Source organism: Grampus griseus (genome assembly GCF_964374135.1).
Source record: "Grampus griseus genome assembly, chromosome: 2".
NCBI lineage: Eukaryota > Metazoa > Chordata > Mammalia > Artiodactyla > Delphinidae > Grampus > Grampus griseus.
Genome location: NC_139018.1, coordinates 111,332,870 through 111,554,786, shown reverse-complemented (window position 1 = coordinate 111,554,786; position 221,917 = coordinate 111,332,870). Strand labels below are relative to the sequence as shown.

Below are 221,917 nucleotides of genomic sequence, written 5' to 3'. Positions count from 1 at the left end.
ACTGTGAGACAATACTTAACTAAAGTTACAAAAGGTCTCAAAAACAAATACAGATCACTTAAAGGCAAAAAACTCATACTATCTGTTATTAAAAGCAGCATTTCAAGAAAACTTTGGAGGGGGAAACCAAATCCAGTCTTGTCCCAGCCCACTCCCCACAAAATCCATTTACCCAACTAAATTTAATCCAATCTTAGAAAATCCTGATCATGTATAACTCTTTTCAGTAGTTTTCATTCTTCACACCTTCTTTTACTAAAAATACATATCTTACTCTTCTTAGAAGTTGTTTTCGGGCTTCCCTGGTGGCTCAGCGTTTGAGAATCCGCCTGCCAACGCAGGGGAAACGGGTTCGAGCCGCGGAGCAGCTCCCACAGGCCGCGGAGCAGCTAAGCCCGTGCGCCACAACTACTGAGCCTGTGCACTAGAGCCCGTGCGCCACAACTACTGAAGCCCACACACCTAGAGCCTGTGCTCGGCAACAAGAGAAGCCACCGTAATGAGAAGCCCGTGCACCGCAATGAAGAGTAGCCTCCGCTCACCGCAACTAGAGAGAGCCCGCGCAGCAACGAAGACCCAACGCAGCCCAAAATAAATAAATAAATTTTTAAAAAACTTTTTTTCACATTGAGTTACCTTTCTTGTTGACAAATTTGTAACATAGAATAAGGTCTTATTTGACCTCTAATAAACTTAGATTTATTAGAAGTATTACGCTTAACATCGATGACTCTTACATGTCTATGTTAATAAAAGCAACAAGCTTAAGCCACCTTCAATACCAGACAGCAGTTTAGTACTGAATATTTTCCAGAGGACATGAACCTGAAATTCATTCTGGCCAGATTATTTTCTATTTCTGAGTATTTATATAAGCACTTAATTTTTTATATAAGCACTTAATTTTTTTCTGAGTATTTATATAGCACTTAATTTTTAATTTATATAAGCACTTAATTTTTTTATATAAGCACTTAATTTTTTTTAATTTTTTTTTATATAAGCACTTATTTTCTATTTCTGAGTATTTATATAAGCACTTAATTTATATAAGCACTTAATTTTTTTTTATACTATTAAGTAGAGTTCTTTTACGAATCCATTTTTGGCAATATCATTCACCTACAACACACGTATAGATACATATGAACACACAAACACAGAGGCCTCACAGTTCCCATTTCAAAATTTCAGCCCTGAGTCAGGTACAATATAAAAGCCATCAGTTACAAGGGGTTGGATTCAAATTGGGCTTCTAGCAGATGAAACAAATCAAGGTCACCTACCTAGATGGCTAAACCCTTTTTACTAGCGTTTACAGAAAAGACACTTAAGATTTCTATTTATCCTTGACAAGTAAAGTTCTAAATTACTTTTTCTTTTTCTTTTTTTTTTTTGCGGTACGCGGGCCTCTCACTGTTGCGGCCTCTCCCGTTGCGGAGCACAGGCTCCGGACGCGCAGGCTCAGCGGCCATGGCTCACGGGCCCAGCCGCTCCGCGGCATGTGGGATCTTCCCGGACCGGGGCACGAACCCGTGTCCCCTACATCGGCAGGCGGACTCTCAACCACTGCGCCACCAGGGAAGCCCTCTAAATTACTTTTTAAACATTCGTTTATTTTAAAAGATAGCAGAGATAAGGGTTCCTGAGAAGACCAGATAGGACATTTGTATCTCACAGGTACAGGCAAGTTCCTCCTAGGATGACTTTGTTTTCCTTACTAGCCTCTTAAGATAAATAGGGAAGGTTTGGGGAGTGGTAAAAGGATTGGTGGGCTTTGTATTAGTTTTGGAGCCACACCTCTGATCCCCTAAAGACAACATTTGTGAAACAAAGACAGTTTTGTTTTCTTTTTCAAACAATTGGGCGGTTACCTCAATGATATCGAAGGACTGACAGACCCATTCACCTATGTTGGAAAGTTTTACTTTTCCTCATTTAGCTTAGGGGAGAAGGCCTCTTCCAAAATTCCTATCGGGCTCTGAATATCAGCTATGGTCAGTTTAGGCAGACCGGCGGCCTGCTGTTTTGGTAATCTACTTACAAACATTTCTGAGGATCTTCCCTAGGTTTAAAAAATTTGTACCTTATATTTAGGTACAATAAACGCTTTTTACTTAATAATCACTGGCTGGATATAGTTGGCCAAGCCCGGAACCTCGATATTCCACATTCCAGGGTTTACTAAGGCTTTTATTCTAGCTTCAGATTTTATCTGTTCCGTGTTGCTTTTTGTTAGAACCATTTGGTGATGAGGGTGGTTCCCTTGCCCCTCGAGAAACAGAGTGACCCCTCATTCAGTTAATAAATCTCTTCCCATTAAAGGGATGGGACAGTCAGGCACAAACAGGAAGGAATGTAAAAACAGCTGGCCGTCGATCTCGCACAAAAGGAGTTCCAGGAAAGTGTGCCCCTGTCTCTTCCCTGACGACCCCATTACGTATTCCTTATGGCTGCTAAGGTTTCCAGTCCTTTGGGTTAAGACCGAGAAGGTTGCACCAGTGTCTATAAGAAATCCTATGCAATGGCCCGCGACATCAATGACCACCCAAGAATTAGTTATGCAGATGTATCTCTAGGCAGAGCCACTATCGGCCTTGGGTTCCTTTAGTTTTCTGATTTCAAAACCATCAAGGGCTGAGGGGTCCCTGTCGCTCTCTGGCATCTGGGGCATTCCCTCTTCCAATGCCCTGGCTGTTTGTAAAGGGCACATCAATCATCATCTTCCCTCCAGTGCCCCTTTTGTCCACACGGCACACACTGGCCTTGTATGGGTACCCGTGGGCCTTGTGGTCTGCCAGGGCCAGATTGGCTCAGAAAAGCCAGCTTCCCCTTTAGTGGTCTCTGAGTGGACAAAGCCACTGCAATCATTTGGGCCTTTTGCATATTTCTCTTGGGTGCATTCAGCCTTTTGGGCCATATCTCTATTACTGAAAACCAGATAAGCCAATTGGAACAAGTCATTCATTGGAGTCTGAGGACCAGCAATTGCTTTCTGAATTTTGTGCCTGATGTCTGGGGCAGACTAGGCTATGAAATGCACAGGCAAAAGGGTCTGTACCTCGGGGGAGAAGGGATCCATGTTCGTTCGGGATCCATGGACCTGTAGGGTGAGTCAGTTAAAATGTCCTCTGTGTCCTTCCTAGCGTTATCCCTCCCGAGCTACATACACCTTAAATTCCTTTTGGGTTTCATTGCCTAGATACAAGGCCATGAAAATTTGAACATAAGGTACTTCACTCCATTTTAAATGTCCTAACTCATATTGTGGCCAAACCTGATTACCTAACCTACTAAGTTTTTTCCTTTTAATTCCTGTTGTCCGTATCTTTCCTAATCCTGGAGTATATGGCCCAGAGGGGTGTTGGTTGGGATTGTTGCAGCCTGACCCATTTCAGACAAGCCTGAGGTGATGTCTTTAACTCCTGAGCTATCCAAAACTCCACTCTTAAGTCAAAATCCACAGTGCAATTTAGTCAAGATTTGTACTTACAATTTTAGATGATATCCCTTCCAAGGTAGTCTCCCAACCAGGTGTTAGTGTCCAAAAAGTCGCAAAGAAATGGCACAGAAGACGTCCCCAATTGTGTTGACGATGAGTGGGAGTTGTTCTACCTATAAGTTGGGAATAAAGGGTCAGCACTTGTAAGGGTCAGAGGGAGGGGAGTGAAAGCAATAAAAAGTACACCTTGGTGGTCACACAGGTCTTCTGGGTTTAACAGAAGAAAGAAAGAAATAGAGCAGGAATGAACAAGAATACAAGAATATAGAAGAAAAACCTCAGAGTCAAGGAGAAGAGTATAGAGATGCACAATTCTGTCTTGGACCTGCTGTTGGATGTGCATAAGTATACGGGGTTGACCCACTGGTCAAAAATGAGCAGACGTCGGCAGAACATCTTCCCCCGTATGCCTGGCTCGTGGCATCCTACTGGCCTCTTTAGGACCAAGACCTAACTCTCAACATTTTCTTACCTTACCACTGTCCCTTTGTGGTCACCAGCTGAAACCGTGCACCTCAGTTTGGGACTTGAACCCACGCCACACGGCCGGGACTCAAACCCAGCCAAAACCCTGATTGGGACTCAAACCCATGCAGCTGGGACTTGAAACCGGCCAAAACCCACAGTCTTCCAACTGAGATCACACACCTGGTTTCAGGACTTAATGAAGGTCAGGTTCTTGACGTCTCATCGCAGAAAGAATTCAGTGAGAGACAAAGTGGTAGGTAAGAAGTGGATTTATTTAGAGAGAAACACACTCCACAGACAGAGTGTGGGCCATCTCAGAGGGTGAGAAAGGCACCAGGGTATGGGGTTGTCAGTTTTTATAGGCGTGGGTAATTTCATAGGCTAATGAGTGGGAGGAGTATTCCAGTTATTTCAGGAAGGGGTGGGGATTTCCAGGAATTGGGCCACCGCCCACTTTTTTTTTTTTTTTTTTTTTTCTTTTTTGCGTACGCGCGCCTCTCACTGTTGTGGCCTCTCCCATTGTGGAGCACAGGCTCCGGACGCGCAGGCTCAGCGGCCATGGCTCACGGGCCCAGCCTCTCCACGGCATGTGGGATCCTCCCGGACTGGGGCACGAACCCGTGTCCCCTGCATCGGCAGGCGGACTCTCAACCACTGCACCACCAGGGAAGCCCCACCGCCCACTTTTTGATCCTTATGGTCAGTCTTGGAACTGTCATGGCGCCTGTGGATGTGTCATTTAGCTTGCTGCTGTGAGCATATACTGAGGCTCAAGGTCTAGTGGAAAAAGTTGACTTGTCCGCCATCTTGGATCCATTTGTTTCTAATCAGTTTATGTCATGTCCTTGGGCTGTGGCATTCTTTCAAAGGTTGTGCCCTGCCCCCTTGCCTCTTGTTTCATTTACTACACTGAACTGTAATTACTCATTCACATATCTACATCTCTCAATAAACCCAAGGCCAGCAATTTGTGTATCTCCATGGGTTTTATATCACTGGCACCTAATGTAATGTCATCGTCCAGCAAATGTTAACTGAAAATTAGCAAAAAAACTATGTTCTCCAGTTCCATGTCATTAATTAATTTTCTCCAGTTCTATATTATCTTAATCTCTGGCCATTTTAATGATCCAGGTGTGCGTGCGTGTGTGTGTGTGTGTGTGTGTGTGTGTGTGCGCATGCACGCATACATGCATGTTGGTGGGGTGGGAGGTGGGTGAACGGATGGATTTGGTAAACAACAGTTGTTGATCTTGTAGTGCCTGACATACCTTCTCCCCATCCCAGCCAGAGATATTCACTGCCCGAGGGAAAACTAGGATTCTGATAGCAGGAATATATAAAATACAATCAATACTCAGCTTCTGAGTTTCCAAACATATTTTCAAAAATTCATGGCTGAGACAATAAAGAGTTTTGACAGCCTAGGGTTTTGATTTGAAGAGGAGAAAGGGCTCAATGCCAGAGGAAGCAGGTCACGGATTTTATGCCACAAACAGTAGATTGGGAAGAGGATGGGTGAAGACCCAGTGCGCCCTGCTCCTCCTTAGGCAAGATTAGGGACTGGGGACACCTGGGGTAGGGTAGGAGGAGGTCAGTGGGTGGCACCAGACCTAGAGGGATCAGGGAAGGCCAAGTCACCATCAAGAGGATCCAGGGAAGGCTAAACCAAAGCCCAGTGAAAATCTGTCGTCACCTTTGCTTGTGCAGAAATCCATGTGAGCCGTGGTGGCGGGGAGCTGGGGGTGGGGTGGGGGTGGGGAGGCTCCCTCCCGTCAAGTGTCCAACAGAAGTGACACGTGGCCATACGTGAGTTGCTCACCCCATCCAACTACCCACGTGGGCAATCTTTTCTGGTCCAGAGGGGCCATGGAGACATGGGAGGAAAAGTCCCAGTTCCCATTCCTGGTGAACTGAGCAGAATAAGCTTGAGGTTTCATCCCAAGGGAAACAGTTAGTAGCCAATCCTATGCTATTACATGTGTTTAAAATCTTAAAAAAAAAAAAAACCCAAACCTTCCTCTCTTATTGAAAAAATTTGTTTATTGTAGAAAAATGCAGATATTCAAAAGGGATACAGTTAACCTGTTATCCCATCACCCTGAGAAAATCACTTGTCAGCCCTCTAGGTCCTCCCAGACATTCCTCTCTGCATTGCATGTGAATTTTAATTATAAATTAGAGTGGAATCTCTTTGAGAACAAGAGCTATATCTTGTTCATCTCTTTTGTCCCAGCACCTAGGATAATACTTGATGTATAAAAGGCGCTTGATAAATATTTCATAAAATAGTTTTTTGAATGAAAACTGTCTATTTGCCTCCCAGTAGGCAAAGAGAGACAAATAAGCTACTTTCATTATCATTACAAATGACTTCACCAAAGGATGGACAAATGTGTGAATGTCAGGCATCCTGAGGCAGGTGGGGGACAGGTTAGGGTGGGAGACCCTAGGGTGGGTGGGGGACTTTCACAGGACAGTGCCAAGCAGCCCCAAGAGGTGAACAGTTCTTTTAGTGACAAAAAGAACCCAACGGAGTTAAGAACGGCCATTCCTCTGTGAGCTAGTCTGAAGGTCACTTGTTAAGCAGGGTGCAGCCAGCTCTGTCCTAGGTCCCCCGCTGGGGATGGTGCCGGTTTAAGAGAGGTATAAAGCAAGGTGCCTAGGTCTGTTGGCAGGGGGTGACTCATCTCCCATCCCAGCTCTGGATCCGTTCCTGGGAGGTCTCCTCGCACGACCCCTTTCCTCTCCCTCTTCTCCCCATCCCCCTCCTCCCCTCCCCCTCCCCCCTCCCCTAAGATGAACATCCTGAAGCCCCAGGCACCCCTTCCCCATCCCCTCCCCCCACCCACCACTAAACCACCACCCTCGCCTGGCTCCCTGTTTCACAGCCTCCCCTGATCCCTTCCCTTTGCATCAGCCAGCGGGAGGGGTTCATTCCTGCTTCAGCTGAGTGGCGTCCAGCCTCCCGGGGCAAGGATTCAGGGCTTCCATGGTCTAGCCGAGACCTTCTTCCTCTGCCCCGGGCTGTATCCCTGCCTGGGACGCAGCTCCGATTTCTCTCATCGGCGACTTCCTGGAGACTGCGAGGGTCTAGAGCTGGTGAGCACCAGGCCCGGGCTAGGCTGTGACCACCGGGCTGCAGAGGTCTGGCTCAGACCCCTTCTCCTCCTTCCGTGCCTTTTCTTCCCTCCCTTCATGTTCCCCGGCTCTTCCTTCTGCCACCTCCTCAGCTCCCAGCCTCTTCGAATTGCAGACTCACCAGGCCCCTCCCCGCCATTGTCCCTTGGGCAGGGCAGGGAGGGGGGAGCCGCTCAAGGTCACAGAGCAGGTCAGGGGCTGGGCTGGGACAGGAACCCCGATCCAGCCTCTTTCCAGCTATTCAGAACAGGTAGCCTCAGAGGAAGGTGAGGTGAGCGCCCTCCTCTGGCCGTTCCTTGGAGAGAGCTGACCTGGGGCAGCGAGGGTCCTGCTGCCCCCTTCTGAGCCTCCCTTCTTTTGGTACTTGGGGCGTTTCAGATGCTGGCTCTTCCGTGTGCCCGCTCTGCCACGAGGCCCTCGTGCCTATGGTTGGGTTATTCATTCTGGGGTGAAGTGGGAGGTGACAGAAGGGGACCCAGCTCCAAAAAAATGGGCTTGATAAGAAGGCCATAACCTGCCACCTGCTGGCTGGATTCAAGCTCCAAGCAAACTTCCTGGTCTTTGAATCTTGCCTTAATCACTGTGACCTTGAAATCCAAGACCTTTGTCTTCAGTGTCGCCATCTCCCTCCTCCCACCTGAGCCCACCCTTTTTCATTGCCCCCTTGTTTCCTTTCCTCGGTCCTTCAACCCCGTTCACGTCGGCATCCCAATCCCAGGGGGATATGTATAGGTAGGGCTCTGGCAATAAGGGCAATGCTTAACCCAAAAGGACGGTGCTCATGGGGGGATTCCAGGCAATGGGACAGCCAGCTATAAGGGAGGGGCTCTGGGACAGGAGCTTCATAGAACTCTGCAGACCCGACCCTGTAGATGCTCACCTTCTCTCTCACAGTAAGGCTGATCCACTCGTGTCTGTTACTGAATTAAAATTCTAAGGGAAGGTAGTGCGCAGGTTGTTCCCAAATAGAAACACACACGCACAGAGAATGAGGGGCTTCTGTCAACATCGCCCTCTTCCCCTCCCTGCTCCAAGGGCCTGCATCCCCCCTCCCTGGGCTGGTGGACTGGAGGGGCAGGGGTGGAGGACAGGGATCTGGTAACACTTCCTGTGGTGAAGGTGAGTGTCTGCTTCTGCCCCAGACAGCCCTGTCACCGCAGCCCTTCCAAGCAGGAAGGCTAAGGGACAGGGCCCTTGTGGTGGAGGTGTCCGCAATATGAAGGCATTTTCCACAGTGAAGAAGCAACCACGTTCTGCACGGTCCACTGGCAGTCTGGGATGTCTGCCCAGTGCCAGGAGAGGGTTTAAAAATGCCCAAGCCCATCTTGGGCTCCTGGGAGGCTGGCTGAAGGGAATCTGGGAGTCAGCAAATCCCTAACAGCTGCCTGTTCCACACGGAACCTGGCAGAGGGTGGAACTCACCCCAGCCTCCAGGGGCTCCGCGTCCTGCTGGGTGACACGATATCCATAGATGGACCACTGGTTGGAGCCCCTCAAGGGCAGGCCTGGTTCTTTTTTTTTTTTTTTTTTTTTTGCAGTACGCGGGCCTCTCACTGTTGTGGCCTCTCCCGTTGTGGAGCACAGGCTCCGGACGCGCAGGCTCAGCGGCCATGGCTCACGGGCCCAGCCGCTCTGCGGCATGTGGGATCTTCCCGGACCGGGGCACTAACCCGTGTCCCCTGCATCGGCAGGCGGACTCTCAACCACTGCGCCACCAGGGAAGCCCCAGGCGTGGTTCTTTCCCATCTCTGGGTTTCCAGCGCCCAGTACTGAGTAGATCCAGCCACTCAGGGTGTGTTAGGCTGAGTTGAAAACCCAGGTAGGTGTTGGTATGTGGAGGGCTGTGAGACAAGAATTCTAGGCATGCCCCAGAGGAACCTCTCCATACAAGAGAAGGGTCTGGAGTTTAGCCTAAGATGTTCTCACTTGGAGAAAAGAAGGGAGCAAGCACCTGGTGGGGAACATGGCAGTGGGAAGGGGTACAAAGAGCTAGAGGGTCTTGTTCTCCTATATGGTTATAATCATCAAAGCAACATGGTGGGCAAGGCCGTAACTGTCAGCAGGATCAGTGTAACAGACGAGGCATGGAGTACATCCTGGTATGTGAGGAACTAAAGGACACGTGGACAACCAACAAGCAATTGATGGGTTCATCAACAAATGCAGCTGGGAAGTGGGCTGCCTGGAGAGAAACCACGTTCGACTCTGACCTTGGACAATCTGCCGTAGTAAGTGATGAGTAAAGAGTTGCCCAGTTGGGCTCAGAACTGGGGGTCCCGTGGGACAGAGGCACACATGAGACAGGTCACCTTGTGCGTTCACCTGCTCCCCTGGGCCCAGGTGGGAGGAAGCCTCAGTCAAAGACCCAGCTCCACCCACCTTCCTTGGCATCCCCGGAGAAGGAGCTCACGAAGGCTAAACTCTCAATGACCTTAGCATTTCTTTCAAGCCCAGGACTGTGAATTGATCTACAGCAGAAACTCCAGGAGTGTCTTTTTCAAATTCATGTTTAGCAAAAGTACTTTTCTGCACCCAAGCCCTGTAGGAAGCCACCCTGCTGCTTCGCTTCGCCTGATATACTTCTTGTTTGTATCACTCGTGCTAGACAATGGGTGGTCTTGGGGATCTGTCCCACTCTTCCAAATGCTGGTGTAGTGGAAACTCAAGTGTTAGACCAGGAATGGACCCTCCAATTTTCCTATCCCCCCCCTTTTTTTTTGGCTGCATTGCGTGGCACGTGGGATCTTAGTTCCCCGACCAGGGATCGAACCCGTGCCCTCTGCGTTGGAAGCATGGAGTCTTAACCATTGGACTGCCAGGGTAGTCCCTATAGCCTCATTTTATAGATGGAGAAAGTGAAGCCCAGAGAGGAGAAGTGAACTTCTTCCCGTCACACAGCCCGTCAGAGGCAGAGCTGGGCCTGGACCACGCCCTCCCTGTCCCGGTGTCCTGTCCACTGCTCTTCCACTGCCTTTTATCATTTCCTCTCCTGCCCTTTTTTCTAAGGCTTTCATTGCTTTCCTGTGGCTCTTCTGAGTTTCCTGTGCTGTCCACACTGCCACATCCGTGTCCACTTTGCAGCCTGACGACTCTGCTCCATGACAAGTCTGGCTGGGTCAGAGGGCGAGGGTGTCCCAGCAGCCTGGCAGCCCCTGGTCTCACGATGGGCCCCAGCCCTCCGCCCAGAAGACACCCTGCCCAGCGCTGAGCCTGGCTGAGGACCGGGAACACATGCCTCCTCTGGCTCTGGGCTCAGAAGATCCTCGTCCCTGTGTGTCTTCTCCGTTACACCCGCTAAATGACCTTCAGCATGTCACACTCTGGACCTGATGGCTCTTCTGGAAAACGGGAACAGTTAGAACATAGCACCTAGAGCTGTGAAGATCAAAGGAGTCAAATACGTGGAAGAGTGCTTCGTAAACTGCGAAGCACCATTCCAATGTGAAACACTGGTGTCCTTCAGACCCCAGCACAGGGCTGGACCTACAGCAGATGCCTACTGAATAACTGTGGAACAGTGGTTCTCAACTGGGGGCGATTCTGACACCCCAGGGGCCACTGGGTGATACCTGGAGACATTTTTGTTTATCACAACTGGGTTCGGGGCGCTGTGGCATCTGACTGGTGGAGGCCAGGGATGCTGCCGAACGGCTTACAGGGCGCAGGACAGCCCTCACAGCAAAGAATCACCTGGCGCCGTACGTCCACGGGGCTGACGTTCAGAAGCCTTGCTGTAGATGGATGAAAGTGTGAAATGGCATCTGTAGACACGGATGTGATTTGTTGTTTCCACTAAAGCAGAGGAGCTGTGGCCGGGGAGCTGACCGTCAAGATACCATGGTGACCAAGAGCAGGAACCTCCCAGGTTAAATGAGCTGGCCGTGCCCGGGTCCGATAAGTTGAAAACATTTTATTTCAATTCTATCCTCAGGAGGCAGCATAAATAATCACAGAAGACCACAGAGGTCAGGGGGGAAGAAAAAAAAGCTTCAGAAGTGTGAGGAAGAGGAGATGTAAGCTTACACCGTCTAGCTGCGGGGTCTGGGGGGTGAGGAGACCCTGCTTTAGCTGGCCGAAAGGGTGGAAGGCTCTTGGGGGAAAAGCCCGAGGGGTCAGGGGGGCTTTCCCTGCCCAGGTCACTGGGGGGGCTTAGGGAGCCCCGCCTGTGTGGATGGATGCTCTGCAGGGCGGCCGTGGGACAAGCAGTGTGGGGCACAATGCATCTCGTAGGTCCTAGCTAATGAGAGAGAAGAGTGGACACCCACTTCTTGGTGCCCAGGCCAGACCTCACCCCTAAACCGTGACTTTTCTAAGAACAGTGTTCATGGACTCCATAGGTAGTGACAAATGAAGGGAGAAAAAGAGGAAAAAAAGAAAATTGGAGAAGACCAAGTGAAATGTGGCATCTCCCAGGGTCCTGTGACCCTGGGCGGCTTTTCAGTTTATCTGCAAAATGGGGAGGATGCTCCCTTCCTCTGGGAGCTGAGATGAGGCTCAAATGGGATCCTAAGTGTCGAAGGGCTGTGTAAACTTTAAAGTGCTACACCCACGTGAGGGGCTGTGGTCATCCTACAACTGTTAAGGCTGACCGTGACTGAGAGAGCAGGGCCGAGACATGCACACAGAGCGGCCGCCGGAGCCATCCGGCCCCTGCTCGGCCTCCCCAGGGCCAGCTCCACCCTTCTCAGCCTCAGCCTCCAGGAGGAAGAGGCCTCATCTCAGAGGGAGTCCCCTGGGGGGTGGGAGCAGAAGGTGGGGGCCGGGAGGACGTAGGGACACTGAGTGTGAGGGGCCTCGACTGGGCAGTGAGACACATTGGCACTACTGGTGTTGGGAGGCTCCCAGTCTTCTCCTCCACGGAGACTTGGGCCCTGGTGATGCCCCCGTGGGATTGGCATCTTGATGCAGTGGGAAGGGTCCGGGCCTGAGGTCTGCACACCACTGGTCCTGGTCCTGGGTCCACTGTTCATCTGCTGGGTGACTTAGTGAAGCCACTACCCCATTGCAACCCTCAGTTCTGTCACTTGTAAAATGGAGACACGATTCTCTACCCTGCCTGCTTCACAAAGTCAATGGGAGAAGGGTGTTGCCAGAGCTTTGAAGAGCCTCAGGGGAAAGCAAGGGGGCATTATGGCCTTGGCGAGCGATCCTCTTAATTCCCTGAAGATAAGAGAGAGGGGGCAAGAGACAGGAAGGAGTTGGGCTGTTCGCAACCCTTGTCAGGTGAGTGGGCTTCCAGGGCTGCGGGGGGGGGGGGGGGGGAGGGGCGGGGGCGGGGAGAGAGGTGGGGGATGGGAGGGAGAACAGCTGATGCCGGCAATCGGCAATCCAGCCCTTACTGTGCGTCCATCAGGGCCACTGTGAGCCCCAGCAGGGAGCACGGAGATGTCCTGGCAGCCCCCTTTGCAGGGGAAAAGTTCAACCTCTAAGTCTCCTGGGGTCCTGGCTTCCCCCTCCGCTCCCTGGTCCATTGAGGGCACCCCTCGGGGAGTCCGAGGTCTTTGCCAGCCAAGGGGAAGCCGGGGCTCCTGGGGTGGCAGGGGAAGGGGCTGCCGGCCTGGGTCTCCGGGAGAGGCTGGGGGCTTTTGTTAGCGTGAGGTCGACAGGTCAAAGGTCAGCTTCCAGTTCTTGAGGTGGCAGGTGGGGTCCTCAGGCACTCCCCCAGCTCCAGTCCTGGTTCTGTCTCTGGGGTCACCGGAGAATGGGAAGTGAAGGGACGAGTAGAAACAACGGAGAGATCGGCTTAGAAAGCAGCCCAGCCGGGGAGCTAACAGTTCTTGGGGCTGTTGCGCAAGTTTTTCAGCTCCAGCTGTAGCTGCCGAATGCGGATGTCCTTCTGGGCCAGCTCCTCCTTCAACCTCCGAATCTCATCCTGCTGCCGGAAGAACATCCGGAGGAGCTGGGGTGGGCGAGAGAGGGGGCCGGTGAGCCGAAGAGAGCAGGGGAGAAGGTGACATTTCCAGGGGGCACCCAGACCCCCAGCTCCACCCCCACGCCCCTTGCAGCCGCTGTCCTCCTGGCCCAGGCCTCCCACCCCTCCCCCGTGCCGGTGTCCCAGGTGACTCAGGTCACTGCCGCTCTCCCTTCTCCAGATTCAGCGCATGGCTCCCACCCACGTCCACCCCCAGCCCGCACCGTGAGGCAGAGAAGAAAAGCTCTGGCATATGCAGACCCGCCTCGGGCACTGATCCAGGGTCACTGAAGAAGGGATGAGTCCACACAGGCCAGTTTTCCAATATCCCAAGCTCACCCTTCTAGGGCTTCAAACCGAATACTTCATTTACCTCCCACTCGGAATAGAAAGCTTTCTAAAATGTTCTGCATCCTTCTCTTCTTAACGAAGCTCAGGATACAGAATGGAATCCAGCTTTTTTTCCTGCTGACAGGGGACTAGCACGGCGCACCAAAGTCTGCACCAGCCATCGCTGGAGTGGCCACAAGCAAAGCATGGGAATCTGACAGACCCTCGCTTAGATGGCTCCCTGGATTAACCAGCCTCTCCATTTCTTCCATAAAACAGACTGACTGACGCCTGCAAAACGCAGCCTCCACAGGCTCCTGGGGGACCCCACACACTTGAGCTGAAAGTTACCAATAAGCAGTCGCGTTGGTCCTCAAACTGCCTACTGTGAGTTGCATCTGTTTTTGTATAATGATTGCACAGTTTAATTAAATATGACATAAACTGATGAAATAGGAATACAAAAAGAGAGTTGCTGTTTCCGTAAAAACTAAGTTGAATGCATTTGAGAATCTTGAAGAAGGGTGTGCTAAGAAAGTTGTTACTGAATTAGGTGTGGATGACATACACATAAAAGATGGGGAATATTCTATATCTTGATTGTATGGTAGTGGTCACCCAGCTGTAGGCATATGTCAAAACTCATGGAACTGTACACTACAAAGGATGAATTTTACCGTAGGTCAATTACACCTCAATAAACCTGTCTTAAAAAAAAACCCGGGGGACTTCCCTGGTGGTCCAGTGGCTAAGACTCCACGCTCCCAATGCAGGGGGCATGGGTTCAATCCCTGGTCAGGGAACTAGATCCCACACACCACAACTAAGAGTTCGCATGCTGCAACGAAGATCCCACATGCCATAACTAAGACCCAGAGCAGCCAAATAAATAAATAAATATTAAAAAAAAAAAAAAAACTGGGGAAAACTTTGAAAAAACAAGGGCTTTGTTTTCAGATTGATTTTAAGCTCCCCTTAAAAGAAACTGAAACTGGAAACTGGAGTTAAAGTGTGATTTATTTGACAAAGACATAGCAGATCCCAACTGGGACGTCCTCAAAGAAGAGGTCTTGGTCCTACATCAAAACGTGTGGAATGAATGTATATGTTTTACATTTAAATGAAAATAAATTGTTTAAAGAATATATATATGTCATTTTTGTGATTCTTTCCTTTAACTGACTTTTTTTTTTCATTAACCAACAAACCAGTCCTGGTTACATCTGTTCACAGGGATGCTGTGGTGTTTGCCCTGCACTAAGTGATTCTATGCACTCCTGTGCCTTCCAAGTTCTCAAAGTTTCTTTGTATAATTTTTTGGATCTACTTTTGTTTAAAAAACAGATTTACTGAAGTGTAATTCATGTACCGTAAATTTCACTCATTTTAAGTCAATTCGGTGAGTTTTAGTAAAATTACAGAGCTGTACAATGATGTCTTCTCCCCTGTGTCAAGCTACCTGTTGTCTCTTCACACTTAGACCCATGTGTCTACTGTTCACAGCCCCATTATCTTATTGGTTGCTTCCAGTCTTCTGTGATGATTAAAACTGTGGGTAAAACCAGAGTAACAGACTCTGAGCAATTTTTTTTTCCCCAAGAAGCAAAGTATCCAGGCTGTAGTGTAGAGAGATTGTGGCATCTGTGCTGTCTGCTCAGAGACCCTTTAAAATATTTCTCCAGGTCCTCCATTCTGATACAGACAAGTCCATAGCTAAAGGTTACTCATTGTAACTGCTATTCACCCTGCCTTCTCCACACCCAGTACTAGAACCAACTTCAGGTTCTTGTTATGGCCCTGGGCTATCGCAGCAATTCAACTACGTCTACCTTCTCAAGGTACTTAAAAGAAAAAAAAAATTTTTTTTAATGGAAAACAAGAACAAGTACCCATCATCCATTTTCAGGAAATAACATGCAAGCACTCTTCTTCTTCTTCTTTTTTTTTTTTTTAACTTTTTGGCCGTTCCACGTCGCATGCGGGATCTTAGTTCCCTGACCAGGGATCGAACCTGCACCCCCTGCACTGGAAGCACGGAGTCTTAACCGCTGGACCACCAGGGAAGTCCCCATGTGACCACTCTTGCTTCGGCTTTACTCTTACCTACTTCCCCTGTACCACCCTCCTCGCGATTATTTTGAAGCAAATCCCATTGATCACACGGTCTCATCCAGCCTTAGAAATCTGAACATCCCTCTATAATGGCACATAAACATATTTTATAGCAATTATCAATTTACCTGCCAGTTTCACCTTTAAGACTGTGAGGTCCCAGAGGTTAGGAATGGTCTTACTTTTATGAATAACAGCGATAATTATAAGTTGGTGTGACAAGAAATCCTGTAAGATGGCCCCACGTTATCCTCTCCTTTCATGGGTAGACGGGGCCTAGTAACTTGCTTCAAATGAATAGAATATAGAGGACATGACAGTATGTCATTTGCAAGGGGAGTTGACAAAAAGACTGTGGCTTCCATCCTGGACACCCTCTCTTCCTCACTGCCATGCTGTGAGCAGCCCTGTGGAGAGGTCCATATCGCAAGGACCTGAGGGAGGTAGCCGGCCGACAACCCTTGAGGGACTGAGACCCTTAGTCCAATGACCTGTGAGGAAGTAAGTCTTGCCGGCAACCAAGTGAGTGAACCTGGAAGCAGATCCTTCCACAGGTGAGTCTTCAGATGCGACTGCAGCCCTGTCTGATGGTTCACACCCTCATGAGAGACCTCGAGCTGCGCGCACCCACAGATACTATGAGATAATAAATGTTTGGGGTTTAAGTCCCTAAGTCTTGGGGTAATTTGCTACATGGTAATCAAGAGCTAATACAGTTAGCCTCGTTATGCATTTAACGTGAGCAGGAAGAGTGCTAGATACTTAGCAATGGTCTCTTTAATGCTCACAGCATCTCATAGCCCCGTTTTACCATGAGGAAATGGACTTAGGGAAGTCAGGAAACATGTTCAGGCACAGCCAGGAATTGAGAGGGCCAGGATCCAAATGCAGGTGGGTCCCTGCCGCCATCTCCACCGCAGCTGCATCAAGCCCAGGGCCTGGCACACGGTGGGCATTCCATGAATCCTGGCTGAGCTGAACTACGCTGGTGCCAGGGACCGAGGGTGTGGCTGGAAGGAGAGGCCTCTGGGGGGCGTGGACAAGGCCCAGCTCCGGTTACCCCTGATGAGCTGCTCCCTTTCCAAATGGTACAAAGAGTACTTTCATCAACACGCAGCCTCTTCCACAAAAACAGGAAATCATCAGACCCTGCTGCTGCTGCCATGCCAGGGAGGAAAGCAGTGCTGTAATGCATGAGGCTGGCTTTCCCCATGAGTGAGGAATTTATAACTCCAGATGACAGCCACATTCTGAAATGGATTCACGAGGGGACACGTAACTCTGGGTTCGCGGGTTTGAGGGGCATCAGTATCCCTACCGTAGCCCAGCCTCTAGTTATTGGGGTCAGAGGCAACGGAAGCCAACAGCAGGCTACTTATGGTATTTGTCAGAGAAAGAAAAATGCCCCAGAACAGAGCTAGCTTAAAGGCCTGAAGCCCATAATTGAAATGCAGAGGTCTCGCTCTGCCAGGATGTGTGGCAGCAATAACTTATATTCCTTACCTCATTCTCTGTCCTGGGTGGGACATTTTCTAATAAATCTATTCCGTTGACCACAACGCTCTTCTTTTCTTTGATGGGAGCCTTGAATACCATTTTGGGGGACTTCTTATAGCCTTCTTTCAAAGACATCAGCACAGGATCTAAGAAAGGCAAGGGATGTGTTCTCACCGACAGTTCCATTGACTGTCAAGTGATGGTGGCTCTCACTGAACACCACGCCCGACAGTCGGCTGAGTGTGAGGGCAAGTTCAATTAGGAGGATATGCAAGGGGAAGGGGGTGGGCTAGACCGAATGCCAAGGTTGCAGTCTCCTAGCCTCTTCTGGGAAGCCCACCCCTTGCGGTACCTCGGTTGATGCCTCCCAGCCACTCATCGGGGGTCAGGGCTGGCTCTGTGCCCGGCGTCATGGGGTAAATGTCTTCCTGGTAGGAATCCGACTGCAGCGGGGGAAGCAGAAGAGTGGACAGATGGGGGGCTGCTGAGAAAGCCCGTGCTCTCCAGTCAGATTCTCCTCTTTGCTGACGTCCAACCGCATACCTGCTGCCCTGTCTCCGGCCTTTGTACTCACAGTGTCTCCCATTTGGAATTCCCACCTTAGCCAGCCAAACTGTCCTCACCTTAGAACGGCCTCCATCCCCCACCCCAATCCACAGGAAAAGGGCTCCTTCTTCCGGGCTCCGCCAGGCTTACAGTCAGTGGCGAGAAAGCTAGGCTTCAATGCCGGGGCCCTTTGGAACCAGCCCAGCCCCACTCACCCTCCGGGGCACGATCATGGAGATAGGCTCAATCAGGCCCTTGAGAGTCACCAGCTTGTAGAATCGGAACACCTCGCAGGCAGACACATCCAGCCCGTGCTTGGGCATAACCCCTGTGGACAGGCATACATACGGCTACATGGGGTCCCGGGAATCCCCCCTCATCGCCCCTCCTTCCTGATGACCTTGGCCAGGGGAAAGGCACGGGTGGAGGGCACTAGGTTTGGAGGCAATGACCCATACAGTAGACAGGAGGGGGCTGGGGGCTTCCTGAGTCAGGCTCTGTCTCTGGGTGGTAACTTCTCAAATAAGCCCCGTGGGCCGGACCTGCCTCACCAAGGGGCACGCTATAGATTTGGGGCCTTTGAGAACTGGAAGGGGCTGCAGAACTATTTGAATCTAATCCATTCTTTTTACAGATGAGACTGTATAAGCCACAGAGACCATCACCTTCTGAAATGAACTGGTTTCCCGAAGCCTCTGTGCCCCCAGTCTTCAGAGAGAAAGAAGGAGGGAGAAAGCTTTCCCCGTGCACCCCAGAGGTTTACATGCAGCCCAAGACTGCCGTTCCGTCATGTGTCTTATAGGATCGACAGGGGTGTGTGTGTGCATGTATGTCTGTGTGGGCACCAGATACAACATCCCTAACAGCTGTATCATCTGGACACCGGCTGGGGCAGCAGTGCAGTGTGGGGTTAGGAACACAAGCTTTGGGGTGGGAGAGAATCCTGGGTCTGAATCCCGACTCTCCCCTCTTTCTGGCCGGGAGTCCTTGGGCAAATCACTGCTCTCTGAGCTCCAGCTTCCCTGGTGGCCTAGAGGAGTCCAGTAGTGGCCCCTCACGAGATGGTCGGGGGACTGAGTGCGAAGATGCTTGTTAACTGCCCGGCAGTGATGAGCACAGATAACATTAGTTTCTTTCTCCCTGATCTGAATATGAGTTAAGGTTCTACCTCTCCTCGGCTGGAGCAGAAGGCTGCTCTTCCAGAGAAGGGAATTCCAGGAGCTGGAGGGAAGTGGCATCATGGTACCAAGTGAAGCCAGCAGACTTGGGTTTGAATCCTGGCTCTGCCACTTAGGAGCTACGTGACCTGCCTGGGGTGAGTGACAAAGCCACTTGGAACCTACGAAAGGTGCCTGGCTCGTGGCAAATGCTCAACAGTGGCCACAGGTGAGGAGGACAAGGAGAAATAGCTATCCTCAGTTGCCCCTCCCTCCTCCCCACGTCCTGCTGACCCAACTTTCTTTTTTTTTTGTGGTACGCGGGCCTCTCACTGTTGTGGCCTCTCCCGTCGTGGAGTGCAGGCTCAGCGGCCATGGCTCACGGGCCCAGCCGCTCCGCGGCATGTGGGATCTTCCCGGACCAGGGCACGAGCCCGTGTCCCCTGCATCGGCAGGCGGACTCTCAACCACTGCGCCACCAGGGAAGCCCTGACCCAACTTTCTAAACATCTCCTGGATCCATCCTCATCTCCTCATCCCCATGCCATCCCCCTAGTTACCATTCTCTCTTGCCTAGAAGTCCACAGGGGCCTCCTAACTGGTCTCTCTGCCTCCCTCCTGCCCTTTCAAGATCCAGTCTCCCTACAGAAGCCAGAGCAATCTTAAACCAACCTTTCAGATCACATCACACGGTCCCACTCCCACCTACCCATCCACCCAAGAAAAAGAAAATTCTACGAGTTCCCGGTGAAACCCCAACTCCTTCCCCTGGGTGATGGTTAATGTCGGTGGGCCCAGTAAAGTAGATGGCCCTCCCCAGTGTGGGTGGGCATCTTCCAACCCATCGCAGGACTGAACAGAACAAAGGCCAGAGGAAGGAGGAATTTGCCCTTTTTTCCCTGCCTCGCTGCTTGAGCTGGGACATCTCATCTCATCCCCTGCTATTGGACTGGGATTCACACCATCGGCTCCCTGGGGTCTCAGGCCTTCAGACTTGAGCTGGATTATACCACTGGCTTTCCTGGGCCTCCAACTTGCAGAGGGAAGATTGTGAGACTTCTCAGCCTCCATAATCACGTGAACCAAATCCTTGCAATTCCCCTTTTATAAATATACTTGGTCGTTTCTCTGGAGAACTCTAATATACCCTGTCTAATGCATCCCACGGGAGCTGGCCCCTGCACATCTCTCCAGCTTAATCCCCTAACACTTACCCATCTTCCGCATGTTTATGCTTAGCCACACTCACCTCCCTTCTGCTCCTAGAACATGCCAGGCTCTTTCTGGCCTCAGGGCCTTTGCACTAACTGTTCTTTCTGCTGGCACTACTCTTCCCCTTTCCTGCCTTTCGGATCTCAGTTTAAAATGTCACCTCCACAGCAAGGCTTCCCCCGACCACCTGGTCTAAAACAGCCCCCGTCACTCTCTGTTCTATTACCCCATCTGATTCTCTTCTTAGAACTTACTACCATCCAATATTTTCCTTACTTATTTGTTTACTGTCTGTCTGTCCCTCAGTGGGATGTGAGTGAGGCTGTGTTCTGTTTTATTTATCACTTTACCCCTGGACTAGTCCAGGGTCTGGCACACAGCTGGTACCCAGTACATGTTTGTTGAATGACTACAGGAAGGAACAGGAGACAAATACTCTGCCAGGTGTTTTGTATACATGATCTCTAAGCTTTACAACAGCCCTTCAAGGTAGGTTTAATTATCCCCATTTTACAGATGAGGAAACTGGGACACAGAGGGGTTAGGGACACAGTCCCTAACCAGAATATAAACCTAGCTTGGACTCCAAAGTCCAGGCTGCATTTTATACTATTTGATGATGGGGTGACAGCGAGGGAGGTGGGGATGACAGAGCCCTGGGGAAGGGTGAAGTCAGTGGAATGGTCATTTGGACCTCAGGCATATCTCTGGGCCTCCATTTTGCTGCTGGTCCCTGAGAGGGGTCCTTGGGCCCCTCCAGCCCTGATGTCTCTGAAGCTGGCCCTCAGGCCGTGTCCATAATCCCAGATCCTCAGAGGGACAAAACCAGACCCAAATTCTAAGGAGAGGAGGGAACAGATCCCTGAAGAGATTCCTTCCTCTGGGTGATTTGGACCCCAAATGGGGGACTGCTGAATCGGATGCACTGCCAGTGTGAGTCACTGGGCATGAAGATTTCATTGTAAGGCTTTAGCGGTGGGAGAGTGTAGGGCGTGAAGGACGGACTCACTACACTCGTCAATCCTGGAGCCCTCTATGGGATTTGCCTGAGAACCTGGGGATGCAGTGAGGGGGACACCCTGGAATTCCTCCTGTCTTCTCAGGCAAGGACAGAGCTGCTTTGGGGGACTGAGGGTCCTGACTTCCCAGAGGCTTCAGGAAGGGACATGCTCCTGGACCCCGTTCTGACCTTTAGTTACTGAACCTCCTCCCACCATGTCAGAACAACAATGGGCTTTGGCCTCCGCATCTGCAAACGGGAATGAAGGTACCGCGACACTCCTGCAGGCTGCTGATGGCCAGAGATGACGGAGCACACCAAGCCCCATGGGGTGACGGAGCAGGTCTTCAGGCTGCCTGAAGGAGGGCGGGCTGACCCTCACAGGGCAGCACCCAGAGGTTCCATTCTGACCTGCCCATGAGCCGTGGCCTTCTGAGTCTGACTTTTCATTTTGGGGGCAGGGTGGCCCGAAAGCCAAATTCCAGTGTCTCCTTCTACAGCCTAACAACTGCAAGAGCCCCCGGACCCCCTTACCGAGGCCTTTCTGCGGGGCCGGGGAGCGGAACTCCATGAGGTAACTCAGGTAGGGCTTCTCGGTGCTGATTTCGTAGTATCTGATGTTTCCATCTCCCTAGGAGCCGGGTGTGGGGAGGGAGGTGAGGAAGGAAGAGAGGAAGGGGTGGGCTCAGCAGGTCCTGGTCCAGCGGGCTGCTGAAAAGAGCCTCTGCCATGCCTCCGAGGTGGTCAAAAGACCCAGGAGGCCTAGCCTCTAGGCCCCCAGTAAGGGACTTGCTGGGGGCGGTGGGGGGGAGGTCGGGTACTGTGCGCGTGCGTGCACGGTCACGGGTCTACAGACAGACTTTCTAACAAGATCTCCTGGCAGGTGCCTCCAATCCCATCATTAGGGATGATTCACGTCAGGCTCTGATCCTTATTCCCAAGTCAAACCCCACTCCAATCCACCCCTGAAGGAATTCTCAGTCACTGACACCTCAACAGAATGAGTGTCCGACTTGACGGTAGGTTTTGACCCATGTTGGGTCAGGGGAAGGGCAGGGAGGCTAGGCTCTTCTTGGGAGGTAGGGCAGGAGCGGGGGCCCAATGGGGGCAGGGGTCTCCCACAGCCTGTCCCTGTCCCTCCCCCATCTTCTCCTACCTTTCCAGCCAGGTAGAGCATGTGTGTGTCAGCGTCGTAGAAGGGGAACAGGAGGCCGGAGAGCCCATCGATTTCCTCCTCGATCAGGGGCATGGACAGGTCCTCCTGCGGGCCGGGGGCCAGGATCAGCCCGTATCCAGGCAGGATGGTACCTCACCTTCCCCAATCCCAGCAAAGCCCCCGGAGTAACAACGCTTTGACGTTGCCCCATCCGCTCCGGCCTCCCTGCGGCTGACCTGGTCCCAGAGGGCGATCTGTCTCGTGTTCCACCTGGAGACCCCCGTCGTGAGAAGCCGCTTCATGTTTCCCAGGAAGACCACCCGGTTCACTCTGTGGTTTTTGCAGTTCGCCTCCTGGCAGGGACAGAGAGCTGGTGAGCCAGGCCCCAGACAATAGGGTGCTGGACTGGGCTGCCTGGTGGCCCCCAAACATACGTCCATGTCTTAATCCCCGGAACCTCTGGGTCATCCACGGGGGCCCTAAATGCCATCACAAGTGTCCTTATTTAGAAGAGAGAGGTAAAGGGAGATTCCACAGACGCAGAAAGGAGAAGGCAGTGTGACCACGGAGGCAGAGATTGCAGAGGTGAGGCCACAAGCCAAGGAAGCCACCAGAAGCCGGAAGAGACCACGAAGGCTTCTCCCCTAGAGCCGCCGGAGGGAGCCAGACTTCCGGCCTCCAGAACTGTGAGAGGATCAGTTTCTGTTGTTGTAAGGCACATCGCTTGTGGTAGCTTGTCACAGCAGCCACAGGAAATGACTACAGGTGCTGTGGGACAATGGAGGCCGGGGACCAAGAAACCAGGCCTCGCTGCCAGGTCCCAGAGCGGATGGGGGATAGGGAAGGAGGGAACTAACTGGACCAAGTCCCAGGCAGGGCCTGAGCTGGGCTGGGTGCCAGGTGCTCTCACCGAGGCATCTCTGAACTGTCACAACAATCCCTACTGCAAGGACTCTCTGAGGATGGAGAGCTTGAGGCTCAGGGGGCCGGAGACTCATGCTGGTTCACTGCGGGGCGACTCACTTCACCGGGGGCTCCTTCTAACTGGGCCATCCCCTGCCTTCTCTCCTGCCTCTGGACTCATGACACCTCCTTTCCCTCCTAACACACGGTGGCCCCTTGCCAGGATGAGTCAGCGTGAGGCAGGACCCAGAGGCTGGTGGAGCAGTGCAGAGACCCAGGCTGGCGTCACTCGCTCTGGATTTTAGTTCCAAGTTCTGCCGAAAAAGTGTAACCCTGGAGGAGTCCCTCACCCTCTCCGGGCATGTGTCCACATCTGTGAGAAGGAGGTTGGGGTCTCTGCTCTCTTACATCTTTTCTGCTTGGCATGGGCTCTGGGGTCCAACTGTCCGGGTTTGAATTCTAGCTCCTCCTGTAACTGTGAGAATCAGGTCAGCCCCTCTCCAAGGGGCAGCGTTGCCATGTGGGAAATGGGAAGAGTAACAGTACCCACCTCAGAGGATTAAATGAAGGGACGGTGGGGAGCCCCTGGCACAGTGCCTGCCACACAATGAGCTCTGAGTAAATGGTGGCTAATACTAACGACACTAATAACTACGGTGATTATTGTTTGTAGTAGTAGATGACATTCTGGTCCTGCAATATTGGCTTTTTCCAAGATAAACACAATCAGGTCACGCACCAATCTTTCTTGTGTTAGGAGGTAAACCTCAGATTTCATTCAAATTTTCCATCCCATCTAGCTCCATGACTGGCACACAGTAGGTGCTCAAGAAATGTAAATTTCTTACTCCCAAATGACATCTAATCCCTTCCTCAGAGTTAAGACTCAGAGTCAAAGACCAACACTGGAGCTAAGTTCACCATCCACCTCCCCTCTTGGAGCTGTCCCTGGGACTGACACCCCGAGCCGCTTTCTCCAGGCTCGTCCCATGCAGGTGGCTGGGCAGTGAGTCCAAAGTCCCCTCCTCCTGTGCCTACGATGGTCAACACCCAGGGATTCATGCGCTGAAGGGGGTTACCAGTTTGGCCCCCAGAACAGGCAGAAGAATCCCATCTGGGGAGAGGGGTGGAGTCTGTGGGAAGGCTACTGAGGTCCCTCCGCTTCCAGAACAAGGCAGGGCTCCTATGAGCAGAGAAGAGCCCAGAACAGATGGGGTGGTCCCCAGAGGTGCAGGCCAGGTGCTCGGGAGAGGGGAGCTGGCACAGCCCAGGGCCGGCTGAAAGCAGAGCCCTGGGTCCCAATACCTTTCCTTCCCCTCGAGAAAGATGCGGGGCTTCACCTGCAGAACGCGGCCGGAGCGGGGCTCGATCACACGCAGTTTCTTGTCCTTGCACGTGGTGGTAAGCAGGCTGCCGTCAGTGTTGAAGGACATGCAGAGGATCACGTCCGAGTGGCAGTCTATCATCTTCACCGGTTCGCCCACGTCCAGGTTCCAGATGAGGACCTGGGAGGGCGGATACACAGGAGGCGGGCTCAGCCCTGCTGCCGCTGGCACGGGGTGGCTGTCCCCAGCCTGCACCCGATGGCCCTGGGAGAGACGCCCCATGCGGGGTTGGATGTGCTGGGATGAGGGATGGTGTCGGTGGGTTCTATATCAAAGGCTGATGTGTCCCTGTCACACAAATCCACAACTATCCTTGGGCAGATCCCAGCCCCAGCCTGGGCTCGGTTTCTGCTTCTAGCAAGAAGCGTGAGTGTTCCTGGCCAGGTTCCACTGGCCGGCACACCTCTTTTGAGGGCATGCCTGGGGGTAGGGGCTGGGGCTCCATTCTCCCCACCAGCAGCTTTGGATGCTTCTTTCTTCTACTAGGAGGGCAGCAGCTACTTCTTGGTTAAGAAGTGACCAGGCAGAGAGTGTGGGCACGGAGTGGGCATTCTTCTCCAATGTACCAGTGCCTCCAGCCTCTGTGAACCCCAGGAATGACGGGCGCACAGAAGATGCTCAGCTGTGTTGTTGAACGAGCGAATGAATGGATGTGACAATACTGGTTAACAGGCTCGGGAAAGTAACAGTGCTCCCTACAGGCCCCCCAAAGTGCCTCTCTCTCTCCCTCCACTTCCCCGCCGAGTCGGCTCTGGCCACAGTGCCCACCAGCTGCCCACCTTGTAGTCGTAGCCAGCACTGAACAGGATGTTGTTGGTGGTAGGGTGCCACTCGACCAGCCCCACGCGCCGGCTGTGCCCATGCAGCTCCAGAAGAGCCTCCGTCATGTTCCGCTTCAGCCCGCCCTCGGGGATCTCCCAGATCCGCACCTGCAGAGGGGAAGGAGGGCCTGGGCTGGCTGGGCAGGGCCAGGAGAAGCCCCTGCTGCCCTCTTCCTCAGACACCAGGCTTTCGGAGATCTGCCTAGTAAGGTATCTCCTGGCCAGGGTGGTGGGCAGAGCCCGACAGGCCTGAGGGGGAGGTTGCAGGGTGTGGCTAGAGAGAAAAGAGACCATCTCCTCTGTGCCTTTGGGAGGGTTTCCTCCAAGAAGCCTCTGCAGACCTTGGCGACTGTTCTTACTGGATATCGTGATTCTTATTGTCTAGCCAGGCCCAGAGGATCACACAGGGAGCAGCTTTTAGCAAGTGCTGTATTCAAAGCCTATCTCTGCTTCCCTTCCACACCCTTGTAATAGTGCCTTCAGCCCCAGCGCCTCTGTTTGTACCACATGGCCTGTCCCTCACTCTGTTCCCCACCCGGGATGGACACCTGAGCAGAGGGAAACCCATCTGGGAGACTGGGAGGCCCGGAGTCTCTCCTGAGAGATGATGAACCGAGGGGCAGAGACCGATGAGATGCTGGAGCCTGAGCCGAAAGGATGCAGAGCCTGGATGCAGCTATCATCAGGCTTATGGATGCTGATAAAGAAGCAAAGAAGAGAGAGGAGGGTGCAACTCATGGAGAGAAGCAATCACGCGGCCCTGGAGAGAGAGAAACTGAGCAATTTCTCTGCGATCTTTGAATAACCCCCTGATTATTTACATCAATGCTGGTAGGCTTCTGTTTCTCAAGCCAAGCATACCCTGCAAGTTTCAACTGTTTCATCTATAAATGGAGCGGGGTGGGGGGAGTCTTTGCCTTGCCTGGCCTACTGGCAGAATAAAATAAGATAGTGGTTGTAAGAGTTTGTAAACTATAAAGTGCTCTAAAGACCTATGGAATTATAGTTCTTGTTATAATTGTTATCATCATCATTAATGCTGTTTATTACGATCTAACTGGGTGGAGAAGAAAAAGCACACGTGACTATAGCTTAGGACACCTTTAACACAAACATTTAGAAAATCTGAACTCCACCCTTGCCAGTAAGGAGAAAAACAGGGAAGACAGCTTTGAGATACCATTTATAATCTTCTAAAATAGCCAACTGAAAGAAAAAAAAAACAAAACAGTATGGACAAGATTATACGGGAACTTATAGATTCAGTTGGTGTTGGTGGTATTACAAAACAGAGTAACTCTGTTTTGGAAGCAATTCGGCAATCTTTAATAGGAACCATAGAGACATTTGTATTATATTCCTTGATCTAGTAATTTCACTCTTAACATTCAATATAAGCCCAAATCTCCACGCACGAAGATATTCATTGCAATACAGAAAATTCAGAAATACTCCAAGTGACCAACATTAGGGCAACAATTTACTATGTTACAGCAATATGGACTATTAGCCATTTGATAATTCTGAAGGCTATGAATAAAGAGGAAAAACATGTTAAAGAAAGCCAAAGGCAGTCCCGAAGACAGGGCAGCAAGGCTGGGAACCGGGGGTACCTCTAAGGGAATTCCCTTGTGGGTTTCCCTTCTTGGTGCTTTACCCTGAGACTGTAGAAATGAGTATTTCCCACATGTTGTGTTCCCCTGAAGACCCAGCTTGGCACATGTAGACCATGGGAGCCTCCAGGTCCAGTCAGGGATTAGGGGTCACCCTTAGGAGTACCATTCTCAGTTTCAAAAACATACTTGAGAAGAAGTTTATAATTAGGGGACAGTTTGAGGTTTTCCTGTCGTCATTGAATCATCTCCTGTGGTTGCTCCAGCTCTCCGGGAAAGCCCAACACTCACATAAGCCTGCATGGTGGCAGGAGCCTGGGGGAGGGAGGTGATGGAAAGGGGGCCCAGCATGCCCTACGGTCTTTCCCCGACAGCCCTGTGCAAGCGCCTTCTGAGATGAGGTCTCGTCTGGAAATGGCAGGGAGGGTGGAGTGGGGACCAGGGTAGATGACTCAGTAGTCACCAATAAGACACTCATTCTTCTTGTCCCCAAATGTTCCAGAGGAAGGTGACCCTTGAAGAGCGGAGACTAATGCTTGTGTTACACACACACACACACACACACACACACACTTCATACATACAATACCTCCCCCATCCTCCGCATTTCTTTCTTTTTTACCCAAAGGTATGCTATGACACATGTACTTCTGCAACTTGTTTTTCTCATGTAACAAGTGCTAGTGGGCATTTTTCCACACCACTACACATGGCTCTACCTTATCTTTTTAAGTGGCCAGAGGGACAGCTGTTATGTGGCCATGCCGTGATGGATTTAATCAACTTCTGTTAATGGACACCTGGGCTCTGCCCAGTTTTTTCATTGTTACAATTCATTCTATGATGATCAGGCCTGTCATACAGGTTTGTGCATGGCTGTGAGTACTCCTGTAGGACACATGCCCAGAAGTGTTTCACTTTTTTAGTTACTGTAAAATTGTCCTCAAAAGCTGTCCCAGGGACTTCTCTGGTGGTGCAGTGGTTAAGAATCCCCTTGCCAATGCAGGGGACACGGGTTCGAGCCCTGGTCCGGGAAGATCCCACATGCCACGGAGCAACTAAGCCCATGCACACAACTACTGAGCCCATGCAGCTAGAGCGCCTAGAGCCTGTGCTCTGCAACAGGAGAAGCCACCGTGCAATGAGAAGCCTGCTCACTGCAACTAGAGAAAGCCTGCACGCAGCAACGAAGACCCAACGCAGCCAAAAATAAAAAAAATAATTTAATTAAAAAAAAAAGCTGTCCCAGTTTTTACCAGCAGAGTCTGAGAGTGTTTCTTTACCCATGTCTCTAAAACTATACCTTCGAAAACAGGTTTCTGCCCATCAGATCAAAAATGCCATCTCCCTGTTGTTTGGATTTGCATGTCTTTGATTCTTAGAAATACCAGGCATCTTTTTCCGTGTTGATAGGCTACCCTTGTTTACACTTGAGCAGGAAGCTTGAGATGCTTTCAGGGTCAAGGGGACGAAACTTGAAGGAGCAGAAAGGCAGGCCAGCGTGGAGGCATTTGGGGGCAAAGGATCTTGTCTATGGCCAGACAAGTACATACACACGCGAACCCATGTCATTCAGTGTATAAGTGTTGATTAGGAAGGGGAGAAAATCTGGCCTTTGAGAAAATCTTTGAAACTGAAAGTTGAGTCTCATTCATTCCACTCACACCTCTTATGAGCCAGGCCGTGGGATAATGAGGCAATGGGAGGGGCGCTGAGCTTGCCCCATAGCCTGCTCCTGAGCGCACATGGCAGAGAACCTACAGGAGCACAGAGCTGGGGGCCCTGAATCCAGTCTTGGGGGTGACGGGGTGGGAGGGTCAGGAGGCACAGTGTTATTAGAAGAGGGGATGTGACCCACGTTTGAAAAGACAGGCTGGGAATGTGGGGAAGGATGAGGGAGAAAAATGACCCCGTGTGTGGGTTCAGGCACAGTGGGCAGAGAAGCCGCAGGAGGGTCAGCCCGGCTGGTGTGGGGCAGGCTGGTGGGTGGCAGAGGAGGCCAGAGGCCATGTGTGTCATCCCTGGTTATCGACGTCCCAAGGAATCCTGCTCGGGCTGAGGCTCAGAAGGAAGCCTTTTTCCAGAACAGCCTAATTCCCGAGAAGCCAGCTAACGGAGGCATCCCTGGATGGCATCACGTGCAGGGTAAGGTAGAGAGACACGGGGGAAGCTGTGAAGGGCGGGTCCACTCAGGCTCTAAGCCCACTGACCAGCTGGATGACCTTGGACAAGCCAGTTAAGCTCTCTGAGGTTCAGGATCCTCACCCGGATGATGAATTGAGAGGTACGTACCTTTTAGAGGTGTGTGGGTTGAGCTAAGCTGAGCTTCAGGGTCCCTGTGAGTCTGAGGCTTTCTAGCCATAGGAGCTGATTCGTTGGCGTGACAGCTCTGCCTAGGAACCGAGGGGTAAGCCAAGCGGATGGAGAGGGCAGGCACTGTCTGTGACCAGACTCAGCCCCCGGACTGGCGCCAAGTCCAGAGGAATGAAGGGCTGCAGGGGGGAAGCCTAGAGCTGTTTTCACCAATAACTGCTAGAGTTGGGTCTCAAATGGAAAATGTCCCACAGAGAAGGAGAGAGGCGTCTTGCCTCATAACTCCATTTGATTCCAGCCACTTCTCTCCCTGGGCCCCAAGTTTTCTCTTCTGCACACTGAGACGGTATTAATCTTCCAAACTTCTCTGCTTTTGACATCATTGAATGTTATCACCGGGGGGGAAGAGACTAGCTCCGTTTGATCCACCACTACAGCTAACGGTCGGCAGCACGCACGACAGGAGCTCAGAGGAGGAGCTGCAGTTCACAGTGGGCCTAAGTAGCTGGAAAAGGAATTCCAGTCCCTAAATATTCAAGGGATTTGCCGGGAACAAAGAGTGGATGGGTGTGGGAGGAGCGCTATAGATCTGTTCAGAGGTTGCTCTCAGAGAGGTTACTTCAATTCAACAGGAAACCAAACAGAGTCTGCCAAACGGGATTTCTGGAAGGAAGGGGAGGGGAGAAGTGGCAAAAGCGCTTTCTCCAGCAAGCCAGCTGTGCCTGGGACTGTCCCTTTCATAGGTCCCTGGGTCAGAGCCCTGTTTAGTTACATTCAGTTCCAATCAATCCAACGAAATATGCCTACCCCCCTCCCCCGCCCCGGTCACAGTGTTGGCCGCCGGGGGCCAGTCCTTGGTCTCTAGTAGCTCACAGCCTTGTGGGGTTGACAGCAGACGCGTGCAGACAAGGCTAAGCCACGGCGGCTGAAAGGGACAGTTTATAAAGCTGCAAAACCAAGTGTCCCTGTGCATGCGTGAGGGAGCAGCTGGGCCAAGAGAGTGAGAGCTTTGTGGCCTTACAAGCTCCGTTCGAATCCAGGCTCTGACCTTATCGGCTGTGAGACTTCAGCCAACTTATTAGCCTCCCTGAACGTCAGTCTTCCCAACTGTAAGAATAATTACACCTACGTTATAGCTGTTATGAAGACTAAATATATACCCTACGAAGCAGATTACTAAGCACTCTTAGTAATACTTAACAATGCTTGCTTAATATGACATTAAGGATTCTATACGAGTCTTAGATAGGTCAGATTCTAGATGTGATTTCTATTTTTCATCTGTGCTTTGTGGCCCCCTGTGTAGTCAATGAATGTGGTATGAAGTCTGTCTCCATTTTATGGAATGCAAATACATTTCCTCTTTAAAATTATGATGTGATTAGGAAGGTGTCTGGCTGGGTCTCTCTGCTTTCTGATACATTGAGGATTGTGGCTGCTAGTGACTTAGGGTCAGGGCCTAGTGAGGGCCTACTCAGCCCCTCTGACAACACTGTTCTAAGGGAAAGAATGCTATGGTTCGGGGAATTGCTTGTTACACAGCTACAGCAAACGAACTACTTATTGTCTGTATCTGATGTACAGGAGCTAAGAGAAGGAGCTGGAGTTCACAGTGGTCCTAAGTAGCTGGGTGAAGCTATGGATTCCAACTCCTTAGTATTTACTTCAAAAAACAACCCCGTTTGGAGTAGTGCGGGGAGGAACAGGCAAGTATAAGATATGGTTACTGCCCTCTGATGGCATCCAATTTAGCTGTACTACATTACACAGCCATTGGCCCTAGGATTTCCATCCAACAAATCCACAGAAACACCGCCTGGGGCTGAGATCAGAGCAACTCTCATGTCTCTTCTGCAGCGAGAAGAAAGAAACCGTGAGGGTCTCGCCCAGAAGGTCTTGGAACTCCCACCTCCTCATTTCTTGCCAACTATTCTGTTTACTACTAGAAACTGAGTTTACCGTCACTTACCTAAACAAGAGGTAGAACCTCAAAGTCTACCTTAATGTTATCTTCTGACCACTTAACTGTTTCCCAACATGGGCAACAAATCACTCCTAAGAGAGGGAGGTGAGAGAGGCCACCTGACGGCCCAGAAGGAAGCACGACTGAGCATCTACTGCTGAGAGTCTTGTGAGGTAGCTGCCAGCAGATTAAATGAAATGGTAAATGTGAGGCTGGACACATGAAAGGATATGTGCTACCTATGATTATTACTATTATCATTAATGACTATTCTTACACAGGTAAGGAAATGAGGCACAGAGAGGTTAGGAAACTTGCCCAGGTTGCACAGCCAGGAAGTGGGGAGCTGGGATTCAAACTCAGGATTTGAATCAGGCAAACTGCCCTGTTTCTCTCTTCTGAACCCCTGCCCCTGCCCAATCCCTTCCTTCTTCCCTGGATGGACTCTGACAACCTGGAGAGGGCACGGTCTGTCTTTCTGCTCATCTGTTCCAAAAGGGAGGTGCCACTCCCTGCCCTCAAGAATCTAAAACTTACCCCATTTGGGTCACAGACAACCTTCAAGGCCTCTCACTGATGGTCAACTCCTCCATACACGGGTGGGGTCTTTAAATTCACTGCCCTATCTCTAGGGTGAGGAACAGTGCCTGGAATATAAGAGGCACCTAAGACATACTTGTTCAATGAACAAACCAACGGAAGAAGCTGAGAAGCCCAGAAACTTTCCGACCATTAGCAGATTCAGCAGTGAGTCACGTGTAAGGAAGCAGGCTAGCCCTTGCTCTGGCTGGTGGCGAGCTAGATAGACGGCAAATCACCCCTTTAGTTCTGAATGGGAAGGCAGACCTGGTGGGGATTTCTTTCCTACATTTTGAGGCTTAGCATTCAGCTTAGTCTTTTTTGGAAACCAGTGATGGAAGGCCTATTTGGGGCCTCAAGAAGCAAAGAGTGAGATACAGTGGAAAGAGCACTGTGTCTCTCTCTTCCAACCCTCTGGCCAGCCCTCACCGGGGCAGGTTATCTAAACTCTTTGGTCCCCACATTAATGGTTATGGAGTTCTTAGTAGCCAAGAAACACTATATTCATTTTGTTCTCATGATAAGCCCAATATGGTCCCCATTTTATAGCAGGACTGTTTCAAGATCACAGACACGGGAAGTGGCAGGGCCAGGATTTGAACCTAGGCCTATGGCCGCCTCTCGGGGCTGCTGTCCTTCCATCTCTAAAAGGAGTGTGTTGCTCCCTTTCACCTCAGAGAGGTATTGGTTCTCAAACTCGTGTGTGTGTGTGTGTGTGTGTGTGTGTGTGTGTGTGTGTGTGTGTGTGTAGGAGCAGGGTGGTGGGTGGCTTCCGGCTGCTTCCAGCAGGGTTCTCATCCTGCCCCAGCCCACCCCCAGGTTCTTCGGGGAGGAGCATCACCTGGGGGGTGAGGGCAGCTGCTGGATGGAGAAGCAGAGGAATAGAAGGGAAAGGAAAGATGCTGAGCCTGGGAGAGGGACCTGCCTCCCTCCTCCTCCTCCCTCTGGGATCACTCTCTCCTCTCCTTGAGATGTCAGAAACCTCTCTCTGTGGCTGCTGGAGAAGGGCTGGGAGCACGAGGCTTGGAAACCTATAGCGCCCTTCCCTACCGCCTGCCAGCCGCCCTCCCTAGCTGCGGCAGAAGCTATAAAAAGCACAGCCCTTCAACAATAGGTGACATCACCCAGCAGCGGAAAGAACTGGATTCTGCCAGATGCCAGGGAGAGTTACAGCCCCCATCTCTCCCTCAGGATGGAAGCCCATTGGGAAAGGGCCTGGGTATGTTCCGTTGGCTCCCTGGAAGGATGGGCTTAGACTCCTGAGGACCTCCTCATGCTGTCGGGGAGGGGAGGCTGGGGGGAGGGGAGGGTGATCCTGAGGGACATGGGGGATGGACATCACTGGACATTTTTCAAGGGATGGGGATATGGAAAAGGAGCTGGGAGGGGGTGGGGGCTGGCTAGATCCCTTCAGTATCCTCTGAATGTTGTGAGACAAGTAGAGGGCAGGGGAAGGGTGGCAGTGGGTGTGCAGGGCCTGCCGGGATACGTGGGCCTGGCGTGCTGCGAACGGCATCTCTCTGGGCCCCTTCAGTCTGATTCCCTCCCTAGCCCTGGTGTGTATCACAGCGCCTGGCGCATAGTAGGTGTGCTGACTGACCTCTTAACCGTGGTTCTGGGTGTCATGTCTGATGCGCAGTAAGTTGACCGTGTGGTCTGCAGAAGCTCGAGGGAGGCCTGCCCGTGGAGGGGGCTTTGGCAGAGGCGGGAAGGTCAGTCCGAGTGGTCCTGGCAGCGCTGACTGGCCTCCTCCCCCCACCTTGGGGGCCGCTGGTCCTCTGCCTTTACAGCCCCCCTCCCAGGACCTGGGTGAGGAGGCCCGGCTCCACGTGCTCTCGATGCTCCACAAGGGCTTTGCACAGAGAGCACGCTGAGATCGAAACACTGAGTGTTGGATGGATCTGAACTGTCAGCCCTTCCAGACTCTGAGCCTCAGTTTCCTCACTTAAAACTAGGGCTGTGAGTAGGTGCTCAGGGTGCTGGCTGGGAGTCAGGAGACCTGGGTTCCAGCCCTGTCTGGGACGTGACTCCCTGTGTGACCTTGGGCAGGGGCTTCCCCTAGGCCCTCAGTGTGCCCTTCTCCAGGAGGGGCATGGTTCCAGCCTCGGGGTGTCAGGGGGTGCTGACTCCAATGCCAAGATCCTTGGCCCTGAGGCTGGCAAGGGCTGGAGACCTGAGGGGCAAAGCGAGGGTTTGTGAGCAGCTGCTTCTGGGCAGCTGGACTGGCACCCAGAGCAAGAGCTTAGATCCTCGCTGATCTGTGACGTCATCCCCTTCTCTCTGGACCAGTGGCTCCGGGCCATCCTCTCTCTCCCTGTGCCCCTAAGCCCGGTGTCCTTTCTCTTTACACTCTGACATGTACCCAAGCCATACCCTTCTCTTGGGTGCTCCCCTTCTCTCTGCTGAGCCATATTCCAGCATTTGCCCAGCGTGCCTGGGCTCCACTTCCTCCACAAAGTCCCTGTGACCAACCCCCAGCCCCTTCCCTGACCCCCAGAGCGTGCAGTGTCTCCACACTGCATACGTGGTGTCCTGGCTCATGTTCAGATGGCTTGAGAAGCACAAGTCTCACTTCAAAGTTCAGCTGCTCACCCTGGTGTCCCAAACCTTCTCTCTCTGCTCCCAACCACCCTTTGCAGCCGCCCCTCCTGCCCACTCCCCTCCCTGGTCACCACCCCAGGACCCCAGTCACACCAGATGACCCCGTCTCCCAAGCACACCATACGAACTCTGCTATGGTCAGAATGTTTGTCTTGCCCCCAAATTCATATGTTGAAATCCTAACCCCCAAAGCTGATGGTATTAGGAGGTGGGGCCTTTGGGGGTGGGCAATAGGTCATGAGGGTGGGGCCCTCATGAATGGGATTAGTGACCTTATAAAAGACACCCCCACAGAGCTCCACCCCTTCCACTGTATGAGGACACAATGAGAAGAGAGCCCTTACCTGACCATGGTGTACACTGATCTCAGACTTCCAGCCTCCAGAACCACGAGCAATACATTTCTGTTGTTTAAAAGCCACTCAGTCTGTGGTACTTTGTTATAGCAGCCCAAGCAGACTAAGACATACTCCCTCCAGGCCTTTGCCTATGTCCTTTTCCTGGGCCTCCTAGAACATTTTCTCTGCTGTCAAAGTCCTGCTTCTCCAGGGTCTATTCAGCCCTCTAACCCCCTCTACCCTGCCTGTACCTCGGCCAAAAGTAATTCCTCTCTCCTCCCTGTGCACATAGTGCTCTGTTTGACCTTCTGTGGATGCAACGACTTCACTCTGCATCCTGAGACCAGCAGGCATAGTGCTAGGCACAGACCTCGCATCCTCACAGCAACTGCCTCAGGGACGTACCAGTATTATTGCTATAAAAAGAGGAGCAACACTGAGGCTCAGAGAGGGTACATAACATGCCCTTGGTCACCCAGCTAGTAAATGGTGAAGCTGAGATTCAATTCCAGGTCCAGCAGAGTCCACAGTCAAGCTGTCACTGAAGCCAGCATCCTAGGCAGGCACACTGTGGTCCAATGCGTGTGCAGCTGAAGAGAGCCGCTTGGCTCGTGCGGTCAGGGCCAGGCCCTATGCTTTTCTTGAGCACACAGCATGGGTGTCTGGTTTATTAGCTTGGGTCCTGGAGGACGTGGCGCCTGACTCAGGTGAAATAAGGTGCTGAGCTAGAACCCGGCAGGGCCATCAGGGCGAGAGACCCCTCCCACCCTCGCCCCGATTCAGGAAGTTCAGACCTGAGGTGGAGCCAGGACAGCCAGCAACTCTGAGAGCCCAGCCTAACCTGTCCCCCGACACCCAGATGGACACTGCCCTTCTCCTTCCCAGCTGGCTCCCCGGTGAAATACGAGACACCGGGAGGGGCCTGAGGCTTCCAACACGGACTCTGTGGATTCGTGTCTTCACAAGACTTCATAGATCAGGAAGAGCATGGGCTCTGGGGCCAGCAGTCCTCCTCTCCTCTCGAGTTCTGTGACCTGACCGCAGCCCTCAGCTTGGGGTGGCAATGTCTGTCGCACAGGGTGGCAATGAGGGCTAATGGCGTATAGAGTGTCCAGCCCAGAGTGGCTGGAAAAGTCAGTGTAAGGCAGCCCTGAGTTTCAGGGGTGTTTGCTCTTCAGTGACTAGTGACAGTGGCTCAACACTTCAGCACAGGCAGGGACGGAGCGGGCTGTGGTCGCTGACACTCCTTGGACTCCCTGCACCCAGGAGAGAACAATGGACAGCACCTCCAAGTGCCCTCTCCCACTGAGCCCAGTCCTAACCTATACTGACCACTGAGCTCTCCAGCCCCCACCAACTCCAGCTGCCTCCTTCTCAGCCCAGGAAGCGACCAGTGTCCTCGTTGCCCTCTGGGTTTCCTCACTTGTCCTGGGCTCCATCACCTGTGCTCATCCTCTGGCCTGTCGGTTCTCTGACCCCTGGTCACTGTCTCCGTCTTGTTGAAGAAAGCAGCCAAACCTGATCGGGCGTGCCCATCACAAGTTATTGCCCTCCCTGCTCACATGGGCCCTGCCCTTGATGCTGCTGCTCTCAGGAACCCTCTTGGGTTGACTCAGGGCTTTGACCTTCAGGAGTGGGTCAAGCCCATTCCCTTAGCCCCTCCCCACCACTCCCTTTTATTAGGTACTGTGCCAGCTGACCTCCTCCACACCCCCTAATTTATTAACCAATGGAGACTATTTACTGTGAATCTCATTCATTAGTTGGGCTATATTCATTCTCTCATGCATTCATTTATCTTTCCATTCTATCCATCTACCCATTCACCTTCATCCAGTCATCTATTCATCCAATCATCCTTCCTCCTTCCATTCAACTATCTATCCATTAACCATCCATTCAGTCTTCTATCCATCAATGTGGTCATCCATCCAAAAATCCATTCATCTAGTCACTCATCTAGCCATCTCTCCATCCGTCCATCCGTCCATCCATCCATCCATCCATCCAGCCATCCATCCAGGTATCCATTCCACTGAATACCTACTATGTATTTACCATGTACTAGGCTCTGTGCTGGATGCCTGGGATTCAGAACCAAAAAGGCCATGGCCTCTACTCTCAGGAGCTCTCAGGCTGGTCTGGAAAGACAGGAGACATGAGCTCCAAAGTTCCTTCGAGTTCCAATATCCTGGGAGTCTACGACCTGCACCTGGGCTATGCCAGTGGGCACTGGAGAGATGCTTGTGGCCTGATCTTCCTTCACCCGGGAACGCCAGGGGCTGGAGCAGCACCCCCTCACCAGCTCAGCTGAGGCTCTTGCTTCCATGCTGGGGTGTTGACATTGCTTAAGGGCAATTGAGGAGAGGCATGGGGCCCCTCTCCAGAAACACGGAGCCTGCTGCCAACGCCTGACTCTACCTCCACGTATGAAAGTCAGCAGAGCCTGGGGAAAGGGTGGCCAGACAGCGGCTTCACGTTTTACTCTCCCTGGATTCTTTAACTCCCCTCTCCAAACTCTCTGCCGCCTTTCTTCCCTGTATCTCATCCTTCCCACCTGTTCCCTCTTCCCTTTCCCTCCATCTCCTCTCTGTTCCCTCCTCTTCATTTCCCTTCTCCTATTTCTTCTCTCTCCCCACTAAGTGGTGGAACACATGGTGTTCAAATCCTGGGCCGCCGTTTTGGGTCCTTGGATAAGTCATGACAATTCTCAGCCCAGTGTCCTCCCCTAAAACCGTGGCTCACAGAGGACAAAACTAGATGGTACACTTGTCCAGCCTGCAAGAACAGGGCCTCTTTTCCTCATGGCTCATCCACTTCTTCCCTCTTCCCCCTTCCCCCTTGTCCATATTCTTCTTCCTATCCTTCTCCTTTTGAGACTACAGATGAGTGCCAAATCACACACTTAATCTTTTTTTTCTGATTCTCACCTACAAAGTCAACACCTCCAAATGAAAACATGCTAAAGGTACAAATAGTCCATGGATTCACTCCCTCTGTCCCCTTCCTAACTCCCCATCCTGGGGCTAGCTGGAGGGATGACCAAGGGAACAGAGGAAGGGCAAAGAAGGGAGAAGGAGGGCATTTAGGGAGGAAGACCTCCAAGAAGAAGCAGGGAGGTGCTCCCATGCACCCACCCTCCCCAGGGAGCACCCCTCCTGCTCACCGACGTGTCCTCCGAGCACGAGGCAATGATGTTGTCGATGAAGGGGTTCCACTTGATGTCCAGCACGTTGCCCTGGTGACCACAGACCTTGGGGTAGTTGGGTTCAATCCTGCCCGTCTGCAGAGGAGAGAGAGAGAGAGAGAGAGAGAAAAGGGAATTAGTTTGATGACCCTGGGGTGACTTGAAAGAAGAGGCTTTATCCTGGGCTGCTGTACTGGACCAGAAGGTCCTTGAGGGCCCACTAATGTCTTTGGGTCCCTGCATCCAGCTGAGCCATATTGCTCTGTGGCTGCAATCTCCCAACATCGAATGGTCGTGGGGAGGGTCCCACAGCAGGGTGGTGGGTGGAGCCGTGCGTGTCCACACGACACCTGTGTGCAACTTAGAGAAAGGTGCCCCTTCCTCAAGTAAAAATGTTTAAAGTTAAGGTGTAACTATCCACCTGAATGACCAAAGCCTGGTGGGCAGCAGCCCTGGCAGTTACTGGGCCATGCGCCTGTACTCCCCGCTGCCTCTCAGGGCGGGGGACACAGCCAGGTTTGGATCAAGAGGAGGCTCTTTCCTGCTGCTCCGGGAATGAGTGGAGAGGCCTGAATCTCGGGGTCCACCCATACACTCTCATATGTTATCCTGCCTGGGATGTGAGCAGTGCCATTCCCAGATGCGGCATGCTTGTTCAGTGTGCATCTTAAAACACCTGTACCCAGTGCCCTGTGGCTGAAAGCACAGTCTTTGGAGCCACACAGACCTGTGTTTGAATCACAGCTCTGCCACTTTTTAGCCCGGTGGCCTTTGGAAAGTCAATGAGCCTCAGTTTCCTCATTTCTTTTTCTTTCTTTCTTTCTTTTTTTTTTTTTAAGGCTTCAGCAACTTTATTTTCAGACACATGGATACAAAATCAGCTGGAAAGCTTGAGAGCGCAGCTGTCATGAGAGAGGTTCCTCATTAGTAGTGTGAAGATTAAATGAGCTAATGTGCTTAGCAAAGTACTTAGTGTGGACGTTGTCATCATAGTGAATGCTCAATATACGATACTAGTTATTATCATACAGGTTAGACGGCACTTCCTCCAGGAAGTCTCCCCTGATCCCTCAATGGATTAAGAACTCCTCTGTGAGCTCAGGGTATTCTGTGCTTCCCTCTATTATAGGCACCATCACGCAACATTGCAGTCTGTTTCTATCTGTCTACGAGCAACTGAGGATAGGCTTCCTTGTCTCTGAATCTCCAGCTCCTTACAAGCCTGGCACACAGTAGGTGCTCAGTATATGACTTGAAAGACATCCTGCAGGGGGGATGAAGTCCACAAAAGATGGAACAAAGGGTGTGGGGGTGAGGGGTAGTTCCATGCTTAGTTGTCTATAAAGGCGGCAGGGAAGGGAGGGGAAATTGCAGGCAGAGGCTGTGTCTCCATTCCCAGGTCTTTTTAATATTAGCTTTTTGGGGTGTGGAGGAAATAGAGAGGGTTTTTCTAGTCACTGCTCATCTGCTAACAGTGGTTAGGTGGTCAGAGGCACCTGAGGCCGGTCAAACCTCACCGTCCTTTAGGTTCCTCAACTGAATAAGGAGGAAGACAACCAGCTTTTGCCAAGCCCCTGCTACACGTGCCTTATATCACTACTTCACCAGTGTGATGGGCAAGAGTTCTTTCAGAGTGTGCAATCTGCCATAACCTCTTCCCCAGCCACTTCTTGCCTGTATATCTATCAGCTCATCTCCGTATCATTTGATTTTTTGTGACACCGCAGTGGCAAGGTGCATAGAGGAAAAAAAAAAAAAAACCTAGAGAAAATGGCAGTGGTATGGAGGGGGAGGAATGAGGTAGAGAGAGAGAGAGGCCAAAGGCCTTGGAGGTTGTACTTAGAAGAACTTCACTGACACTGTACACTGGGGGAAATCAGAGAATGGAGGAAAAGGATTGGGGGTGTATTGCTCTCAGTTAAGAATGGGATCCCCTTTGACATTCCATGAGGGATGCAATTCGAATCGGAATATCTTTTCCAATGACTCTTAGGCCGTTGGACTATGCTTCTTTAGTTGAGACTCTGAGCAGAGACCGAGCCACATGTGGCCCTGGGATTTATTAGGGTTAAAGTAGCTTCTTTAACTCTCACAAAACCCTGGGAATTAGGCACGAGGAAATTAAGGCCCAGAAAGGTTAAGCCACTTGCCCAAGGTTACCCAGCTGAAAGCAAAGCTAGGATTCCCACACAGGTATAACCCTCAAAGCTGAGCTGAATCCTACTGGTTATTGCTAGCCAGCTCCCCTCTCTCCAGCTCTGACGTCCACAGGCAGACAGGCCCTGCAATGTCTGCTTCCACAGCTCACTTGCTCTCTGACAGAGCCTCCTCTCCTTATATCTGGTCCCAAAGGCTGCCCTGAGTAAAGCTGTCTGCATTAAGCTTTCGGCAACCAGGCAGATCTGCATCTGTCAATAGGTGGCCATCAGCTAGCAGCAGCTTCTGGCCAGCAGCCTGCAGGTGATGTCCTGGAGGGACAGGTGAAGCCACATCACTGGAATGTATTCAGAATGGCGAGAGGTCAGGGCCCTGCATCAGGAAGGGAATTAGTAGCGGATGATCCCGACGTAATGTATCCTTCCAGGTGGACCTCTGTGAATGCCTTCCTCAAAGGGGTGTGTAATGATGATTTTCATGACTGAATCATACTGTTTGCAGCCATGGGAAATGGCTCAAGGGGAGGGACCTCCTTTCAACCTGGCAGCTTTGATTTTCCCATTTTATAGAGCAGAGTTCATATAAAAAATTTTTTTTCTTTGCAGCTTTGTGGGATCTTAGTTTCCTGACCAGGGATTGAACCTGGGCCCATGGCAGTGAAAGTGCTGAGTCCTAACAACTAGACTGCCAAGAAATTCCCAAAATTTTGTTTGAAAGACAAGTTTCATTGCTAAGAAGAAAAGTATGAAAGCCACAGTTTTATAGAGAAATCATGCAACTTTTAAAGTGCAATTATTAACTCCAGGAAAAGAGCTGTATAAGAAAGCTAATACAATCACAGTGATAATGACTTGTGTACAATGTTTACATCATGGTAATAACGTAAATCCTGAATATTTATTTAAACACGAGGTGTGCTATAATATACTGGGAAGGCAGAGGTTGGAAAATTGTGTGTGTGTACAGTTAAGAGGGGAGACAGAGCTGGTAGAGAGCCAGATCCCCATCTTCCATAACAGGAAGTCAATAGACAATGTCTAAGATTTAAAAAACCAGACATAGCCGTGAAAGTATGTAACTAAGAAATACGAGGAGAAGTACAAAAAGACACAGCTCCAAACATTGGAAGCAGCTACCTTTGGGGAGTGGGAAACGAGAGGTATAGCAAAGTAGGATAGGGATCGAGGGTACAGGCCCTGGTGTGCTGGTAAATGTTTAACAACCGGTTTTCCAGGAAAAAAAAGGCCATGGTTTGGAACATATGCCAATTTCAGTGGCAAATGCCCACTACGCCTAACTTCAAGCTACCAAGGTGATATCACCAAAAGTAGAGTTAAAAGAGACTCACAGTAGCACACCAGATAGTAGTAAAATAGTAAGGAATAAGTTTTTAACATTAGTACCTCTGTTTTTAACATCATTCATTTAATTGAAAGTTGCGTAATTTAATTTTTAATAATGGTCGTGTTTAAAAACTGGCTTGCCAAACTCCTAAAAATTTAACAGTAAGCTCTCATGAGCTGGTATAAGCCAACGCCAGCACCTCCCTTGTAGTGCTATAGGCCTTGCAGTACTGTTAGACTTCATGACCTCTGCACAATTATTACTCTGATAGACATAAAAATTAAAGAACAAACCAATAAAGTGCATGTATAGGTGTTCTAAAGGAAGCTTGTTCTGAAATTTTTTTTTCTGAATTTAAATAAACGTGAACAATCCTCTCCCCAGACCCTCCAAATGCCTCTGTTTTCTGTTCTACTTTCTGGATAGGGGTGTGACTACAGACCAAATCCGAATCTGGTTCTTAACTGCTACCCAATACTGCCTTCTCATACTTGGGCTCAAGCCAACACTAATAGCTATTATTAATATATTAATACAATCAAATTTATATTGATTTACAGATATCATCAAATATGTAAAGAGCTTCTCAGGAGCGGAGTCAAGGTTTTGCACTGTTTTATAACTTTAGAATCACTGTTGAGATGGTCAGCTCACAGAATTGTCCCAGTGGGAGGCTTCTCAGGGGTCCTGGGGTCTAACCTGCCATCTGGTGTTTGAACCTCAAAGAGAGCTTGAGTCTCAACAGAGCTGGGGCAGAGACCTTGCTGCATGGGGTGGGGTCGGGATGCCTGTTACACAGCATCTATAATCATTAAGGAGATCTTCATGCTGTTAGGATGGGCCTTATCCTGGAGGCTTCACAGGACAAATGCAATCCCCCTTCGCTGGGACAGACTTTCAATGTCAAATGTTGGGTGGCAGCTGTTATGTACCCCAAGTCTTCTCAAGGAGGAGCCCAGTGCTGGGGATCAGGCTGCATGTCAAACACAGCTGAGCTGCCAAAGACAGAGTTGGGGGGTGCTGGGACATGGCCTCTCAACAGGGTGCAGGGGAGTGAGAAGCATGGCAACTTTCCCACAGATCCATTTGACAGGGTCTCAAAGACTTTTAAAAGGTTCATAGCCTTTGACCAATAACCCCACTTTGGGACTTTATCCCAGTCAACAGGAAAGCATACTAAGACACTCAGTGCCATGTTATTTATAATAGGGAACAATAATAAATGCTCAACAATGGGGCATTGCCAAAACGAATTATAGGACACCAATATAATGGAATATTATGAGGTAATTTAAATCATATTTTCAAAAAATATTTAATGGCATGGGAATTACTCAAGCTCTAATGGTAAGTGAAATAGTCAGACTCAAGTTATATATGCAAAATGATCCTTAGCTGTTAAAAGAAAAATACATCAAAAGTTAATAGTGGCAGGACTTCCCTGGTGGCGCAGTGGTTGAGACTCCGTGCTCCCAATGCAGGGGGCCCAGATTTGATTCCTGGTGGGGGAACTGTGTCCCGCTTGCATGCTGCAACTGGGAGTTCGCATGCCACAACTGGGTAGCCTGCCTGCCACAACTAAGACCTGGTGCAACCAAATAAAAAAATAATAATAATTAAAAAAAAATTAAGAGTGGCAATCTCTGGCTAGTTGGATATAAGTGGTTTCTAATTCTTCCCCAATGAACATTTACAATTTCTATTAAAGATATAGATGTTATTTAAAACACACACATACACACTCACCATAGTTTTTTATTTAGTTTTTGGTACCCCAGGTGGGAGGTGATCACCACAGTTTTGATTGAAAACTATTCCTCTCCGGTTTTGGTCAAACAGGTCTTAAAGAAATGAGATGCAGACTGGGGTCGACCAGATTTATGTTCCAGAAGCTTCTGTGGAACACAGATGTATCTGCTTATATAGGCTTCTTTACTCCCTTATTACGATGCAGATACTTTAGTAAGATCCTTGAAACTGAATAAAATTATATAACTAATTGAAAATAGGTTTTAGAGTGCGTGTGTGTGGCGTGCGTGTGGGCAGGGCAGGCCAGGCCCTGCCTTGGCGGGTTGGTAGGTGTGGCTCACCCAGCAGGCTGCCAGGGGAACGGCGCGTGCCCTGGGCCTCAGTCCAGGCTTTATCTGAACCCATTGAACTGACTGAGGACGAGATATTTTCAAAACAACCTGCACGACAGCTTCAGCTTCCTAGAATTTCCCATGGCTGCAAAGCTGAATTCTGTGCACAGAAGCAAAATGTTTTCTTACCTGGGGTATCAGCGTAGTGAGGCAGAAAGAACAGACTTAGCAAGAGGTAGGGTTTCTAGGCCCAGTCCCCATTCACCTCACCAGCTGAATTACCTTGAACATGGCCCTTGGCCTCTCTGGGCTTCCCAGATTCCTAGACCCTGGGCTAATGCCCTCTCTGCTTCTTCGTGGCTGCCCTTTTTACTGTATGAAGCCAGGCACACCTGCAACTGGAGGGCCTTGCTTCTGGCATACCAGGACAGAAGTTAGGGATGCACACCAGGTCACGGGAGGGAAATACTAATGATAACAAAAAAGACGAGGGTGATAAAGGACCATTTGACAAGTGCTTCAAAAGTGCCTTGCGGGGCTTCCCTGGTGGCGCAGTGGTTGAGAGTCCGGCTGCCGATGCAGGGGACACGGGTTCATGCCCCCATCTGGGAAGATCCCCCATGCCGCGGAGCGGCTGGGCCCGTGAACCATGGCCGCTGAGCCTGCGTGTCCGGAGCCTGTGCTCCACAACGGAAGAGGCCACAACAGTGAGAGGCCCGAATACTGCCAAAAAAAAAAAAAAAAGTGCCTTGTGCTCAGCAATTTGTATACATCATTGTATTTAAGTCTGAAACAAAGTTTTATTAAATCCAGCAAGGACCTACTGGATAGCACAGGGAACTCTGCCCAATATTCTGTAATAACCTAAATGGGAAAAGAATTTGAAAAAGAATAGATACGTGTATATGTATAACTGAATCACTTTGCTGTCACCTGAAACTAACACAACAGTGTTAATCAACTATGCTCCAATATAAAATAAAATTTTTAAAAAAGTTTTAGTAAATCCTTACAACCCTCCTGTAACAATCCATTTTCTGGATGAGAAAACCAAGCTCTGGGCCATGATTTGCCAAAGGTGATGCAGCTGGGCCAGGAGGAGTTGCAGTTTGCACTGGCTGTTGTCTGGCTATGCTGCCCTCCTATTTCAGAATGTAGAGACTTGATAAATTAGGGGGAAAAGTCATACATCAGAAGTAGGGCCTCAGAATTTCTCATAAGGTTCTCAGAAGGGGCTGGCAGGCAACTCAGTTGTGAAGACCCTTATACTTGCTCCTGAAGACCCGCACTTCCCCCACTCTGTCTCCCCCGTCCCCCTAGTGATTCTCAAACTTTGCTTTTTTTTTTTTTTTTTTGGTGGTACGCGGGCCTCTCACTGTTGTGGCCTCTCCCGTTGCGGAGCACAGGCTCCGGATGCGCAGGCTCAATGGCCATGGCTCACGGGCCCAGCCGCTCCGCGGCATGTGGGATCTTCCCAGACCAGGGCACGAACTGGTGTCCCCTGCATCGGCAGGCGGACTCTCAACCAGTGTGCCACCAGGGAAGCCCTCAAACTTTGCTTTTGTTTTAGAATCACCTGGGAAGTTTTAAAAACCCCAGGGGCCCGATGGGTACCCCATATCAATTTAATCACAGTGTCTGGGAGTGGGCAGCCACGCTTCAGTATTTTTTTTTGAAAGATTTCCAAGTGATTCCATTGGGCAGTGAAGTTTGGGAACCACTACCCTAGAGGCTCCATATTCTGCTGGGGCCTCAGGGAAGCACCTGCGCTCATTCATTCTAGGACAGGGGCGGAGACCGTCAGTGTTACTCGATGTAGGTGCAGGGGGTGGGGTGAGAAATCAAAAAACAGTATTGCGTGTTTCATGCACGCCCAGATAAAGCGAGTAGGAAGATAAACGGTCACGTCAGGTGCTGTACAATTTAAAGGAAGCCCCAGGGCAATGGATAACCCTGACACAGGAGATGGGTGAGCTAATGGTGGCACCCCAAGCTTCCGCGTGACAGATGTTTGGGGATCCCCACCCCTCTGCCTCCGTCATCACACTCCCTCTTCCACGTGCTGCCCCACGCATCCCAGACCATCCAGGTAGGCTGCCTGCCGTCTTCTCTCCTCTGGATGGAAGGTGACATTAAATGAGAGAGTTATTATACAATGGGCACTGGAGTCCTTCTCTCCAAAACTCTGGGCAAAGTCAGGCCCCCTGTGTCCAAGCTTCCAGGGTGTGAAGGAGGCCTCACCCTCCAGCTCACAGTCCTTGACACTTCACAAAGCACTTACACACGCATTATCTAATTATTACTGCCCAGGTAAGGGGTGACTCGAGGAAACTTGAGTTTCCGGTCACCCCACGTCGCAGTGACACTAGGACGAGTTTGTGCAGCTTCAGAACTCTGAGTACCACTGTGGCCTTCTCAGCAGGGGTGAGAGGGGTGTTTCATGTTCCTAAACGCTGGGTGCCCTTCGTCCAAGGTGTGGGTTGCTGTCACCCCGGGGTGTGCCCAATCTGCCAGCGACGGTCCCCCACACAGCTGCACGCACAGTCACGCACGCTCACACATTCATACACCGCCCCCCTCCATACAAGCTTCTCTCCACGCCACTTCTGCCCAGGCCTCCGCACTCCTTCCCTCCCTCCATCCCAATCAGAACTTACTGGGCTCATGTCCCACACTTTAGCGGCCTGCTGTCTTCAGCCCGTTAATCTGAAATAATGTATCTAATAAACGGGAGCCTCCTAAAGGAGGACACTGGGGGTGTAATGGGTCAGTCCATTTCTCCTTGTGGGTCATCTATGTGCATGTTCACAGGAGCCTTTAGAGAAAGCCATTTGGCCCAGAAGTGGACTCTCCTGGGTTTTCAGACTCCTGGGCAGTCCTCTAGGAGATCTATTTTGGGTAGAGGGCTTTATTCCTGCTTGAGCTCCCAGGACTGTCTTGCAGGATTTCTGAAGTGGGTCCACTGATTTGTCCCCTTGCCTCTAGCGTCTGCCCTCTGCAATTCTCTCCAATCCATCTTACGTAATGTCACCTAATTCTTCTAGAGTACAGCTCTGCTGCGATAACTACTCCACTCTGAACTTTTCAATGGCTCCCTACTATCTTGACTTTAAAAGCCAAACTCCTTATGGGACATCAGAGCTACTGTGGTCCCAGCCTGACCCCGCTTTGACATAACAGCCCACCCCACTGCACGACACACACATGACTATACACGCACCCCTAGCCTCCAATGCTCCCGCCGCCTAGATGACCTTTGGTTCCTGGTTCATCCTTGCCACCAGGCTGTGAGCACCTCGAAGACAGTGACCTTGGCCCAGGCATCTTCAGAGCATCCTTCAATGCCAGCTCATAGCAAGAACTCAAGCTGGGTGAATGACTGTCACCCTGTTTCCTACCTCTGGGTCTCTACTCATGCTGTTCCCTGAGACCAGACTCCCTTCCCTTCTTGTGCATGTCCATTTTCGTCACCCAGAAAATATCACCCAGGGAACAGACACATCCCTGTACCTTCGTCATGCCAGGAGATAATTCTGGATCCTGCTCTTCTGACCTTGAGAAATTCTAGATCTGGGGCTGAGCTTCGGGGTAGGTTCACAGTCAAACGGCAGCATGTGCAGCAAAGGCTGTGATGCTGTAAAGTCAGTCACCCAGTCAGACAGAAGTTCACAGCGAGACCTCAGGAAGCCTCCCAACTTCATGACTTCCTGTTTTGATTCTCCCCTCCAGTCTTTTTATCTTTGTGTTTTTCAAGCTGGAAAGGGTTTGCTGGTTTTTCCAGTCGAAATCCCTACTGTGTATGTGCGTGTGTGCGTGCGTGTGTGCGTGCGTATGTACTGGGGGAGAGTGTGGGAGTAGGTCCCCAGGGGCGGGGGAGTTTGCGGAAGAGATGTAAGGAATTCTGTTTCTCCTGGCATCTGAGCACTTGGAGATGAACTCGGTTTTCCCAGGCTCCAGGAAGAAGAGTGATGGGGCCACCTTTGTCCTTGGTCCTGGGCAGTGTCCTGTTGCAGAGCCCAGCAGAAGAGATAACAGACTCCTTGAGGCTGGGATAGGAAGAAGTAGAGGAACAGTGGATGCATGAGTGAGAGAGAGAGAGAGAGAGGGGGAGAGAGAGAGAGAGAGAGAGAGAGAGGGCGGGAGGGAGGGGGAGAGAGAGAGAGAGAGTGAGAGAGAGAGAGAGTGTGTGTGTGTGTGTGTGTGTGTGTGTGTGTGTGTGTGTGTGTGTGTGTGTGTGTGTGTGTGTGTGTGTGTGTTGGGGAGAGGCCTGCCTGGGACCTCAGAGCTCATGCTGGCCCCTGTGGTTTCCTGATTACTGGCCCCTTCTTATAAACCTCTGTGCTAACACACATGAAGAAAATAAGAAAATTCCAAACTCAGTGTGCCTGATGAAGTTGCATGGGGGGTGGTTTTTGATGGGGTGTCCTGGAGGTGTGGATTTCTAGCCCTGGCTGCTCACAGGGGAGACAGACAAAGAGCTGGACAAAGTGTAGGGTGGGCTGTGCTTTGGTGGGGGAAATGCCAGAGCACAGGAGAGGGGCAAGTACTTGAGGCTCTGAAATCCAGAAGGCCTTCCCAGAGGAGGTGTGGAAGGCCCGAAGGATTGATAGCACACAGCCATGGACGGCGTGGGGAATGCTTAGGACCCAGAAGGACCAGCCCCTGCAAAGGCTGAGGAATATTTGGGAAAGCCAAATAAGTAGAGAGAAAGGCCACAGAGAAAGGCCCAGATCAGAGGGTTCAGGAACTTGCTGGTCTCATGAAGGAGTCTGGACTCTACCCCATGGGCCTAAGTATAATGGGGCTGGGGACCACAGAGAGAAGGAGAGTCCCTCACACCCAAGTCACCCCATCATGTCCCAGTGTCCCACAGTGGGGAAGGAGGGGAGCGAGCCAAAATCCACAGCTGTTGGAAATGCGAAAGAATTGGCAAAAAATACATAGCAGCATCTATGAAAACTGTGGGGGAAGCCATAGTGCTTCTTTTACAATGGGTAGAAAAGCAGATTTCTGGCTGTGGCAGAGAAGCAAAAGCGAAGAGGGCTCGCACCATCTCCAGGCTGTCAACACCAGCCCTGCCCTTCTCCCCTGCCACAGAGTCAAGAGGATAAAAATCCCTATTTCCATTTGCCCATCTGGCCCAGGGAAAAGGAGAGAAAGGTGGACTCTCCCGCCTGAAGCCCCTCCTGCAACCTCCTCACATACTTACTTCCCCTGCAGAATGAAAGGAAACTCATTTGGGGCCATTATTTTCGGCCAGCCCACCCGGGATTCGGGGAGCATCACTAAACCTCTGTTCCCAGTGGACAGGTCAGCAGCCCGGGAGTCAGGGGACCGGGGCTCATCTCAGCTCTGCCGCTCCCTGGCTGGGTGGCCTGGGACAAGTCTCTGTGTCTCAGTTTCTCCCTCTGAAAAGTGGAGACATTCTGGAGGGCTAACGAGAACAAACACAGGGTACACTTGCCACCCCTCAGGCTTCAGGCTCTACAGCAGGCATTGCTAATAGCTCACTGCCACCGCATCCCTCCTGAGCCCCGCCATCCCTGGTGATCGGAGTGGGAAATGAGATAAAGTCTGAATGTCTGCCTAGGGCCACGTGACCCCCTAGAGCTCTGACAGCTGTTTGCTAAGCCTCTGAGATCGCGGTACCTCTCTGCATTCAGAGTTGATTCCCAGAGGTCTCTGATAAATTAACCCTCAGAAATGCCTACACATTTGCCCCTTCTTCTCCAGGCCCACCATGCTCACGCCCCGCGGAGGCACGTCAGCACTCTCCCAACTGCTCTCCTTCACGCTTGCCTCTTCCCAAACCCCAGTGTGACTTTGGCGCTCTATAATGATCACTTGCATTACGCAACTCCTCCAGAACCTTCCACGGTTGGAACCATTTGTAGGAATTTGGGCAGTTGGGTATCCAAGCCCCCTTCCTGATTTGGGGGAACTCTCCCACTGTGTGCTGTACTGATGGGATGCAGTGCCTTACCTCCCATCGTGAGAGCTGAAATGGGGCTCCTCCTACCCGGGGTCCTCTGCTGGCCAAGGAGGGACACGTAGCCTGGCTTGGCCAATCAGATCTTCCACCCGGGATGGCCAAGGACTCATTTAACTTCCTCTGGGCCCCCAGGAGCTGCCTTGGTGCTCACCTGTGTTCCAAGTCCAATTCTCCACTGCCCCCAGCTCCTTGAATCTGTGAAGGCCCCAAATCCCCTTCTGCTCGGAAAGGCCAGGGGTGACTTCTGTGGCTAGTCAGGGATCTTGACTCGGTCAGCGCCCTTATCCCTACCTCGTCAGATCCAGCTCGTCTGCTTGGCCTTTGAGGGACCCACACACCCTGTTCCCCACCCTCTCTCAACCCTAGCAGCCAGTTTGCTCAACTCTATTGGGGTCCTACTTCTCAATTTTAAATGCTGTGTCTCAGGTCCTTATAAAATACTGAAATCTCCCTAAATCCCAATATTTTGATGACCACATTTTTTTTCTCAGACTGCTTCTCACATATAGAAGAAACACAGAACTTCTTTGCCAGATCATGTGTGTCCTAACTCTTGGATTGGGAAAACATGGTCCCCAAACTGTCGAACGAGAGCCTCACCACTTTCCTCACGGCACCCATCCTTGGAAGGACCTGGGCCTCTGGGCCTCTGCAAACCTTAATCATCTTCCCAGAGGCACCCTGACTCCTGCTCCTGCTAAAATGTCTCATCTGACTTCTCCACATCTTGTGATTTCCCTTTTCCTTTGCTTTCACAAGGCTTTCTTCCCATAACCCACCATTTATGATAATGGCAATCATTCACTGAGGGTCTTCTACACGTCAGGCCTGAAACCAAGTGTTACTTCAATTATTTACCATGATAACTGTATGAAGTACATATCATTGTGTCCATTTTACAGATGAAGAAACTGAAGCTCGGTGAAATTAATTAACACAGTGCAAGGCTAGGATTCAAGCTTCAGTCTGTGTGACTTTTGAATTAGAATGTAAGCTACATGAGGTGTGATGCTTGGTCTAGTTCTCTGCTGTAACCCCAGCATCTGGAATCATGCCTGACTGATGGCAGGCTCTCAGTAAATTTTTCTTGAATGAATTAATGATGCCATAAACTGTGGACCTAATCAGGTCCCCTGTACAGTTGCATGGGTTGTACACTGCACAATTCAAGGGGGTCCCATTCACACAGTGTGCAGCCTTCTGTGGTGCTCTGGGCTTAGCCATGATGCTGCCCTGCTTCTTCATTTAGCACCGCCTTGTGTTGTTTGCTTTGTTTCATGGTTGTTGTTTGTCTTTCCCAAGAGGTTATCAGTACCTTCATCTTAAATGAGATAATCACGGAGGGTTCTCAGCAGAGTGTGGGATACAAGTGAAACCTAAGAAGTATAAGACATGCTTCTTATGCCCTCTGGCCACAAATACAATGTCAAGTTTATATTCAAGATCAAATGATTCCTCAATCACATGCTGCCAGTTACACAGATGCTACTTTTGTCAGCAGTGGGAGTGGTCACAGGGTATCATCCACATTCTCCCGAGCTGGGCCACTCCTCTGCCTTACCTCTTTGGGATTATCGACTGAGCGAACCCACCATCCATCAAGAGGCCCAACACCCATCGTCTTCCTTGCTTAGACACCACGAAGACTCAGCCCTGGGCTGCCACTGCCCCATGGAAGCTGTGAAATGCATGGGCAGAGCAGGGGCCCTCTGGCTCAGACCCTCAGCCTTGCTCCATCAGGGACATCTAAGAGGCCAAAGAAAGAGCTGTACCACCTCCAAGGCAATGGCCCTGGAACCTCAATGGCCTTGAAAATGCCCTTTAAAGAGCAAGTGAGCAGCCCAGTCCTTAGAGGCCCCTTCCTCTCCCAAGCCCACTCCCTGCTGAATCTGCAGAGGCTGGTGATCCTCAGGGGCTGGGGCTGGTGGGAGAAGGAACCTATTGCAGCACTTTAGGCTCTGAAGCTCCAGGGTCCAGTTTCAGCTCTGCTCTCACTGATGAGTGACTGAGCAAGTTCCTTCCTCCTGGGCTTCAGTTTCCTCATGACACAATAAACATAAGCTCACTGGGTACAGCGCCTGGCACCAAATAAGCATTCAATCAATATTAGCTATTGTTATCATCTGCAAAATGAGGGTTTGAGTGCCCCCTCCACCCCTGTGTTCTGCACAGCAACTGCCCCCAGGACCACACCCTCCCCTGCCCTGTGCTCAGTGTCTCACGGCTCTGTCCCCCGACCCGACGGTGAGCTCTCCAAGGGTGGGCGTGTGTGTAACCCATCTTCACACCCCAGACCTAGCACAGCCCCTACACATATGCCCAGAAGTGGCTGGTGAACAGAACTGAAATATCAGGGTCCTTCCAGCTCTGATGGTCTATGGTTATAAGTTGAACCTCCACCCATATGCTCATCAAACACAGACAAGGACCCTTCCTGGGTTTGGCACTGGCCACCTAGAGAAGAAATCCCTCCTCCGAATGCCAGCTCCTTGACAATATGTGATTTTCTTAACTGCTGTATCCCCAACACCTAGCACAGTGCCAGGCACATAGGAGACTCTACTGATAAACATTTATTGAATGAATGCATGAGTGGGAAGCAGGTGACATTTCCAGGAAGGCCCACACCCTTCCTCACTCACCTGGAGGGCCAGGGCAGGGATTAGCTCCTACTGTCAAGCCGAGATGGGCTGTCGGGGGGGCAGGGAGGGGAACACATCCCCTGGTACGCCTGCCACCTGGCCTCTAGCCAGACCCTTTATGTTTCCAGTGACCTGGGGCTACTCTAATTCTCAAAACATAAATGGGACATGAGGCTTGGCCTGCATTGGACACTAGGGGACACAGCCATGAAGGCCGGGGGTGGGGTGCATAGTGCCTGTGTGTCTGGAGGCTCTCCACGGGAGACGGTGTGGGCCGCTCCTCTGAGCCTGGCCCTGGCTGCCCCACCTGCCAATCCCTGGCACACTCAGGTTGCCCGGTGGCCCCATGGCCACCTCCTGGGGGGAGGTGTGGGGAAGGGGCAGAGAGGGCTCCCATCGGCGTAGAAATTGGGGCTCCCTGGTCCTCCAGAGCCCACACTCTGTCCTGTGGAGCGCTAGGCCATGCCTGGCTTGATGGTCTCCCCAGATTGGGTGGCGAGGGGCTAACCCACCCGTGTTGCAGAACGGGTGCTGAGCGACTCTCCTGGGGATGTTGAGTGCATGTTAAGCCTTAGTCAGGAAGGGACAGTGGCACTTGGGGTGCAAAGGGGGGCTCTCGTCCCTTACAGAAGGCCACGATCAGTCTCCTTGGCCAAGGCTCTGGGCCTCGCTGGGCCCCAGGAGGCAAGGGCTTTTCATGGAGCCTGAACTCTGCTTGGGAAGGGGAGGAAGCCCTGGTGCCACCCAGCCTCACGTCTTTTTCTTTTTTTTTTTTTAAATTTATTTATCTACAGCTGCATTGAGTCTTTGTTGTGGTGCGCGGGCGTCTCATTGCAGTGGGTTCTCTTGTTGCAGAGCATGGGCTCTAGGCACACGAGCTTCAGTAGGGCTTAGTTGCTCCGCGGCATGTGGGATCTTCCTGGACCAGGGCTCGAACCCCTGTCCCCTACATTGGCAGGCAGATTCTTAACCACTGCACTACCAGGGAAGTCCCAGCCTCACGTCTTTGTACAGTTGCAGAGACCCTGTGGCCAGCTGAGCCAGATGATCAGGATGTGTTCTTGACATGACAGTAGAGGAGACCTAGCCACCCAGCCATGGAAGCAGGAGGAAGGCTCAGGAGGAGGAGACGGGACAGGTGGTCACCCTCTGTCACCTCAGTCCTGACAACTGAAGACAATGATCTTCAACCAGCTGAAGGCCAAGGCGGGCCAGGAGGAGGAAGAAGAGGTTCCACTTGAATTCAGCGTCCTCCCTCGAGTATCTACACAGCTCATAACAACTCCCTCACTACGGCCTTCATAGATGCTGAGGCTCGAAGTCGTGTTAACCATCCCCAACACACACACACACACACACACACACACACACACAGCACACACACACACACACACACACACACAGCTGACTGGATCAGAATGAACGTCTAATTCAAGCTGAGCCAATCAGATTCCCTGATCTGCCCGCCGCCCCCACCTTCCCAATACACACATACATTCAGCTGATTGGACCAGGATGAACATCTAATTTGAGTGTCGAGCCAATCAAATTCTCTGACCACCCTATTTAAAGTTGTAACTACCCTCCATCCTCCCATACCTCTGTCAGCTTCCCTAATTTATCTTTCTCCCTAGCATTAGTTACCTTCTATTACACTCTATGATGTACTTAATTGTCTGTCTCCTCCACTACAGTGTAGGTTCCACAAAGATCAGAATTTTGTCTGTTTTGTTCTCTGCTGGATCCCCACTGCTTCCAACAGTGCCTGGCACACAGTAGGGGCTCAGTAAAAATTGGATGAGTGAGTGAATTCTTTCCAGGTGATGTAATAATGGCTAACATTTACTGAACACCTGCTGTGTATTCATGTTTTCTAAGCACTTTAAATATATACTAACTTGTTATAACCTTCATTTTACAGATGACATTTTACAGATGACAACAGGTGCTGGGTATATGTGTGTGTGTATTATTCTATCGATGACCTTGGTTTTATGGTTTACAAACATGTTTATTAACATCTTACTTGAGTCTCACCACTCCCCTAATTTTCGAGATGAGAGAACTGGGGCTCAGAAAGGTTAACTGACTTGCTCAAGGTGAGTCAGCAAAAAAGTGTCAGAGCTGAAACTACAACCTAGGATTACACACCCTTCCCCCAAGTCCCCAGCTCTTTCCAGACACCAGGGCACCCCTGCCTGTGTCTAGAAGATGCTGTTCCGGCCCTCAGAAGCTTATGTTTTCCCTGGGAAGATAAGCTAGAGGAAGGGACAGATCTGCAGGCCCAAGCAGAGGTTGAATTCACTGAGGAAGGGGAATTAGCACAAGCTTGTTTCCCTTCAGTTACTGTGAAATCCTCACAAAGGACTGACAGCAAAGCAAAAAAGCAGACGCTGGAAAGGGAACTCCAGAGCAGACTGAAGGGGGATACAAACACTCCAATTCATGCTGGATCAGAAGTATTTTCGCCATCATGGCTGCCTTCTTCAGATTACCTTCTGCTCTATTTCCCAATTAAAGTACGGCTCATGGAGCTGAGAACAATACTGTTCTTCCAGCTTGTGGTCTGACCAGCACAAAAGGGAGGGGGAAAGATTTCCTTCTTCTTTCTTGACTGTAAGATCTTGCTGCCTTATAAAAAGAACTCTGATTCCCCAGTTGACTCAGACCTGAACTTCCACCATTAGGGATTCATTCCTTTGGGTCTACACCTTGCTGCTGTTAACATATAGACACAACTGAGCAGGGCACAGTGGTGGGAGATGTTGTTGGTCATTGCCAACACATTCTGAATAAGCTTTGGGAACTTTCCTAGAGGCAGAACTCAGGGGAAAGAGCATGAGGGCACTAGTGGAAAGGGTGGAGAGGGGGAGAAAAAGAGAAAGAATAAGGTGGCTGGGTCAATTATCATATTATTACTATTATGAACTCTTAACCTCAGACCTTGCCTGATGAGGTCATTGGGCACCACTGAGTTTGGTGTTGTTCATGCTGTGTCTCACAGAGGCGCCCCTATCCATGAGCTTCTCTCTGGCAGTCAGAGCCTCTGCCTCTCCACCCACCATCAGTGTGAGGCCCAGAGAGGCAAGGCCACTTACTCAAGGTCACCCAGGGAACAGTAGGTGATGTTATGCCCAGGGCCACACCCAGGTTTCCATATACCCAGGTCAGTCCCCAGTCCCGGCCCTGTCAATTTTGGAGGCCCTGTTCCAGAAGGGGGCAGTAAGGTCACCCCGAGAAGGCACAGGGCACGCATCAGTTACTTGAGCGCGGTTTACTGGCTTCCCTCCACGTCACAGAGACTGGTGGGGCATTCTGCTGACCTTGCCCGCCTTTCTGGTACATATGTGCAGGGGTTATACCTCTACTGTCTTCTTGAAGTCCCCTCAGCAGAGAGCTCTCAGACCCCAAATGGCTGCTTCCTATCTGGAAAGCCTCCCTGCACCAGAGGAATGGCAGAGGGGACAATAAGGGGAAGCTGTGCTACTGCCATTCCACCAGCAGAGGGCGGTGGCTGCGCTGCTCTCAGCTGCATCCTGAATTCTAGACTGTGAGAGGAAATGTAGCACGCCAGCTCTCTCTTCCTAAGGCTCTGGTTCCTGAGACACACTCCTGCCTTGGCTTGAACGCTTCCAGGCAACTGTAGCTTACTACTGTGATATACTCACTAGAACATTCTTCTTTATATTGAGATGAAAATCTGCTTTCTTGTAACTCTCACTATGAGCACCTAGCCTTGCTTCCGGGCCACACAGAAAAAGTCAAGCACTTTTTTAATCTGCCAGTTCTTGGGAGTTGGAGTTCTGTTCCTAGTTGGCCACCTGCAGTGCTGTGTGATTTTTGGCAAGACACTTTCCTTCTCTGGGTTTTTACTTCTTACCTATGAGACAATGGGGCAGATTCTGGTTTTTTTTTTAACTTTTTTTTTTTTTTTTTTTTTGCGGTACGCAAGCCTCTCACTGTTGTGGTCTCTCCCGTTGCGGAGCACAGGCTCCGGATGCGCAGGCTCCGCGGCCATGGCTCACGGGCCCAGCCGCTCTGCAGCATGTGGGATCTTCCCGGACCGGGGCACGAACCCGTGTCCCCTGCATCGGCAGGCGGACTCTCAACCACTGTGCCACCAGAGATGCCCTTAACATCTTTATTGGAGTATAATTGCTTTATAATGGTGTTAGTTTCTGCCTTATAACAAAGTGAATCAGCTCTACATATACATATATCCCCATATCTCCTCCCTCTTGCGTCTCCCTCCCACCCTCCCTATCCCACCCCTCTAGGTGGTCACAAAGCACGGAGCTGGTCTCCCTGTGCTATGCGGCTGCTTCCCACTAGCTATTGATTTTACATTTGGTGGTATATATAAGTCCATGCCACTCTCTCACTTCGTCCCAGCTTACCCTTCCCTCTCCCCGTGTCCTCAAGTCCATTCTCTACGTCTGCGTCTTTATTCCTGTCCTGCCCCTAGGTTCTTCAGAACCTTTTTTTCCCTTAGATTCCATATATATGTGTTAGTATACGGTATTTGTTTTTCTCTTTCTGACTTCCTTCACTCTGTAGGACAGACTCTAGGTCCATCCACCTCACTACAAAGAACTCAGTTTCGTTTCTTTTTATGGCTGAGTCATATTCCATTGTAGATATGTGCCACCTCTTCTTTATCCATTCATCTGTCGATGGACACTTAGGTTGCTTAATGGGGTGGATTCTGATCAATCTAAGACTCCTTCCGATTCTGACCTTCCAAACGACATCCCTTTCACAGTGACCGCTGAAGGGCAGAAGTGCGCACCCCACTCTTGGGGGGTTTCCAGTACTCACGGCACTGCTTTACCACCCTCCAAGCTACAACCTATTCTTAGATCTTTCCCTTAGGATTTGGGTTGTCCTGGCTGCTGCACACTCACCCGCTTCCACCTGAGCTCATCTACAGCCCCGGCCACACCTGACACCTTCCACTAAGTGCACTGACCCAACTGCCATGCAGGGCTGCTGCTTGTGAGTCACTGAGCTCATACCCCTGGCTCTCACCATTCCACCTATAACGCCTGGACATTTGGTGGGGAGGGGAGAGGACAGGTTCAAGGGTGGCAGGTCCCCACCTCATCATCTGGAAGTGCCTCGATTTTTCTCGTTCCCTTTCCACCTCTCCCCAGGCCTCCCATCCTGGACCAGGATTCTTCCTGGTTCTCATGCTGCCTTTTCTTCTCATTTCCAAAGCTGAGCCACTGCGTGATTTGTGGTTTCTTTTGAGAGTCAGACGGACTCACTGTCGTTAAGACGTTTTTGTTTTAATTTCAAAAGTTATCCATACTCAAAGAAGACAACTTGAAAACACCCCCAAAGCATACACATATACACGCATACCCCAACTCCAAATCACCCAGTTATTCTACTATCCTCAGGGATAATCACTATTATTTTTGGTGTGAGTCTTCCCCAAGCTGCACTCAGTGAACAAGTGGAATCGGGGCCTTTCGTTCCTGTTCACTATCCCTGTGGGCGCCCCCTCAGGCTCTCCAGGGCTCCCCCAAAAGTCGGGCATAATCAGAATTTTGTGAGTTGATGCACAGCCCCCCACAGCCTTGGAACACTACGTCTTCCTGTGAAGCACTTTAACCCCGGGATGTGGTGAGAGGCAGCCTCCAGGATGGCCCCCTGCAATCTCCACCTCCTGGTGTACACACTGTACCCTCCCACGTTGCACCAGCGTCATTGTGTGTGATGCTAAAGAATGCAGTGAGAGCTGCAAAAGCTTGTGGTTTCTGCCTTGGGCTCGCTTCCTCTCTTGGATCACCAGTCAGAGGAGGCCAGCTGCCATGAGTGAGGACACTTAGCCTGTGGAGAGGCCTGGGTGGTGAGGCAGTAAGGCCTCCTACCATCAGCCACATGAGTGAGCTTGGAAACAAGTTCCCCCAACTGAGCCTTCAGATGATTGTGGCCCCAGCCGACAGCTTAACTGCATACCTCACGAGAGATCCTGAGCCAGAACTTCCCAGCCAAGTTTGGGGGTAATTTGCTATGCACTAGTAGAAACTAATACAGACATAGTTTCCATTTGTCATGAGACAGGCAGAACAGGCATTATCATCTCAGATTTTGACATGAGAAACCAAGGCACAGAAGAGCTAAGCCATGTGGGTGAGACGTTCACCTACATGTGGGTCCACAGCCAATGAGGAGTGAACCTGATGTGTGAACTTTCTTGGGTACCCGGTATGAACTCCAATCCCTGACTTTTCAGAGGCCCTCTCTTCACTTAAAAAAAAAAAAGTCGTTAAAAAAAAAAAAAAGAAAAAGGAAAGTTGGGGAATACAGATGAGGGCTAACTACTATTATGACCTGGTGAATATCAGCTCCATTTTATACCCAGCTGGAGAGTTTTGTTTTTTCCTGTGCTATTAAATAGTCTTTGACATCACCATTTTTATTGGCTGTATTTTATTTCATAGTATGGCTATACCACAGTACATAAAGCAATCCCCTATTTCTGGATCAACAAGAGGTTCATAATTTCCAACACTTTAAAAAGGTTATGGTCAACACAGTGGAATCTTTGCACACATTTGTAATATTTTTATAAGGATAAATTCCTGTATGTGAAAATGCTGGGTTAACGAGACTACGCTAAAAAAAAATTGCTTTTCTTATGCATTTTTAAATGCCCCTGAAAAAAGCTGTACTAATTTATATTCCCATCAACAACTCAAGACCATTCCTCGAAACTCTGATAGCACAGGATGTTGTGATATCTTTAATTTGCTTATTTTTAGATGAAGAAAATAAGATCTCATTGTTTTTATTTGCAAACCTTTGATGTCTAGTAGGGTTGATCATGTCTCCCTTTGCTCACTGGACATCTGCATTTCTTTGCTTGTGAATTACCTCATTATATGAGGTATGCAAATGTTTTCTCATGGGACGTTTATCTTTTTCTTAATAAGAGCTGCTTGTATTAATCCTTCTTTACATTTAGTGTTCCTTTTCACTGTTGATCCATCTACAAAAATGAATGATTCTAAATATTCTTACTTTGTCTCTTGGTCCCTATCCAGTTCCATATCTAGTTGGTTATCTATAAATAATCTTTTTATTAGCAGGAAACTGTTAGGGATTTCTTTGTTGAACCCAAAGAACCACGCTTGGGATGATCTTTCCAGTAAGTTCGGATTTATTCCTGGCCCAGGGGCACAGAATCATAGTTAGCTCAGAGATAGCTTTGCTCATAGCTCTCCAAGTGGGGCCACCCAGTGATACACCAGAAGTCAGGGGCAGTCATGGGAATCGGTTCCTCTTGTTAGCTCTCCTGGCCTGGGCCCGCTCCTGTGTTTATGCAAAGCACTGCAATTGCTTTCAGAGAATATGTTCCACCCACTAGGCCAGAATAATCTACCACACTCCTCACACCTATACCCACTTTGCCCTGGCCAGAGAGAGGCCCTGTCAAGATTCCCATTAGGGAGTCCACCCATCTGTAGGTTGGCAAAGGTACCTGTATAGATTTCAAACACTCAGACGCAAATAAGCTATTGTCCAAGTGTAAACAAGGTGTCTCGCTTCTCAAAGTCAGAGTCCTGTCTCAGGCTTCCCAAGGGATCTATTATTATGTGCATTTCTTTGCCAGCTCAAGTAAGAGGCAACCTTGAGCTTGAAATCCTCCAAAGGCTTCCCTCCGCACTTAGGTGAAAATCCTAACTCCTTCATAAGATCTCTAGAGTTCTGGGTAATCTAGCCCTGCCTGTCTCTCCAGCTGCATCTCCCACTGCTCTCCTGCTCATGCAGGATGCTCCCCCTACATCAGCCTTCTTTTCTATCTTGGGCCTTAGCACATGCTGTTCCCTCTGGCTAAGACACCTTTCCCTGTGGTCTTTTTTTTTTTTGCGGTACGTGGGCCTCTCACTGTTGTGGCCTCTCCCGTTGCAGGTCCAGCCGCTCCGTGGCATGTGGGATCTTCCCGGACCGGGGCACGAACCCGTGTCCCCTGCATCGGCAGGCGGACTCTCAACCACTGCGCCACCAGGGAAGCCCTCCCTGTGGTCTTTACATGACTGGATCCTTCCCATCCAAGTTTTCAGAGAGATCTTTCTTAACCATCTTATCTTATATATTCCTCCTAAGTCTCTACTGCATTACTGAGTTGTTGTTTTCACAGCACTTATCCCTATCTGAAATAATCTTACAGACTGGAATGTTTTCTTGTTTATAGTGTCCTTGTATTGCCTGTGACTGGCCCCCACAGCTCCTGAGAACAGGGACCTTGTCTGTGCACCCTGTCTGCACTGTCTGCATGATCCAGAAGGTTCTCTCATCTCCTATGGCTCCCCTTGTTGCTCTCTCCTCCCACCCTCAGCCGTGCCTGCAGATTGCCAAGTCTGGGCATTCGGGGGTTGGGGGGGCAGACGACCCAGGCCATCTCGCTGACTGAGGCTTCCTGTGTGTCAGGTACTGCTAACCTGCTAACCTCTTGGTCTACATCATCTTGTCTTCTTCTGGTTCTATCATTTTGCAGCTGAGTGACTTTAGATACGTTACGTCACCTTCCTGTGCCTCAGTTTCCTCATCTGTAAAATGGGGCAGCCCTTGTTTCACAGGATTGCTGTGAGCATTCAGTAAGACAAGGAACAGTCCCTGGCCCACTGCACGCGCTCAACAGGTGTGAGTGATTATTGTTCTCATAACAACCCTGCCAGGTAGGATTTATCTATTTATTTTAACATCCTTATTGGAGTATAATTGCTTTACATAGTTGTGTTAGTTTCTGCTGTATAACAAAGTGAATCAGCTATACATATACGTACATCCCCATATCCCCTCCCTCTTGTGTCTCCCTCCCACCCTCCCTCAGGTAGGATTTATTACTTCCAGTTTATAAATAAGAAGACCAAGGTTTTAGGGTCTATAGCTCAGCTGGGAAGTAGCTGAGTCAGGATTCTAGCCCCAAAGCCTATGACTTCATGGCCACATATTCTAATTCTTTTTATAGAGACAGACCTAACCGATCTGAAGTCTCTCTCTTCTTAGCAACTGCCTCCCCACAAATATAGAACTAGCTCTTTCTGCATTCTTGTAGCGTGAGTCAATGCCACATTACCCCAGGCTTCAGTGTACTCTCCCGTCTCACAGATGAGGCAAACTGAGGCTGAGAAGGAGTACATGGGTGAGCAGAGAAGCCCAGTGCAAAGCTGGTTCACCGGATACTGCTTCCAGACACCCAGCCTGGCTAATTCTCCACGTAGGGGTATGGCTGTGGGCAGCTGGGCTGGGATCTGCCGGAAGCCTCTGTCTTGTCCACAGAGCCTGACCCATCACATCCCTTGTCCACGGGTTTAATTTCAAAGATCTGTAGTCAGGCAGACTTGGGGCTTTGGCTAAGACTTGTCATCACTCTGAGCCTCAAGAGGTTTCCTCGTCCAAAAAGATCTCGGTCTAGTATCCTGGTGGAACCCTGGCTGTTGGGAATAGAAGGTTGAGTGGGAATTGTCCCCGGCCTCAAGGAGCCCAGCAGGTAGTAGCAGGAACAGGTGTGAAAACAGAGGGAGACCCTCCGAGTGGCAGGGACGGGTGCGAGCAGAACCAGCTGGTAGATCAGAGGGAGAAGCAAGGCAGCTCTGAGAGCCTTCCCCAAGGCGGTGCCCCGGAGCTGTGCCGAAAGGATAGGCAGGGTTCCTCCACGTGAAGGGGAGGGGGAAGGGCAAGGAGGTGGGGAAGACCGGGAAGCCGCAGGGCTGGTATGGAGGATGGGGTGAATCCCGAAGGAGGGGTGGGACGTTTGGTGGAGCCAGGTAGGTGTGAACTTAATCCGGAAAGGGAGAGGAAGGCTTGGGAACTTTCAGAGTCAGGGTGGCCCCGAGAGAGTGAAGGGAGATCCAGGAGGGGCGAGGCTGGAGAGAGGGACCGCAGTGCCTGCTCGCCGTGCAGACGGGCACTTCACTGTGACTGTGGGGCCTCTCATGACCCTGAGGAGAAGCCGAGAGTTGTAACTCGCCCAAGGTCACGCAGCTAGTTTCTGGCAGTGCCAAGATCTGGAGCCGAGTCTTCTGACCATAAAGCTGTGTACTCCTATAATATATATATTTATGTGTATTTATGTGTACTACTGTAATATATATATTTATGTGTATTTATGTGTACTACTGTAATATATATATTTATCTCAAGGAGGTGACTGCAATAGTATACATTAAAAATGACAATGCAGAGGCCTCCTGTCCACCATGGAGCTAAGAGAGACACAAAGCTCCTTTGGCCCCTTCCTTACCCATCCCCCAATACTCAGCTTCCCTCCCCCCCCCGCCAGCCCCCGCCTTACTGACCACTCCAGCTGTCCAGGAAGAGCTCACTCAGGGAGAAGGGAGGCACCTTCTCAGGCCATTTCCCTTTCTTTGTCTGCGGCTCAGACAGGAGGGGTTAGCTGGGCAGGAGCAGGGGTTGGAGAAAGAAAGGAAGAAAGGAAATTCCCACCAGCTGTCAGGAAAGAGACTGTCCCTTGGAAATGCTATCACCCTCTCCCTGGGTCCTGTAAGTTCGAACACTGGGGGACAGGGGAGGCTGTCATCCTTTGCCTTTGACATGAGCATCACCCCACCCAGCTCACGTCCTAAAATCTCAGCTCCCTCCTACTTCACTTTCAGTACGTCTGAGCATCATCTGATGACTTGGCATATGCCAGGTCTTGTGCCAGTGGGACAGAATATCCCCAAGGAATTCTCTGTCTGAAGCCCCTTCCCTACCTCAAACCAATGGGGCACCCAGTTTTGGCAAGTAGAGTAAGCTGTTAATGGTAGAATCTAGGTGGTGTTCACTGCAGAACTATTTAAACTTTGATGTATGTTTGAAAAGTTGCCTAATAAAATGTTGGCAGAAAAAAGCTATCTTTCCCAACCCAAAGTATCTAATGGATAAACATGTGACATTTTGCCATCAAAGTTAGGAATAAGACACCACTATTATTTAACACTTTCCTGGAGGTACTAGCCAAAGTAATTAGAAAAGAAAAAGATACTAGAGGTATAAAGATAATAAATAAATAGGTAAAATTATCACTACTCACAAGTGATAAGATAGCACCCCTAGACAACCCAAGAGAACCACTGAAAAACTACTGTAAACTATCAGCAAATTTAGGAACATGGTGGGATAAAAAATTTACTATAGCGAGGAGAAAAGCTAAATATGTATAACAAGAAATATATAAGATCTATGTATAAGACCTTATGTATAAGATCTAGGAAAAATTTTAACACACTACAAAAGGCCACAAGAGACTAGAACAAGTAAACTATGTTCATAGATGAACTCAACATTAGAAGGCTGTCCACTCTCTTTAATTTATTCTATGAATTGAACATAGTCCTGGTAAGAACAAGAGGGTTTTTTGTATCTATATAAGCAGATTCTAAAATTAAATACTAAAATAAACAGGCAACAAGGGTCAGCTAACATTTGAGAAAAGATCATGATGAATGATGACTAGCCTTAATGATATTAAAACACTTTTTATATTTAATTATTTAATTTATATTTTTATATTTAATTATTTAATTTATGATTTAATTATAAAGCCTTAGTAACACAGCACTGTGGTACTGGTACATGAATAGAGAGACAGATCCGTAGAAAAGAATGGACAGTCCATAAATAAACCCAAATACATGCAGAAACGTAGAGTGTAGTAAAAACTGCATTTCAAATCAGCAGGGGAAAGATGGATTTTTCATTAAGCGGTATTAAGACAACTGGATAACCACCTGGAAAAAAATTAAGTTGAATCTATACCTCATACTTTACACCAAGATAAACTTCAAATGAAGCAAAGATTTAAATAGAAAAATGAAATTATCAAAGTATCGGAAGGCCTGGTAGGAAGACTACTTTATAACCTCAGAGAAGGAAAGGACTTTCTAACCATGGTCCAAGATCCAGAAAAGACAAAAGACTGGTAAATTAGACTTCTTGAAATTTCAAAGAGGAAATCTCCAGTGCAAAAAGCGCCATTTGAAAGGTATATTTGCAACTCATATCCTAAAAAAGGGGCTAATTTCCCTAATATATAAAGAACTTTTAAAATCAATAAGAAAGGAATCAGTCATCCTACAGAAAAAATGGGTAAAGGATATGGATAGACAATTCACACAAAGAGGAAATGCAAATAGATTTTAAACGTATAAAGATATATCAACCCCGTTTTTGATAAGATATTCACTGAAGCTACTCTGAGAAAGTTTCCCACTCACCATCTTGGCAAAAAATTTTAAAGTATGGTAATATTCCATTTTCAAGGGGGTAGGGAAATGTATACTTTGCTGGTGAGAATATAAATTGTTACAACCTCAGTGAAAGACAATTTTGTCAAATGTCTATCAAAATTTCAAAAGCACATACCTTTTCCCCCCAACTTGAAAATTTGAACTATGGTATATTTATATCCAATAAAATACTGAGATCTCAGCTATATAACTTCTTAAATTTGTACATAAGTACATACTCACGTAAGTACTACTGCAATCAAGATTTCTATCACCCTAAACGTGTCCTCATGCCAACTCAAAATGCAACCACTATTCTGACTCCAACATCACAGATCAATTTTGCCTATTTCTGAACTTTGCATAAATGAAATCATACAGTGTGTATTGTTTTGTGTCTGGCTTCTTCTGCTCAACATGTTTTAAAGATCCGTCATTGCTGCTGTGGGTATTAGGAGTTATTCTTTTTTACTGCTGTGTACTGTTCTATTTTATAAATCTTTCACAATTTGTTTATCCGGCTGAGGGAGGCTTGGGTTGTTTCTAGTTTAGGGCTATTATGAAAAAAGCTGCTACGGACATCCTTCTACAAGTCTTTTTTTTTTCTGTGGATATATGTACTCATTTTTCTTGGGTGTAAGCCTATGAATGGGACTGCTTGGTCATAGGATGGACATTTGCTTAACTTTTTTAGACACTGCGGAACAGTTTTCCAAAGTGGCTGTAACATTTTACCCTCCCACCAGCAAAGTACGAGAGTTCCAGTTGCTCCTCATCAACACTTAACATTGTCAGTCTTCCAAATTTTGGCCATTCTGGTGTGTGTATAGTAATATAACTCATGGTTTTGATTTGCATTTTCCTAGTGAGCAACAATGGGCACTGCATGGAGATAAACAATTTATACAAAAATGAAGAGCAAATAGGTGTTAAACAAATAAAGAGAGTTTCAGCCTCAGTCTTGATAAAAGTACGCTAATTAAAACTACTCTGAGAAAGTAGCAGCTTTTCATAGGCTTATTGGCCATTTGGAGGTCCACTTTCATGCAATGCCCATTTAAGTCTTGCGCCCACCCCTTTTTTTGTAACATTTTTAAATTCCTCATGTATATGCATTGCAAACGTTGCCCCTATGTCTGTGGTTTGCCTTTTCACTTTCTTCATGGTATCTTTTGATAAGCAAACGTTTTTTAATTTTGATACGGTCCAATTTATCAGTTGTTTTTATAATTATTGTTTTTTGTGTCCTATTGAACAATCTTTGCCTACTACAATGTCAGGAAGAAATTCTCCTGTGTGTGTGTGTGTGTGTGTGTGTGTGTGTGTGTGTTTCCTGGGAGAAAGTACATACCTCTAGAACCATCAGTTCAATTTCTAGAAATTTATTCTACAGTTATATGAAACAAGGCATGTCCACAATTCTTCTCTGCAGCACTGTTTGTGATAGTGAAGTTTGGAAACAATCTAGATAGTCATTAGCGGGCAATACGTGGCTCAACAAATGATGGTGCGTCCAAACAAGGGAACACTGTGTAGCTGTAAAAATGGATGAGGAAACTTTCTGTATTTGATGTGGAAAGCTCTCCAATATATATAATTCCACACAAAAAAGCAAGATACGTAGAGAACAACATAAGTACCGTGCTGTCATTGTGTGAAAAGGAATATGTGTGTATGAATATATATACATATTTCAGGAAAGACATTTGAGAAACTGAGCACTGGTTGCCTCCTGGTAGACGAACTGAGTAAGTGGAAGCTGAGTATGAGAGGCACACTTTTCACTGTATGTCCTTTGCTTTTGAAGTTTAAACTATATGAAGATTTTTACCTATCTGAAAAGAAATACTTGTAAATAGATGTTATTCTAAGTAGGTAAGATTTTCTGTATGTGGATATTGGTGAGAAAGGGCCGCCCAGAGTGGGGAAGAGCTAGAGCAAAGGTGTGGAGGAGAGAAAGTCAAGTCCCCCATGCCTGGGGAGGTGACAGCACTTATAGACCTTTATGTCCAGCCTCACCACAGCCTCAGTGTTGCATTCCAATCAGCAGGGGCTTTCACTGTCTCAGGTGCAAGCCCTCTGGGATGGCTGGTAGCACTGAGCCCACAGGGAAGTGCCTACCACTGTCAGGACTGTGTTGGGGTACTTGATCTACCTTGTGTTATTTAAACCTTGTTCCCATCCCAATGAGGAGTCTTAGGAATTATGTCTATTGGGCAGAGGAGGAAAGTAAAGCTCAGAAAGGTTAAGTAACTTGTCCAAGGTCACACAGCCATGAAGTAGCCTAACTGGGACCACGGCTGTGTATCTTCCCCTCTCCAGAACTCTGGAAGAGACGGTGGGAAAAGGGAGGATGGAAAGAGTTAAGCACCCCAGAGCAAGCAACCGGGCTCTTCCCTGGCTCTTTCTCAGGCAGCCCCTCCCCCTCCCACCCAGGTTGCTATTTGGCCTGGGGCCCCATCCACAATTCCCAACTGCCGCCCCCCATCCCCCCCCACCCCTCCCACCCCCACCCCTCCACCGACTGCAGGAAGGAGGCACAGATGGCAGGCGAGGATGAAGCCCCCAGCCAGGCTCACCCAGCTGTCACTTTGGAGAGAACCATGCATATCCTCCTCCTCCTCTCTTGAACAATTGGGAGCTGGCCAGCCTGGCCCCAGCTGTTCCCTCTCCCTGGTCCAGGGCTCCTGCAGACACATGCTTCTGAGGCCTTTGTCTCCAGGGGAGGAGAAACACAGACCACCAGAACACGAGAGCTGGACAAGAAAGACCTCAAACGACAATGGGTTCGACATCTCATTTCACAGATGGGGAAACTGAGGCCCAGAAAGGCAATGGGACTTGCCCAAGGTTACAAAGAACCAGGCAGAGAAGTCAGGCTTCCCCACTGCCAGCAAAGTGTAGGATGTGGGGTACCTCACAGGGGTGCTCAGGCAGGTTGCATTGCCCCCTCCCCACCAAGCTTCCACCAGAGCACTTCTGCTTGCCTTGATTTCAGACAATTATAACCTGCCTGCACTTTTATTTCAGCGGTCTTCAACCTGGGTCCATAGACCCTTTAAGAGGTCTATGAGCTTGGCTAGGAGGAAAATCACATCTATATTTTCACTAGCTTCTAAATGAAATTTAGTATGTCCTTTGTTTATAAATGAGGTAACAGACCACAGAAGCATTAGCTGAACCTGTAACTTTTTCATCAATAGACGTCATAGATATTTTCGGATCCCCTTACCCTGTTACTGCTATCTCAAATATTGTTTATACTCATCACTGCTTTGAAATTACAGTACTGATTATGCTGTCTGCTTGATCATGCTATTTAATGCATTAATATAAAAGCACACTGACTACTATATCACAATTCTGGTATATATTTTGATAACTAAATTTCAATGTAATTGGTTTCCTTTGTAATCCTGTATATTTTATTTTATGTACTTAAAAACTTTGTTATGTGAATGGGTCCATAGGCTTTTCTAAACTACGCCTACTGCCCTCAGAAGTTGAGATAAAGGAGTAAGCCTGGGGATGGGGGCAGGGCTGGCTGGTGTCCCAATGTGAGTCTCTATGTGTGAGGAAGCCCACACATAGAGAGAGGCTTGCTCTGTGCCAGGCATCCTCTCAGGCTTTATGTAACGCCTCACTGAATCCTCAGAACGCCCTTGGGGAGGAGGGTTAAAAGAGACTAGTATTTCTCCCATTTTGCAGATGACAAAACAGAGGCACAGAAGAGTTAGGTCACTTGCCCAAAGTACATGGCTAGTAAATGGTAGAGCTGGGACTTGAATCCAGATAGACCAAGGCCAGAGCCTTTGTGCCTCCTCACTGGGCATATGGCTTCCCTGTCTGGGTAGATGGGAGCCTCTCACAAAAAGTTCCTGAGGTGTTGCTGCTGCTGCCTGGGTGCTTCTCTTGGTGGCGGTGGTGGTGGAGGAATGGGATCCTGAGGGTCTGCTGCCCGAACTGATCATCTGACACATGGGGCTGTAACTAGCTACGCGACCTTGACCAAGTCCATTGACCTCTTTCGGCCTCAGTGTCTCCATCTATAAAATGCAGAGTTCCAAGCACTGCCACCCATACCTTCCCCCTCTGGTGTTCACTTGAGGGATGACCCACTTGGAAACTCAGGCATAGGTTGCTTAGTAACTAAAATCAAGGTCTTGGTTGAATAGAATGGAAAGTGGGGAGGACAGGCTAGCATCATGCTAGCTGATGCCACACAGCAGTCTCTTGTCTTAAGAGGCTGAGTCCTGTGACCTATCTCACCCCATCCTACCTCCCAATCAAGGTGGCCTGGCCCTTTAAGAGCCTTGGGATGGGGATGGAGGTTGGGGAGGGACTTGAGGAAGGCCATCCTGAAAAGGAACTGCCTAAGGCCTAAATCAGAACTGGAGTTTCTGAAGCGAACACACACTCATCGTTCTGGAAGCTGCCAAAAGATGACCAAATAGTAGGGGTCTTGGCCAAGGCCTCAGGGCCCCACTGGCCCCCAGGGAGATGCTCTGCTTCAAGCTAGTCCACCTTAGTTCCACTTCCTGTGCCCCTCCTGAGCCCTATAACACTTCTGCTCCCTGAAGTGTGGGAGTCCATGGACCAAGGAGGAGGGAGCTTCTGAAACTACAGCCTCAGGCCTGACAGGACAGGGCACGGGGATGGCTGCCCTGTGTGGACAGCTCCCCCTGCTGTCGGTGAAATTCCACTGTTAGCAACACATTCCTTTGGGTCTCAAGCGTTTGGTCTCCTTAAAACTCGTCTAACCTTAACCAAGTGAAAAATCCCCTGGTAAAGGAAGCCACTGTCATCACCAACACTTCAGTAGGTCTGATTCTGTACTCAGGAGCAGCTGAGTGCAAGGATTCCTGGGTAAGGGCACTGAGGGCGTTCACGCATGCTAGAGAGAGTTGGATAAGACCCTTCTCCTTGGGGCCAGGATTTCTCCTGGGTACAACAAGGTGCTTGGAATAGTGACCATGTAAGACTGGAATTGGAGCACTGGAGAGGTGGGCGTGGGCTGTGAGGATCGTGTGGCCTCAGGCTCAGGGCACAGAATCTCACACCCATGCCCACCTAACAGGCCTGTGCCTCGCATCCGAGCCAGCTGGATTCCAGAGAGCCCCTGTTCCCAGTTCCCTTCCCCACCACCAACCTGGAGCTTATTATAGTAGTTGTAATAATAGAAGCAGTACAGCGCAGGTTTATTGAGTACTGGCTGTATACCAGACACGATATGCATCCCTTATCTCTTTTAACCCTGGCGGAGACGAGGACTCCCGACAAGCAGGCAGGCTGACTTAGAGGTACATGATTGGGCCCCAAAGCAGGCGAGTCCCCTCCCCTAATTCCCTTCCTCTGGGCACTCAGCCTGGTACATTCCATCCGTGTGCCCCTCTGGAGGGCTCTAGGCACCTTCCTAGAGCAGGGTGGCGGTTCACTGCTAGGAATGCTCAGGGGGTTGTCTGGTAGGAAGGCCAAAGACAAGCCTCCCCGCTTGCTGACTGTGGGCGCAGGTGCCCAAGGGCTATTTCTGGGCCTGAGTGGACTGAGGAAGGGGAGGGGATGGGCGAAGCCCTCGGCATCACGATAGTCTCTAGTTACCGAGCACACACTCCACGCCAGGGTATGTGCTAAGTGCTTGATACCGCACCTTATTTAATCATCGCAGCTACCTGGGAAACAAGTACCATTATTATGTCACAAACAGAGGAAGTGAGGCACAGAGAGGTTACATGCCCAGGGGTTTCCAGCTAAGGGATGGAGCTTTGATTTCTAAAGGTACCGGGGTCTCCGTTAGAGGGAAAACGGGGAGCAGAGCAAGCTAACTGTCAAGCGGGTTTGGAATCCAGGATGGTACCTGTGGTCAGAGTGAGGGCACGTGGCCGGAGTTCATGGTCCTAGGGGACCAGGCCTTATTACTTCCAGCTTCACTGGCTCTGCTAGGAAAGAGAAGAATGAAGCTAGCAGAGGCCCAGGCCCTGAGGCAGAGGGATGGACTCTTTGACTCCCCAGGATATCCACCAGCCAGGCTGTATCCCTGGCCCATGTACCTCCAATCCAGAGACAGCACCTCATCCCACAACCGAGGAATAAAACCAGGGAGCGACACTTCCCCTTCTGCGGAAACGCTTGCCTTCATTTTCTCAAAAATAAGAAATTGTTCTTCCAAAAAAGGGAAGAACATCAAGCCAGGGTGTCAATCTCACGCCTCAGCCGAACGCAATGCAGTTGAGACTTCTCTCTCTTTCCAGTGCCTTCTCCCCCTTTCCCAAAGTCACTTACTGTATATATATACACGCACGCTGTCACAGGCTTTGAGATGCAAATTGCACCAAGCAGAAGGCAGCTTGAAGAACAAAGAACGATTGAGGGAAGATCTGAAAGATGGAATTGGAAAAGGCTCTCTGAATTCTTCGGGAGAGGGGGGACCTCTCTGCAGAGGGGAGCAGGGATGACGGTCTGGGACTTTTTTACGGGAGAGAGGATCGAGAGGCCCAGTGCTGACTGTGAGGAGTGATGGGGAGGGAGTGTTACAGAAATCTGGAGTGGAAGCCAAGGTTCTGGGTGAGCAAAGAAGTCTGGTTTGATTACAGCCTTCAGCACTGAGCTGGGCACTTTTCCCCTCCTCCTTTTAATATTAGGCCTCCAACGTACTGTGAGTCATGGAGCGAACAGGCTTGACAACATCCGGGTTCGTTCCAGAGCAGCTAGGTAGGGCAATACTGTTCTAAGGGCTTTAAGGGGAGGATGCAGCCCCTCTTCAGTCCGGGAAGCCCCTGTAGGACACCACATTGTCCCTGGAGCCTGGAGGGGAGGGGCTCCCAGGACCAGCAAAGAGAAAACTCCGGCTGGGTAGATGTGGCACAGTGCCTCTGGGACCTGGCCTCACGTCAGCCCAGTGCCCAGTTGCTGAGCACCTACTGTGTGCAGGCCCTGTACAAATCAGACATGTCCCCACTCTCGGGGGCTCTCAGTCTAATCAAGGCAGCTAACTGGACTGGTCTTATTTACTGTGGCATCCCCAATTCTAGAACTGCGATTGAAAGAGCAGGTACTCAATAAACATTTGTAAGATGGATGGGTGAGCGAGTGGGTCGGTGGATGGATGGATGGGTGGGTGGGTGGGTAGATGGATGGATAGGTGAGTGGATGGATGGATAGGTGAGTGGATGGATGGATAGGTGAGTGGATGGATAGCTGGATTGATGAGTGGGTGGGTAGATGGACAGATAGATGGAATAACCATCTAGGAAAGAAGTAAGCATGTAGACATCACTCTAAGCGATAGACACAAAATGCCTCCGATGGGTACTGGGATGGGGAAAGCTTCATGGAGCTGGCCTCATCTGAGCTGGGCCTTGTGGGATGAGATGGAGCCATTCTTACACTCTTCACAGTGCCCACCAGCACACGAATGAGGACCTATTTGCATAAGATGATGTCAGAAGGGAACAGAATTGTGAGAGCTAAATTGAACTCTAGAGATCATGTGGTCCAACCCCATCATTTTGCACATAGGAAAACTAGGGCACGTGAAGGTTAAGTGACTCACCTAAGGTCACACAGTAACTAAGTGGCAAGACAGAGATTCCAGCAAGGTCTGTTTGCTTTTAGAGCCTGATCTCTTAGCACCGTCCTGTGCTGCTCTCCTGCTCCAGGGCTCTGCTCTCCTCACTGAGATGCCTTGTGGAATTTTGCTACCATTTCTGCTGCGGCCCAGCTCCACCACCCACCCCTGCAGGGCTGGGGAGACCAGGAGCAACTGCTCAGCCCTGGTTAGGCCTCTACCCTTGAATACCACAGACAGGGGAAGAAGCAAGAGGAGGCCACATTGATTCGGTTGGGAGAGGACAATACAGCATCCCATCCCCAAGACCCAGGGGTAAATGTTCCACCACCAGGTTGTTGAGACTAAGCAGACATGAAGGGGGAAAGTGGAAGCCATAAGGCTTACACAGGGAGTAGGAGTGACCCCTCTCTGGAGACCAAGTCCAGCATCCCAATCCCAGAATTGGGTTATTTGCATTATATGAAGTTAAATCTGAACGTAAGTTAACCAGGGACTCTAGTTTCTGGAGAATGCAATAACGCCCATCATTTTGAACGGCTGGCAGGAAGCAGTTAAGATGGACCTGTTCCATAGCTCCCTCCACGCACCATGGAGTTGGTTCCTTGAACAAGACATGGGCAGGACCCTATAGGGAAGTCCCAGCTGCCTGGCCCACCAATGGGATGCCCCCTACACATTTCAGAGGCAAGGTCTGATGCTACTTGGGTCCCCAGTGCCTGGCACGGGACTGGGTGCCCAGTGCACGCCCCATGACTGAAGGAGTAATGCTCTCTTGTATGGTCCCCTGTTCCAGGACGCCTTCCCTCACCTCTCCTTGCTGACTAAAATTGTTGCTTCCGTCCTTCAGAGAGGAAGCTTCCCCACCGTCTAGGAAATATCTGCTCTCATGGCTTCCAGAAAAGATGGACACGTGAGGCATCAGCACATCACAGGAGCTCATAAAGTACTGGCTGAATTAATGTTCAAGGAAATCCTTGGACACGTGGAGACATTCAAATGACAGTAATAATAATACAAGGCACATCTGGAGACACGCCTCTCCCTAACCCTCTGTAAAGTGGGCTGGCATGTGGCTGGGGGAGCCCTGGCCTTAAATTCTGCCACTTGTGTGCTGTACAGTCCCCAAGGAGTCACCTGACTTCTCCAAGGCTCAATTTTTTCATCTATAAAATGGGAAAAATAACTGTACTTTCATCATGGGACTTGAGGTAAGATTCAAAAAGAGCTGGTATGTTAGACCCTCAAAAGCTCCCAAGGTGATTCTAGTGGACAACCAGGGCTGAGGACTGCTGGGTTACAGGGAAAACCCAGATCCCTGATGTCCACGCCAGGTTTCTTTCCTTTCTCCTAGGTGCCAGGGAGGTAGTAGGTAGCTGGCTAAAGCTTAGGCACGCCAAGCTCGCCTTCCAGCTTCGGCCTTCTTGTGGTCTAGATGTAGACGCGGCAGGCAGGCGGCCCTGACGGAGTGCAGCAGGAAAGGGGCCGTGTACCTGGGGAGGCCCAAGTCATTAATCAGGCCTCTGGGCACCGCGCCTGGTCTCTGGAATATTCATAAGGCCCCTCCAGCTGTGCCAGGCAATCAGGGTGCTGATTGCTCCCCCATCTGCAGCTTAACATTCCACTCCAGAGAGGAGAGAGCTGGCGGCTGAATGTTAACCAGGGAAAAAACCGGCCTGAACAAGAGCCCCAGGAAAGACAAATCCACTCCTTCGAGATCTGCCGGCCCGGCCAGAACTTATCCATCCCCCAGCGTCACAGGCAGTGGAAAGAGTCGCGGGTTCAGAAATAAGTGAACTGGTTTCTGGCAGCTCTGCAGCCTGTTTCCCCAGCTGTAAAATGGCTCTACCAAACGCCCCAAGAGGATTGATGAAGACGGAGTTTCTTGGACTGGAGTGCTGTACAAAGGCAAGGCATCATCATTGCTTGTAGTTGTTGTGGGCATGCTTCCTACCCTTTGAAGTCTCAGGCAAGCTGGCTTTAAGGGAAACTGAACAAAGGAAGAAAAGTTCTTGGAAAAGTCAGCCTCGGGCTCGGCCTCGGGCAGGGATTTGGGGGTGCCGGGCTTGCTATTCTCATCTGCCCCAAACCTCTCAGAGAAGCAAGAAAGGAATGGGAAGGACATTTGACAGCAGACGGCCAAAAATTCAGAAAAGAACTACAAAAGCAGACAGTGCTCTGTGGCCTTCTGGTTGCCCAGGAAAAGAGTCTGGATCCAAGCAGTGCAGGGACAAAAGCGTGCCACTACGAGTTCACAGCTCATGAGTGACGCTCTAAGCAATGATTAGGACTCACCAAGATATGGCCAAAATCTTTCCTGTGTTTGTGTTGAATAATACAGGAAACTGTTTCTAGAGAGATTTCTATCTAAACGGAGGGAAAAAAAAAACTGGAGCTAAAATAATATAACCTTCTTCCTAGAAAACCGACCAATGTGGAACAGCTCATCTCTCCTGCTGACAGACAATGAGGGTCCTGAACTTGGCATTATTGTTATTGCTGTTTGTTGCTGCCCCCGCTCTATCCCCAAGACCAGCCAGCCCACGACCGTGTGCTCAGCCCTGACCACAGAGGGCAGGACACTGGCAGCCCTGGCCAAGGCAGCAGGGGAAGGTAAAAGTCGGCCTGATTCCTAAGCAGCCCCTCTCTGGGGGCAGGGCCCTGTTCTGCAGAGTCTCAGACATCAGGGTCCTGCCTCAGACTAAAGGAACTGTTCAGATCCAGGAGCTGCCTTGCGCCTACCCTCCAGCCCTTCACCCTCACTCTGGGTACTTGTATCTTGCTAGCATTTTCTCCAGCCAGCTCAGAAGCACGTGTTCCTCTGGAAGAAAACATTTGTCATATACATCAAATGAGTGCTGAACTGAGCCCCTACTCTGGGTTATTTGTTCTCTGAAACCTCACAGGTTCCCTCTTCATGTCAACAAATTGCTTTTATTTCTTTTTTTTTTTCTAAAGTATAAAACATTAAGTGTTCATCTAAAAAAAATTTAGATAATATGGTTAAGGAAAAAGAAGAAAATGAAAGAGCGCTCATGATCCCAATACTCAGAGATAACCCCTTTTAACATTAAATGTGGGACTTCCCTGGTGGCGCAGTGGTTAAGAATCCGCCTGCCTGGGCTTACCTGGTGGCACAGTGGTTGAGAGTCCACCTGCCGATGCAGGGGACACGGGTTCGTGTCCCGGTCCGGGAAGATCCCACATGCCGTGGAGCGGCTGGGCCCGTGAGCCATGGCCACTAAGCCTGCGTGTCTGGAACCTGTGCTCCGCAACGGGAGAGGCCACAGCAGTGAGAGGCCCGCGTATCGCCAAAAAAAAAAAAAAAATCCTCCTGCCGAATTCTATCAAACATTTAGAGAAAAGCTAACACCTATCCTTCTCAAACTCTTCCAAAATATAGCAGAGGGAGGAACACTGCCAAACTCATTCTACGAGGCCACTATCACCCTGATACCAAAACTAGACAAAGATGTCACTAAGAAAGAAAACTACAGGCCAATATCACTGATGAACATAGATGCAAAAATCCTCAACAAAATACTAGCAAACAGAATCCGGCAGCACATTAAAAGGATCGTACACCATGATCAAGTGGGGTTTATCCCAGGAATGCAATTTTGGATTCTTCAATATACGCAAATCAATCAATGTGACACATTATATTAACAAATTGAGGATAAAAACCATATGATCATCTCAATAGATGCAGAGAAAGCTTTCGACAAAATTCAACACCCATTTATGATAAAAACCCTGCAGAAAGTAGGCATAGAGGGAACTTTCCTCAACATAAGAAAGGCCATATATGACAAACCCACAGCCAACATCGTCCTCAATGGTGAAAAACTGAAAGCATTTCCACTAAGATCAGGAACAAGACAAGGTTGCCCACTCTCACCACTCTTATTCAACATAGTTTTGGAAGTTTTAGCCACAGCAATTAGAGAAGAAAAAGAAATAAAAGGAATCCAAATCGGAAAAGAAGAAGTAAAGCTGTCACTGTTTGCAGATGACATGATACTATACATAGAGAATCCTAAAGATGCTACCAGAAAACTACTAGAGCTTAATCAATGAATTTGGTAAAGTAGCAGGATACAAAATTAATGCACAGAAACCTCTTGCATTCCTATACAATAATGATGAAAAATCTGAAAGTGAAATCAAGAAAACACTCCCATTTACCATTGCCACAAAAAGAATAAAATATCTAGGAGTAAACCTACCTAAGGAGACAAAAGACCTGTATGCAGAAAATTATACGACACTGATGAAAGAAATTAAAGATGACACAAATAGATGGAGAGATATACCATGTTCTTGGATTGGAAGAATCAACATTGTGAAAATGACTATACTACCCAAAGCAATCTACAGATTCAATGCAATCCCTATGAAACTACCACTGGCATTTTTCACAGAACTAGAACAAAAAATTTCACAATTTGTATGGAAACACAAAAGACCCCGAATAGCCAAAGCAATCTTGAGAAAGAAAAATAGAGCTGGAGGAATCAGGTTCCCTGACTTCAGACTATACTACAAAGCTACAGTAATCAAGACAGTATGGTACTGGCACAAAAACAGAAATATAGATCAATGGAACGGGATAGAAAGCCCAGAGGTAAAACCACACACATATGGTCACCTTATCTTTGATAAATGAGGTAAGAATATACAGTGGAGAAAAGACAGCCTCTTCAATAAGTGGTGTTAGGGAAACTGGACAGCTACATGTAAAAGAATGAAATTAGAACACTTCCTAACACCATACACAAAAATAAACTCAAAACGGATTAAACGGATCTAAATGTAAGGCCAGACACTATCAAACTGTTAGAGGAAAACATAGGCAGAACACTCTATGACATAAATCACAGCAAGATCCTTTTTGACCCACCTCCTAGGGAAATGGAAATAAAAACAAAAATAAACAAATGGGACCTAATGAAACTTAAAAGCTTTTGCACAGCAAGGGAAACCATAAACAAGACGAAAAGACAACCCTCAGAATGGGAGAAAATATTTGCAAATGAAGCAACTGACAAAGGATTAATCTCCAAAATTTACAAGCAGCTCATGCAGCTCAATATCAAAAAAACAAACAACCCAATCCAAAAATGGGCAGAAGACCTAAACAGACATTTCTCCAAAGAAGATATACAGATTGCCAACAAACACATGAAAGAATGCTCAACATCATTAATCATTAAAGAAATGCAAATCAAAACTACAATGAGCTATCATCTCACACCAGTCAGAATGGCCATCATCAAGAAATCTAGAAACAATAAATGCTGGAGAGGGTGTGGAGAAAAGGCAACCTTCCTGCACTGTTGGTGGGAAAGTAAACTGATACAGCCACTATGGAGAACAGTATGGAGGTTCCTTAAAAAACTACAAATAGAACTACCATATGACCCAGCAATCCCACTACTGGGCATATACCCTGAGAAAAACATAATTCAAAGAGAGTCATGTACCAAAATGTTCATTGCAGCTCTATATACAATAGCCAGGACATGGAAGCAATCTGAGTGTTCATCGACAGATGAATGGATAAAGAAGATGTGGCACATATATACAATGGAATGTTACTCAGTCATAAAAGGAAACGAAATTGAGTTATTTGTAGTGAGGTGGATGGATCTAGAGTCTGTCCTACAGAGTGAAGTAAGTCAGAAAGAAAAAAACAAATACTGTATGCTAACACATATATATGGAATCTAAAAAAAAAAAAAAGGTCATGAAGAACCTAGGGGCAAGACGAGAATAAAGACACAGACCTACTAGAGAATGGAGTTAAGGATACGGGGAGGGGGAAAGGTAAGCTGGGACAAAGTGAGAGAGTGGCATGGACATATATACACTATCAAACGTAAAATAGATAGCTAGTGGGAAGCAGCCGCATAGCACAGGGAGATCAGCTCTGTGTTTTGTGACCACCTAGAGCGGTGGGATAGGAAGGGAGATGCAAGAGGGAAGAGATATGCGGACATATGTATATGTATAACTGATTCACTTTTTTATAAAGCAGAAATTAACACACCATTGTAAAGCAATTATACTCCAATAAGGATGTTTTTTTAAATAAATAAGTAAATAAAATAAGCATTAAAAAAAAAAAAAGAATCCGCCTGCCAATGCAGGGGTCACAGGTTCGATACCTGGTCTGGAAAGATCCCATATGGTGCGGAGTAACTGGTCCCGTGTGCCACAACTACTGAGCCCGTGTGCTGCAACTACTGAAGCCCACGCACCTAGAGCCCATGCTCTGCAGCAAGCAACTGCAATGAGAAGCTCGCACACCGCAACAAAGAGTAGCCCCCGCTCGCCACAACTAGAGAAAGACTGCGCACAGCAACCAAGACCCAAGGCAGCCAAAAAAAAAAAAAAAAAAAACCCAACATTAGGTGTCTTTTCCAAATAGGTGGATGGCTAGATAGATATTTTTCAACGGGATTAATCGGATTTTACCTTTTTTTTCCCTCAGTTAACAGTGGGTGATAAATTTTTCTCTCATTCAATATTCCCCTGCATCAGTGGTCCTAAAAGTATTGTCTGGGAACCCTTGGAGATCCCCAAGGCTTTTTCAGGGAGTCCGTCGGGTTAAAACTATTTTCATAATAATACAAGACATTATTTGCCTTTTCACTCATTCTCTCAGGACTGTAGAGTGGAGTTTTCCAGAGGCTGTATGATGTGTGATATTGCAACAGGCTGAATGTAGAAGCAGATATGCAAATCCAGCCATCTTTTATTAAGCCAGACTAATTTAAAGAGATTTGCAAATGTCATTCTTCTCATTAATTTTTTTTGGAAAATATAATTATTTTTCATAAAAATATGTTTTTTGGGAGTACGTAAAATGGGTTTATTATTAGGTGAATTAACAAATGCATATTTTTGAAATTCCTTTTTTTTTTTTTTTTTGCGGCTTGTGGGATCTTATTTCCCCAACAAGGGATTGAATACGGGCCCTCTGAAGTGAAAGTGCAGAATCCTAACCACTGGACTGCCAGGGAATTCCCTGAAATTCCTTCATTTTTATTTTGAATATGCTAAATATTAATAGATATAGCCATATAAGCAAAAGCTCTTTGGGGTTCTCAAAAATGTTTAAGAGCGTAAAGTGATTCTGAGGCTGAACACTTGAGAACAACTACTCTACACCATCACCTTTGCTGACTGAATAGCATCCCTTTCTGTGGATGGCCCCTAATTTGTTCACCCATTTCCTTATTGAAATGGGTTGCTTCCAATTTTCACTACTATAAAAGCACCGCACAAATCATCGAGTACCTACGTAAAGTGAAAACTTCCTGGAATGAGAGAAAACAACAGAAACCACTGGAAGGGTGAGCCAGCACTATTAGTCCATTATTAATCAAATTAAACAAAATGTATCACAGGATGTGAACAAATAAAGTTGAAAGGCTATGTGCACGTTGAATATATATATATGTGTACAGATACACATGTTTGCATAGAGAGCAAGACTTACGCTCTGTAAAGAGTCCTTTTTTTTCTGCTGTCTATGAAGTGGTTACAAAAGCTGATCAGGGCTTCCCTGGTGGCGCAGTGGTCGAGAGTCCGATGCAGGGGACACAGGTTCGTGCCCCAGTCCGGGAAGATCCCACATGCCGCAGAGCGGCTGGGCCCGTGAGCCATGGCCGCTGGGCCTGCGCGTCCGGAGCCTGTGCTCCGCAACAGGAGAGGCCACAACAGTGAGAGGCCCGCGTACCGCAGGAAAAAAAAAAAAAAAAGCTGATCATATTCTAGAGCAGTGCTATGGATGGTATGAAACTCTTTGGTACCATTACAGAAACTGAGAGGAATGTAGAAACTTTAAGCAATTTGACAGAGAAATTTTATTTCTGTAGGTAGGAAACAATAAAAAATGATGTTTGTAAAAAAGTTGAGTACAAAAATGCTGCAGACTTTCAAAAATATATACTTGAGAGTACTTCTGTAGAACAGATTCCTAGAAGTGGAATTGCTGGGTCAATGGACACGCATCTTTAAACGTTAATAGATATTGACAAGTTACCTTCATTTACACCTCACCAAGAGTAAGATGTAAATATACCAAACGTCCTGAGAGTGTACGTGAGTGCCTGCCCTCTGACATCTTTGGCAAAACCAAAGATTATGATTCTTTTAAATCTTTTTCTACTTCGTAGGCTAAAAGTTACATTTTATCTTCTATGAATTGCTTATTCATATCCCTTGCCCATTTTCTATTGGGTCCTTCTTCTTATTGATTTTTCTTAACTCTTTATATATTCTGGACAAGCATCTTTTGTCTGTCATATATTGCAAATATTGGCTTGCCTCAATTACGTGGCTTGCCTTTCAATTTTGCTTACATGTCTCACTAGAGTAAAAAAACTGACTTTAAAACTTTTATTCTAAATTTATTCTAATCTATTAATCATTTCCTTTATGGTTTTATGGATTCTCATCTGGCTTAGGAAGCCTTTTCTTGTTGCATGATTTTAAAAATACTCTCCATTTCCCTCTAATACACTTGCAGCTTTTCTTTTTATTTCTTAATATTTAGATCTTCAACCCATCTGGAATTAATTTTTGTTATGGTATGAGGCATTGACTGTTGACCTTTGTAATCCATGTAGTGGAGTATGGCAGGGTGCCGGCAATGGGCTTGAGCCCCAGTAAGAACCAGCCCATGCATTGCTGGGGACCTGTAGGCCTGCCTGCTGCAGCTGGAGCTAAGCTGGTTCCCACGTGGACAGATATCTGAGCCCACCTGGTTCAGGAGGGGAGGCAAGCTACATTTCAGAATTCTTCCCAATGAGATAGAGCTGTTGTGGGCATCTGCAAAGTTGACAAGCAGAGCTGATGACACTCCAAGAAAGCACCAAAACATCTTTACCATGTAGTTTGGTTCTCGGAGAGCTTTCTGTCCATTACCCTCCTTGATGCCAACATCGCTATGTAGGTGGAAGGGGATTTAAGATGCCCACTTTACCATTACAGAAAATAAGGTGCAGAGGGGTTAAGTGACACGCCCAAGGTCACGCTCCCGGTGAGTGGCAGAGCCCAAATAGAACCCAGACTTCCTGCTCCCAAGTCCACAGCTCCTCCGACCTCTCTATGTATCAGGCTCTGAGTCCCTGTCACCGCAGCTGCCCCCTTTAGTGGAAGGGAGGGTCTGGCCTAAGGCTTTCCCAAAACTGTGCTCCCCCACTGTGGGCAGGTGAGACTGGAAAAATCCATCCTCCACCACCAGCTGACGGAGGGTTTCGAGGCTTCCTTGGGCATGTACCTCCTCCTCTCCCCGAGTTTGGTGGAGGGTGGGAGTGATGAGTCAGGCCGGGGAGGGAGAGCTCAGCCATAAACAAGCGGGACTGACAGCGAGCACTTTCCTGGAGGCACGTGACCTCCCACGGGCCTCCGGGGACTCTGCCTGAATGGCAAAGCTTCAAAATTTCATGATCTAGGCTCCGCACATTTAATTTGCTATATTCTCGAAGGCAGCCACAGAAGGGAAGAAGCTTTTAGAGAGGAGGTGGGGGATGAGGGAGAAAGTAAATTATTTCTAGTCCCTCAATGAAGAGTTTGAAATGTTATTTTTAATGACTGTGTCATTTTTGCAGACACCCAATGTGACTATGCTGGGTCTTTATCCCCTCCAGCTCCAAACCAAAGGACACCCAGGACGCAGAATTGTAGAGCTGGGTCTGGCCTTGGAGATCAGGTGATCCAATCCCTTGGGGTTAATGGGAACCCCATGTACCCCAAAGCAAGTGACTTGTCCAAGTTGGGGAAGTTCTGGGAACAGATCTCAGGTCTCCTGGATGTACTTGTTCTCTCCTTGGATATTCCTCAGGTCCCCCACCTACACTTGCTCTGGTGACCCTTGGGGAAAGCCTTGGGGAAGGCACAGCCACTGGACACACGATGAGAAAGTAAAAGATGAGGGTCAGAGAGAAACAGGGGCAACAGGCCCAACAGTGACCAAGCAGGGCTTCTCTCCACCCTGGGGCTGCAATCAGGCCTACGGAGGTACGGGTGCCTACCTGTTCCAGGGGGATGACGAGGAAGGAGCCGCCTCCCGCGCTCTCAGTGACAATGGCCAGGAAGCGGGCGTTGACGGCGCAAAAATGGTTATCATGCACATTCTTGGTGATGGGGATCCCGTCGAAGCAGTGCTCCCGGTTGGCCACCTTCCCGTAGACGTTCCGGAACTTGGAGCTGCGGTATTGCGGACGCCAGGACATCTGTGAGGGGCCAGAAGAGACAAGGGTCAGGCCGGGGACTGCATCCCGAAGGGCTGAGCTGGGCACATGCGGGAGGTCTCAGGGATGCAGGAGGTGAGGAAGGCCCAGTACCTGCCCTCAGGATGCGGGGAGAGGGGAAGGAACCTCCAAGAATCGGGTGCCTGGCCCTGTGCTGGAGGACTTACTCTTTCAATAAAGTCCCACAAGAGCAAAGACTGGCATGAGGGCATCCACACACTTCCTGCTTTCCGTATACACGTCCACACCACCTTCCAGAAAGGATGGAGGATCCTTTCACTCTCAAGGGACGTGCCACGTGATAGAGCAGACCATCCATCCAATAACATGTCTGGGCTGCCTCTTGCGTGTCAGAAACTGTGCTTAATTTAGTATGGGACGTGCAGACAGAGGAGGCTGGGTGTTCACAAAGAGAGAGAACAATTCTAATGATGAGGGGCGGGGGAGGAAGACGGCCCCTTCACGTGCAGCAAGGCAAATGACCACCCATTATCATACGCTCCTCTGATTCTCTCTAGGGCTTCTAACCCACAAGTGCACCCTCAGAAATCTCTTGGTCCTATACATCATCACCATCATCATTATAAGCATCATCATCATCACCACCAGGCCCAGAGAGGTAAAGTAATTTGTCCAAGGCCACACAGCTAATGAGAAGGGTCATGAACACAGGTCTCCTGATAGGAAATCTGAGACTCTTTCTTATGCCACATTACCCTTTGGAGCAAGGTTTCTCAGTGTGTGGCCCACAGATCACCTGTATCAAAATCATCCGGGATGGGGGAGGTTTCTCAACCTCCTACATCATTTGTTAGAAATGTTGATTCCTGGGTCCCAATCCAGACCTACTAAATCCAATATTTTGGGAATGGGGCCCAGAAAGAGGCATTTTAATCCAGCTTCCCTGCCCCAGAGTGAGACAGAAATACGCCGAGGTTTGAGAGCCCCTGTTCTAGAGGATGGAATGGTACCCCTCTCTACCCTTCACCACCCACCAACCATGACACAGGGTCCAACCTACTGCATGAGTGTCCCATGCTGTGCACAGTGGAGAACACAGATACACAGATGTGCATGTGGGGGTGTGTGGAGGACAGAATGGGCAGCCCACCGTGGAGTTCAGCTTTGTGGTAGGATGGCGCCTCCTATGGGGAAGCCCTACGAATGGGCGTCACGGCAGAGGGAGCTCAAGTCGGTGCTCTCCTGGCAGACACGCATCCAAGCTCAATGAGCCATGGCAAGTTCCCAGCCGGGGCCTGGCATTCAGTAGGCGCTCAATAAGCGCTTTATTAAATGAACATCCTTCTGGCCCGACTTCGCCATTATCCATCCTCTCCCCTTCCTGCCAAATCTCCTGATATGCCTTGAGTCTCCCACCCCATCTCAGGACAGAAATTTCTTCAGATGAAATTTCCAAGGGGCGGAAGACAAAAGGAAATACCACCACAGAATCAGGAAACCAACCCTGGGAATTTGACTGAAAACAAAACTTTGCATCTGATTTAAATAAAGCCAGGAGCTCAGCCACAAAGGCCTCTGTATTGAAGGAAGAAGTTCAGATCCAATGAGGAGAATCCCAGGGATTCTTCAGGCAAGCCCTCTTCCGGCCAGCTCTCTGGGCCTCCACCCACCTTCTCCAATCCCCCAGGCCACTCTCCACACCGCAGGGCCAGCCGCCCTACTCTCCACTCCTCCCCACCTCCCAGCCTCTGCCCACTCTGTACCCCTTTTCCTCCTGCCTTCTCCCCTCTCTGCCGAGTTCTGCCCAAGACTGTTCAGAACAAAGTCCCACTGGAGAGGCAAGTGCACTGGATGGGAGCCTGGTTGGTCATTTCTGGCTGTGTGACCTGAGACTATCCTCTTCTCACAGATTCCTCATCAGGATTATATCAGTGATGCCCCGAGTGTGGTCCCAGGCGGTCACCCATGGTTCCTTTACATGGTACAGAGATGAAGTTTTAAATTTTAGTAGTTACATTTTTAATTTGCATTAGAAAAAATATAACTTACATGCCAAGTCCATGATTTCACAGGTATTAGTGCTAAGAAAGCTAAGTTTAAAAATAATGAATTAATTCAAAGAAAAATACAGTATGAAAAATATAGTCTCGGTGGTACATGGTCCCGGCAGAAGTTCTGTCTGATATGGGAGTATTGGAGATCACTCTGTCTCTTTCAGGTAGAACATTCTAGATTCCACAGTTCCCTCTGAAGACAAAGGAGGTGGTGAGCCTGCTCATTCCAACCTCTTTTTCCTTGTTGGTGCAGTTCTGGCCTGGAATGCCTTCGCTCTCTTCTCTGTCCAGCCCAACCTTAGCCTTCAGGGCCTGACTTGAATCTGACTGCCCTCTCAAAGGTCCAGCAGAGAGAACTCTGTGGGGATCAGCCCCAGCCTGCATCCTAGGAAAAACAGAGAGCGTCTCTCAGCAAGCCCGGCGCTGGCCTCTCCCCATTGGCTGGTAGGCTGAGGCTGACCTCTCCGCTGGACCTTTGGAAGGGCTGGGGGAAGGAGGCCAGGGGGCCCTTATCACTGGGCCTGCACCTTCACCCCTCTTGAAGCCACAGTGAGCATGCCTGGCAGAGCGCTGGACCGGGAGTCTGCAGTCCTGGGTTTTCACTCCCCATTCTAACTCCTACTAGCCTTGGGAAGACACTTTGCCTCCCTGAGATATTCTAAAATGAGACCCATAATTCCTGACTTTATCTGGTTACTTTAAGAGTCAAAATGAGATATGTAGGTACAAGGTCTCATTCAAGATAAGATATCACTGCTGGGCTTCCCTGGTGGCGCAGTGGTTGAGACTCCGCCTGCCGATGCGGAGGACACGGGTTCGTGCCCGGTCCGGGAGGATCCCACATGCCGCGGAGCGGCTGGGCCCGTGAGCCATGGCCGCTGAGCCTGCGCATCCGGAGCCTGTGCTCCGCAACGGGAGAGGCCACAACAGTGAGAGGCCCGTGTACCGCAAAAACAAACAAACAAACAAACAAAAATATATCACTGCTGCTCCCGTGGGCCCAGTCTACTGAGAGGTGTCTGGAAAGCATCAGACACGGACTCCACTTTCAAATATCTTACAAGCCAACGGAGGAGATGAAATGGATGCTTGACAAGTTTATGGTAGTGAGAGGTCAGGGAAGGGGGGGTCAGGGTGGGCTTCATGGAGGAGGGGCCATCTGCCAGCACGGGACACTGACAGAGCACCGGGCACTGTGCACAATCCCCTGCGAGGTGGGAACGATGACTGTCCTTGTTGCACAGGGTGGGAAACAGACCCAGCCCAAGTTCAGACAGTGAGCAGGCACAGGATTCACTGGAACCTGTTCTGACTCTGCAGACCACATTATGTTCTCTCCAACTTATTATAAAATACTTCACAATGCAAAAATAGTTGAGAGCGTGGTACAATCATCACCCACCACCTGGGTTCATCATCATTAACATGTTGACACGTTCCTTTATGTACCTACTTCTTTCGGTTTTTTTAGTTTTGTGGAATTGTTTGAAAGGAAGTTGCCAACGTGATGACTCCTGCCCCTTTATTATGTCAGCACGCATTTCCTACAAAGGAGGACGATTTCCTACGTGAGCACATCACTATTACCACCTCTAAGAAAATTAACAACAATTCTTCAATACCGTCTAATACCCAGCCAATATTCAAAATTCTTCAAAATGCCTTTTACAGCTATTCCATATTTTGAACCAGGATTGGGAGCTGTGTTGCTCCCATGTATTTCATTTGGTTGTGATCTCTCTTTTGACTCCTTTAAATCTAGAACACTCCCATCACTTTTTTTTTTTTTAGTGACACTGACTTCTTAAAGACATCAAATCAGTTGTCTTAGAAAATGTTCTAGGGGCTTCCCTGGTGGTGCAGTGGTTAAGAATCTGCCTGCCAATGCAGGGGACACGGGTTCGAGCCCTGGTCTGGGAAGATCCCACATGCCGCGGAGCAGCTAAGCCCGTGTGCCACAACTACTGAGCCTGTTTTCTAGAGCCCGCGAGCCACAACTACTGAGCCTGTGTGCCACAACTACTGAGCCCGCGCGCCTAGAGCCCGTGCTCCGCAACAAGAGAACCCACCGCAACGAGAAGCTCGTGCACCGCAACGAAGAGTAGCCCCCGCTCACTGCAACTAGAGAAAGGCCGCGTGCAGCAACGAAGACCCAACGCAGCCAAAAATAAAGTAAAAAAAGAAAATGTTCTAGCGATTTGTCTCATGTTGCTTTGTGGTCTCTTCAAAGTTATTCCTGGATTCTCTATAAACTTTAGGAGTCAGATGTAAAGCCTTGATTCAATTCACATTAAAGATGCCCCTGTTGTTAATCCCTGGCTTGGGCGGGGTGAGGATAGGGAAGATGGGACAGAGGGAACTTGTGAACATGTACCTGGCCTGGCTGGCGGCAGTGAGGGGGCCAGCTGGCCAGTGCCGAGTGTTTGCTCTGGAGGGTGGTGGACAGACAGCTAGAGGACCTGGGAGGTCAGATCAGGCACTGGCACACACTGTGGGCCAAAGTGGAGCATCTGGAGGCCCCAGAGTTCTGACCTTTCCTCCTGTGCTTACCAAGGGGCTGACTTCATTCTGAGGTCAGATGCACGGGTGTGCAGGCAGGGAACAGAAAAGCCTCCTCCCTATTCTGCAGAGAGAGGAGGCCACGCTGAGGCTGGGACTGAAAGAGCCACCCAGACCTCACAGGGAAATCAGTGTGGCAGCCAAGAGGTCACCTGAAAATCTGGCCCTTTGCCCCTTGCCCTCAAGTTCAGCCCAGATCCTGGTGGATTCCTCCCTGCTAGTTCTAGTGAGGGTAGGACACTCGCTATGAACCTTACAGGAGCAATCAGCACAAGACTGAGACCCATTTGAGTTCCCTAAAAGGAAGGACTTTCTTAATGGTTAGAGCTGCCTGAGTTGGAAAGGGAAGTTATCATGATAGATAATGAGCTTCCCATCCCTGGAAGGGTTCAAGATTGAGGTGGATGATCTCTGGGTTAAGGGCAGTGTGGAACAACAGATGGGACTAGATGGGCTTCCAGCCCCCAAATAATACAGTTCCTCTACTTTATTAAAAACAGTGTGTTGCAAAGAGAGGCGTGCTGGGGTCAGAGAGCAACAAACAGGACACCCTGGCCAGTGACATTTCTTCTCTGTAAAACAGGGATCGTAACGCCTCCCCGGCTGCGTTGCTGTGACAAGGAAGGACAACGGCTCTCATGGCAATTGTCATCTCCCCCTAGGCCTTCCCACATTGCAGATTACTGCACGGTCACTTATTTCAAGGTACGTATGTTTTCTCTCTCCCGTTACTAGATTGTAAGTTAGGCGATCATCCAACTCCTACTGGCCCCTGCACAGCCGCCCTCCACCCCAGGCCTGGCGCTGGATTCCTGTCTATAGGAGCCTCCCAGTGACCCTGGTTGAATACTCCCTTGGTATGCTGGGAGGGCAAGGGCCAAGTTCAGGCACAACTTCCCAGTTCCTTGGAGGCGACAGGGTGAACCTCACCCCAGGGCTGTGACTTCAGTTTACTGAAGTTTTGAGTTTTGAGCGGATACCCCACTCCTGGCCTCGGGATGAGGGCCTGGTCATTACTCTCACCCCATTAGGGCTTCTGGGCCCAAGCCCTTCCTTGTAGTGTTTGTCCTTCCAGTCACTCAGCCTCATCTCCTCTGGCCTCCTTGTCACCGGGATGCCAAGGCCTCTTGAACTCAGTACACCCTTCAGGCTGGGGCTTAATGAGTCCCTTACCACTGACAGCGCAGTATCAGCAAGGCGACCAATTCCATGACGCTCCCCAGCCGCGACCTCAACATCACCTCATTTGCCCCCAGCCGCAGCTGTCCAGTGCGCAGAGCTGGACAGATACTACAGTCCCATTGAAAATATTCGGTACATGTGTGACTAATTTGAGGCTCGGAGAGGTTGAGAGACTGGCCCAAAGTCACAAGCGGTGAAAGTGGCAGAGACAAGACCTCAGTCAAGACGTCCTGACTCTTCAAAAGACTTGGGTGAAAGCAATCTACAGATTCAATGCAATCCCTATCAAACTACCAATGGCAGTTTTTACAGAACTAGAACAAAAAAATCTTAAAATTTGTATGGAGACACAAAAGATCCTGAATAGCCAAAGCAATCTTGAGGGAAAAAAACGGAGCTGGAGGAATCAGACTCCCTGGCTTCAGACTATACTACAAAGCTACAGTAATCAAGACAATATGGTACTGGCACAAAAACAAATATAGATCAATGGAACAGGAATAGAAAGTCCAGAGATAAACCCACGCACCTATGGTCAACTAATCTATGACAAAGGAGGCAAGGATATAGAATGGAGAAAAGAGTCTCTCCAATAAGTGGTGCTGGGAAAACTGGACAGCTACATGTAAAAGAATGAGATTACAATACTCCCTAACACCATACACAAAAACAAACTCAAAATTAAAGACCTAAATGTAAGACCAGACACTATAAAACTCATAGAGGAAAACACAGGAAGAACACTCTTTGACATAAATCACAGCAAGATCTTTTTTGACCCACCTCCTAAAGAAATGGAAATAAAAACAAAAATAAACAAATGGGACCTAATGAAACTTAAAAGCTTTTGCACAGCAAAGGAAACCATAAACAAGATGAAAAGACAACCCTCAGAATGGGAGAAAATATTTGCAAATGAAGAAGCTAACAAAGGATTAATCTCCAAAATGCACCAACAGCTCATGCAGCTCAATATCAAAAAAACAAACAACCCAATCCAAAAATGGGCAGAAGACCTAAATAGACATTTCTCCAAAGAAGATATACAGATGGCCAAGAAGCACATGAACACCTGCTCAACATTACTAATTATTAGAGAAATGCAAATCAAAACTATAATGAGGTATCAACTCACACCAGTTAGAATGGGCATCATCAGAAAATCTACAAACAACAAATGCTGGAGAGGGTGTGGAGAAAAGGGAACCCTCTTGCACTGCTGGGGGGAATGTAAACTGACACAGCCACTATGGAGAACAGTATGGAGGTTCCTTAAAACACTAAAAATAGAATTACCATATGACCCAGCAATCCCACTACTGTGCATATATCCAGAGAAAACCATAATTCGAAAAGACACATGCAGCCCAATGTTCATTGTAGCACTATTTACAATAGCCAGGTCATGGAAGCAACTTAAGTGTCCATCGACAGATGAATGGATAAAGAAGATATGGTACATATGCACAATGGAATATTACTCAGCCATAAAAAGGAACAAAACTGGGTCATTTGTAGAGACGTGGAAGGACCTAGAGACTGTCACACAGAATGAAGTAAGTCAGAAAGAGAAAAATAAGTATCGTATATTAACTCATATATGTGGAATCTAGAAGAATGGTACAGATGAACCGGTTTGCAAGGCAGAAATAGAGACACAGATGTAGAGAACAAACGTATGGACACCAAGTGGGGAAAGTGGTGGGGTGGGCGGGGATGAATTGGGAGGTTAAGATTGACATACATATACTAATATTTATAAAATAGATAACTAATAAGAACCTGCTGTATTAAATAAATAAATGAAAATTAAAAAATAAAAAAGTAAAAAGTAAATGATAAAATAAATAAATAAAATAAAATAATGTTGAAAAACCAAACCAAACAAAAAAAGACTTGGGTGGCCTCAGGTCCTTGTTCTACCACTTAATGGCAAAATCCCTCTGGTCAAGTTTCTAAACTGATCTAAATCTCTGCTTCTGTAGCTATAAGATGGAAACAATTATGTTAACTGCCCAATAAGTTGTAATAAGAATTAAATGAGATATTTGGATAAAAAGCTAAAAAAAAAAAAAAAGGAAATTCTGACTCTTAGTTTACTGTTCTTTCCAACATAGTACACATCTCTCCTCTTCCAGCCTCTCCACCCAAGCTCTTACTTCTCCCTACTTGTTCCATACAGTACAGGGCACTACACAAAAGTGTAAAGAAACTGTATAGGAAGCAGGGTTTGGAGGAGTCAGAAAGAATCCAAAGGTTTCTATCTTGGCTGTTATTTGCTAGCTGTGTGACTTCAGACTAGTTACTCAACTTCTCTGAGCATCAGTTTATTTACCTGTAAAATTCGAATAACGTTATCCAGCTCACTGGATGCAATGAAGAGACCAAATGCTAAATGCCTGGCAAGGTGTCTGGCACGGAGGTGGGGTGGGGAGGCCGTGCTCATCACACACTAGTTCTACCCTCCCCTCTTCTCCTGTAAGGGAGAAACTCTGACCTCAATTAAGTGTTTACTTGGGGAGGGCCAAGCTCTGGCAGGAGAAGGAGGGGGCTGAGCTGGGCTGAGGGTCAGGAAGAGGGAGGGAAAGGCTCTGGCCTCCAGATGTGCGTGGCTGCTGGGCCTGCTCCCTGGCGGCCTCTCCCTGGGCCCAGGGCCATCCTGGTGTCCCTCTGAGAGGGGGAGGGCCCGGAAGGAGGAAGTGTTCATTTTGCAGCTGAACGGCCCTTATAGCCTCTCAAGAAATGGAAGCAGGCTTTTTTCTCCTCTGAGATAATCTCTGTGTACACTCCAGGTGGAGACAAATTGTATCCTGTCCTCCAATCCTAAAAATGATTTACTGTGGCCAGCGGGTGCACTTTCTAGATGACGATGGCTAAAACTCAGTCCTGTAACCGGAACACAAAAAAATGTACGAGGGCAGTTTTTATTCCCGTCTCTGACTCAGGGGACGGGCGGAGCTCATGGCTACATCCTTGGGGAGAGCTGTCAGCTGGGGAGCCCAGGAGGCCTCAGGATCTGCCCTGGTGGACACTGGACACTTGTTCTCATGGGGCAGCCCGCCAGGATCTGTGGGAGAGCCACTCCCTGTCCACGTGCTATCAGAGAAAGGCTGACATTTTTAGTCTTGTTTGGTTCACTACCTGTGTGACCTGGGATAAGGCATCTTCTTTCTCTAGGCTTGGTGTCCTTTTTGGTGAAATGTGGGTAACAGCCACACCTATGCCTTGGAATCCCTATCAGGATGGGACATGAGAACACTGGGGACAGGGGCTTTACAAAAAGTGTGCCGAACGACAGATACTATCATCAATATCTCCAGTGAATTCTCCCACAATATTCTGGGTTCACGAGCGACCGCTGGTCAACTGGTCCTCCTCCAACTCTGAGTCAGACCTGCTTTCCAGAGCCCAGGGCTGGACACATGGGAGGGATACAGCGCATGTTCCCAAACTGAAGGGAGCAGAAGTGGATCAGCCTGGGGTCTTGAGAAGTGCGTCAGGTCGGGCAGTAATTACTGACGGACTCTTCACTTCAGTTTCCTCCTCTGTGAAATGAAAGGCTAGGATCTTTTTAGCAGAACACTTTCTCTAAATAAAATATTACTCAGAACTCCAAAATGTAAAATGGGCAAAGTTGGAGATGTTTGCATTCAAATCTAGCAGGAAACTGGGAGTACCTTCAAGCAGTGGTCCTGGGACTGCACCGTGGAACCCAATTTGAGAACCTCTGGTGTGAGGAAAGGTGCCAGAAACCCACGTTCCAGCTGGCTCAGCCACTAACTCACTAAGGACCCTCAGGCAGATCCCTCCTTCTTCTCTCACAGGAGGTATTTGGGCCAGATGGCCCACCCTCTAGCTCTGCCATGTAATGGTCTTACTGGGTTCTCACTGGCTACCAGGACTTCTGAGAAGATCTTGTAGCCATTCAAGAAATACCCAGCATGGGCTTCCCTGGTGGCACAGAGGTTGGGAGTCCGCCTGCCGATGTGGGGGATGCGGGTTTGTGCCCCGGTGTGGGAGGATCCCACATGCCGTGGAGTGGCTGGGCCCGTGAGCCATGGCCGCTGAGCCTGTGTGTCCGGAGCCTGTGCTCCGCAACGGGAGAGGCCACAACAGTGAGAGGCCCGCGTACCACAAAAAACAAAAAAAAGAAAAAAGAAATACCCAGCATGAAGAAGCTGGACCACAAGTGTTCTCGCTTAAATGCTCTCTGACTGCAGAATCCGCTGGGTTTGGGCCTCCAGGGATCCAGGAGTCCCTCGAGGGTCTGCCTCTGAAGTCCCTGTACCCCGTGGCACAGCTGATCTCAGCAGGGACGCAAGACGGAGGAAGCTGACCCACTGACCCACTACCATATTGAACAGCACAGATTACAAATCATTTCCATCATTGCAGACAGTTCTATTGCATGGCGCTGGTAGAATATCAATTAGCCCCCCAAAGTCACATCCTAGAGGAAAGGAATCCAACTCAACGTCCACACCTGGGAGCTCCTGGCTGGGATGCACAGGGACCACAAAAGGTCAGGGTCTGGAGTCACCCCACTGACTTTCTCTCCATCCTTAGCAGATGTGCAATTCTCAGGTTCCACGCCAACTCACAGAGCCTCTTGGGCAAGCCCCTCAGTCTTCTCAACCATGAAATGGGGATTCCTCCCCTCTGTCATGTTCCATCTTGCCTCCCTTAGACCATCAGGGAGTAGATCAAAGTCAGGCGCGGCTGGGATGGCATCTTCTCAACAGACAGATGGAGGATTCAGATCTGGCACCCGTGGATGCTGCACTCTGCCCATCACCCGACGCAAGTCCAGCCAGATATGGAGTCTATTCCTGCAGCAGGCTTCTGCCCTGAATCCCTGCAGCCTTTCCTGTTCTGCTGAGCAGGACTGGACACGTGAGAAGGCTTCCAGCCTCCTCTGCTCCAAGCTCTTCAGGAAAGCTTCCCATCTCCCCTGAGATGGCTCCTGAGCTGGGCAGATCCCAGATTCTTAAGTCCCCAGATTCTGTCCTGTGTTCCCTTTTTCTGGCTCATCACGCTAATAACAATAGCCTACATTTATTAAGCGCTTACTGTGACCCAAATATTTTACATTCATTACATCCTGTAATCCTTATAATAACCCTGAGGTAAAGATACAACTATTATCCCCATTTACAGATGAAACTGGGCTTGTTCAAAGTCACTTAGGTGGAGTAACTGGGATCTGAACTCCGACCTGACACCAGGGTCTCTTACTTTACATGTTTGCTCCCCAGTCGCACTGGATATTAGCGAGGGCAGCAACTATGTCTCATTCTTCTCCATTTTTCCAGGCCTTATCATTAGGCTTAATATAGTATTGATGAATGTTTACTAAATATGTGAATGAGTAAAGGAATAAGAGGACAGGAAGAAGGAAGAGTGACCCTGTCACTTCCCCTTAAAGCCTCTAAAAACTCCCTTGGCCCTCCCACATCATAAACCTTGCCCATCCCCTTGTAGGGATCTGCAGGACCAGATCCCAACTTGTAAGATCCCACCTGGGCAGAAAGCAAGGAGAAGGAAATATGTTCCTCCCTATGGGCCCAACTTCTCTTACATGTGGTCCTAACACAAAAAGGCTTTCATAGAATCATAGCCTGCCAGCGCAGCAGAGGACCCTTGGGTCCACTAAAATCTAGCCTTTCATTTCACAGACTTAGGCCCAGAAAGAGGAAGTGACTTGTCCAAGGTCACACAGCAAGGTCACCTGATGACCAAGCCTCCTTGTGGGAGGGCGGGGGATAAAGGGATGGGGGATGAGGGGACAGGACATGGTGCTGCCACCTCTCCTCTGCAGGTAGACCTGGGGGGACTGTCTGGGGTGGGCAGGCCCCACCCCGGGAAGTACCCGCCTTCTACTGGGATTCTGAGTTCTGTATTCCTCAGCCCAGGGAGGGAGGGGGCGGTGGAGCCCAAAGCACAGGCCCAACAGATGGTTTCTATTTGCAGCCACTGCGCCTGGTCTGTGCCAGACTCCTGACCTATTTTGAGGAACTGAGGGCCCCACTGGCTCAGGGATGGCCTCCCACTCGCACCCCTTAACCCACAGTTTGGCAGGAGATCAGATGGGTGGTTCAGGGCCAGTGGAGGTGGGGAGTGGAGGAGGAAAACCTTTGAAAATGAGGCTGGGGTGGATGCCTGCAAGCTTGAACTCCAGAGCAGGGATCCTCAGAGTGTGAGCCCCAGGCATCATCTGGGATGTTTGTGGAAATTCAGGTTCCTGGGCCCCACCCACTTCAGGCCTGTGGGATCACACTCTCTGGGAGTGGGCTGGGGACTCTGCATTTGAACCAAGCTCCCCAGGTGATCCCTGTTATTCAGTGTACTGTCTGGGGACCAGTAGCACTGGCATCATCTGGGAGCTGGTTAGAAATGCAGAATCCCAGGCCCCACTCAGGACTGAAGGAGAACCTGCAGAATCTGCGTGCATCAGAATCACCCCATGGGCTTGTTAAAACATAGATCGCTAGGCCCCACTTCCAGAGTTTCTGATTCAGGAAGTCTGCGGGCCTGGGAACATGCATTTCTAACAAGTCACCAGGTGATGTGAAGCTAAGTAAGTTCCTGAGCTGTACTGCAAGGGGCGCTGCACCCTTTGAAGCCCTGGTGCTCTCACCTTTCAGAAGTCCCTTTACCTCTCCGAGTTTCAGTTTGTCCATCTGTAAAATGGATATAATTCACACCTTTTTCCTAGGGCAGTTGTGAGGCACCAATGAAATAATAACGTGTGTGAAAGTGCTTTGTGAACTACTATTGTTATTATAAAAATTATTATATAAATCAATTTGTACCTTACAAAGTGGTATAGGCCCTGTCATTGGCCCTTGACAGCCGCCCTGCCGTACAGCAAGTCAGTCAAAGAGCTATGCATTCCTAGAGGGCTTTATTCTGCGTTCCTGGACTGTCCAGCACAAGACCAGGTCTGGAGTAACTGCTCAATAAGGGCTGGCGGAATTCAGCCCAAGATGGCTGATTCCCAGGCCCACTCTCTTTCCACTGCGGTCTCTACTTCTCACATCCTCCTTCAAGGCCCTCTGGTCCCTTGGTAGGCGAAGCTAAGCAACTTTCTTTTAAAAAACGGTTGTTCGATAGTTGAGGTTAAAGGGCGAGCTGGGGACACACCAGCCCCAGCTGCCACCCCTCAGGCTCCTCCCCCGTGAAACGCCCTGATTCTCAGGATGAGCTGGGATCCCATACTGAGAGCACCTGACCCAGCCCCTGGCACATGGTGGGTGCACCCTCCATGCAGGGGTCCTTCCCACGATGGGATCTGATCACCTGAGCGTCCCCGAGCTGGGGCGCTGCAGAGCGTCCCCGAGCTGGGGCACTGCAGGGCTCGTACGTTTATGGTCTAAAACGATGTGCCAAGTGTGCTCCCCAGGAAAGGGGGTGATTGGAGCTGCCCACAGGTGGAATCCCATGGGCCTCCCCAGGGCACTGCAGAGGAGCCCTTCTACTTGTTGGTCCCTGTACGCAGGGGACCCTCAGACCATCCACCTCGTGGACCAGGACCTTGGCTCCCTGTTGCCTGGAAATGCAGGGAAGATGGGCTGCTAAACAATCCCTGGGGGAATGTGTAATGTGGCTTGGGCCTTCTCCTTCCCAAGAGATAACTTATCTAAATTGGCAACAGGGGAGGGCCACACTATCTCTGTAGAGAACAGAGGAAGCCAGCCCATCTCTCAGTGCTCAAATGAGAAAGGAAAGGTCGAAAACCTTTATGCTACTGTCAATCGTCTTGGGTACAAGAGGGGGCAGTGAGCAGACACCAGGCCACATGCACAGAGCTTACTCAGGGACAAACTCTGCATTGATTACTCTGCACTGTCCCCAAGGGATGTGCGTGCGTGCGTGTGTGTGTGTGTGTGTGTGTGTGTGTGTGTGTGTGTGGCTTTTGTTTGAAAAACCCTCTGACCGATGACTGTCTCGTGATGTTCTACCTTTCACCGGCTGCATTATGAAAAGAATCTACTAGTTAATTTAGGACCCGGCAAGGAAAGCGGACTCTTCCTGGATCTTTGGCCGATTCCCCTAGCACAGCCTCTGTTCCCCAAACTCACAAGGGACACAGCCTCCTTCTAGGTGGCTGTGTTGTGTCCCCAGGGGACCTCCAGCTCAGCTCCAGAGCTCTACCCAGTAGAAGGGACCCACACTCAGTGGTGACTGGCTTGGGGTTTAAATGTGAGCTATGTGAGGCTGTGGTTGGCAACAGAGAGAAGGGCAGAGAGAAGTGTGAAGAGCATCATTTTTACTTTCTAGATATGTCGCTGTGCTTTTTTTACTCTTTAGCACTTTCTAACCGTGGACCTTCCCTCTCTTCCTCTTAACGGCACCTGTTCACCCAGAAAGGGTTAGGACTGTTCAAGCAGGAATCTGAACAATTCAGGTTCTGACATCCAGTATGGGATCTGCAGCCACACAACAGTCTCCAGAGTCAGACTTGAGAGGCTTTTCTTGACTCCCATCTCCCCCTGATAGCAAATGAAGGATGTCACCTGGCTGACCAGACAGCGGAGAAGTCCTGGTCAGACACCAGAGGGAGGGGAAAGCCCACTCCTTGCAGACGGAAAGACTGAGGAGGGGAAGGAAACAGAGAGGGAAATGCAGGTTCAGACGTGTGCCCTGATTTTCCATACTCTGGGCCAGAATCTCAGCGGGGTGGTGCTCCCATAGGTTGAGGGTGGTGCTGAGGGCAGAGGGTGGAGGCGTTTCTCTCCAGCTTCTTGACTGGGATTCTAGAAGGAGAGAGACCACTACTCAGGATGGCCCTGGGCCAAACAAGAGGTGGCCTCTCAGAATTAAGATGGCCAAGGGGAATGGTCAGACAGAGAGGACCGGGCACGCACTCTTGAGCCTCCTTCAGCTCTTGGCTGGTGGAGAGAACCCAGCAGTCAGGACCCTCACATCCCAGAGGAGGAGGTGGAAAATCTAAGAGCCACAGGCCACCTGGAGTTTACCACGGTGAGAGGCAAGCGCACTGCAGCAGAGGCTGTGGGGAAGACAGGCCTGGGGCAAGATGAATAGTGAGACAAAGGCCCAGCGGGGGATGGACCCTGCCATCAGGGCCAAGGGAAAATGGACCATGAGTTTGTCCACAGCAGACTTCAGTGGCAGATACCCAAAGAACGCCCTGGGATGGGACAGACCAGCCACACCTCAGTGGACGTCAGCTAGGACATGTCTGAGGACCGGCGCAGAGCCAGAGGTCTCCCTCCCCCTGACACCCCGGCTGTCTACATGCCCAGATGCCATTTTACAAAAGAGCCGGAAGAGGAGGAGCTCTGAAAGATGAGCCTTTGGAGTCACTCAAGCAGAAGCCAAATTAGCTCAAAGAGGCTGAGTCTTTACATCACAGGACTGTGCAAATCACTGAATCAGATCAACTCCACTGGACAGGAAGGAATGTGTTTTATCACTGTGACCCTTCGAGGTAGGGCTCCTAAATGGGATCAGATCAGCTTTAGAGAAAATAAAGAAGCTGTATCTTCTTACACACTTCTATATATAAAATAAACAACGAGGACCTACTATATAGCACAGGGAACTATAGTCAGTATCTTATAATAACCTATAGTGGAAAAGAATCTGAAAAAGAATATATGTATGTGTGTGTGTGTGTAACTGAATCACTTTGCTGTACATCTGAAACTAACACATTGTAAATCAACCATGCCTCAATTGAAAAAAAAAAAGACTCTGTATATTCTTTGCACACCCAAGTTGTCAGGGCCGCCACGTAAAGCCATGAAGGCTGTGCACTGCACAGCTTGACCAAGTGAATGGCGCCCCCTGGAGCTATGCAATGTGGGGGCGGGGTTGCCTGCGAGTCCCTTCACAATGGAGAAGTGGCCTCAGAAGCAGGAGGCAGAGTGAGAGAGCTCCCATCACAACCACAGAGGCCAGGCTTGAGCAGACAACAAGATAACCAGGGGGATCCCGTGCACTTGTAGCTCTGAAACGTCATCCCAGGCTTCTGATGCCATGTCTTGTGGCTGCCCTGGGAGCTGGGAAGCCTGCCTGCTGGTCACTCTCTTGTCTTCCATTAGTAACGGTCAACAGAGAGTCTGTTTCTAGCAACCAACAGAGATCTCACTCCAGCAATGCAGAGGGACAACATGTGGCCCTCCTAGGGCAGCTGCCCTCAGCCATTCCAGCCACCAGTCTACACTGACAAGTGTCTACACTGGCAAGTGGAAGCGTCTTGTCCCTGGCAGCTCAGGAGAAGCGACTCCCCTTGCAAGGGTGTGTCAGGACTTTCTCTGGTGTGGCTGGCGGTGTCAAGGGGCTAATGAATTGGCTCCAGTGGGTCTCTGACCACCCCGTCCCTGGGGACTCGCCCTTCCTAAGCACCTGCAGCATTTCCTAGCTGCAGCTCCCAGTGGGCACTCGGTGTACACTTCATGGTCTGATCTGTTCTCTTTACGTGCAGAAAGAAGGCTCAGGAAGGCTGTAAGCTGGGCCCCCATGCCAGCTTTGAAGGCTGGAAAGAGCAGGAACTCTGAAATCAGACAGACCTGGGTTTAAATCCTAGTACCACCGCTTACTAGGGACGTACCATACTTTGGACAAGTTCATTAGCTTTTCAGAACTTGCATTCTCAACTGTAAAAATGGAGAAACACAATACCTACTCCTCTGGGCAGTTTCCAGCCTCTTGGTCTCTTTCAGAGTGTCCTGCACATACAGTCAACAGCCAGCTGTCGGGTAAGTGACTGGCTTCTGAGGGGCTGGAGGGAGGGAGCCAAGCACAACTTTAACCGTTCCGTGACTCTGCCATCTGGGTGTTCCCTGGGAGCAACGGGACAAGTGCTTGGAAAAGGGAGGTGCGGCAGCTGTCCTGACTGGCTACATACCAGCCATCCCCACCCCTTTCCACCCACCTCCACTATAGGAGGGATACTCACTGTCCCAGCATCCCTCACACTTAGGAGAGACCCTATGACCCAGTTTTGTGGGGGACTTCTGGGAAAGTTTTTTTCTCATTAATAAAAGAAGAGAGACATAAGAAAAACTCTTTCTTGACAAACTGGCTGATACACTGCTTCCAGCCTTTGTTTGCATTTGAGAATGTAAAGCCTGGAGCTGTGGCAGCCATCTTGGGCCCATGAGGTGACAAGCCCAGGATCAAGAGCTAACATGATGAAGACGCGACCAGAAGAACAGAAAAAGCCTGTGTTCTTAATGACACTGCTGAGCCACAAAACCAACCCTAGACCTCCTCCCTCCAGGCCTCTTGTTCAATAAATCGTAAATATGCCTACAGCTTGAGTCATTCTTGATTGACTTTTGTTACTTACAGCCAAAAGCATCCCAACTGATAGAGATGAAGCAGAAAGGGCAGGGGTAGCAGATGTCTCGGTCTTTGGCCATTGCCCGTGACCTGCCTCCATGAGGTCTCCATGTCTCAGAGGCTCTGCTCCCACAGCCAAGAACCTAGAGATTATGAGGAGACCTGGATACCACACAGCCCCACTCATGCCTGGCACGCCCACCCCTGCCAGACGGCAAAGGAAACCAAGGTCCCTCCATTCCCTTTCCAGGTTTTCTCTCCTCTCTCAGTGGAGCTCCTCCGGGTGGTCTGACGCAGCCCCCTCTGTCTTCTGTGCACTTGTGGGAAAAGTTGCACAGCTCGGGGGTTAATAATGACGACCGCTGGGGGAAAAAAGCGATAATCAGATTCATACTGCCCGTTGCTATACAACCACAACACACGGCACCTCCCCAGCAACACTGTTAAGGCTTGAAAAGAGGTTTCCCCCATCCCCCCTCTTCTTCTTTATTCCACTGAATGCTGTCATTACTACAGAAACCATGAGGAAGAAGGGTGAAGATGAAAATGAAGTTATGTATGTTAAACATCTGGCACAGTGCCTGGGGGGTAATGAGCAAACACCAGCACCCTGCCTTTCCCTTCCAACATGATGGCAGTGCGGTGACAAAACAAAGACGCCGAGCAGGTCCTAAAGGGCGGGGGTGCCTTCGGCAGAGGACCCTCCCATTGTCCTTATGGGGTTCTTGGTTTCTGAAGTACCTTCTCCTTTCTCTCATGTTACACACACACACACACACACACAGCTGGTTCAAGAGCCCAAGCTCCTTGATTCCACTGTGAGTTGGGGTCACGGTCACAGAGTCAGGGTTCTCAATTAGCATCTTCTTCAGCCCCATCCCAATGCGCCTGACCCGATCCCCACCGAGGCTGCTCCCATCACTGACCCTTCTGCTGGTCCCCCGTCCACTTCATGAGCACATCACTAAGCCCTTGAAGTTGCTGGGTGCTCAACCTTTTCACACACATCATTGCATCCCAGTCCTGGCCCACAGGATGGGTTCTTTGCTTCAGTCCTCCCAGGTCACTCCGGTTCCCTGAGTGCCAACCCACTGGCGGCATCTGGCCTCTGCAGTCTCACCTCTGCAGATACAGTTTCTTTATTGACAAAATCCATGGAGTCAGGACCACCCCCGTCTGTATGGTGCTTTGGTGAGAATAGACAAAGATGCCTCTTCTTCTGGGCAGACACAGCTCCAGGCTAGAGCCCACAGCTTGATAAGTGGAACACGGGCTGGACTGCAGCCCCAGGTGCTCCTTTGCCGGGTGCACTTGTGCAGGGCACAACACACACAACTGTCTGTGGCGGCCATGCATGGAGCCTCTCCAATCAGCCTCCTGTGTTTCTGACCTAAATGCTATTCTCGGACACTGACCACCCTAGAACTTTTCGTTATGGAGCGTCCCAGTTCCGGGGGCAACAACTTTCCAGAACACCAAGACCAAGATTGTGCAGCACTCTCCAGCACAATCCCATGGCTCACTCAGCGCTCCCTGCAGGGCTCCCCTCTGCTAACACAAGTTAAAGTCATAGCCACCCAGTCCCAATTCATTCCTCCCTGTCCTGCCTGGAGGTGAATCACACAGCTGTCGCTGGAGACACAGGCGTCCTTGTGTTAGCATCCCACCCTGGTTAGAGGCTCTTTTCTACCACTAACAAGCTACTGTCACGGATAAGTTGCTTTACTTCTCAGGGCCTTGTCTGCAGGTCAAGTGGAGATAATACTGGTGCTTCCTCATGGGTTTGATGTGAGGATTAACTGAGAAAATGCATGTAAAATGCTTACATCATCACCTGACAGATACCATGTGATCAATACATGCAGCTACTGTAAAATCCTTTGACTCAGCAGTTCCTGTTTCTTTGTCTATAACATGGGTAAGGCGATATGTTGCAGGTTTTAATGTTTTTGACAATGTGTAGGACTTGCTGTGTGCCAGGTACTGTAGTTCTAAGCATATCACAATATTAATTCATCCTCAGAGCACCCCAGTGAGGTAGGTACTATTATCTTCCCCTAATTGAGGAGAGGAAACTGAGGTACAGGGGTTCAGTAACTTGCCCAAGGTCACCTCAGGAAGAGGTACAGCAGGGATTCAAACCCAGGCCTTCCAGCTCCACTGGGTGTGTGCTTAACAAGTAGGCTGTGGGGCATCGATGCCTATTGTGGGAACTAAATGAGAAAACACATGCAGAGTGCTTGGCACACAGAAGGCACTCAATATACGGTCATTATGCTAATGTAGCATTATTGTTGAATGTTCATCATCATTATTACTAATATATGCAAAGTGCCCACCGAAATCAAGCAGCCCTTTCTTCTTCTCCCTCCCTCCAGCACTGATGTTGCTGTGTTTTGGTGGTGGGTGGGATTCTTGGCACTCTTTGGAGAAGGTTTCCTGCTGGGTTTCCAGTTTGGGGGCAGGGAGAGAAGATTTGGGGTACAAAGGAGAGGATGAATAAACTCCCTTGGCACCGAGCCTCATTGAACTGGTGGTACCTCAGACACAGAGCAAATCAAGTTGCCTCCAACAGGGGGAGGTTGGGTGGTGTGGGTAAGCAGGGGGCGCCCAGGGGCCTGCGGGATAGGGAAGCAGATGGAGGGAGACCAAGCTGCCCCTGCAAGATCCAACTCAGCAAATGATAACTAAGACACCTAAGACCATCTCTGAGGCCCAGTGCAAATGCTCCTTCCTCCAGGAAGCCTTTCTAGATCTCCCAGTCGGATCAACCCCTTTCCCTTCTGCTCCTATAACACTTTATATTTCTAGCCCAGCCCCACCCGTATTTTGCCTACTGTTTTAGATTCACAGCACAAAGAGGCCAAATGTCTTTTTGACTATAGGCTTCTGGAGAGCTGGGACCAGGTCTGTAATATCTGTATCCCCCGCAGGGCCTTTTGTACAGTAGAGGCTTAATGAATGCTTGTTAATTGAATAGTGAATGAATAAGACACAGCTCCTGCCCGCTTGGGGCCTTTCTCTCCTGTGGCCTCATCACTGCAGAGCAACTAACTGTGTGGTTGTTGAGACCCCGAGTTAGCCTGAGAGGTGAAAAACATGAGGGCCTGGGGGAATGTCGGGGGGACATGGGGGATGACAGCCTCTGTTCCCAACAACAAGGGCTCGGCCGCACCAGGAGGAGGGCAGTGTCACCCTGGGCCGCCTTTCCTTCCCCGCCCTGGCTTCGGCCAGCACCCAGTCATCCCCTCGGGCTGGGGGTCTGTCCAGGCCCCTCTACCTCCTGCACACTTCCTCCTCACGTCATCCCATCCCACCCTGAAGACAATGACCAGACCTGCCCCGGTGCCTCTCACCAAACCATCACTCTGGGTCTCTCCTCCCACTAACTGCTACAGCCAGACTCATCTGGTCCCAGGCACGTGGTTACCTCCCCCTCCCAACCCCAAAACGGCCCAAGGGGACTCCTGGCCTCTCCTCTCTGTGTCCTGGAGTCCCACCCATCTCTCTCACACAGTTCCTGTGCCCTCCCCACCAACATGCTCTTTCTTCTTAGGGTCCGTACACACTGCGGGTCCCTTCACAGTGCTTGCAGGCACTTAGAGTCAGGTGCTCCACCCTGGTGCACTGCTTTTCCTGTGTTCAGATCTTGCCTCTAAATTCCCTGAGGGTTAGGATGGTGCCTTAGTCATCTCCAGATCCCCCATATGAAACCCACACAGGGAAAAAATAATAATGAATATACAAAATGAAAGTAAAACAAATAAGCAAGCAAAAATAAAAATTAATAAGTAATAAGTAACTTAACAAATAACATTTATTCAGTGCTTATTATGTGCCAGGCACTGTGAGAAGAAATTTATGTGAATTAACTTAGTATTATCCTTCTTAGGCTGACATTATTGTACCCATTTTGCAGATGCAGGAATGGAGGCAGAGAGAAGGCAAGTCCCTTGCTAAGGTCCCACAGTCAGCAGTGGTGGGACTGGAGGTTAGACCCAGGAGTCTGGCTCCAGGGCCGGTGCTCAGAGCCCTCACCACTCTCATGAGTAATTGCTGAGGGGCTTGATGATACGCACCTCTTACCTGCTCTTCAAATCTGAACTTCCACAGAGAGACTGGCAGCTAGAAGCTAGGGATACGGCCCCAGCCTCTGGTCAGACCTGCAGGCCACTCTCTGAAGCAGTGGTTCTCAGCCCTTGCAGCACCTTAAATTCACCTGAGGAGGTCTTTTTTTCACAAGTATTGATGCCTGGGCCACCCCAGCCAAGGAGATGGAATGTTGATGATGGGATCTGGGTATCTGTACTTTTAAGAGGCCCCCTCAGTGAGAACTAAGAGCCGCTGCTGTAAAGGCGGTGATTCTCACGGGGGCCCTGGCTAGATCTCGCTACCTCGTCCTCTCACTCAAAGGCCGGCAGTCCTGCATCTGTATCATCCAGGCCGCTGTCTTCTTTTTGTCCACATCACTCCTCCCCAAAGGGCCCAGGGGAGGCAAAAGAGCAAAAACTCAACCAGTCATGACACCAGGCCCCCTATCTGCAGCCAGAGAAGGCGCTGGAATATGAATGAGTCTGGAGTAGACTCGAGAGGTTTTTCGACTTTCTCTGGGGCACTGAACTTTCCCCCCGTCAGTGTTTCCATCCTTAAGGCGTAATGACATAATTCCAACCCCCTGGGGATTGGTGCAATTTTTCCCATTATTTACATGTTTGTACAATTTGGTCTTCACCCTTCCTAGGAACGGGCTTTGATGGTATAACTTGCAGGGCCCTTGTGTATCTTTGATCCGCCGAGCATATCTGGTGGGGAAGGGCGGAGGGCCCTAGAGCCCTGGGCCTCCCAGGGAAAGCGGTAAGCTGCCGGAAATGAGGCCACAGCTTGTCCTCCAAAGGGTGCAGCCAGACTTCCAGGACAATGGCCAGTTAGGCCTTTGGTAGAGTATGTTCCAAGAACAAAACAATCCAGGGGCAGTGCCAACTTCCTGGTTTGAAAATACAGCATCTCAGGGTCAAGTCCTTGAAAGGAATGGATCACGAATCAACCCCTGTGCCCAAAGTGCCTGCCCGGACCCGCTGACCAGCCACTCTCTGCAGGGTCCAGCCTCTTCCATGCCACACCCCCTGCCCATGCTCAGCCTTCCGAATGGTCTGTCCCTCCGGGTGGGCAGACTCTTACTCATTCAAGGTCACCTCATCTGGGGAGCCTTTCCTCATAGTCCTAGGGACTAGGTACAGTACTGTCTTCTCAAAACATCTTTTCACACGGCTCACGGAGCCCTTACCCCAGTGTGTAGCTTCTACACGTGTAGGTCGGTCCACAAGTCTGGTTTCTCCCACTAGTATATGACCTTGGGGCAAGAATCCTTCCTCTCCGCAACCCCAGCACTTAGCCAGCACAAGCCACAAGAGACACAGACTCAAGCTGACCCGCAGATGTGAGGCTCAAGGGCCAGCGCAGTGATTCAAAATGTTCTGACTTGGCTGCCAACATTAAAAAAATCAGGACATGTCCCATCAAAAAACCTGGATTTCTTGCTTTTCTTGAAACACCAGGAATCAGAAGATCTGGCCCCTCTGGGCCCACATTTCCACTGTTGCTCCTTCAGGGGCTAAGTGGGTTGTCCCAGTCCTGCCCAAGCCACCTCCTTCATCATGGTTCTTGTCTGCGTCTTGTAGACACTTGAACGCTGAGCGCCTGGTAGAGGCATGCTGTAGGTAATTAAAAAAACATTGCTGGGAATTCCCTGGCAGTCCAGAGGTTAGGACTCCATGCTTCCACTGCAGGGGACATGGGTTCGATCCCTGGTCGGGGAATTGGGATCCCGCATGCTACCCGGTGCAGCCAAAAAATAAATAAATAAAAGAAAATTGCTGAAGAATGAGTCTACTTTGACTTTCGAAGCAGCCAGTTCAGAAAGATCTACATGTGAATCAAACAAACTGCATGTCTTGTTAGACAGCATTTTTGGACGACAGCTGGGGACAACTAAATTACCCCAAGAGGATACACTGTGGCACCTCCACACGATGGACTATACTACTCAGCAATAAAAAGGAGCAAACTACTGACACCTCCAATGCCATGGATGAATCTCAAATACATGACGTTGTGTGAAACAAGCCAGACACAAGGCTGCCTGAGTGATTCCACGTGCAGGCAGACCTCGTTTTACCGTGCTTCGCAGATGTTGCATGTTTTACAAATTGAAGGTCTGTGGCAACCCTGCATCAAGCAGGTCTATTGGCGCCGGTTTTCCAACAGCATTTGCTCACTTTGTGTCTCTGTGTCCCATTTTGGTAATTCTCACAGTATTTCAAACTTTTTCATTATTATTGTATTTGGTGGTCTGTGATCAGGGACCATGTTTTAAAATTTTTTATTCTCTGGCTGCGCTGTGCAGGCATGTGGGATCCTAGTTCCCCGACCAGGGATTGAACCCTTGCTCCCTGCATTGGAAGTGCAGAGTTCTAACCACTGGACCACCAGGGAAGTCCCTGTGATCAGTGATCTTTGATGTTACTATTGTAATTTTTTTGTTTTGTATTTTTCAATTAAGATAGGTACATTGGTTTTTAGACATAATGCTATATTACACACTATTAAGTGTGTATAGACTACACTATAGTGTAGACATAACTTTTGTATGTCTACACTATACTGAGAAACCCAAAACTTTGCGTGGCTCGCTTTACTGTGATATTTGTTTCACTGCAGTGGTCTAGAACAGCAATATCTCCAAGGTAGGCACATATATGATATTCTGGAAAAGACACAACTATAAAGACAGAAAACAGATTGGAGGCATGGCCAGGTGCTGGGTCCTAGGAGGAGTTGACTACAAAAGGGCGAAGGGAATTTTGTAGGGAGGTGACGGCAACATGCTATATCATGATTTTGATGGTGGTTACACACTGTATGCAGCTGTTGAAACGCACAGAACTGTACACTAAAAAGGATGACTATTACTGCTGTAAATTATACCTCAACAAACCTGGCCTTTAAAAAAATTACCGAAAGGAATTTTTGTCCTAGTTCTCCATACAGAAACTTGCATAAAAGAAAGCTTCCAGTGAGAGATTCCTAAGCCCTGTTTGGCGGACCGAGCAGACCTGGGTCCCTTTGCCCCTGCGGTGACGTTCTCTGCATACTCACTGCAAGGAGCCTTGTAGTATAGCATGGAGACAGGGTCCCTGGGAATGCTGCGGATTGTCCCCACTTGTCCTGTAATGTCCCCACTTTGGACAGGTGTAGCTTTCGGCCGCTAGCACTGGAGCTAAAAACAAGAGACTCTTGGCCCAAACTAAGAGCCACTGAATTAGAATCTCTGAAGTCAGACCCCAGGAACCTGCCACTCTGATGTTTAGAAAGTCCCTCAGGTGTGTTCAGCATATACTATTTGAGATACATGATATATTGGTTTTAGGCCCTACAGACAGTAGTTCCCAATATGAGTTCCAGGCTGGGGAAAACAATGAATGGTACCTTTCAAAGACACTGATGCTCTGCGCACCATTATTATTATTTGTGTTAGTAACTGTGTTCACTGTTGATTCTAATATCCAACCTTGGCAGGATGCTTCGAGTTTACAGAACGCCCTGACATGGATGACCTCATCTAATCCAGGTAGCTGGCTGGCTTGATTTATCCCCTCTGAGGAAACAGAGAGGTTAGGTTGCCTGCCAAGATGGGGCAGGGGCAGGCCCTGTGACCCTGGTGCTTTGAGTCCAGCTCTCCTCTCTTTCCATCCCTCTGTCCCTCTGGCTTGAAATCCTCCTTCCCACTGGAGAATGAACTGAGGAGGGCTGAGCAGAGAGGGAGGAATCAGAAAGGGTTTCCTCTCAATCCAGCTGTCAATAAACCTGTCTGTGTTCCCTGTGCCCAGGCTCAGAGTGGCTGCTGAAATCATGCTGAGGGGGTGGACTGCTCAAGGTGCCCATCTCCAATCTCATTCCTAGCAAGTTACCCAGGAGTTACCCAGGAGCTGTGATCCAGCAAGCAGTGATCGCACCCGGCCCTAGCTGCCTGTATCTGCTGCTCCCGGGAGCACCAGGAGCCTGGGTGCTGGCACGGAGAAGCCCTGCAGGATCTCCAGAGCAAAGGAAGCTGAAGGCTGCCCTTGGCCCCTCCCACCAGGATGCCCAAGATGACTCCTGGACATTGTCCAAGATGGCCTCACCCACTTCTGTTTCTTTAGGAGGGGACGGGGTGGAACTGAGGAGGCGGGATAAACAGGGCAATGAGTGGGAAAGGCTGGAGGTCATTCCTGGCAGCTTGCACATGTTGGATACTGCCAGCATTCCCACGTGACCTTCCAACAGTGCTGCAAAGGGCCCACAGTCTCTGTCTAGCTGCTTCAGTTCTCACCCCAGCTCTGCCACTCTGGAAAGTCTTGGGGCCTCAATTCCAGAGGCACAGGGTGAAGGTGAAAAGAATAGAGCCATATCCTTGCTGCATGACCCTAAGCAAGTAACATCACTGCTCTGAGCCTGTTTCCTCATCTGTAAAATGGGGATGTCATTAATATTGTTTACCTCATAGAGTTGATGTGAAGATTAGATTTCATAAAATATAAAAAGCACCTGACACGTTCTAGGCCTCTATAAATTTTAACTGTCACCATTATCACCACCACCCTCAGTTTCTCAGTCTGTGAAATGGGAATAATTCTAAACCCTGCCCTGCCAACCTCACAGGGGTATTGTGAGGTAAGGTAAAACTGAAAATTCCATGAGGACAGAGACTGAGTCTGCTTTGTTCCCCTAAGGCATCCCCAGGATTTAGAACAGTGCCTGGAAATATTAGGTGCTTAGCAAATATGAATGAATGAAGTGTGCGGATATATCCTGTGACTCTGAAGGTACTCCATAGTGATGAGCTGCTTTTGTTTCTAATGAGTAGTCAGTGATGTCCAATGACAGAATGGGTCATGCTGGGAAGTGCTGAGTTCCCCATCACTGGATGTAATTAAACTGGAAGGTCACTTGGCACAGGTGTCAGAATGGGACTCACACATCAGGTTCAGGTTGAACTGGATGACACCTCGAGAGTCCTTGCAACGCTCTTATGCTCATGCATTCCATCCCAAATCCTTCAGCCACCAACTGCCTTCTCAAGCCAATTCAATTACATTCATGGTGAATGTAGAACCAGCCCTGGCATCCTCATACTGTGGTCACAGACTCCACCCAGATGCGTGGCCTCAAACCACACTCACGTCCACACACACTTACTCCACTCGGCACACACAGCCACTCACCGAGCAGTCGTCACCATCACCACTAACAACGGCAGCAGCTGAAGTACTGAGCGCTCACTGAAAACCAGTGGGCTCAGCTCTGTCTTGCTCCAAAGCCTGTCCTCTTGAGCCACACTGCCTTCCTAACACAAACCAACAACCAAACCAAAGCAAACTCAAGGCTGATTCCAGCGCAGCTGACATCCCAACCTCGAAGGCAGGGCCAACTGAGCAAACCTGCCCATTGGGAAGGTAGGTCATGAGCCCAAAGGCACATTTTCACCTCAAGTGCACGTGCACTGGTCTCCAGGGTCATGCAAGTGTGGAACCCCAGCCAGCAGTGGACTCCTGCTGGGGCATAAGCCGCACACGGACCCCAGCTTGCGAATGGTTCCAACCCACCTTTGTAATTCATCTCTATTACTGCCTTCCTCAACCGTACATCACGAACTGGACCCTTCCTGGTCACCTCTGGGCCTCTGCCTCATCAGGAGTGCTTTCTCTTCTCCTGCTCGGCAAAGCCCCTTTGCTCCCTCTCTGATCATCCCTCCTCCGTGCTCCCTCTATAACACCTGTTCCAGTCCTCCATTCCAGCACTTACTGCAGTGCTCTCTGGCTTGTTGTTTACGTGTCTGCCTCCCTTGCTAGACTGTGAGTCCCTAGGGGCCGGGGCAGCGTCGGATTCAATGTCCAAGCCCATCTGTGAGCGCAGGGCCTGGCACTGCAAAGATGCCCCATCAACACTGTGGTTTCACTACTAACGGCCAGGAAGGTGCCCACACAGGGCACTGGCAGGGTTAGCAGTGGTCATACAGTGGAGACTTTTCACTGCTCATATAATCCAACCATGGAGCTGAGTAAGCAGGCAAAGAGAACATCTGCGGCTCGTTTCGAAAGCAGTAACTTCCCAGAAGTGGATGGCGTGGCATCGGGAGGTACCGTTCACACTGCTCCTAAGTGGAGCCCGGCCAGTAGACTGCCTTGCTTTCACCCAGCCGACTTTCTACCATTTGTTGGGGGATTTCATCCCAGAAACTGGCTCCCCACCCAACCTTGCCCGACACACACGGCAGGATGACCTGGAAATCCTCTAACCCTGGTCCTGCCACAGCTGGCTGGGTGATGGCAGGCCCACCCCATCTCTGGGCCTCAGTTTGCTCATCTGAAAAACAGGAGAAACAACCCCTGGTACATCTGCCCTATAGGGCTGGGGTAAAAGGGGATGAGTGAGTAAAAGACAGAAGGCACTTTGGAAATATGAAAATGATTCACAACCAAGATGCGGGGCCAGATGAGGTTGGAAGAGGAAGGCTCTCTTCACTCTTGTAGCTTCAAATCTCCTACAAGACCCACAGGCAAGGTCCTATCTGGGCCTCGGCTTCATCACTTGTCAGATGGGGGGTTCAGCTGAATCAGTGTTTTCCAAACTTCATAATTTGTGAACCCCTGTCAACACGTTTTCACCACCTCTACAAATCACCTGAACCATATTTATTTTAAAATTTTGTTTAAATTGACTTTTTCTAAAATTTGAGCATCTGCTTGAGCCTCATTCTAAGCAATTTTACACATGACAAAACAGGTTTCATGTGTTAACTACATTTGTTTCTAATACACATTACATAAATATGGGACAATTAAACCAAACCACGTTCATCCAGGTCCCACTGAAACCATCTTGTGCACCACTAGCGGTCCATGTCCATTCTTTAAGAAACACAGAGAGAGGATCCTTCAGGCGCTTTCCAGCTCCAAGAGCCCAAGGTTTACATCTGTGTGATGCACCCACCTGGCACCCAGCCCTGGAACAGAAGCCCTAGGAGATGGTAAGATAATCCCCACTTTCCAGAAGATTCCAATCTTGTTTGTGAAAAACTGTTTTCCAGTTGCTTCAGTGTGCTTTACTTGTATTTTATTTAAAGTTTGCTCTAAGGCATTATACCTAAATGTATATATTATAGTGGGATGAAAAATTAAGTAGGTGACAAAATTCAGATTATAGGAAAGTCAGGGTAGGAGAACTGAGGCAAGGCAAAATGAATACATAAAAGGCTTCCTGGAATTCTTGAATGCTCCCTGGGAGAGTACCACAGATTGGAGCTCTGAGCTTCCTAGAAGCCAAAGTAAAAATGGAAACATGATTCATTCTCCTTTCATTCTTATCAGCATGGTATATATAAGCAACGTCCTCATATGCATCCCTGAGATAAGTATGATGTGCTGGTCTCTGAGGCTGCTGACCTAGGCAGAAAGATGCTGCTCCCTTCTCCTGACAGGTGTCCTTGCCTCTCTTTGAGCTCCTGTGCTGATGCCACTGTGCTCTTCCCCCCAATACAACTTGGATCAGATCACTTCCCTTGCTCAAAAATGTATGTTTTCCTCTTACCTCCAGAATGAAATTTAAAACTTTCAGGCTTGTATTCATGCACCACCATGAACTAGCCCCGAAGTATCTTTAGGGTCAAATCTCTGGGAACCTCATATTTGGATCTCAGTGAAACTGCCTGAGTCAGATCTCGGCTCTACCACTTAGAAGCCGTGTAACCCCAGGCAAGATACATAACTTCCCTCAGACTCAATTTCCTCACCCTTAACATGAAGACATAAAGAGCTCTGTCTCATGGGGTAATTCTGAGAACCGAATGTGATGACCCTGGAAAGGCACAGCTCACATGCCGTTAGCTCTTCTGCAGGGCCCTCTCGTTATCTCCTGGCCTGTGCTCTTGCTGTGGCTTCGCTCTGGCTGCCTTTCCCCTTTCTTTGTTGACTGAAATCCTATCATTCATCCAGACGCAGCTCAAGTGCCACTTGAACCAGGGGCTTCCCCTGATTTTCCCAATCAAAAGGACCCATTCCTTGCTCTCTTTTCCCACAGCACATAATTTATATGCAATACAATACATGCATTATGTGCAACACTCAGCTGCATTTCTCACCCTGGAGGGTTACCTCCTACTAGTAGGCTATAGAATCCAAGTGGTAGATTGCTACTGTCACAAAAAAAGAAAAGAGAAGGGAAGAAAAGACTAGAAAATATCAGCATGCATGGCATGACTTTGTATTTAGTTTTGTATATATAACATATATATGTGTGCATGTGCTCGGTCACAACACAAAATGATTTTCTTACTAGAAGTCAGAGCCAAAAACTGTCTGGAAGCCGCAGCACTATCTGTGGGTTCGTGGAGGGCAGGAGCCAAGTCAGGTTCACCTCTGTGTCCCCAGCAGTTAGCACAGAGCCTGGCACATAGTAGGTGCTCAGTAAACACCAACTGAAGTGAACTGAAAATCTAGTAATCCGGAACAGTGTGTTTACTAGGGTATTCCAGGTGCCCGAGATTCAACTGTAAACCCCCATGTTCAGCCACAATTTCTGGGGGCCCCATTCAGGCACAGGGTCCATCCAGCAGGATTGCAGTTACCCAGTGGGGATTTCAAAATCGAGGATGCTGGGAAAAGAACAGCGTGGCTTAGTCCCTGCTTACCCAGGACCCCCTCACAAGACTCCATTTTCATCTTCTATAAGATGGGAGTGATGATGCCAGCAGCACCCACCCCACAGGGAGAGAACGCAGTGAGGAAAAGCCTAGAGTTGATCTGGTCCTGCTCTTCACATCAAGTTTGCTGAGAAGGAACACACACAAGCACATGCTTATACACATACACATGCATGCACATACTCACACACACACACACACACACACACACACACATAGTTACAGACATGCACATACACATACATTTCACAGGGGGGAGCGTGGAGGCCCAGTGAGGGCAAGTGACTTTCCCAAAGTCACACAGCAGACTAGGGGCAGAGCTGGGACTAAACAAGTCCCTTGGTTCCCAGACCAAGAACGAAGAGAGGACAAATGATGTATTCAACAGAAAGATGTTTGGAAAAACACAGAAGGTTCCTTTCAAGAGTGAGAGGCGATGTCAGGCCCATCTGCACGATCTGCAGAGGCAAGAGGCTGCAGTGGCCGACATGGCCCTCTCCTCCCGCGCTGCCCCTGCATTCCGGCCCATCCCCAGCTGCCAGTCCCCTAGGGCCACCTGTGCCAGGACAGCACCCTGTCCTGCTCTGTAGAGCCAGAGGGAGCCGATGTCTTTGGAAAGCATGGACTTGGAGGCAAATAGACCCGGCTGTTACTCAATGCCAACAATTCCTGGGCCATTTTCTTAACCCCTCAGGGCTGTGGATTCTCATCTGGTAACCACAATTACTGCTCCACTTCCATGATTCTTGGGAGAGTGAAAGGAGACGAGGTAAGTTAAGGACCTGGTAAGTGTGTATAAACTTTAGTTCCTGCCCTTCTTCCCTCTTCCTCAAAACCCTTTATTCCTTCCTCAGAGATTTCTTCCAAACAAAAACAAAACACCTCTGACCATATCTTCTCCTGCTCTAACACCTTCAATGTCCTACACCAAGAGGAGAAAGTCCAAGCCTCGCAAAACACTCAAAATCCCTCATGGATTGGATTCTGTTTCTTTACCGTGTTAACCCTTTTGTCCATCAACGGAGCCATCCGTTTTGTCCATCCCCTGTCACCCGGGACCACAGGGTTTGCTGAGAATGAACACACACACACACGTAAGCACACACTTTCATGTATACATGTGTGTGTGCGCACACACGCACGTGCACACACACACACACACACAGCGCTCTCCCCTCAGACTTGCCTTCCCCACATCCTCCCTTCAAAACCCCAATTCTAAAGCCTTCTCAGATCCACGCGGTTGGAATTAGTCTGCCTGTGTGAGTTTCGTTCCAGAACTGAGTGCACTTCAGCACGCCGTGTCATCACTCCTTGCGTGCCGGCCTGTCTTTCCCCAGAGACCACGAGCGCCCAGGAGGTAAGACCCCAATCTTGGGGCCGCTGGGTGACACTGGGTCCAGGCACCCAGGGCTCTCACTGAAGACTGCGGTGCAGGACTCCCTGTGCGTGTTGGGGCCCACGTGCCAACAGCTGCACTCACGGCCTGTCAGAATCACTCGGGCTATGGCCTGGAACATTTGCACAACCGCTCACAGCATCCAGCAGGCATCTGAATCTGGATCCAGGGCAGCCACCGGCTTTCAAGGGAGTGTGGCATGGCAGAAAGGCCAGCAGGCCAGGCAGCAAGAGACCCTGGTGGGGGCTGGGTGACCTTGAGCAAAGACTTCCCTTCTGTAGGAGTCACAGTCGAATTCTGAAACCTATAAATAACACTGAAAATAAGGCTACATGCCTGTCTGAGAAGGAACTAGGACAACCGAGAGCTTTTTCAAGCTCCATGCCTCCTGCCCAAGATCCTTAACTCTCCTCCTCCTAATAAATGTATATCAGAATCTGGGATGGTAGAGAAGAGGCAGGAATATTATTCTGAAAGGCCCCTGAGATCATTCTGATTAGTCATGTCCCCAACAGCAACCCAGTTAGGCCCACGATTATACTGCTCGGTACCGAAGCACAAGCTGTAGAGTCAGTCCTTGCGCAATCTACACCAGGGCACGATGCTCAACCAACCCAAGGCAGGACACAGTGCGCTCCAGGCAGAGCGCAGGGCAGTGGAAAAAGGGTTCTTGCAGCACAGAAGGGAGAAAAGGGTTTGCTGGCCGGGCTGCTGGGTGGAGGGAGTGAGCCTGCGTGTCAACCACCGGCAGGTCTGGCCTGCAGAAGGGGCTCTATAAATGGCAGCCTCCTCCGCCCTCCTCCTCTGGGGGAAGTCTGTCTTCCATCAGGCAGGAAGCATCTAGGAGGGAAGGCTATCCATCTTCCTTCTGCTCCTCTGAGCCTGACCACAGCCTCTGGCTCAGGAATGGGCCCGTTACAAAGGCTCGAAAACTCTCATTCCACAAACATCTACTGTATGGTTGCCCCGTACCAGGTCCCCAAGTTAGGGGCTCCAGAGGAGCAAGACCCGCCTGCACCCCTCAAGAGGCTCCCCATCTGGGGGGATGACTGACTTTCTGTCCACCCTGATTAGGAAGGTCCCCATTAGTCCCGTCTCTTGAGTGCCTGAGGCGCTCAGGCCACACCACAGGTGCCCCAGGGAATTACTGGCTGACTGGAGCCAGGGTTAGCCAGAGAGCCTCTGTTAATGACCAAACAGTGCGTTCTGAGCAGATCTGGGAGCCCTGGGAGGTGGAGGGAGGGGGGACCGTTTCCCTGACTGCCCTGAACTTGCAGTGAGCCATCGATCCTGCTTTAGCCAGGAAGGCCGGCCGTGGTGTCCACGACGCCTCACCTCTCTCTCCGCTCAGAGGCCCCGCTGCAGAGCCCATCTCCTGCACGCAGCATGCCCACCATCTCATCCTCTGGGCATGCAGTGCCTGGTAAACAGGACTCTGTAGGGGGCAAGCCCCCATCCCACCCGGCTCCCACACACAGAAGCTTTGTCTGAGCTGCTGATGCATAATACATGGGCACAGGCCTGGACCAGCCGCGGGCCCATCTTGGACAACAGGCCCATCACTAAGAGGCTGTGAGGGGCGCAGCCAGGACACAATGTGCTCCAGTCAGAGCTGAGGGCAGTGGATAAAGGGCTCACTGGGGCCCTGGAACCAGCCCCTCCCCCAGCGCACAGTGCAGGGGTGGAGAAGAAGGCTGTCCTCAGAGGGCCCCGGGGTTGTCCTGAAATCCTCCCAGCCACTTTCCAGTGCAGCCTCCAGCCACATCCGTGACTCCTGGGCTTGGCTGTTTCTCCCTGTGGCCCGTGGAGAGTCATCCAGGACCCTTGCTTGTCTTGGTCCCCATGTTCCTTCCTTAAATGAGTTTCTCTAGCAGGCACGGCCACCGTCAAGGTCTAGTTTGCTCTTTGGGGTCTTGGGCTCCCTGATCTTGGCTACCCCAGAGGCCCCTCACCTACCCACACCCACACATCAGTGAGAAAACAACATGGAGATAACAGAGGCTAAGAGAGAGAGATAATGAATCATCACCTACTACACACTTCCTAAAAGAGGCCATGCACAATTTTATGTGTTAGAACAGCACCCTTTGTCTTGCAGGGTATTTAAGTAGGATAAATCCACGTGCAGTCATCTCTATATAAGCAGAATTGGGGAATTACAGGTACCGCTGCTTTAGCAATAAGGATCTGGAAGATTCCCTCTTGAACCACCATGCAAACACGTTGAAGACGTGTTCAGAGGGTCTCGCTAGCACAGAGATGCTTACTCTGAGGCCCGCTCCCAGAAATTCTGATTCAGAAGGTCTGGAAGAGAGTCCAGGAATCTGCATCTGAATAAGCACCTAAGAGATTCCAATGCAGGTGGGCACAGATGATGCTTTAAGATGTATTGGTTAATGAAAAATTATAGGTTTCAAATACGCAAATAAGTGCTACACACTGGTGGTTCACTAAACAATCCACGACAAACTAAATCAATAATGATAGAGTTAAACTCACAGCAATTTTCAGTTAAAAAGCAGAAACAGCAGCAACTGGACATTGGAGCCAACTCAAGATGACACGGAGGGCAAAGAATGCTTACTGAGAATTTCTGGATTTCTGGTACACAGTAGGAGCTTTGCCAAAGACTGCAAGGCACCAGCCACGTTTGTCAATTTTAAGGCCCCAATAAACTCTAGGGATGTACTAATTTGGGTTTCCAGATACCAAATATGGTTTGATAATCCTTGGGTTTTTTTTTTTAACTTTTAATTTTATATTGGAGTATAGCTGATTTACAATGTGGTGTTACTTTCAGGTGTACAGCAAAGTGATTCAGTTATACATATACATGTATCTATTCTTTTTCAAATTCTTTTCCCGTTTAGGTTGTTACATAATATTGAGCAGAGTTCCCTGTGCTATCCAGTAGGTCCTTGTTGGTTATCCATTTTAAATATAGCAGTGTGTACAAGTCAATCCCAAACTCCCTAACTATCCCTCCCCCCACCCTTACTCCCCACCCCCAGTAACCATAAGTTCATTCTCTAAGTCTGTGTAAAATAAAAATTTATGGAATTATGCTTCATTGGCTGTTAAGACTCTAAGGAAGGGCTTGCAATTCCAAATCTGTTCTCAACCCTTCAGGGACAGACTGGTCCCTCTATATTCACTTTTGGTTCTTGTCAACACGCACATGCATCTGCAACAAGAGCTTTTAAGACCTTCATTAATTTTATCTATTTCTGGAGTCCACCCCAATAAAAAATGAGCAATGCGGACACATTTTCCATATCAGGATGTTTCTGAAAAGGAGAAAGTTGGACCCACCTAACTGTTCAATAATAACGGGCTGATAAAATCAAGTATATTTATGTTCACATGACAGACTATTATAATACAAGCATGAAAAGTGTGTTTTTGAAGCATATACCATATTTCATCAAATCTAACTCAACTGATTGTAGGACTGACCATTATTTCATTATTTCACGTTCTTCCGAGAAAGAAAAACATGTAGTGATAAACTAGGACATGCTGTCTATTGAAAATATATCCCAATTTCAGAAATCACAAAATGTGCAATATTGTAATCAATGAGATATAGTAATAAATAATACCATGAGAAGATGGTCCTGATACAATGTTATAATAATAAATGCAAAATGGAGGATATACTTAAATACACTCATAGGAAAAAAAAAAAGTGAAAGGAAAAGCAGAAAAATGGTCCAGAATGAACACATATCATCTTTATAATCTGAAAAAGATATCATTTTTTAAAATAATCATAAAAATAAATCCACTGGAATGGGTAAAATCATGGCAAGCACGTGCACGTCCACAGAGAGCCAGTTCCCACAGTCGCACTCCCTCATGCTGAGGAACCGCAGCTGGCTTAGGTCAGTTGTTGCTCAGTACATGGGATGGTTCCCAATGTTTTGCTAACAGAAGCCTTAAAGTGCTTCGTTCATTTTCACTCTTGGGTTATTTCCGTGGCCACCTGCAGGGTGTGGCATGGAAGGTGTCAGCTGGCAGCTCTGTGAGTTGGAGTTAAGGGACAGGTTGGTGTGTGAGGTCCATTTTCTCTCAGATCCTATTTCTCTGTATGTGAACATTCTGGACTGGCCTGAGGCCGTGCTGGCCTCCCTAACCCACCTCACAGAGGTTGAAATTCCTCAGCTGGGGAGCAGAGTATCATACTCTGCAAGGTGATAAGTCATTTCAGTAAGTGAGATGAAAACATCAGTTCCTCGAGAGATGGGACCCTGGGAGAGATGTACCCTCAGGTACTGAAGATGGATGTAGGATCTAGTCTGAGGCCAGGTTTCCACAAACAGAACTTAAAGGCACAAGGGGCTTGGGGAGGACGAGGGAGGGATGGGAGAGTAGGGGGGGCGATGAATGAGAGGAAAGGACGTGAGGGAAAATGCAGAAGGGACATGACACCAAAGGAAAGGGCACGAAAAAGGAAACCTGGTGCCTGGGAGACAACCTTCTCCAAGGAAAGCAGCAAGTCAGAGTCCATGCCCGCCTCCCGGCAGGGCCAGGGAAATGCCGAATCTCTACCATCTTTGGATGCCATGCCAAACTCCCAAGAGGTATCTGGATCAGTAGGAAAAAAGGGAGGGGGTGGAGGTAAGCAGAGGGGTGTGAAGATGCAGGACTCTCACACAGGATCCATGTCCCATCAGGTTGTCCCCCGGCTATGCCCATGCCCAGCAGCCCCAAGGGACCAGCCAACACGTCAGGAATGGTCAGAACATTGAACTGGGACCTGGAGACTAAGGTTTGAATTGTGACTCTTTCAAGTGACCTTCAGTACATCATATGCCCTCCAGTACTCAGTGTCAGGAAATGTAAAATTGGAGGGCGTAAATCAAGTGATCTTTGGGGTCCTTTCTGATTTGGACATCTATGTTTCCAAAACAGGTGCAACTCAGGGAACTCACTCACTGAAAAAAAATTTTATTTTATTTTTTAATAATAATATATATACTTAAGGTGTACAACATGATGATTTGGTATATATCTATACACAGTGAAACGATTACTAAGGTCAGGCTAATTAATACATTCATCTCCTCGAATAGTTGCCATTTTGTATGTGTGTGTGGTGAGAGCACCTGAAATCTACTCTCTTAGTAAACATCCAGCATTCAATACAGTATTATTAACTATAGTCATCCTACTGTGCATTAGATCTCTAGACTTGTTCATCCTATTAACTGCAACTCTGTACCCTTTTACCATGACCTCCTCATTTCCCCACCTTCCTGCCTCTGGTAACCACCATTCTGCTTTCTGCTTATACGTATTTATTTGGCTTTTTAAGATTCCACATATAAGTGAGATCATGCAGGGTTTTTTTCTTTCTGTGTCTGACTTATTTCATTGAGCATAATGTCCTCCAGTTTCATCCATGTTGTTGCAAATGGCAGGAAATCCTCTTTTAAGGTTGAATAATATTCCACTGTATATCTACATCACATCTTCTTTATCCGTTCATCTGTCGATGGACACTCAGGTTACTTCCATATCTTGGCATTGTGAATAATGCTACAATGAACATGGGGGTGCAGATAGCTCTCTGAGATACTGAATTCATTTCCTCTGGATATAAACCCAGAAGAGGAATTGCTGGATCACATGGTAGTTCTATTTTTAATTTTTTGAGGAACCTCCATACTGTTTTCCATAACGGCTGTACCAATTTACATTCCCACCAATGGTGTACCTGGGTTTCCTTTTCTCCACATCCTCAACAACCCTTATTATATTTTATTTATTTTTTAATAATAGCCATCCCAACAGGAATGAGGAGATATCTCACTGTGGTTTTGATGTGCATTTCCCCAATGATTTGTGATGTTGAGCACCTTTTCATATACCTGTTGGCCATTTGTATGTCTTCTTTGGAAAAATGTCTGGTCAGATCCTTTGCCCGCTGTTGTAACTGGGTTGTCTTTTGTTGTTGTTGTTGATTTGGTTTTTGTTTTTTGCTATTGAGTTGTATGAGCTCCTTTTATATTTTGGATATTAGTTCCTTAGTGGATATATGGTTTGAAAATATGTTCTCTCAATCCATAGGTTGCCTTTTCTTTTTGTTGATGGTTTCCTTTGCTGTGCAGAACATTTTAGTTTGATATAGTCCCACTTGTTTATTTTCGTTTTTGTTGCCTGAGCTTTGGGTGTCATATCCAAAAAATCATTGCCAAGGTTAATGTCAAGGAGATTTTCCCCTATGTTTTCTTCTAGGAGATTTATGGTTTCACACCTTACATTTAAGTCTTTAATCCATTTTAAGTTGATTTTTGTGTATGCTGTTAAGATAAGGATCCAATTTCTTTCCTTTGCGTGTGGATAGCCAGTTTTCCCAACACCATTTATTGAAGAGACTAATCCTTTCCCCATTGTGTTTTCTTGGCACCCTTGTAGAAAATTAGTTGACTGTATATGCTCGGGTTTATTTCTGAGCTCAAGTCACTCATTTTGTTCATCAAACAATTACTAAACATATATCATCTGTGCAAGGCACAGCGTTAGGACTACAGGAGAAAATGCAAAGCAGAATGGGAGGCCACACTCACGGAACATTTAATACTTGTCAGGCACCAAGCTACCTTATATTAGTGACAATCCTAAGGGGCAGGTATTATTTTTTCCATTCTACAGACAGTAAAACTGAGGCTCAGACCCGTTCGGTTATCTGCCCAAGGTCACAGAATGGTTAAGTGGTTGAGTTGAGAGCCTAACCCAAGTTAACCCACTATGCCTCATCTTCCTGCTAAGAAAAAGAGCTCCACCTTTGCCTTCAAAGAACTCACAGTCCAGTGAGTGTCTCAATTAGCCAACCAACAGAACAGCAATACTGAGCGGGAGGCAGAACAATGCCTGACTGACCCAACAGAGAGATGAAGGAGTAGAGGAAACACTGGCATGGAGTCTGCCTGAAGCTTGACTCAGATTCCAGATTCGCAGTGCGGAACCAGGGGTAAGGGAGGGGAGGAGTGGCACTGGCATTTCAGGTAGAGGATACGGCACAAGGCGTGAATGCAGAGAGGGTGAAGTTCATGGGCCATCGGCAAAGGGCAAGGAGTCTGCTGCTGCTAGAACAGAGGAGTCTGGAGACAAGCCTCGGAAGACAGGTGGGGCCAGGCAGCAGGGGTCTTGGATGTCAAGTTAAGGGTCCGTAGTGAAGGGGTGCACCCCTGGACCTAAGGCAGCCCCCAGCCCTTCCTCCACAAGGTCAGGAGGAAAACGCAGAACTTCAGGGCAGGGAGTGGCTCACCACTTGCTTCCTAAACCAGTGGAAGCACCAGAGACCCCATTCACCCTGCAGAGCCGGGGCTCTTTCTCTAGGCTGCATCCACCCACATTTACTGAGGGCCGCTAGTGCCGGGCCGCAGGACTGCAAACTCCCTGAGGACAGGGCCCATTTCTGAGAGATCTTCAATGCCTACCCTGTGAGAGGTGCTCCAGAAATACTCACCTAGTTAATTCTGAATAACAAGTAGAATCATTACCACATCCTTTTTCTCTCTGTGTCTGAGCCTCTGGCCAGGTTTCCACCAAGAGAACTAAGAGGGTGGAGGGGAGAGGTTGGTTACACAATTACAGGGCCCCCTAGGGATGCGCCAGCTGGCCAATCTGGATGACTCATGCGGATTCCAGGTCCAGCCAGTGTACCGAACGGGACCTCTTTGCGCTCCCCCGCCCCATTCCAGCCTGTCTGCCATCACTGCCAGTGACGAGTCCCAAAAGGCCCCTCCACAGGCGTGTGGTGAAAATCGGCTCTCAGATCCCACGTCCTCACCAGCTGACCCCAGCTCACCCCTGGGCAGCCAGCGCAGCAGCCTGCCATCAGTAGCTTGTGTGACTTGGGTTAAGTCACACAGGAGGCTCTGGGAAAAGAACAACAGTGAGGGGGCCAAGGACCAGGAGAACAGGCCTGGCAACGGAAGGAGCTGGGAGGCCAGTGGCAAAGAGAAGACAGAGACGCCAGTGACCTCCTAAATACACATCTACTCCCCAGCTCAGGGAAACCTTCCATCAAAGACAACACAGCACTTCCTGTGTCACCAGCCACTAGCGGGAGGTAAGGCTCAGCCCCAGGGTTCAGAGATCCCCCTTCCTTTTCCTCTCCATTGACCCTCCTCTGGTTCAGTCTCTCGTTACCTCGTGCCTAGATGCTTGGTGTGGACCACAAATTGACCCACATAGCCAGGGCCCTCTTCTTAAATATGGACCCTGCTGGGAGAAAGAAGGAAGACCGTCCCTAATGGGCGGGTGTGACCCAGTCCACCAGATCCTCTTTCCCCTCTGCCAGAAAGGATTGAAGACGGCACACCAGAGGACGAGCACAGATTCTCCTGACATAGAAAATATGCCCCTGCAGGGCAGCTCCACCCCTGGTCCTAACAAGGCCCCACACTCATGCTGTTCTTGTTACCAATACTTCCCTTGTCCCGTCCGCCAGGCCAAATCCCAGCCATCCCCAAGGCCCAGTTCAAATGCTGCTTCTCCTCGAGCCCTGCCCTGCTTCCCCTGCCCGCTGTGCTCTCACCCAGGGCCCTCGGGACTTGCCACTGCACTGGCTGCAATCACAAGTCAGCTTCCTCTCTGCTGCCCCTGGAGGATGGGGTCTGAGTCTGAGTTCTCTCTCTGTGCCTGGCATCGAGTAGGGGTTGTAGTAAATACATGGTGAGTTTTAGTAAATACTTGTTGCAATATCTGTTGAATGGATGGATGGAGGGCTGGAATAGTGGACACAGCAGGAGGCAGATGACGATGATAAAGAATTCCAAGTCCCCTCCTGGAGCCCCATCACTCCCTTGGTGGGAAGCCTGAGAAAAGGCATTTAGGAGTCTGGCTGGGGAGGGGCAGAGAACAAAGCCTTGAGGCTCCAACCACTCAGGATTCAAGAATCCTGGTTCCTGGGGGCAGTCCCTCCTTAGGAGAGGAGGAGCTGGGAAGAAGAGGAGAGTGCGTTCCCTGACCCTTGGTTCTCACATCAGCCTCCAACAAATCCCTGCGGTGCACAAAGAGCTAAATTCTTGAAAAACAGAAATGTACGCCCCCCCCAACACACACACACACACACACACACACACACACACACACACACACACACACACACACACACACACACACACACACACACACACACACACACACACACACACACACAGGTAGAGGGAGATGGGCTCCCGGCTGCACAGACTGGCCCGGCAGGGGAGTTGTCCCCAAGGCCACAGGCTTCCAGGGAACTAGAGCGTGGGGGAGGGAGTACCCGCCTTGCTGGCCCTTTTCCCAGAAGGCCTGGACACTGTAACCACCACCTGCGGGTCTGCCCATGGATAGCCAGCCATAGGAGGCCAAATCTTGATCACTGAACCGTGGGCACTGGCGCAGCCTCTGACTTCCAGCCCTCAGACTGCAATGGCCCTGTCGAGGCCCCTCGGTCTGGTTTCAGTTGCCTAGGTCCACGGGAAAGGAAACATTTGCCCAGAGGCACGTTGCAGGAAAAGTGTGGTAAAGCCCCCTCCCAAGGGCGGCATCTCACAGTCTATAAACCTCTTTTTGAAGTTAGTCTAGTAGCCGCAGCTGAGCTGGAGGGTGGCAGCCAGGCACATGGGAGTCCTCATTCCAAAGACCCTACTTCACGGGGTTCTATGCCTGAGGGCATCTGACTTTGACTGAAAGATGATACACTCCCTGGGGTCTCGGGAAAGTAGGGGACGTGAACATGGGATGGCATGTGTTCCTGGAGACCTAGTCTGACCCACCTTAGACAGGGGCTGGAAGTTACTAGCCAAAAAAGCACTTTTTGAAAAGGACTCTGAGGTGGGTTCCATGTCCCCTCCCCTTGAATCTGGTATGGAAGTGACACTATGTGACTTCTGAGGCTAGGTCCTAAGAGGTCATGACCTTCTGCCTTGTTTGCTTGAACACTTGTTCTTGGGACCCTGAGTGGTTATGTAAGAAATCTGACTCTCTGAGGCTGCCATGCCACGAGGAAGCCCAAGCCACATGGAGATGTCCTGTGTAGATGCTCCCGTCCACAGGTACAGCTGGGCCCAGCCTTTAAGTCACCCCAGTCCAGGCACCAGACATGAGAGCGAAGAAACTTTCAGATGATTCCAGCCACTCCCCCCTCCACCGGTGTTCAAGTCACACCTAGTCATTTGTGTTTTCCTAGCTGAGACCCCCAGACATTGTGGAACATGGACGTGCTGCTGTCCCCTCTGTGCCCTGTCTGGATGTCTGCCCAACAGAACCCATGCAGCCCCTTGCTAACCCCTCCACCCACTCCAAAAGCCCAATGTCTGTCTCCACCCTGGTAAGCCAGGAAGACTCGGGACGCTTGGGGAAGGCTCCTTTTTGTAGCACCGTCCATCGCAGGATGCCCTTTCCACAGCTCCGAATCAATCAGGCGAATGCAGGATGTACTGAGTACCTGCAAAGCGCCTGCCCCATGCCCGCAGCTTCAGGAGATGCTGAAAGCATCTTCCATGCCCACCCCCTGGGCTCAAGTAACTTGTCCTCTATCTGGAGCCATCAGAGGCTGATCAAAGATATCGGGGGAAGTGTAAGTCAATGTTCAGTTATGCTCTGGATTTTTCTCTGTCCCAGTTTCAAATATTCTGACCCACTGTATCCATGAGCTATCAAAACATCTGCGTCATTTCAATGTTTCTATATCCAAAGCTGCATTTTCTACATTGACCTCTTCCACCCAGAAGCAGCTCAAAAATCTTGCAGACCGTGGGCCAGAATTTGGGGTATGGAAAACGTTTACTTTAAGGAAAGCAACTGACCAACAAATGCTTTGTTCAGTTCAACAGAACAGATGCTGACAGCCTGCGAGGTCCTGTGCTGGGCACTGCAGGGCCCATCTACGCAGTTCTAGACTCAGGAATCCCAGAGCTGAATGGGCCTCATCCACACTGACCAACACAGAGCCCAAAGCCCCCTCACGCTTGCCCTCCGGACGGCAGCTGGTGCAGGTGACCTCTCCCTCCTCCTTGACTTTCCCTCGGCCACACCTTCTCAGTCACTTCTGAAGCCTTTTCCCCTCCTCGGTCTCAGCCACAGAGAGCTTGGGGCTCAAACCTGCCACTTCTCTTTCACTTTAACCCAGCCCCTAGCCTCCATGGGAATTACCTGGGCAGCTCTGAATAAATGCTGATGGGCCACCACTCCAGAGATTCCGATTCACTGACCTGGAGGGACCTGCAAGGGACTCTGAAGACATCGGTGGATGAGACCCACTGCCTCTACTCTTCCCTGCCTGAGGTCATCCACACTCAGAGATTTAAACACCTTCTACAAGCTGATGGCTCTGAAATTTCCACCTGACACCTGGACCTCTTTCCTGAGCTTCAGACCTATCCCTTTAGATTCTCGCAGACACCTCTAACCTAACACGTCGGGAACCAACTCCTGATCTCCCCACCCCAGGCTACTCCTCCTCGGCCGCCATGACTCCCAGTAAATAGGACTTTCATTCCACAAACCTGAGAGCCATCTATGAATTCCCCCTTCTTCTCTCCCTCAGCCCACGTGGAGGTCCTGTCAATTCTCCCTTCACTTTTCAATCTCAGAGCATCTGCATTTTCCAAAGAACTTTTACACAGTTATGATCCTGGTCTGCATACACCTTTGTACCCGGCCCTTTTCACTTAGCAGGAAGTTTCCCACATGCACAGCATTTGGTATTATGCTTTTTAATGGCTGCAGAATGCTCCATTGAATAAATGCTGCTTCGTTTGCTTAGCCAGTCTCATACTGTAAAGCCTTTATTTTGCTTCCAAATTCTAGTTATAAATAATGCCGTGAGGAGCATCTTGATGCACAGAGCCTTTCCCCGCCCTTGGATTATTTCCTTTGGACAGAGTCCCAGACGTGGGATTACTAGGTCACAGGATTGTGGACATTTTTATGGCTTGTGAAGCACGTTGCCAAACTGCTCTCCAAAAAGGGTGAAACTACTTTACTTTCATGTGTCTTTTTGATGGCTTATACAGGTTGGAATATGCCACCACAGACCTAGGACAGTCCTGGCAGCTGAGAGTCTGGAGTTCTTCTTCTTTTATTTTAAAAACTTCTTAAGAGTTTGCTTAATTCTCTCCTAATTATCAAAGTGATAAATACACAATATAGAAAGGCAAACCCAGGGGCTTCCCTGGTGGCGCAGTGGTTGAGAGTCCGCCTGCCAATGCAGGGGACGCGGGTCCGTGCCCCGGTCCGGGAAGGTCCCACATGCCGCGGAGTGGCTGGTCCCGTGAGCCATGGCTGCTGAGCCTGCGCGTCCGGAGCCTGTGCTCCGCAACGGGAGAGGCCACAACAGTGAGAGGCCCGCGTACCGCAAAAAAAAAAAAAAGGTAAACCCAGAAATGTACAACCAAATAAACATAGGTTCTCAGAAGACAAGACTCATTATCGTAATACTAGAATGAGGAACTCAGATTGAATTTACACAGAAGGGAGTTGGTTGTTTTATTTTTTTAAAAATTTATCTATTTGGCTGCACCGGGTCTTACTTGCGGCACACAGGATCTTCGCTGCTGCACTGGGTCTTACTTGCGGCACACGGGATCTTCGCTGCCGCGCACGGGATCTTTTGGTTGCAGCATGCGGGATCTTTAGTTGCGGCATGTGGGATCTTTAGTGGCGGCATGCAGGATCTAGTTCCCTGACCAGGGATTGAACCCGGGCGCTCTGCGTTGGGAGCACGGGACCACTGGACCGCCAGGGAAGTCCCGAGGTGGTTGTTTTACTCACGGCTTTACATAGAGAGGCCCTGGCCTTTCTGGAGTAGTCCTCTGGGAAGGACATGTACATATTCTTGCCACACTGTTAAGGTCAAATCACCTCTTTTTCAAACAAACAAACAAACAAACAAAAATCACTTTTTAAACTCCTGGTGTGAAATCCCACTTAGGACTGGCTAGGGATATCCTCAGTGCCTATCGTTGCCCTTCCGTGATAGCGTTCATCTCCTCAGTCACATCCAGAGTCATTCAGACACAAGGTTGGTCCTTTCCAGGTGGGGAAGATGGCTTGGGGGTGGGGGAGGAGGCCAGCTATGAAGTGTCAAACTGATTTCTGACCTTAGGAGCTGGTACTGAAAGCTGCTCCCAAGGTGGTCCCAGAACGTTCTTAACAATGGCTGGAGCCCCTGGAACACATGTTAAGAGAAGGGAGCACCCGGAGTGACAACACTGATAAACAAACAGTAAAGAGGAAGAGGGGCAGCTCTGTTGAGGATTTACTATGTGCTGGGCTGAGGGTTAAGCGCTTTGCACATGTAAAATAAATGTAATGCTCACAATGCTACTTGTACAACAAGGAGTTACAACAGTAACTACTATTATTTTCCCCATTTACAGACAAGACACTGAGGGATTAGAACTTGTTCAGGACCCCAGCAGTCTGGCTCCGCAGCCCAGGCTCTTACTCTGAATCTCCCGGTGCACGTGTTGCAGGATGAGCCTCCAAAGGAGAGCAGCTGCCCTTCTGAATCCTGTGAGGCAGCACTCCTCCCCCTGTTCCGTTCACCTTGACCACCCACCTTAGACACAGCATCCCCATGTGTATTAGTGTGCTAGGGCTGCCATAACAGAAGGCCACCGACCGGATGGCTTAAACAACCTCCCAGTTCTGGAAGCTGGAAGTCCAAGATCAAGGTGCCAGCAGGGTTGGTTTCTGGCGAGAGCTATCTTCCTGGCTTGCAGACGGCCACCTTCCCTCTGTGTGACACACACTCCTGGTGTCTCCTCCTCTTCTTATAAGGACATCAGTCCTGTAGGATTAGGATGCCATCCTTATTACCTGGTTTAACCTTAATTACCTCCTTCAAGGCACTATCTCCAAATTCAGACACACTAGGGGTTATGGCTTTAACATATGAATGGCGGGGCACCATCAGTTCATAACACCTTCCTGACCTGAGAAACACTGACTCCTGACATCTGCCAGATGACCCTGCACTGTCCCCATAGCTCATCCTCCATGAAGGCTCTGCCGTCACCATGCCTAGGATTAGCTTTTTCTTACTAGATTATGATTATTTGAAGGTTACAGGCCAATCTTCACTCATCTGTGCATACTACCCCATTCATTCATCCAACTCATTCATTCACTCTGCTGTCCACAAACTAGTTTAGGAATCACCTACTAGGAGCCAGGCCCTGTGTTAGCCCTGGGACTTGAATGGTGCCCAGGATACAGCGATAACTCTGCATCCTAACGCAGCCGACCTGCCCACTTCTCTCTTCTGTACTCCCTAACCCCAGGCCACCTGACAGCTCTCACCTCCTGTCCCAGACCCAGATTGGGCAGGGGGCTCTTTAAACCTTCCTGCTCAGAGGAATCAGATGGTATTAATCCAACGGGGCAGCCATTTCTAAGCAAGGGACTGCCAAGCTGTGTGTCCCCTCCCTGTAAATAAAATTATACATGTCCCAACCAGGGAAATAAATGTGTGCTTGCAAGACTCATACAAGCAGTCCCTCTTGCCCAGGAAACAGGTTTGTTTCCATGAAATATTTCTATTAGAAAACAGAAAGGAATTGCCTCTTGGTGTTCTCAGATAGGGAGAAGGTGGGCGTTGCGTATCTCACTGAACCTCCCTTCGCTGAAGTAGAGAACCATGAAACTCACAGCAGCCATCCTTACCCCAGGAGGGGCAACAAAATGAGGGGAAACCTCAGTAGGCAAACCATGGCGATGACAGGTGGACCCTATTTAACTTGGTACATGAGAGGGATGGGCAGGGGTTAAAGACACATATTCCAAAGGGCAGTGGGAGCCCTTTTTGCTCCTCTTTCTCTTAGTGGCCTGAAAGTCCCATATCAAACTGAATTAAAACATCTAGGTACAATGTATAAAATAGATAAACAACAAGGACGTACTGTAGAGCACAGGGAACTATATTCAGTATCTGTTAATAACCTATAATGGAAAAGAATCTGAAAAAGAATAGATATATATACATATAAGTGAATCACTTTGCTGTACACCTGAAACACTGTAAATCAGCTGTACTCCAATGAAAAAGGAAACCATCTACGTACAATGTATGTGTGTGAGCCTGGGGTCAGTCCCTCATGTGGGCCAAATATCCCAATCACTCCAACACTCTCCCTCCCTCATTCCCTTCCACAGCACCAAGTGGCCTTAAATGAAAAACTAAGAATACTTTAATTTTTGAATCACAAAGAAACGCTTGCCGGAGTGGCCTTTTAAATATCTAAATCTGGTGCCATTCCCCTGCACGGTGCACAGCTCCCTCCTCCGCCCTCCGAATCAGGCCCATGGTCCTTACGTCTTGGATTCTGACGGCTCTCTTGGCTTTGGCCTCACCATGGCACACTCATGCCCTCACTGTGTTCAATTTCTTTCTGTTCCTCAAGGCCTCTGTCTCTCTCTTCCGGGCCCTGGCACACGCCACTGCTTCCTCTACCTTGGTCACTCCTCCCAACTGTCCACTGGCCCAATCCTCCCCCTCCTTCTGGTCCCTGCTTTAGTGCCTTCCTAGCCCCCTAGGCTGCATTAGCCGCTCCTCCTCTGGGTGCCTGACCCCCCCCAACCCGCGTAACCCTGTAATAGTTGCCTGGTCAGACCCTGCGCTCCCCACCGCCACATTCATCACTTCATCCTCAGGACCATCTAAAAGGCAGCAGCACACAGGCAGAGCTCAGGGGATGCCGGCTGAATGAAGGGGTCCAGTGAGAGGCGGGCCCCTCAACACCTCAGTGCCCACCCTCTGCCCAGTCATGGAGGCCATGGGCTGTATCTCATCCATTCCTACATCTCCAGGGCCTGGCACAGGGACTGGCACACAGCAGATGCTCAAGAAATGTTTGCTGCACTAAGGGGAGTGGATATGCAGGAGAAAGGAGAAAACTCAGCTTTATGGATAGATCTTCAGACCTCTACTCTGTCAGCTGTTCACACACCCACACACCTGCATACCATGCCATCCTCCTCAATGGAGACCCACCCACGTCACAAGTGCCACTGGGAGGTGTCCTGTTCCTTTTAATTAAAACTCAAGACAGGTGGCCTCCTCCCTACTCATTCCTCTCTCTCCAGGTCATTTCTGAAGACTGAGAATCAGCAGGACAGCTGAGAAGGAGTTGTGGATGCGGAGAAATCGCTGGGTTTGCATCTCTGCCTTCCAACCCTCCTCCCACATTACACAGTCTTCCTGTAGGTGACCAGGCCCAGGGGCAGTAGGGCCAGGGGCCTGGAGGTCTCGCAACCAGGAGGCTGGGGGCTGGGGCCTGGGCTGTCCCTGGCTTACTGTTTTTATTTCCTCAAGTCTCCTTTTCTTTTCCACTCCTTCACCAAAGGCCCAGTTTTAGGGGATCCCCTTCCTCCTCAGGTGGGGAAGGCAAAGTGCCTGGTGCAGGTCCATCACCCGCAGTCATGGAGGCAGGAAGGTCTCTGAAGGTCCTGGGAGCCACATCAAAAGAGACGCTCCCGGGCCTGGTCCCTGGGGTGGGACTGAGGGTAGAGAGAGGCTGCTAGCAAATTCCCCTTTCTCCTTCAGGCTGAGCTTCCTCCGAAGACGAAGGTGAGGGGTGACTGTGTTGGAGGAGCTTGTCACCTGGCGGGAAGCAAACCTGGTATGTACTTGCCTAAGTCCACTTCTGGGCAGACTGTGATGAAAAACATCCCGGATGCACAAGCCAAGCAGAGAGGCACAACAGGGCTGGGAGAGAGGCAAACGTTCCAGGAAGGCCTCCTGGAGGGGACTGCAACTTCCACATTTTAGCAAGATTTGGAAAACAGACAGCACTCAAACCACTGGAATTGTGTGTGTGTGTCTGTGTGTGTATTTCAGATGAAGGGGTGTGTTTGTTCTTTGTGGAGGAAGGGAAACCCCCTGACCAGCAATGAGGCTGTGGAATCTTCTCTGAGTGTCTTTTATCCCCGCAGCACTGGCAGGAATAGTGGACTACACCGCAGGGGCCTGGGTGGCTGCTGCAGAAGCTGTTTCCATCACCTCTCCCCAGCCCAGGGCCTCTACTCTCCCTGCCAAGCAACAGGGATAGTAGCAATCCATACAGAGGAGTGGGTGGGGGACCCGTGAGCCAGTCTCCAAGGACGCAGTTCATTAGGACGCATCCTCTGTTGCCATGGAGATTCCCGGCCCACAGAGCCTGGCTAATAGTTCCTAAATTCACTCAGGCCTCGAGCACAATTAGACAAGATGAATTTTCGAGCTGGAGCATAATGAGACCCGGACGTCCGGAAAGCATATGGCAGCCTCCCAGGGGATGGCAGAGCCCCGGGAGAGCACACTGCTGCCACAAGTTCACCAGGCCACCGCCTCTCTTGGGCGGGAGGTCTGGGAGGCACTGGGGAGCACTTCCCCTCCTTTAGAATTCTTCAGCAGCACAGCCTCTGTCTGAGCAGTGCTGGGGGAACGGGAGAAAGGAAAAATAAGCTCTCCATATCTGTCCCAGGCCCTTCTAGGGAGAGGGCTAGGAGGCTTTTTCCTGCATCCTCTGATAAATTTGCCAACAAATGCATCTCACATGGCTGAAGCTATGCTTCACGCACAGAATAGATCCTCCTATCCATGCAAAAACACAAATATGTCATTCAAAAATTTCTACTTGAACATACACAGGGCCAGACACAAGAAACACGCCATGCGGTTTGCAGCATCGCACGCTCCTTCCCACTCAGGGCATGGGGCTTGCCCTCTGGCAGGGGAGACAGGGCATGTTTAACTAGAACCATCTCAACATGGCAGTGACATGAGAAGGATGGAGTTAGGAGTGAGGAGAGATCAGAGAAGGCTCCCTGGAAGAGGTGGCATTTTGGCTGGGCCTTGAAAGCAGGGATCAAGAGACCTTTTGAGCAGAGAGGGAGCAGAAAAGCACAAGTTGAGTTTGGGGGCAGCCAGCGGACCAGTGTGGCTGGAGGGCAGGGTCTGGGCAGGGGCCAAGGAGGTAAATGGTGGCTCTAGAGGGAAGGCATTGAATGCTCAGCTAAGTAGCCCAGGCAGGGGGAAGCCAAAGAATACTGCCACCCAGGTGGGCAATGGAGTCCAGGCTGATAAGACCCCAACCCCACACTCCCCTAATCCAGGGCATTCCCAAGCCCAGTTTGGGCCTGAACCCAGGACAGGCTCCCAGTGCGGCAGCCCCAGCTCCCATCCCCACCAGCTTCCCTCAATCAGTGTCACCCTTCCAGGCCTCCAGGAGCTCCAGTCAGAATCGAAACTCTCCTCTGACAGGCTCCTGCACAAAGCCCCCAGTGTTCTAAACACAGACCAGCCTCTTGGTGCCCAGTACAGAGAGGGTCAGGGAGAGGGGAGAGTTAAGGTTTGCTGTAGGATTAAAAGTAGGGAGGAAGGAGCTGGGGAGAGAAGACAGCAGCAAAGAGGGGCAACTTGGGCCTGGCGGGCTCTGGGGAGGAACGCTTACCAGGGACTTGCCTCTCTAGGGCACCAAGCTCCTCCTGGCTTCTTGAAGGTCCATGCTTTCTTAGAAGGCAGGCCTACTCTCTTGAGAAAACTGGATTACCATCTTTGGATCAATTTTTTCTCCCAGGAGTTTGCTACTAGCAAAAATCACTGACCCCGCATGATAGAGAAACAGAGATGGCAAAACTTCCTGTTTGTTCTCTCTCATTTTCTCCTCCTCCCATCCCCACCCCCAATCTCTCTCTGGCCAGGAACCCAGCTCAGTTCCCCGGAAACCAGGATACCCCAATTTTCCAGCCGGCTGCTGCCCCTCTTCTCCTGGGGTTGCCTACAGAGCCTGAGGCACTGAACTGCAGCCTCTGTGGGATCTGATTTTCCAAATCCAAAAACGCTCTCAGAGCCAAGTCTGTGGAACAAGGGAGGTGGTCTGGTTTGAGGGGGGCTGGATCTGGGACACAGAACTGCTGACCAGAGAAGACTCCTCCTGGGTTTCCCGGGAGCCCCTGGACCCCCACTGACTTCTACCTCTCAGGCACCTCCACAGGTTCATCAACCTCCAAAACATGACCCCGAGTCCTGTTTCCTCTCCAGCCCTCACTGTTCCTTTCGGCCAGCTCAGGCCTCGTGCTTGGACTATCACAATGGCCCCCAACGGGTCTGCTGCCCTTGAGCCCACCAAGCGCAATGGGTCTAACTGTGCGGTCCCCCAGCAGAGGAACAGGGACAGAGCGAGAGCCCAGACAGAATGTTGGCCCGTGCCCACTCTCTGCCCTGGTTCACCTCAGTAACTCTGGCGAAGCCTCTGTGTTCCATAGCAACGGAAGGGCTTTTTGTTTTTTTTTTTAATGGGAGGGAAACAATTTAGGGAGAAGCCATTGGTTAAATGAAACGCTTTTGAGGCACTAATGAGCCAGGCAGTTAAGGGCATGGGCCCTGGGGTGCATCAAGGATGGGACAGAACCTTGGCTCCATCTCGGTTTACCAGTTGTGTGACCGTGGACATGTTACTTAACTCCTTCGAGCCTCAGTATCCTCATCCACAAAATGGACATAACAGTAGCACCTTCCCTCTCCCGTCCCTGCAGCTCACAGGCTGTTGAAAGGATGATAGTAAGATGCATGTAAAACAGCACAGTCCCTGGAACATGGTCAGCACTGAGTAAACATTTATCATTAGTATTTTGTTACTGGTGAGTTCCAGTCCTACAGCGCCGCCCTCCTTGCCGCTCAAACCCAGGCCAGCCCAGAACAGATGTGCTCAGCAGCCAGCAAAGCGGCAGCACCGCTTCCCTCCGTCGTTTCTCCTTGACCCAGGAAGGCTGGGCCTCTTAATTGCTCTTTGGTTTTACTCAATTTGAAACGAGCAGGACACCAGTTCCCCACAGGGAAAAAATAAATATGCTTCTGTTCACAATACTAATGAGGCTAGAGACGACGGAGGCTGGCAGGGGAGGGCAGCCCCTGAGGACTTCTGCCGGCCCTGCAGAAGGGTGCGGCCCAGTGTTGAGCATCCTCAAGAGGGGAGGAGGAATGGGAGGCTCTGGCTGCGCTGCACAGGCCCCAGATCAGGGCCAGGCTGGCTCAGGTAACCCACAGAACGGGGTGTGGGAAGCCCACTGCGGGGACGCCCACGGATTCACGATCCAGCTCTTCTCCGGGGAGCTCCGGGACCACCCTGGCTGTCATCTTCCTCTCCTCCTATTCAGTCACCAAGGCCTGGAGAGTCCTCTTCCCGGGCCCACTGTGTCGGCCCTGGTTCAGATACTCACCGGCTCCCAGCCTCCAGCCTGTCCCTCTCCTGCCCGTCCTCCCCTGAGGGGTCACTCTCGCTTAGTCAGTTGACAAACATGAGCGAGCAGGAAGCCCGTGCCAGCCTGGGGGAGGCAGGAGGACTCCGAGGGACCCAGGCCCAGGTTCCCCCTCCTTTCTGACCTCTCCCCTCGTGCTCCCCCAGACAAAAGCCTCACAGCTGTGCCCTGAGTGGGAGGCAGCCCCCTCCTCGGAGCCTGGGAGCTCTCTGTTCTCTCAGCCAGAAAGATCTTCCCAGATTCCACGTGCCTCCTCCCTCCCCTCGTTCCACCCTGGGCCCCTGACATCCCCTTTTCAGAGCTGCTCTGTCTAAAGCAGCCCCTCCCATCGCTCTGCCCTCTGACCCCACTGCATTTTTCTTCAGAGCATTTACCACCACCTGACACCTAGTGTTTATGTATTTGTGTTCTGTCCTGTCTCCCCACCCTCCAGGGCCAGTCCCCTGAGGGCAGGGACTTTTTCTGTTTCGTTCACCTGTGTGGATGTGTCCCATCGTCTAGAACGGTGGCTGGCACAGTACGTGCTTAATGATGTTGATTGTCGTGGAATCTAATGACTGGATCACATCCATTCCCCACGTACAACGCATGCGTAACTCACCCTGGCCTCCACCTTTACCTCCCCTCTGGCTACTCCCCGAGTGCACTCCCCACCTTCCCAGCTCCTGACCCTCTATGCTCAGACCTCCCCGGACAACCTGGAAGCTCCAGAACATTTCAGGAGTGACCCTGCCCTTGTCTTTACTCATCTGTGCCTTCCCTCCTCCACCCTTTCCCAAATCCTACTCACCCTTCAAAGTCAGACTCAAATACCACCTCCCCTCGGAAGCCTTGTCCAGTCTCCCAGGGCACAGAACTGTGGCCTTCAGGACCTGTGTTCAGTGCTACTTCAAACACTCCATCAGTATCTGTGTCTGCCTCCCAGGCAGAATTCAACTTCCTTAAAGGTCTGGGAGATTGGTCTCTTCTGTGTGTCCCCCGAGGCCGCACAGTCCCTGGCATGGAACAGGTGCTTAGTGGATGGTAGTTTGTATTAAGATTCAGATTGTTCTAATGCTAAGACCTGTTATTAATGGTTACCTCTTACAAGGTCCACCACAGGAGACAGAACAGCAAGCCAGCCCTGGAGCTGAGAACAGAAGCCCAGCCCCAGGGGCCAAACTGAGGGCAGGGATCCAGGTTCCCTGAGTGTGGACAGCAGATGATCTGAGGTTGGCCATGAGGCTTGGGCGTGGAGCCACAGACTTCCACAGCTGAATACAAGGCTGATCCCACTGTCAGGGAGAAGTGCTGCCTGCCAACTCCCAAGGGATGGAAACCGACACCCCCGTCCCCTTCCTGGGAGGAAATCCGGCCAGCATTCTCAGGGCCATGGGACAGCAGGGTTCAGCTGAAGGAGGAAGGAGGGAAGGTGCCACAGGGTGGGCCTGGGTCGCAGAGCACCCCCTCCAGCTTGACCCCACACGCCACAGCTGAGGCTGCCAGTGGCACTGGCCACTCAATCCTTCTCCTGGTCAGTTCTCTGGCCTTGAACACTGCATGGCTAGGACTTTTGCATGGTACAATGCTCCCTACATCCCTTCCTACCCCTTCACTGCTTCAGAGCAAACCCACTCCACAGCTCATCTGACTCTCCAAACACTATCAAGGGGCAAACAGAACTGGACTGATACCCCAGAGAGGTTAAGCAACTTGCCCAAGGTCACAGAGCATGTTAGAAACAAAGCCCAGAATAGAAACTAGGCTGAGATTTCAATTGTCATTTGGAGTCACCAGGAAAGCATGTGCTGAAAGGCTTTCCTGGGGCTGGAGGCAGGAGGTTGAGAGGGCTTTGTCGCCTCCAGAAATCCTACTCCCCTTTATTCTGCAAGTACACAGGCTCTGTCTGGCTTCAAACCCAAAGAAATCTCTGCTCACTGGCTCTCAGACTCAGGAAGCAGCCCATTCCCTGTGGCTTCTTTCCTGGAAGATGCATTCAATAAACAGAGCTCCTTTCTCATCTTCCTGCATAAATATTTCAGGAGACTAAGAAACAAACAGATCTGTGTTTGATCTGCTGGCCACTCAGAAAGGAGGGCTCCTCTATCCCAGGCAGGACACCCGCCCCCTCCCCAGGCACTGCAGCGTCCACCAGGCCGTGGGAAATACAAGACGGCAGACAGAGCCACTTTCCTACAGCAGCTCCTCACCTGGGTTGGGGAACCTGGTGGGAGCAGGAGAGCAGAGTCCAGTTTTACCAGAAGGGCCCCTCCCCTCACCACTTGCCATTCCTAGAAATGGAGAACATGGTCTGCCAAGAGTCTGTTGTTCTTGGGGACACTTCAGTCGCTGCGGCCCAAGAGCACACGGCAGGGCACAGGGGGTTCCGCACAGACAGGCACCGCCTACGGGGAAGGGGGCGCAGAACCTCCCAGAACAGGTGGACCACAGTCTGGCTGGAGACCTCGGCAGCTTATCGGGCCAGTTCCCCCAAGCCTCCTCAAACAATCCTCTTATTTATCCATTCAAACGCTCATGGAGCACATTATTCTTGGACCCGGAACATTCAGCGGCTCCCCACTGCAGACAGGACTCTGACTTCTCAGACTGTCACCTCCTGGGCTTCCCAACCTTGCCCCACCCCAGCCTCCCAACCACATCTCTCCCTGCCCAAGTCATACTCCGCACTCCAGTTAGCCTGGTTCCTCCCTTTCCCCCACGAGTCTTTCCCTCTCCTAAATGCTGTTCTATCTTTGCCTTTTCTCCTATCTTTCTTTTCTCTTGCCCTTCTCAGGATGGTGCATGCGTCACCTCCTCCAGGAAGCCTTCCTTGACCACCCCACCCCACAGTGATCCTGCCTCTCCCCTGAGCTCCTTCATGGTTCGCTGCCACCACTGCCTCCCCGGGGACTGCTCCTGTGACACTCTCATGTGTGAGGGCTTATCGTTCCAACTGAGTTACAAGCATCTAGAGAGCCAGGCTCTAGCTCTTGTTTCAGCCGAGTGTCTGAGGATGAGGGCTGCGTCTGGACTGGGCTGCTCCAGAAAGAAACTCAGCTCTGAGGAAATTTTGATGCCCAGGCCCTACCTCCCAGAGATTCTGATTCTGTTGTTCCGGGAGGTGGGGGTGGGTGCAGAGAGGACCAACTACATAATCTGCAGGGCCGCTTGATCAAAAATTATGAAGAATTTCAGGACAGTGTCAGCAGAGTACTAAACCAAGCATCGCACAGGTCACACACCTGTGACACTGACCCTGAGCACAAGCATATAAACCTCCCCCGGTGGTCTGCAGCCAGCATTAGAATCACCGCTAATGGCAGCGAGGAGCCACTAAAGATTCTGCACCTCTGAGCTCCCAAAACAGTGCACGCATCTGCGTCTCCTTCACCTCTGCAAGCCTGGGCTGCCTGGGGCACAAGCAAATATTTGTAGAGTGAATGAATACGTGAATGGATGGAGAGATATGGAGCTGGAACCAGAAAGCTGAGAAGAATCTTTTTTCCATTAAAAATGTATTCAATTATTAATATTTATTATTAATAGATAAATAGAATAATTATTCCTTTATATAAAACCAAACATTAATGTTTTAATATTCCTATATTAAAATAGATCCAACATGCCTAGAGAGCACAAGTCTTAAGTGTTCAGCTTGCAAAATTTTTACACAGGTACACATTCACCTAACCACCATCATTCCAGAAGGGTCTCTCGTGCGCTATCCCAGTGAATACTACACCCCCAACCCCCAACCAGGTCACCACTGAAAACTGGAAAGAATTTTCATCGAAGAAAGACTCTGGCTGAAGGGGGCAGAATCAGCACAGGGGAGGCTGTATTAAAGAGATGTGGAAGAGGCTGGCTCATAAAATTCCCTTCTTGTGTGTGGAGGGCTGACGTTACTCCAAATGGGAGGGGGTAGGCACAAAGGTTCAGACAGGCTGAGCGACTCAAGGCTCAAAGGCGCAGGGCAAGCCAGGGGCAGAGCTGGGACTCGAACTCCGGTCCTCAACCTCCAAGTTTCATAAACCCTCAGCAGTCTGGAGTGAACGTGTGTGTGTGTGTGTGTGCGCGTGCGCGCGTGTGTGCGCGCGCGCGTGTGTGCTGGAGGACGCAGCTCAGAAGGAGACTCTGGCTGTAGGGTCTGGGAGAGCTGGGGGAGGGTAGCTGGGCAGCAACAGGGCATAGGCACATCTGTAAGCTCACTCCTGCACCCAGCCTCGAACCAGGTGATACTATCCTAAGCTAGTTGAGAAAACTGAGTCCCAACCAGAGGGGATCAACCCAAGATCACACAGCCACACGGTGTCAGAGCTGGAGTTTAAGCAGGGGGCTCCAAAATCCCATTCCAGGAGTCTTCTCACCAGGCCATAAGCAAGTCTTCCTAGAAGGAGACTTAGGGCCTCTCTGCCCCCTCCCCACACCCTGTCTTCTCAAGCCCAGATTCAACCTTTCTGGCAGCCCGAGGCAGATGAGAAAGGCCAGTACCATGCAGTGGTCCCAGCCAGGGGTATCTCCTTGGGGGAGAGAGGGGCACGTGCTGTGCTCACCCAGGCATGGGAAGATGCCAGCAGGAAATCTGGGCTGGGGGCCCGGAACCCGCACTCCTACCTCATGATACGTGGGCTTTGTCAATGTCCACTCGCCGCTCTGCCTCCAGGGCAACATGGGTTGGGGTGGACCATCTAAAGTGCAAGTCAGGGCTTCCCTGGTGGTGCAGTGGTTAAGAATCTGCCTGCCAAAGGAGGGGACACAGGTTCGAGCCCTGGTCCGGGAAGATCCCACATGCCACGGAGCAACTAAGCCCGTGCGCCACAACTACTGAGCCTGTGCTCTAGAGCCCGTCAGCCACAACTACTGAGCCCGTGTGCCACAACTACTGAAGCTCATGCGCCTAGAGCCCGTGCTCCTCAACAAGAGAAGCCACCGCACCGCAACAAAGAGTACCCCTGCTTGCCACAACTAGAGAAAGCCCGCGTGCAGCAACGAAGACCCAGTGTAGACAAAAATAAATAAATAAATTTATTAAAAAATAAAGTGCAAGTCGGACCACATCACTCTTCTGCTTAAAACCCCTTGGGGGCTCCTGGCACCACCAGGGGTGAAGTTCACGCTCATTGGTTGGGCAGCCCTGGCTCCCCAGCTCCTGCCTGCCTCCCAGCCTGTTCGTCACTTGCCGTCCTACCCTTTCCACCCAGCAACATCCAACTCGCCTCTCTCCTGGAATAAGCCAGACCTGCGCCCCCCTCCATGCCTTTGTTTATGCCAGCCCTCTACCTGGAATGCCTTCCCCTCCCTTCATCCACCTCTGCCTACTCATCCTTGACGGCTGACATGAGATCTCCTCCTCCAGAAAGCGTCCTGGGCCCGCCACCCTGTCCCCATGGCTTCAGAGTTCTGTGCTCACATCTCCACTCCCCCGCTCACTGGCCTCCCTTCCCCACATCCCCGCGGCCGTGTGTCCTTCTGAGCCACCATCTCCTCCACGAGACTGTGCTCCCCCAAGGAGGGGGCAGCCTGGGTTCATCCCTGTATGCTCAGTGCCACGTGCTTTGGGCCTGGCACACAAGTGCTCAGCAAAAGTTTTCTGAATGAATCTAAGGCCTCATTTGATTTTCGTGAGGGTGAGGGGTGGGGAGGGTGGTCGGTGGTCAGGGAGCAGGGCGGCCAGGGTGCAGAGGTGCGCAGAACAAGGCTGGTCATCCTCTCCACGTCTGTTCCCTGGGCAAAACAGCTCTCCCCTCCTGTCTCACCTTCCCCCTCAGGAGCCTCTCCTGAGTCTCATTGCTTAGGGTCTTGCTATCAGCAAGCTAAGGCATCATCCCTCCCAGGGGAATTTATATTTTAATAACATCTAGAAGGCCCCAAGGAACTGAATTCTATAGTGGCTTCTGGGAGGGTATTCTTTAAAAAGCAACCACACAGCAAGGTCAGCCGTCCACTGCCAGGCCAGCGCGCTGCTAAGTTTCTGCATGTCCGTGGGGCTATGTAATCAGACGCACCAGGCTCAGTTCCCAGCTTATCCTTCCCCACTGTGTGTGCCAGGGTGAGTGCTGCCCTCTCGGAGGCTCAGTCTCCCCACCTGTAAGGTGGGAATGACAGCAGAGTGTGGGGGACCGTGCGATAATGGATGTGCACTGGCCGGTGGTGGGGGCAGGTTCAGCAGAGCAGTGTGATTCCTGCTGCTTTTCTAAAGCAAAGGCCCACAGAGCGTGCAGCTCCCACGGCCACCCCCCAGCACTCTGGTCCTCCCGGGGCCTGCAGAGGCGAGGCTTTGTTTGTGGCTCCTGAGCCCCCCTCTCCTTCCCTCCGCCCACTCTCCCTTCCTCCCTCCCTCTATCCCTCCAAGCCAGAGTTCCAGGGAAAACTTTGTCTGGAGACTTCTCAAGCCAGTGATAAGGCCTGGCCAGAGGAAAGCTCTTAGCAACCCAGACTCCCAACCCAGAGGCCCTTCTAATGGTTTCAGAGAAACAAAGGAGGGAAAGATTGCCTGCAGCTCTGCGTGCCAGGTGGGCAGGCTTCCAGGAGGGAGAGTGAGGTTCACGGGCCGCCTGTGGAGGCCAAGGTGGCGGCCTGGCATGTAGGACACATGGGCCACCAGATCTGGGTAATCACAGCCCCACGGCCGAGCAGAAAGAGCCTCAGAAGTCGTTCCTTCTGCCTTTGCCATGGCCTGACCAGGCCCTGGGGCGGGCTGCTCCTGGCTGGTCACTTGGGGAGCCAGTCCTCTTCGTTTGGGTGCTCACTGCCAGCTAGACTGAGTTCTGAAAGTCTACTTTCTGGAACTTTCTCCCACCCCCACTTCTGAATCAGTCCTTGGCCTGATTTCTAGTAGAAGCCTAGAAAAACCCACTAAACGGAAGTTCATCCAACCCAAACCTGCCACTAGGCAGGAGGGAGCCCCAGTTCCTGCTCAGCCACTGGTGCCCCTTTGAGTAAACCTTCTGGGGCCTCAGTTTTCTCCTCTGCAAAATGAGGGAGCCCATTACATCTCTTTAGGGTCTCTTCCAGTTCTAGCAGTCTGTAGATCTCTAGGAGTAAGAACTTAGCCCAAGCAGCAACACCCAGGGAATAGTCTAGGCTTGTTTCAAATCCTGCCCAATCTCGCCCCTTTACACCAGGTACCCCACGGTCTATCTCACACCTTTTCTACCGTGCACAGCCCTTTGATGAACACTGTGAAAGGTACTAAAAAGAATCAGATGTAATCTCTGGCCTCAGCAAGCTCGTAATTAAGGAGTCAAGGTTCATGTTCATAAAGCAATCAGCAAACAACGTAACACCTTGGGCTTTTATTTGTATCTGGTGTAGTGGAGACTGGGTGCTACAGGAGTTCTCGGGACAGAGAAATTAACATGGATGCAGACCGCGAAAAGGCCAGTTTAACAGGACAACTCAGGCCCTGAAATAGCCTCAGTGCATAACAGCTTGAGTTTGTCCTCAGATATCATAACGATTAACGCAGGAAGGTAGACCCCTGGGCTTTAGAGGACAGATGTGTGCTAATAAAAAGTTATCAGATGGCTGCTCAGGTACACAGAAATCCCCTTTCCCAGAATTCCAAATTTCCCAGAATCCCAAATTTCCCCATGCACTCCTGCAAACTGATCTTTCACCCGGAGGTCGGCAGGGCAGGCAGAAACAGCATTATCTTTAGGAAGTTAAACAAAAAACCTCAAGAATTAAATCGTTTTGTCCCCATCCACCAACACCTTTCTTTTCATCAGCTGTTCCGTGTCTCAGAAATTCCGCCAGATCCCAGATCAGAAAGCTGTTAGTTCTGAAATCACACTTAAGGTGTTTAAACGGTTCGCTGTAAATGCTTCAAGCTACTGGAGCATATTTCTTTCCATAAAGCTAAAGGAAAAGCAAGTCTGAGCCCCAAAGGCATAAGGACGCGTCTGGAGCAAAGGTCAAGGTCCCTTGCCACGGGGGACAGGATGGGATCTCTCTGCCCAGAGACCCAGGCAGGACTGTGCTCTGGGACCCATCCTCCCCAGCCTCCCACAGGGAGCTGGGGCTTGCAGGGAGCCAGGATGATACACATCAAGGTTCGGATGCTTTATTTGGCTCACTTTTCAAATGAAAGCAGGACGCCCAATTTTTACTGCCAGATTATTTATCCCAAGCATATTAAAACAGCCAAAATAGAATAGGAAGAGAGAAAAACAACTTTTTATCTGCACCCAACTAGCCTGACGGAGCAGAAAACAGATAGAGGCTGTTTGGAAGAGATGAACTCCTCTTTTTCATACCAACAGAGTATGAATCAATTCTGAAGTCAGGACTACAGCGCAGGAAAAGTGGGTTAGCTATTGGATGGAACTGCCAAACTCTGAAGGCCGTGAAACGCTGGTGATGGGAGGGGGCGGGAGGGAGCGCGAATTAGACATGACAATAACCATCCCCTTCCATGACATCTACGACTGCCTTACTTACACATTACAGCACCCTAGTAAGGTTGAGTCCTAACTCCACTTTCAAAGATGAGAAAACAGAGGCTCAGAGATGTTGAGGGACTAGCCCAAGGTCACAAGGTAAGAAAAAGTGGCAAGAGCAAGGCTTGGATCTTCTGCCTCCGGGCCCCCTGCTCTGGTCCCATGTTTTGGGGTCATTCCAGCCTGATGGAATGGCAAGCCAGAAGGCCCGGGAGGTGGGCTCAGGCCCTCCCCAGCTTTGAGACCCTAGTAAGTTACCTCCCTGCCCTCTCTGGGCCTGTTTCTGTTACTATGGAAATGGGAACAGTAATAGCACAGACCTCAGAGGTAATCAGGAAGATTAAAAGAGTAAATACATATGAAACACTTTTTATGTGCCTGGCATAAACTAAGCACCCTCGAAGGGTTAGCTACGTTCGTTGTTGTGTTTATTTCACCGTCAGCTCCTTGAAAGCAGGGACTTAACACCTGGTGAAAGGCTCCAAACAGCCTACTAAGAAGTTAGTATTTATTACGATTAGGAGTCATTCTCATATTCCTAGAAAGCGTGGAGTCCACGAAGGCAGAGGGCTGGACCAGACGACCTCAGACGGCTCTAGAGTTAAGCCCTGAGCGTGGGGGCTTCTTCCCAGGGATTAGCGTGAGCACCACCCAGAATGAGCCTCCCCACATTCCCATCTGCGGGCAGCCAGAGCCTCCCACAGTGTCACCATCTGTCTCACTCAGGGGCCAGTAAGTTTAAGCCTGTGAAAAATGTCACCTTCTCTGAGCTCGGGCAGGGCAGAAACCAAAATGCAGACACCCACAGAATTCCAACATTAAAAATTCTGCATCTGTCCCTATGGTTTTACTGTAAAGACCAAGGCCCAATCCAGATAAGGAGAAAGGTTTAAAAAAACAAAATCAGTCATAATTGGGCCCAGTAAAAATGGAAGGTAGAAATTTTCCTGCCAGAGCAAAGTTTCCTTTTGGGGAAAAAAAAAAAAAAAAAGACCCCTCCCCAGAGCTGCCTGCGAGCCAGGAGGGCCCCTGCCCTCCCTTACGCAGCCTGGGGAGGCCCTGGGAGGGCAGCAGAAGGCTGGGCAACGGCATGTGGCACTTCCACACCCCTTAGGTCAGTTTAAGAAGTGGCCCAGTGACAAGTCATCTTCCAGCTGCGGGGAGGAGGAAGGAAAGAGTGCCAGAGTCAGGAGGCCCAGGTCTGGACCCTTCTCTGTTCTGCCTCACTGGGCGAGCTCTTGCAGCTGCCTTGGCCTCTCTGTGCCTGATTCCTCATCTGTAAAGCGGAAATAACAGTAATCTACGCCATGAAGTCTCTTTGATGATGAAATGAGCCAATACCTGGGCTTAGCCCTCACCAATGCCTGGCATGCAGGAAGTGATCCTGGAGAGTTGTTTTTGACTCCAGACGTCTGCTCATTCTGCCCTGTTCCCTCTGCCTGTTATCCTCTCCTCAGCTCCCCCCATTTCACCTGCCACCTCCTACTCATCCTTCGTGATTCAGCTAACAGTCACTTCTGAGCCCCCTGATTAGGTCCGGCCCCCTGCTATTATTCCCAGAGGTCCCTGTATTGCTCATTTCATAACCCCCAGGACACTCACTGTCAGCATTTGTTTAGTTTTCTGTCTTCCCGGTGTTAATAGCTAACGCTAACTGCCAGGCGTGTGGTAAGTGCTTCACACAGATCAGCTCATTTGATCTTTACAATCATCCTTTTAAGTACTACTATTATCAATCCCAATTAAAGGATGGGGAGACAGATGTTCAGAGAGGTTAGGCAACCTGCCCAAGAACACACTGCAAGTAAATGATACGGTGCCATCTGTCTGACTCGAAAGCTGGCCTTCTTAGGCACCCCCTGGGAATCAAGGGCCATCCCAAGAGAAGGCTGCTTCTGGAAAGGGCTGCAGGCCTGGTCCACAGACCTGCGTTCCCTAGACAAAGCTAGCTTCGCGGGAATGAAGAAGGCCCTGCCTCTGCCCCACCTTGTTCTGCTGCTGTGCTGGCCGCCCTACCTATAAGCAGCCTTATCTAATGCCGGATACCACGTGCAGGATGTCTTCCTTACCCAGCACCATTCCCCCAGTCATTCACATTGTTCCCAGCTCCAGCAAAGGCCACAGGAAAGTCTAAGCATGATACACCCACGAGTGTCACCCTCAAGGCGAGCACACCTCCATGGCAGGGCCACAGACACACAGACAGGGGCCCTACGCTTTGGGGGTAGGGGCTGCAGAATATGACAGAGCCCCAGCAGGAGAGGCCTGGAGGTCAGAGGAATGTGTGCTCTGGAGTCAGACAGCCCAGGTATAGATCCCTGCTCCCCCACCCGCTAAACCTGCAACCTTGAGCAATTCATCTACTCTCACTGAGCCTCAGTTTCCTCCTCTGGAAAATGGGATCATCCAATAATAGAATCACTCTCATGGTGAACAGAGTAAATGCAATCATGCCCGCCCAATGCCTGCTTAATAACTGTTATTCTCATCTTCACAGGATGTGGACCATTACGTGATCAGATTGAGAAGGTTCTGGCTCAAAGTCAGAAGATCTGGGTGTGCATCCCAGCTCTGACCCACATTAGCTCTGTGACTAGGGTGTGGTCATCCCTCTACTCAGAGACTCTGTTTATTCATCTGTAAATAGGGAGAACCCTCCCCACCATGGGACGGGCGTAGGGATTCACTGCAGTAACCCATGTGTGTGTTCTGTAAACAGGACAGTCGTGAGCAAACCTGGGCGCCTCCCATCGCTGTGTTAATTAATTGGAAGGAGGGTGCCAGCCAGAAACCAATTACCAAGTCCCTCCAGGGGCCTCTGCGGGGGTGGGGGTGGCAGGGGGAGGGAGAGAGGAAGGGTGAGTGGCAGTTCCACCCCCAATCCCCCCCTCACCTCCCACCCTACTTGTGCCTCCTTCGCAGCTGGTCCCACACTCCAGGCCCACAAAGGAGAGGCTCATTCTAAACAGCTTCTTTTCATGTGGAAGCCACCGGATTTGCATCTGTCCTTCCCTGGCAGGGCCTGCTCCCAGCCAGCTGCTCCGAGCTTCCCAGGCTGCAGGCGGCTCGGGGCTGGGGCCTGAACCTGCGGGGTACAGGGGCAGGGAAAGAACGAGCTGATCAGAAGAGGGAAGGAGAGGGGGCTGGGCACAGAGGGAATTTGCACATTCCCTCATCTCCTGGACACCAGACAAATTCTGTGGCCAGCTATCCAAATCAGAATCTGGGCTGCCCCGGTGCCAGGAGCCGGCGGCAGCTGAGGCCATGTCTGCTCCAGGCTGGCCAACCCGGGAGAGAAGTGGAAAAACTCACTCCATCGCTGAGCTGCCAGGGTCTGATGCTGCCAGGCCATTGGTCCAGCCAGTGTCCGTACACTCAAACTGGCCGAGCCCATGTCTGTGCTGACTCCACAGGCTTGGCTGGCTGTGGGGTGATTCTGGGGCCCTGGGGAGCCTCACAACCCTTCCCAGATGCCTCTAGGCACTGCCATAGATGCCAAAGTGGCAACACCCCCAGCCGAGAGAACACAGGGCCTCCGGGCACACTGAGGAAGGGAGTAACTCGCCAGGGCTTTTCTGGAGAGTGAGGGAGAGACAGCAGAGAAGGAAAGGGCCTGTATTTACGAAGCACTTACAGCATGCAGCCAAGACCAGCCTCTCCCAGCTTGTGTCCACTGGACCTTGACACTCCTAACCCAGGACGCTGAGATACCTCCTTCCACATCCATCTCCTCAAAGGGCCTGGACAGCAGCGGCTGTGGCTATGCACTCTGTGACCCTAATGCCTAACACAGGGCCTGGCCCAGAGCGGGAGCTCAGAGGGTGCTGGCTGAACGAATGAGTGAATGTTAGCTAGATACCTTCTGCGTGAGGATGGTAGCGATCTGGAAAAAGCCCCGCGAGGAAGGAGGAGGTATGGTGAGTGCATGGAGTGTACAGGAGGCAGAACCCAAACACTACCCCTATGTGTCTGGGAGCTGGGTCTGTGCTGGTACCTCTCAGCCTTTTAACTGAGGTTCTCTCATCTCTTCTCGCAGTAAGAGCCAGACAGGAAAATGGTGCTGGGAAGTGGGATATCTGGGGGTCCAGGTATCCTAGGTAGACTGCATCTGGGTCCATGAGTTGAAGCAGAAGGGCTTGTAACCCCCTTCCCTATCCTGACCCTGGGCTCCCTCACACCCAGACCCAAAAATGGGAGAGGGAAACCCAGACACTAGCAGTCCAGGCTGGGGCGATGCAGGGGGGCAAAAACACCTGCCCCTGCTCCGGCTTCCTGAAGTCCCCCCTCACCGGGCAGCCAGGAGGAAAGAGCACTGATCAGGAGTCAGGAGGACCCAGGTTCCAGCCCCTCCAGCCTCAAACTTGCTTGAGCGGCTTTAGGCAAATCACAGTTCTGTTCCCTGAGCCTAAGTTCCCTCATTTGTCAGGGGAGAGAACTGGATGATTAAACTGCTTGAACATTCTGTTCTCCTATAAGCCGCTCCACAGGGGCCCTAGAGACATGTGATCTTTGCCAAACAATTAACTGTTATTAGCTACCTGGGCAGGACAACACCGTCCTATCACATTCAGCAGGAGCCAGGGGCTCCCACCAGCGAGCTGAGCTCTGCTGGAACAGGGGCAGGAGAGGAAGGCTGACCTGCAGAAAGAAGGGCCAGGGCGCGGCTGACAATACTGCTTGTGGACCTGGAATCGACTGCTTAGAGGGGGATGCTGGCATCCAGTGTCCTCTCTTTGCCCACATTCCTTCTCCTAAGTCCTTCCTAGCTGCAGCAGGCATTCCTGCTGCCCAGGGTACTTTGTTCTTGGTCCCCTGGCCCCCTGAGCTAGCCTGGGGAACTTGGAAAGCACTGAGCTCAGCAGCACCTAACTTAACAAGGCACACCTGGGAACAAGGCTACCCAGTCACTAGAAGCCACCACCTTGCTTACCTAGAAGCCACATCTCTGGTCACATCACAGACAAAAGCCAAGAAATCACTCCAAAGGACCCCTGAGCAGCGAAAAGGAGGTGGTAAGGCCTACGTTACAGCTCACAGGCTTTTCTTATAGCCTATTGACTAGTACTCTACACACTTTTCTAATATAGTTTGTTCTGTTTTTCCAGGTGAGTGCAATTTAGAAACAGATATTTAGACACAGAAAAGCACTGCTAAGTGCTAAGTCAGGTATATGACTGAAATGGAATAGAGACAGAAAAATTATAAGAATCAGGCACAAGGATTTGAAGAATAAAATCATCTTGTTACTGGGAGGGCCGCCTTCACTCCCTCACCCTTGACTTGCCCTATGGAAGGACACTGGACCAAAACTGGGAGGAGGCTGGGCCTTGACCTCCTGTGGATATCTGCAGGCTGGGAAGCTGCATCTGGTCCTTCCGTCTCCTCTCTAGTTTTTCTTCCTTTCTTCTCCTCCTCATTATATAAAGAAACTAAGGCAGCTTACTAAAATATACACAATAAAATAGAGTTTAAAACATCATAACCAGGAAAAATGTCATCAGGCTAGAAGGTCACGATTCAAAATCTGCATGGCTCCGAGTCTCTAGTGTGTTAGGGCAGGAGCCCCTCCAGAAAACTCCCAGGTTTTATATGCAGCCTCACCAGCTGTACCCCACAATGAAGGGGGCTAGTTGTATGTATGAGAGGGAGGGTGGCAAACGGAAAACAGAGCCCCTCTGCCCCAAGGAAGTGCTACTGAGGATCCAGCAACTGACCATCTGGTTTCCTCTTCTCCACTTCCCAGGCTCTCTGAGCTAACAAGATTGTCACCTACAATACAATCCACACCTAACCCTGGCCCTGAGGATCTGCCCTGCAGGGGGTCTGACACAAAGGCTCAAAGCAAGGGTCCAAGGGGCAGGAAGCTGGGGCTTGCCCAAAACGGGTGACTCTGCCTAGAGGCAGCAAGAGCCAGGGCCTCACCCTCTAATCCATTCCCTCCCCAGCCTACCACCCCACTAAGCAGTGATCCCACCTCCCAGACTCCTGTTAGGGTTCTTCTTGTAACCAGACCAACTCCAGAGAAAAAAGAGCTTCCTGGTCTCCATCAGAGCTGACTTCCTTGCCAGAGTTGAAGCTGTCCCAAAGCCCCGCAGAAGGTGGAACCAATTCCCGCATTTCACAGATGGGAAAACAGAGGCCTAGAGATGGAAGTGACTGGTCCAAGGTCACACGGCCTGTTAGTGGCTGATTTAGGACTACAGGCAAGGCCTTCAGACTCCCAGAGCACTATGGTTTCTTCTCAAACTCAGAGAGGAGCCTTTACCAGCAGGCTTTTAGGCTTTTAGGCCTGCCCCCAGGCCCCTCCCCTGTAGCCCTCTTGCTCCTCCAGCCCTCCCCACTAGTCTGTGAAGGGCTGGCAAAGGAAGAGAAGACAGGGTTAAGGTGGGGGTTTTATTTAATCCTCTGAGCTGGCTTAAACTGATACCACATTGGTTAGAACAGGAAGAGAGAGACAGAGGGATTTGGTGGGGGATGGGGTGGAAGGGGGTGCATTAGTGAATAATCACTGGATACCAAGAGGCCAGGCCTGCCAATAGGTTTAACAGACAGGTACTCACCTTCATGGACTCCCCACCCCAGGGCCCAGGCCTCCAAGCAGTGCCCCTCTACCACTGGAATCACCCAGTCTCCAAGGTGCAGGGCAATGGAAAGATCACAGGTCATAGTTCAGGATAGGCCTGAGGGCAAACCCCAGCTCTGCCACTTACTCACTGTGTGACCTCAGGCAAGTTACTTTACCTCTCTGAGCCTCAGCTTCTTCCTCTGTTAAAGGGGCCTGAACACACCTTCCTTGCAGGCCTCCTGGGAAGGAAGGCTGCCTGAGCTCACATACTTAAAGAGACACAGGGGAGGCATCTAGTCAAATCTCGGTGCTGTTATTACAAACCTCACATCCTTTATCTCTCATCCAGGCCCATCCATTACTCTTCTACTCCAACCTGCTTACGTCTTTGACATTAATAACCTTAATGACAATAATCCTTCCCAGACAAACAGCATTTGTATCATTTCAAATCACTAAGCATCCTGCACCCTGTGGGTCACAGCAGCCCTGCCAGTAGTAGCCAGAGCTAAGGTAGCCCCTCAGCCCCCAAGTGCATCTTCCCACAATGTTTCCAAGTCCTGATTTCGGAATTGAGCCCAAAGACCCTGAATGAACACGCTGTCTTATGGCAGATCTCAGGGGGGGCATGGGTAGCCCCTGGCGTATCAGATGGAGCCAGAATCACCTCTCCCATCACTTCCATGGTTGACCCGCCATCCGGCCCACTGCTCTGACCACAAACAAGCTGCCCTTCCCACTTTGGCCTCCACCTCTCCAATTATGAGAGCCAGCGGGGCAGCTGGTGGAGTCTGGCCTTGGGTACATGGCTCCACAAACCCAAGGCCAAGCCCAGGCTGTGATCTCCTTACCCTGACACAGCTGTCTGAAAAGTGTCACAATCACACCCTTGATTTTATTGGCTCTTCAACTGCCCGTCGCCACCCCCAGGGTCCATATTATCATCCTGATCCTCACATTCCACAGGAGGAAACTGAGGGCCAAAGCAGAAGGGCCCAGCCAAGGTCACCCAGGGGATTTGGGATAGTGATGGAGAGTGAACTCGGGTCTCCTAAACCCTGGACACTTTCCACTATCCAGGTCTGCTTCCCACTTAACTCTTTCTTCCCCACAGCAGGGAAGCTCCCAGTCTCTCCAGTAAACCTGGGCACCTATGACAAGGTCCAAGAACTCTCCTCCAACATGGGAGCTGCCACTGTGCGCTGCTGCCTTCCTCGCCACAGTCCCTCCCCATATCTTCCAGCCGGCCACGGCAGAACCTTTCCCATGCCGGGTAGCAACTCCCAGGACTGGGGAGAACCTTCTCCACAGGCTGCCTGTGGAGTGGGGCCAGAGTTCCTGGGATGGGCGGCAGAAGCCGGCAGGTGGGGTGGGCTTTCACCTCGGCGGGCCTCCTCAGGGCGGCAAGCCCATTCCCACACCCACTGCCCAGCTCCAGTCCCTGCCAGCGACGCTCCCTGCGGCCCGCACCAACGGGGACCCCACGGAACTGCCCCACACTGCTCTCCAGGGGTTAAAAATGCAGCATCCTAAACAAGGGTTAAAAATGCAGTCCTGGGGTTGAGCCGGTGCGAGGGATCCGGTCCAAACCAAGGCGGCTGCCAAAGCGGCATCCTCCCCCTTCCCTCCGCGGTCCTCGGGGGGCCGGAGCGACTCGGGCGACTGGGGGAGCAAGAGAAGCGCACGCAGCACCTTCCCGACACCAGTGCCCCCTCCCCACGCCCACACCCCCGCGCTCCCCGCAACCCAGGCCTGGAGCTGCAAGCGCCTGCTGGTGCCGGGCGCGGCGGGCGAGGGACGCTTACCTTTGTGACAGTCATGCAGAAACTCCGGGGCGGTGCGGGGGCGCGGGCGCGGCGTGCGGGGGCGGCGGCCGGGGTCGGCGGCGGGCCCCGGGAGGCGGCGGGAAGGGGGTCCGGCGCGGCTCGAGCGCTTCCCGCGCCCCGCGGGAGGCTCAGCCGAGCCTGGGGGCAGCACTTCGGGCGGGCAGCGCGCAGGGACCGCTCGTCGGCGCTCGCCCGCCGCTCGTCGCTGATGTCAGCCCCGAATGTGCATTTATAATAGATGAGCCTCCTTCGCCGCAGGAAGGCGAGGCAGGAAGAAAGGGAGCGAGGGAGAGGGCCCGGGCTGGGGGGCGGGGGGAGGAAGAGGGGCCGGGAACTCGCTACAAAGGAGGAGGCGGAAGGAGAAGGAGGAGGAAGCGCACGCCCGCCCGCCACCGTGCCCCGCGCCTCGGGGCTCGGTCGCGGGCCGCCGGGCACCGCTGCTGGCGAAGCCGGGGGCCGGCGCCCAGGCCCGCGGCCTTAACCCCTTCAGGCCCACGGCCGCCACGCGGCTGGGCAAGGCTGGGTCCTGGCACCTGCTGGGTGGGGGTGGGCAGCGACCCGGGCTCTCGGTGCCCTGTTGGCCCCGGGACGCTGGTGAAGTCACACCCTAGACGGCCGAGGCGCCTCTTGGGCTGAGAAGAGCGCCGGGCTCGCCCCCTGGAGGTTCACAAAGTCGGCCAGGAGTGCCGCGCTGCTGGCGGCGAGGGGCGTGGCACCGCCCGCGCGGAGCTCGGCCCGCACCCCTGCCTCGCGCAGACCTCGACCCGAGGGGCGTGGGATGGGAGGCGCCAGCCCTGGTCCGAGTCTCATTCCCGCAGCGAGGCGGTGGCCCAGAGGGGCTCGTAGCCAGTTTTACAGAGGAGGAAACTGAGGGGCAGGGTGGAAAGTGACTTGGACAACGGCACGCAGCCAGGCGGGCGTTTCTCCAGGAGCCCGCTCTTTCCTTGTCGCCGCAAGCTCTGTACCGAACCTCCTGTGATAAAAGCTACGTTCTAGAAAGAGGACGGGCCCTGCCCCAAGTGTGTCTGTACGACCCCTGGGTGCGGCGCGGCTTTGGGGGAACACAGGTGCGTCCTCTGTGGCGAACTAATCCTGACCTGGGTCACACCATATCCTGGAAATGCTTCAGGGACTTGAGGGACAATCACCTGAAAGTGTCCCCGCAAGTCTTCTGAAACCAGTCCTCCAGCTGAGTACCTGAGCAGAACCGGTTTCGGCAGATCCTGAACCGCTGAGACTGCGGAGGGGCGGGGTTAGCGGAGATGGAGGCGGAGGGATCGGCTACGCATCACAATCTCCTTCCACGCCCGGAAGTGCTGGATTCCTGCTGCTGATGATCATGCAATTCAATTAACTAGACGACGTGGTCGCTGCGGTGCGCACACCTGATCTGTGGAAGGTGCCGGAAGAACAGAGAGCAGATCGGATGGCTGCCTTCAAGGAGCCCACTGTTTAGAGCAACAATAATAAAGTAATCCGCAGCTGTAGAGCTCTTTGTGGATCATCACGCTACTTTTATTTACATTTTCTCCTGTAATCCTAAATTAGTGCAACAGTATGAGGAAGGAATTACCATTCTCAGTTTGCTGATGAGTGAACAGACAAAGAGAGAGGCGAGGACCTCCCCCAGATGATACAGTGACAGACCCAAGACTTGAACAGGGTCTTTTTCAGTCAAGCACAGCACTGTGCTTTGGATCTGTGAATTCCAGGACCACTCACACCTGCTGCCTTATTTGAGCTTCACACTTGTCTTGGGAGGTGGATGGACAGCTAGTGGTCCTGTTTTCACCCATGAGGAGCTTGAATGACTTACTCGATCTCTTGGGTAGCAGATGTTGTCGCAAGCCTCAGGCATCTCCTTTGTGCGGACCCTTCCTAGTTGTGTTCCCATGTTGGACCTCATGCTTTTGACCACATTGCTCACCTGCCAGGAATGCCCTCCTTATTATTCTGCACTGATCCAAACCCTCCCGGCCTCTCATGGCCCCACCTCCTTGCCAAACCCCTGACAACTCCAACCCCCTGGTTGCCCGTGTTGCATGTGGGTCCAAGTGTCTGGTCTTGTTTTCATGAGCTTCTGGTCAATATAGACTGTGAGCCCACAGGCGTTCTGAGCACCAAGGCATGCCTTCTCTTACCGTGTACCCCTCAGTGAATATTTAATGCCAGTAGGTGCTCAGTGAACATTTAATGCCACCAAGAACAAATTAAGCAAAATAGATCTTCAACCTGCAGCAGAAGAAATTTAAATAGGCTACATGAACGCATTTGCCCTTAGCGAGCTCTCCAGCATCAGAAGTGGTCACATTCCCTGTCTGGGCTGTCTTGGGCAGGTCAGCCTCAAGCAAGACAGGAGGATGGACCTCAAAACCTTTCCAAGGCCCCTCCAGCCCCTGGAAACCGTTAAAGGGCAACTCAGGAACACTAGTCACCCTGCCCCCATGACTGTGACTCATCCATTTTTATCTCTCATGGATATTTAAAATCCCAGATTGTCATCCTCGGCTACCCAGCATGCCTCTTGGCACCTTCCCCACCATCCACCAGCATTGTGGGCTCTGGGAACGAGACAAATACTTAATATCAGCTTAAGCCAAATGTAATTAGGAACATCAATCTGCTGCCCACAACCCACATGACACACTCCCAAAGCAGAAAGAAAATGTTTCTGATTCCTCACATGCTGCTGGCTCGCCCCTTCTGTCACTCTCCGCAATCAGAACAGAGGTCTGGAAGAGCTAGGGCCCTCTCAAAGAACTTGGCATTCCCTCTGCAAGTCAAGGGCTTGGCCCCTAGGAGATACTCAGAAATGTGTGCATTTTCTGTGGTGTGAGTGTCTATACCACAATACCTCCCACCTCCTGGTCCCCTGCGACCTGGCCCATCTTATAATTCTCCCCAAAGCAGAGCCTAAGAAAGGAATTGGATGCAGGTGGCTTAATTGGAAGGTGATCCCAGGAAGCAAGAGTGGAAGAGTGAATGGGGTAATTAGTGAGATTGGGAAGGAGGAAAAGCCAACATAAAAATTGGCTTTATATTGTGTGTTCTCAAGGTCACTGCTGGAGCCAAGGGGGCCCACTTCCCTGGAGGCATCTGGGATGTGTCCAGATTGCCTGCCAAGAGTCATTCAGTGGGCATTCATCCATGGGCCCCACTGTTTGAGGGCTGCCCCTTATGGCATTACTTCAGCTTGGAGAATGCCCTGGGGCAGAAAGTAGAAAGACACCCCCTCCCCACCAGCTCTTACTTGAGGTGGGATGCTGTTAGTTCAAGTCTGAGCTCTCTTGGACCATCCACTGAGCTATAGGTGAAACTGGAGGGAGGCCGAGGGGACGTGTTAAAAATTGTGGAATAGGGCTTCCCTGGTGGCGCAGTGGTTGAGAGTCCGCCTGCCGATGCAGGGGACACGGGTTCGTGCCCCGGTCCGGGAAGATCCCACACGCAGTGGAGCGGCTGGGCCCGTGAGCCATGGCCACTGAGCCTGCGCGTCCGGAGCCTGTGCTCCGCAACAGGAGAGGCCACAACAGTGAGAGGCCCGCGTACCACACACACACACAAAAAATTGTGAAATAAATGAGAGTTTGCAGTGGAAGCTCTGGTCTCCTTTAGACTCTTTCATGCCTCAGTGCTGTAATCCATGCTCTGTCCTCAGCCTTGAATACCTTTATACCTCTTTCTCTGCATGGCAAACTCCTATTCATCTTTCAAATCTCAGCTCAGAAGGCACTACCTCTATGTAGCTGTCCTGATACTACCTCCACTGTTGCCTGATTCACACTGTAGTATAATTATCATAATTAAGTATATTTGTCCTGTCTCTTTTGATGGGGCTGTGACCATGTGTTCTGTCTCTTTCTTTTTTTAATCACAAAAAGCAGTTGACACATAGGAGATGCTGGATAACTGCTCAACCAATCCAATAGGGCTGCCACGGGCACCTGTAGCTTCAGCCTTAATAATCCCTTGGCTCAAATCCCAGCATGCCATAGGGAGACATCTCGACATCAGGCTCTGACCCATTCAGTATGTTTGTTTGCCTAGCTTTTTCCCAGGCCCCGTATTGGATGCCACTGTGCAGAGGGAGGAGGGCTTGGTCCTTGCCTGCAAGAAGCTTGTAGTCTCCTAGGAAAGATCCGCAGCTGTGACCACACATCCCAGACCGTGGGTGGGAGCTGCACTGTAGCACGGGGCCAGGGGGAGGGAGATTCCCAAAGTTGTGGAGCCCATAGGAGGGAGGTTCTCCTCCAGTCCTCACTGGCTGCCTCGTTCATGCCACCCCCCGACACACATCCATATACCACCTGCCCTCAGGAACTCAGTGTCACGCCCTGCAGATCCTACTGTCCCTCAATTCCTTTCCTTCCTCTCCGTCTCTACTGTTACTGCCCTAGCACAGCAGTGTGTTTTGACTGGTCCTTCTGCCTCCTGCCTTATGCCGAACAATCCATTCTCCACCCAGCAGCTCATGCACCCCTGACCAAATGCACACACATCTGCCTCGTTGAAACCCATCAGGGGTTCCCAGCTGCCTGTGGGATGAGGTCCAAACCGGGTCCTCCAAGACCCTTCCCAACCCCTGCATCTCTGTGTTGTCTCTCTCATCACACTCTTGTCTTTCTCTCCACCTGAGCACCTTCCAGACTCTTCCTCATTCTTTCCTCAGATGTTGCCTCCTCCAGGAAGCCCTCCTGCACTGTGACTGGGATGGTTTAGATGCCCAGCCTCTGTGCTACTTTCCATAACTCCCTGAGCCTCCTTCTTTTCTGTACTTCTGCATTCTTTTTTTTTGTTGTTGTTGTTTTTAATCATTTCCTGGTTGTGTGTTGGACTTCCTGCTGGAGAACAAGCTGCTTGAGGACAGGGATTGGCTCTTTCTCTTAGTAATTCCATCACACAGCAAGAGCCTTATTCAATACCCTTACCTGCATATAATTCTTCTGGTCTTCATTTCCTTCTTTTTTTTTTTTTTTTTTTTTTTGGCGGTACGCGGGCCTCTCACTGTTGTGGCCTCTCCCTTGCGGGGCACAGGCTCCGGACGCGCAGGCTCAGCGGCCATGGCTCACGGGCCCAGCCGCTCCGCGGCATGTGGGATCTTCCCGGACCGGGGCACGAACCCGCGTCCCCTGCATCAGCAGGCGGACTCTGAACCACTGCGCCACCAGGGAAGCCCCTTTCTTTCTTCTTTATTGTCTCCCCATGCTCTCTCCCCCTTACCTGTCTCCACTGGTGCATCTACTCTTCCATCTGCTTCAAGTCTGTATGTCTGTGACCTCCCCACACCTCTTCACTAAATCCCTAGTGACTACCTTTCCCACTCTGCCCCCTCCCCTCCTGGCGCCCCCTCTGCTGCTCTTCATGTCTGGGTGTGGGGCTCTCCCCTCTCCACCTCCCCTTGGCTTTCATGGTTTCTCTCTTCCTCCTGTCTCTCCTTCAGCTCTATCCTCCCACCACGTCTGCTTGTTTTTGTCCTACAGCCTTTCTCATCTCTGTGTGTTTCCCTCTCCCTGTCCCTGTGGCTCTGTCTCTCTCCTCTGTCCCCCTCGCTCTCTTTCTTTGTCCTTCACCCCCTTTCTCCATGGCCTCTGTACAACACACACATGCTGACTCTGGTGTGGGAGAAATGCTGGGCTGCTCTCGGGGTGTCCTCTCTCACCCCATATCTGACAGGTGATGACCGGTGAGCCACCTGGAAGCAGGCAGGTCTGGGGCCTCTGAGAGCTGCATCCTTCACTGGGGATGCCTTCACCTGGGCAGCAGGCTCTTTGCTCTCAATCCACTCTAGGAGCTTGTGCGCATGTGTGTGGGACTGGTTGGATCCATATGTGTACTGCGCATAGGTGGGGGGTATGGAAATGGATGATGGAGGGAGGAGTCTCGTAACTGGGCTCAGTGAGGGAACCTCGGGGTCAGCGTCCCCAGAGCTCTGCTCTCCCAGCTCTCCCTGGGGCCATGATGGCAAACAGACACATTCACTCACAGGGAGGACAGATGGCTCACCCTGGTAGGGCTCCCTGGCAGAGGCTGCACGTGTGTGCAGCCCAGAGACAGATGTGCTCCAGAAACACTGTGCACTCCCACAGAGTGCAGTGGCTAAGTACCCGGCTCCAGAGCCGTAACGTGTGGGTTCAAACCCCAGCTCCCGCACAATGTCATCAGGACAGTTGTTTGACCTCCTTGTACTCCATCTCCTTTTATTCATCATGAAGATAATAATAACTCTGGCCTCACAGAGCTCTTATGAGGTGTAAATGAGAGAAAGCACTTGGGGCAGTGTATCCAGTCCCTAAATCCTGCTATTACTATGAGAAATCAACAGTGTTCCTTGAACGGAGTTCAATCCTTCAGTCCTCATAATTTTTAAGTCAGGGTGGACTAAACAACTATTTTTTAAAATTTGTAATTAATTTTTAACGTGAGAATATGCATTATAGGGAAGAACATCTTGCCAGTCATTACCAGCATCACTGCCATCATCACCATCACCATCATTACCATCATCATCATTCTGTTAATCTATACAGTACTTATTATGTGCCAAGAACTATTAATACTAATATAAACATAATATATGTGTATGTGTTGGACTAAACAACTATTATCTTCCCCATTTCTCAGGAAAGGAAACCGAGGCTGGGAGAGATGACGCAGGTTGCCCAGGCTCACAGCTAACGTGGAGCAGAGTGGGCCCAGGGCCCAGGCCTGACTCTGTCTTTGCTGCACTTTCCACAACCCCAAGGATCTGCCTGAGCATCTTGTGTATTAGGGCCCCTCCAGGGTGGGAGTCCGGAATCTGAGCTCTTGCTCAAGCGTTGTTGCATATAAGCATGTGGTTTACCAAAGCCCCATCTCCCAGCTAAGCCATGGTTCACTCATTTACAGAACGGGATCACAAAAGCCCATCTACTTAAGAACTATAAATTGGCGAACATTACCGTTAACATGAAAAACGTTTGGGGAAAAAAATAAAAGGAAAGAAAAAAGGAAAAAAAGCCTGCCATGCCACCAATAACCAACAGAAGGCGAAAGCAGTCCCTTGTATAGAGCCACTTGGGCCCTGGGAATTTCCAGCCTTTAGATCCTTTGGATCTAAACTTTGATAACACCCACATCAGTGGTTCTCAAAGTGTGGGTCTCAAACCAGCATCAGCTTCACGTGCGGGTTTGTTATAAAGGCAGATTTGTGAGCCCTGCGCCAAGTTTACTGACTCAGGGTCCAGCAGTAGGTTTAAATAGGTAGGCCCTCCAGGGGATTCTGAGAATCACTGATTTACATCATAAGGTATCGTGAGCACCCCGTCAGATAAATTCTATGTCCCAGGTAATATAGTTGAATTGTAACTTGGCCTTCAATATCTTAACCAGCGGCTTGCAAAATCTTTCCTCTGAGGACAAGATTACAAGTATGGCAGGGGGCAGAAAGGTGACCACAGGTGCCTGAAACAGCTCCAGCAAGGGACTGTAGCTTTGACGCTTCCTGCTTTGGTTGAAATTGTGTGCAAACTTAGTGGCTCCGGGTACTGTCCTGGTTTAGCCCCACTTGCTTCTCTGAGGTTGAACCTGAAGTTACACCCAGAAGTGGATACGGCAAGTATCCTGACAGGCTCGTGGGAGAACAAGGGTGGGGTCTCAGAGCCTGAAAGCAAGGTCTTGGAGATCCACTTAGAGTCTAGCAGCCTCTCCCAGATGCCCCTCAGCCAGACCAGCCCCTAGCAGGGCCCCCCTGGTCCTGCTCACCCCTGGCCCTCTGTGCCTGCCCCCAGGACGGCGCTCCTCCATTCTCCTCCGGGCTGGCCAGATCTGGCTACACTTCAGGGCTCAGCAGAAAGCCGCAGGGATACTCTGTCCCCTCCCTCCACTGCGCTCCCAGAACTTAGCAGCTCTTCCATGTTAAATACCCCGAGGCCTCTGCCATTGCTGCGTCTCAGTCCCTAATTCTTTGTAAAGAGCAGGCTTTGGACCAGATGGTCGCCAAGGCCTTCTCTGCCTGCTCCAAGATGTTCTGAGCTCTAGTTCACAAGAACAACTCTTATCTCTCTCAGTCAAATCTGCCCTTAGCATGTGCAGGGCCTTGTGTCTGCGGGACCCTTGTTAAAAAACAAAATTCAACTGAGTAAACTTGAAGATCTAATTGGCTTTATTAGGTGATTCATGAATCGGCAGCATCCCATCTTGCAACTAGAAGGGTGCTCCGAGGGGCGGTACAAAATGGAAGGTTGTTATAGAAAGACAGGAGAGGCAATTCACAAAAGAAAAGAGGGGATTATTTTTAGGTCAGGACGTCCTCTTTTTGTAGGGAAGGGACTGGCAAGGGTTTTATCATGCAGATTGCCTCTTTTTCCCCTGGGGCCTGGAGAGGGCCTATGTGACAGATTACCTCATTGTTGGTGACCAGAAAATTCCAGACTGGTTTGTTATGATTACATTTCTGGTGAAGACTGAAGCTGCAATTAGGTTAGGTATTAAATCTAGGTTTGGTATCATGGGCTTTAGCACAAGCGACGCCGTTTGGGGCATGCGGTTTTTCTCTTTAACACCCCTGTCTAGATCAACAATTTGATTTTTAAATATAATACAAAATTCTTGGCCCTTATGAGGTATTGTGATTTATCAACAAATGGGTAGAGAAAAGGTCTTAACATATTTGTTTATTGTCCAATCAGTGCACGTGAAGATTCTTTGTAGGACCCAAGAACCAGCTTTTCCTGTTCAGGTCCAGGAACCATCCCTTCACGTTCTTTATTGTCAAATATGTCATTCCTGGTTAATTTCCTTTCTTCCATCATGAAAAACAAAGTGAGAATGCTATTATTATGCACAATGCCGTGGCTCACAGGAACCTGTTTGTATGAAACAACGTGGATGTTTTTGCCTCTGCAGTTTCCTGCTACCCTTACTTAATGCTGGTTGCGGCCGTACTCCTGACCCTGCATCATCCATTGTATTGCCATGAATCCCGGCTTCCAGTGACTCTCTCACAGGGTCAGCTTCACTGGTGATGACCATAAATGCAAGTCTTACCCAATGTGCCGGACAATGAGAAGGATCATTTGTTTTCTGGTCATAAACTGACCATTCAGAATGTTCGGGTGTAAATGACAAACGCTTTAGGCCACAGAAGACCGCAATGGGGTGGGGGATGCCCTGGGTGCTCTTGGAAATTAGCACCAGGGTAAAGGATGCTTGCTGCCACCCTGCCACTCTTTGTGCTGCATAGGCCGGAGGTGACACCACGATCAAAGCACAGATGGGCAAGAGCCACCGCACAGACCCACACACGGGGCTCAAGCCCAAGGGTCAGCAGTGGACTAATGGTAGCCCAGGATCCGGAACTTGTCCTGAGTCTGATGTGAGGATCACTCAGAATCAGCACATCAGCACCATTCCAGTGGCCCAGTCTCTCAGGATCTCAATCCTGCAAAAGCCATATGGCACAAGCCAGGCTGTGGGAGCAACCAGCTCACCAGACCGCTCTCTTAGACCTGGAGCTTGGCCCCAAGGGCTCTAGGACAGCTCCCCGGTGTGTGTGAGTCCTGGGGGTGCTGGTGGAGCGTTACTGCACAAACTCCATGTCTGGGAGAAAGGTCGGAGAATACCCAAGGGAGAGAAATGGGGGCCCCAGGCAGGGTCCAGTCCAGGCTCTCAGGCACCTTGCCTAAATGGCACTGTTGGCCCCAACAGGTCCAGGTACTTGTGTTCTCCTCAGCGAAGCCGGGACAGGCTCAGCTTCCAAGACTTCACTGAACCCCAGGAAAGAACAAAAGGAGAGCTTGAAAGCACCCCTACTTTCCTACTTGGGGTTCCCCAGGCCCTCTGACCAGCCCACTTCGCTTATTCCCAATATTTTAGCCCCTGGTCTCGTCTCAAAGTGAGGATAACAGTTTATGAATCACCACCCAGAAGTTTCCCCTAAAGTCTTACAGTTTCATGATCAAGACCTACAATAGCCTCTAACACATTCTATGGGCCCAGAATTACCCTGATACCAAATCCAGACAAAGACATCACAAGAAAAGGAAGCTACAGACCAATAACCCTTATGAATATAGATGGTCTAAGTTCTAAATAATTGCTGTGTTACATGCAGACATTTTGATCCTTCCAACAATCCCATGAAGTTGCACCCATTTTTCAGGTGGGAAAACTAAGGTGCGGAGGCTAAGTGACTTACATGCAGTCATACAGCTTCCAGTGGCTGAGCCAAGATTCAGACTTGTTTCCAACTCCAGCTCCTTCTATCACACCACCCAACCAGCCACAGAGGGAAATAGAAACAGCTGACCCTGCAGGTTTGTCCCTTCGTTTCAGTGTCACCTCTGCAAGACTCCTTGCTCAGGTGACTCACCAGAGTAGCCTCTCCCTGCAGGTGAGATGCTTCCCCAAGCCTGCTGTGAAGGGCACAGGCCCCACTGGAAAATGACTCCTTAGCCAAAGAACACACATCAGCCTGCACACTGTGAGAGTTACGTGCGTAGGAATGCAGTGGAGTGGGAGGCAATCTGTCACTACCTGGGCAAGGCCTTTAACGTAAACTCTATGTACCTCAGTCTCCTCATCTGCTAAATGGGGGCTAAACTCCAAAACAGTGACAACACTGAATGCTGGTGAGGATGTGAGGCCATGGGGACTCTCATTCATTGCTGGGGGGATGCAAAATGGTACAGTCACTTCGGAAGACAGTTTGGCAGGTTCTCATCAAACTAAACCTATCCTCACCATACAACCCAACAACCGCACTCTTTGGTGTTTACCCAGAGGAGTTGAAAACACGTCCACACGAAACCCTCCACATGGATGTCTATAGGAGTAGGCAGCTTTATTCATAACTGCCAAAACTTGGAAGCCACCAAGATGTCTTTTAGCAGGTGATGGATAAATAAACTGTGGTGCATCCAGACAATGGAATATTACTCAGCGTTAAGGAAATAAGCTATCAAGTCATAAAAAGACATGGAGGAACCTTAAATGCATATTACAAAGTGAAAGGCGCCAATCTGAGAAGGTTATATACTGTATGATTTCAAGTACATGACATTCTGGAAAAGGCAAAACCATAGAGACAGTAAAAAAATCAGCAGTTGGGGTTAAGGGCAGGGAGGAAGGAATAGGGGGAGCGCAGAGGATTTTTAGGGCAGTGAAAGTACCCTGTATGATGCTGTAATGGTGGATACATGTCATTATACATGTGTCAAAACCCATAGAACATACAACGCCAAGAGTGAACCATAATATAAACTACGGACTTTGGGCCATCATCATGAGTCAAGGCAGGCTCGCAGATTGTAACAAATGTACCCTCTGGGGGGGATGTGGATAGAGGGGGGCTGGGTCTGTGTGAGGGCAAGGGGGATATGGGAAAGCTCTGTAATTTCCGCTCAATTTCTCTGTGAACCTAAAACTGTTCTAAAAAATAAAAATCTATTTTGAAAAGTGGGGCAAAACCACCCAGGTCTCAGGCTGGGATAAAGAAGCTAATGCCGGTGGAAACAGTTTGCGGACGGCAAATCGGTTTGCTGATATAAGAGATTGATACTGTTATGTGTTTAAATCCCAGCTGTGCCAGAGCTCTGCAGTGGGAGTTCAGGTCAGTCATTTTGACTTTTGCGTCCCAATGGCCTTCGCTGCAAACCAAGACGATAATGCTTGTTCATCGTTCCCATCCCCATGACAACCTCTCAGATTGTAAGTGGCAAGTTACGATGATAATGATGATGATGGTGGTAGTGGTGGTGGTGGCCACCATTTATGCCCAGGCACTGTGTTAAGTCCTCTATACACATTATCTCATTTAATCCTTACAATTGTCCTGATTTTACTGATGAGAAACTGAAGCATGGGGTTGGGGGAAGAGGGGAGGGTTGTGGGATGGAGGACAGGCAACTTGCCCCGGGTCACACAGCTGGTCAGCAGCAAACTAGGTTCTGGAAGAGTCAGTGATTGTACTCAACCGTCAGCTTTGCCCCCACGCCGCCCAGGCTTACCCTGGAGGGCACCCCAGGTGGTGACCCCATTGCCTGATGACTGGGGACCGGCTTCGTAACAAATGATGGTCATCTCTAACATTTCTGTAGGACTTACTATAAGCCACGACTATTCTTAAACATGTGACATGCCCTGTTCCTCTTAGTTCTTAGAGTAACTCCATGAGGTAGGTACTATCATTATGCCCATTTTACAGATGAGCAAACTGAAGCCGACAACTCAAAGAACAGAAAATGTCAGACCCAAGAGGGAATATGGGGATCAATTGGTCCGAGTCCTTTACTGGACATTCTGCTTCCCCCAGGTGAGCTTGGGTCCTCCAGCTGCTGCAAGGTCAGTCGAGTCAGGTGTGAGCGAGTGAATGAGTGTGTGTGTGTGTGTGTGTGTGTGTCTATAATGCCCACTTTGCTGTGTTGTTGCTGCAACACTTCTATTTGGGACCCACCAAATCAATAGCCAAGAGAGGCCACACCTGGGCCTCCAGAGCCCTGCCCTCTGCTGCGTTCACCCCGGGAGCTCATGGCAGTACAGGCCCCTTCCCCCACCCAGAACAATTTGTTGTCCCCATATGCCAGGCCGGGGAAGGAAAGTGAGGAGCTTGGAGCCTAACTTGCCTCTTAAACACAGAGGAGCCCTGTGGAACAGGAATGGGCCACAGTGGGAGGATAGGGCAGCCAGTAGCCCGGGGAAGCAAAGCATCCAGGGCCAGCAAGTCCATTCAGCGTCCTGACTCCCAGCAGGTGTGGCCCGAGGCTGGAGGGGAGGGGCCAGCATCCCTATGGGCACCTCCTCTTGGTATCCACTGGATCCAAGACTGGATTTTAAGTGGACCCTTTAAACTGAACCCCTCAGAGAAGACATTCTGTGTGGTGATTAGGAGCAAAAGGCTTTAGCATCACCCAGATCTGAGTCCAAATACTGTCTCTGCTACTCCCTGGCTGTGTGACCTTGGTTGAATTACTTAGCCTCTCTGGGCCCCAGTATCCTCCTCTATCTAATGGGGATAAGGACAGAAGCCACCTCACAGGGCAAAGTCTGGTCTGTACCTGGCCTGGGTCAGGGACTCAGAACATATTAGCCTCTTTCAGGTATAAAATGGGATTCCCGGTGGCGCCAGTGGTTGAGAGTCCGCCTGCCCACGCAGGGGACGCGGGTTTGTATCCTGGTCCGGCAAGATCCCATATGCCGCGGAGCGGCTGGGCCCGTGAGCCATGACCGCTGAGCCTGCGCGTCCGGAGCCTGTGCTCCGCAACGGGAGAGGCCACAACAGTGAAAGGCCCGCGTACCGCAAAAAAAAAAAAAAAAAAAAAAAAAAAAAAAAAGGGATTCCTAATAGCACCCGCCTTGTCATCAAGGTTAAATGAGTAACACACATAACAAGTGCTTAGGAAGGATCCTGGCACAGAGAAAGGGCTGGCTTTTTATTATTAACATCCTCCTTCTCCCTGCCCCTTCTCCCCATCCAAACAGGGCACCTAGGGCATGGGGATGGGGGCTGCTTGACTTTAGGCTACAAAGTGCAAAGCTGGCATTGTTCTCAGCTGCCTCTCGTTGGCTGTGGAGGAAAGATAGGGCTGCGGGAATTCTTTAACACCAATTAGCACCGTGAGGCTCCCTTCTGCTCTCTCCCTGGTCTGCCTCCCTGCTGGCTGAGGGCCTGGAACCACGTGGCAGAGGAAGCAGCCAGGCCGGAGGAAGGGGGATATTGTGGAACCATCGGTTAAGGCTGGGGGGCACCAGCGGAGCCCCGGCAGGTATTATTCCTAGAATGCAGGAATGATCCAGAAGGAAGTGAGGTGGGCATGGAGCCTGGGGCGGGCCTGTTCTTCAGGGCTTTAGATAAATGCCTCTCCCAGTCAGTCACCCTCCTAGTGCATCTGATACCCAGAGTGAGGGGGTCATCCCTTCCTCCATACAACAAACACTCTGAGTTATAATCTTGAACAGAAAGAAATCATAAACATGGCTGGAAAAAAATGCAGAAGGTGAAAATGTTTTTTTGAACTTCATATATATCCATGCCAATAAAAAAAATTTTTAATAAAAACACAAAAAAGGAAAATAGTACTGATTAATACTTTCCAACTACATTAATGTGTTTTTGAAAATGGGGCAAAACTTATATTTCTATACTAGTCACAGCGGCAAATAAAAACATTACAGTTTCTGTAAATCTGTGAATGACAATGTCCAAATATCTTCTCAAATTCATGTTCAGTGGACAGTAAAGCCATATTTGCCCATCTATCTTTGCTCATAATTCATTAAAGTACCTCATTAATTTAATTTTTTTTGAATTTGAAACTATTTTATCTCATCAAGAATATAGAAACATTGTAACTAGCCATTCCAAATGACTCAAAATACTTTTCTCTTTTGATAGAGTTCTATGTATACATATATACATAATAAATTAAACACGCATATATATCTGTGTAGAAACAAACTATTTGTTTATTTATAATTATTTATTATCTATATATATGTACATGGAATTTAAGACTTAATCCTGAGGTTATAAAGTTTCATTTTATTTATTTTTAAACAAATTTTTGGAGTACAATTACTTTACAATGGTGTGTTAGTTTCTGTTTTATAACAAAGTGAATCAACTATAGTATACATATATCCCCATAGCCCCTCCCTCTTGCATCTCCCTCCCACCCTCCCTATCACACCCCTCTAGGTGGTCACAAAGCACGGAGCTGATCTCCCTGTGCTATGCGGCTGCTTCCTACTAACTATATATTTTACATTTGGTAGTGTATATATGCCAATGCCACTCTCTCACTTCCGCCCAGCTTACCCTTCCCCCTCCCTGTGCCCTCAAGTCCATTCTCTACGTCTGCGTCTTTATTCGTGTCCTGTCCCTAGGTTCTTCAGACCTTTTTTTTTTTTGATTCCATATATGTGTGTTAGCATACGGTATTGGTATTTGTTTTTCTCTTTCTGACTTACTTCACTCTGTATGACTGACTCTAGGTCCATCCACCTCACTACAAATAACTCAGTTTCGTGTCTTTTTATGGCTGAGTAATACTCCATTGTATATATGTGCCACATCTTCTTTATCTATTCATCTGTCAATGGACACTTAGATTGCCTCCATGTCCTGGCAATTGTAAATAGTGCTGCAATGAACATTGTACAACATTACTCTTTAGAATTATGGTTTTCTCAGGGTATATGCCCAGTAGTGGGATTGCTGCGTCATATGGTAGTTCTATTTTTAGTTTTTTAAGGAACCTTCATACTGTTCTCCATAGTGGCTGTATCAATTTACATTCCTACCAACAGTGCAAGAGGGCTCCCTTTTCTCCACACCCTCTCCAGCATTTATTGTTTGTAGATATTTTGGTGATGGCCATTCTGACTGGTGTGAGGAGTTCTGATTTGCATTTCTCTAACGATTAGTGATGTTGAGCATCCTTTCATGTGTTTGTTGGCAGTCTGTATATCTTCTTTGGAGAAACGTCTATTTAGGTCTTCTGCCCATTTTTGGATTCGGTTGTTTGTTTTTTGATATTGAGCTGCATGAGCTGCTTCTATATTTTGGAGATTAATCCTTTGTCAGTTTCTTCATTCGCAAATATTTTCTCCCATTCTGAGGGTTGTGTTTTCGTCTTGTTTATGGTTTCCCTTGCTGTGCACAAGCTTTTAAGTTTCATTAGGTCCCATTTGTTTATTTTTGGTTTTATTTCCATTTCTCTAGGAGGTGGGTCAAAAGAGATCTTGCTGTGATTTATGTCATAGAGTGTTCTGCCTATGTTTTCTTCTAGGAGTTTTACAGTATCTGGCCTTACATTTAGGTCTTTAGTTCACTTTGAGTTTATTTTTGTGTATGGTGTTAGGGAGTGTTCTAATTTCATTCTTTTACATGTAGCTGTCCAGTTTTCCCAGCACCACTTATAGAGGAGGCTGTCTTTTCTCATTGCATATTCTTGCCTCCTTTATCAAAAATAAGATGACCATATGTGCGTGGGTTTACCTCTGGGCTTTCTATCCTGTTCCATTGATCTATATTTCTGTTTTGTGCCAGTACCATACTGTCTTGATTATTGTAGCTTAGTAGTATAGTATGAAGTCATGGAGCCTGATTCCTCCAGCTCCATTTTTCTTTCTCAAGATTGCTTTGGCTTTTCGGGGTCTTTTGTGTTTCCATACAAATTGTGAAATTTTTTGTTCTAGTTCTGTGAAAAATGCCAGTGGTAGTTTGATAGGGATTGCATTGAATCTGCAGATTGCTTTGGATGGTATAGTAATTTTCACAATGTTGATTCTTCCAATCCAAGAACATGGTATATCTCTCCATCTGTTTGTATCGTCTTTAATTTCTTTCATCAGTGTCTTATAGTTTTCTGCATACAGGTCTTTTGTCTCCTTAGGTAGGTTTATTCCTAGGTATTTTATTCTTTTTGTTGCAATGGTAAATGGGAGTGTTTCCTTCATTTTACTTTCAGATTTTTCATCATTAGTGTATAGGAATGCCAGAGATTTCTGTGCATTAATTTTGTATCCTGCTACTTTACCAAACTCATTGATTAGCTGTAGTAGTTTTTTGGTAGCATCTTTAGGATTCTCTATGTATAGTATCATGTCATCTGCAAACAGTGATAGCTTTACTTCTTCTTTTCCAATGTGAATTCCTTTTATTTCTTTTTCTTTTCTGATTGCTGTGGCAATCAGAACTTCCAAACTTCCAAAACAATGTTGAATAACAGTTGTGAGACTGAGCAACCTGTCTTGTTCCTGATCTTAGTGGAAATGCTTTCAGTTTTTCACCACTGAGAACAATGTTTGCTGTGGGTTTGTCATATATGGCCTTTATTATGTTGAGGTAGGTTCCCTTTATGCCTGCTTTCTGGAGAGTTTTTTAATCATAAATTGGTGTTGAATTTTGTAAAAAGCTTTTTCTGCATCTGTTGAGATGATCATATGGTTTTTCTCCTTCAATTTGTTAATATGGTGTATCACATTGATTGATTTGCATATATTGAAAAGTGGGATCAAGTGGGATAAACCCCACTTGATCATGGTGTATGATCCTTTTAATGTGCTGTTGGATTCTGTTTGCTAGTATTTTGTTGAGGATTTTTGAATCTATGTTCATCAGTGATATTGGTCTGTAGTTTTCTTTCTTGGGGGCATTTTGTCTGGTTTTGGTATCAGGTTGATGGTGGCCTCGTAGAATGAGTTTGGGAGTGTTCCTCCCTCTGCTACATTTTGGAAGAGTTTGAGAAGGATAGGTGTTAGCTCTTCCCTAAATGTTTGATAGAATTCGCCTGGGAAGCCATCTGGTCCTGGGCTTTTGTTTGTTGGAAGATTTTTAATCACAGTTTCAATTTTAGTTCTTGTGATTGGTCTGTTTATATTTTCTACTTCTTCCTGGTTCAGAGTCGGAAGGTTGTGCTTTTCTAAGAATTTGTGCATTTCTTCCAGGTGGTCCATTTTATTGGCATAGAGTTGCTTGTAGTAATCTCTCATGATCTTTTGTATTTCTGCAGTGTCACTTGTTACTTCTCCTTTTTCATTTCTAATTTTGTTGATCTGAGTCTTTTCCCTTTTTTTCTTGATGAGTCTGGCTAATGGTTTATCAATTTTGTTTATCTTCTCAAAGAACCAGCTTTTAGTTTTATTGATCTTTGCTATCGTTTCCTTCATTTCTTTTTCATTTATTTCTGACCTGATCTTTATGATTTCTTTCCTTCTGCTAACTTTGGGGTATTTTTGTTCTTCTTTCTCTAATTGCTTTAGGTGTAAGGTTAGATTGTTTATTTGAGATGTTTCTTGTTTCTTGAGGTAGGATTGTATTGCTATAAACCTCCCTCTTAGAACTGCATTGCTGCATCCCAAAGGTTTTGAGTCGTTGTGTTTACATTGTCATTTGTTTCTAGGTATTTTTTGATTTCCTCTTTGATTTCTTCAGTGATCTCTCGGTTATTTAGTAGTGTATTGTTTAGCCTCCATGTGTTTGTATTTTTTACAGTTTTTTTTCCCTGTAATTGATATCTAGTCTCATAGCGTTGTGGTTGGAAAAGATAGTTGATATGATTTCAATTTTCTTAAATTTACCAAGGCCAAGGCTTCCCTGGTGGCGCAGTGGTGGAGCGTCTGCCTGCCGATACAGGGGATATGGGTTCGTGCCCCAGTCTGGGAGAATCCCACATGCTGCGGAGCGGCTGGGCCCGTGAGCCATGGCCGCTGAGCCTGTGCATCCGGAGCCTGTGCTCTGCAATGGGGAAAAAATATAATAATAATAATAATTTACCAAGGCTTGATTTGTGATCCAAGATATTATCTATCCTGGAGAATGTTCCATGAGCACATGAGAAGAAAGTTTATTTTGTTGTTCTTGGATGGAATGTCCTATAAATATCAGTTAAGTCCACCTTGTTTAATGTATCACTTAAAGCTTGTGTTTCCTTATTTATTTTCATTTTGGATGATCTGTCCATTGGTGAAAGTGGGGTGTTAAAGTCCCCTACTATGATTGCGTTACTGTCAATTTCCTCTTTTATCACTGTTAGTATTTGCCTTATGTATGGAGGCATTCCTCTGTTGAGTACATAAATATTTACAATTGTTATATCTTCTTCTTCTGGATTGATCCCTTGATCATCATGTAGTGTCCTTCTTTGTCTCTTGTAATAGTCTTTATTTTAAAGTCTATTTTGTCTGATATGAAAATTGCTACTCCAGCTTTCTTTTGATTTCCATTTGCATGCAATATCTTTTTCCATCCCCTCACTTTCAGTCTGTATGTGTCCCTAGGCCTGAAGTCAGTCTCCTGTAGACAGCGTATATACAGGTCTTGTTTTTGTATCCATTCAGCCAGTCTATGTCTTTTAGTTGGAGCATTTAGTCCATTTACATTTAAGGTAATTATCAATATGTATTTTCCTATTACCATTTTCTTAATTGTTTTGGGTTTGTTATTGTAGGGCTTTTCCTTCTCTTGTGTTTCCTGCCTAGAGAAATTCCTTCAGCATTTGTTGTAAAGCTGGTTTGGTGGTGCTGAATTCTCTTAGCTTTTGCTTGTCTGTAAAGGTTTTAATTTCTCTGTCGAATCTGAATGAGATCCTTGCTGTTTAGAATAATCTCAGTTGTAGGTTTTTGCCTTTCATCACTTCAAATATGTCCTGCCACTCCCTTCTGGCTTGGAGAGTTTCTGCTGAAAGATCAGCTGTTAACCTTATGGGGATTCCCTTGTATGTTATTTGTTGCATTTCCCTTGCTGCTTTTACTATTTTTTCTTTGTATTTAATATTTGAAAGTTTGATTAATATGTGTCTTGGCATGTTTCTCCTTGGATTTATCCTGTATGGGACTCTCTGCACTTCCTGAACTTGATTGATTATTTCCTTTCCCATATTAGGAATGTTTTCAACTATAATATTTTCAAATATTTTCTCAGTCCCTTTCTTTTTCTCTTCTTCTTCTGGGACCCCTATAATTCGAATGTTGATGCATTTAATGTTGTCCCAGAGGTCTCTGAGACTGTCCTCAATTATTTTCATTCTTTTTTCTTTATTCTGCTATGCGGTAGTTATTTCCACTATTTTATCTGCCAGGTCACTTATCCGTTCTTCTGCCTCAGTTATTCTGCTATTGATTCCTTCTAGAGAATTTTTAATTTCATTCACTGTGTTGTTCATCATTGTTTGTTTGCTCTTTAGTTCTTCTTGGTCCTTGTTAAACGTCTCTTGTATTTTCTCCATTCTATTTCCAGGATTTGGGATCATCTTTACTCTCATTACTCTGAATTCTTTTTCAGGTAGACTGCCTATTTCCTCTTCGTTTGTTAGGTCTGGTGGGTTTTTACTTTGCTCCTTCATGCGCTGCGTATTTCTCTGTCTTCTCTTTTTGCTTAACTTACTGTGTTTGGGGTCTCCTTTTCGCAGGCTGCAGGTTCATAGTTCCTGTTGTTTTTGGTGTCTTCCCCCATTGGGTAAGGTTGCTTCAGTGGGTTGTGTAGGCTTCCTGGTGGAGGGGACTGGTGCTTGTGTTCTGGTGGATGAGGCTGGATCTTGTCTCTCTGGTGGCAGGAACACGTCTGGTGGTGTGTTTTGGGGTGTCTGTGAACTTATTATGATTTTAGGCAGCCTCTCTGCTAGTGGGTGGGGTTTTGTTCCTGTGTTGCTGGTTGTTTGGCATGGGGTGTCCAGCACTAGAGCTTGCTGGTCGTTGAGTGGAGCTGGGTCTTAGCATTGAGACAGAGATCTCTGGGAGAGCTCTTGCTGATTGATATTACATGGGGGCCAGGAGGTCTCTGGTGGACCAATGTCCTGAACTCGGCTCTCCCACCTCAGAGGCTCAGGCCTGACACCCGGCCGGATCACCAAGACCCTGTCACCCACACGGCACTGTCTTCTACAAAGAAATAGAAGATGTCCTTGGTTGCCTTGCTGCCTTCATTCAAGATGTAGTAGATCCTTATTGCATCAACATCAGCTTCATTTAGAAGCTCTTAAATGGTCCATATAAAGAGAAGCAATTTGGAACCATATTACTGACTTGCACCATGATCCCAACACCTAGGAAATTCTTTGATGAATTTAACAGGTCAAAAATCTCTAGATCTCGCATGGAACTCCTTGGTTAGTCTAGAGGGCATCGAGGACCTGACTCTCCAGAGAGCCTCTACCTCTACTACTAGTGCATCCCATTATTTTTAACTTAAAAAATTACCTTTACATGAAGCAATAGATAAATAAACAGTTAGGAAAAGTAGAAGGATAGATTTGGTAGAAATTCTAAAAATTCCGTGTCACAAATCCCAGAAATTGCAATACTGTTTATATCTTTGTTTCTTTGGTACTGATTATAGTGGGTTTTTTTTTTTAAATAGTGTTTTTTAAATGTTTTTTGTAGTCAAAAATTTCCCGTAAAATATCTTCACCAGAAATTTCTTTCACTCTATTTGGGAAAAACTTCTGAAGTTTTCCTTCTCCAAAAATCAGGGAAAGTGGCTGCAAGACAGAGAACATTTGACCCATGGCTTTAAAAAGATGACAGAATTGAGTAACTCAGGTTCTATTTCTTCATTTTTATAATGACTGTAATCATTGATAATTTTGAATCTACTGAGATACAAACTATGTCAGAAGATGGTTTGAAGGATTTCATTATAATTAAATTGATCTCCAAATCATCCCATATAGAAGCTTGGTTCAGGTGTGTCAAGGCCCACTGTATAATTGGGAGTTTACATGTTGAAAACAATGTTTTTTAAAGGGTAAATAATAAAAAAGTGCCAACATACAATGCACTCCTTCCCCACACACATTCAACAATAAATACAGCAATTATTTAGAACTTAGACCATCTAATGTTCACAGGGCTATTGGCTTGCAGTTTTCTTTTCATGTAACGTCTTTGTCTGGATTTGGTATGAGGGTAATGCTGGCCTCACAGGATGAATTAAAAAGTATTCCTTCCTCTTCTATTATTTTGGAAGAGTTGGAGAAAGATTAGTGTTGATTCTTCTTTAAATGACTGGTGGACTTCACCAGTGAAGTCATCTGGTTCTGGGCTTCTCTTAGATGCGAAATTGTTTATTATTGATTCAGCCTCTTTACCACATATAGATCTGTTCAGATTTTCTATTTCTTCTTGAGTCAATTTTGGTAGTTTGTGTCTTTCTAGGAATTTGTTTATTTCATCTAGGTTATTCAGTTTTTTGGCATACAGTTGTTCATATTCTCTTATAATCTTTTTTCATTTCTGTGTAGTTGGTAGTAATGTCCCCAATTTCATTTCTGATTTTAGTAATTTGAGTCTTCTTTCTTTTTTCTTAGCTAATGGTGTGTCAATTTTGTGACCTTTTCAAAGAACCAACTTTTTGTTTCATTGATTTTCTCTATTTTTCTAGTCTCTTATTTTCTTTATCTCTGCTCTAATCTTTACTATTTTCTTCCTTCTGCTTGCTTTGGGTTCAGTTTGCTCTTTTTTTCTAGTTTCTTAAGATATAAAGTTATCGATTTGAGATCTTTCTTCTATTATAACATAGGCATTTACAGCTAAAATTTCCATCTAAGCACTGCTATTGCTGAATCCCAGAAGTTTTGGTATGTTGTGTTTTTGTTCTCATTGTGTCAAAGTGTTTTCTAACTTTCTCATCTCCCTTGTGATTTCTACTTTGACCCACTGGTTGTTTAAGAGTGTGTTGCTTAATTTCCAAATATTTGTGAATTTTCCAGCTTTCCTTCTGTTGTTGGTTTCTAGTTTCATTCCATTGTGGTCAGAGAAGATCCTTTGGATGATTTAAATTTTAAAAATTTATTGAGACTTGTTTTGTGACCTAACATGTGGTCTATCCTGGAGAATGTTCCATGTGCATTGAGAAGAATGTATACTCTGCTAATCTTGGGTGGGGGGTTCTGTATGTGCCTGTCAGGTCTATTTGGGTTATAGCTCTGTTCAGGTCCTTTATTCCCTTATTGATCTTCTTTCTAGTTGTTCTATGCATTATTGAAAATGGGGTATTGAAATCTCCAACTATCATTGTAGAACTGTGTATCTCTCCCTTCAGTTCTGTCAGTGTGTTCATCATATATTTTGGGACTCTGTTGTTAGGAGCATTTTTGTTTATATCATTATATCTTCTTGATGGATTGATCCTTTTATGAATATATAATATCCCAATCTCTTATAACAATTTTTTATCTAAAATCTATTTTGTTTGCTGTTAGTATGTATAGCCACCCAGCTCTATTTTGGTTACTATTTGCATGGAATATCTTTTTCTATCCATTCATTTTCAGCCTATTTGTGTCTTTTGGGGGGGTTTCCAGTATAGGGTTGCCAGATTTAGCAAATAAAAATATAGGATTCCCAGTTAAGTTTCAATTTTAAGATACAGTGAGTAATTCTGTGCAATATTTGGAGTGCATTTATACTAAAAAAAATATTCATTTTTTAATCTGAAATTCAAATTTAACTGGGCATCCTGTATTTTATTTGGGAATCCTATTCCAATAAGAATTTAAAGATATAGGCCCTACCCTCTGAGAACTTCTGATTTAAGGGGAAAAATTAGGACCTACCTTGGCAAGGCTCCTAGTTCAAGGAGGAGAATGGAGATGGGAAGAGGCTACACAATCTTACCATGAGGTAAGGGGAGTTGGCCAGGCCTTTGCCTCAGGGTGCCTGCTCCTTCCTGGGTCTCCCAAGTTTCCCTCCCACTCAATGCATTGTAGAACTGGGAAGTCCCAGCTAGCCCACATTAGGGACAAGGTCTGTGGGAAAACAGGGCACTCACAACCCCCAAATCACCCACTTTCACGTGTGCATGCACACACCACAGCACACTCATGTTCACAGGCACACCCTTTACTATATACACATTTTCACACACTACCATACACACAGGCCCGCCAAACACACTAGCAGGATAAACACGGTCTCGTACATGCAGACCCACTGAAACATGTTCCACTCACACCGACACGTGGTCCTGCACATGAGTGCATCCCTGTTGACGCTCACTCAACGCTGTACACAATAATAGATCACAGTCACAACAAACCTCGCACTCTCTGCCCGTCCTTTCTCAAGCTCTAGATATGTGTGTGTGTGTGTGTGTGTGTGTGTGTGTGTGTGTGTGTAGGGGGGAGAGGGACATTTTTTTCCTGCTATCTCTATCTGGATAACTGTCCATCTTCCACTCTCCCACCCCAGCCGTCTGCCTCCCTCCCTGCAGGAAGGCTGAGGGACGATGGGCAGGTGGGCCTGGTCTCCATGACAACCAAGGACTCTCTTCTCTGGAAGGAGAAGGTGCTGGGAGGCAGTGTTGGCTTTTGCCCAGGTCCTTGCTCTTAGTGGGGCTGGAGGTGAGGCCAGTGGGGGGAGTAGGGGGAGGAAGGGATGGGATGACCATCTGAATCTGGGAGAGTGGAGCTGCAGGCCCTGCCCAAGTCCTCTAAAGTGGCAGATGGGCATCATGGTGCCTGAGAGGAACTGGGAACTGGGAAGAAGGGGCAGCCCAATGTGGCATATGCAGGAGAACCCCCCCCCCCCACTCCCCCAGCACAACCCGCTGCTGATCTCCTTGAGCCACCCTCAGATCTGGTTCTGGAAAAGTCCTTTTCAAAGCTCCCTTTCCTGGGCCCCCCCGAGTGCTGAGAGGTGAAGCTGTGCTGGGGGTGTGGGAGAGGTACAGACCCCTTAAAACCACCAGGGCTCTTGTGCACTTTGTGTGCCATTCCCTTGGGGGGAGTGTGGCCCCTCCTACATTTCTGTTTTGGATCCTATCCTTGGTGGCTGGTAGGGAAGATTACCCTGATTGTGCTACAGGAATTCCATAAAGAGTGGGTGCTAATTTGTGCAAACCCCAAACAGGGTGAGGAGGGCTGGGCTCTGGTTCCTCCGGGCGCCTCAGGTTGTCCTGGCTCTTCCCTCGTATCGGACACATTAATACGAAGACCAGCTTATGCCAGGCTCCCTGCCCTCGAGGTCCGGAAAGCTGACCTGAAAGCGAGGGGTTTAGGGAGGGCAGCTAGAGAGAACCCCACTAGCAAGGAGCAGAGAGGAAGAACATGGGTTGGTTTGGTCGTGGAGGACTGTGCTTGGAGAGGGAGGAGGATGTGTGTTCCGCTTGATCCCTGATCCCTCTTGAAGAAAGAATGGGCAGATTGGCTGCAGGGAGTGCAGTTAGCTGACAGCCTCCAGCACCTTCTGTCCACAGAATATTAAGCCTTATCTTCCCAAGCAGCCCTCAGCCAATGACTAAGCACCGCAAGTTTCAAGGGTCTGCCCGTTTCAGCCCACAGCAGGACTCCTCAGACGGCAGTCTGGGTTTCAGAGCTGCCTGTGGGTAGGGGCTGGTGGAGATGTTGTCAGACCTGCATCTCTGTCTGAGGCTCTTCCTGCCAATCCTGCTTCCTCCCTCTCCATCTTTCACAAGTTTAAGCCGCAGCCAAGCTCTTGCACTCCTAACTCCATCTCAATGTCCTCTTACCAGAGGGCCCAAACTGACACAGATGTCAAGAGCCGCACTCGTGGACCCTCGCGCGCACACCACACTTCTGGGGGAAACAGTTCCTCTTGAGCCCTAGAGTTAAGAAGGATGTGGGCCGCCCCGCCCCCTGCTGGACACGCTGCGGAACTACACCTCCATACTGCAGCCGGTGGGGAGCATGGCGTGGTCTCGCTGAGGCATCGGGCTCAGAGACTGTTCGCTGTGAGAACTTCAGGGATCACTGTACCAACAGGGAAACTGAGGCCCGGAGGAGTAAAGGATCAAACACATAGAAGGCCGTGGGGGACATCCTGCCACCACCAAGGTCGTTTCCTCTGCCCCCCATCTTGTCTCTTCAGCTCTTCTGTGTGTGCTGGCGTGGGTACCATCCGCTGTGCCCTCTTTTCCTTCCGTGGTGGGCATCCTTGCTCACACTGGCCTTTATCCCCACTCCTAGGACCCCTGTGACTGCCTCCCCATAGGTACTTTTGGTCCACCCACCTCTCTGCAGCCAGGGTGACCTTCCTGGATCTCAAGTCAAACCCCATTCCTTTCCAGCCTAAAGCCCACCGTGGCACCCCGCCTGTAAGGTCCACTGCAGTGGGTCCCACCTCCCTCACTCCGCACCCTCACCCAGTTGTCACCGAGCACACGAAAACTGCAAAAGCCCCAAGTCCCCAGCCAGTGATGCTGTTTCTTCCACATATACTGAGCCCCCTGCGCCCGATGGCCCGTCTCAGAGCCCGGCTCACATCCTCTTCCCCTCCTCTCCCTGAGCCTGCGCACTGACCTTTATCTGACACGGCAGGTGCAGTCATTTCTTAGTGCTGCTGTGACAAAATGCCACAAACCCGGAGGCTTAACGACAGTTTATTCTCACACAGCTCTGGAGGCCAGAAGCCCGAAGTCAGTGTCGCTGGGCTAACATCGAGGTGTCCGCAGGGCCGCTTCCATCTGGAGGCTCATATTTAGCCCGCCTATTCAGGCCACTATTCAGTAGGGGGGGGTTCAATCCAGGCTCTCAGAGCGTAAGAAGGGGGACGAGGTCTTTATTTTCCTGAGCCTAATTGACCTTTATCGAGGTACCTCAGCGTGTATTGTTTTTCCACACCACCAAGTAATTCTCCATTTCTCAGCGGACACTGACGGGATGCCCCGAAAATTTAACTCAATTCTGACACTATCTACCTGGAGATGGTATCAAATCCCACAAGTTAAGGGCTCAGTCCTACAAGACTGCCTCCCCCTCCGACTTCAGACGCCAATTACAAGTCCCAGGTTACCACCTGTGCTTCTGACCGGCTGGCTATAGATCAGAGGTAGCTACGACCCCTCTGCAGGTTTGATCAATTTGCTAGTGCAGCTCACAGAATGCAGAGAAACATTTACTTACATCCACCAGTTTATTATAAAAGGATGTCATTTAGGAACAGCCAGATGGAAGAGATGCACAGGGCAAGGCATGTGGGAAGGGCACACAGCTTTCATACCCTCTCAGCACGCCACTCTCCCCAAATCTCCATGTGTTCACCAACCCAGAAGCCCATCTACTCTGGTTTTTCAAGGGTTTTTATAGAGCTTAATCGGTAGCCCTTCCCCCACTTCGCAGAGGTCAGTAGGTGGGTCTGGAGGTTCCAACCCTCTAATCACTTGGTTTTTCTGGTGACCAGCCCCATCCTGAGGCTATCTAGAGCCCCATCCTAAGTCATCTCATTAGCCTACACTCAGGTGTGCTCAAAAGAGACTCCTAATACTCAGGAAATTCCAAGGGTTTTAGGAGCTCTGTGCCAGAAATGGGCGACAAAGACCATGTATACATATTTTTACAACACTGGCACACCAGCCAAGGGTGTCAGCAAGAAGTTGACCGTGGACTGCCCAAAAGACACAAGAGAACTGTTAAGTAGAGCTGTTTCCTAGGCCTCTGGCAGTAAAGGAGAATCCACCCTCACAGGCTGTGTCCAAAATGGGGCAGTCACGGAAGAGCACAGATAGGACGTTAAGACCTGCGCTTGCTTAAAGCCGGCAGGGAAGTGGTTGGGATTGGGGGAAATTTAGTTTTTGACTGCAGAGCGCAGGGATGTGAGGATCTTGAAGTGAGCCCTGATGATCTGCTTGTGAGTAGACAGTTCACAAGCAGACAGTCTTAACAGACAGTCTTAGCATTCCTGGAGCAAGTAACTAAGGCATTTTTGCTTGGTCTCTCGGTTGACACAGGGACCGGAAATCCTCTTAGTTTGCTCACCTCACAAACGACTTCAGCTGCATAAGGTCACCGCCTCCCTACTGGGCCCTGCTGCTCCCTGACAGGGGCTGCAGAGAGCAGAGACACCCCTCAGGCGTGGTCCCACTGCAGGGATCCCCCCGCCCAGGCTGCGAGGGCCCCCAGCTTGTGGTTTGTCTGACAGGGCTCACTGAGGCTGTCCCTCGGAGGCTCTGGTTCTTCCCACTCCAGCCCTCAGGGCCCACAATGCCAGTCTGTCCTGCCAGCTCATCAGGGAAGCCACAGGCAGTGCCAGGGGCCCTTCCTGAGACAACGTCTTCAGTGACTACGAGGGCAGGGGGAGGGCTGGTGCCTGTGATGGGATGGCTGGGCCTGCCCAAGGCTGGACGGTGTGCGAAGGGGCCTCCCACCTCAGCCCCTGCTGTGGGGCAGGGGGAGGGGGTGAGGTGCGGGGGGAGCCAGGCCCTGGAGGGGGTCGTGGAGGAGCAGAATGGAAACAACAGCCCTGCAGGACTGGGACTAGCAGAGGCCTGGCTGGGAAGAGCTGGAAGACACCCAAACAGGAAACAGCACAGGGGCTCTGGCTCCTCGAACCTGAGCCTTAGGGTGGGCAGGGAGCAGACAGAGTCCTGCTGGGAAGGCCTGATGTCTGGGCCCACTTTCTTATTCCACCTCTAATTAGCTGTGTGGCCTTGGACAAGACAGCACCCAGGAATGCTCAGGTGGGAAGGGACTGTTAAGAGAATCGAGCTCTCCTGGGTGCACACTGAAACCACATGGAGACTTTAAAATGCAGATGTCAGGGCCCCACCCCAGAAAGTCTGGCTTAATTCGCTTGGGGGGACAAGGCCTCAGCACCTGTAGTTTTGAAAAGCTTCCCAGGTGGCTTTCCTGTGCACCTGGACTGAGAAGCAGCATGTCCTTCAGTCTACAACTTCCGGTGTTGATACCCCTGGGTGTGGTATCACACCTTTCAGAGTCAGACAGGCCTGGGTTCAAATCCCAGCTCTGCCATTTACTAGCTGTGGAGGGTGACCTTGTCTGACCTTGGCTCCAAACACTGGGGCCCCTTCCTGGCTGTTAGTACTTTGAGTAACTTAACTGTCAGCTTACTCAACCTCTCTGAGCCTCAGCTTCCTCATCCACAAAGTGAGAGCAACACCTTTTTCACTTGATATCCAGCAGACAAGGAGAATGAGACTCGGAGATGTCAACGCACTCCCTTGGGGCACTGGTGACTGTATCAGAGCCGGGAGCACCCAGGTGATCGATTTGTCTGTGAGCCACCTTCTCCTGGAAGCTCACTGTCACTCACTTGCCCACTTTGGGGAGTGGGAAGGGGAGGGCTAGACCCTCATCTATTTGAGGAAAGCCCTGAGCTTATGAAACACACCAGCTCCTGATTTCCAAATAGACTTTTTGGTTTTAAACTTTTTTCTTTTTGTTATGAATATCGGTAGAAAATGTGGGGGGAAAATTCAGAAAATTATAGAAAAGCAAAAAAAAGAAAGAAAGAAAGAAAGAAAGAAAGAAAGAGAGGAAGGAAGGAAGGAAGGAAGGAAGGAAGGAAGGAAGGAAGGAAGAAAGAAGGAAGGAAAGAAAAGAAAAAGAAAAAACAAAATAACAAAAACAAAACAAAACACACAAAGTACCAAATATATGGTCAGTCAAGTTTTTGCTTTGGCATATTGCTTTTAAATTTCTTTCTTTGCAATTTTCTTGGTAGACTTGAGTTTATACCATTAAGACAATTTTGTATGATATATATTTATTTATATTATGAGTATGTATATTTATGAGTATTTTCTCACATCATTAAATTTTTTTTTGCAAACATCTTTTTTTTAAGGCCTCATAATAGTCCTTCTGAGGGGCCCTAGAGTCATAACTATTGCCCTGCTGTGGAACAGTTTCCATTTTCCCAATTATAAGAACCGTCGTGAGGTACATTTTCTAACGTAAATCTTTCCTTACACATCTGTGCCTGTTTCCTTAGGACACATTCCTAGAAGAGAAATTGCTGGGTGAAAGGAAACAAGCATTTCTAAGCTACAGATTCTCAAGTTGCTCTCCAGACGGAGTTACCAATTCATGCCCCAGTGTCCCACCCCACACGGGGCATCGCCGAATAGGAGGATGCTTTGCAGCTCAATAGTTATTTCTTTGATTTCTCATGAAGGTTAGCATCTTTCTCCATGTGCTTCCTGTCATTTGCTAACGGAGAATTCAAAGCCTCTAACCCAAGGCCAGGGTCACACAGGGTGTGAAGGGGACATTCTAGCCCCCAGCTTTCCTCCATTGTGGGGATCTGCCGGTGTGAGAGTCAACAGTTGTACATCCCCTGCCTCCCCCAAAGCCCAGGCCTGACTCTGCGTGTGCTGTGATAGGGAGTTTGGAATAAGAGGGCAGGGTTGTTTCTCCAGGAACCTGGACAAATGTCCCAGCCTGGGCAATGGCAGTCATGGGTCTTAGAACTGGAACGCTTTTCCTGCTAGGACGGTGCAGAGGAAGGGGCCGGGGGGTAAAGCTCTGTTCAGTCCTGGCAACCACCTTCTCTGGGGGGAACTCCCTGGTTTCCAGGTGGGCATCTCCTGAGGGTTTTGCTTGGGGCCCTCAGCAGAACTCAGCCGAGATTCCTGCTCAGGATTGCCCCCACCTGCTCCCGGTCCTGAGGCACGAATCCCTGGACGGTCCTTCGAACAGTTGCCTCTGAGTCCAGTCCCCTTGACCTCCCAGCTGCTCACCCCAGTTCCCCAAATGGGACCAACGGCACCACCTACTGGCAAAGTTAAAATCTCTGTGTTACTTGCCTCTTCTCCCTCCTTCTCCCCATATCCCAATAGTACCAGGACCTGACCAGTCCACCTGCTGAGCTTCTTCTGACCATCACTGCCTCTCCAGCCTGTCACTGCCATGCTCACCTTCCCACTGGACTACTGCATAGCCACCAACTTGCTCTCCCCACATCCTTCTTGTCCCCTGTAATCCTTTCTCCCTTAGGAAATCAGAGGGACCTTTCTAGGATTCCAGTGTGATCTAGCCATCCCCTGCTTATAACCCTCAATGGCTCCCCGTTCCTCTTAGGAAATATCCAAACCTCCTTCCATGGCTTGTAAGATCCTGAGTGGTCTGGCCCCTGCCCTGGTCTCTCTCCTCATCTCTGACAGCTCCCCTCACCTGCAATCCTCACTGTACCACGTATGTGGCATGAAAGTGCCAGGAGCTCTCTCACTTTTTCGCCTTTGCCCGGGCTGCTTCCTCTGCCCCTTTGCTGGACTCACTCCTACTAACACTTCAAAACTCTGCTAAACATCACCTCCTCCAAGAAGCCTTCACCCTCCTATTAGTTTCTTGTGGCTGCTGTAACAAATGATCACAAACTGAGTGTCTTAAAAGGATTCAAATTTACTCTTACAGTTCTGGGGACCGTTAAGTCCAAAATGAGTCTCACGGGGTCAAATCAAGGTATTGGCAGGAGTGCACTCCTTCTGGAAGGTTCAGGGGAGAATGTGATCTTTGCCTTTTTCAGCTTCTGAGGCCACCTGCATCCCTTGCTTCGTGGCCACTTCCTCCCATCATTCCAGCCTCTCTTGTTTCCATCATCTGTCTCTTCTCTCTCTCTGACCCTCCTGCCTCCCTCTTATAAGGACCCCTGTGATTACATTGGTTCCACCCAGATAATCCAGGATAAACTTCCCGTCTCAAGATCTTTGATTTAATCACATCTGTAAAGTCTCTTTTGCAACGTAAGGTAATGTTCACAGGTTCTGGGGATTAGGACACAGACGTCTTTGGGGGGAACCGTTATTCAGCCTACCACACCACCCCCTCTCCCTCGGTTACGGTTGAGATGCACTTCTTCTGTGCTTACACAGCTCTCTGAGATCTCCTCTTTACTGGAGCACATCTCCCTCTATGCAATTCTCCCTTCTCTTGTCTGACTGCCCTGCTAGGCTGAGCTGCAGTGACTGGGCTGTCCTATGTGCCCCTATGTTCCAGGGCCTGGCACCATGCCTGGCGTGTAAGCAGTGCTCCCTGAATGTCTGTCAAGTGAATGAATGGCAACCTCTCTGCTTCTTCAGTCACCCGAAGGCTGGCGGCAGGAAGCCCAGCTCGTGGGCAGTCTCTGTAACTACCCAGCACCACGGTTGGGATGCAAGCGTCCCTCTTCCCTGCTCTCTGCCGCTCAGGGGCAGAGACCCCAGGCAGCCCACCAAGTTGTGAGATCTGCTTAAGCAAAAGTCTGGAGGTAAGACCAACGATATTGTAATCAGAGAGGCTGACAATTTGGGGTGGCTGAAGCCTGAGATTCTGTGAAAAGGAATGGAGGAGGAGGCTAGAAATGAGGCCGGAAAGGGTCCTTATCATGTTTGGGGTGCCTCAAATGTGTGCAGGAGGCTGTCTTCCATGGGGAGGAGGTGGTTCCAGCCAGCTGGTGCTAAAAAGACTGAAGACTCATGAGCACACACACTCTGCACACAGCCTCCCTCTGATGGGGCTGTCACCGAGGCAACAGATGAAGCTGGTTGCCCAGCAACAAGACCCTGTCTCCCCCATCCCTCCTATGGCCATTTCTGCCCCTTGGGAGCTTTGAGCCCTTTCTAGATTGCTCCAGTGTTTAGATGGGGCCAGATTCCCTCTGTGTCCAAATGCCAAGAGTAACAGATGAAAGGGCTGTTTTGCGGTGGTTGGGGTCAGGGCCGTGGATTCAGCGTCAGGAGAGAGGAGGACCAAGGTGGCCTAGCTGAGAAGGGGAACAAGGGGGTGTTTCAGCCTCTCTCTTTCCTGGGTGTTTTTCCTTTTCCATTTTACTAAAGTGAAGCAGGAAGAGCACCAGCCTGGGAGTCAGGAGAACTGCTGCCGTGGCCTGGATCTGCCTCTCGCCTGCTGAGTGTTTCGAGCAAAGGATGTTTCCTCCCTCCTTCTCAGTTTCTGCATCTGTGACAGTAGGGTTTGGGCAAGCTGATCGCCAAGGCCCCTTCTGGGCCTGACATTCTGTGATTCCAGAACCTCAGGGGCAGAGATGGACAAGACACCAGATCCGAGGTTCCAGCCAGGGGTCTGCCCTACCCTACCCCACTAACCCTGCAGCCTCTGGTCTTGGTCTATGGGGAGAGTGGGAAGGAGGGCCATTTGGCTCTGAGCATCACCTTGATGAAGGGCCCTAAATCCAGACTTCAGATGTCACACCAAAGAAGGTTCTAGTCACTCTCATGTTTCATAAGTGAAAAGTATTAATCAGTAATCATAAGCATTTAAAATAAGCTGCAGTCTTTGTAACTCTAGTTGCCATTTTTCATTTTTTAAATATATCTCACTCTAAAGAAATCAAAACAGCCCAGGTGTCCGTCTACCTGCGAGGGTCCTAGCTCGCCAGTTCCAGGGGGCTAGCTGCTCAGTGGCCCTTCCAGGGGATCTGGGGGTCTGGGCGGCCTGGAGATGATGTGGGACCTTCAGAGGGAGTGATGTGGCTGGTCAAGGGCCAGGTCTGTGGGGGGCAGTAGGGGAGCTGAGTGTTGAGGACAAATTGAGGCTGAGAAGGCAGAGCTGGGGGAGGGGCTTCCCAGACACCCACTTATCCCTCTGCTCCCAAAGCCGGGAGCGATACTACCTTACGCACAGTCCACGTGGGGATCTGGGGACTAAGGAGCTCCAAGATACAAGCCACCCCTAGTGCCAGGCTGCACCTTGAGCCTGCACTGAGGACGCCTAGGGTTATTCTCTGGGTCTACCGATGCCCAGCACACTGAGAGTGAGGACTGGGGTGGACTGGGCTGGGGGTTGGGCACTCACACTGAACGAGGCCCTAGAGCATCCTGACTCTGCGCCCTTTGAGCTGCCTCTCTTTGGGGTCAGGCCTTAGCTTCTCCCAGCTGTGTCTTCCCCACCCACCTTGGCAGATGATGCGTGGGGAACCCCGTTCAGGGTCACTGAAGGGGTGGACACCCTGGGCCCCCTTCCCCTGGAGAGTCAGGAGCCTCCTCTCCACCCAGACACACACCCAGCACGGCTGTGGGAAGCCAATCATCGCAACCTCTTCGAGCAGGCTCTGCCCACCAAACAGCCCACACCTGTGGTGGAGGCGGCAGCCTGCAGGCGGGACAGAGATGGGAAGTATAAGGAGGGTAAAGTGTCTCCCTCTGGGATGCATGTGGCCTGGGTTCAATCCCTGGCTCTGTCATGACTGCAGGAAAGCAGCATGGCCTCTTTAGTCTCAGGGTCCCCCTCTGGAAAAGCTGGATTCTCCAGAACCCCTTCCATCTCAAATGTCCTCTGGCTCCAGAGGGTCCTCCCCTGTCTGCTGGAAAAAGCCTTCCCCTGGAGCGACTGGGAGATTTGTTCTGAGACAGCACCACCTGCTGGCCATTCTGGGAATGATGCCCATCCTTTCTCAGGTGACCCTAGAATCCCAGAACTCAGTGGTGTCAAAATGTACCCGTTGAGCCTTACTTTGCACCTGGAACATTTCATTAAGAGCTTACAGCAAATTGTACTAGATAGGTGCTATTGTGTTCCAATTTTATAGATTATGCAACTGAACTTTAGAGAGGTTAAATAATTTGCCTAAGATGGTCTGAGGTGGGGCTGAAATTCAATGCTGCCATTCTGACTCCATAGCCCCTCACATCACCAAGTAGCCCCCATGACAGGCAGGTTTCAGAGTCCTGAAGCCCAGGCAGAGTGACTTGCCAAGGCCACATAGCAAGTCAATGACAAAGCTGGGAGGAAATCTAAATCAACTAGAGGGAGCATTACACCGAGCTTGCTTCTGGGGCTCGCCTGAGCAACGCTGCATTTTCATGTGGCAAAATGAAGTAGCTTCAAATCTGCCTCAGGCAAGGAGGTTTCTCTATAGAGAACTCTCAGCTTCAAGCACACCTGGGGCCTGGCATCTCTCCTCTCCACCTCTTGGCCGGCTCTACCTTCTTCCAGGTCTGGAAAACCTACCAAGTGTAGTTTGCACCCTCCAGGAAGCAGGAAGCATAGCAGGACTGAGAGAAGCTAAGTGACTTGCCCGTGGTCACCAGCAGTTTCGTGGAGGAGCTGGGGCTGCAGTGGAGTGACCCAATTGCCAAGTGACCCAAAAGCTCAGGGCCTTTCCCATTCCGTCCTCCCTGGGGCCCCTCCCCCCCGCCCCACAGAAGGCTCGAGCTGGTTCTGCCAGAGGCTAGCCAAGGGCCAGAGTGGAAGCAGGAGGGAAGGAGCTGGAAGTCTTTGCTCAAGACAGCAGGAGGGCTTGGTGCTACAAGAGCAGACACATGAAACAACCCGCCAATAAAAAGGAAAAAAAAACCAACAAGCATGTAAAGTCCAGCTCTAAAACGCCAGGAAGGAAGATTAACAGATTAAAAACTGCTAATCCAAACTTTCAGAGAGCTGCACACTACACAGCAAGATGCCCTCAGTGGTGCAATGTCACTGATGTCACTGGCCACCTCGAGGGACAGTGTAGACAGATATATACACAACAGAAGGTAATATACCAACATACTGACAGTGTTATTTCTGGGTAGTAGGGCTAGAAGTGATTTTTCATCTCCTTGCTTGTATGTATTTTCTACTTTTTCTGCAAATAATCTGTATTGCTCTTGTAATAGAAAAAAAATATCTGCAAAAAAAGAAAGAAGGAGGGTATCTATGATTTGGGGAAGAGGAGGAAGAATTCCTTAAACTATGAAAATCATAAACGAATAAAGAAAAGATTAGTAAGTTAGACTAAAGATATTTGCCATTCATATAACAGACAAGGGATTAGGATATGATGTAGGAAGAGCCCCTATCAAGCATAAGAAAAAGATAAATAAATCAAGATAAAAATGGGCTAAGAATATGAAAAGCAATTTGCAGAAGAGGACATCCAAGTCATTGATAACTACATGAAAAGGTGTTCACCCTCACTTGTACCACTGCTCATTCATCATACTGGCAAAAATGGCAAAGTCTGAAAAGCACTGAGTATTGGTAAAGAGGTAGACACATGAACACTCTCGTGTGCTGCTAGAAGGAGTGTAAATTAGGCCAACTTGGAAAGCAATTTGGCAATTGTGATAAATTTGAGAGTACCCACAGCAGCTTCATTTTGACATGTATCCCTAGAGAAATGCTCACATATATGTGCAGGGAGAGGTACATGCAGTGGTGGTGCTGGAGCTGACTTGTACCAGCTCAAGAGATGGATTGTGTCAACTCTTCCCAACTCTGCATTCAGTGACATCACGTCAGTAGCTTGAAATCAGTCATGGTGAGATTATTTATACCCTGGAAATCAACGAACACTACAGACCAGGGCTCTTTTTTACAGAAAGCTGATGGCTAAACATTTACCAGTACACCACTGCAAAGATGCTCTTTGCAGCTCTGATTTTAATAGAAAGACATAGGCTAATCCACATGTCCATTAACAGAAGAGATGAATAAAATGTGGTATACTTATTCTATAAAATAGTGTACAGACATTAAAAGAAAAGAATTAGATTTATATATCAACAAGGACTGACCTAAAAATCACACTGTTAAAAAAAAGGTGACTGAAATATTTAGTAGGATGCTATGCAGATTAAAAATGATAATTAATACTATTTATGTAACGTATGTCTGTATTTTAAATTGACTGGAAGAATAAACACCAGATTCATTGTGGTAGTTGCCTTTGGGGAGAGGAAGGTGAGAAGAAGGAGATAGGGGACTTTATGTGAGGTGTTTTATTTCTTTTATTTACTAAAATAATTCTGACAAAATATTAATGACTATCATTATAGATGGTAGAGTTGCACATATTTGTGATGGTCTCTATTTTCTGTATTTTTAAAATAAAGGGAGCAGTGTTATGAACTTTCTTGCTCTATCTGTGGTTACTGGGTGCAGTTGATTTACATGAACTCGCTTTATGAGGAGGCATGAGTACTTGGGCTCCTCTAGCTGATTGTCTTTATCAATCCTGTAGCTAATAAAGTTGTCCTCTTTGCACTGGCTGCCAGGAAGCTCAGCAGCAGATATCTGGCCTATCTCTAGCAACTGTACTGGATCTCCCAGTTTGTATTTACCTCATTCCTTATTTTATCTTCTCTTTCTTACCATTACTTCCCCTTTGTTGTGATTTCTCTTATTTTTCAAATCCATCAGATATATAAGATGTGATCCAAACTGAGAGAAACTATCCTGATTGCTTACCTAAAACATTAGCTAGTATTTGTAGCTTTTTTTTTGTTTTTTGTCCTGGCCTAAAGGACCGGGCGTGGACAGAGGGCAAATACTAGCTAAGGTCAAGGCTAAAGTCAGTGGAGGAAAAGGTCAGCATAAGACCAGCAAGGGGCAGGACCAAGGCAGGATCAAGAGCATAACAAGGCAACATTTGTTCATTCATTCATTCATTCATTCATTTTCATTCACTAAGTAACTGCTGAGCGCCAGGCACTGGGTCAGAGGCAGGCAGGCTGCGAGAGAAGAAAAAAATGCACTGTGTTCGGCAGTGAAGACAGGCCAGGTAGGAGGCTAGCAGCAGCTACTGGTGGCCCACTTAGACCCCCAGGCTCTAGAATTACCAAAACCCAACACAGAGTGGCAGAGGATCTGGGCTGGAGGCGGCAGACTGTTCCCACTTTGACAGGACTCCATGCAGGTCCCTGAACACCTTGGAAGTCCTTGGGGTAGCTGAGCCAGGATTCAATTTACAGAAAGTCACTACACACACACACACACACACACACACACACACACACACACACACACACACACACACACACACACACACACACACACACACACACACACACTGCAATTAGATGACAGAATCTTACACCGAGTTCCGGGAAGTCTAGGAGCAAGTCACTCGTCTCTAGATGTGTTTCTTTTTTTTTAAGATTTAATTTTATTTATGTTTGGCTGTGTTGGGTTTTCATTGCTGTGCACAGGCTTTCTCTAGTTGTGGCCAGTGGGGGCTACCCTTCCTTGTGGTGTGTGGGCTTCTTGCGGTGGCTTCTCTTGTTGCAGAGCATGGGCTCTAGGCACGCGGGCTTGAGTAGCTGTGGCATGCAGGCTCAGTAGTTGTGGCACGCAGGCTCAGCAGTTGTGGTGCATGGGCTTAGTTGCTCTGCAGCATGTGGGATCTTCCCGGACCAGGGCTCGAACCCATGTCCCCTGCATTGGCAGGCGGATTCTTAACCAGTGCGTCACAGGGAAGCCCTCTAGATAGGTTTCTTCAATGGCAAGGAACACTACAATTCCTTGTCTGGTCAACCTCCAGACAGAAAATGTGAAAGGGGAGGAGTGGAATATAATGGACAGTCAACAAGACAGTGGTTCTATATTCAGAAAAGGGCTTCGAGCCCATTTTTCACCTGAAGAACTGAGGGTGGCCAACACAGTTCCTGTTGGAATTTTGCCCTGGAAAATGAGTGACACAAGCTGGCAAGAGAGGAACATCAGAGTGGGGTGAGGTCTGGGTGTTTAGGAGACCCCGTGCTGAGGAAATGGGACCTTTCTGGAGGAAATGCCAAGTCTCTGAGTGGCCGCTGGCCCTCACAGGCTTTCTGGGTGCAGGCACAGCTGTCGTCACTTTCTGCAGCACGACCTTGGGCTGGGGGCTGGGGATGTCCGGGCCTGAGCTCAGGAGGCGACCTCGGCTCCCGCCGCCCACCCCCCTGGGGGGCCCACAGCCTCCCAGACAGGCCTCATTGACCCTGGATCTTTACCCTACTGACCTGGACGATGGGATTTCTCTCTCCTGAAAAAGGAATGTTTCTGCCAGGACCAATGGAAGGGGAAACCTCTTTGGCTCCTTCAAGGCCTTCCCTGGCTGCTACTCTGTCCCCTTTCCCAGGATTACCACCCTTCCTACCCTGGTCCAGGCAGGGCTCCAAGGGGAGGAAGGAGAGAGTCTGGTTGGGGAGCAGTGGGTCTCAGCCTCGGAGAGCTTCTGGGCTGGTGGGAGAGGCCAGTGGCGAAACCCCATTCTTTATCTCACGAACTTTAAAATGTGGGGAGTGGACTTCCCTGGTGGCGCAGTGGTTGAGAGTCCGCCTGCCTATGCAGGGGACACGGGTTCGTGCCCCGGTCCGGGAGGATCCCACATGCCGCAGAGTGGCTGGGCCCGTGAGCCATGGCCGCTGAGCCTGCGCGTCCGGAGCCTGTGCTCTGCAGTGGGAGAGGCCACGGCAGTGAGAGGCCCGCGTACCACCAAAAAAAAAAAATGTGGGGAGTGACGATACCGAGACAGGCAATGCAATTCAATTCATGATTCAATTCACAGGATTGAATTTACTACCTCATGGCTGCCAGGGACTGGGCTGGGTGCAATAGGGAGGCCACAGACTTTGGAGTCATATAAAACCCAGACCTAACATTTATAGCAGCAAATGCCTTTATATATCAATGCAGTGAAAAAGTGAAAATAAATGAACTAAGCCCCTAGATTGAAAAGTTAGGGGAAAATCCATGAAGGCTCAGGGTCTTCATTTATTTGTACCTTCCTCACTGACTGAATACTCTGCATGTGCTGGGCATCGTGACTTTATTTATCATAATAACTCCTTCAAACCTCAGAGTCCCACGAAGGAGGGACTATTATTTCCACCATTTCATAGATGCAGAAAATGAGGCACAGAAAGGTCACTACTAGTCAGTGACTTGACTCCATTGCTCGACTCCTGCAGTGAGCAGGGCCTGGTGCCAGGCACCAGAGGGGGCACGGAGATGTCACTGTGCCATCCCCATCCTCTTAAGAATTTAGGGTCAACTTGGGGTGTGGTGCCCTTCCCCGGGCCACCTTGGGAGCCCCGCTCAGGTGCTGTCCCCCAGACAGAGGGTCATTCCTTGTTCTCTGCTCCTACTGCAGGGCCTGGACTGAGTCCTAGGCTTCTCTGCATCCCCAGCAACTAGCTCAGAGCCTGGCAAAAATGAGGGGCTCAGCACACAGGTGCCGGGTAGGTGGGTCAATGGATGAAATAAATGATGCTTAGTGCCATTGGTCACTGGTCACACACACACACACACACACACACACACCACTGCGTATTGTTACATGCTGTCCTGCAATTGCTCCACCCAGTAACCCTCTAAGGGAGGTACTGAGGCAGGAGATAGATGGGCTCCAGGTTAGACATTTACAGCCAGCCTCCTGTTTACACTTCCAGATAAAAATAACAACAGGAACAGGGTAAACAGCTGGACTCTGCCTCCAGTGGACTCTTTAAGATAATAGCAGCGGCAGGGGCAGAGAAGAGCTGAGCCCTGCCCAGATGGGAGATGAAGAGACCACATATTTCTCTTTCTCGAGGTCAAGGAGACCTTCCCGACTACACATGCGCAGAAAAAGGGAGGGGGCGCCACCCCACAGTATGTGATGTCAACTTACCCATAGGCCTCTTCGCTAGAATCCATCTTGGCTAAGAGATGCGTGCGCACGCATGGGAGGACCCAGAGATATACCAAATATGGACTAGAGCCAGGCAATGCGATATGACTGGCCAGAGGAAACACGGAAAAAATGCCCCATTTAAGTGATCCAAACTACCATGAGGGTGTGGCTCTCTCTCTGATCTCGCCCGTGTGAGTCTATCCATGTGTACCCTCTTTCCTCCTAGTAAACACTTCACTTGTTTCCCTACTTTCCGTCTTTGTGGGAATTTATTTCAATGAATGCCAACAGGCCAACAGGCCAGGGCCTTGTCACTGGCCACTGGCCCTGTTGGTCTAGTGGCAAGGTTCAACGTTCTCACTGCCACGGCCTGACTTCAATCTCTGGCTGAGAAACCAAAATCTTGCTTCAAGCCGCTGCAGGCCAAGGCCACCCAAGATCAGTACCATCATGATCTCCTTTTTTACAGATGGGTAAACTGAGCCACACAGAGATACAGCCACTCTCTCAGGAGGAGGAGAGCCAGGGTGTGGATTCGCAGTCGGGGCGCCGGCGCCCCTGCTCTCAACCACCACCCTACACAGCTAGCTGTCTACAGCAGGGGGCATAAGAGCTTGGGTTGGGCTGGTGTGGACACCAGGGTGGGGTCTGAGATACCCCTTAGATAACCAGAGAAAGGGATGGGGGTATATTCTAGGAGGAACACACGCCACGTGTCCAGCAGACTGTTCCAAATCGAGGGCTGGGGAGAGGAGCGGGGGGGATCTGGAGTTGCAGGGGGGCTTCATCCCCTTACCTGGGCAGCCAGTGAAGGCTGCTGGGCAGGGGGCCACAAAGGGGAAGCTGGGGAGACAGGACTGGCAATCACAAGCAGTGGTGGATGAGGGGAAGACGGGAGGGAACAGGGCAGGAGGACAGAGGGGAGATTTCTAGAATTGTCTTGCGGGGAGGAATGGAAGCCCTGAGCTCAGAGACAGGCACAGGGCCTGGAAAGGAGGCATAAATTCAAGAACCATTACAAGAGATGGATCCTTGGAAGCAAACGGGAGGGTCTCTATGGGAACCACTTGACTCTGTCCCTGGGAAACTGGCCTTGCTGGCCTTCTAGTAGCATTTTTAGTCATTCCCTCAAGCCCCTGGGGTGAGAGACAAGGGAGGGGAGAGGGTGGTAAGGTGGGGGTGGGGACCCACCAGCCTCCCGAATGCTTTTAGCATCTGTGTCTCTGCAACGTCAGGAATGGGCTCAGACACCAAGATAAACAACTTGTTGACCTGGCCCAGCCTGAGAATGATGCTGATAGTGACTGTGAATCAGCCCCAGGCTCGGGTCCAGGAGCAAGAGACGTTTCCCTGCGGGGGGGAGGGAGCAAGCCAGCCACTCTTCTGGAAATTTCCACACATTATTCCCCTTTTAGAGGAGAGAAAGCTGAGGGCTACAGAAAGGACATGACTTGTTCAAGGTCACATGGCAGCAGCAGAGCCAGTGCTGGAAAATGCCTCCGTTGAAACTAAGCCCAGGGTTACTGTGATTGTGGGTGCTCCCGATTCACAACGCCTCCCCTACTGCAAGCCTTCCTGAGCTATCTCCGCCTGGCCAGCCTGATGCTTTTCAGATCTGCACTGCCCTGGTAGTTCAGAGTTTCCTCTGTTCTGCAATAAACTCTGACAACCCAGCAGAAGTCTGGAACAAGGCATTTCTTGTTAAATATTCCGGGTAGCGGAGCATCACTCAACAAATCACATATCGATACTGACTGCTGATTATCAAAGAAGGAGCTACACGATATGTGAGTGGGCGCTGGGGTTGGTGGAAAATATTCCCATTTCCCTCCTTCTTGGCACATGGTAGGACTGAACGTCTCTGCTCTCTTTGGGAATTAAGTGAAGCCATATGACTTGCCCTGACCTATAAAATGTGAGCTGTACAATTTTGGCAGTGTCCCCCTTCCTGCTCGGCAACTGTGAAAGCAAGTGTTGAGATGGATCCTGGGGTGGCCTGGTTGCTGGGTGACTACCATGAGCGAGGTCCCCTTCCTACTGGACATGAAGTGTGAGCCAGAAATCAAGTCTTGTTCATCTGGGGGTTGTTGTTAGCATGGTTTAGCCTATCCTATTCTGACTGACAGAAATTTGTATTTGAAAGTGGGTTGCTGTTGAAATAAACAAAAATACGTGGCATACTCTTAAGAGTCCCGTGGCAGACAGTGAGAAAACTGATGTTGGAGGCTGGAAAGATGGTGATCCATGCAGTGGAGAAGCATTAGGTAAAACAACTGGCTGTGGTTACTTGGAACGTGGTCTAGGGAAAGAAGTTTGAAGACAGAAAGCTAATAGTGTAATTTGCTTAATGCTGGCTGCATTTGGCAAGGCACTGCAAAAAAGTGATAAGCTCAGATATTATGTGGTTAAGGATTGGTCAGCCTAATACATAGGCGCACACGGTAGGATGGGATCTGGAACATTTGGGGTCTTCCACCTCCAGCTAAGAGGAAGTAAAGGACTGGATTTACTGGCTTACCTGAAACAACTAAAAATATGAAACAATGGTTTTCAAGACACTGGACCTCAGTCAACAAAGGACAGGGATCCCCAAACACAACAAACAAATAAGATGGCTGCCTCATCACGCTGCCTTGAGAGAGTTTCCCAGGCACAGTGCAGGGTGAAGGAACACAGGCAGATCCTGGCAGACTCCCTGAGGTGAGGAGACAGTACTGAATCTAGGGAGACCAAGGCAGCTAGAACTTACAGGGCACAGTGCTGGAGAGGAGAGAGCCACACAGAGAAAGGACTGCAAAGATCTGCAGAGAGTCCCCCTCAAGTCTTCAGCAGAGTACTGAGAAGCACACTGTATGCGAGGAGACTACCTGAGCCAGAGGAAGAAGCACCTGAAAGGATTAGAGGTGCAGAAGCTCTAGGGCCAGGAATAGTACTTGTTATCCAGTCAGACTGAACAACCTCACAAATCACAGAGCATTGGGCAAAGTACTCAGAGGGTCTTGCTTCAGTGGTGGGGGATAGTTAGCTCTAAATGATGTTATTTGGGGACTTCCCTAGTGGTCCAGTGGTTAAGACTCCACGCTTGCACTACAGGGAGTGCGGGTTCGATCCCCGGTTGGGGAACTAAGATCCCACGTGCCACGTGGCATGGCCATAAAACCATTTTCTTTTACATGATGTTATTTTGATGAAACTAAACCACCATGGCAATATGATTATGGTACTGACTGCGCTGATGTAGATTCTTTTAGGTTCAGCATATTATTATCTTGTGCTGTGTGATGATCCAACTCCCCCATCACTTTTTCCTCTATCCAAACTACTATAAAACCTTTGTTCATTTAGCGGGTTTGACATCACTTGGTGTGAGCTCATCATCTATGTGCTATGCCTCCTTCTGTTCTAGTTTTACTACCCCTTAAAATAAAACAGTATTACTTGGTGCCAATAGGACTCTTAATTCAAATGAAAATTAGGGCCCTGAAATTACATAATGATACTTATTTATAAAATGTTAAATAGATCCCTGATCTTCAAAGTGTGGGCTGCAGAACCCTGGAGGTTGCTGAGACCTTTCAGAGGCTCTACAAAGTCAAAACTATTTTCATAATAATAGACATTATTTTCCCTTTTCACTCTGTTGAAATTTACACTAATGGTGCAAAAGCAAAGGTGAGTAAAACTGCTGGTGCTTTAGCATGAATTGTGGTAGTGGCCCAGAGTGTACTAGTAGATTCTGACTGTGTTTTTCACCACCACGCACTTGCAGGAAAAAAAAAAAGCCAGTTTGACTTATGGCCTTGATGAAGCAGTAAAAATTACTCATTTTATTAAATATTGAATCTTGGCTACATGCCTTTTTAATATTCTGACTCTGTGTGATAAAATGGGAAAGATGCATTAAGCAGTTCTGCTGTATGCAAAAGTATGGGGGCTGCCTAGAGGACAAGGACTTGTGTGACTGGTTGAGTTGTGAGTTAAACTAGGTACATTTTTCATGGAACACCATTTTTATTTGAAAGACAATGTAGGGCTATTCAGACTTGGGTGTTTGGCTGACACAATCTTGAAAATGAATGAAGTGAGCCTACCATTTCAAGAAAAATAACTGACATTGTTGCTGCCCATTATAAAATTCAAACTTCCAAGTGCAACTTAGTATTTTAGAAAATGTGTATTTGCCACTGTGAGGTTGACAGCTTCCCAATTGGTTGCAATATTAAGGAATGTAATTTTTTAATACTGTATAACGAAATGTATCAACATTTGGAAGATCTACGTAACTCAGTGAACAAATGTTTTCCAAATGATCAATGCGTGACGTTTCAAAATCATTCACAGGCAAGATATCCATTTAAAGTGCAAGGCTGACAAGTGGATTTCAGTGTAACAGAGTATAGGGAGTTCACTGATATGGCTTCAGAGTCCTCACTGCAACTAACCTTTAAGAAGCCACCACTTGTTGATCTTTGGTGCACTGTCAAAGAAGAATATTTACAATCACCTTTAAAAACTATTAAAATACTCCTCTCCCCTTTTCAACTACCTATCTGTGTGAAGCAAAGTTTTCTTTTTTTTAACTTTTAAAAACAGCTTTATTGAAATATCATTGACATATAAAGATATTATTTAAGGTGTATAACTTGATGTTTTGATATACATTGTGAAAATATCAGCACTATCAGCCCAATTAACATATCCATCACCTTACACAGTTACCACTGCGTGTGTGTGTGTGCGCGTGCACACGCATGTGTGGTGAGATGCAGACTTTCTTCATATACTTCAACCAAAACAACATATTACCCTAGATTGACTGCAGAAGTAGATAGGAGAAGCCAGTTGTCTTCTACCATATCAAACATCAAAGATATTTCCAAAAATGTAAAACAATGCTACTTTTCCCACTTATTTTATTTGTCTTGGAAAATAGTTATTTTCATTAAAATGCATTATGTTAATATATAACAGGTTTATTGTTGTTATTTTAAAGAATTAATTAGTAAATATTTCAAAAATTTCTCCTTTTTTTAGTATGGTAATTGTGGATAGACATAGCCCATATGTGTCAGTTATCAACTTGACTCTCAGTTCTAAATTCGCCCTTCACACCTAGCTCTGCAAAAATGGAGCTGGGCCCTTCAAACAATTTTTTCTTTGCCAGCTGGCACAACGTTAAGCTTTGTCAGTAGAGGGTGCTAGAGAGACACTGCAGGAGGAAGGGGTTTTCCTTTCTGGTTCCAGTGTGCTTTCTTGGTAGGCTTCTGAAGCCTGGGCTTCTGTGGTACCCAGCTCTGTTATATTGTGACTAAACTTTCTCTTTGGTCACTGAACTGTTTCCTATGTTGTAGAAACTTACGGATGTTAAGTAGTATAATACAATTCAAATATATTGCAAATGTTTCAACTTAGGCACAAAAACTGAAACATAAGAGTGTGATTACCATTCTGTGATATAATTTTTTAAAAGGATTAATAGTTTTTCAAACCATTAATGCCTCAGGACTTTAGTTGGCTCACCTCATAGAAATGAGGACCCTCGGCCAACTCTCCTTCCCTGATGAGACAAAGCGAGAACCAGATCTGTTGACAACACCTAGTCCCCTCCAGGAATCCTCCTCTTTTTTCCCACTGGATCTAGGGGAGCTGGAAGACAACACAGCTTTTTTTTTTTTTTAATGTATGCATAAACATGTAAGTTTCTTTTCTCTAGATAAAGATATATTCACATAGAATGAATTTGAAGACTAGGATTTAATCAAAATAGCAGACAGCAAGAACCAAGGAGGGGCCAAATCATCTGGGGCAATACAGGCTCTGACCATGCCAAGGAAAAGGGAGTGCAGTCCATGAGATACGACAGCCACAAACCCCAGCAATGATGCCGGTGCCACACCCAGGACCTCCTCACAGTCACCAGTCAAGGGAGCACTCAGGACCAGCTTTTCTGAAGCTGAAATCAGCAATTCCAGAGGATACAGCATGAATCTGAAGACCTATCTCTCCCCCAAATGCCACACCTGTTCATTTTTACCTAATGAAACCAAGCATTGTTTTTAAAAAGACTAAATTATTTTATGAACTAAAAATTATTGGGGTAAATGAAATTGTAGTGTTTTTTGCCTCTGCTCCTCAATGAACAGTGACTTGAAGGAGATCAGATCAATTATCGGAGAAGAAAAATAAAATTATCAATTTATCTGATTATCTGAAGGTGACATAAGTATGCATGAGACCTTGCTACCTGGGCATACTTTATTGTTCCCCTTAAACTATACCCACTCTATGAACAAGACTCTCCCCTAACCCCACATCAGACATCTGATATTCAACATATACTTATTCAATTGAAGTTACTGAACTACAACTATGTGCTCATTAGTAGGAGTTGGCAGTTTTTCTGTACAGGGCCAGATAGTAAATATTTTAGATTAAAAAAATTTTTTTTTTAATATTTTAGATTTTGCAGGCTGCATATGTTCCCTATAGCAACTACTCAATTCTGCTGTTGTATTGTAAAAGCAGCCATATGTAAATATGGTTGTGTTCTAATAAAACTTTATTTACAAAAACAAGCAGTAGGCCAGTGTGACCCATGGGTTCTAGTTTGCTAACCTCTGCTCTAAGGCATAGCAGCCAGAGTCTGCCCATGCTGTTGCCTATTACTGTCTCTGGAGACTAATGACCTCTCCTCTTCTGCCTTTCAAATATCACATGAGTGCCCCTCACAGGCAAACTAATCCAGAACCACATTGAAGGGAATTCTGGGAAATGTAGTTCTTGGCTTTCCCTCTTCAAGAGCATGGCAGTGATTATTAGTTGGCAACAGATAATCCAGTGATGATTAGTTGCCAACAGATAATCTATAAATCAAGAAGATTTATAGACCATGATGCCAGAATGACAGAAACCAAGTCTTCAGAATCATCTATCATTCGTTAGATTAAAACAATGGATTTGGCTTGCTTAAATGAGGCAGTTAAATGAATTCTCTCTCATATCATGTAGATAGGGTTGGGATGGCACACCCCAGGGTCAGGAGCCCAGGCTCCTTCAATCTCAATGCTCCATCATTCATGGCCTCCCTGCAAAAATCACTTTATCATTCAAGTGGGCTGGCTGCTGGAGCCAGGTCCACATTCCAGCCGCAGAAAGGAGGTTGGAGAGACGAAGCGCATAGCACCTCCATATATGGACATTTTCTAGAATATGTGTGTGTGTGCCACTTCTGTTTACATTTCATTGGCCAGAGCTTAGTCACAAAGACAAACCTGGATGCAAGAGAGGATGAGAATTTAGTTTTAATTTCAGGTGGCCATGTGCCCAGCTAAAAATCAGGGGGTCTATAACCAAGAAAGAAAGGAAGAACAGACATTAAAAGACAACCAGTGATCTTTGACATATCAAGGTTTCGTGAGGGCACTTTATAAAGACTAAGGTTCTGAAACCACACCATGTTGCCACATGCCAGGTACATACTCATGCCACATTCTTACTGGCCAAAGTTCTGAATGCTGTGCCATTATATGCCAGGATTCTGAATCACGTAAGAGTCTCATTGGCCAAAGTTCTAGAATTAGACAAGATTCTTTCAGGCCAAAATTCCAGATTCACATCAAATTCTCATAAGCCAAGATTCAGAATCACAAAGTCCAATAAACTAACCTTCCCAGATCGCAGGAGATTCTTTTGATCGAGCACCCAGAATTATATGAGACTCCTACAGAAAAAGCTTTCAGACTCACGCAAGATTCCTATAGGCCAAGGTACGGAAATCAAGATTCCAGAATTACCGTAAGTTTCTTATGGACTAGGCTTCTAGAATCAGATAATATTTTTGTAAGCAAGTTTCTGAAATAACACAGTGTTAACCCAGTAATATTATGATAGGCAGGATCCTGGAATCAAGCATTTCTTTCAAGCCGAATTTTCAGAATCATGTAATGTTTTAATAAATCAAGTTTCCAGAATAATGCAAATTTATTACAGGTCAAGTTTCCAGAAGCACATAAAGTTATGAAATGGCATAACATCATTATTAGCCAAAATTGCAAATCACATAACATTTTCACAGGCTAATGTTCCAGAATCACACAAAGTTCTTTTAAACCATTGGATCTAGAAACACACAGCACTCCTAGAGTCTAATGTTCCATAAGCCTATACAATTCTCATAGACCAAGTTTCCAGAATCATGCAGTGTCCTTAAACTACCTGAGTTCTAGAATCCCACATAATTCTTACAGATGACATTCCTGGTTTCTGGTTCCTAAATCTCCCCCTGAGCCACCATTTGAAGTTGACTGCCTGCTCCCAAGTTAGGATTCACAAAACATTACCCCCTCCAATGCAGATGGCAGGCACTCTTCCTCTTTCTAAGCACCTCCAACTGTGGCATAACCTCTAACAGATTCCAGAAGTATTTATGTATGTGTGAGAGACAGGAGGACCAGAGTGGTAGCATCATCAGTGTACTGAGGGTTAATAGTAATAATAATTAGAACAACATTTATTGAATGCCTACTATGCGCATCATACTAAGTTTATGATGTACTTTATCTCATTTAATCATCCCAGCAACCCTGTAATTGAATTATCATTATGACTAACATCATTGATAATTATCATCAACACCCTCACTTTATAGATGATCAAACTCAGTCTCAGAAAAGTTAGGTAACCTAAGGTCATGCAACTATGAAGTAGTAGTTTCAAAATTATAAGCCTTGCTCTTGGTTCCAGGGCCACGGGGAGATGCCTCCAGCTTTGGGGGCAGCACATAGATAGGAAAAGACAGTCCTACCCTTGAGATCAAAACTACCATCTTTCATTAGCAAAATGATTAAAAGGAGCCATCTACTGAAATGATCCTTCTTAGGAGTGAATAGAAAGAGAAGAGCCAAGGAGACATGGGGAGGCAAGAGTCTAAATAAGGTGACCAAGATGAAGCCTTGAGTGTTCTCTCACGTAACTAAGAACCATGAACCAGGACTCATTGTTCTGGCACATGTGGAAAGAACAGATGTATTGGCAAAGGGGCTGTAACCATCAGTATGTTTTCAAAGGTTAATTTAGCAGTCTTTAATCAGCAGTGACTGGGGAAAAGGGGATGCCTTCATTGGCTGGCATGAGTATTCTGGTCCAGATAAATTCCTAAGGTAGAAGAGAGTATACCGTTCAGCAGTCATGTGTTGAGTTTCTATCATGTTCCTGGGTCTGGAGATAAAATACTATAAAAATGTATAAGGCAAAATCTTTGTCTTTAAGAAATTCCACTTGAACAGCAGGAAGAGGTGAACCAAGATCAAACCTAAGTACAGTTCCGGGGGTGCCCACATGCGCGCGCGTGTGTGCGTGTGTGCACATATACATGCATAGAGAGGTGAGTGGAGAAGACTTCATGGAGATGGAGATGGTGGGCTGGCTCTGTAAACACAAGAAGGAAGAAGTCTGCTGGGGGTGGAACTGGCAGGGGTGTTGGCAAGCCTTGCCAGCCAGAGGACCCCACCAGACACACAGGTTCCTCAGGGAAAAGGCCACATGTGTACATGAAGAACCACGAGGAACTCTGCCTGCGTTGGACAAAGCACTCCTGTTGGGGAGCCTAGGGAGCAGGGAGATTAGGGCCAAACTGAGCCTTGTTTGGATCTACCAATGGTTATATAAAGATACTGAATGTGAGGCTCTAAGACGGGGGCTATGCCCAAGCATGTGTGGAGACTGGTAGGAAAAAGATATATATTGTAAGCTGTAGAACAACCAGCAAGAAATAAAACAAGGATATATACCTAATTAGTCAATAAAGGTCCAGACAGTTTGTAAGTAAAAGGATGGAATCAGATATTCCATGAAAACAACAAGCATAAGAAAACTTGTGTGATTGTATTAGTATTGGAAGAAGTAGTGTTTAGAAAAAAGAATATTACTAGAGATAAAAATGAATATGTAGGATGGAGACCTTCAAGATGGAGGAGGAGTAAGACATGGAGATCACCTTCCTCCCCACAAATATATCAGAAATACATCTACATGTGGAACAACTCCTACAGAACGACTACTGAATGCTGGCAGAAGACCTCAGACTTCCCAAAAGGCAAGAAACTCCCCACGTACCTGGGTAGGGCAAAAGAAAAAAGAAAAAACAGAGACAAAAGATAGGGATGGGACCTACACTTCTGGGAGGGAGCTGTGAAGGAGGAAAAGTTTCCACACGCTAGGAAGCCCCTTCACTGGCAGAGACGGGGGGTGGCAGGGGGGAAGCTTCAGAGCCACCGAGGAGAGCATAGCAATAGGGGTGCAGAGGGCAAAGCAGAGATATCCCCACACAGAGGATCGGGGCCGACCAGCACTCACCAGCCTGAGAGGTTCGTCTGCTCACCCACTGGGACAGGTGCGGGCTGGGAGCTGAGGCTCCAGCTTCTTCGGAGGTCAGATCCCAGGGAGAAGACTGGCTGCGTGAACACAGCCTGAAGGGGGCTAGTGCGCCACAGTTAGCTGGGAGGGAGCTCGGGAAAAAGGCTGGAACTGCCTAAGAGGCAAGAGACCATTGTTTCTGGGTGCACGAGGAGAGGAGATTCAGGGCACCACCTAAACGAGCTCCAGAGATGGGCGCAAGCCGTGACTACCAACATGGACACCAGAGATGGGCATGAGATGCTAAGGCTGCTACTGCAGCCACCAAGGAGCCTGTATGCAAGCACAGGTAACTATCTACACCTCCCCTCCTGGGAGTCTGCGCAGCCCGCCACTGCCAGGGTCCCGTGATCTAGGGACAACTTCCCCGAGAGAACACACGGCGCGCCTCAGGCTGTTGCAATGTCACGTTGGCCTCTGCTGCCGCAGGCTCACCCTGCATCCGTATCCCTCCCTCCCCACGGCCTGAGTGAACCAGAGTCCCCGAATCAGCTGCTACTTTAACCCCATGCTGTCTGGGCAGGAACAGATGCCCTCAGGAGACCTACACACAGAGGCAGGGCCAAATTCAAAGCTGAACCCCAGGAGCTCTGTGAACAAAGAAGAGAAAGGGAAATTTCTCCTAGTAGCCTCAGGAGCAGCGGATTAAATCTCCACAATCAACTTGATGTACCCTGCATCTCTGGAATACCTGAATAGACAACGAATCATCCCAAAATTGAGGTGGTAGAATTTGGGAGCAACTGTAGACTTGGGGTTTGCTTTCTGCATCTAATTTGTTTCTGGTTTTATGTTTATCTTAGTTTAGTATTTAGAGTTTATTATCATTGGTGGATTTGTTTATTGATTTGGTTGCTCTCTTCCCTTTTTTTTTTTTTTTTTTTTTTTTTTTTTTTGCGGTACGCGGGCCTCTCACTGTTGTGGCCTCTCCCGTTGCGGAGCACAGGCTCCGGACGCGCAGGCTCAGCGGCCATGGCTCACGGGCCCAGCCGCTCCGAGGCATGTGGGATCTTCCCGGACCGGGGCACGAACCCGTGTCCCCTGCATCGGCAGGTGGACTCTCATCCACTGCGCCACCAAGGAAGCCCCCTTTTTTTTAATATATAGATATATATACATTTTTTTCCTTTTTCTCTTTTTGTGAGTGTGTATGTTTCTTTGTGTGAGTTTGTCTGTATAGCTTTGATTTTACCAGTGTCCTAGGGTTTTGTCTGTCCTCTTTTTTCTTTTTTACTATAGTTTTTAGTGTTTGTGATCATTGGTGGATTTGGGTTTTGGTTTGGTTGCTCTCTTCTTTCTTTCTTTCTTTTTTTTCCTTTTTTATTACTTTTTAATTTTTATTTTTAATAACTTTTTTATTTTAATAACTCTATTTTATCTTATTTTTTCTTTATTTCTTTCTTTAGTTCTCCCTTTACTTCAGAGCTGTGTGGCTAACAGGGTCTTGGTGCTCCGACCGGTGTCAGGCCTCTGCCTCTGAGGTGGGAGAGCCGAGTTCAGGACACTGGTCCACCAGAGACCTCCCAGCTCCATGTAATATCAAACGGCGAAAGATTTCTCAGAGATCTCCATCTGAACGCTAAGACCCAGCTCCACTCAACGACCAGCAAGCTGCAGTGCTGGACACCCCATGCCAAACAACAAGCAAGACAGGAAAACAACCGCACCCATTAGCAGAGAGGCTGCCTAAAATCATAATAAGTTCACAGACACCCTAAAACACATCACTGGATGCAGTCCTGCCTACCAGAAACACAAGATCCAGCCTCATCCACCAGAACACAGGCACCAGTCCCCTCCACCAGGAAGCCTACACCACCCACTGAACCAAGCTTAGCCACTGGGGGAAGACACCAAAAACAATAGGAACAATGAACCTGCAGCCTGCAGAAAGGAAACCCCAAACACAGTAAGTTAAGCAAAATGAGAAGAGAAATACACAGCAGATGAAGGAGCAAAGTAAAAACCCACCAGACCAAACAAACGAAGAGGAAATAAGCAGTCTACCTGAAAAAGAGTTCAGAATAATGATAATAAAGATGATCCAAAACTTGGAAATAGAATGGAGAAAATACAAGAAACGTTTAACAAGGACCTAGAAGAACTAAAGAGCAAACAAACAATGACAAACAACACAATAAACGAAATTAAAAATTCTCTACGAGGAATCAATAGCGGAATAACTGAGGCAGAAAAATGGATAAGTGACCTGGAATATAAAATAGTGGAAATAACTACCTCAGAGCAGAATAAAGAAAAAGGAATCACAAGAATTGAGGACAGTCTGAGACCTCTCGGACATTAAACACACCGAAGTTCGATTTATACGGGTCCCAGAAGAAGAAGAGAAAAAGAAATGGACTCAGAAAATATTTGAAGAGATTAGAGTTGAAAACTTCTCTAATACGGGAAAGGAAATAGTCATCAAATCCAGGAAGCATAGAGTCCCATACAGGATAAATCCAAGGAGAAACATGCCAAGACACATATTAAACAAACTATCAAAAATTAAATACCAAGAAAAAATATTAAAAGCAGCAAGGGAAAAGCAACAAATAACATATAAGGGAATCCCCAAAGGTTAACAGCTGATCTTTCAGCAGAAACTCTGCAGGCCAGAAGGGAGTGGCAGGACATATTTAAAGTGATGAAAGGCAAAAACCTACAACCGAGATTACTCTACCAGGCAAGGATCTCATTCAGATTCGATGGAGAAATTACAACCTTTACAGACAAGCAAAAGCTAAGAGAATCCAGCACCACCCAAGCAGCCTTACAACAAATGCTAAAGGAATTCCTCTAGGCAGGAAACACAAGACAAGGAAAAGACCTACAATAAAAAACCCAAAACAATTAAGAAAATGGTAATAGGAACATACATATCGATAACTACCTTAAATGTAAATGGACTAAATGCTCCAATCAAAAGACAAAGACAGGCTGAATGGATACAAAAGCAAGACCTCTACAGGAGACCCACTTCAGACCTAAGGACACATACAGACTGAAAGTGAGGGGATGGAAAAAGACATTCCATGCAAATGGAAACCAAAAGAAAGCTGGAGTAGCAATTCTCATATCAGACAAAATCAACTTTAAAATAAAGACTATTACAAGAGACAAAGAAGGACACTACATGATGATCAAGGGATCGATCCAAGAAGAAGATATAACAATTGTAAATATTTATGCACCCAACAGAGGAATGCCTCAATACATAAGGCAAATTCTAACAGCCATAAAAGGGGAAATTGACAATAACACAATCATAGTAGGGGACTTTAACACCTGACTTTCACCAATGGACAGATCATCCAAAATGAAAATAAATAAGGAAACACAAGCTTTAAGTGACACATTAAACAAAATGGACTTCAGTGATATTTACAGGACATTCCATCCAAGAAACAACAGAATACACTTTCTTCTCAGGTGTTCATGGAACATTCTCCAGGGTAGATCATATCTTGGGTCACGTAACAAGCCTTGGTAAATTTAAGAAAATTCAAATCATATTAAGTATCTTTTCCGACCACAGTGCTATGAGACTAAATTACAGAAAAAAAACTGTAAAAAATATAAACACATGGAGGCTAAACAATACACTACTAAATAACCAAGAGATCACTGAAGAAATCAAAGAGGAAATCAAAAAATACCTAGAAACAGATGACAATGAAAACACAACGACCCAAAACCTATGGAATGCAGCAAAAGCAGTACTAAGAGGGAAGTTTATAGCAATACAGTCCTCTCTCAAGAAACAAGAAACATCTCAAATAAACAGCCTAACCTTACACCTAAAGCAATTAGAGAAAGAAGAACAACAACAAAAAAACCCCAAAGTTAGCAGAAGGAAAGAAATCATAAAGATTAGATCTGAGATAAATGAAAAAGAAATGAAGGAAACAACAGCAAAGATCAATAAAACTAAAAGCTGGTTCTTTGAGAAGATAAACAAAATTGATAAACCATTAGCCAGACTCATCACGAAAAAAAGGGAAAAGACTCAAAACAATAGAATTAGAAATGAAAAAGGAGAAGTAACAACTGACACTGCAGAAATACAAAGGATCATGAGAGATTACTACAAGCAACTCCATGCCAATAAAATGGACAACCTGGAAGAAATGGACAAATTCTTAGAAAGGCACAACCTTCCGAGACTGAACCAGGAAAAAACAGAAAATAAAAACAGACCAATCACAAGTACTGAAATTGTGACTGTGATTAAAAATCTTCCAACAAGCAAAACCCCAGGACCAGATGGCTTCACAGGTGAATTCTATCAAACATTTAGAGAAGAGCTAACACCTATCCTTCTCAAACTCTTCCAAAATATAGTAGAGGGAGGAACACTCCCAAACTCATTCTATGAAGCCACCATCACACTTATACCAAAAGCAAACACAGATGTCACAAAGAAAACTACAGGCCAGTATCACTGATGAACATAGATGCAAAAATCCTCAACAAAATACTAGCAAACAGACACCAACAGCACATTAAAAGGATCATACACCATGATTAAGTGGGGTTTATCCCAGGAATGGAAGGATTCTTCAATATATGCAAATCAATCACTGTGATAAACCATGTTAACAAACTGAAGGAGATAACCCATATGATCATCTCAATAGATGCAGAGAAAGCATTTGACAAAATTCAACCCCCATTTATAATAAAAACCCTCCAGAAAGTAGGCATAGAGAGAACTTACCTCAACATAATAAAGGCCATATACGACAAACGCACAGCCAACATCATTCTCAATGGTGAAAAACTGAAACTATTTCCTCTATGATCAGGAACAAGACAAGGTTGTCCACACTCACCACTATTATTCAACATAGTTTTGGAAGTTTTAGCCACAGCAATCAGAAAAGAAAAAGAAATAAAAGGAATTCAAATTGGAAAAGAAGAACTAAAACTGTCACTGCTTGCAGATGACATGATACTATATATAGAGAATCCTAAAGATGCTACCAGAAAACTACTAGAGCTAATCAATGAATTTGGTAAAGTAAAAGGATACAAAATTAATGCACAGAAATCTCTTGCATTCCTATACACTAATGATGAAAAATCTGAAAGTGAAATTAAGGAAACACTCCCATTTACCACTGCAACAAAAAGAATGAAATACCTAGGAATAAACCTATCTAAGGAGATAAAAGACCTGTATGCAGAAAATTATAAGACACTGATGAAAGAAATTAAAGATGATACAAACAGATGGAGAGGTATACCACGTTCCTGGATTGGAAGAATCAACAAGGTGAAAATGACTATACTACCCAAAGCCATATACAGATTCAATGCAATCCCTATCAAACTACCACTGGCATTTTTCACAGAACTAGAACAAAAAATTTCACAATTTGTATGGAAACACATAAGACCCCGAATAGCTAAAGCAATCTTGAGAAAGAAAAACAGAGCTGGAGGAATCAAGCTCTCTGACTTCAGACTATACTACAAAGCTGCGGTAATCAGGACAGTAAGGTACTGGCACAAAAACAGAAATATAGATCAATGGAACAGGATAGGAAGCCCAGAGATAAACCCATGCACCTATGGTCACCTTCTTTTTGATAAAGAAGGCAAGAATATACAATGGAGAAAAGACAGCATGTTCAATAAGTGACGCTGGGAAAACTGGACAGCTACATGTAAAGGAGTGAAATTAGAACACACCCTAACACCATACACAAAAATAAACTCAAAATGATTAAAGACCTAAATGTAAGGCCAGACACTATTAAACTCTTAGAGGAAAACATAGGAAGAACACTCTTTGACATAAATCACAGCAAGATCCTTTTTAACCCACCTCCTAGAGAAATGGAAATAACAAAAACATACAAATGGGACCTAATGAAACTTAAAAGCTTTTGCACAGCAAATGAAACCATAATCAAGACGAAAAGACAACACTCAGAATAGGAGAAAATATTTGCAAATGAAGCCACTGACAAAGGATTAATCTCCAAAATGTACAAGCAGCTCAAGCAGCTCAATATCAAAAAAACAAATAACCCAATCGAAAAATGGGTAGAAGACCTAAATAGACATTTCTCCAAAGAAGATATACAGATTGCCAACAAACACATGAAAGAATGCTCAACATCATTAATCATTAGAGAAATGCAAATCAAAACTTCAATGAGATATCATCTCACACCAGTCAGAATGGCCATTATCAAAAAATCTACAAACAATAAATGCTGGAGAGGGTGTGGAGAAAAGGGAAACCTCTTGCACTGTTGGTGGGAATGTAAATGGATACAGCCACTATGGAGAACAGTATGAAGGTTCCTTAAAAAACTAAAAATAGAACTACCATATGATCCAGCAATCCCAGTACTGGGCATATACCCTGAGAAGGCCATAATTCAAAAAGAGTCATGTACCACAATGTTCATTGCAGCTCTATTTACAATAGCCAGGATATGGAAGCAACCTAAGTGTCATTGACAGATGAATGGATAAAGAAGATGTGGCACATAAATACAAGGGAATATTACTCAGCCATAAAAAGAAATGAAATTGAGTTATTTGTAGTGAGGTGGATGGACCTAGAGTCTGTCATACAGAGTGAAATAAGTCAGAAAGAGAAAAACGAATACCATATGCTAACACATATATATGGAATCTAAAAAAAACAAAAAGGTTAAGAAGAGCCTAGGGGCAGGACAGGAATAAAGATGCAGATGTAAAGAATGGACTTGAGGACATGGGGAGGGGGAAGGGTAAGCTGGAACGAAGGGACAGAGTGGCATGGACATATATACACTACCAAATGTAAAATAGATAGCTAGTGGGAAGCAGCCGCATAGCACAGGGAGATCAGCTCGGTGCTCTGTGACCACCTAGAGGGGTGGGAGCGGGAGGGTGGGAGGGAGACAGAAGAGGGAAGAGACATGGGGATATATGTATATGTATAGCTGATTCACTTTTTTATAAAGCAGAAACTAACACACCATTGTAAAGCAATTATAATCCAATAAAGATGTTAAAAAATGAATATGTAATTATAATAAAACACAGTTCATCAAGAGGATACAAAATCCCAAATATGCATACTTCTACTAATACAGCTTTAAAATGTGTGAAGTAAAACTTACAGAATTGCAAAGATTAATAGATCCACAATTATTGTTGGAGATTTCAATACTCCTCTCTCAATAGAAGTAATCAGAAAATCAGTAAGGATAGAAAAGACTTGAACAGCACTTCCAGCCAATTAGACCTAATTGACACTTATTGAACATCTACTTGACAACAGAATGCACTCTTTTTTTCAAGTGCAAATAGAATATCTATTCAGATAGACCATTTTCTGTAACATAAAAAAGTCTCAATGTATTTTGAAGGACTGAAAACAAAGTATGCTTTCTGATCAAAATGGAATTAAACCACCAATCAATAACAGACAGGTACCTAAAATCCCAAATACGTGGCATTTGAAATAACTCTTGATTCAGAGAGTAAATCACAAGGGATATTTTAGAAAATATTTTAACTCAGTGAAAATGAAAATTCAACATAAAATTTCTGGGACACTGCTGAACGAAAAAATTTTGGCTTTAAATGTTTATTTTAGAAATGTGTTTTATCAATATTGTAAGCTTCGTTCTTAAAAACACTAGGAAAAAACAAGCAAATTACACCCAAAGTAAGTTAAAAGATAATAATAAGGAACGGAAATAGGAAACGGAAAAATAATTGAGAAATCCAACAAAACCAACAGCTGACTTTTGAAAAGATCAATAAATTGAGAAACTTGTGACAAGATTCATGGGAGAGAGAGGGAGAGAGAGAGAGAGAGAGAGAGAGAGAGGAAGGATACAAATTACTAACAAAATGAATGAAAGAGAAGGCATAACTACAGATTCTAGAGAGGATAACAGCATAGTAAGGGAATGTAATATAAAACTTTATGCTAATAAAATCAACAACTTGGATTAAATGGCCAATTGCTTAAAGACACAGCTTATTCAAGAAGAAATAAAAACCCAAATAATCTCATATATGTGAAGAATATGTTCCTTGAACTTGTGAATGATACCTCATCCTTAGCATTGTTTGTATTACCTACTGTGACCTACTTTGACTGATATGACTTGTACATGTGAAAGAACATGAGAAAATAAAATGCTTTGGCTATTTATCCCTAAATTGATAAACACACAGAGCAAAAAGTAGTGAACAGAGTTATGCTTACCAAGACAGTAAATATGGAAGCATATGGAAAAATATTGTATCTCCTGATCAGTCACCATAAGGACACACACAGAGAGTCAGGGAATAAAATCCCAGTCTACCACACCATCATCATTTACCACTTCCCAATGAGCAACCCATGTGCTGGGCTCCCTGCGTCTCTCCAGAAAACACTGGAATGCCAGATCAGAAGATCTGATAGTGACTGAGGCAGACAGAAAGGCTGACTAATTCAGGAATTCAGGTTTCCTACCCCAGTACCACCTTTTAAGTTTGCTCTGGCCATTTAGCTTTTAAAGGAAATAATTGCTTGAATTTATGAATGTTTAATTAAGTCATTTGTGTGGTTTCTTAGTTCTGCTTCTGCATATAGGTTTTGCTAACAACTGAGTAGTAAAATTGAAATTGAAACTGAAATCAGAAAGTCAAGCACAACACATATTTCATCAAAGAAACTGAATAAATAATTTAAAAGCTTTTCCCTAAATTAAAACATTCCAGATCCAGATGACTTCACTGGTGAATTCCAACCAACATTTAAGAAAGCAATCACACCAATTCTAAACAAATTTTTTCATAACAAAGGAGAAGGAAAGAACTCTTTATGTCCCAACTCTTTATGAGACCATCATACACTGACACTAAAACTATACAAAGACATCACAGAAAAAGAAAAACTACAGACCAGTATCACTCATGAACATATATTCAAAAATCCTTTAAAAATATAAGCAAATAGAACTAGAGATATTTTAAGGGATATACACAATGTAAAAGTAAGGTTTATCCCAGGAGTGCAATGCTGCTTTAATATTCAAAAATTAACTAATGAAATTCACAATGTTAGTAAAATGAAGGATGAAAACCACATAACCATCTTAATAGACACAGAGAAACTATCTGAGAAAATTTGGTTTATGATAAAAATTCTCAATAAACTAGGAGTAGAAAGGAACTCCCTTGACTTGGTAAGAGAGGGTAGGTTAATTTTGGAAGACTACGCTTTGCTTCTAATGTGACAAACAAGATGGATGTCTGCTTTTATCACTTCTACTCAAAATTGTCCTAGAGATCCAACTCAGGGCAAAAAGGTGAGAAAATGAAATAAAAGGCATCTGAACTGGAAAGGAAGAAGTAAAACTGTCTTCACTCATAGACGACATGATTCTGTGCATAGAAAATCCCAAGCAATCTTTTTTTAAAAAATTACCAGAATAAATAAGTGACTTTTGCAAGGTGACGAGGCCAATACACAAAACTCAACTGCTTTTCTCTACTAGCAACAACAACTAGAAATCAAAATTTAACAAAACACCATTTACAGCAGTATCAAATAATAATTTTTTGGAAAGTAGTATTACTTTAGTAATACTTAGGGATACATTTAGGAAATACTTAGTGATAAATTTGACAAAAATATATGCAAGACCTATACTTTAAAACCTATGAAACATCTGTGGAAGAAATTTAGTAAGGCCAAAATAAATGGAGAGCTGTATTAGGTTCACGGTTTAGAATACTGTTAAGATGTTAATCCACTCCACTTTGGCCGATAGATTCAAGGCAATCCCAATGAAATCCCAGAAGGCCTTTTTTGAGATTGAGAAGCTTATTCTAAAATTTACATGAAAATGCAAAAGACTTAGGATGGCTGAAACGATTCTGGAAAAAAAGTTGGAGGACCTATATTACCTAATTTTAATACTTACTATAAAGCTACAGTTAGCAAGAGAGTGTGGTATTGGCATCAAGGTAGTCATATAGATCAATGGAACAGAATAAAGAGTCAAAAATAACTCAGATAGATGGTCAATTATTTTTGACATAGTTCAAAAAAGGAAAGGACAGTCTGTTAAAACATGGTGCTGGAATATCTAGATGACTATATGGGAAGACAACTCCTCAATCCCTACTGAACATTACACATAAAAATTAACTCAAAATAGGTAAAATACCTAATGGTAAAAGATAAAACTATAAAACCTACATAAAATATATGGGAGAAAATCTTTGTGACTTTGGGGTAAGCAAGGATTTCTTAGCTAGGAAAGAAAAAGCAAAAACCACAAAAGAAAAAATTGATAGGGACTTCCCCGGTGGTACAGTGGTTAGAATCTGCCTGCCAATGCAGGGGACACAGGTTCGATCCCTGGTCCGGGAAGATCCCACATGTCATGGAGCAGCTAAGCCCGTGTGCCACAACTACTGAAGCCTGCGCACCCTAGAGCCCACATGCCACAACTACTGAGCCCATGCGCCGCAACTACTGAAGCCTATGTGCTCTAGGGCCTGCGTGCCTCAACTACTGAGCCCACATACTGCAACTACTGAAGACCACACACCTGGAGCCCATGCTCCACAACAAGAGAAGCCACTGTAATGAGAAGTCCGCAAACCACAATGAAGAGTAGCCCCCACTCGCCACAACTAGAGAAAGCCTGTGCACAGCAATGAAGACCCAACACAGCCAAAAAAAAAAAAAAAAAAAAAATTGATAACTTGGTCTTTGTATTAGTCTGCTAGGCCTTCCACAACAGAATACCACAGACTGGGTGGCTGAAACATCAGGAATTGGTATTCTCACAGTTCCGAAGACTAGGAGTCTAAGATCAAGGTGCTAGGAGGCTGGTTTTTACTGAGGCCTCTCTCATTGGCTTGCAGATGGCTGCCTTTTCACTGTGTCCTCACATGACCTTCTCTCTATATCTGAGCATCTCTATGTCTCTTCCTCTTCCTATAAGGACACCAGCTCTATTGGATTAGGGCCCCACCCTTATTACATAATTTAACCTTAATTACCACTTTAAAGGTCCTATCTCCAAATACAGCCACTTGGGGCTTAGGGCTTCAGCATATGAATTTCAGGGGGAACACAATTCAGTTCATAATGATCTTTATCAAAATTTAAAACTTCTGCTCTTTGAAAATTTCTTAAATAAATGAAAAAACAGGCCACAGGCTGGGGTGAAATATTCACTTCACATACATCTGACAAAGGACTTATATCGTGAATCTTTGAAGAATCCTTGGAATTCTACAATAACAGAAAAACCAACTAAAAATGTTCAGTAGGTTAGAAAAGACACTTCACCAAAGATGATATATTAATGGCCAATAAGCACATGAAAAGATGCCCAACATCATTAGCCACCAGGAAAATGAAAATTAAAAACCACAATGAGATATAACTATATATCCACACCTACCCATTAAAAAACTGACAATTCTAACAATTGGAAGGATGTGGAGCATTGTTGGTGATAGTGTAAAATGATATAATCCTTTCAGAAAATTTTGACAGTTTTATTAAGCAGACTGTCATATGCAGATTTATCATATGACCCAGCAATTCTGCTCCTAGGCATTTACCCAAGAGATATGAAAACATATGTCCATGAAAGACTCATACAGAAATGTTTGTTAGCAGCTTAATAAAAGCCAAAAACTAAATATAACCAAAATGTCCATCAACTAGTGAGCGGATAAATTGTGGGACATACATATAATGGAATATTACTCATAGTAAAAGGGAATGGCTATTGATACATGCAACCACATGGATGAATCTCAAAATAATTATGCTGTGTGAAAGAAGCCAGGTACAAAAGAAAACATATTTAGGATTCCACACGTTTGAAACTCTAGAAATTCTAGAAACAACAAATCTATGCTATAGTGACAAAAGGCTGATCAGTGGTTGCCTGGGGCTGGTTGTCAATCACTCTGATTGGAAGATGGCACAAACATACTTTTGGGGGGGTGAAGAAAGTTTTTTTTTTTTTTTTTGGCTAGGAAAACTTTATTATGCTCCATGTGTCCAGGGAGCTCATACATGCACATGCACACTCACACAGGCACACAGAGCTAATACTGCTCACGGCATTGGCCATGGGCACAGAGTGGCCCTCGAGTTGGGAAGAGGCCCAGAATTCTGCTCTGGTGCCTCCTCACCACAGTCTCCTGCACTGCAGGCTGGGGCCCAGATAGGTATCGTGGAGGCAGCACCTTCACAATTCCAGGCCAGGATCCTTGCTCAGTCCTAGTGCCTGTACCAGGTCCTCTGCGAGCCCACTCTTCAACGTCCGTCTCAAAGACTTGTGGTTGCCACGGGAACGCTTGCCTTCCAGAGCAGCTAAGGCACGAGGACTGCTCTTGGTCACTGACTACACCAGCGGGTCCATGATCGCATCTGAAGTGTCACTGGGTAAACTGGAGCCTGGAGGTTCTTCTCGGGGTACAGTGCAGGGCCCCACTGCTGTGGGCATGACTAGGGAGCTGCCCTGGACCATGCCTGAGGGAGCCAGATAGGGAGGTCAGGCCAAAGTGTTGTTTTGATGTTGTTTACATGGATGTATACATTTGTTAAAACTCTTTGCACTGTACACTTTAAATGGGTTCATTTTACTATATACACACATATACACATGTATATATAAATGTATATATACATGTATATATAAATAATACCTCAATAAAGTTGATTAAAATAATTTTTAAAATCCAGCAAATTGGACTCTCTACCCAGCAGCCCAACATAACCAATGCTGACAATTTCAATCTTCATGGATTGCAGTTTCTGTGCTGGGGACAGATGTAAATTAGGCTAAATTTGATACAGGAGTTTAGAGATGTTCATTGAGTGAACAAGTAACAGAAATCACATTTCTAATTTTAAACAAATGAAAAATATTTTCCCCAAACTCGGTCAAGAGTTGAGTTACTGGGACTTCCCCAGTGGCGCAGTGGTTAAGAATCCACCTGCCAATGTAGGGGACACGGGTTTGAGCCCTGGTCTGGGAAGATCCCACATGCCGTAGAGCAACTGAGCCCATGCGCCACAACTACTGAGCCTGCGCTCTGGAGCCCACGAACCACAACTACCGAGCCCTCATGCCACAACTACTGAAGCCTGCACGCCTAGAGCCCGTGCTCTGCAACAAGAGAAGCCACCACAATGAGAAGCCCGTGCATCATGATGAAGAGTAGCCCCCACTCACCACAGCTAGAGAAAGCCTGTGTGCAGCAACGAAGACTGAACACAGCCAAAAAATTAATTAATTAATTAAAAAAAAAAGAGTTGAGTTACTCCCAGCTTGGTAACTCACAAAGCCTTGTTGAATCCTTCTGTGACTCAGAATGAGGGGACGCTATCCTTTTCCAAATTTTGACAAGCTCACCAGTAATCTGTTTCAAAACATCTGTAGTCCTTCCTGACTTTTTCAGCAATGTTTCACTGCTCTTTTCTTTTCAAATGCTTCAGAATTGACTTTGAAAATAAAGGTTGTATTTTCCCCACTCCTCAAATTTTGAATGACTTATTTCAGAAATGGCTTCAATTTATAAGCCTGTCACTTTAGACCATAACAGTCCCCATTAACTGTTAAATGATGTCAGTTTGCTTTACTTTTCGGTTTTAGTGGGGATTTTTTGCTGGGTTTGCTGCCTGTCTGAGAGGGGCAGATTTGTCTGATTTAGTTATACCCAGATGTGCCTAAATAAAAAACAGAGGAGAACAAGATACTGAGTCAGTGTTTCAGTGAATTTATGTTGTATTTCTCATAAATTCCTGTGGGTTTCTTTTGGCACCAAAATTTATTATTCTCTGTTCCTTTTAAAATACAATCTGATGCAATAGTTAAGGGCCAGTGTCAGGCTGGGAGCCTCCACCTCTGATCAGCAGCTGCCACACAACATAAATCAATTCAGCAAGCATTCCCAGAGCATCTGCTGTGCACTCAGATCTTTGGTGAGCCCGATGGAATATTCAGAAGAAGCTCTGGCTTCAGGGAGCCTACAACAAAAAAGAAGCACGAATGGCTGCTAGGCTTCAGGCTAGGGTAACTAAATTTTACTTAAGATTCCTCTGTTTAATTAGCAACATTCATTCAAGAATTCATTTAACTTCTTTGCTAAGTGAATTTTAATGAGATTCCACGTCATGATTTTCAAAATAGGAAAAAAATGCTTTATATTTATAGGATTGGGGTGAGGTTCAAAGAAGATAATGCTTAGGTTGTCAGTTTATAAAATATAAATGCAATAAAATTGTAAAATTCATTTATTAGAATGTGATTGGGGAGATAACCCTAAGACAACTCAGCAAAAAGTGTATGAAAGTATGATTTATTTGTTTATGCCCTCATAGAACAGCAAAAAGGGATCAGGGTAGGGCTTCCTATGTGGTGCAGTGGTTGAGAGTCTGCCTGCCGATGCAGGGGACACGGGTTCGTGCCCTGGTCTGGGAAGATCCCACTGCACTCACAGGCTGGGCCTGTGAGCCATGGCCACTGAGCCTGCGCGTCCGGAGCCTGTGCTCCGCAACGGGAGAGGCCACAACAGTGAGAGGCCCGCATGCCGCAAAAAAAAAAAAAAAAAAAAAAGGATCAGGGTAAACAATAGTTTCAATTAACTTGAAAATTAGTAAAACAAGATTTTAAAAGATGAAAAGGTAGGGATCCACTTTGGGCTATGATGGAATAGCTTGTGTCAATTACAGTTTTCATTGAGATCAACTGGAAAAGCTGGATAAAATTTTTTAAAAAATCTCTTTGAACCACTGTAGGACTCCCAAGGCAGTCACTATTCAAGGGGCCAAGATTTTGGAGAAAAAAAGAAAGTCCTTTGAAAGATATGACCATTTGTTCATCACTTTTCCCCTTGGGATGTCTGGTGTAGGGTGAGAAGCTGAGGGGCCTGGCAGAGGTTACCCACAAAGAAGCAGAGAAGCCAGCAGAGTTTAGGCTATCTCATAGAGCAGAAAAATAAAAGCCACAGTTCTGGGCTTCCAAGGCAGCCAGGATTTGAGGAGTCAGATCTAAGAGACAATGGAGGCACAGAGAAGTGAGCCTGGCAGTTGGCATTTTTCTCCTTGAGATATTTGCCAAGTCTTAGCTATGTAGGGTAAGGAGCTAAGAAGCCAAGCAAAAGGTGGCTGAAAAGTTCCATGGTCCCTGGGAGACAAAAATCTGAATTTAGGGTTTTCCAAGGATGAAGGACCCAAGAGTTACCCCAGGTTCTCAGCTGGGACCCATGGAGGGCTACTGTCTGAAAGATTAACCAGAAGAAGACTGACTCTTAGAAAGACTGAAACCAGGCCTCAGGTCATTCAGCCTTCGATTGAACTGAAGTAGACCAGTGGCCCCTACTCTAGCTGCTTGCCAGAGGACAGCGTGAATCCTCTACAGAGGAAGGTGACATCATCCAAAGCCTCCACAAATTTAAATATAAGCTTACCAGTACTGAATCAAAAATACTAGGTGTACCAAGTCACACGGCCAAGAGAAGAAACAGACAAGAAAAAAGGTCAGGAAAAACAAACCCACAGAGAGCCTAGATATTAGAGTTATGAGACCCTAACTTTCAAATAACTCTGATTAATGTTCAGAAAAAGAAAGAACAGGATGGAGAATTTTAGTTGAGAACTATAATCTATATTTAAAAATCAAACAAATTCTAAAACTGAAAAGTTATGTAATTCATGGTATTAAGAATTCAAAAGATGATGCAATACCAGATTGAAACAGCTGAAGAGGATTAGTTAAATTGTACTTAAGTCATTAGAAAATATCCAGTCTGAAGTCCAAAACAAATAAACAAAAATACTGAAAACAAGACACATATGGGATGTGGTAGAATGTTTAAATATACATCCAAATATGCATATAATTGAAGCCCTGGAAGGGGGAAGAGAGAAGAATAGAGAAGTAGTGGTATTTAAAGAAATAATGATCAAGAATGTTCCAACAATGACAAGACATCAAGCTACAGATTTAGGAAGTGCTAAAAGTCCAAGCAGGATAAATACGAAGAAAATCACACCTAGGAACATCATAGTGAATCTCTAAACACCAAAGAAAAAGAGAATATTCTGAAAAGTACACGGAGAAAAAGATGTATACCTTCAAAAGCAAAATAATAAGATGAAAACCAGAAAAAAATGCAATGATTTCTTCAAACTGCTAAAATAATAATAATAAAACCTAGAATTCTATACCCAGCGGAAAAAATCTTCCAAAAGTGTAGGCAAAATAAAGTTATTTCTACACAGACAAGAACCAAGAGAATTCAGCACCAGTAGACCAGCACTAAAAATACCACTAAAGTGTGTTCTTCAGGCAGAAGTAAAATGATCCCAGAAGGGGAAAAAAGGACATGCAGGAAGGAATGAAGAACAACAGAAAGGGTAAATGCGTGGGTAAGTCTAAATGAATATCGACATAAGATAATGTAATATGAAGTTTCACATACATATAGACTTGCAGTGCATGACAATAACACAAAAAGGAGTAAATGGAGTTTGTGTTCTAAGCGTCTAGCACTGCCTAAGAATTTACGAAAGGACTACTTTCTATTAGACTCTATTAAGTTAAATAATCTAAGGCAATCTCTATAGTAAAAGAATGTCAAACTGACAAGATAATGGGTAAATGGAATAATGAAATGTATTTTATTATTGCAAAAGAAAAAGGAACATAAAACAGGTAGGAAAATAGAAAACAAATAGTAAGGATGGAAAATATACAACCAAATGTGTCAGCCAAATAACGAAATACTCCAATTAAATGTAAAAAAAGAAAATACTGAAAAGAAGTAAGAGACATATGGGGCATGGAATAAATACTCCATTTAAAAGATAGATTTTCGGACTAGATTTTTTAAAAATATATGTGTCTTACAAGAGACTCGTCTTAAATATTAAGTTGAAACATATGAAAAGGCCAATATTCAACCGTTTTTTGAGTTACAAAAATGGCAGTTTCATATGGTTCAACCTAAAATGAGGGCACAGTGAAGCTGAAGGGACAGAAAGAAATATACTATGCAAACAGTGGCCAAGAGAAAGTAGAGATTAAGGTAAGAAGCATTTCTAGCATCAGAGGGATATTCTATAATGATTAAAGTGCCAATCCATCAGGATGACTCAACTATCCTAAATTCTTATGAACCTAATGGCATAGCTTCAAAATATGTAAAGCAAAAATTAACAGAACTCACAGGAAAAATAGACAAAATCACAATCGTAAGGAGAGGCTCTAATATATCTCTTTGTAACTGATGAAACAAGCAACAACAACAACAAATCTATAAGGATATAGACCTGAACAACGCAATTGACTAAATTCACCTAATTGGCATACACAGAACCTGCACATAACATCAACAGAAAACAAATTAATTTCAAGTGTACCTGAAACGTGTACCAACACTGACCACATGCTAGACCATAAAGCAAATCTCAACAAATTTCAAGTGGTAGAAATGATTCAAAGTATATTCTTTGACTGTAGTGGACTAAATTAAAAAAATCAATTTAAAAAAAGATAACTGGAAAACTCCCAGATGTTTGAAAATTAATCATTATGCTTCATATAATACATGGACCAAAAAAATCACAATAGAAATTAGAAAGCAGTGTGAACTGAATAATATGATAAATATGACCTATCAAAACTTATAAAGCTAAAACTGTACTTAGAGGAAAGTTTATAACCTTAAATGCCTATATTAGAAGAAAAACTGAAAATCATTTATGTAAGTATCCATCTCAAGAAATTAGAAAATGAGTAACAAATTATAGCCAAAGGAAATAGTAGAAAGAAATAATAGATATAAAAGCAGATATTAGTGAAATAGAATATAAACAATAAAAGAAAATCAACAAAGTTTGTTGTTGGAAAGACTAATGAAATTGATAAACCTCTAGAAAAACTAATCAAGGAACAAAAGAGAGAGGGCACAACTTACCAGCATCAGTAATGAAAGGACAAATATTCATAATGAATTAATATAGGCCACACTGCAGAGTGATTAAGAGTACAGCCTGTAAAACCAGACTGCCTAGGTCTTTGGGGTTTAAATAGAATTAATATTATTCACAATAGCCAAGATATGGAAACAACCTAAGTGTCCATCAAATGGATTAATGAATAAAGATGTGGTACATATACACACACGATGGAATGTTATTCAGCCATGAGGAAGAAGGACCTACCTAACGTTGGAAACCTATTTACCGTTTGCAACAACGTGGATGGACCTTGAAGGTATTATGCTAAGTGACACAGAGAATGATATATACTGTATGATATCACTTACATGTGGAATCTGAAAAAGCCAAACTCATAGAAACAGACTAGAATGGTTACTAGGGGTAGGAGATGGTGATCAAATGTACAAACTTCTAGTTACAAGAGGAATAAGTTCTGGGGCTCTAATGTACAGCATGCTGATTAAAGTTAACAATAGTATGTTGTATACTTGAAAGTTGCTAAGAGAGTGGATCTCAAATGTTCTCACCACAAAAAAGAAATGGTAATTACATGGTATGATGCAGGTGTTAGCTATGTTGGTAATCATTTTGCGATATATAAATGTATCAAATCAACAAGCTGTACACCTTAAACTTATACATTATATGTCAAATATATCTCAATGAAGCTAGAAACTTAAATTAAATTAACAACGTAGAATTAACCCACCCGATGGTTTTGGAAGATCCATGGCCGTTGTCTTTTCAAATATGGCTTTTGCTCCATTTCCTCACTTTTCTCCTTCTAGGACTCCAACCACACACGTTTGTGGATGTGTGCTTCTGTGCATTTGCACACTTTCTGAAGTCAGATCTCCTGGGCCCTTGTCTGTCCTGGACACGTTCTCTGTAGGCTACTGGGACTGGCTTCTCCTGGGGCGCCCTCTGCAGGATACTTTAGTCCTGGAGTGAGGTGGGGGAGGGGACAGGCACAGCAGGAGTGGCCCTGCAGCAGTGGTCCTGTGCACATGCATGATGAACGGCCCGGTCAGGGGCTCCCCAAATGAGAGGGGCTCGCTGGCGCCCTGTGTGTTCTCTCTGCCTTTGCTCCCGTACATGCGGGATTGGGCTGGAGCTGGAGAGCATGGGCGTGCTGTCTGAAATCAGTGACCAGAGAGCACAGGCCCTGCCCAGGCTCCTCCTAGACTGGAGGTTATCCCAGGGCGCTGAATGAGGGACCTCACACATCTGGCTTGCTCTGTGTCTACACAGGCCCCTTGACCTCTCAGTGTTTACAGCTATGAAGAGAAGCCCTTTCTTTCCTTCAGCCAGGGCACCGCCACCCGCCTGCCCCACTTCATCAGAAAGAAGCAGAAAAGGTCATCACAGGGTTACCAGGGAGCCCCTGGGAAGCCCTCGGGTGGAGAGCAGCCCAAAGTGTGTTTCTCCAGCTGCAGCTGAAGCACATGCCCAGATGGTCCCAATTCTAGCAGCAAGAATGTGGTGCTGCTGATTGAACTCACCACAGAAATAAAGGCCTGGCCGCTGTTTCCTGGGAGCAAGGGGAGAAGAGGCCAAAGGCAGGAGGAGAGACCAGAGATGAGGGAGAAGAGAAAAACAACAACAAGGAAATTGGGAGGGAACAGCAAATGGAGGGTGGGTGGGAATCGGCAAGACAGAGGGGAGGGAACAAGGCCAGGGGAGGAGAGAAGTGGCAGAGGGGAAATGGAGGAGGGCAGAGAGGAGTGTGTCCCTAGGTCACTGCCATCCACACCTTTCACGTGATGGCTAAGACAATTTGCATTTTACCAAGGATAGAGCCTAAAATCCTAAAGCATGAAGCACTAGTGGTAGGATTCAGGCACAAGAATCTCAAGGGCCGGAGATGGCCCTTGATCTCGGAGGCCCCTTACTTCCCTTCCTAGGTTTGGGATTCATCCCAGGAAACTGCAGCCTAATGCTGGCAACTGAAAGCTGGAAATGGGAGAAACTTTTCCTGTTTTCAAAAAGCATCTGCTCTTTGCAAACAAACTTCAGTGAGAAACGTGAAAACCAGAATCACTCTCAAAGAATAAAACTGACTCCCTCCAAGCCCATGTTCTAGATCACAGAAGCTTCTCTGTCACCCTGGGATTGTGTGCTCAGGCTCCCCATGGCTTCGGGAAGACCCAGGCAGTATGAGGAATGTCATTTCAAAGCCGGGACAGCCAGATTATGGTTTGGCTGCATGGCCCTTCTGGGAATGGGGATTCAGGGCAAAGGAATCTGCCTTAATGTTTTTTCCAAAGGCCCAGTTCTGTGCTTTCGTGATTCTGGCTCTTGGAGGCTCCCTTTACCTCTGCCTGGCCCTTAGCCAGGACCGTCTCCTCCCTGGGCCCTCAGACTCTGAAACCGAAGGCGGCTTGTGGCCTGAGAGACTGGCCCTCAGCTGTCTGAGAGATGGATGGAGAAGGCGGTCCGTCCTTTGCGGAGAGGAGGAGAAGCGCTACCAGCTGCAAAACAGAACATGCGAGCCAGGCCACCGCTGGCAGGGGAGGGTGCTTTCCAAGTGGAAAGCAGTGAGAAATATGTTGGAATCTGCCTCCAGAGTCATGGAGGCAGATTTTCTTTTTTTAATGTCCTTTTCAAACACATACTTTGAAAAGCTATTTAAAGGCGGGGGAAATTAATTAGGGCCCTTTGTGCTGGATCCCCTTCCCCAGAGTTCCTCTAGCAAGAGAAGTAAAAATAGAACCTGTGAGGGGTTGAAAATGTACTGCAAACAAAGATCATATTTAAGAGCCCAACGAAGCATGACTGTCCAAATAGGAAGAAAGGAGTGAATTATTTCCATCGCTGCAGAGGGAAACGGTGGCAGTCTTCTCGGGGTCGTTGGGAACAGCCTGGAAACTGGAAAAGCCCTAGGAGGCTGGGAGGAAAGGCCTTGCCAAGAGACAGACCCTGTTTGTGTCCCTCAGATAATCACCACTTTTGTCCCAGCTCTATTACTGAGGAGGACTGAGGAAATCAGGAAGAAGTAGAGAAAAGCAGAGTTTGGAGGATATTAAAAAGCTCTTCCACTTACGGAACAATTCGACCTTTTAAATATACTCTTCCATTCATTTGATCCTCAACTGCCCCCCAAAAAGGTAGACGGGGTGGGAGTTTTCATTTTCTCCCAATCAGAATGCTTGGCGAGTCCAAAGTAACACAAAAGTGTTTCTGGCAGGCCACGTAAGGTGGGGAGTCAGATGTATGATTCCCAGGCCGGCCAAGTTTCAGTGCAGCACAGCAGTGAGGAGCACAGGCTTGCAGCCAGGGAGGCCTGGGAGTGAGGCTCAGTCCAACCACTCATCGGCAAGTCACTCCCACACTCGGAGCCTCAGCTTCCTCTTCTCTCCTGGGAACATTCTCTCCTGGGAGCATTCAGCCTGAACAGACCCCACACACACACTTTTAAAGGCTGTCATGATGATGAAAGGAAAGGAGGTATCTGAAAACTTAGCACGTGCCTGGTGAATAGCAAGCACTAGGTCAACTGTTGCTATCAGCTTTGTCATCATGCTGGGATGCAGACAAAGGAGAATGATGCTGGAGAAGGGAGGGGGATGCACACCTTCTACACTGAGGCACAAGTTCTAACTCAAGGAGTCAAAGATCCTTGAGTCATGCAACCTGGGATACATTACATCATCTTCAAGTCTCAGTCTCCTCATCTGTATAATGGGGATAATAGTACCTTCTGTGGCTGAGACAATGC

General features: G+C 48.4%; 1 protein-coding gene across 2 annotated transcripts; it reads right to left on the bottom strand.

Annotated features, from left to right (window-relative positions):
• Window positions 1-12,459: 12,459 nt before the first annotated feature.
• CORO2B (coronin 2B) lies at window positions 12,460-219,123 on the bottom strand. 2 transcript variants are annotated; one of them, XM_082648595.1, is made up of 12 exons: window positions 218,909-219,123; window positions 81,804-82,004; window positions 37,715-37,831; window positions 25,100-25,249; window positions 24,276-24,440; window positions 22,269-22,385; window positions 22,033-22,137; window positions 21,411-21,507; window positions 17,723-17,835; window positions 17,314-17,404; window positions 16,968-17,107; window positions 12,460-13,010 (listed from the first exon to the last, which is right to left on the bottom strand). In XM_082648595.1, the coding sequence occupies exons 1-12, from the start codon at window positions 218,963-218,965 to the stop codon at window positions 12,879-12,881; spliced, it is 1,485 nt and encodes a 494-aa protein (XP_082504721.1). In that variant the 5' UTR covers window positions 218,966-219,123; the 3' UTR covers window positions 12,460-12,878. The 2 variants fall into 2 exon arrangements, with proteins under 2 accessions (XP_082504721.1, XP_082504722.1); XM_082648596.1 differs by lacking the exon at window positions 25,100-25,249.
• Window positions 219,124-221,917: the final 2,794 nt, after the last annotated feature.

What these genes read in the sequence shown, in the direction of transcription:
- CORO2B (XM_082648595.1), bottom strand. Translation starts at nt 218,965, where the DNA reads ATGGAGCAAAAGCCATATTTGAAAAGACAACGGCCATGGATCTTCCAA. An exon ending in GTGCTGGCTACGACTACAAG is followed by an intron (nt 24,441 to 25,099) that starts GTGGGCAGCTGG and finishes CCGCCCTCCCAG; the next exon opens with GTCCTCATCTGGAACCTGGA. An exon ending in CCATGATCGTGCCCCGGAGG is followed by an intron (nt 17,405 to 17,722) that starts GTGAGTGGGGCT and finishes CCCCCGCTGCAG; the next exon opens with TCGGATTCCTACCAGGAAGA.